Below are 231,006 nucleotides of genomic sequence, written 5' to 3'. Positions count from 1 at the left end.
ACTCAATTGAGATGGTTTGGAATGAGTTGGACCGCAGAGTGAAGGAAAAGCAGCCAACAAGTGTTCAGCATATGTGGGAACTCCTTCAAGAGTGTTGGAAAAGCATTCCAGGTGAAGCTGGTTGAGAGAATGCCAAGAGTGTGCAAAGCTGTCATCAAGGCAGCTTATTTGTTTATTTAAGCAATATGAGATGGAACAGAGTTCCATGCAATAATGGCTCTATATAATACTGTATGCTTTCTTGAATTTGTTCTGGATTTGGGGACTGTGAAAAGACCCCTGGTGGCATGTCTGGTGGGGTAAGTGTGTGTGTCAGAGCTGTGTGTAAGTTGACTATGCAAACAATTTGGGATTTTCAACACAATGTTTCTTATATATCAGCCCTCTGATTACAATGAAGAGCAAGACATGCTCTGTTCTGGGCCAGCTGCAGTTTAACTTGGTCTTTGCTTGCAGCACTGGACTACACGACTGGACAATAATCAAGATTAGACAAAACTAGAGCCTGCAGTACTTGCTTTTTGGAGTGTGGTGTCAAAAAAGCAGAGCATCTCTTTATTACGGACAGACCTCTCCCCATCTTTACAACCATTGAATATATATGTTTTGACCATGACAGATTATAATTTAAGGTAACGCCAAATAATTTAGTCTCCTCAACTTGTTCAACAACCACACCATTCATTACCAGATTTGGCTGAGGTCTAGGACTTAGGGAATGATTTTTACCAAATACAACGCTCTTGGTTTTAGAGATGTTTAGGACCAGTTTATTACTGGCCCCCCATTCCCAAACAGACTGCAACTCTTTGTTAAGGTCTTTACATGACTTCATTATCTGTGGTTGCTGATGCTTATATGGTTGAATCATCAGCATACATGGACACATGTTTTGTTTAATGCCAATGGCAGGTCATTGGTAAAAATAGAAAAGCGTAGAGGGCCTAGAGAGCTGCCCCTGCTGTACACCACATTTTACATGTCTATTAAAGAAAACCCTTTGAATTCTATTAGATAGATAGCTCTGAATCCATGATATGGCAGAGGTTGAAAAAACACAATACAACAGGTTATGGTCATTAATATCAAAGGCTGTACAGTACAGCTCCCACAATCTTATTATCAATTTCTTTCAAACAATCATCAGTAAATTGTGTCAGTGCAGTACACGGTGTGTGCCCTTTTCTATAAGCATGCTAAAAGTCTTAATTTGTTTACAGAGAAATAGCATTATATTTGGTCAAACAATTTTTTACACAACAGTTTGCTAAGTGTAACGGTTGTCGTCGGATATAGACCAAAATGCAGCGGGGAAATGTGCACTCATCTTCTTTATTATAAACGGACAAGAAGGAGAACCAAAACAAACAAAGAAACCACAACGACTAATCACAGGCTGGTAAGGCACAAGGCTATACACAGAACAATCTCCCACAAAGTACTCAACAAACACATACCTATATATAAAGGACTCTCAATCAGAGGCAACTAGAAAACACCTGCCTCCAATTGAGAGTCCAACCCCAATTAACAAAACATAGAAATACAAAAGACTAGACAGAACATAGAAATACACTAACATAGAACAGTGCCCAAAAAACCCCGGAATACATAAATCAAATACCCTTCTAAACAAACCACCACCCCGAACCACATAAACAAATACCCTCTGCCACGTCCTGACCAAACTACAATAACAAATAACCCCTATTACTGGTCAGGACGTGACAGTAGTACCCCCCCCCAAGGTGCAGACCCCGGATGCACCTCACACAAAAAAACAAAATGACCCCAAAACAAACATAAATCCCCTAAACTAAAGGGAGGGAAGGGAGGGTGGCTGCCGTCAACGATGGCACCTGTGCTACACCCCCCCTCCCCAACCCACCTATACTGGAGGTGGCTCAGGTTCTGGTCTACAGCCACCCAGACTGTAGGCATACTCGCTCGGTTCTGGACCGTAGGCAGACTCACTCGGTTCCGGACTGCAGGCAGACTCACTCGGTTCCGGACTGCAGGCAGACTCACTCGGTTCCGGACTGTAGACCCATTCACCCCTCTCCGAACTGTGGGCCGTCTCCCTTGGTTCCGAACTGTAGGCCGTCTCACTCGGTTCCGGGCTAGACACTCTTTCCGGATACTCTGGACGGAGCACTGTCGCCGGACACTCTGGACTGGACACTGTCGCCGGACTGGACACTGTCGCCGGACACTGTCGCCGGACTGGACACTGTCGCCGGACACTGTCGCTGGACTGGACACTGTCGCCGGACACTGTTGCCGAACTGGACACTGTCGCCGGACACTCTGGACTGGACACTGTCGCCAGACACTCTGGACTGGACACTGTCGCCGGACACTCTGGACTGGACTGACGCACTGGAAGCCTGATGCGTGGAACTGGTAGTGGAGGTACCAGCCTGAGGACACGCACCTCAGGGCTGGTGCGGGAAGCAGGAACCGGCCGAGTGGAACTGGTATTACGCACTGGAAGCCTGATGCGTGGTGCTGGAAGTGCCAGTTTGGGAACACGCACCTCATGGCTAGTGCGAGGAGCGGGAACAGGCTGAGTAGGACTAGGCTGATTCTCTGGAAGCTTGATGCGTGGTGCTGGTACTGGACGTGCCAGACTAGGAGTTCGCATTTCCGGGTCAGCACGAGAGGCAGAAACTGGAAATATGGGCCATGGAGGCGCACAGGCGGTCTTGATCACACCTCCTGCACAACCCATCCAGCCAGGACGGAACTAGTAGCCCTGTACGAGCGGGGTGCTAGTACAGGGCGAACTGGGCTGTGCAGGGGCCTGATGGTTGCCGTGCGTAGAGCGGGCGTAGGGTAGCCTGGTCCTAGGAGGCGCACCGGTGACCAGACGCGCTGCGCAGGCATCCTCCTACCAGGCTGGATGCCCACTCTAGCACGGCATCTGCGAGGGGCTAATAACTCGCACTGGACTGTGCGTGCGTATGGGTGAGATCGTGCGCACTTCTTCAAAACTCGGCGCCATCCATTCCATACGGTCCTCCATATAAACACAGGTAGCTGGCTTATGGCTCATCCTTGGCCCAGTCAAACTACCCGTGTGCCCCTCCCCAAAGAAATTATTGGGGGTGCCTCTCGTGCTTCTCCCTCAGCGCGTACAAGGCCTCGTACCTCCGCCTCTCCGCCTTGGCTGCCTCGATTTCCTCCCGTGGGCGACGGTATTCCCCAGCCTGGTGCCAAGGTCCAGCCCCGTCCAGAATTTCCTCCCAGGTCCATATCAAATTCCCTTTGCTCCTTACTCCGCTGCTTGGTCTTTTTGTGGTGGGAGATTCTGTAACGGTTGTCGTCGGATATAGACCACAATGCAGCGGGGAAATGTGCACTCATCTTCTTTATTATAAACGGACAAGATGGCGAACCAAAACAAACACGTACACAAAGAAACCACAACGACTAATCACAGGCTGGTAAGGCACAAGGCTATACACAGAACAATCTCCCACAAAGTACTCAACAAACACATACCTATATATAAAGGACTCTCAATCAGAGGCAACTAGAAAACACCTGCCTCCGATTGAGAGTCCAACCCCAATTAACAAAACATAGAAATACAAAAGACTAGACAGAACATAGAAATACACTAACATAGAACAGTGCCCAAAAACCCCCGGAATACATAAATCAAATACCCTACTAAACAAACCACCACCCCGAACCACAAACAAATACCCTCTGCCACGTCCTGACCAAACTACAATAACAAATAACCCCTATTACTGGTCAGGACGTGACACTAAGAGCTGGCAGCAGACTTATAGGTCTGCTGTTAGAACCAGTAAAGGCCGGTTTACCACTCTTGGGTAGTGGAATTACTTTGGCTTCCCTCCAGGCCTAAGGACAAAGACTTTCCTCTAGGCTCAGATGAAAGATATGACAGATAGAAGTGGCTATAGGGTTAGGGTTAGGGTTTTCCATCAAAGTTGTCAATGCCAGGAGGTTTGTCATTATGTATCAATAACAATTTTTCCACCACTCCCACACTAACTTTACAAAATTCAAACTTGCAATGCTTTTCTTTCATTATTAGTTTTTTTTATGCTTGAATACGATGGCTCACTGTTCGCTGTTGGTATTTCCTGCCTAAGTTTTCCCACTTTGCCAAAGAAGTAATCATTAAAATAATTGTCAACATCAAATGGTTTTGTGATGAATAAGCCATCTGATTCAATGAAAGATGGAGTTGAATATGTCTTTCTGCCCATAATTTCATTTAAAGTACTCAAGTTTTTTCCTATCATTCTTTTTATCATTTATCTTGGCTTCATAACAGTTTCTTCTTCTTTTTAATGAGTTTAGCCACATGATGTCTCAATTTGCAGTAAGTCAGATGTGTAACCAGACTTATTAGCCACTCCTTTTGCTCCATCTCTTTCAACCATACAGTTTTTCAATTCCTCATCAATCAATGGAGCCTTAACAGTTCGTAACAGTCAGTTTCTTAACAGGTGCATGGCATCAATAATTGGAAGATGCAATTTCATAAGTGCAGCGTCTGGATGCTCCTCATTAATCACATCAGACCAACAAATATTTGTAACATCATCCACATAAAAATCACAGCAAAGTCTTTTGTATGATCTCTTACATGCTATTTTAGGCCCAGCTGTTGGAATTTTGGCATTCCTGGATATTACCACTATATTGTGATCATTACGTCCAATGGGTACGGATACAGCTTTAGAACAAAGTTCTACAGTATTAGTAAAAATGTGATCTATACATGTGGATGATCTTGTTCCTGTAGTGAGTCTAGTGTTGTATGTAACTGCATGGTGATGTGGTAGCCATGGAAGTCCTTGATCCTCTGTTTCTTCTCCTCCTGGCCCAAGCTGACCCAGGTGTCTGTCACCAGGACGTTACTGCCCCGAGCTGCCTCCACTGGGTCAGAGGTCAGGAGCAACTGGGTCCCATGCTAACACATAGCAGATACAAAATAGAGGACATTGTAATGACACCATTAGTATCAGCGTAATAACTATGTAATAAAATCCTAATAAACAGTCTTGACGGCATAAGTCTAGAGATTCTCACCTGTTTGGAGAGTCTCTGAGCCTCCTGAATGACGCTGTTGTCTGGAGCATAACCCTGAGAGGGAGGCAGGGCAGAGTGACAGATGAGTTAGAGCTCAACTATCACTACTATATAGGTAATAACATCAGAGAGGAGATAGAGAGCCGGAGTACGTCACAAGCTACATACTGGGCATTTTGAAAGTATTCAGGCCCCTTAACTTTTTCCACATTTTGTTACGTAACAGCCTTATTCAAAAATGTATTAAATTAAATGTTTTCCTCAATCTACTGCTAATGTTGCTGCTGTGATGCTAATCTGAAAACAGCATGCGTTCGTTGCTGTCAGAGTGGTGGGCGGCGGTTTTGACTCACTAAAATGTCGTACATGGAATGGAAGGTTGATTTGGCCATTTTTCTAACGTTTCACTAGTTCAAAGTCAAAGCAAGGAACTATATCATGCAAACGTAACAATGCTTTCTGCAAATACATATTTGCCAATGTTTATATTTTGCAGAATGAATTTTCCTTTTCTAAAGAACTACTGTACATACAGTTGAAGTCGGAAGTTTACATACACTTAGGTTGGAGTCATTAAAACTAGTTTTTCAACCACTCCACAAATATCTTGTTAACAAACTATAGTTTTGGCAAGTCGGTTAGACATCTACTTTGTGCATGACACAAGTCATTTTTCCAACAATTGTTTACAGACAGATTATTTCACTTATAATTCACTGTATCACAATTCCAGTGGGTCAGAAGGTTACATACACTAAGTTGACTGTGCCTTCAAACAGCTTGAAATAAAGTGGTTATCCTACCTGACCTAAAACGGAATTTTTACTAGGATTAAATGTCAGGAATTGTGAAAAACTGAGTTTAAATGTATTTGGTTGAAGTGTATGTAAACTTCCCACTTCAACTGTACATGTCTTTCAGGTGTTTTCACTTCGGGGTCGTCCTCTCTGACTTTTATTATTCATTTTCCAAAGCCAAAGGTTTCAGCGAGACCAATGAATCAGGGATGTCAGGATTCCCGCTTCCTGAGTCTGTTTCTGCCTGAGATGACTGTTTTTGTTTAAGTGTTGTCTAAGGTTCCTGAACGCACCCTGTCTGGTTGCCAGGCAACGAGGTTAGGCGGAAGATCTATTTATTACCCGCACCTGCATCTCATCAAACTTCTGCACACCTGGTCCTGATCTTCACCTCTTCTTAAACCCTGAGCTGACATCCATTCCCTGCCGGATCGTTAGCAATGAACAGTATGTTGTGCCAGCGTATCAGCCTCATGTTTCCTGAGCTAGTTTTGTTGTTTTGTGCTTGTTACTGGTTACTCACTCCCGTTTACTCTGTCTACAGTCATTCTCCCGGAACATTCAACTCTCTTGCCTGGCTGTCGGTGGATACAGTGACTTCATTGGATCAACCCATTTACTCTCATCAACTCACCTCCGCTGCCGCTCCGTCTCCTGGATCACTCAAATTACACATCAAGACTACCAATAAATACTCACCTTTATTTTACTCACCTTGTCCTGGTCTGCTTCTGGGTTCTGTCTTAGAGAATCGTGACAAGGGAAGATAATAATAATTTCTTAGATTTGTAAAGCACTTTTGATTATACAAGAATAATCTCAAAGTGCATATAATAAAAGGAAAAATACAAAAATAGAAAATATATATAACCATATCATCAAAGCAACAATCAAAGTCTAGGAAGATGGATAGGCCAGCAGATAAAGATGAATCTTAAAGATGGCTTTACAAGTGGGATGCACCGTTTCGGATGGCTTTACAAGTGGGATGCACTGTTGAGCGTTACATCCCGAGGGGTTCGTGCTGATTGTACGGAGATTGTGACAGCCGATTAAATGGCATCCCTTCAGAAGGCAACAACAAGATGTATGTCAGGAGAAGTGCAGTATTATCATAAGGAGACGTATACTTGGAATATGAAGGAGGAATGGAGGGAAAAAGAGAAGCAGAGGAGGTCTAAGAGAGAGGGAGGAGGAGGAGGGTGAGCTTGAGTTGGTTAAAAATGGCACAAAAGGGGAGATTGTTTGTTGAAGAATGGTAGAAAGTGTAAGCAGAGAGCTGTAGACAGGAGGAGAAATGGAAGTGAATTAGGGCGAAGTCTCGGAGGTGGTAGGTGTGGTGAAGTTCTCGGAGCCCGAGGCTTGAACCGAGGGTCAGGATAAAGATGAGTCTGTGACAGTAGAAGTGGACCCTTGCCTTTTGGCTGATCCATTTGTGGTTTCAGGGTGGGTGAAAACAGAGTTGGGTGCGATGGAATTGGTGAGGGTAACCGGAAATGGTCTTGTGATAATTGTTTGTGTTTCTGCAGGTAAGAGGGAGCAGGCGCTCCACGTTAAACGAATGGAGGCAAGAGATGTGAATTGTTTTGCTCTCAAGAAAAGGGTGCCATTGAAAGGAGTGATTACTGGGGTAGTGGTAAATGTGAAAGTTGACCAACTGAAGGGGAAGGTTCCTGGTGTTTGTGATGCTCGTCGTTTGGTGTGACGCAAACAGGGTGGCGTGAGTGGTGAAACAGAAGTCGGTGTCTGTTCTTTTGATGTTGAGTCTTTGCATGACAAAGTGATGTTAGGATATATGTTATCCTATACAAGCTTTTGTGCCGAATACATTACATTGTTACAGGTATCAAGCTTATGGGCACATGGCAGCAGTGTGTAGGAGGGAGGTTCCTAGGTGTAAGAAGCATGCAGAAGGGCATGAGACAAATAAATGTGTAGCATTGGGGAAAGTAGTGATATGTGTTAATTGTAGGGGTGCCCATGGGGCTGGGGATCAGAAATGCATGTGCGAGAGAGGCAGGTTGAGGTTTCTAGGGTTAGAGTAGTGCAGAAGTTGTCATATGCTGAGGCAGTGAAGAAAGTAGAGAAAGATGGGTCAAGGGGGAGGGATCCTAAGAGGAGTGATGTGGGTAGTAGATCTGTACCAGTACAGAGGGATAGGCCAACAAGTGATACGTGTTTCAGTAAGATTAGATTTTTTAGCATTTATAGCAATGGTTATCAACTGTACTGCAGGGATGGAATGTAAGTCGCAAAAAATGTAGGTTGTGGTGGCAGCTGCAGAGAGGTATTTGAGTGTATGAGACTTGACATCAGAAGAGTTACAGGGTGTGTTAAGTGGTGGTGTCCCATCCTTTCAGGCTGTTGGCCTGAAGTAGGACTAAATAGATTTAAATAGTGGAGTAGGGTGTTTTTTTTGTGGTTTTCTTTGTGAGTGTGGTGTTAGATTGTAGGGTATTTGTTAATACAATAATAATAATAATTCAAGCAAAGTATAAGGGAGTTATAGTCCAGTCTAGTAATGCAACTTTTATTGGATGCCAACCGCCGTTAAACCTCATCGAAGAAGAAGAAGGCAGAAATAGATGTTCTGTTCAAAACTGTTGGTGGGTCGGGTGAAGATGAGCTTACAGAGAGTGAGAGCTAGTGTCTGGGACTTTTTGGGACTCAGTGAGTTTATAGCCGAGGCATTGCAAGAAATCCTGTCAAAGGATGTTCCACCCTCACAGTCCAACTTTTTTATTTATTTTATTTCACCTTTATTTAACCAGGTAGGCCAGTTGAGAACAAGTTCTCATTTACAACTGCAACCTGACCAAGATAAAAGCAAAGCGGTGTGACAAAAACAACAACACAGAGTTACACATAAACAAACGTACAGTCAATAACACAATAGAAAAGGTCTATGTACAGTGTGTGCAAATGTAGTAAGATTAGGGAGGTAAGGCAATAAATAGGCCATAGTGGCGAAATAATTACAATTTAGCATTAACACAGGAGTGATAGATGTGCAGATGATGATGTGCAAGTAGAGATAATAGGGTGCAAAAGAGCCCAAAAAAAATTAACAATATGGGGATGAGATAGTTGGGTGTGCTATTTACAGATGGGCTGTGTACAGATACAGTGATCGGTAAGCTGCTCTGACAGCTGATGCTTAAAGTTAGAGAGGGAGATATAAGTCTCCAGCTTCAGTAATTTTTGCAATTTGTTCCTGTCATTCACAGCAGAGAACTGGAAGGAAAGGCGGCCAAAGGAAGTGTTGGCTTTGGGGATGACCAGTGAAATATATCTGCTGGAGCGCGTGCTACGGGTGGGTGTTGCTATGGTGACCAGTGAACTGAGATAAGGCAGGGCTTTACCTAGCAAAGACTTATAGATGACCTGGAGCCAGTGTGTTTGGCGACGAATATGTCGCGAGGGCCAGCCAACGAGAGCATACAGGTTGCAGTGGTGGCTAGTATATGGGAATTTGGTGGCAAAACGGATGGCACTGTGATAGACTACATCTAATTTGCTGAGTAGAGTGCTGGAGGCTATTTTGTAAATGACATCGCCGAAGTCAAGGATCGGTAGGATAGTCAGTTTTACGAGGGTATGTTAGGCAGCATGAGTGAAGGAGGCTTTGTTGCGAAATAGGAAGCCGATTCTAGATTTCATTTTGGATTGGAGATGCTTAATGTGAGTCTGGAAGGAGAGTTTACAGTCTAACCAGACACCTAGGTATTTGTAGTTTTCCACATATTCTAAGTCAATACCGTCAGAGTAGTGATTATAGTCAGGTGGGCGGGTGCGGGCAGCAATCGGTTGAAGAGCATGTATTTAGTTTTACTAGCATTTAAAAGCAGTTGGAGGCCACGGAAGGAGTGTTGTATGGCATTGAAGCTTGTTTGGGGGTTTGTTAACACAATGTCCAAAGAAGGGCCAGATGAAAACAGAATGGTGTCGTCTTCGTAGAGGTGGATCAGAGAATCACCCGCAGCAAGAGCGACGTCATTGATATACAGTTGATGTCGGAAGTTTACATACACCTTTGCCAACTACTTTTAAACTCAGTTTTTCACAATTCCTGACATTTAATCCTAGTAAAAATTCCCTGTCTTAGGTCAATTAGGATCACCACTTTATTTTAAGAATATGAAATGTCCGAATAATAGTAAAGAGAATTATTTATTTCAGTCTTTATTTCTTTCATCACATTCCCAGTGGGTCAGAAGATTACGTACGCTCAATTAGTATTTGGTATCGTTGCCTTTTAATTGTTTAACTTGGGTGAAACGTTTTCAGGCTTTGTGATGGCCACTCCAATACCTTGACCTGGTTGTCCTTAAGCCATTTTGCCACAACTTTGGAAGTACTTTGGAAGTATGCTTGGGGTCATTGTCCATTTGGAAGACCCATTTGCAACCAAGGTTTAACTTCCTGACTGATGTCTTGAGATGTTGCTTCAATATATCCACATAATTTTCCTCCTCATGATGCCATCTATTTTGTGAAGTGCACCAGTCCCTCCTGCAGCAAAGCACCCCCACAACATGATGCTGCCACCCCCGTGCTTCACGGTTGGGATGGTGTTCTTCGGCTTGCAAGCCTCCCCCTTTTTCCTCCAAACATAATGATGGTCATTATGGCCAAACAGTTCTATTTTTGTTTCATCAGACCAGAGGACATTTCTCCAAGAAGTATGATCTATGTCCCCATGTGCAGTTGCAAACTGTAGTCTGGCTTTTTTATGGCAGTTTTGGAGCAGTGGCTTTTTCCTTGCGAGCGGCCTTTCAGGTTATTTCGATATAGGACTCGTTTTACTGTGGATATAGATACTTTTGTAACTGTTTCCTCCAGCATCTTCACAAGGTCCTTTGCTGCTGTTCTGGGATTGATTTGCACTTTTCGCACCAAAGTACATTCATCTCTAGGAGACAGAAAACATCTCCTTCCTGAGCGGTATGACGGCTGCATGGTCCCATGGTGTTTATACTTGCCTACTATTGTTTGTACAGATGAACATGGTACCTTCAGGCATTCAGAAATTGCTCCCAAGGATGAACCAGACTTGTGGAGGTCTACAATTTTTTTCTGAGGTCTTGGCTGATTTCTTTTGATTTTCCCACAATGTCAAGCAAAGAGGCACTGAGTTTGAAGGGAGGCCTTGAAATACATCCACAGGAACACCTCAAATTTACTCAAATGATGTCAATTAACCTATCAGAAGCTTCTAAAGCCATGACATCATTTTCTGGAATTTTCCAAGCTGTGTAAAGGCACAGTCAACTTCGTGTATGTAAACTTCTGACTTCCTAGAATTGTAATACAGTGAAATAATCTGTCTGTAAACAATTGTTTGGAAAATTGCTTGTGTCACGCACAAAGTAGATGTCCTAACCGACTTCCAAAACTATAGTTTGTTAACATGAAATTTGTGGCTATAAGAACTGGTTGTGGAGTTTTAATGACTCCAACCTAAGTGTATGTAGACTTCCGACTTCAACTGTATTCAGAGAAAAGAGTCGGCCCGAGAATTGAACCCTGTGGCACCCCCATAGAGACTGCCAGAGGTCCAGACAACAGGCCCTCCGATTTGACACACTAAACTCTGAGAAGTAGTTGGTGAAATAGGCAAGGCAGTCATTTGAGAAACCAAGGCTATTGAGTCTGCCGATAAGAATGCGGTGATTGACAGAGTCAAAAGCCTTGGCCAGGTCGATGAAGACGGTTGCACAGTACTGTCTTTATTCGATGGCGGTTATGATATCGTTTTGGACCTTGAGCATGGCTGAGGTGCACCCATGACCAGCTCGGAAACCAGATTGCATAGTGGCGAAGGTACGGTGGTATTCGAAATGGTTGGTGATCTGTTAACTTGGCTTTCGAAGATTTTAGAAAGGCAGGGCAGAATGGATGTAGGTCTATAACAGTTTGGGTTTAGAGTATCTCCCCCTTTGAAGAGGGGGATGACCGCGGCAGCTTTCCAGTCTTTGGGGATCTCAGACGATACGAAAGAGAGGTTGAAAAGGCTAGTAATAGGGGTTGCAACAATTGCTGCAGATAATTTTGGAAAGAGAGGGTCCAGATTGTCTAGCCCAGCTGATTTGTAGGGATCCAGATTTTGCAGCTTTTTCAGAACAGCAGCTGTCTCGATTTGGGTGAAGGAGAAGCAGGGGTGGGGGCTTCTGTGTTTCTGTGGGGGGTTCAGAACTGTTGGCCGGGGTAGGGGTAACCATGTGGAAAGCATGGCCAGTCGTAGAAAAATTCTTATTGAAATAATCGATTATCGTAGATTTATCGGTGGTGACAGTATTTCCTAGCCTCCGTGCAGTGGGCAGCTGGGAGGAGGTGCTCTTATTCTCCATGGACTTTAGTGTCCCAAAATGTTTTGGAATTAGTGCTACAGGAATTAGTCCTAAATATCTGTTTGAAAAAGCTAGCCTTAGCTTTCCTAACTGACTGTATATTGGTTCCTGACTTCCCTGAAGAGTTGTATATCACAGGGTCTATTCGATGCTAATGCAGTATGCCACAGGAAGTTTTTGTGCTGGTGAAGGGCAGTCAAGTCTGGAGTGAACCAAGGGCTATATCTTAGTTGTAAATTTTTATAATGGGGCAAGCTTATTTAGGATGGTGAGAAAAGCACTTTTAAAGAACAACCAGGCATCCTCTACTGACGGGATGAGGTCAATATCCTTCCAGGACACCCGGGCCAGGTTGATTAGAAAGGCCTGCTCGCTGAAGTGTTTAAGGGTGTAACGCGTGTCGTGTGTGGAGGACCAAGACGCAACAGGGAAGTGTATACTCATCTTCTCTTTTTAATATATAAGAAGGAAAACCAAAACGTATACAATTAACAGAAACGATACTAACAGTTCTGTCATGTGACAAGCACAAAACAGAATACAACTACCCACAATACAAACACACCCCTAATTATAGGACCTTCAATCAGAGGCAACGATAGACAGCTGCCTCCAACTGAAGGCCCCAACACCAATTAACTAAACATAGAAATACAAATGACTAGACAGAACATAGAAATAAACTAACATAGAACAATAACCATAACCCTGGACTAATAAATCAAATACCCCTCTCTACATGGACACATACACACAACCACCCTGAACCACATAAAACAAATACCCCCTGCCACATCCTGACCAAACTAAACACTAACAAATAACACCTTTACAGGTCAGAACGTGACAAAGGGAGCGTTTGACAGTGATGAGGGGTGGTTGTTTGACCACAGACGCAGGCAATGAGGCAGTGATCACTGAGATCCTGGTTGAAGACAGCAGAGGTGTATTTAGAGGGCAAGTTGGTCAGGATGATATCTATGAGGGTGCCCATGGTTACTGATTTAGGGTTGTACCTGAGGTTCCTTGATAATTTGTGTGAGATTGAGGGCATCTACCTTAGATTGTAGGATGGCTGGGGTGTTAAGTATGTCCCAGTTTAGGTCACCTAACAGTACAAGCTCTGAAGATAGATGGGGGGGCAATCAATTCACATATGGTGTCCAGGGCACAGCTGGGGGATGACAGGGGTCTATAACAAGCGGCAATATTGAGAGACTTATTTCTGGAAAGGTGGATTTTTAAAAGTATAAGGTCTAATTGTTTTGGCAAAGACCTGGATAGTATGACAGAACTCTGCAGGCTATCTCTGCAGTAGATTGCAACTCCGCCCCCTTTGGTAGTTATATCTTGTCAGAAAATGTTGTAGTTGGGGACGGAAATGTCAACATTTTTGGTGGCCTTCTTAAGCCAGGATTGAGACACGGCTAGGACATCAGGGTTGGCGGAGTGTGCTAAATCAGTGGATAAAACAAACTTAGGGAGGAGGCTTCTTATGTTAACATGCATGAAACCAAGGCTTTTACGGTTACAGAAGACAACAAATGAGGGCACCTTGGGAATGGGTGTGGTGCTGGGGGCTACAGGGCCTGGGTTAACCTCTACATCACCAGAGGAATAGAGGAGGGGTAGGATAAGGGTACAGCTAAAGGCTATAAGAACTGGTCGTCTAGAACGTTGGGGACAGAGAATAAAAGGAGAAGATTTCTGAGTGTGGTAGAGTAGATTCAGAGCATAATGTACAGACAAGGGTATAGTAGGATGTGAGTACAGTGGAAGTAAACCTAGGCATTGGGTGACGATGAGAGCGGTTGCGTCTCTGGAGGCAGCAGTTAAGCCAGGTGAGGTCTCCGCATGTGTGGAGGGTGCGACAAGAAAGCTATCTAAGGCATTTAGGGTGGGGCTGAGGGCTCTACAGTAAAATAAAACAATAATAACTAACCTAAACAGCAGTAGACAAGGCATATTTACATTAGGTAGAGGCATGTGTAGCCGAGTGATCATAGGGTCCAATGAGAAGCAATAGGTGAGTCAGGGAGCCGTTCAGTAGTCGCTACTACGCTAGGCGAGCTGGAGCTAGCGGGCCGTGGCCAGCAGATGGGTCTTCGGCGACGTCACAATAATGGAAAAGCCTATTGAAACCACCTCGGACGATTACGTCGGCAGACCAGTCGTGATGGATCGGCGGGGCTCCGTGTTGCCAATAAAGGGTACAGGTCTTTTGACATAAGAGGTATTGTAGCCCAAGAATTAGCTGGTAGACCTCTTCGGCTAGCCAGGAGATGGGCCTAGCTCAAGGCTAACTGGTGTTTGCTTCGGGACAGAGGCAGGAGAAGCCACTCGGATTGCAGCTAGCTAGCTGCAATCCGAGTGTAATGGTCCGGTGTAATGGTCCAGAGCTTACGTTAGGAATCCAGAGATGTGGTAGAGAAAAAGCAGTCCGATATGCTCTGGGTTGATATCGTGCTGTGCAGACTGGCAGGTATTGACTGAGTTGAGGCTGGCTGGTGTCCGAGTTAATGGTGAAGACTACTAGCTAGTAGCTAGTTAGCTGGCTAGCTTTTGATGGGGGTTCCGGTTCTAAAGTATAAAAATAGCAGATCCGTACCACATTGGGTGAGGCGGGTTGCAGGAGAGTATATTCAGTCCGTAGATTGAAAGTGAGATTAAAATATATACGAAATATATACGGGGAAAAAACTAGGAAACCGATTATTTACACGGAACAAGACGGGACAAGACAAAACACACGTACGACTGCTACGCCATCTTGGGAAAAAATTACCATGTGTAGGGATGTGACTTCAATCAAATCAAATGTATTTATAAAGCCATTCTTACATCAGCTGATGTCACAAAGAGCTGTTCAGAAACCCTACCTAAAACCCCAAACAGCAAGTAATGCAGGTGTAGAAGCACGGTGGCTAGGAAAAATTAGCCAAAGACTTGAATGGACTTTGACTGAAGGAGTGGGATGTTTATTTTTCATGTGTCTATTTTTTTATTTTGTATGATGTCGGTTTTTCCCCCTTTCCTACTATCGATATTTGTTTCATAGTTTACCATCCGTACAGTAGGTGGTGGCATGCATCTCTAACGATTGTTTGCGGACCGCCATAATACCATAGAAGAAGAAGGTTATTTCGGTCGAGGAACGTCACCTGTATCTGTGAGGTGTTCCGAAGCCAGGGAAGGGATGACCGGTCAGACGGAGGCTGATATACCTGGTAAGAAAACCTGTCAAGAGTCTCTATCTCGCTTTTTTTTATGCATATGGCTATTATTTAGATAGTGTAGCACCATTAATGTGTGGTGGTGACCATTCGCTAACCTGTTGCTATTTCTGGCTTGCAGCGACTTAAATAGGTAGCTGACAACCGCTTGGCATTAGGATTTACCTACTCCTGTAACGTTAGCCTAGTGAAATCAGGGTCATTTTAGTACAACCAAACCTTGTAGGCTATATTAAACCTGTTATATCCCCAAACTCCAATGAAATGTCATAGTTTCTCTCCTGTCTGAAAGTAGTTATTTTTTTTACCGTAACAGAAACAGGAGCAGTCTTCACCTTTGGGAAGAGCAAGTTTGCTGATAATGTGCCCAGTAAATTTTGGCTGAAGAATGACCATCCAGAGGAAATCTCATGTGGGGGTGATCACACTGCTGTCATAACAGGTACTCAATTTGTAGCCAACTATCTCCCATGGGATTGGGTGACTTGGAGACGCTGTATAAAACCATAAATTATCTGTCTGTTGTTTATAAAATGCCTATAAGTTATTATAAATAGTTATTAACAGTTTATTGATGCTATATTGAACCTGTAATTAGTTATTGCAATGAACAAAAGGTCTTATACTTCCATACGTGTAGTATTTAGGCATTCAAATAAAAATACATTTTTTAAACAAATGCATAAAAACAGTATAATTAAGAGTTTTATTAGCAGTTTATGAAATAAAAGTGTAATGCCTTTTCTCCTACCTGTAGGCCATGGCAGGCTGTTCATGTTTGGAAGTAATACCTGGGGTCAGCTAGGACTGGGGTCAGAGATCAATGTCAACATCAACAAGCCCACCGCTGTGAAAGGTCAGTCAGTCCATCATGTACTAGGATTATGTTCGACTCATATTTTGTCGAAGTTTTGCTACGTTTTGTAATGTTAAAACCTATGTTTTTTTCCTTTAGCGTTGAAGTCTGAAAAAGTTAAGTTTGCATCATGTGGGAGAGACCACACAATAGTGTGCACGTGTAAGAGAACCATGTTATTTTACTCGGCATTACTTGAGAGGATGTTATGAATGAATATCTGCTGTTATCATTACTTATGAGTCTTTCCTCCATGGTTGTCAGGGAGTGGGCGTGTTTATGGTGCTGGCAGTAACCAGGAGGGGCAGCTTGGTTTGGGACACTGTGATGACACAAACACCTTCCACCTGCTTCATCCTTTCTCTGACCATGCACCAATCAAAATGCTTGCTGCTGGCTGCAACACCTCAGCTGCCCTGACAGGTAAGGATGACGACAGATGGGTTGTTTACTGGCATCATCAGTGTAGAGCAGTCCTATCTCTGTCTGTCTGTCTGTCTGTCTGTCTGTCTGTCTGTCTGTCTGTCTGTCTGTCTGTCTGTCTGTCTGTCTGTGTCTTCCTTGTCAGTCTGTGTGTGTTTCTGATCTTTCACATGCCGTCTGTGTGCTGTGTTAGAGGACGGCAGGCTGTTCATGTGGGGTGATAACTCTGTGGGCCAGATCGGTCTGGGCACAGAGAGCTACGCCTCAGAGCCCAGAGACGTGATGGTGGGACAACCAGTGGCCTGGGTGGCTTGTGGATACCACCACTCAGCGTTCGTCACAGGTAATACACTCACACATGCAAGGTTATTTTATATTGGGATCTTAACCTTATGCATACCACATCCTGTTGTTATATAATAACGTGGCTGGGTTATTGTTGTTGGTTTGGGCTTGTTCCAGTGGATGGGGACCTCTACACGTTTGGGGAGAGTGGGAGCGGAAGGCTGGGTGTATTCCCAGACCAGCTAGCCAATCACAGAGTCCCTCAGCGGGTGGAAAGCATCCAGGACCCGGTCATCCAAGTGTCCTGTGGAGGGGAGCACACAGTGGCACTCACAAGTAAATACCTCTGTTAAATACTATTACTCTTAACGTTTTCACATGTGAGTTCCAAATATCTCTAACGGTCGCCCCAGTGTGAGTTGTTTTATGTGCGTGATGTCAGAATTAGAGGTCGACCGATTAATCGGAATGGCCGATTAATTAGGGCCGATTTCAAGTTTTCATAACAATCGGTAATCGGTATTTTTGGCCACCGATTTGCCGATTTATTTTTTTGAAACTTTTTTTTAAAAATGTTTAAAAAAAAAACATTTCAACCTTTATTTAACTAGGCAAGTCAGTTAAAGAACACATTCTTATTTTCAATGACGGCCTAGGAACGGTGGGTTAACTGCCTTGTTCAGGGGCAGAACGACAGATTTTTACCTTGTCAGCTTGGGGATGCAACCTTACGTTAACTAGCCCAACGCTCTAACCACTTGCTTTACGTTGCCAAGGTAAGTTGCTAGCTAGCATTAAACTTATCTTATAAAAAAACAATCAATCAATCATAAACACTAGTTAACTACACATGGTTGATGATATTACTAGTTTATCTAGCCTGTCCTGCTTTGCATATAATCGATGTGGTGCGCATTCGCGAAAAAGGACTGTTTTTGCTCCGACGTGTACCTAACCATAAACATCAATGTCTTTCTTAAAATCAATACACAAGTATATATTTTTAAACCTGCATATTTAGTTAATATTGCCTGCTAACATGAATTTCTTTTAACATGGGAAAATGTGTCACTTCTCTTGCAAACAGAGTCAGGGTATATGCAGCAGTTTGGGCTACCTGGCTTGTTGCGAACTGTGAAGACTATATCTTCCTAACAAAGACAGCAGACTTCGCCAAACGATGATGATTTAACAAAAGCACATTTGCGAAAAAAAGCACAATCGTTGCACGACTGTACCTAACCATAAACATCAATGTCTTTCTTAAAATCAATACACAGAAGTATATATTTTTAAACCTGCATATTTAGCTAAAAGAAATCCAGGTTAGCAGGCAATATTAACCAGGTGAAATTGTGTCAGTTCTCTTGCGTTCGTTGCACGCAGAATCAGGGTATACAGAATCTGGCTCGTTGCGAACTAATTTGCCAGAATTTTACAGAACTATGAAATAACATTGTAGGTTGTGCGATGTAACGGGAATATTTAGACTTATGGATGCCACCCGTTAGATAAAATACGGAACGGTTCCGTATGTCACTGAAAGAATAATGTTTTCGAGATGATAGTTTCCGGATTTGACCATATTAATGACGTAAGGTTTATTATATTATAGTTAAGTCTATGATTTGATATTTGATAGAGCAGTCTGACTGAGCGGTGGTAGGCAGCAACAGGCTCGTAATAGTCAAAGGTATATGGTTTAGAGAGAAATAGTCGACGCGTCATAATTCCTGTAATAACTTACGGCTGAACTTGAAAGGGGTTCCTTCGTTATTTTACCGTTCATGTCTTCCATAGAGAATGTCTTGATCTACTTCAAATAAGGTCTGTGTTTTGTGCTTAAACTGCCTCAGCGTTTCAATACCCGTGTAAATCTCACTAGGTAACGTTTGTCAACATATTTTCATAAATCCACTCTACAATTTTTTTTATCTTCGCTTATATTGATCAGAGTTATATCCTATGGATATCTACACAGTTATAAAATTGGCAAGGTGGTGTAAGCCTAAACCAAACACAGACCTTATTTTAAGTTAATCTAAAAATATCCTATGGAATAAATGAAGGAACCGCTTTTCAGATTTTGCTGGATGGTGTCATGGGAATTATGACTCGCACTTTGGTAGTCAATTCTTACCATGCCCATTATTAAAATAGGATTTCCTGCATATAGAAATTACAGTTTTTGTTTTCAGCATTCATCACAGGTAACTTAAACTCTATTTTTATTATTCAAACAGTTGAGAGTACTTGTCTCCTAAGCAGACTCTTCAGTATCGTTGTCACTTCAGAGCTGTGTGTGTGTGTGTGTGTGTGTGTGTGTGTGTGTGTGTTGTGTGTGTGTGTGTGTGTGTGTATATAGATATATAAAAAAATCATAACAATAATCGGCCGATTAATCGGCATCGGCCTTTTTGGCCCTCCAATAATCGGTATCGGTATCGGCGGCGAAAAATCATAATCGGTCGCCCTCTAGTCAGAATGCATCGCTGTTCCAAAATATGATTGTTACGCAATAGGACAGTTAACCCATGCTGCCCTCAAACCAAGGCACACTGCCTGCTAATTATCTATAGGCTATGAATTGAGGTCTGTTCCGGCTCCTCATTAATTCACATAAGAATTAGCCCATTTCACTGTTGCGGACAATTTATGTTTGAGCCGGACAAACTTCTCTCTTCGACAAGAGCCCAATCACTTCCCCAGTGTTTCCCCCAGATCAAGTAGCCATCTCTAGTCAGAACAGGCCTTGCACAAACTTTTTCCCCCTGGCAAATTTTCTGACTGGCGCCCGCATTGCCTTCATTGTTGTTTTCCTTACATATAATAACTTTGGACATGTGTGCATTCCTATCAAAGTAAGTGCCTTATTTTCTGTATATCGTGTTGTCATTTCTACTGTAACATACCGTATGTATGTATGGAGCATAATGTATTTACTGTTTTATTCATATGTTTCCAAGTACTGGTGTCAAATCATGCATTCCGATTCTTGCATAGATTGTAATGGACACATATGATGTGTGTAAAATATTTTTTTAACTGATGTAGTGATTATGATGAGCTAATGCTAAGCTATTTTCCAGCTATGTGTGGCGCCATGTTTGTTGACATCATACAATGCATTCTGGTTGTCATGTAAAGATGTCAGACCAAAGATGCTATATAAAACAAGGTGAAGGGATAGTTCAATCGACTGGCTTATGGTGCTTTCAAGACAACTGGGAACTCTTAAAAATACGAGGTCAAATCATGATGTCAGTGATCTTCAGGTCGGAAAGAGGCCCGAGTTCCTGAGTTGGAATTCTGAGGTGGATGACTGTTCAAAAATATTTTTTCCAGTCCGAGCTCGTTTTTTCCCGAGTTCCCAGTTGTCTTGAACGCAATGAAGGCGGAAGTCAGAGATTTCCAGTTGTTTGAACATCAGATTGTAACTATGGTATCTCAGGGTTGCCAACTTAGACCTTTCCAGGGGTTTTATTTTTATTTAGCATATAACCTTCTCCTGTGTTTGCCCCCCATTTATTGATAAATCCCCCCATCGTAGTAATATTTCCTGCATGATATCCCCCCACGATACCTTCCCCCATTTCTTCCGCCCATAGACTTGAAAACTCCCCATAAATGAAATGACCCCCCCCCCCACAAACCCCCCTAAAATGGTTTCATCCCTGTTTAGCTTTCGCACTATGGTTATGCCAGGCAGTAGGTTTGTATTTGGGGTAATGATCTGTGAGGTGATAACATTTTATTTGCTTTGTGATTTGTCAAAAACGGTAAATTCATGTGCTCTGGTTATTGTATACACTGTAACAAGTACATCAAATATTTTAAATATGCTGAAAAGTTCATATTTTTCAGGCAATGGGCGCAGTCATTTTTGACTTTGACTTTGTTTATTTGTGTCTTATAGTGAATGGCATTCTGGGATTAGGGAGTTTTCAATTGTCAAGCATAAACAAACCTGGCTGCAAGCATAAAGAATTTAGCTGCTCTTAGCTTAGCTCACAGGCATCTCTTTTCTAAACAATATTACATTTCTCCCTTGTGCTCAGCAGATATGTGGTACATTGTAAACAAGTTTAGTTGTTAGGTTGCTAACTTATGTTAATTTTTTTGTCAGCACAACCTGTTATTTAGACTGGTTCATGGAATGAGTTTGGATGTGTTCCGTGTGATGTTTGGATGATGAAGTTTGCATTTATCTTTTACAATAAAAGGTGAAATTGAGGAATTAAGTTATGAAGACCTTTATTTATCATCAGTACAAAACATTGTTTAGATGCTTTTGAGACAACAATGCTGTTTAGACACGTTTGTTGCATCATATGTTCTGTTGCTACTGTTCCAATCACATATTTGCGATGGTACGCTGCAGGGACCACTCAACAATGATCACAGATATGTGATCATACGCGTCAAAGGGTTAATACTAACTAAAGATACAGTACTGTTAATGAAATAAAATAGTCTGTCTACTGTTCCTAGCCGGTAACTGTCTCATCTTTTTCTACACCTCTCTCTCACTCTCTCTCCCTCTCCATGTTCCAGAGGACAATGTGTACGCATTTGGGCGGGGACAGCATGGGCAGCTAGGCCATGGGACCTTCCTGTTCGAGGTACCTTTGCCAAAAGCACTGGACCACTTCCGGAATGGCAGAGTCAGTCACGTAACCTGTGGAGAGAACCACACTGCAGTGATCACAGGCAATCTTCCATACTATTCTACTAGTATACACTGTTGAATGGATGTTATTCAGAAATTTGAAGCCTGAGCATTTTCCATTGAGACCTCATTTCTCTCACTCTAGACAGTGGGATTCTGTACACCTTTGGGGACGGTCGCCAGGGTAAACTAGGACTGGGGGAAGAGAACTTCACCAACCAGTTCAGACCAACACTGTGCCCACGGTTCCTCAAATACAGTGTCCAGTCAGTAAGTCAAGTAGTGTCTGTGTGTGTCTGTGTCTATGTTTGTGCACCTGCTAATACTGTGTATGTGTGTTCAGGTGGCATGTGGTGGCTCTCACATGCTGGTGCTGGCTATGCCCAGACTCCCAGAGGTTGAGGAAGTGGTGATAGAGGAGGATGATGTTACAGAGAGCATTCTGGAGTCTCTGGAGACCTACACCGAGCTGCTCCTGATGGACCCCTCCTTCCTGATGCCCAACCCACAGACCACACCTCCTCTCTGGACCCTGTCTGCTAGGGCCCGCCGCAGGGAGAGGGTGAGTACTGCCAAAATATCTGACAGTTCCAGAAAGGAGATCCGAAGTGTTGATTATAAAGGGTGACAGAGTTGTGGTGTTTGGTTGCCTTCACTAGCGACCAGTGTTGCATCACATTGCTGTACGTCAGTAATGGTCATGTGTAGTAGCCGACTTTATGTGAACCAGTCTAAGTAACTACTCTTTAATACTATTATTATGGTCTGAGTGAGCAATTTAGCCCTTATGTAGCCATTATTTAGTAGATGTATCTACTTTTCTGTATTGTGTGTTTCAGGAGAGTTCTCCAGAGCAATTTGGCCAGATGTTCCGTAACCTTCCGCCTCTGATGTCCGGCTTCCTCAACGCCTCCCTGCCCCTGTCCAGAAATATCCGCATCTCCAGAACACCATCTGAAGACCCCTGCACCTCCTCACTGTCCTCCAATCCCTCCTCAAACGACCCCCCCAGTCCCTCTCTGTCCCTTAAATCCAGATCCAAAACCCCATTAACACCGTCACCCAAGTTCATATTCCCAGACCGTCCTTGCCCTTCACTCTCCTCCAAGTTCTCGCCTAAGAAGAGGCCCAGCCCATCAAAATCACCCAAATATGCATCTAAAGAACGCCTCACCCCCTCACAGTCCTTTAAATCCACACATAAACTCTTCCCCACCCCCTCAATGTCCCCTAAACCCTCCTCTGTAAAGCCCACAGATGACAACCAATCCTCCAAAACGCTGTCTGAGGGTCCCACCTCACCACAGACAGGTAGCTGAATCCTACAATGCTATCTTTCCTTTTCACCACAGTGCCTTCGGAAAGTATTCAGACCCCTTGAATATTTTTGTCTTCGATTTTATTTTATTTTTATCCATTCTAGAATAAGACTTTAACGTAATAAAATGTGGAAAAAGTCAAGTGGTCTGAATAAGGCACTGTATATAGGCATAACTGCAGCCCATATTCTATGACCTATCCAGACCTGGGTTCAAATACATGGATTTGAGTATCTGGTATTTAAAATACTTTTTCTGTGTATTTGTGTATTTTCAAATACACAGCCAAAAACAATCACTCATAAAACTTAAATTAATCGCCGTCTCAAATAGACACCTGTCCCTTTTAATGGCCAGGCAACTGCACACATTTCACGAGGTAACCATGAATTACCATGACATTTACAAGGTTTAATATTTGAATTTGGTAAATAAAATAATTCAGTGATGACTTGAAAACATTATGGCAATCATCCGTTTTTTATCGCCAGTAAGAAACTGCTAGCCAATGGCTACTAACAGCTGAGCGCTGCTAACTAACTGGCAGGCACAAAAACCATCAACAATCTAGGGAGTACAGACCCCCAGAAATTGGCCGATCACATTCTAGTGGAGAAAGTAAAAACTGCCAAAAATGCACAGTCAAGAGGAGAATAATTATTCTGTCAATGAAAAGTTTTTATTTTTCGAATAGAGGCATACTAAGAGAAAACGTGACACAACGTGTAAATGATAACACATTAGTGCAGGAAATGAAGACATTTATTAAAATGCTGGAAGTGAATGCTGGAATTCAAAAATTAACAATGCAAATGAGCAAAAGCTGTGTTAATTATGGAAGTAGACGCCTGGCTCAAACAGAAGCCTTTCTCTAATAAACACCTGTTGTGTTCAGTGATTTAAGCAAATCAATGTCTGGGCTATTAATTTAAGTTTTACAGACTTATATTTCAGTATTTCAATGGTTATTTGTAAAAACCAAATAGTCTGCCAAATTGTATTTGACAGTATGTTCAAATACTTATTTCAAATAATATTTTCAAATACCTGGGTTAAATGCATTGGAGTGTATTTGAGTCAGTGTATTTTAGTTATTCAAATACTTTCCAAGTGTATTTCCAAATGCATTATAATAGTTTTTAAATAAAGTACAGTACCAGTCAAAAGTTTGTGCTCAACAGTGCATCCCACTTGTAAAGCCATCTTTAAGACTAAACTTTATTGGCTAGCCTATCCTTCCTCCTAGACTTTAATTGTTGCTTTTATATATTTGATTGTTGCTTTTACTTATATATATATATATATATATATATATACACACACACACACTACCATTTAAAACTTTGGAGTCACTTAGAAATGTCCTTGTTTTCCATGAAATATAGTCAAGACGTTGACAAGGTTATAAATAATGATTTTTAATTGAAATAATAATTGTGTCCTTTGATTTCATCAAATAATCCTCCATTTGCAGAAATTACAGCCTTGCAGACCTTTTGGCATTCTAGTTGTCACTTTTTTGAGGTAATCTGAAGAGATTTCACCCCATGCTTCCTGAAGCACCTCCCACAAGTTGGATTGACTTGATGGGTACTTCTTACGTACCATACAGTCAAGCTGCTCCCACAACAGCTCAATAGGGTTGCGATCTGGTGACTGTGCTGGCCACTCCATTATAGACAGAATACCAGCTGACTGCTTCTTTCCTAAATAGTTATTGCATAGTTTGGAGCTGTGCTTTGGGTCATTGTCCTGTTGTAGGAGGAAATTGGCTCCAATTAAGCTCCGTACACAGGGTATGGCTTGGTGTTGCAAAATGTAGTGATAGTCTTCCTTCTTCAAGATCCCTTTTACCCTGTACAAATCTCCCACTTTACTGCCACCAAAGTACCCCCAGACCATCACATTGCCTCCACCATGCTTGACAGATGGCATCAAGCACTCCTCCAGCATATTTAATTTTTTTCTGCGTCTCACAAATGTTTTTCTTTGTGATCTGACACCTCAAACTTAGATTTGTCTGTCCATAACACTTTTTTCCAATCTTTTTCTGTCCAGTGTCTGTTATTTATGCCCATCTAAATATTTTCTTTAAATTGGCCAGTTTGAGATGGGGCTTTTTCTTTGCAAATCAGCCTAGAAGGCCAGCATCCCGGAGTAGCCTCTTCACTGTTGACGTTGAGACTGGGGTATTGCGGGTACTATGTAATGAAGCTGCCAGTTAAGGACTTGTGAGGTGTTTGTTTCTCAAACTAGACACTCTAATGTACTTGTCCTCTTGCTCAGTTGTGCACCGGTGCCTCCTACTCCTCTTTCAATTCTGGTTAGAGACAGTTTGAGCTGTTCTGTGAAGGGAGTAGCACACAGCATTGTATGTTGTTTCTTGGCAATTTCTCGCATGGAATAGCCTTCATTTCTCAGAACAAGAATAGACTGATGAGTTTCAGAAGAAAGCCTTTGTTTCTGGCCATTTTGAGCCTGTAATCAAACCCACAAATGTTGATGCTCCAGATACGCAACTTGATACGCAACAGATATGCAAAAAACAAGGACATTTCTTAGTGACCCCAAACTTTTTAACGGTACTGTGTGTATATATGTATATATGTATACTGCTCAAAAAAATAAAGGGAACACTTAAACAACACAATGTAACTCCAAGTCAATCACACTTCTGTGAAATCAAACTGTCTACTTAGGAAGCAACACTGATTAACAATAAATTTCACATGCTGTTGTGCAAATGGAATAGACAACAGGTAGAAATTATAGGCAATTAGCAAGACACCCCCAATAAAGGAGTGGTTCTGCAGGTGGGGACCATAGACCACTTCTCAGTTCCTATGCTTCCTGGCTGATGTTTTGGTCACTTTTGAATGCTGGCGGTGCTTTCACTCTAGTGGTAGCATGAGACGAAGTCTACAACCCACACAAGTGGCTCAGGTAGTGCAGCTCATCCAGGATGGCACATCAATGCGAGCTGTGGCAAGAAGGTTTGCTGTGTCTGTCAGCGTAGTGTCCAGAGCATGGAGGCGCTACCAGGAGACAGGCCAGTACATCAGGAGACGTGGAGGAGGCCGTAGGAGGGCAACAACCCAGCAGCAGGACCGCTACCTCCGCCTTTGTGCAAGGAGGAGCTGGAGGAGCACTGCCAGAGCCCTGCAAAATGACCTCCAGCAGGCCACAAATGTGCATGTGTCTGCTCAAATGGTCAGAAACAGACTCCATGAGGGTGGTATGAGGGCCCGACGTCCACAGGTGGGGGTTGTGCTTACAGCCCAACACCGTGCAGGACGTTTGGCATTTGCCAGAGAACACCAAGATTGGCAAATTCGCCACTGGCGCCCTGTGCTCTTCACAGATGAAAGCAGGTTCACACTGAGCACGTGACAGACGTGACAGAGTCTGGAGACGCCGTGGAGAACGTTCTGCTGCCTGCAACATCCTCCAGCATGACCGGTTTGGCGGTGGGTCAGTCATGGTGTGGGGTGGCATTTCTTTGGGGGGCCGCACAGCCCTCCATGTGCTCGCCAGAGGTAGCCTGACTGCCATTAGCTACCGAGATGAGATCCTCAGACCCCTTGTGAGACCATATGCTGGTGCGGTTGGCCCTGGGTTCCTCCTAATGCAAGACAATGCTAGACCTCATGTGGCTGGAGTGTGTCAGCAGTTCCTGCAAGAGGAAGGCATTGATGCTATGGACTGGCCCGCCCGTTCCCCAGACCCGATTCCAATTGAGCACATCTGGGACATCATGTCTCGCTCCATCCACCAACGCCACATTGCACCACAGACTGTCCAGGAGTTGGCGGATGCTTTAGTCCAGGTCTGGGAGGAGATCCCTCAGGAGACCATCCGCCACCTCATCAGGAGCATGCCCAGGCGTTGTAGGGAGGTCATACAGGCACGTGGAGGCCACACACACTACTGAGCCTCATTTTGACTTGTTTTAAGGACATTGCATCAAAGTTGGATCAGCCTGTAGTGTGGTTTTCCACTTTAATTTTGAGTGTGACTCCAAATCCAGACCTCCATGGGTTGATAAATTGGATTTCCATTGACTATTTTTGTGTGATTTTGTTGTCAGCACATTCAACTATGTAAAGAAAAAAGTATTTAATAAGATTATTTCATTCATTCAGATCTAGGATGTGTTATTTTAGTGTTCTCTTTATTTTTTTGAGCAGTAGGAGGACTACAATTTTTTTATATATATATATAAAATTGTAGTCCTCCACAAGGCTGGTTCATTCCAATCGCGTGAAGGTACCACGTTCATCTGTACAAACAATAGTACACAAGTATAAACACCATGGGACCACGCAGCCATCATACCGTTCAGGAAGGAGATGCGTTCTGTCTCCTAGAGATGAACGTACTTCGGTGCGAAAAGTGCAAATCAGTCCCAGAACAACAGCAAAGGACCTCGCTGGAGGAAACAGGACCTGCTAGAGGAAACGGGTACAAAAGTATCTATATCCACAGTAAAACGAGTCCTATATCGACATAACCTGAATGGCCGCTCAGCAAAGAAGAAGCCACCGCTCCAAAACTGCCATAAAAAAGCCAGACTACAGTTTGCAACTGCACATGGGGACGTAGATCGTACTTTTTGGAGAAATGCCCTCTGGTCTGATGAAACAAAATAGAACTGTTTGGCCATAATGACCATCGCTATGTTTGGAGGAAAAGGGGGGGGGCTTGCAAGCCGAAGAACATCCCAACCGTGAAGCATGGGGGTGGCAGCATCATGTTGTGGGGGTGCTTTGCTGCAGGAGGGACTGATGCACTTCACAAAATAGATGGCTTTATAAGGAAAGAAAATTATGTGGATATATTGAAGCAACATCTCAAGACATCAGTCAGGAAGTTAACGCTTGGTCGTAAATGGGTCCTGCAAATGGACAATGACCCCAAGCATACTTCCAAATTTCTGCCGAAATGTCTTAAGGACACTGAAAGTCAAGGTATTAGAGTGGCCATCACAAAGCCCTAACCTCAATCTTATAGAAAATTTGTGGGCAGAACTGAAAAAGCGTGTGCAATCAAGGAGGCCTACAAACCTGACTCAGTTACACCAGCTCTGTCAGGAGGAATGGGCCAAGATTCACGCAACTTATTGTGGGAAGCTTTTGGAAGGCTACCCCAAATTCTGGACCTAAGATAAACAAATGAAAGGCAATGCTACTAAATACTAATTGAGTGTATGTAAACTTCTGACCCAAATAGGAATGTGATGAAAGAAATAAAAGCTGAAATAAATAATTCTCTCTACTATTATTCTGAGATTTCACATTCTTAAAATAAAGTGGTGAACCTAACTGACCTAAGAAAGGGAATTTTTACTAGGATTAGATGTCAGGAATTGTGAAAAACAGAGTTTAACTGTATTTGGCGAGGGTTTATGTACACTTCCGACTTTATATATAAAGGAAATACTCTAGAATGAGTAGGTGTGCCCAAACTTTTGACTGGTACTGTGTATATAAGTTTGGACACACCTACTTTTGACTGGTACTGTATATATATATAATGTATATGTGTGTGTATATGTGTGTGTGTATGTATGTATATATATATATATATATATATGTATATGTGTGTGTGTATGTATGTATGTATATATATATATATATATATATATATATATATATGTGTGTATGTATCTATACAATACCAGTCAAAAGTTTGGACACACGTACTCATTCAAGGGTTTTTCTTTATTTTTACTATTTTGTACATTGTAGAATAATAGTGAAGACATCAAAAATGTGAAATAACACACATGGAATCATGTAGTAACCATAAAAGTGTTAAACAATTCAACATATGTTTTACATTTTAGATTCTTAAAAGTAGCCACCCTTTGCCTTGATGACAGCTTTGCACACTCTTGGCATTCACTCAACCAGCTTCATGAGGAATGCTTTTCCAACTGTCTTGAAGTAGTTGCCACATTACCTGAGCACTTGTTGGCTGCTTTTCCTTCACTCTGCGGTCCAACTCATCCCAAACCATCTCAATTGGGTTGAGGTCAGGTGATTGTGGAGGCCAGGTCATCTGATGCAGCAGTCCATTACTCTCCTTCTTGGTCAAATGGCCCTACCCAGCCTGGAGGTATATTTTTGAGTCATTGTCCTGTTAAAAAACAAATGATAGTCCCACTAAGCACAAACCAGATGGGATGGCAGAGTGCTGTGGTAGCCATGCTGGTTAACCTCTCTGGGCTAGGTGGCACCAAATCGTCCCACCTACGTAACAGCCAGTTGAATCCTGTGGCGCGATTTTCAAATACCTTGACTATTTTATAGCTATTTAAAGACAAGACTCTCGTTAATCTAACCACACTGTCCGATTTCAAAAAGGCTTTACAACGAAAGCAAAACATTAGATTATGTCAGCAGAGTACCCAGCCAGAAATAATCAGACACCCATTTTTCAAGCTAGCATATAATGTCACAAAAACCCAGAAGACAGCTAAATGCAGCACTAACCTTTGATGATCTTCATCAGATGACACACCTAGGACATTATGTTATACAATACATGCATGTTTTGTTCAATCAAGTTCATATTTATATAAAAAACCAGCTTTTTACATTAGCATGTGACATTCAGAACTAGCATACCCCCCGCAAACTTCCGGCAAATTCACTAACAATTTACTAAATTACTCACGATAAACGTTCACAAAAAGCATAACAATTATTTTAAGAATTATAGATACAGAACTCCTCTATGCACTCGATATGTCCGATTTTAAAATAGCTTTTTGGTGAAAGCACATTTTGCAATATTCTAAGTACATAGCCCAGCCATCACGGGCTAGCTATTTAGACACCCAGCAAGTTTAGCCTTCACCAAAATCAGATTTACTATAACAAAAATGTTATTACCTTTGGTGTTCTTCGTCAGAATGCACTCCCAGGACTTCTACTTCAATAACAAATGTTGGTTTGGTCCCAAATAATCCATCGTTATATCCAAACAGCGGCGTTTTGTTCGTGCGTTCTAGACACTATCCGAAATGGTAAATCAGGGTTACGAGCATGGCGCAATTCGTGACAAAGAAATTCTAAATATTCCATTACCGTACTTCGAAGCATGTCAACCGCTGTTTAAAATCAATTTTTATGCAATTTATCTCGTAAAAAAACGATAATATTCCGACCGGGAATCTGCGTTTCGGTAAATAGAGGAAAAAAAAGAAAGACGGGGGCGACCAGTGCACGCGCCTAAGCCCACTGTCCCTTGATCGGCCACTTGACAAAGGCGATAATGTGTTTCAGCCTGGGGCTGGAATGACGACATTCAGCTTTTTCCCGGGCTCTGAGAGCCTATGGGAGCCGTGGGAAGTGTCACGTTACCGCAGAGATCCTTTGTTTTGGAAAGAGATGTCAAAGAAAGCCAATAAATGGTCAGACAGGCCACTTCCTGTAAAGGAATCTCTCAGGTTTTTGCCTGCCATATGAGTTCTGTTATACTCACAGACACCATTCAAACAGTTTTAGAAACTTTAGGGTGTTTTCTATCCATATCTAATAAGTATATGCATATTCTAGTTACTGGGTAGGAGTAGTAACCAGATTAAATCGGGTACGTTTTTTATCCGGCGGTGTAAATACTGCCCCCTAGCCCTAAGAGGCTAAGTGTGCCTTGAATTCTAAATAAATCACAGACAGCGTCACCAGCAAAGCATTCCCACAACATCACACCTCCTCCTCCATGCTTCACAGTGGGAACCACACATGCAGAGATCCTAGCTTTCACCTACTCTGTGTCTCACAAAGACACGGTGGTGGGAACCAAAACTCTCAAATTTGGACTCATCACATCAAAGGACAGATTTCCACCTGTCTAATGTCCATTGCTCGTGTTTCTTGGCCCAAGCAAGTCTCTTCTTATTATTGGTGTCCTTTAGTAGTGGATTCTTTGCAGCAATTTTACCACGAGGGCCTGATTCATGCAGTCTCCTCTGAACAGTTTATGTTTAGAGTTTGTGTCTGTTACTTGAACTTTGTGAAGCATTTATTTGGGCTGCAATCTGAGATGCAGTTAACTCTAATGAACTTATCCTCTGTAGCAGAGGTAACTCTGGGTCTTCCTTTCCTGTGGCGGTCCTCATGAGAGACAGTTTCATCATAGCCTTGATGTTTTTTGTGACTCCACTTGAAGAAACTTTCAAAGTTCTTGACATTTTCTGGATAGACTGACCTTCATGTCTTAAAACCTGTTAGGGCTAGGGGGCAGCATTGACACGGCTGGATAAAAAACATACCCGATTTAATCTGGTTACCACTCCTACTCAGTAACTAGAATATGCATATACTTATTACATATGGATAGAAAACACCCTAAATTTTCTAAAACTGTTTGAATGGTGTCTGTGAGTATAACAGAACTCAAATGGCAGGTCAAAACCTGAGAGATTCCTTTACAGGAAGTGGCCTGTCTGACCATTTCTGGAACTTCTTTGCCATCTCTATCATTTACTAAGGATCTCTGCTCTAACGTGACACTTCCCACGTCGTCCATAGGCTCTCAGAGCCCGGGAAAAAGAGAATGTCGTCATTCCAGCCCCAGGCTGAAACACATTATCGCCTTTCTCAAGTGGCCCATCAAGAGACACTAGCTTATGCGCGTGACCCCGACCGCCCCCGCCTTTGGGATTTTTTCCTCTGTTTGCCGAAAAGGAGATTCCCTGTCGGAATTTTATCGCTTTTCTACGAGAAAAATGACGTAAAAATTGATTTTAAACAGCGGTTGACATGCTTCGACGTACGGCAATGGAATACTTTGAATTTTATTGTCAGGAATTGCGCCAAGCGCGCGACACTTCTTTACTATTTCGGATAGTGTCTGGAACGCACGAACAAAACGCCGCTATTCGGATATAACGATGGATTATTTTGGACCAAACCAACATTTGTTATTGAAGTAGACGTCCTGGGTGTGCATTCTGACGAAGACAACAAAAGGTAATGACATTTTTATAATAGTAAATATGATTATGGTGAGTGCTAAACTTGCCGGGTGTCTAAATAGCGAGCCCGTGATGCCTGGGCTATGTACTTAGAATATTGCAAAATGTGCTTTCACCAAAAAGCTATTTTAAAATCGGACATATCGAGTGCATAGAGGAGGTCTGTATCTATAATTCTTAAAATAATTGTTATGCTTTTTGTGAACGTTTATCGTGAGTAATTTAGTAAAATGTTAGCGAATTCCCCGTAAGTTTGCGGGGGGTATGCTAGTTCTGAACGTCACATGCTAATGTAAAAAGCTGGTTTTTGATATAAATATGAACTTGATTGAACAAAACATGCATGTATTGTATAACATAATGTCCTAGGGTTGTCATCTGATGAAGATCATCAAAGGTGAGTGCTGCATTTAGCTGTCTTCTGGGTTTTGGTGACATTATATGCTGGCTTGAAAAATGGGTGTCTGATTATTTCTGGCTTGGTACTCTGCTGACATAATCTAATGTTTTGCTTTCGTTGTAAAGCCTTTTTGAAATCGGACAGTGTGGTTAGATTAACGAGAGTCTTATCTTTAAATGGCTGTAAAATAGTCATATGTTTGAGAAATTGAAGTAATAGGATTTTGAAGATTTTGAAAATCGCGCCACAGGCTGGCAGTGGATGTTACGTAGGTGGGACGAATTCGTCCCGCCGGTCCCATAGAGGTTTTAAGATCGGTGTCCTTAAACCGGAACGGCTGTTGTTAACATGCGCTAATGTGACTAGAATGATGTTGTAAATAGCAGCCAACTTTCCAGGACATAGAGTAGACATGTCTTATATGGGCAGAAAGCTTAAATTCTTGTTAATTTAACTGCGCTGTCCAATTTACAGTAGCTATTACAGTGAAAAAAGACCATGCTATTGTTTGAGGAGAGTACACAACAACAAAACGCTTTTATCATTTCAACTGGTTTGATATATTCACCTCTGAAGGTAAATAATGTACTTACATTCAGTAATCTTGCTCTGATTTGTCATCCTGTCTTAAAGTAATGGGGACTGTCGTTTCTCTTTGCGTATTTGAGCTGTTCTTGCCATAATATGGACTTGGTATTTTACCAAATAGGGCTATATTCTGTATACTACCCCAACTTTGTCACAACACAACTGATTGGATCAAACACATTGAGAAGGAAAGAAATTCCACAAATTAACTTTTAACAAGGCACACCTGTTAATTGAAATTAATTCCAGGTGACTACCTCATGAAGCTGGTTTGGAGAATGCCAAGAGTGTGCAAAGCTGTCATCAAGGCAAAGGGTGGCTACTTTGAAGAATCTAAAATATATTTTGATTTGTTTAACACTTTTTTGTTACTACATGATTCCATATGTGTTATTTGATAGTTTTGATATATTCACTATTATTCAACATTGTAGAACATAGTAAAAAATTAAGAAAAACCATTGAGTAGGTGTGTCTAAACTTTTGACTGGTACTGTATATCTGAATACTTACTTTGAATGTTTGTGAAAGTAATTGAGATATTTGAAATATTTGAACCCAAGTCTGGACCTATCCCAGTGCAGCCATGTTCTCAGTATCTGTGTTTACAGAGAGGATCGAGGACACTGTGACAGAAGCAACTGACAGCCGGATGCTCATTGAGAATTTGGAGAAGAACATGGATGTCATGGATGAAGAGGACAATAAAGACATGTTGCCAGACCTGGTGAGTACAGTGGTTTTATTATAGAATATTACCATTTGTAGCATGTGTTATGTGTAGGTATGCTGTCTTGCTTTCTTCTGAGGTACAGTATGGGGGCTCCATGTCTTTGGCCTGGGATCATAATGGTCTCTGTTCCCCTCTACATTTGTCTGGGTTTTCTGTTCTCCTTTACTTTGGTCTGGGGTCTGTGTGCTCCAAGGCAGGAAACAGTGTTTGCAGGCAGTCTTTGAGTATTCCAGGAAAATGTGCATAGCTCAGCGCACTCTGGTGTGCGTGTGTGTGGGTGTGTGTGTGGGTGTGTGTGTGTGTGTGTGTGTGAGAGAGAGAGAGAGATAGGGGGGCATTTTCCATTTGGTGGAACACTGGGGGGGAAACCCAAAACCATTCATTTTAATTGTACTTGGTTTGGGATCTCTCCATCTGTTTCTGTATCTGTCTCATACTCATTAGCTTTTCCAAGAAAATATGTCATAAATCTCCTTAAGGCAGCTTCAGTGCTACAGATGGCTCCTGCCAATAAACAAATGTGTTTGAGCTTAACCCCTGTCCCTGCCACCATCCCTCCCATCAACATACACACACAGAACAAGTATACACATACACACACACACACACACACATACACATACAGCACCTCCTTGTGTGTAGCTAATCCATAGTGTTGACGTGGCTGGGATGACGACACACTTCACGTCCATGTTTCCATGACTCCTGCTGAGGGAGACTGTGAGGGAGTCTCCTGTGTTCAGATGAGAAGCGTATTTAGCTACACACAGCCAAACACTGCCACAGAAGTTGGATGCTTTTAGTGATACAAGCACAATGTTTTTACCAACAATATCTTCATCACAGTCTTCATCAGACCATGCTTGTTGCAGCACACAATGACATCCAGCACTGTGAACAACAGACGTGGAGGAGCGAGAGCAGCTAGAGAAACACATGATATTGGGAAGACCAGGCTTTTCTTTTTGTTGTGCTTCCTCTCCCATGCATCTGAGGTCATACTTTACACAGAGCCGTTACAGTGTCTTGTGTGATATGAGCCTGTGTGTATACTGTACAGGTTTTATCTAGTCCATAGAGAGCCTCTGAGGTGTAGTATATGAGAATGTATGAGATAGATGAGTTTGGCACACGTTGATGAAGGTGCATATGTTAATGAATTGTATGGAAAATCTTCTAATAAAGGTTGCCTTGGCAATGAGCACCCTCTCATTATCTCAGATTATCATTTATTTCCAGCAAAGATGGGGAAAAAATTGAGGGATTGAATCGCCATGCGTCTTAGTTCTTCCTACCGGCCTCTAGTTATGCGGTTTGTAGGCTCATGCTTGCCTGCAGGAAAGCTGATTACACACACTTTGTTTACATTCCTGATGGAAAGAAGATTATAGCTTTTGTGTTGTAACCCTTTATAGTGGTTTCATTGCAAGAACTTCTATGTAGGTATTGCCGTATCTATATAGTTCAATGAGATGTTGAGTTTGGTTGTGAGACTTGTGTCCCGTTCTCTTTGAGGCAGGCATCACCATCAGGAGGAGATTATGGCGATGAGACTGGGACTACATCTGCAGAACAGAAGGATAAGGTATGTTATTGTATTTACTGGAAGGGAGAGGAAATAAGGACTGACATCTACAAGTTTATTACACTGTACATTTAGCTACTTTATTCTGCTTTACACTTTACCGTCTCCTCTTTATGTTTCAAATCCTTCTCTCTTTTTCTCTACTCTTTGAATATTCTCTCTTTTTGCAAAACCTTATCCTGTTTTTATCTAATTCTTCCTTTGCTCTCTTACTTTTATTTCTCTTTACAACTTTCTCTGTCTTCCGCTGTCTTTCTCTTTCTGTCCCCTTCACTCTTTCTCTATCTCTCCAGGGACATAAAAAGGGTCGGGCTCTGAGGAGAGCTGTTAAGGAGGCAGAAATGGAGGTTGAACAAGCCTCGGCCAACAAGAAGCCGCAGCTACTTTTCCATAAGGCCCTTCCCACCGAGCTTCTGAGAGGCTCCAGCTTGAGTTCGTTAAAGGCAGAGGGCACGCCCCCAAAGAGCCCAAAATGCTTAATGAATCCTCAGACCCCAGCCAGCGGCAAGGAAAACATTGCTCTGACAGCAGAAAAGGCTGGCATCAAAGTGAACACCAGTAAACTGACGGGTAATAATCTGCAAAGCACAGGTAAAGCAGGGTCTAAGCCAATTTCACCTGCAATGAAACAAAGCAAGTTATCCGTATCGAAACCTAGCACTCCTAAACAGAGCCAGATCCAGATATCTGTGTCTAAACCCAGTAGTCCAAAGCATGGTCAAAACAAACTGTCTGAATATAAATCCAGCACTCCAAAACATGGTCAAAGCAAGCTGTCTGAGGTGAATAAAGGTACAGAGATGAAAGGTAAAGGCCCTGTAAAAGTTCAAGGTAAGGAGGTTGAGGCATCCAAAGACAAGAAATCTAAGATTGCAGAGGAAGATACTAAAACTTTTGAAGTTCAAAATAAACCACTTCAAGAGATCATGTCCCCTCCAGTCAAAGTTAAAGGTAAACCTGTGGAGAAGGAAACAACTCCAATTAAGGCTATTGCTGAAACCACTCCTTTGAAAGTAAAGAGCATTCCCAAGAAGATTGTAGATGATAACAAACCATCTGAAGGTAAAGGCACTCCAATAAAGGTAAAAAAGAAGGCAAAAGAGGTGAATGAAGAGAAGATGGAAGAGTCTATTACTTTCAACGAGTCAGGGACAACTGTGGGGAACAAAATGGCAGTTAAAGATAAAGGCAAAGTCAAAGAAAAAGAGAGTGCACCCACCAAAACAAAAAATGTGCCCAAACCTAAAGATGTTGACGCGAAACTAACTGAGTTAGAGGGAGCCCCAGTGAAACTGAAAAGCAAGCCGACAGAGGTTTCCAGCCAAGCAGTCTTAGTAGAAACTACCTCAAAGGCCAAATCACCAGTCACATCACTCTCATTATCAGATGCACTACCTCAAAATGCTGGAGATAAGAAGTCAACAAAGTCACTGGTTGTCTGTCAGGTCAGGGATAGAGTGGAGGTCCCAGGGGAAGATGCCTTTGATGAATCCCAGGAGGGGAAGCCTAGCTGGGGAGGATTTCTCAGCGATGCAGCCTCTCTCCTTCCAGATGTGGGGATGGCGGGGGCAGCCATGGGGGTCCTGAGTGAGGCGGTGACGAGCATGAGGGGGATTCAGTCGGAGAGTGACACAGACACTTCTATCCCTCCTCGGCGGTTCAGCCGGGTAGAGAGGTTCACCAAACAGAGCGCCATCACCCAGCCTTCCTCCACATCACCCTCTTCTTCAACATCAGATCCAAGCACAGCTGAGCAAAGCAAGAGGACCGACGCCCGCATCAGCACCCTCGGGAATTCTGATCAGGAAGTGGGGAGCAGGAGTTTTGAGAAGGACCCAGAAACCACAGAGGCTGCTAGCGAGAGGTCAGGAGGTCAGGCCAAGGTCGATTATGATGAGATCTCTAGTAGTCAAAGTTCGGAAGCTGAGGATGATGAAGATAAAGAGTCCACAAAGAGACATGGAGATGGGACAGAAATGGAGAGCACCCAACAAGAGGAAGAGGATGACAGAAGTGTTAAGGGTCTGGAAGATAACAGTGAAGACAGTGATACTGTGGCCAGCGGAGAGGGAGAGGAGGGTAGAGAAGAAAAGAGTGAAGACAGCGAGGGTGCGGAAGAAGAAAAGAGTGAAGAGAGCGAGGGCGTGGAGGCAGAAGAAAAGAGTGAAGACAGCGAGGGCGCGGAGGCAGAAGAAAAGTGTGTAGGGGAGGCGGAAGAAGAAGAAAAGAGTGATAGTGTGGGGACAGGAGAGGGGGAGGAGGAAGACGAGAGGTGTGAGAGTGAGGGGACAGGAGAGTGGGAACAGGGAGAGGAGAAGAGTGATAGTGATGCGACAATAAAGGGGGAGGAGGAAGAAGAGAAAAGTGATGAGGGTGCAGTACAGGGGGAGGAGAAAGAAGAGAAGAGTGATAGTGAGGGGACAAGTGATGGGGAGGAGAGCAAAGAGAGTGATTCTGAGGCAAGCCTAGAGGAGGAGGGAGAGGAGACGAGTGCACAGAGTGAGGGGGAAGGAGAAGAGGGCGAAAGTGGTTCTGGGACAAGTGGAGAGGAGGAGAATAGTGAAGAAGAGTCCAGTGATGAAGAGAGTGGGGATGAAAAAATAGAGGAAGAGGAGGAGAGCAATTCGAGTGAGTATGAAAAGGAGGAGAGTGGTGATGAATCAGGAAATGAGGCTGAGAGCAAGAGTGAGGGATCAGCAGAAGAGAAAGAAGATAAACAAGCAGAAAAAGCAGAAAGTAAAGAAAGTAAAGCTACTGAGTCAGCAGAGGAAGAAGGAGAGAACCAAGAAGAGGAAGAGAGTGGAGCAGAGGAGGAAGGAGAGAACCAAGAAGACGAAGAGAGTGAAGCAGAGGAGGAAGGAGAGAACCAAGAAGAGGAAGAGAGTGGAGCAGAGGAGGAAGGAGAGAACCAAGAAGACGAAGAGAGTGAAGCAGAGGAGGAAGGAGAGAACCAAGAAGACGAAGAGAGTGGAGCAGAGGAGGAAGGAGAGAACCAAGAAGAGGAAGAGAGTGGAGCAGAGGAGGAAGGAGAGAACCAAGAAGACGAAAAGAGTGGAGCAGAGGAGGAAGGAGAGAACCAAGAAGAGGAAGAGAGTGGAGCAGAGGAGGAAGGAGAGAACCAAGAAGACGAAGAGAGTGGAGCAGAGGAGGAAGGAGAGAACCAAGAAGACGAAGAGAGTGGAGCAGAGGAGGAAGGAGAGAACCAAGAAGACGAAGGGAGTGGAGCAGAGGAGGAAGGAGAGAACCAAGAAGAGGAAGAGAGTGGAGCAGAGGAGGAAGGAGAGAACCAAGAAGATGAAGAGAGTGGAGCAGAGGATGAAGGAGAGAACCAAGAAGAGGAAGAGTATGGAACAGAGGAGGAAGGAGAGAACCAAGAAGACGAAGAGAGTGGAGCAGAGGAGGAAGGAGAGAACCAAGAAGATGAAGAGAGTGGAGCAGAGGAGGAAGGAGAGAACCAAGAAGATGAAGAGAGTGGAGCAGAGGAGGAAGGAGAGGGAGAGGATAAGGAAGGTAGTGAAAGTAAAGAAAATGAGGAGGAGGGGGAGGAGGAGGCAGGTGTAAGTGAGGAGGAGGGGGAGGAAGAAGAGGATGAGGGAAAGGATGAAGAAAGTGGAGAAGATGAGGATGATGCAGGAGAGGGGGAAGCAGTTGAGGGTGAGGAAGAAGAGGATGAAAAGGAAGATGAAGAGGATGAGAACAACGAAGTTGAAGAGGGTGAGGAGGGACGAGAAGATGATGAGAAACAAGCCAGGGGAGAGGAAGCGGTTGAAGGTGGAAAAGGTAAGGAGGAGGAAGAAGAAGAAGAAGAAGAAGGGGGAGACAAAGATGCAGGGGGAGAAAAGGAAGGAGAGGAAGGGGAAGAGGGAGAGGAGGAAGAAGAAAGACACCAAGGAGAAGGGGAGGATGAAGGAAAGGAAGAGGGTGAAGGGAAGGAGGAAGAAGAGGAAATTAAGGATAGAGAAGATCAGGGAGAAGGAAAGGATGAGGATATGAAAGAAAGAGAAGAGAATAATGAGGAGAAAGGAGAGGATGACAGTGAAAAGGAGGGGGATGGTGAACAACAGGAAGATGAGAAAGAGGAAAGAGGAGTGAGTGAAGAGAGAGATGAGGAAGCAAATAAACAAAAAGAGGAAAGGGAGTGGCAAGAGGGGGAAGACGAGAAGGAAGAAGAGGAAGTGAGGGGAAACAACTGGGAGGGGGAGGAGAAGGGGGGGGGTAAAAAAGAAGGGAAAGAAAATAAGACAAGTGATGGGGAGGTAGAACAAGAGGAGGAAGAAGAGGGCGCATGTGAACAGAAAGAGGAGATGGATGAGGAGGAAGCGGGAGAGGAGGAAGGAGAAGAAGAGGAAGAGGAGGAAGAAAGGGAGGAGAAAGATAGTAAAGGAGAGGAAGAGGAGGGAGAGGAAGAAGAAGAGGAAGAAGAAGAAGAGAGAAAATCACAGAAAGGGATAAAGAAAGGGTCACTGAGCCTACCACCTAAAGCAGCTCCCCCCAGCAGGAAAGGGAAGGAAGAGCCCCCAATGGAGAAACCCAAACCACCGGCCCGCACCAAGCAGAGGACCACAGGGGGAAAACAGGCCAATGGAACCCAAGAATCCCAACAGTTCTGGAACAATGTCTTACCCCAGTACCTGGAGCTGAAGTGAAATATACTGGACATCAATGGTTCCCAATTTTATTTGGGTCAGAACCCATAACCTGACTGTTAATAACGGCTGGAATGGGTCTGGACCTGAGAAAACTAAGCAGGTGCTCAATATACAGCACGACCCTACGTAAACTCCTTGAATTTAATCAATATCTGCATACAATTTACACAATATGCCCACTGTACTGTAAGGTACTGAACTGAGTGTACTCATGCACTATACTGTACTGAATTGTAATATACAGATATTTGTATTAAATAAAGAGAAATTGAGAACTTCCCAGGACTGTCAGGAGCAAAGACTGTTTTTCTAGTAGATATAGTAGACATAGTAAAAGATGATTGTTCTGTCTCTATACCTAGGTGATAGGGTATCATTAACCTCTAGAGTTCAGTATACTGTAATTATAGATGAATGTACTATGACTATCTGGAAGGGCACTTGGAGCCAGCAGAAGACATGGGATCCACTTCTGGAATCTAAAACATCCATTTCTGCAGTACATGTAGGAGAAACAAACACGTGCACAGTCACGAGCACACACATGCAGTTTTTTGTGTTTCAGCCTAGTTCAGTCTGGTTTGGTGTTATTGTTATTATAGATCCTGAGAGGCTACTGCACAGAAGCTCTGTTTGACTCACAGTACCCTCTCCTGTTTCCTGTGAAGACAAGGAGCACTTTAACACCTTCATGTGGAGACTCGCCCCTAAAGAGACCAGACTCGCCACCACCACACACACACACACGGACATGCTCATGCGCTCTCAAACTCACACACAGCTTTGGCTGCCTGCCTGCCAGGAGAACTGTGTGTGTGTGTGTGTGTGTGTGTGTGTGTGGTGGTGGTGGAGAGTCTTTCATCAGCTGTATACTTTCTCTCACCACTCATGTGCGCGTGTCTGTGTGAGATCTCTTTCCGTGTTTGTGTGGACGTGTTTAACTATACTTGTGGGGACCAGAAGAATAGTAAACTAGTAAACAAACAAAATTTGACTAACTGGGGACATTTTCTTAGTCCCCACGAGGTCAAATACTATTTCTAGGGGGTTTAGGGTTAAGGTTAGAATTAGTGTTAGGATTAGAATTAGGGTTAGGATCTAGGGTTAGTTTGGGGTTTAGGAGCTAGGGTTAGGGTAAGAGTATAGGTTAGGTTTAGGTTAGGGGTCTGGGAAAATAGGATTTTGAATGGGACTGAATTATGTGTGTGTGTGTGTGTGTGTGTGTGTGTGTGTGTGTGTGTGTGTGTGTGTGTGTGTGTGTGTGTGTGTGTGTGTCCAGCAATGATGTATCACTTTGGTTTTGAGATGCCTTTATTTGGTTGTGCCTTTAGATTTTTTCTTGGGGAATGTATTTCCCCAGCAGCCTTGGAAAGTGGCAACTAGACCTAAATGCGTAAGCTATTGTATGAAAACAAAGTCACTTTGTTGCAGGTTAAATTGTCTACTATCATTTGTGAGAGTTGTTTGCAGTGTTTAGTTCAGTGTTGCTGCATTTAGCTGTGACGCGTGCGCCGTGGCTCAGGCCAGATTCGATTAGGATTCTGGTGGAGTATCCTCTCGTGTTTCTGGAGCAGGAGGCGGGTCTTTGGTAAGTTGGAATGCCTTGGAAGTTTTCCTGTACTTTACAAAGATGTTGAAGAGTGTCCCGCGCGTGAATATGGACACCTGGCTGGTAGTGTCCCTGTTCGTGTTTGTCCAGCTCTTCTTCAGTTTAGCCTATGAAGGTAAGGAATTGCAAATATTTATCCAACCCGCGGATCAGAGGGATTTAGTTAACCCACTAGTGTCCAAATGGACACCGTCCATTTAATTTACATTTCTCAAATAAATGTAACGTTTTTAGATATTTGCATAACATAGTTAGTGGTTGTTGCGATTTGTTCTGTTATTACGTATTCATTGTCGGTTAGCCGATATCCCACCGCTACTTTTGGTGAGCCACATTTTATGTTTACGTGGAGGGGGGTGAGGCTAGGGTAAAAGGGGGAATGCAGTGCGCATCTGGGGGACGTCTCCCGCAGAATTCATGAGACACTAAAGTCAGCATTCTGCACATGGTGCCTTAGCGTACCTTCGTGCTATAGTTTGTAAAAAAAAAACGTATTAATTGAGTCCTATGTTCAAGTTATTTTGCCATGCAAAGTAAGTGCGCTATCCCACTGGGCACAGACTTCAATTCAACGCAGCTATTCCACGTTGGTTCAACGTAATTTCATTGAAATGTCGTGGAAACAACATTGATTCAACCGGTGTGTTCAGTGGGTAGTGAGTTTAACAGTTGTACATTCGTTTAACAAGGGGATATGCACGTAAAACGTGCCAAAATGTAACTAATCTTTACCTAGCTAATGGTCTATGATTTCAGTCAACGTAGTGGCGAATCACATCGAAGTTGTCAATAGCCTAGATAATTCCACGTCTCCAATAAATATTTCCCGACTACAGTCCACCCCAGTGTGACCGGCATCAGAGCCCATAGCTCCGGGATGTCGGAGTCGTCACAGGCCACAAGCCACACAAGGGTTCCTGTGTTCAGACTAACTGCACATTTGCTCTGCCTGCCTGCCTCCTCCCATTTCCTAGCTTTCCTAGACCCGCAGATCTGTGGAGTCAGTGTCTGTCCAGTGCTGGGTGGTTTTGTTTAATAAGATAGCAGGGTCTCTTTGGAGGGTGACAGGAGGACTGTATCAGTTGAATGGAACCGTCAACAGGACATACCAATGATTTAAAGGTAGACAGACACCATGATGGGATAGAGAGGCCATTATAGTTGTTTTATTTTTTGCTGATTGATTGATATCATTCCATGTGGTGTTCTCCCATCTTAGCTTGGTTACACAATAATTTCACACAAAGTCACACACACACATGTATGCAAGCACTTACACACACACTGAGAGAGAGTTTTCCAGATGGATGAGTGCCAACAGGGCAGGGACAGTATCCTGCAGAGGAACATTCACTGCAGAGTAATGAGAAGCTGAAATAAGTTCAAGACGGGATTGGACTGTATAATAGTTTGGATGCATGGGTGTATACGTGTATGTGTGTGTGTATGTCCGTACCAAGGTTAGAGATGTAAGGTGTGTCAGAGAGAGAGAGATTGTGTGTGTGCTTGAGGGTGTTGATTTGGAGATGTATGTGTCTTGTCCAGTGGCTCACCACTTCTGTCTGAGAAACAGGCTGAAACATGTGCATACGCTACTGGATTTAGATTTACACTGACAGGCTAAGCACAGCTTGTCAAACTGATGCTTATAGCTGGAGGTCACTGGTGAGTCTGTGCTTGTGAGTGAGTGTGTGTGTGTTTATGGGGGTTGATTTAACAGGGGTCTTTGTATTTATTTGGGGGTTGTTAGTAACTGTGTGTGTGTGTGTGTGTGTGTGTGTGTGTGTGTGTGTGTGTGTGTGTGTGTGTGTGTGTGTGTGTGTGTGTGTGTGTGTGTGTGTGTGTGTGTTAAAGGGGGTTGAGAAGGGGGGGATGGTTTGGGTTTTAAGTAGCCTTAGTAACCTCTCTTTGCTTTGGTGTTATACAGTGCTTTGAGGTGTCTGTACTGAGAGACAGGCTGAGTGTTGATGTTACTTTATGTGCATTGAGGTGTCTGTACTGAGAGACAGGCTGAGTGTTGATGTTACTTTATGTGCATTGAGGTGTCTGTACTGAGAGACAGGCTGACTGTTGATGTTACTTTATGTGCATTGAGGTGTCTGTACTGAGAGACAGGCTGAGTGTTTATGTTACCTCCAGGGCATATGAAGGTGGGTGGTGACTGCCAAGAGAAGGGTTTGATGGTTGGTTCTCTCCGGAACTCTGTATGTTTCTGTCTCGGCTGCTGTCTCAGAAAACAAGATGGTTGCCGCAGTCTCCTTTGTCCCCTCTCATTACTATTTTCTCTGTCAACACAAGCAGACTCTCACACAGACACACGTACACACTCAGTGACTCCTTCTCCATTATTGCTCGCTCAGCATGCATTTCTACTGACAGTGAAACCCAGTCATAATGACTCTATGAATCATTCATATTTTACGAATGGACTGCTGTGCTGTTGGTCTATGGTAGGTGAGTGACCTTGAAAGTATAGTTAATTGTCAGAAAGCTCAAACATGCCGTCTTAACACAGCGTGATGTAACCCAGGGAATTCTCTAAGCCTGCCAGCTTACTAATACCACTGGAGTAGCCGTAATAATGCTTCTTCTCATGTTCCATGGTGAGAGAGAAAGAGAGCATGACGGTAAGAGAGTCAGTGATTGATCCGTTAAGAAAGGAGTCGTGAGCATGTGATGTTGGAGAGAAGAGTTATAGTGGTTGGTTGAGGAAGAGATCTATTAAAGGGAAGTTGTGCACAGAGGCAGTGAGAAAGAGATGGTCAAATCACTTCACTGTCTTTAGTCTGTGTGTTTCTGATGCCCAGATGAAATAACAGATGCCTGTACTGCCTGTTCAGTTCTCCTCCTGGCATGTTTCTACATTAACCCTGTCATTGATTCCTATTACGCACAGCTCAGCTGAATAAAGCTGACTGGAACCTCAGTTTGTGTTCCCTCTGGCCCTGTTGTTCTCATTGAGCTCGGCAGGAGAGCCTCTCTCTCGCTCTCTCGCTCTCTCTGTTTTATCAACACCGTGTTCTCGCTGACGTCTTCCCACCCTCTGAGGAGTCATTTTTGCTGTGAGAGGAGAAGAGAAAAGAAGAGAGAGACTGTTAGGGATGCTGTCTGATTCCAAACCTCAGTGCACTGACAGAAAGACTGTTGGGACTGGGACCATGTTTATGTGGATGAATGACAACTTCTAGGTTTTCTCTTTCTTTGTTATTGAAAACTCTGGATCTGGCCTCCATTCACACACTGATTTTAAGCAAATAAGAAATAAGTAATAAAATAACTTTATACTGGCAAGTTGAGTGTCAACTTCTCAGCATATCAGCTTTTATTCAAGTCTGGCTCAATTTGATGATGTGGATGAGATCGTTTCAAGTTAATCATAGTGTTATTTTATCCCTGGCTGTTCTGGAGACCGCTTTGAGTGGAAAAGGAACAGTACTGCGGTATTCTAAGATCCCTTAGGAAAGGAGAGAGACAAGTCTATAATAATGTGTTATGCCCTCTGCTGCAGATTGCTGGATGGGATGTGAGTGTCAGTATAACTGGCTGCCTTTGTCTCTAAGGATGTGCGTGTGGAGAAGATGGACGAGCTCTGTCTCTGGGAAATATCCCCTGCTATAGGCTATGCGGCTCTCTGCTGGTGTGGTGTATGTCAGTAGAGCCCCCTAGGATTCAATTTATTACAGAATAACAAAACCAAAAAATCAGAGCAGAACTTTAGTTGTTGTAGCAGGATAGTAATCTGTAGAACAGTCTCGATAGAGACAGAAAGGAAGGCCTACGTGTGTGTGTTAGATTTACTCTGTTGTGTGTTGTCGTCTATTATGGCTCCATAACCAAGCCCGGTAGAGATGTGTGGTAAGTTCTCCATGTGCACTCTGGTGTTGGGTCATATAGTGTTCGTACTATGTAAGGATAGTCATATATAACCTCACTGTAGGCAGTGAATTGTCTGCATGCTTGTTATAGAACTGATCTGAAGCAGCGGCACACACCTGTGATTAGTTTCCCAGATATGTCTGTTTCCCTCTGATTGACTTCCTTGGCTGTGTGCCCGTGAGTTTTCCCCTCAGCCAGCTAAATCAGATTCAGGGTCTGTATAAGGATGTGCTCAGTAGCAGTGTGATCTGACTGCTAAAACCGCAGTGCGCGTTAGACATTTGGCTGACGTGTATGTACGCCCGTCGGGCTGGGAGCGTGTAGCTGTAGCAGGAGTGAAAGACTTCTCTGTCTGTTTTGTCCCTCATGGATCCTGAACAGAGAGCACATTCACACTGGGTTGGAGTCCACAACATCCTCCTCTGGTAGCGATTGGGCGTATCTGAGCTCGCTCCTCACTCCTCTCTCCCATTTACACCCCTTTCCTTCCCTCACCCATTCTCTCTCCCACTCCCTTCGCTATTTATTCCCCTCACCTTTTTCTCTCTCCCTCATGTCACTCCTCCTTTATCTTGCGTTGTGCGTTGAAAGGTTATGTATCATTTTGAAGTAGAAGGCTCTAGATCATGCAGCAATTTTGCTGTGACAGCGAAGCATTGTCTTCCAGACAAGCAACGTCCCAATACTCATATCTGCTTTCCTTTTGACAACTGATATCAGAGATCTTGACAGATGAAAGCAATAAGCCAGATTGGAAGGCCATTCTTTTTCTAGCTCCCTCATATTAGTGACCAAGAAGGAGAGAAGGAAAGGAAACCAATATTGGAGCACTAGTCACATATCACAGTAAGTATGTTGGTGACCTCACAACAAGACCCGGAGTCACATTTCAGCAAGAACAAACAGGAGAAAACATTTTGGAATGGAGAAAAGGTTTAGGTAGATCCTCCTCCATTTCAAAACGTTTCCTTCAGTTTCATACTTACTGAATGTGACCCCAGTGTGAGGTTGCCATTGCACCACTGGTTTTAGAACAAGGTTGCAGTAAAAGTGATTAATTGTGCCAAACCAGCTGGGGAGAAAGGCTCCCTTGGGGTTCTTCTTCTCTGCATGTGTTGAAGAGATTTCTCTCATTCCCCTTTGTAGGAATAGTTTAGCAACGTTTTCCAACAGTGATAATCTTGATTTAATAATGACCCCTTGCAAAACACCAGTAAAGTCCAACCCAAATCTCTTGCTGAAGGATTAGGACTACCACATGTTTTGAAACGTTGATAAACCCTTTCAATCAAATCTATTTATAAAGCCCTTTTTACATCAGCAGATGTCACAAAGTGCTATACAGAAACCAATGCAGCCCTACTCTTATCTTGAATGCAGCCTTGCTCTCTCCCTGCCTTGGTCACTAGCTGCTTTCTTCTCCCTCTTACTTTCCCAGGGTCGGGATACTATGGCTATGGAGATGATGAAGATGCATATGCTCGTATAAACGGAGGTGAATGCTTTGACCAAGCTCTGCTGCCACACGCACGCACGCTTTTACACACTCTGGCACTCGCTTTCAACATGCAGGAAAGTTTAGGGTTGAAGTAAGCCTCTTAAACTCAAAGCATTGACTTCACTTTTTATCAACATTGAAAACATGTATTTTATTTGAAAAGCAAATCAAAGTTAGATGTGTGTCTTTCACTTCAATGTGATGTACACAACTATGTTATTTTCTTCTCCACAAGATAGCGATATGCTTCATCCCATGTTTTACAAACTGACACAATTATGTCAAACTTAACTTTCAACTTTTCATTGAGGTCAGTTAGACATGGAATTTTACCCTCTGGGCCAATCCAAACTCCTGGACTATTTCTCTTCTGTAGAGACTCAAATATTGTATTGTGTTCTCTTACTCAATGACAGTGGAGACTGGAGATACAGCCAACACACACACACACCCACGAACTGTCCAGCTCCTGTCCAGCTGGTGTGTGTTTGAGAGTGTGTGTTTGAGAGAGTGTGTGCGCTTACAAGAAAGTGTGTGTGTTCTGAGCCAGTGGGAAATGGACTGCAGATTTTATTTCCCTGGAATACAAAACTGCTGGCCCCTCAAACTTGGCATTCCCAAAAGGAATCTTTAGGCAAGCGTTTGAGGGATGGATAGAGCCGTCCAACTGGTAGAGGAAAGATGGAGGCAACTTTAGTGTTCTTCTGACACATCTTTATCCCTCATGCTGTAAATCAACTCTAAATCATCATCCACTTCAGCCTCCAGTCTGAAGGTTATATTTATTAATAGTTCAATTGATGGGGTTCAGTAGCTCTAATCAACAGAATGATTGAGTGATCCCATTTAAATCCACTGGATCAAAGTGATCAAAGACAGACACACACACACACACAACTCACACTCAAACTATTTCCCTTACTCTCAACCTCTATCTTTTCTTTACTCAAGCAAGTACTTCTTGTTGTCAAGTACTTCTTATTGTCAGCATGGATTATGGTAAGTGACAAAGCCATTGTATCATTCTGTCTACCTGTGATGAGATGATGGATGGGTTTACACTCGCACTCCTGATTTTGATCTCTTTAGTCTGCTGTGAACACTGTGTCCTGTGGTAAATCAGTATGGATTATGTATGTTGCTATGGGTACCTCACTGCCTGACTTACACTCACAGCCTCTCTTCATTTTAGCAGTAAGGTGAGAAAACACATGGATGTCCAAAACACTGGTAAATACCCCCCCGGCCCCCAATAGTTAATTTACATTGCGGCACAAACAGACAATGTCTATCTTGTATAGATAGATGTCTGTCCAGCACCTGAACCAGAAGGACGTTTATTTCAATCTTTTATGTGAATGGTATAACTCTCCCTCTTATTCCCCGCCCAACCCCATTTTTAGGGACCCCTTGGTGCGCGCCCATCAAGGTGAAGCATGGCGACGTGAGTTGTCGGAGTCCTGGAGGGCAGTATTATAAGAACGTGATGGGATCGCGCTGTAAGATCCGCTGTAAGAGGGGTTACGAGATGCAGCAGGGACACCCAGAGGTGGTGTGTATGGCCAGCAAACACTGGTCAGGAAACTACGCCTGCAGGGGTGAGACCGCCACACACACACAAACTCGCACACCTGGCCTACTGGCGAGACCCAAAATCACTGGACACACACCTTTACACCAAACATACAGTACCAGTCCAAAGTTTGGACACACCTACTCATTCAAGGGTTTTTCTTTATTTTTACAATTTTTTACATTGTAGAAATAACACATATGAAATCATGTAGTAACTAAAAAAGTGTTTCACAAATCTAAATATATTTTTCTAAGTAGCCACCCTTTGCTTTGATGACAGCTTTTGCACACTCTTGGCATTCTCTCAACCAACTTCACCTGGAATGCTTTTCCAACAGTCTTGAAGGAGTTCCCACATATGCTGAGCACTTGTTGGCTGCTTTTCCTTCACTCTGCGGTCCAACTCATCCCAACTCATCAGTTTTGGGAAATTTGCATCCTGTACTCAAAGTTCTGGGACACTAAAGTCCATGGAGAATAAGATCACCTCCTCCCAGCTGCCCATTGCACTGAGGCTAGGAAACACTGTCACCACCGATAAATCCACAATAATCGAGAATTTCAATAAGCATTTTTCTACGGCTGGCCATGCATTCCACCTGTCTACACCTACCCCGGCCAACAGCTCTGCACCCCCCGCAGAAGCTTGCCCAAGCCCCCCCCCCCCTGCTTCTCCTTCACCCATATCCAGATAGCTGATGTTCTGAAAGAGCTGCAAAACCTGGATCCCTACAAATCAGCTGGGCTAGACAATCTGGACCCTCTCTTTCTAAAATTATCCGCAGCAATTGTTGCAACCCCTTTTACTAGCCTGTTCAACCTCTCTTTCATATCGTCTGAGATCCCTAAAGATTGGAAAGCTGCCGCACTCTAGACCCAAACTGTTATAGACCTATATCCATCCTGCCCTGCCTTGCTAAAGTCTTCGGAAGCCAAGTTAAAAAAACAGATCACCGACTGTTTTGAATCCCACCGTACCTTCTCCGCTATGCAATCTGGTTTTCGAGCTGGTCATGGGTGCACCTCAGCCACCCTCAAGTCCTAAACAATATCATAACCGCCATCGATAAAAGACAGTACTGTGCAGCCGTCTTCATCGACCTGGCCAAGGCTTTCGACTCTGTCAATCACCGCATTCTTATTGGCAGACTCAATAGCCTTGGTTTCTCAAAAGACTGCCTTGCCTGGTTCACCAACTACTTCTCAGATAGAGTTCAGTGTGTCAAATCGGAGGGCCTGTTGTCCGGACCTCTGGCCCTCGGACCTCGGACCTATGGGGGTGCCACAGGGTTCAGTTCTCAGGCAGAGTCTTTTCTCTGTATATATCAATGATGTCGCTCTTGCTGCGGGTGATTCCCTGATCCACGTCTATGCAGACGACACCATTCTGTATACATCTGGCCCTTCTTTGGACACTGTGTTAACAAACCTCCAAACGAGCTTCAATGCCATACAATACTCCTTCCGTGGCCTCCAGCTGCTCTGAAACGCTAGTAAAACTAAATGCGTGCTTTTCAACCGTTCGCTGCCCGCACCCACCCGCCCAACTAGCATCACTACTCTGGACGGTTCTGACTTAGAATATGTGGAAAACTACAAATACCTAGGTGTCTGGCTAGACTGTAAACTCTCCTTTCAGACTCACATTAAACATCTCCAATCCAAAATGAAATCTAGAATCGGCTTCATATTTCACAACAAAGCCTCCTTCACTCATGCTGTTGAACATACCCTTGTAAAACTGACTATCCTACCGATCCTTGACTATGGCAATGTTATTTAAAAAATAGCCTCCAACACTCTACTTAGCAAATTAGATGTAGTCTATCAAGTCACCAAAGCCCCATATACTACCCACCACTGTGACCTCTATGCTCTCGTTGGCTGGCCCTCGCTTCATGTTCGTCGCCAAACCCACTGGCTCCAGGCCATGTATAAGTCTTTGCTAGGTAAAGCCCCGTCTTATCTCAGCTCACTGGTCACCATAGCAACACTCACCCGTAGCTCGCGCTCCAGCAGGTATATTTCACTGGTCATCCCCAAAGCCAACTCCTCATTTGGCCGTCTTTCCTTCCAGTTCTCTGCTGCCAATGACTGGAACGAATTGCAAAAATCACTGAACCTGGAGACTTTAAGCATCAGCTGTCAGAGCAGCTTACTGATCACTGCACCTGTACACAGCCCATCTGTAAATAGCCCACCCAACTACCTCATCCCATATTGTTATTTATTTTTGCTCTTTTGCACCCCAGTATCTCTACTTGCACATCATCATCTGCACATCTATCACTCCAGTGTTAATGCTAAATTGTAATTATTTCGCCACTATGGCCTATTTATTGCCTTACCTCCCTAATCGTACTACATTTGCACACACTGTATATAGATTTTTCTATTGTGTTATTGACTGTACGTTTGTTTATCCCATGTGTAACTCTATGTTGTTGTTTGTGTCGCACTGCTTTGCTTTATCTTGGCCAGGTCGCAGTTGTAAATGAGAACTTGCTCTCAACTGGCCTACCTGGTTAAATAAAGGTGATATATATATATATATTATATATATATGTATATGTATATGTGTATATGTATATGTGTTAAAATCCCAAACCATCTCAATTGGGTTGAGGTCGGGTGATTGTGGAGGCCAGGTCATCTGATGCAGCACTCCATCACTCTCCTTCTTGGCCAAATAGCACTTCCACAGCTTGGAGGTGTGTTTTTGGGTCATTGTCCTGTTGAAAAACAAATGATAGTCCCACTAAGCGCAAACCAGATGGGATGGCAGAGTGCTGTGATAGCCATGCTGGTTAGATGCCTCCCTGACCAGTTTTCTTCTGGTTAAGTGTGCCTTATATGAAATGTATGCAGTCACTACTGTAAGTCGCTCTGGATAAGAGTGTCTGCTAAATGACTAAAATATAAATGTAAGGCCTGATTCACACAGTCTCCTCTGAACACCTGGTGTTGAGATGTGTCTGTTACTTGAACTCTGTGAAGCATTTATTTGGGCTGCAATTTCTGAGGCTGGTAACTCTAATGAACTTATCCACTGCAGCAGAGGTAACTTGAGGTCTTCCTTTCCTGTGGCGGTCCTCATGAGAGCCTGTTTCATCATAGCGCTTGATGGTTTTAGCGACTGCATTTGAAGAAACTTTCAAGTTCTTGAAATGTTCAGTATTGACTGACCTTCATGACTTCAGATCGGTGTCCCTAAACTGGAACGGTTGTTGTTAACATGCGCTAATGTGACTAGAATGACATTGTAAGTAACAGCCAACTTTCCAGGACATACAGTAGACATGTCTGATATGGGCAGAAAGCTTAAATTATTGTTAATCGAACTGCACTGTCCAATTTACAGTAGCTATTACAGTGAAAAAAAGTCCATGCTATTGTTTGAGGAGAGTGCAAAACAACAAAACACTTTTATCACGGCAACTGGTTTGATACATTCACCTTAGAAGGTAAATATGTACTTACATTCAGTAATCTTGTTCTGATTTGTCATCCTGAGGGTCCCAGAGATAAAAGGTAGCATAATTATTTTGGATAAAATCAATTTTTATATTCAAATGTAGGAACTGGGTTCTACAGTTCTGGGTTCTACAGTGCCCGGCCATCTAGATGTGAAAGTTGAGTTGAGAAAAAGGCTACGATCCTTGCTTATTTGAGCTGTTCTTGCCATCATATGGACTTGGTCTTCCACAAATTAATTCCACAATTCCACAAATTAACTTTTAACAAGGCACACCTGTTAATTTAAATGCATTCCAGGTGACTACCTCATGAAGCTGGTTGAGAGAATGCCAACAGTGTGCAAAGCTGTCAAGGCAAAGAGTGGCTACTTTGAAGAATCTGAAGTATAAAATATATTTTGATTTTGTTTAACACTTTTTTTGGTTACTACATGATTCCATATGTGTTATTTCATAGTTATGATGTCTTCACTGTTATTCTAGAATGTAGAAATGTAGTACAAATAAAGAAAAACCCTTAAAAGAGTAGGTGTGTCCAAACTTTTGACTGGTACTTTATGTAACCACTGAAGATACACACAACCAATATAATCATTGTCAGATTCTTCAGCTACCTGCTAATCATACACCCTGTTTGTGAAAAACATTTATGGACTTGATTTGTGTTTCCCTGTCAGAGATCCGGTGTCCTAAGCTACAGATGCCTGCTAACGGTGGCTATAAGTGTTCAGACGGATCCTACTTTAACTCTCGCTGTGAGTTCTTCTGCTCCCTTGGATACACTCTGAAGGGGTCCAAGACTGTCACCTGCCAGTACCACAAAACCTGGACCTCAGGGGAGAGCGCCTGCATAGGTGAGTCAGAGAGTGCTTGCGTGCAAGTGGATGTGGGTGAGTGCGTGTGTGGGTGAGTGCGTGTGTGCGTGTGTGCATTTACCGATGTACAGTATGTGTATGGTGTTTGTGTGTGTGTGTGGTGTTTTGTCTGTAGCTGTCAAATCAAATTGTATTTGCTGAATACAACAGGTGTAGACCTTACAGTGAAATGCTTACAAGCCCTTAACCAACAATTCAGTTAAAAAAGTGTTAAGAAAATATTTACTAAATAAACTGAAGTAAACAATAAATAAATAAAAAGTAAAAAAATAACAAAACATTTTTTTTTAAATTTGAAAGAGCAACAATAAAATAACAGTAACGAGGCTATATACAGGGGGTACCGGGCCACTGGTTAATTGAGGTAATATGTATGGTCGTGGCCAAAAGGTTTGAGAATGACACAAATATACATTTTCACAAAATCTGCTGCCTCAATTTGTATGATGGCAATTTGCATATACTCCAGAATGTTATGAAGAGTAATCAGATTAACTGAATCCCCCAAAAACATTTCCACTGCATTTCAGCCTTGCCACAAAAGGACCAGCTGACATCATGTCAGTGATTATCTCGTTAACACAGGTGTGAGTGTTGACGAGGACAAGGCTGGAGATCACTCTGTCATGCTGATTGAGTTCGAATAACAGACTGGAAGCTTCAAAAGGAGGGTGGTGCTTGGAATCATTGTTCTTCCTCTGTCAACCATGGTTACCTGCAAGGAAACACGTGCCGTCATCATTGCTTTGCACAAAAAGGGCTTCACCAGCAAGGATATTGCTGCCAATAAGATTGCACCTAAATCAACCATTTATCGGATCATCAAGAACTTCAAGGAGAGCGGTTCAATTGTTGTGAAGAAGGCTTCAGGGTGCCCAAGAAAGTCCAGCAAGCGCCAGGACCATCTCCTAAAGTTGATTCAGCTGCGGGATCGGAGCACCACCAGTACAGAGCTTGCTCAGGAATGGCAGCAGGCAGGTGTGAGTAGAGGTCCTGGATGGTAGGAAGCTTGGCCCCAGTGATGTACTGGGCCGTATGCACTGCCCTCTGTAGTGCCTTGCGGTCGGAGGCCGAGCAGTTGCCATACCAGGCGGTGATGCAACCAGTCAGGATGCTCTCGATGGTGCAGCTGTATAACTTTTTGAGGATCTGAGGACCCATGACAAATCTTTTCAGTCTCCTGAGAAGGAATAGGCGTTGTCGTGCCCTCTTCACGACTGTCTTGGTGTGTTTGGACCATGACAATTCGTTGGTGATGTGGACACCAAGGAACTTGAATCTCCCAACCTGCTCAATGACCTTGACTAACTGGTGCCCCCACACATTGACTCTATACCGCTACCCCCCGTATATAGCCTCACTACTGTTATTTTACTGCTGCTTTATAATTAATTAATTATTAGATTTTTTTTAACTTAAGACTTATTTTTCTTAAAATTGCATTGTTGGTTAAGAGCTTGTAAGTTATCACTTCACTGTAAGGTCTACACCTGTTGTATTCGGCGCATGTGACAAATACAATTAGATTTGATTTGTAAGCAGGAATCAGGAGGATAGAGTTATGGTCAGATTTGCCAAATGGAGGGTGAGCTTTGTATGCGTCTCTGTGTGGAGTAAAGGTGGTCTAGAGTTTTTTTCCCTCTGGTTGGACATGTAACATGCTGGTGGGAATGAGGTAAAACGGATTTAAGTTTCCCTACTTTAAAGTTCCCGGCCACTGAGAGTGCCGCCTCTGGATGAGTATTTTCTTGTTTGATATGGCCTTATACGGGTTGTTGAGTGCGGTCTTAGTGCCAGCATCGATTTGTGGTGGTAAATAGACAGCTACAAAAAATATAGATGAAAACTCTCTTGGTAAATAGTGTTGTTTACATGTTATCAAGAGATACTCTACCTCAGGTGAGCAAAACCTTGAGACTTCATTAATATTAGCTGTTATTGACAAATAGACACAGACCGCCACCACTTGTCTTACCAGAGGCAGCTGTTCTATCTTGCCGATGCACGGAAAACCCAGCCAGCTGTATGTTATCAATGTCGTCTTTCAGCCACGACTCGGTGAAACAGCACTCCATCACAGGAGCTTCTCTAGTCTAAAATCACCCCAATTACACAGACAGGACATAACAGAACAGGGAAAAGCACTTTTTGTTTTTCCTCTCTTCCTGTTTTTCTTCCCTCCACATCTGCTGACCTTTTTTACCACTCTTTCCCCTCTCTCCTTCTCTGGAAGATGTGGATGCCCCAGTAATAAAGTGTCCTAACCTGAAGGACAAGACGGCAGAGCCTGGCAAGCTCACTGCCAGGGTGACCTGGGACACACCGGAGGGCAAGGACACGGCCGACGGCATCCTCACTGAGTCAGTCTGACCCCTGATCCTTAACCCCACTGAACCTTCATTTATAACCTGTAGTGGTAGTTAGGCTTGGGCTGTATACCGTGTATTAGAGGTCGACCGATTATGATTTTTCAACGCCGATTTTTGGAGGACCAAAAAAGCCGATACCGATTAATCGGACGATTTTTATATATATATATATTTGTAATAATGACAATTACAACAATACTGAATTAACACTTTTATTTTAACTCAATATAATACATAAATAAAATCAATTTAGTCTCAAATAAATAATGAAACGTTCAATTTGGTTTAAATAATGCAAAAACAAAGTGTTGGAGAAGAAAGTAAAAGTGCAGTATGTGCCATGTAAAAAAGCTAACGTTTAAGTTCCTTGCTCAGAACATGAGAACATATGAAAGCTGGTGGTTCATTTTAACATGAGTCTTCAATATTCCCAGTTAAGAAGTTTTAGGTTGTAGTTATTATAGGAATTTATAGGACTATTTCTCTCTATACCATTTGTATTTCATATACCTTTGACTATTGGATGTTCTTATAGGCACTAAAGTATTGCCAGCCTAATCTCTGGAGTTGATAGGCTTGAAGTCATAAACACCTCTGTGCTTCAAGCATTGCGAAGAGCTGCTGGCAAACGCAGGAAAGTACTGTTTGAATGAATGCTCACGAGCCCGCTGCTGCCTACCACCGCTCACTCAGACTGCTCTATCAAATATCAAATCATAGACTTAATTATAATATAATAAACACACAAATACGAGCCTTTGGTCATTAATATGGTCAAATCCAGAAACTATCATTTCGAAAACAAAACGTTTATCAGTGAAATACGGAACTGTTCCATATTTTATCTAACGGATGGCATCCCTAAGTCTAAATATTGCTGTTACATTGCACAACCTTCAATGTTATGTCATAATTATGTACAATTCGGGCAAATTAATTACGGTCTTTGTTAGGAAGAAATGGTCTTCACACAGTTCGCAACGAGCCAGGTGGCCCAAACTGCTGCATATACCCTGACTCTGCTTACACTGAACACAAGAGAAGTGACACAATTTTCCTAGTTAATATTGCCAGCTAAAATGATTTTTTTAAAACTAAATATACAGGTTTAAAAAAAATATACTTACAGTGGATATAAAAAGTCTACACACCCCTGTTAAAATGCCAGGTTTTTGTGATGTAAATAATGAGACAAAGATAAATCATGTCAGAACTTTTTCCACCTTTAATGTGACCTATAATGTAAACAATTCAATTGAAAAACAAACTGAAATCTTTGAGGGGGAAAAATAAAAAAACTCACTAACCTGGTTGCATAAGTGTACACACCCTTAAACTAATACTTTGTTGAAGCACCTTTTGATTTTATTACAGCACTCAGTCTTTTTGGGTAGGAGTCTATTAGCATGACACATCTTGATGTAGCAATATTTGCCCACTCTTCTTTGCAAAAGCGCTCCAAATCTGTCAGATTGCGAGGACATCTCCTGTGCACAGCCCTCTTCAGATCACCCCAGAGATGTTCAATTGGATTCAGGTCTGGGCTCTGGCTGGGCCATTCCAAAACGTTAATCTTTTTCTGGTGAAGCCATGCTTTCGTGGATTTGGATGTGTGCTTTGGGTCGTTATCGTGCTGAAAGGTGAACTTCATCTTCAGCTTTCTAAAGGACGCCTGAAAGTTTTGTGCCAAAATTTCCTGGTATTTGGAACTGTTCATAATTCCCTCCACCCTGACTAAGGCCCCGGTTCCAGCTGAAGAAAAACAGGGTATGATGTTCTTTGGGTGATGTGCAGTGTTGTTTTTGCACCAAACATACCTTTTGGAATTATGGCCAAAAAGTTCAACCTTGGTTTCATCAGACCATAACACATTCCCACGTGCTTTAGGGGGACTTGATGTTTGTTTTTGCAAACTTCAGCCGGGCTTGGATGTTTTTCATTGTAAGAAAAGGCTTCCGTCTTGCCACCCTACCCCATAGCCCATTCATATGAAGAATACGGGAGATTGTTGTCACATGTAGCACACAGCCAGTACTTGCAAGAAATTCCTGCAGTTCCTTTAATGTTGCTGTAGGCCTCTTGGAAGCCTCCCTGACCAGTTTTCTTCTCGTCTTTTCATACATTTTGGAGGGACGTCCAGTTCTTGGTAATGTCTCTGTGGTGCCATATTTTCTCCACTTGATGATGACTGTCTTCACTGTGTTCCATGGTATATGTAATGCTTTGGAAATTCTTTTGTACCCTTCTCCTGACTGATATCTTTCAACAATGAGATCCCTCTGATGCTTTGGAAGCTCTCTGCGGACCATGGCTTTTGCTCTGAGATGCAACTAACAAAATGTCAGGAAAATCCTACTAGAACAGCTGAACTTTATTTGTGATTAATCAGTCACTTTAAATGATGGCAGGTGTGTAATGACTTGTATTTAACATGAGTTTGAATGTGATTGGTTCATTCTGAACACAGCCACATCCCCTGGTTGCACACTTATGCAACCAGGTTATTGTAAGGTTTTTATTTTTCATTTTTCCCCCTCGAAGATTTCAGTTTGTTTTTCAATTGAATTGTTCACATTATAGGTCACATTAACAGTAGAAAAAGTTCTGACATGATTTATCTTTGTCTCATTCTTTTACATCACAAAAGCCTGGCATTTTAACAGGAGTGTGTAGACTTTTTATATCCACTGTATGTATTCATTTTAAGAAAGGCATTGATGTTTATGGTTAGGTACATTGGTGCTCCGATTTTGCTTTTTCGCGAACGCACTTTTGTTAAATCATCACCCGTTTGGCGAAGTAGGCTGTGATTCGATGATAAATTAACAGGCACCGCATTGATTATATGCAACGCAGGACAAGCTAGTTAAACTAGTAATATCATCAACCATGTGTAATTAACTAGTGATTATGTTAAGATTGATAGTTTTTTATAAGATAAGTTTAATGCTAGCTAGAAACTTACCCTGGCTCCTTGCTGCACTCGCGTAACAGGTGGTCAGCCTGCCACGCAGTTTCCTCGTGGATTGCAATGTAATCGGCCATAATCGGCGTACAAAAATGCAGATTACCGATTGTTATGAAAACTTGAAATTGGCCAAAATTAATCAGCCATGCAGATTAATCGGTCGACCTCTACCGTGTATTTACCGTATACCGGGATATTTGGAAATACCCACAGGATGTTTTTTCAATACAGTTTAAACTATTTATTTGAAGATTTTGTATACATTTGAATATTTGTAGTTACTTTTTAAGTAAATACCTGCAGTCAGCTAGTGCAATACGATAGGCGATAAAGAAGATTGCGTTCTTTATTTTACCTGTCACATAATTTTTCTTACCGGTAGTCCCCAGTCACGTGGTGGTTGTTTACAAGCACACAACAACAAGAGACTTGTGAGTCACTCACTGTTGTGCAGCACACGTCTAGTTACAGTATGGAATTCACAACAAAATGTTTGCCAGCTAGATATTTTATAGCTATTAATTTAACTGTCTAAAATTGGCTAAATGTTCTGCAGTTGTGTATTTGGTTTGCTAATTTAGTAGCTAGTTCACTATCTAGCTAAGTGATTAGCTTGTTCCAAAAATCAAGCTTAGCTTAGTAACAGCAGAGAATCCCCTCCTGGATCAAGAGCCTTGCTGTCTAATATTTGTTTTGTGCGTGCAGCAAATTGTAAGTAGCTTTTTGAGTTACTTGTATAACTTTATGAGCTGGGACGTGTGTCCTGAAAATAATTTAGATTAGAGGCTGTATAAAAAATTTCCAACGAACTTGTTAGCATTTAATTTGAATTCTCTATGAGATTTTACATGTACTTGTTAGCGTTGCTAACCTTAGGATTACAGAGGCTGTGTTTAGAAAACAGCTCCCCTTGTGTTCAGTGCCGGCATTACCGAATATCACGGTATAGCCAAGGTTGGAATGAAGGTATGACCATCTGGATACTGCCCAAGTCAAGTGGCAGTAGTAGCAGTAATGGTAGTAGTCATGGTAGCAATAGTAGTAGGGTAAGTCTTTAGTTAGGCTTCAGTACTATTGACACAGTGTAGTATTTGACTGAGGCTGTGTTTACAGTGTGATCCTGAAAGGGAAGCCTCCTGGACACTTCCCTGAGGGGCTCCATAAGATGTCCTACACCGTCTATGACCGAGCCGGAAACAAGGGCAGTTGCCGCTTCTCTGTCAGAGTACGAGGTGATCCCCCAACATTTTTACAATGTTTCTAGTCAGAAGGAACAATCACAGAACACTTACACATTTATGCCTCTTAGGCTGCTTTTACACAATCAGACAGTTTTATATTCCACTAATTGGTCTTTTGACCTATCACGTCAGATCTTTTTCAGAGCTGAAATGATAGGTCAAAATACAAAATTAGCGAAAAAGAATCAGAATTGGGCTGCATGAACACAGCCTTAGAGTGTGTGTCTGAATCTGTTTTGTGCCACCAGTGCGTCGCTGCAGCCCCATCACCCCTCCAGAGAACGGCTATATGAAGTGTGACAGTGATGGAGATAACTACGGAGCCACCTGTGATTTCAAATGTACAGGAGGGTACGAACTTCAGGGCAGTGCTGCCAGGGTGTGCCAGTATGGACTCACCTGGTCAGGCACGGAAACCAACTGTGCAGGTACAGATCTGTGCACACACACATGTATGCATACACACATACACACACACACATACATACACACATACTGTTCACATCACATAAGCACACCTCACAGACACACATGCAGTACTTTACACTTCACATAAACCAATAGGGCTGGGAATTGCTAGGGACCTCCCGATACAATATCATCACGATACTTAGGTGTCGATACGATATGTATTGCGGTTATCACGAATCTATATGTATTGCGATTCAATACTGTGATTTTTATTGCGATTCGATGTTCCAAACATATTGCGTTTTGATCAGACATGGAAATAAAAGTTCTGAAAAACAAATTGGCTCCCTATTTAAAAAGAAGAATGAGAACATGCAGGCACATCAAACCAGCACAAAAATTATATTGTGATATTTTCAAAATAATACGATATATCGTCAAAACTAATATCCGGATATGTAACTATTGATTTCCCCCCACCCCCCCACCCCCATCACTATAAACCACACACACATACAGTTGAAGTCGGAAGTTTACATACACCTTAGCCAAATACATTTAACCTCAGTTTTTCACAATTCCTGACATTTAATCCTAGTAAAAATTCCCAGTTAGGATCACCACTTTATTTTAAGAATGTGAAATGTCAGAATAATAGTAGAGAGAATGATTTATTTCAGCATTTATTTCTTTCATCACATTCCCAGTGGGTCAGAAGTTTACATACACTCAATTAGTATTTGGTAGCATTGCCTTAAATTGTTTAACTTCGGTCAAACATTTTGGTTAGCCTTCCACAAGCTTCCCACAATAAATTGGGTGAATTTTGTCCCATTCCTCCTGACAGAGCTGGTGTAACTGAATCAGGTTTGTAGGCCTCGTTGCTCGTACATGCTTTTTCAGTTCTGCCCACAAATTTTCGATAGGATTGAGGTCAGGGCTTTGTGATGGCCACTCCAATACCTTGACTTGGTTGTCCTTAAGCCATTTCGCCACAAATTTGGAAGTATGCTTGGGGTCATTGTCCATTTGGAAGACCCATTTGCGACCAAGCTTTAACTTCCTTACTGATGCCTTGAGATGTTGCATCAATATATCCACATAATTTCCTCCCTCATGATGCCATCTGTTTTGTGAAGTGCACCAGTCCCTCCTGCAGCAAAGCACCCCCACAACATGATGCTGCCACTCTCGTGCTTCACGGTTGGGATGGTGTTCTTCGGCTTGCAAGCGTCTCCCTTTTTCCTCCAAACATAATGATGGTCATTATGGCCAAACAGTTCTATTTTTGTTTCATCAGACCAGAGGACATTTCTCCAAAAAGTACGATCTTTGTCCCCATGTGCAGTTGCAAACTGTAGTCTGGCTTTTTATGGTGGTTTTGGAGCAGTGGATTCTTCCTTGCTGAGCGGCATTTTCAGGTTAAGTCAATATAGGACTCGTTTTACTGTGGATATAGATACTTTTGTACCCGTTTCCTCCAGCATCTTCACAAGGTCCTTTGCTGTTGTTTTGGGATTTATTTGCACTTTTCGCACCAAAGTACGTTCATCTCTAGGAGACAGAACGCGTCTCCTTCCTGAGCGGTATGACAGCTGCGTGGTCCCATGGTGTTTATACTTGCGTACTATTGTTTGTACAGATGAACATGGCACCTTCAGGCATTTGGAAATTGCTCCCAAGGATGAACCAGCCTTATGGAGGGCTACAATTTTTTTTCTGAGGTCTTGGCTGATTTCTTTAGATTTTCCCATGATGTCAAGCAAAGAGGCACTGAGTTTGAAGGTAGGCCTTGAAATACATCCACAGGTACACCTCCAATTGACTCAAATTATGTAAATTAGCCAATCAGAAGCTTCGAAAGCCATGACATATTTTTCTGGAATTTTCCAAGCTGTGTAAAGGCACAGTCAACTTAGTGTATGTAAACTTCTGACCCAGTGGAATTGTGATACAGTGAATTATAAGTGAAATAATCTGTCTGTAAACAATTGTTGGAAAAATGACTTGTGTCATGCACAAAGTAGATGTCCTAACTGACTTGCCAAAACTAGTTTGTTAACAAGAAATTTGTGGAGTGGTTGAAAAATGAGTTTTAATGACTCCAACCTAAGTGTATGTAAACTTTCGACTTCAACTGTACATTACACATCCACCATGCTGTGTGTTTAGCAGCATTGAAGTTCTGATCAGGGGTGCTGAGGGGTTCGCTGGAGGTGAAAACGGGGTTCGCTGGAGGTGAAAACAGCCCATCGATGTCTCCCTCGGCCAGGATGGGCTGTCGATCGATCACAGAGATCCAGCAGATCAATACTGCCTGCTCTGACATCGACCAGCACTGTCTGTGACACATACTTAAGTGGATTATTGTCTAATAGAAGAGACAGTATTATACTGCTATCATATTATAAAATACAGTGACGCTCCATATAGCACTTCTGATATACGCTGTGGAAGGAACAAGTCATTCGCTACTATTGCTGGCAAACTATAATACAACAAGACCAGTAAAGACAAGTAAAACAGAACAATGAAATTGACATCATTTTGAGATTTTTTGGGGGGCAATTTCAAATCAAGTTACATCATTTGCTTTCATAGAATTTGATGATGTGATATGATGTAGTGTTTTATTATGTCATAACATGTTATGTCACAGCTATGAACATCAACGTGGGGGTGCGTACAGCCTCAGGTCTGCTGGACCAGTTCTATGAGAAACGACGTCTCCTCATCATCTCTGCTCCCACAGCTGCCAATCATTACTACAGGTTCCAAATGACTAATCTACAGGTGAGGGAGGGATGAGGGAGGGAGGGAGGGGAGAAAGGCAGAGAGTGAGGAAAGAGAGAGACCGAGTGGGGGAGTAGGTCAAATTGTCTGTGGTTCTGCTGATGGGGTGTGTGGTTCCTGGTAAACAGAGAAAATGTCACCGCACAGAATAAACAATGTCGGTGTGCTCTGTAAATTCATGCTATTCTGGGTTTAGATGATTTTTCTGCCTGTCAAAAGATATTAAAAGGGAGCAGCCTTTAAAAAGCCTGACCTTTAAAGTGTCAGGAAAGAGGTGATTCTTGTCATACACTGTGAGTCATTACAACCTCGCCTTTAAAGGTCCAATGCAGCCATTTTCATCTCACTATCAAATCCTTTATGGGAAACAATTAAGTACCTTACTGTGATTTGTTTTCAATTAAAATGGTCTAAAAGAGCAATTTCTAAAGCAAGAATGGTACTAGGACTGTCTGGGAGTGGTCTGAGTGGGGAGGGTAAAACTAGCTGTTAGCAGAGAGGTTTGGAACTCTCTTTCTTATTGGTCTATTAACTAATTTACTGCCTGGTGATGTCACCAAAACTCCATCTCACCAAAATAGGCTGACATTTCAGGCAGTCTTTTCAAACACCTCTTACACTACAAGGGCATTTTCAAAATGTCACAGTATTATTCCAACTTCATAGTGTGGAAATGTATATAAAATACGGGATAAGCACGTTTTTGACTGCACTGGGCCTTTAACAGGCCAGGTGATGGCTTCTGTGACATTTGTTGACATTACTTGAATTTGTATGTGAGTGCATTTTTATGTTCTTTGCTTGTGTGTACAATGCTATGTGTGTGTTTTTGGTGTGGTTATAATATAAGTGTGTGTGTGTGTGTGTGTGTGTGTGTGTGTGTGTGTGTGTGTGTGTGTGTGTGTGTGTGTGTGTGTGTGTGTGTGTATTCCAGCATGCCCAGTGTGGTCTGGATCTCAGGCATGTGACGGTGATTGAACTGGTCGGGATTTACCCGGCACAGATCGGCCGTATCAGCCACAGACTCATCCCCCCAGGGCTGGCTCTACAACTCAGGTACATACACACACCGTCATCATCATTCATAACAAACCTATAACTCATTCTTCAGACCTGACATTGTGTGTTCAGCCTTGACCTGATAGAAGTGTTGATGTATGTTGCCTAGGTTACTGCTCCAGATCTCCCATAATAACTTCAACATGGTGATGATTGACAAGCAGGGGATGGACAGGGAGCGCTACACGTACCCCATCACCTCAGCCCAGATCTTCACCACCATTGACACCTGGCAGGGACGCATGGATGAGATGGTGCTGCAGCAGGAGGCAGGCCACACCTGCCAGTAGTACAACACCTCAACGACACCCCTCACTAACACCCCCACCCCAACACCATCTCCCCAAAAAAGCCCACTATTCCCAATTGTACTCCTCAACGCCCCCTATTTCCTTCACCCTATGGACAGTCCTCCTCACCCCCACAATATCCCTCCAAATCAATAATTAAACCCTACCGTTGCTCAATATTACTTCCTGAACCCGACTCCCATCCTCCAGTTCCCCATAGCAGACCACAGCTAGTTAACATATCCCTCAATAAGTCATTGAACCCTCTATTTCCCACCAATGTGATGACTTTCAGTTGAAGTGCCTTTCCTAAGTAGGAATCATTAGTATCGGAATGTCTGATTGGAGTTTGGAGCTGTGGAGCATTGGGACCAGGCTAATTAGAATGGAAATATAACCCTTTCATCACTGCATCCTACAGCAGTTAGAGGTCCTGGGCGGAGTGGGTCGTCACAATCATATTGATTCTTGTACTCGTCAGTCTTGCTTTTATTTCTTTAAGCTTGGACACTTTTTACTATTATTATGACGATGTTTTGTATAATAACTATTTTCTTTTTTTTTTAGATATGAAACTGGAAAAATCCTTTAGCTGTTTTATATTTATGTTTCTCAATTCTGATAGCAGTGTTTTAATTAGGACATGAATAATAAGCACTCGGGAATGTGTGTGTTGTAACAGGCAGTGATGCTGGTCCATCAGTACACTGCTCTTTGTTCCGTTTGATTTCACACAACCATGATTAAATAGCCCTCTTAAAAAGAGTGACCTCGTCCTTCTGTCGTTACAGTTACAACCAGAACTATGTTTTACGACAGTCTAGTTTGTCTTTTGTAATGTAGTTTGTCTTTTGTAACGACAGAAAAAGTTTCATACATTTACCCTCAGGATAGATGGGGGCTGTGTGAATGCAAATACAAACACGTGCACGCACACACTGACCCGGTCAGACACGCACAGTTACATTCTGCACAGAAAGTCTGTTTTAAACATACATAGAGATCTGATCTGCGGTCTGATATGTGTGGTTTATTACTTCAAAATATACTGATTACACATTGCAACCAAAAGAAGAGATGGATTCAGTCACATTCCAAAGTAAATTCAATCTAGTTTTGAAATGAGAGGACATTAAAACAGAGACCGTAACATGCTGTTAGACACGTCTAGTGTTTCTTCAGTAGCAGCAGGGTATTGCGCACAACTCATCTATACAGTAAATGCCATTTTAATAGTACCATTAGTATTATGCACTTTTCAATGGTTGTTGAGCATAACAGAATCTCAGACAATGGCGAATGTGCAGACTTGTCATTCCACTGAAAGAATGGCACCACATATGACTTTATACAGAGACATAGTCTGCGGTCAAAAGGTACCCTATTCTATTTCCATTTCTTTTCATTTAGCAGAGTGACTTACAGGAGCAATTAGGGTTAAGTGCCTTGCTCAAGGGGACATCGACAGATTCTTCACCTAGTCAGCTCGGCGATTCGAACCGGCGACCTTTGATTACTGGCCCATTCCCTTTATAGTGCTCTACAAGTGCACTTTAAAGGGAAAAGGTTACCATTTGGGACGCATGCCAAGACACCGGAACCCTTTACGGGGGGATACCAGAAGTGTTATTACTCATCCAGGGAGGTTGCAAGGACAGACGGGTCACAGTGGCTTGAGTTACAGGGACAGACACTCTAACGGATGTGCTCTATTCAATGAGTCACAGACAGAGGGTGGACTGGACACTGACTCATCATGGAACATGCAATCCTCCTCCCATCTCCGAAAAGACTCCTGGGGCAAAACGTTTCCAGTGTTGCAGATAGAACTGCCCTGACTCTATTCCACATTTGACACAATACATTTTGATAGATCTCTGGTTAGATTTCCGCCTTAATCTGTTTCCACACAAAGTTAGGTCCAAAAACATCTGTTGATGAAGTGAGTATTATTTGTGCTGTTCTACTCTTAATATGTGCTTTATCAAGACAACAGTAAAACTATTGGTGTGTTCAGGATCAGTTACAATGCAATTGTGCAACAATTTGAAATGGGTGATTATCAGTTCAGAATGTTGCAATATACAATTATTGCATGAAACATCGCAGTCTTGAACATACCCTAATTGTCATTGTACAGTATTCTATTGGAATGTTTAAACCTCCTCAGCAATGCAACAAACCCAAAGTGCCTTTGGAGTAGTTACCTTATGAGAGTAGGTAGAGGCTATCCTGAACCACTGATACAGGGTCAGATATGTTAACTTCCCCCTAATGGTTATAGTTAGGAGCAGGTCAAGGCAATCTGATCCTAGATCTGGGAATAAGGACAACTTCTAACTCGTGGTCTCATCACAGGGAGAGGAGAGTGTTGTAAATAAACTACAGAGACAAGGACAGGTTCCCCCACACAGCCATAATGTGTGTGCATAGTGGAAACCAGGAGTCAGATCAGATCATACAATGGCTCGTGCTTGTTCATTATGTTACATGTATGTCATAATGTACAGCGGTAGTAGTAGTAGTAGTAGTAGTAGTTCTTGTAGTAGCAGTGCTGGATGCTTTGGAGGGCAGGGTATGGCCATGTGTGTGTAAGGCATGACTGGTTGTCCACATAACCAGGTAGAGGGCCACGGACCCCAGTGCAGGATCAGGGTGGCTCAGTGGTTAGGGTTCAAAGGTCAGGAAGTGGGGTGATGTCATCAGCTCTTTATTGCGGGGATAGAGCAAGGCCATGGAGCACTCTCAACCACTGTCCTTCTCTTTCTTCAGTTTTTTTTATTTCCCTCTTTTTTTAACTTCCACTTTTTCTCCCCTCTCTGACATCTTTATCTGTTTCCCTCTGTCTTTCCAACTGCCTCTCTTTCTCCCTCCCTCCCTCCATCTCATGTGTTGTGCTTGCACATGCTGGACCTCAGCATCAGTGTACACTCCTGGGGGACCTCTGGGTTGTCAATCATGCGTTGCCATAGCCGCTGTTCCTCTCCGTATGAGTCCATCCAGTCCACCTGGTTCCCATAGCTCTGGTCTGGAGGGAGACAATAGATCATCACTATCTGTTGTATACACTCCATATCCCTACAGTGATATTATGCTGACTGAATATGCTACAAATCACCTTAAACCTCTGAGAGGAGAAAGAGAAAATAATTGAAAAGACAGACAGACCTGTCCCTCCGTTGAGTCGGACTCCCCCCAGGAAGACGTTGCTGGCTAGAGCCTCCTTGTCCCAGACGGTGAGCTCCAGACACACGTTGTTCAGGTCTCCGGCCTGCAGGCCACAGTAGGTAAAGGTGTGGTTCCACTGGGGGTTGACCGTGCGACGTAACACTGCCGTCTTGTGCTTGGTGGACTTACTGTTGTCAGGGAGCAGGTACCTGAACAGATGGGGAGACGGGAAACACAAAACTGTCAGAGGAATATTTAACTAGCCAAGTCAGTTAAGAACAAATTCTTATTTACAATGACGGCCTACCCCGGCCAAACCTGGACGACGCTGGGCCAGTTGTGCGCCGCCCTATGGGACTCCCAGTCACAGCTGGTTGTGATACAGCCTGGAATCGAACCAGGGTCTGTAGTGACACCTCTAGCACTGAGATGCAGTGCCTTAGACCGCTGCGCCACTCGAGACCCATTGAATAGGAAGAAGGTAGATAGTAGGTCCTAGAAATGTAGGCTGATTGAAATAAATGGGTCTCTACATGAAACTAAATGGGTGCACCCGTCTCACCCTTTCACAAAGGGGTCCGAGGTGCCTCCAGACTTGACAGCGGTCAGGTTCTTGGCCTCCTTGACCAGCAGCTCCACCATTCCTCCTTTGGGCAGCTTGATGCTGGTCTTCTTTCCTTTCAGAAAGCCTTTCTTCACTGAGAGGAGGAGAGGACGAAAGGCTTCTGTTTATCAACATCTTTAGTCAATTAGTTGAATCAGGTGTGTTAGTGCTGGGCTGGGGGCAGGTAAAACAGAGGGGGTAATTGTGGAGTACCTTGAACCTGGTCCAGGGGTAGCATAAGGTTCTTCTCTGCAGGGATGTACTTAAGAACGACGGTTAGCTCCCCTTTATACTGGAGCGTGGAGTCCATTCTACTGTCCAGCTGCACATAGAACAAACATACTGTACTTACAGCATTTACCACTTACATACAGTATAAATCCACACATGTACGCTATTGTCCATCTACACATAGGATACCTTGGGTTGCAGAGAGTACCACTCCTCCATGTTAGTGTCAAACTCCCAGGAGTCAAAGGTCAGCTCCACCTCACCAAGGAAGCTGTTGTGACCGAAGCGGTCGTGGTGCCACACAGACAGCTGCAATGTCCGCGTCTCCAACTGGGAGTGGCTGATCACATACTACACAGCACAGCACAGGTGAGAGAGACGGATGGAGAGTAGGACTGAGTACCAAAACTAATTTCCTGCCGATGCTCATACAGGAATAAAACCCTCACAGCAGGGCCTTGATGAAGGCTGAAACACTAGGTATGGTGGTGCAGGTTAATGAAAGCTTCATTTCTTTAAATATGAACACCTGCTGCCTGACACTACTATTGACACACACTCTTTCTTCAGGCAACGATACACATTCTCATGATCACAAAAACAAAACTCATTACATTTTACTGTCTCCCAAGCTATACACATTTTCATACGTGCACACAAACACTCCCTTACCCTAAGGTTCTCATTGAACACAGGGTTGATTGTGTTGGTCTTGATGCTGGTCTTCCTCTTGCTCTGGCGAGACTTGTCTGGGAGAAGGTAAGCCTTCACATAGCTGCCAATGGAAGATACAGTCATTCAGCCATACTCCAGAGGAGGACATGTATGCAGGGATCCATATGATCACCCCAGGGCTTCACTAAGGTTACTCTATCATACCATGACTGTCACAGTCATTGTGGGTCATGATGAGTTCACACTTCAGTCATGGATTGGTTCTAGTTGAGCTGATGGTCAGTGACTGTGCTGTTAGAGGTGTGTGTTCTTTTTTAAGTGTGAACATGTGATAATTTAGTGTGTGTGTTTGTGTAAGCATACACTCTTAGAAAAAAGGATTCCAAAAGGGTTCTGTGGCTGTCCCCATAGGAGAACCCTTTTTGGTACCATGTAAGACCCTTTTTGGCTCCAGGTAGAACTCTATTTGGTTCTATGTAGAACCATCTGTGGAAAGGGATCTACATGGAACCCAAAAGTGTTCTACTAGGAACAAAAAGGGTTCTATCTGGAACCAAAAGGGGTTCTTTAAAGGCTTCTCCTGTGGGGACAGCCAAAGAACCCTTTTTGGTTCTAGATAGCACCTTTTCTTCTTAGAGTGTAGGTTCTCCAGTGTGTGTGTGCCCTTACGCGTCTGTGCATTGCTTCCTCTCATCCCCAGTTGCCAGATTGCGACACTCCTTCACCAGAACATTGAGAGCGCCTGTCTTATAGCTGTAGCTGATGTTCAACAGCAGCTCCCCACTCACGTTGGCGTTGCCATAGTCACCGGTCTCACTGTACATACTCATCATACTGTTCAGACTGCTCTGTGAGGAGAAGAGAGGGTGAGAGGGGGCAAGAGAAGGGGAGAAAGGGTAGATAGAATAGAGAGAGAAAATAGAGGAGATGGGTAGTGAGAGATCAAGTGAGGGGTACGAGACAGCAAAATTAGTAAAATAGTGTAATAGAGGAGATGGGAGAGGAAAAGAACAGAATGGAGAAAAGAGAAGTAGAGAATCAGAACAGATGAGGAAGAGAAAAGAGGACAGTCAAAGCAGGGGGAAATTTTAAAAGAAGTAGAGGGAAAAGGAGGAGAGAGTAAGACAGATGTAGGCCTGGATAGCCTTTAGTCTTTCTGAAGGTAAAAATGCAGAATGGACAGATTGCGTCATTTGATGTGAGATGTATCTGGCAGGTGAATGTAATATCCTAATGATGATCTAATTTATGTCAGAATGAGCCCGTATGAGTGGCAGCGATTGGAGCATAGCGGTACAGCTTGGTGGAAATATATTCACAATAAGTGGGGCGCACACATGTAAGCATGCACACACAAGGAGGCAAGGACTCACAGTCTCTGCGTCCGAGTCGCCAGGGAGACTGAGGTAGCCCCATTTTCTCTCTGAGCCAGGAGTAGAAGACTAGCAGCCAGAGGAAGAATAGACCCAGAGCCAGCAGTGGGAAGAGGAGACGGAGAAAGGAGGGAGAGAGGAGGGAAGAGAGGTGATACATGTGAAAATGTAAATAGGACAGAGACAAGAGGAAAGACCCTAAGTACAAGAGCAGAAACCCCAGACACCCCATCACCAGATGCTGTGACACAAAACAGAATCTAGCAGGGTTGCCATGGTGTTTATCAGATGAAGTAGGAACTGATTTGATCTCCTCTGGGGAAAACATGAATAAACAGGGACGGACAAAGCAGGCTGACAGCACCAGTAAATATCAAAGGCAACTACACACAGGTGCTTGGACCAAGTCCAGGTAGAGCAATGGGTGTTTTAGTGGATACAATGAGAAGCAGCCTTTCTGGGCCTCAGTTATGATTTATTTATTTAACAAGGCAAGTCAGTTAAGAACATATTCTTATTTACAATGACGGCCTACCCCTGACAATACTGGGCCAATTGTGCACCACCCTAGGGGAGTCCCAATCACAGCCAGAAGTAGCAGCCTGGATTTGAACCAGGGACTACAGTGACACCTCTTGCACTGAGATGCAGTGCCTTAGACCGCAGCACCATTCAGGGGTACATGAACATTATAGGAATAATTGTTGCTGTAGATATCTATTTTGTGTGTGTGTGTGTGTGTGTTTCCCTCATCCAACCCTAGTACAGCCATCAAACATTCTGTTCTATTCATACATTGTTTTCGAGAAGGGAGATTCACAGAAGGCAGTCACCATTCATCTGAATAATCTCCTTAATCATGGCCCTCCACCTCTGCTGTTATTGAGAGCAGATCCCACGGCCAGAATTAATGCTGTTAGTCATGTCTGGGGTGAAATCATAAATGTCAGACAAGCAGGGAATGTGTGTCTCTTGTTAACATAGCAATGTCTCAGAATAACACTGAGGGGGTTTCAGTGGCGTAAATACGTAGATAAGCCAGCAATGACAGTACATTGCTAATTGGTCAGTGTAACCTAGTGTTGATTTTTCAGTGTAACATTTCTAGTGTTGATTCAGGTGTTAAATTAACTCTGTAATTGTTACATTAACACTTATTGGTGTAAAAGAACCCCAGTGCTGGTGTTAATAAACAGTGTTAAACCAAATCTGGTTTACCTCAAATATCATCCAGTTTCATGAAAAACATTTTGATTGTTCATGACCTTCAACACTGAAAAGTGTGGTCCTGTATAGACACTGGACCAGTGTTAAAAGTAACACTCTCTGTGTTGATCTAACACTGAAGAATTTGCTGTGTATGTCCTTATACTGTAAGTGATGTATATTAAGCCGATATTTTTTTTTAATCTACCAATCGTGTCCTTTATTAACCCAGTGGCAAAATGTGTTGTGAGAAAATAAATGTAAATGTTGTGAAGCCAGGTTCTACGAGTGCATAGCATACATACACTACCGGTCAAAAGTTTTAGAACATCTACTCATTCAAGGGTTTATATTTTTACTATTTTATACATTGTACATTAATAATGAAGACATCAAAACTATGAAATAACACATATGGAATCATGTAGTAACCAAGCAAGTGTTAAACAAATCAAAATATATTTTCTATTTGAGATTCTTCAAATAGCCACCCTTTTCCTTGATGAGAGCTTTGCACACTCTTGGCATTCTCAAACAGCTTCACCTGGAATGTTTTTCCAACAGTCTTGAAGGAGCACTTGTTGGCTCTATTTCCTTCACTCTGCGGTCCGACTCATCCCAAACCATCTCAATTTGGTTGAGGTCGGGGGATTGTGGAGGCCAGGTCATCTGATGCAGCACTCTCCTTCTTGGTCAAATAGCCCGTACACAGCCTGGAGGTGTGTTGGGTCATTGTCCTGATGAAAAATAAATGATAGTCCCATTAAGTCCAAACCAGATGGGATGGCGTATTGCTGCAGAATGCTGTGGTAGCCATGCTGGTTGTAACCTTTATTTAACTACGCAAGTCAGTTAAGAACAAATTCTTATTTACAATGACAGCATACTGGGGAACAGTGGGTTAACTGCCTTGTTCAGGGGCAGAACGACAGATTTTTACCTTGTCAACTCAGGGATTCAATCCAGCAACCTTTCGGTTATTGGCCCAACACTCTAACCAATGGGCTACCTTGAATTCTAAATAAATCACAGACAGTGTCACCAGCAAAGCATTTCCACACCATAACACCTCCTCCTCCATGCTTTACGGTGGGAAATATACATGCAGAGATCAACCGTTCTCCCACACTGTGTCTCACAAAGACACAGCGGTTGGAACCAAAAATCTGACATTTGGACTCCAGATCAAAGGACAAATTTCCACCAGTCTAATGTCCATTTCTCGTGTTTGTGTTTGTGTTTCTTGGCCCAAGCAAGTCTCTTGTTATTATTGGTGTCCTTTAGTAGTGGTTTCTTTGCAGCAAGTCGACCATGAAGACCTGATTCACACAGTCTCCTCTGAACAGTTGATGTTGAGATGTGTCTGTTACTTGAACTCTGTGAAGTATTTACTTGGGCTGCAATTTCTGAGGCTGATAACTCTGATGAACGTATGCTCTGCAGCAGAGGTAACTCGGGATCTTCCATTCCTGTGGCAGTCCTCATGAGAGAAAGTTTCATCATAGCGCTTGATGGTTTTTGCGACTGCACTTGAAGAAACTTTCAAAGTTCTTGAAATTTTCCGTATTGACTTGCCATAATATGGACTTGGTCTTTTACAAAATGGGGCTATCTTCTGTATACCCCCCTACCTTGTCACAACACAACTGATTGACTCAAATGCATTAAGAAGGAAAGAAATTCCACAAATTAACATTTAAGAAGGCAGAATTGTTATTTGAAATACATTCCAGGTGACTACCTCATGAAGCTGGTTGAGAGAATGCCAAGAGTGTGCAAAGCTGTCATCAAGGCAAAGGGTGGCTATTTGAAGAATGAATCTCAAATATAAAATATATATTGATTTGGTTACTACAGTCGTGGCCAAAAGGTTTGAGAATTACACAAATATTAATTTCCACAAAGTTTGCTGCTTCAGTGCCTTTAGATATGTTTGTCAGATGTTACTATGGAATACTGAAGTATAATTACAAGCATTTCATAAGTGTCAAAGGCATTTATTGACAATTACATGAAGTTGATGCAAAGAGTCAATATTTGCAGTGTTGACCCTTCTTTTTCAAGACCTCTGCAATCCGCCATGGCATGCTGTCAATTAACTTCTGGGCCACATCCTGACTGATGGCAGCCCATTCTTGCATAATCAATGCTTGGAGTTTGTCAGAAATTGTGGGGTTTTGTTTTTGACCACAAGTTCTCAATGGGATTAAGGTCTGGGGAGTTTCCTGGCCATGGACCCAAAATATCTATGTTTTTTTCCCCGAACCACTTAGTTATCACTTTTGTCTTTTGGCAAGGTGCTCCATCATGCTGGAAAAGGCATTGTTCGTCACCAAACTGTTCCTGAATGGTTGGGAGAAGTTGCTCTCGGAGGATGTGTTGGTGCCATACTTTATTCATGGCTGTGTTCTTAGGCAAAATTGTGAGTGAGCCCACTCCCTTGGCTGAGAAGCAACCCCACACATGAGTGGTCTCAGGATGCTTTACTGTTGGCATGACACAGGACTGATGGTAGCACTCACCTTGTCTTCTCCGGACAAGCTTTTTCCCGTATGCCCCAAGCAATCGGAAAGGCGATTCATCAGAGTAAATGACTTTATCCCAGTCCTCAGCAGTCCAATCCCTGTACCTTTTGCAGAATATCAGTCTGTCCCTGATGTTTTTCCTGGAGAGAAGTGGCTTCTTTGCTGCCCTTCTTGACACCAGGCCATCCTCCAAAAGTCTTTGCCTCACTGTGCGTGCAGATGCACTCACACCTGCCTGCTGCCATTCCTGTACTGGTGGTGCCCCGATCCCGCAACTTTAGGAGATGGATCTGGCGCTTGTTGGACTTTCTTGGGCGCCCTGAAGCCTTCTTCACAACAATTGAACTGCTCTCCTTGAAATTCTTGATGATCCGATAAATGGTTGATTTAGGTGCAATCTTACTGGCAGTAATATCCTTGCTGGTGAAGCCCTTTTTGTGCAAAGCAATGATGACGGCACATATGTCCTTGCAGGTAACCATGGTTGACAGAGGAAGAACAATGATTGCAAGCACCACCCTCCTTTTGAAGCTTCCAGTCTATTATTCAAACTCAATCAGCATGACAGAGTGATCTCCAGCCTTGTCCTCGTCAACACTCACACCTGTGTTAACGAGATAATCACTGACATGATGTCAGCTGGTACTTTTTTGGCAGGGCTGAAATGCAGTGGAAATGTTTTTTGGGGATTCAGTTCATTTGCATGGCAAAGAGGGACTTTGCAATTAATTGCAATTCATCTGATCACTCTTCATAAAATTCTGGAGTATATGCAAATTGCCATCATACAAACTGAGGCAGCAGACTTTGTGAAAATTAATGTTTGTGTTATTCTCAAAACTTTTGGCCACGACTGTACATGATTCCATATGTGTTATTTCATAGTTTTGATGTATTCACTATTATTGTACCATGTAGAAAATAGTCAAAATAAAGAAAAACCCTTGAATGAGTAGGTGTTCTAAAACTTTTGACCGGTAGTGTACATATGCTATACATACTGCAATACAGTATATATCAAAAGACCTGTGAGTTTAGGCTAATGGGCCTGGCTCCAACAAGTGCTGTGTCTATATGTAAGCTCTGCTGTGAGCTGTGTTTGTGACACTGCTCTGCTGTTCCTCAGCCCTAGGGCCACTGGCCCTTTGACACTGTTCACACTCATCCCTCTTCATGGGCCCTTTCTGTGTGTGTGTGTATATCACTCTGTCTGTCTGTGTGCCAGAGAAGGACCGAGTAATTGTTTTGAGTGTTGTGTGTTAGTGATACCGCAGGGTATTACCGTGGACATAGCGTTGCTCATGCGTCGGCTGGTGGCCTTGCTGTGTGCCGACATCAGAGCATCGATGTCCTCGTCTTTCTCAGCATTATTAAACTCCTGTGGAACACATAAACCATCAGAGGAAACATCAGCCCATTAAATCTCCATGTACATTCTCAGTAAGGAGCCCACAGTGTCAACATATTGTATCAGTCTGTTTCCAGTGGCAACTTTAAATTCAACCAGACAGGTCAGGACAGAGTGTGTTAATTAGATGACCCACTCATCGCACATGCTGTCTTTGAGCTCTTTGCAAGTGTGTGTGTGCGCATGCGTGTGTGCCCGTGCATGTGTGTGAGTGTGTGTCCATGCACGTGTGTGAGTGTGTGTCCGTGCACGTGTGTGAGTGTGTGTACTCGCACGTGTAGACAGATCAGACTGTTTATTCAAATGCACACTTACAGTAAATACAGAGGAGTAGTGACCCTAAGCCAGTGGTTAAAATCTTGACCTGCTTCACCACATAGCTCCACAGCCTTCAGCCCTGCTACTGAGCAGGTTTTGATGTGAGCCTACACTCACTAATACACTAATTTACTCCTAACTGGGCTCCTTATTGAAGCTCATATCTCATTCATACAGTTGTGTTAATCAGACAGACCACTGCTCATAGTCTTGATATGGATAGGATGTATAGATTAGAGCAGGGTTTCCCAAACTTGGTCCTGGGGCCCCCCCTAGGTGCACGTTTTGGTTTTTGCCCTAGCAAAATAACTAACTCATCATCAAGATTTGATTATTTGAATCAGCTGTGTAGCGCTAGGGCAAAACCCAAAATGTGCACCCAGGGGGGGCCCAAAGACCGAGTTTGGGAAACCCTGGATTAGAGGACGTCCACTGTATTGTGCTGTGCACTTTCTGTATGGAGCAAATTCTCCAGTGTTAAATCAACACTGTGAGTGTTAAATTTAACATTGTTCCAGTGTTTATATGGGTCCACACCTTTGAGTGTTAAATTACCACTGTGCTTAGTGCTGACGCTGTTACACTTTGTCAGTGTTAGGGAATTAGCACCACATATTGTATTTTAACACTAGGAAGTGTGTACAGTTTGCACCAATGGTGTTATTGCATAACACTGAATATGTTAATTCCCTAACACTGACAAATTATAACAGCGTCAGCACTAAGCACAGTGTTAATTTAACACTCAAACATGTGGGCTTGTATAGACACTGGCCCAGTGTTACATTTAACACTGTCAGAGTCAAAAATAAAAAATTCCCAGTTTAGAGCGTTCGTGATTAACTATTACTTTTTTTGCCTACGTTTACTGAAACCGGTCATATTCACAGCTGGCCCGGTACATTGTTTTCTGCCTCCATTCTATTTTCTTGTTGTTGTAACAACTGCTTGTAGAACTATTTTTGTTTGTTTAAAAGATCCTTCATCTGTGATAGAGAGACACCACTGTGCTCGCTTGTCAAAAAATGTTTTAAAAAGTGTCATATTCTTCCTGGGGGTGTATATGAACAGATTTGAATAAAATGTAATGTTGCTAAAATGCTGTCAGTTCCACTTTAACACCAACACTGGGGTTATTTTAAACCAATAACACCAAACACTTACAGAGTTAATTTAACTCCTGAATCAACACTAGAAATGTTACACTGGAAAATCAACACTAGGTTACACTGGGCAATTGGCTATGTGATTATAGTGCCATAGAGATGGACATAAAAGATGGGAGCCTTTAATGTGTTGATGTTATTCTTGGATTAGGTGAGTGGGTGGTGTGTGGAGGTGGACAAGAGGTACGAAAGGGTGTGTGTGTATGTGTGTGTGTGTGTGTGTGTGTGTGTGTGTGTGTGTGTGTGTGTGTGTGTGTGTGTGTGTGTGTGTGTGTGTGTGTGTGTGTGTGTGTGTGTGTACGTACCGTGTCATTGAGCCCAGGGACAGAGTGGCTCCTCAGACTGAGGGCCTCATCACTGGCAGAACCAGGAACAGACAGGTCCACCTCAGAACGACTACGATCTAGAGAGCGAGAGAGAGAGAGGAAAAGGGAGAGAAAGTGAGAGAGAGATGAGAGGAGGGAGTGACAAGGTATTACCTTCCCACAGCCACACATAGAAACAGTCCTCCTCAGTACTTTCACATCCATGCTTAATGACACTATTTGGAGTTGTTATGAAATGCTAATATGTGACAGAGCGCCATATGCTGCTACAACATCCAGCTGTTACTGGGTGAGATGAGAAAGGTGTCTGAGTAGAGAAAGGGGGAAAGAGAGAAAGGGAGGAGAGAGGAAACGTAGAGAGGGAGACAATGAGAAACAAGAAGAGGAGAGTGTGTGTGAGCATAAAAGAGCAATCGAGAGAGAGTGAGAAAGAGGAAGAGAGGAGTATGAGGAGAGAGAGAGAGAGAGAGAGAGAGAGAGAGAGGGAGAGAGAGAGGGTGAGAGCAACATAAAAGCTGTAATGACATATGCCCTTGGCAGCGTTAGCGATAGTTTAATGCGTAAACTCCATCCATTACAAGGTGCTACAACTCTCCCTGACGATCGAAGGACTAGGCTCCAATTCTCCCAATCTAATAGAACACCTCCTAACCTTCTGAAACACCTCCATAAAAACTATGATATTAAAGGCTTCATCTTCATCTTCTTCATGCTCCCCTATCAGATTAAATCTCAGTAAACAAGTAAGTGAGTTTGTTTTCTGGAATTTGTGAAACAGAGAGAATCCTGTCTCTCTCTATAGGTGTTCACATACACACATGGTGGAGGTGTGAGGACTGTGTTGTCATGACGATACCTGAAGACACGGAGGCCCTGGAGACAGCGATGGTGGGGGTGGCAGTGCCAGGCTCCGTCCTGCCATGCCTGGTGACGGTTTCGGCCATCTTGTCAAACACGCTGTCGCTGGAGTGGAAACTAGCCACGCTCTCTGCTCCGTCCGGCTGCACACACATATACAGACACACACACATAGGTATGTTAAAAATCACTTTCTATGAGCGTGTTTGTGTTTTTTTTAACCTTTATTTAACTAGGCACATAGGTATGTTAAAAATCACTTTCTATGAGCGTGTTTGTGGTTTTTTTAACCTTTATTTAACTAGGCAAGTTAAGAACAAATTCTTATTTATAATGACGGTCTACCCTGGCCAAACCCTAACCCGGACGACACTTGGCCAATTGTGCGCCGCCCTATGGGACTCCCAATCATGGCCGGTTGTGATACAGCCTGGAATCGAACCAAGGTCTGTAGTGACGCCTCTAGCACTGAGATGCAGTGCCTTAGAGTGCTGTACCACTCAGGAGCCTATGAGAGCATGAAAATGTGTTTATGTGTGTATTTTTTGGGTTGCTGGGTTGCTGACCCTGACCCTCCTGGTCTTGCTGCTGGGTGTAGGGGACCTGTCCCTCTCCAGGGTTTGGGAGCGCAGGTTGTTGGGTACAGTAGGGAACCCTAAGGTCTCCAGAGCCACAGCACTACCCCTGAGGAAAACACAGAATACAAACCATCACATTACACATCATACACACTGGAATAACACACATGAGATTCTGATGATTAGGGTTAGGTTTGGATCAGGGTGTGAACATGAAGCAAAGGTTTGGGTTTGGGTTATGGCTAGGGCTGTGGCAGTCACAACATTCTGTCAGCCGGTGATTGTCAAGCAAATAACTGCCGGTGTCACGGATTTGACCGTTAATTAACACAAACACATTTAGCATCTCCTGGCTTCCGTGAATAGCCTACAAGCCACTGATGCAGACCTTTGGAACATCTATATTTTAAAAAGTCTAATAAATCCATGTAATATACCCTACACCTTCCCAATAAATCCATTATTTATTTTAGACATGTATAAATAAACACGATAAGAAGAAAATGTAGTCTCTTTCAGAAGAACAAAATAGCATACTCTAAGTTGTCCTTATGTTAGGCCCTGATCTGGCTATGCAAAATGGCTGTGGGCTACACTAGTTCATTTAGCAGACAAGATTTGCTTAGAATTCTGTGGCATTATTTTATATTATTTCATACTATGAAGAATACAAATGAACAAACCTGAATAAAATAGAAAGTATATTTTCTCCAAATAATTTGAGGAATGTGCACATTCTGTGTTGAGCAATTAACAAAGAAACTGGTGCTCCTATATGCTTAATTTAGAGTTATTAATGTAACTTTAGTTGTTCTACAAACGTTGGGCTATATGTTTTGGTATTTAATACATTGTAAGGCTGCATGATGCGACTCTAATGATGATTTGAAAAAAGTTGCTTGAAAGGCATGAGTTCTGCTTAGTTTTTTTGCACAGGCTGTCATTCACAATTTGAGAAGCATGTGATAATGCCTGAAATTTACCAACGGCATCCCCTTTGTGTGGCCGTAATAAACCCTTAAAAAAAATCCATGCCTTTTGCGGCCAACCTCCCTGAGTGCTGTGTGATCCAAAGCACCTCTCACTCACAGGCTACAAGTGAAGACAGACACATCAGGGATGCAACTGCGCGCGTCAATATCTAATTCCGAGGTGCATATTGAAGAACTGACCACATTTACTTTTCGTCAGTCATCAAAATGAGTAGGCCTAACAAACAGCGAGAGCACTAGCCCATGTCAATCTACTATCCCCCATAGTACAAAAGTTGACCTATTCTGTGCGAGAAATAAATATTCCAAACATAGTCTGGGACAGTGGTGGGATGCAATAGCTCCCAAATTAATACAACCACTAGCATAAAAAACAACTTTTTTACACAATGAAGCTGACGCAACAGATCAGAACATTTAGCTTAAAATGTTGATAAACTATTCAGTTATTTCTTCATGTTATAAACGCACCAATGAGTACACGGCAGTAGGTAATAAGCGTGAATGTTCCATTAGCGGGAAAACACCATTATCAAAAGTGATCGCAAATACAATTATGCACGTAATGTTTTTATTGTGAATGTGCATTTTTATGGTGAAAATGATCTTCCCCAAACTTGAAACTCACACACTGATTATGTATGCCAGTTAGGCTCTACACCTCTTGTAAAGCGGATTAATGTGCTTCATTTTAAGAGGTTATTTGGCCACTTTAGTTATGATACAAAACTTATCAAAACATATAGGCCTATGGGCTAGGCTACATGAGGTGTGCGACTATGATTCGTAAAAAGTGACAAAAAAAGGCATTGTTTCTTATGTTGGGCTTCATTCACAAGTGCTAATATATAATTCACAAGTGATAGGCTAATATTGTCACCCATCAAACTATTCTTGATTTAATCTTGTTTTTATATATAGGGGAGACCGGGGATGGTTTTAACACGGGACAGTTGAAACACTTGCAATTCCTCCAATCAGGAGCGAGGTAAAATCATATGATTCACTGTGAACATGCTCAGTTTAGTCCTGAACCCTCATGTGAAAAAGCAAGTCCCCGTGATAAACTCTGCAGATTCTATTGACAGAAATCTGATTTTGAGGTAAGAAAGTAATTATTTTGACAAAATTTGTTTTCGTGATGGCTTTGTAGTTCCATTCACCGAACATATATCAGGTTTATAACCAGTCTGTGTAGAGATATTTGATGCAAGTTAGCAATGCTAAACTTTTAACATTTAGCTAAAATGGAAGCTAGCTAATGGCTGCAAGGGTCAGGGTTAGTTGTAACAACTTGTGAGAAAATGTTACAACTAACCCTGACTAAAACTTAATGTTTTGGTAAATGTTTTCTTTTACTTTCAGCATGCCTAGATCACGGAAAAGAAAGACAGACAGGGGAGTACCTCTCCACACTTTGAAAACAGCATCAAATGATGTAACAGAGCAGGGGAAATCAATCAGATCGGTTGCAAAGTTGTATGGCATATGTCATGTGACACTGTGCAGATTCTGCAGAGAGAAATAGTAGCTACTGGTGAAGGGGTTGAGAGGTCTTGTAGGCTTTCGTAGCGGAAACACATTTTTTTTCTGCCCTGCCTAAAAAAACTGCTGGAAAGACGCAAAAGCCAAAACAAACCACACTGAACAACAACACATTTTTGACTGCCTTCATGACATGTGAACGCCGGTGTGGAGGTAATACTTACTGGGTCTAAAATGATTTTGTGAGCCTTGCAGAGGGCCTTGACCTTAAATATCTCATTCAGACCTGTCTGTTTGACTCCAAGTACCTTGCTTGCTGTGGTGATAATCCTTCTCAGCATATTTCTCTGGCTTACAGTGGCATTGCCAAACCAACAAACAATACAAAAAGTTAAAATACTCTCAATAAAAGATTTGTAAAACAGAGTCAGTATAGTACAGTCTACATTAAAAGATCCCATCTTTTTGAGAAAGTACAGTCTCTGTTGGCTCTTTTTGTAGATCAGGTCTGTACATTTACTCCTCTGAAGCTTATTGTCCAAGAGGACACCCAGATATTTGTATTCCTCTACAATCTCTATGTTCTGACCTCTGACAGATGTTGCAGAGGTAGGTGTTGTACGCTTCCTGAAGTCTATGCACATCTCTTTGGTCTTAGCTACAATGCTGTTACAGTCACCGCAACAGCCCTAGTTATAGCTAGGGTTACTGCTGTAAGTACAATGTATTACCATTCTAGGGTTAGAGTTAGGGAAGGGGTTAGGGTTAAGATTAGAGCTAGGGTTATTGATATAATTACTATGTAATGTAGTTTACGAAAGTTCAATCAGGATGGCTGGTCTGAATGCTCGTTTAACTTCATCCAGTCAGCATAACATAATTCACTTTGTTTACTATTTTACGGGCATAGTGGGAATGAAGACAAACGTATCATCATCAGCAAAGCGTCTTGTTTCTTCTCCTCTTTCCTATTAGCCATGAGCAAAACGCCATTCACCTATTTACCTTATAACCTATAAGCATGACAAAATATTGTTCATTCCTCACACTTGCTGTTTAACCTATGGGCTCCCTCTGGCAATTATCACATTCCTCTCTCTCAACCAATGGGAGAAGGGTGCAATTAGGGGCCTTTTCTGATAAAGGCGTTCCTTGATATCAAGCTACACCCATTGATGCTCGCCATTGGTCTGTGGCCTTTCTTTTGCATCGGGGACAACAGCTGTTGACAACTGTAGCATTGTAGCTAAGCCTAACCCTAACCCTTTTCCTAACCTTAACCTCAGTCTCCTAACCTGCGACGCTAATTCACCTAACCTGTTGCGTTAATTAGCCTAACCTGCTATGTAAACAATTCATCTGTGTCGAAAAACCATCAGTCTCATAACACCGAAACTGACCATTGACAGGTATCAATGGCCATTTCCTGATATCAGGGAACATCCACATCAAGAAACACCCCGAATTGCATTCTGAAATTACACCATATTCACCAATGGCCGTAAATCTTTGGATTTATTTATATGTCAACTACCTGGCATCACATTATCGGGCTCCGAGGATCTTCCCGCGGAGACGAGGCCATTCCCGAAACGATTTAATAAAATGTCATATTGCATTCCATCTTTGTTGTTCATTCAGTTAAGCCTGTACTCAAGTGAATTACCATTCTAGGTTTAGGGTTAGTACTTTCAATTTAACCACTGGTCATTAATCATCTTCTAGTCACACCCAATCTCTACAGCTTTAGTTATTGCCTAAAACAGATATGCTGCTTTCACCTATCCTGTGACTTCAAATTAGTGTAAATGAAGGAGATGAAGCCAGTAAGCCACTACAGACAATGGAGATGTGCCCAGTGTGTGCCGGTGTACATTACAATAAAACCTTAAAAAAATGTTTTGACTTGTATGGGTGTGGTTTGGTCTCACCTGTGTGAGTGATGTGCAGAGCGGGTTGTGGAGCGTGGTGCAGACCGGGCGCTGCGTACGCTGCATGTGTCTATGTCGGGAACAGGAGGACACACACTACCACCGTACTCGTTTTCTGGCTTCAGGCTGGGACGGCTGCCCCTCTTTTCCATCCGCATCCTGGGATTCAACACACACAACTGTTCATTTTACACATCAGCCTGTGGTGTGTGTGTGATACATCAGTGTGTGTGCGTGTGTGTCTGTGTGTACGCTTGTGTGTCGCAGGGTTGGGTACACTCTTAGAAAAAAGGGTTCCAAAAGGGTTCTTAAGCTGTCCCCATAGGATAACCCTTTTTGGTTCTAGGTAGAACTCTTTTTGGTTCCAGGTAGAACTCTTTTTGGTTCCAGGTAGAACTCTTTTTGGTTCCAGGTAGAACTCTTTTTGGTTTCAGGTAGAACATGTAACCAAAAAGGAATCTTCCAAAGGGTTCTCCTATGGGAACAGCCAAAGAACCCTTTTAGATTCTAGATAGCACCTTTTTTTCTAAGACTGTAGTAATTGATTACATTACGTAATCAGATTACACAAATTAAATAGCTGTAATCAGTCCAGATGCTGATTACATTTTGGATGACTTAATCAAATATCAATATGATAATGTGATAAATATTTGTCTCATTGGAGTCCAGAAAACGGTGTGTTGAGTGGCCAGTGGGCCAGGTGTGTCCTTGAAGCCTACTAACCCAACCAGTCAGAATGCAATGGGAAACACATTCTCTGATGTTGGACCATTCTCCACCTGCCTGTGTCGTGGACTAGTCATCGTATTAACTCTGTGCAGTGATCTTCTCCTGTGTCATTGATTAAATTGTAAATTGCCAATCTGTCATTTGCAACTTGAATTAACCCAGCTCAACCTTGTGTGTGTACATACAGTGCGTGTGTGTATGTGTGTTTCTCACCCTTTCCCTTTCCTCTTGGCACCATCCACCAGGTTCCTTACGGTGCTTCTTCCTGATTTGGACGTGTCAGGCCTCTCAGGTGTGTGGATTGTGTCGCCTGGCGCTGGAGACTTCCTGTGGGGGCTTCCAGCGGGGCTGCTCAGGATAGACTGTTTGACAACATCACTGCTGAGCACCGCCCCCTGGTCAAACCGCTTGGATCGCTCCTCCAGGAACCACTCCCCGGTCACTACCTTCAGCTCTCTGTCAATCAGAGACACCATCAGACAGGGACCCCTGACCTCTGACCCCTGTACAATAAACTAACCTCCCCACTTTAACCCTGGCTTTAACTGTCTCTAAAGGTGATGTCAAAACACCCTGAAAAGTGATTAATAACAAATAGGAGGCATCTGTCGCTCATAAAAAAATACTCACACACTCACACAAAGACATAACTGTTACTCGTGCTAAACCATGGCCTGATGCCTTTGCCCAGACTCACGAGACTTTGGCGCAGATGGAGCACTTCCACTGCTTTCCTTTAGGGGGCATTACGCGGCAGTCGCTGCAGACACGCTGTAGGCACTCCTCACAGAGCTCCCCACGGTCAAAGATCAGGCCCAGGCCCTTCAGGCAGCGGGCACATTGACGCTCCCCAACCTCCTGGGGGCAGCGTGAACCCTTACGCCTGATCTCCACCAGCTCATTCTTCAGCTTCCTACAACAGGGAGAAACAGAGGAAGAACACTTATTAAGTTTGTCATTGTCACTAATGATTATGACCATGATTGTAGTAGTTGTGATGTTGTGGTCGTATTGTGATTGTAGAGGTACAAAAAATGATGATGATTACGATAAAAAAAATTATCATCAACATCAGTGGCGACCTGTCATTCAGGGCATGTGAGCCCCACCTGCTCAGCTGGAAAAAATACAAAATATTAATATATATATATATATATATATATATATATCATTTTTTGTTGTTGCCTGTTTTGCATGTTACTTTGGCATTAATACGTGTTCCATATCATTTACATTAGAAGTGCCCATCCAAAAAGGCTCAAGATCATTGACCACAAATAAAATGACGTCAAATCACAATATATCTACAGTAGCTTTGATTGGCAAGCTAGCAGTCATCATCATGAATCAAGTCGACAATCTACAGGCAAATGCTTTTTAGTCCTTGTCATATGAAGAGAAATAATGACGAGAAATGTTAGTTAAAACGTATCGGTGCTCATCAGCCATAAACATTACACAACAAATTGGAATTCGCAAATTCAACAATTAGTGGTTTGTGAAGGAATCAGTGGCTAACTGCAAGTGTTGCAAAGCAATCACTAGCCTGTTATTCAGTGGAGAGGGTGTGTGGTCCAAGTCTGAGTTGAAGGGTCTCTTTTCCAAGCTTAAAAGGATAAACATTCACATGCAACACCATGAGACAGAAAAGGTGGAATAGATTGGCTATGATGTCAATCCAGCATGACTTCTGCAGCTTTCAAAACAACTGGAACCTCGGAACTGGGAAATCTCAGACTTCAGTGAGTTCAAGACAATTGGGAACTCGGGGAAAAAACTAGCTCCGACTGGGAAAATAAGTTTTGAACTGTCATCCAACTGAGAATTCCATGTCGGGAACTCGGGCCTCATTCTAGAGCGCCGACCTGAAGAACACAGAGTTCCCAGTTGTTTTGAAAGCACCATAAATCCAGAGAATGTCAGACTTTGATGACAAAGTTTGATGACAAAATTTGCCCACAAGAAGGAATGCCGTGCCACTTTCCTGTTCAAGTGAGCACAGCACAACAAGGTAGGTCCAAAAATGTATTATATGCTGCTGCATAAATGATATATTATGCCAGGGAGATATGTATACTGTAGCTAAGAAAGTAATGCTAAATGTATGTGGTGTAGTAAGCTGTTAGTAGCCCATGTGCCTCACCCTAATAATTTGTTCCCTTTCCCGCTCATAACTTAACCTATTGTTCTGACTTGGTGGTGCACATTTTAGAGAAATTTCATCATCAAATATTGTAAGAGCTTTCATTGTCTGCTTATATGCCCTCTTTATTTATAATACGGTTCTGACTTGGTGTACAGGGAGAATACTGTACGAATGGCTCATGTTCTGAATTCTGTCGCTGTACATTTCAAAAGTGCTGAACAAATAGTTATATTGACTACGTCTGTCTTAGCTCGCTCATTAACGTCTTGATCCAAATTACGGATTGCCTCTTATCCACTCATCGTTCCCTTATGCCATAGTTTGTACATCTCAATTGTCAGTAGAAACCACATTTGTTTAAGCAAGTCAGCCATATCAGCTGTTTTTTAAAAAGGCAGTAAATGAGGCTGAATGAACTGTTTAGCTGCCAGACCAGGCTCCGCTGATAGACAGGTGTAGCAGTTGTAAGGATCCACTCCATGGTGCTGAAAAGAAAGCTCTGCTGTTGAGACATCTTTATGTAGGCCCTAACAGTTTGTAGGCACCGTTTATCACTGTTATAGTACAATTAATGTATTGTTTGGTGTTGTGTTGTGTAGTGTAGTGGCTTTGCTGGCTTGCATCAAAAGTAAATAACTGAGTAAGGCCACACCAAGATTTACAGTGAGGGAAAAAAGTATTTGATCCCCTGCTGATTTTGTACGTTTGCCCACTGACAATGAAATGATCAGTCTATAATTTTAATGGTAGGTTTATTTGAACAGTGAGAGACAGAATAACAACAACAAAAAATCCAGAAAAATGCATGTCAAAAATGTTATAAATTGATTTGCATTTTAATGAGGGAAATAAGTATTTGACCCCCTCTCAATCAGAAAGATTTCTTGCTCCCATGTGTCTTTTATACAGGTAACGAGCTGAGATTAGGAGCACACTCTTAAAGGGAGTGCTCCTAATCTCAGCTTGATACCTGTATAAAAGACACCTGTCCACAGAAGCAATCAATCAATCAGATTCCAAACTCTCCGACATGGCCAAGACCAAAGAGCTCTCCAATGATGTCAGGGACAAGATTGTAGACCTACACAAGGCTGGAATGGGCTACAGGACCATCGCCAAGCAGTTTGGTGAGAAGGTGACAACAGTTTGTGTGATTATTCGCAAATGGAAGAAACACAAAAGAACTGTCAATCTCCCTCCGCCTGGGGCTCCATGCAAGATCTCTCCTCGTGGAGTTGCAATGATCATGAGAACGGTGAGGAATCAGCCCAGAACTACACGGGAGGATCTTGTCAATGATCTCAAGGCAGCTGGGACCATAGTCACCAAGAAAACAATTGGTAACACACTACGCCGTGAAGGACTGAAATCCTGCAGCACCCGCAAGGTCCCCCTGCTCAAGAAAGAACATATACATGCCCGTCTGAAGTTTGCCAATGAACATCTGAATGATTCAGAGGACAACTGGGTGAAAGTGTTGTGGTCAGATGAGACCAAAATGGAGCTCTTTGGCATCAACTCAACTCGCCGTGTTTGGAGAAGGAGGAATGCTGCCTATGACCCCAAGAACACCATCCTCACCGTCAAACATGGAGGTGGAAACATTATGCTTTGGGGGTGTTTTTCTGCTAAGGGGACAGGACAACTTCACCGCATCAAAGGGACAATGGACGGGGCCATGTACCGTCAAATCTTGGGTGAGAACCTCCTTCCCTCAGCCAGGGCATTCAAAATGGGTCGTGGATGGGTATTCCAGCATGACAATGACCCAAAACACACGGCCAAGGCAACAAAGGAGTGGCTCAAGAAGAAGCACATTAAGGTCCTGGAGTGGCCTAGCCAGTCTCCAGACCTTAATCCCATAGAAAATCTGTGGAGGGAGCTGAAGGTTCGAGTTGCCAAACGTCAGCCTCGAAACCTTAATGACTTGGAGAAGATCTGCAAAGAGGAGTGGGACAAAATCCCTCCTGAGATGTGTGCAAACCTGGTGGCCAACTACAAGAAACGTCTGACCTCTGTGATTGCCAACAAGGGTTTTGCCACCAAGTACTAAGTCATGTTTTGCAGAGGGGTCAAATACTTATTTCCCTCATTAAAATGCAAATCATTTTATAACATTTTTGACATGCGTTTTTCTGGAATTTTTGTTGTTATTCTGTCTCTCACTGTTCAAATAAACCTACCATTAAAATTATAGACTGATCATTTCTTTGTCAGTGGGCAAACGTACAAAATCAGCAGGGGATCAAATTCTTTTTTCCCTCACCGTACATGCTAAAATTGCTACTGATCATCATCTTCATCAAGGAAAGTGTAGTAGTAGATGTATGGTTGTAGTGTATCGTATAATGATGATAATGATGAAGACTTATTCTGCCCTCACCGTATCCTCTTCTCCTCTCGCTTCCTCAGTTTCTCATCCTTCTGCAGGACACTGAGGATCATCTCTCTCTCATGCTCCAGCAGGAACGAGAGGTTCAGCTCCTCAGCACTCTTCTCCATTGGTTTGTCACTCTCGAAACCAACCACTCAGAGAAACCGAGGCAATGCAGGAAGAGTGGTCACATGCAGGGCGTTCCGAGTGCAGCTACATGACCTCACTGAGTGTTCCGTTAAGGTTCCGTTCACGTTTTGTTAGCATTATCATGGTTTCTATGTGTGAAGCAAGACGTTCTCCACGTTCCCCGCGGTTTCTCTGTGTTCTTCTCCTTATCTTGTTTCTCTCTGGCGTCTCATACAAACCTCCAATCACACAGCAGTTACTCTATCCCCAGAGACTTGTCCACAGCCATTCTGATCCTGTTCAAAACACAACACAACACAAACTGTTGTTAGGGAATATTTCTGAAGTGAGAGACTGTGGCTGACCCTTGATGTTAGAGTCTGGTCTCACTTCCTATTGAGCTCATAGTTAATCTGCTGGTCTAATCACATTGCCACAGTGTTGAAGCTCTTATGAACAGACAGTTGATGTTGATTGTCAGCAGGATTACCATAATAACTTCTACAGTCTGACAGCCCCTGACCATTCCCACATCACCCAGTCAGTCTGACCATGTCTCACACCCCGGGCTTATCACACCATCACCTTAATACAGCAATCACGCTATACCAGTTAACCTTATCAAATCATCTGCCAAATAAGTCTAATAGTGGCTTATACTCATTTAAGACAGCCCTAATGGCTACACACATGCATTCAAGCCCCCGTGCACGCACGCACGCACGCACGCACGCACGCACACACACACACACACACACACACACACACACACACACACACACACACACACACACGCAAACAGTGTTAATTTGCGTGCACCTGTCCTCTCCACTGATAATAAGTCCACTGGGTACTTGGCGTTCAGCGGCGGTGCAAATGTCAGCCCATCCCCCTGTTGCAGTGCACCATGGGAATGCTAACTGGCTCAGTACTGCATGCCACTGTCAACACTGAGTCCTGCTGTTATTTCAAAGATACACACACACACACACACACACACACACACACACACACACACACACACACACACACACACACACACACACACACACACACACACACACACACACTCACACACACTCACACACACACACTGAATGGTCTTCTTTGATTGGTTCTAAAAGCAAAAGTATTCAGACGTTTTTGTCTATACAGCAGCTGTGCTATCTGTGTTGAGCCTGTAGTTGAGAAGAAACTGATTACCTTTCCCAATTCGTTTCAGCAACATTCATCATACGTTTGTTGTCTAATCTATATGCACCCTCTATCCTGCTGGGGGGAGATAGATACGGAAAGGAATACGGTATAATGATTTTGTTACGCTTTGATCGTTCTCTGAATTACAACGGATAATAATTGTGACTAAAGTGTCATAGGTTTATCCTCTTATGATTCAGCTTTTCAAGGGCAGATGCTGTGTTTTTAAGTGGGGGATGGAGGAATAAAATAATACAGGACAGACAGGTCAGAGAAGAGGAGGAAGGACTGAGGGTGAAAAAGACAGAGAGATTGATGTAGATAGAAGTGGAGGAATTAATCAGGGGGTAGACAGACTGAAAGGAAGGTGGGAGAAGGGAAAGATGGAGGAGAGATAACATGGGGAATAAAAAAGAGATAAACCAAGGACAGAGTGAGAGAATGGAAGACAACAAACAAGAGAGAGAGAAGTTGCAAAATGTAGAATGTCTTCTGTCTCCTCCAACTAGAGGGGTGTGAACAGTTTGCGTCATGAACAGTTCTTGTGCCCATAGAAATAGATGTGGCACGTGCCCAGGATGTTCCCCAATGCTGGAAGGGGCATCTGAGGGAAATAGTTTAGGAACCCCTGCAATAAAGAACATTTCTTAATATATAGATCCTTTTAAAGAACCATAGAGAGTTTTTTATTCTGGTCAGCCGTATTATATTGTTAAAATTCTATAGGTGTTACTATTGAATTAATTGAAAAGTTTAATCATGTGAGCGACCTCTGGAACAGCTGGGGGTTTCCGAGAAGAGAATTGCAAACCACTGAGTGATTTAGTCAACCATTCTCAATGAACACAAAGTCTTTCACAAGACACTGTCACTGGCCATAGTCATATATTATATGACATAATATAACACATTAGATAAACTGGAATGGCACTCTCACTCACACTTGCATTAAAAAGAGCAAATCAAATCAAATTGAATTGTGCGTGTGTGCGTGTGTATGCACACTACATGGCCAAATGTATGTGGACACCTGCTCGTCGAAAATCATGGTCGTTAACATGGAGTAGGTACCCCCTTTGCTGCTATAACAGCATCCACTCTTCTGGGAAGGCATTCCACTAGATGTTGGAATATTGCTGCGGGGACTTGCTTCCATTCATATCTCTATCTTAAACTGACAGATTTTTATGGGAAATGCTTTATTATGCCAATTAGATTTATGCGGGGGTGCGGACAATGACCTCAGGGGGTTTTGCGGGCCTGCCTGCTCTGCTCAGAGAAGAAGGGGAAGGAGCAGATGGGCCGAGAATGGAGAGGAGAAAAAACACAAGGAAATCAAGATAGCAGTGGCAGCTGTACAAATAACTAATCCAAACACGGCAGAAAGCTTACACAATATGATGCCCCATCACCTTATTAATTCAATCACTTAGATAGCAAGTTAAACTTAGAATTCTGTGTCTTCCACGCAGAAAAATATAAAAACGCATAAGAAATATCTTGCAGTGTTTTGTAAACGCAGATCTAAAATGCTTCTTATTGTAATTTCTGCTCGGCATCAGACAAATTGTGTGCTTCAGTTGCACTTCTAAACCCGGATGACAATTCACAAACAGGCATTCTATCAGCAGACAATGCTCTGACTGATGTCTAGCTACTTTTCTCCAGTACTTTTCTCAGGTGTAGCCAGCTTATTTTTCTCTGGTAAAATGCTAGATTAATTTAAGCAAAACCCAAATGTGAACCCTTTAAATACACAGCTGGACTCACCTGCTCCCGCTTTCCCCTGTTGTGCTATTTACAAACAAACACGTGACTGGCTTAACTGTTCTGGGTAACTACATAAGCTTTATAATGTAAAATAATGAGACAGGTGAAATGAAGACCGCGATCTGCTTTATCTCTTAACGTATTGTACAAGTTGACTGCAGGTATTCACTTCAAAAACAGCTACAAATGTTTAAATGTACTGAAAACCTTCAAAGAAATTCTTTCAATGGTACTGACGATACTGAAAAACCATCCAGTGGCTATTTCCAAATACCCTGGTATACGGTATATACCGTATAGGTATACCGCCAAAGCCTACATAGAACCATCACCCTTCCCAAAGCACCCTTGAGGAACCCACATTTTTGTGTGTGTAATGAAGACGCACAGCCACCTCCAGCACATTTGTCTCAGCCCAGACACTGAGGTGCTTGTGATCAGCATATCAAGTGGCACTGCGCTGCTCCTCCACAACAACTGATGGATGAATCAATAGCCTGACACTAAATGGCTGTTTGGTTGAGACAGACACTGAACATCAACAAGGTTTACCTTTGGTTTGAGTCGATCTAAGAATCAAACAGTACAATGAACTGAAGCATTTCTCCTGGATTCTGAAGACACACACACTTCACAGTGTACACCATGAGTTAGCATATCATGCTTCACTTGTGGGGAATTCTTTGAGTTACTCAGAAATGTTTTCCGCCAAGATTATATCTGCAATGTCTTGTGTATTTAAACATGTGTGTGCAATGTATTCCAACTTTGTGAGATCAAGGGTGTGTATGGATGAGTGAGAGTGTGTGTGTGTGTGTTTGTTCGTGTGTATGTATGTGTGTGTATGTGCACCAGTGTGTGTGCAGTCTGTGTACCCTCTTATACGGCAGGACTTAAGTAGCACTGTGCCTTTGTTTCTCTCTGACTTAGGGGGAAGCCAAGCAAATATAGTTAAGCAATAAGGTGTGTGGTATATGGCCAATGTACCACGGCTAAGGGCTGTTCTTAAGCACAATGCAATGCGGAGTGCCTGGATACAGCCCTTAACCGTGGTATATTGGCCATATACCACAAACTCCCGCGGTGCCTTATTTCTATTAGAAACTGATTGCCAACGTAATTAAAGCAGTATTAATAAATGTTTTGTCATACACGGGACATACGGTCTGATATACACTACATTACCAAAAGTATCTGGACACCTGCTCGTCGAACATCTCATTCCAAAATCATGGGTATTAATATGGAGTTGGTCCCCCCTTTGATGCTATAACAGCCTCCACTCTTCTGGGAAGGCTTTCCACTAGATGTTGGAACATTGTGCGGAGACTTGCTGCCATTTAGCCACAGGAGCATTAGTGACGTAGGGCACTGATGTTGGGCGATTAGGCCTGGCTCACAGTCAGCGTTTCAATTCATCCCAAAGGTGTTTGAAGGGGTAAGGGCTCTGTGCAGGCCAGTCAAGTTTTTCGATACTGATCTCGACAACCATTTCTGAATGGACCTCGCTTTGTGCACGGGGGTATTGTCATGCTGAAACAGGAAAGGGTCTTCCCCAAACTGTTGCCACAAAGTTGGAAGCACAGAATCGTCTAGAATGTCATTGTATGCTGTAGCGTTAAGATTTCCCTTCAATGGAACTGGTGCCGGAGAAGAAGGCAGACGTTTTACGTGTCCCCAACCGATTGTGTTTTTTGGTTCGTTTACTTGCGTTGTTTGTAACTTATTTTTTACTTATTTTGTACATAATGTTGCCGCTACCGTCTCTTATGACCGAAAATAACTTCTGGACATCAGGACTGCGATTACTCACCACGGACTGGCAGAATCCTTTTTTCCTTTAACAAGTCTGACGAGCCCGCCGTGAACGATATACAGCTTTCTCGGGAACAGGCCCAGATCCCCGTGATTTGCGTGAAGAGGAGATGGAGAAAAAGGGTCCAGAGGGCGGGCTGCCTTCTGAGAATTCGTAGGCGATTGAATAAACCCCCACTTCCTTCAATTCTGCTTGCAAACTTAAAATTGATGACCTACGCGCAAGATTAAACTACCAACGGGACATTCAAAACTGTAATATCTTATGCTTCACGGAGTCGTGGCTGAACGACGACACCATCAACATACAGCTTACTGGTTATACACTGTACTGGCAGGATAGAACAGCGGCGTCTGGTAAGACAAGGGGCGGCGGACTATGTATTTTTGTAAATAACAGCTGGTGCACGATATCTAAGGAAGTCTCGAGCTATTGCTCGCCTGAGGTAGAGTATCTCATGATAAGCTGTAGACCACACTATCAACCTAGAGAGTTTTTATCTGTATTTTTCGTAGCTGTTTACATACAACCACAGTCAGAGGCTGGCACTAAGACAGCATTGAATGAGCTGTATTCGCTATAAGCAAACAAGAAAACGCTCACCCAGAGGCGGCGCTCCTAATAGCCAGGGACTTTAATGCAGGGAAACTTAAATCAGTTTTACCAACTTTCTATCAGCATGTTAGATGTGCAACCAGAGGAAAAAAGAAACTCTGGACCACCTTTACTCCACACACAGAGACGCATACAAAGCTCTCCCTCGCCCTCCATTTTGCAAATCTGACCATAATTCTATCCTTCTGATTCCTGCTTACAAGCAAAAATTAAAGCAGGAAGCACCAGTGACTAGATCAATAAAAAAGTGGTCAGATGAAGCAGGACTGTTTTGCTAGCACAGACTGGAATATGTTCCGGGATTGCTCCGATGGCATTGAGGAGTACACCACATCAGTCATTGGCTTCATCAATAAGTGCGTTGATGACGTCGTCCCCACAGTAACCGAATGTAAATACCCCAACCAGAAGCCATGGATTACAGACAACATCTGCACTGAGCTAAAGGCTAGAGCTGCTGCTTTCAAGGAGCGGGACTCTAACCCGGAAGCTTATAAGAAATCCCGCGATGCCCTCTGACAAACCATCAAACAGGCAAAGCGTCAATACAGGACTAAGATCGAATCGTACTACACCGGCTCTGACGCTCGTCAGATGTGGCAGGGCTTGCAAACCATTACAGACTACAAAGGGAAGGACAGCCCGAGAGCTGCCCAGTGACACGATCCTACCAGACGAGCTAAACTACTTCTATGCTCGCTTCGAGGCAAATAACACTGAAACACGCATTAGAGCACCAGCTGTTCCGGAAGACTGTGTGAACACGCTTTCCGCAGCTGATGTGAGTAAGACCTTTAAACAGGTCAACATTCACAAGGCTGTAGGGCCAGATGGGTTACCAGGATGTGTACTCCGAGCATACACTGACCAACTGGCAGGTGTCTTCACTGACATTTTCAACCTCTCCCTGTCTGAGTCTGTAATACCAACATGTCTCAAGCAGACCACCATAGTCCCTGTGCCCAAGAACACCAAGGTAAACTGCCTAAATGACTACCGACCCGTAGAAAGGCTGGTCATGGTTCACATATACACCATTATCCCAAAAACCCTAGACCCACTCCAATTTGAATACCACCCCAACAGATCCACAGATGATGCAATCTCTATAGCACTCCACACTGCCCTTTCCCACCTGGACGAAAGGAACACCTATATGAGAATGGAGGAGATCAGAGACCTGGCCGTGTGGTGCCAGGACAACAACCTCTCCCTCAACGTGATCAAGACAAAGGAGATGATTGTGGACTACAGGAAAATAAGGACCGGGCACGCACGCCCCCTAATCTCATCAATGGGGCTGCAGTGGAGCAGGTTGAGAGCTTCAAGTTCCTTGGTGTCCACATCACCAACAAACTAACATGGTCCAAGCACACCAAGACAGTCATGAAGAGGGCACTACACAACCTATTCCCACTCAGTAGACTGAAAAGATTTGGCATGGGTCCTCAGATCCTCAAAAGGTTCCACAGCTGCACCATCAAGAGCATCCTGACTGGTTGCATCACTGCCTGGTATGGCAACTGCTCAGCCTCTGACCGCAAGGCACTACAGAGGGTAGTGCGAACGGCCCAGTACATCACTGGCGCCAAGCTTCCAGCCACCCAGGACCTCTATGCCAGGCGGCGTCCGAGGAAGGCCCTAAAAATTGTCAAAGACTCCAGCCACCCTAGTCATAGACTGTCCTCTCTGCTACCGCATGACAAGCGGTACCGGAGCACCAAGTCTAGGTCCAAGAGGCTTCTAAACAGCTTCTACCCCAGACTATTTGCATTGACCTCCCCCCCCCCCCCTCTTTTACACTGCTGCTACTCTCTGCTGTTATCATCTATGCATAGTCACTTTAATAACTCTACCTACATGTACATATTACCTCAGCTAACCGGTGCCCCCGCACATTGACTCTGTACCGGTACCCCCCTGTATATAGTCTCGCTATTGTTATTTTACTGCTGCTCTTTAATTACTTGTTACTTTTATTTCTTATTCTTATCCGTATTTTTTTAAATTGCATTGTTGGTTAGGGGCTCATACGTAAACATTTCACTGTAAGGTGTACACCTGTTGTATTCGGCGCATGTGACTAATACAATTTGATTTGAAGGGGCCTAGCCCGAACCATTAAAACCCGCCCAGACCATTATTCCTCCTCCAAGAAACATTACAGTTGGCACTATGCATTCGGGCAGGTAGCGTTCTCCTGGCATCTGCCAAACCCAGATTTGTCTGTCGGACTGCCAGATGGTGAAACGTGATTCATCACTCCAGAGAACGCGTTTTCACTGCTCCAGAGTGCAATGGCAGCGAGCTTTTCACCACTCCAGCCGATGCATGGTGATCTTAGGCTTGTGTGCGGCTGCTCGGCCATGGAAACCCATTTCATGAAGCTCCCGACGAACAGTTATTATGTTGACGTTGCTTCCAGAGGCAGTTTGGAACTCGGTAGTGAGTGTTGTGCAACCGAGGACAGACGATTTTAATGCGCTACACGCTTCAGCACTCAGCTGTCCCGTTCTGTGAGCTTGTGTGGCCTACCACTTCGCGGCTGAGCCATTGTTGCTCCTAGATGTTTCCACTTCACAATAACAGCACTTACAGCAGCTCTAGCAGGGCAGAAATTTGGCGAACTGACTTGTTGGAAAGGTGACATCCTATGACAGTGCAACGTTGAAAGTCACTGAGCCCTTCAGTACAGGCCATTCTACCGCCAATGTTTGTCTATTGATATTGCATGGCTGTGTGCTCGATTTTATAGACCTGTCAGCAACGGGTGTGGCTGAAAAAGCTGAATCCACTAATTTGAAGGGGTGTCCATATATTGTTGTACATATAGTGTACCACGGCTTTTAGCCAATCAGCATTCACGGCTTAAACTACCCAGTTTATTATCCTCATTATACAACAGGTGGATCTAATCCTGGATGCTGATTGGTTATAACCGCATTCCAGCCGGTGTCTATTCCACAAGTTACCACAGGCTAAATCTATTACATTGAAATGCCTATTTACTCTTTTCCATCTGACTGTGCAGTCCACTGTCTCATCAGCTCAGCCAAGCAATGTATATACTAGATCTACACTGTAAAAAGCATCTAGACATTATCTCCCATTTCTTTTAGACTAGCATTTGGTTTTTAACTGTCAGATTTGTAATAACCTTGCTGTCTGTCTCTCCTGCATTTGCAACATTGTTTCAATATTAAATCTCCAGCCTTTCCATGGTAATGAACATGCCGACAGTCGGGACGAGACAGACAGACTGACAGCTTTTCTCAGCCAGTCGAAATCATGAATCAGCATAATTTGATAGATATAAATAGAAATAGAAAAACACAAAATGCAGCTAGTTTGCTGTCATTACAGCTTCAGTTTGAAGTGATTGTGTTAGCTGTGTAGTTGGCTATCTCTTCTGAACAGTGGTTTAGCGAGAGAGCAAATGTTCTATGCCAGACGAAATCGCGCCTCATTAACTTATTGTTATGGATGTATCCCAAAACAATCCCTAGAAAACATCTTAAACAAACGCAGATTCGACTAGATCCATAGTCGAAAGATTCCATAGATTTAAAACAAAAAGACTTAATGACTGGATCGCATCTCTCGCAACTGAACCGATTGAACGAACAACCAGCCGGCTTGGGTAGCAACCCTAGATTTCTGTCGGGATTATATCTTGTGGAAGGATGAAATAGTATGAATAAATTCATCCAAATAATTTTTTTTATGAAAATATGCCAATCATTATTTGAATATGTTGGTAACCCATTGTATAAAAATGATAATGCCCTCGTAGATGGTGTTTGGAGGATATATTGGCACGGTTTACTAATATATCCTCCAAATACCAGCTTCAAGGGCATTATCACTGAATTACACACCTGCTCTGTGTGAGTTATGCTCAGACTTCACAACACACTCACAGTCATGTATGTACATGTGATCATCTGTACTTGACCCATGACATCAGATACACATTGTTCTTTTACCACATCCCTGCCTTAGTGTGCTAATATATTTTATATATATATATATATATATATATACATACATACATACACACACACACACAATGTCTCCAAGGTCCTCATTTTATTTACATTTACATTTTAGTCATTTAGCAGACGCTCTTATCCAGAGCGACTTACAGTAGTGAATGCATACATTTGATACATTTTTTTCTCCGTACTGGTCCCCCGTGGGAATCGAACCCACAACCCTGGCATTGAAAACACCATGCTCTACCAACTGAGCCACACACGACCGTGTGGCTCATGTATGTAATCTATAGTAAGACACTCCACCTGCAATACCAGCCAATATCCAGACTACTTCACAACCTGACAGCCATACAAATCTATAGTGTATAAAATGTGACTCAAGTAAGCAGCCTTGAACAACGATGTCTGTTGACTCAATACATTAATTTATTTGATTTGACCTCGTGCCATTAATTCTGCTATTGTGGCGCACTACTGTGTCTACAGTACTTGTCTCTTTACGTCGGACTCCTAAATGTTACAGAAGCAGGTGTCGTGTTGTGTGGGAGTGGGAGCCCTCCTTCAGCACACTGCTAAACAGTAAACACACTAATAGCAAATACCAAATCCAGGAATGTCCAAACTTCAGCCTCTAACCAGAGGTACCGCACTCTGCACTAACATGCTGACTACACCGCTCGCTTTGCGTGCACGAGCGTTGCAAAATAAATTTAAACAGACGTTATTCAATTATTGCACCCACTCACGCGTGACAACGAGGGTCTGCGTTGCCAAGCACTAAAATAGAAGTCAGTTCTATTTGTGACACTGATCGCGGTGAACGTCCTGCCTCTCCCATCTCCTTATTGGTTTATAGAAGTAGATACCCACATGCCATCTCTTATACCCACATGGGCGATTGAAAGACAACTGAGTTCGTCGGTTGTCGTGGTAAGACTAGAAATGATTCGGTTGACCGTTTTATGTGTGGATTAATTGTCGGATTAGAGGACCTTGTGCATTTCAGGTAAAATAACAACTCAACATTTATATCCCAGGACAAATTAGCTAGCAACAGCAAGCTAGCTAAATAGGCCAAATTAGCTAGCAACTGCAAACTAGCTAGCTAAATTTACATAAATGTTTAATGCTTTTCGACCTCTCCCAGAATTAATATAATTGGTGAGTTTGTTTTGATATTTTAACCTGCGTGCCGTGATCGCGTTTGGTGTGGGGGGACAAAATCAATTTGCGCACGATGGCGCACCGGTTTGGATACGGTGTAAGGGTGTGCCGATCTCTTCATACTCATCAATTTTATCACACTTGATACTCGTAATTGGATTTACTTGTGATTGGAAAACCCCGAAGTGTGCTTTAAATGCCGATAAAGCCTATACCTCAAGTGCCATTACTGCGCTATCACTCAGAGTGACTTGTTATGTTCCTTCACACACTGTTCAAAGGTAAACGATCCTGACAGATGAAGATGCACATGATTTACTTACTTAGTCCTATTCAATTATCAACAAAATAGGCTGATACTACTGCCTGCATTTATTCCAGACACAGATTTAGATGAAGGTAGGCTAATTCGCTTGCCCCATGCTGTTTCACGTTTGAGAGGAGCAAAACTTTTCTTATGCCACAACATTTGCACAATCAAAATAAACAATCTACATTTGTCATTTTATTTTCTAATGATCTGTCGCTCGGTAAACATGCCTGGACGAGAACAAATAATAATAGCAAGCGAGCATGGGCTTGGATCACCAAATAACGACAGACGTCGTCAGCAATGGAATAATTATATGGACAGACAAAGTAACCTACTAAACAACGCCAAGTAGACAGACCAAAACAACCACATGGCCTCAGCAAAGTCGACAGGAAATAACTAAATTTAACAACAATGACTAGTTACGGATTCTGATTCATACACAATATTTGGAGATGGGGAGACTTCTGCCCTGAGACGAGTGAGTGAAACAGATCCACGCGTGTCTGTTTGGGGAAATGAGAGCAGAGGGAGAGCGGCTTGTTCTAATCCAATCATTGCAGCAGGCTCAACCGCTACCCCGACCGTTTCTTTATTGACAGAATAACTAGACGATAGTTGTTTAGAGCACACAGCGCTTCACACTGTTTGAGTGAAAGAGAGATGTGTGCTGGCAGCTGAAAATGACTTTTTTCTTATCGCGGAGAACTACAAAAAATACTTGTGTCATAATTGTATTCTGAAAATTCACCATATCCGTTACAATAGTCATTTTGTCCGAGTACTCGGCACACCCCTAATCTGCACTCAACCGATAAAGCCGGAGCTATGGCAAGTGCTTTCAAATCTGACACTTGAGTCCGCAGTGCTGTTGATTTTGCAACTCATCTATAATCTTTCTCTTTTCTACTTCAGCTTTATCGTTATTCTGTTTCTCGAACTTCTGTCTCCAACACAGCGAATTCTCAAGTGTTAAATCAACACTGAGAGTGTTACATTTAACCCTGGTCCAGTGTCTATATGGGTCCACACTTTTCAGCATTAAATTAACACTGAGAGTGTTAACTTCTGTCTCCAACACAGCGAATTCTCCAGTTTTAAATCAACACTGAGAGTGTTACATTTAACCCTGGTCCAGTGTCTATATGGGTCCACACTTTTCAGCATTAAATTAACACTGAGAGTATTACATTTAACACTGGTCCAGTGTCTATATGGGTCCACACTTTTCAGCATTAAATTAACAAAGTGTAAAGCCTTATTTGCATATTTCCTAGAATAACCATTACTGTATTTGTTAGTGACAGAGAAATGTTTGCTGCATTTATCTATCATTCATTCAGTCATGTGGCCTTCACCAAGTAAGATCCTAAGCAAATATGTGATTATACAATTTTTGTTATTTAATATAATACAACATATTTCTTAAGGCCTTATTTTGAGGTGAGCTGAAACTCATGGTTTACAGGCAAATTCAGGCATATACTGTATGTCACATTATGCTGGCTTGCTAAGTGACGTGTAATTCCTATTGGAATCCAGCCAGAGTGGGGCTATCCAACACTTTGAATGTTCATTCACCCACAACATGCATTCCGATGTGACGATCGTCGTCGAAAGGAGTAGACCAAAGCGCAGCGTGGTAAGTGCTCATGATATTTCTTTATTTAACTCAGAACACTAAAACAAAACAATAAACAACAGAAAACGAATGTCACGTTCTGCAGGCTAACTGAGCTGTACAAAAACAAGATCCCACAACTGAAAGTGGGAAAAAGGGCTGCCTAAGTATGATTCCCAATCAGAGACAACGATAGACAGCTGCCTCTGATTAGGAACCATACTAGGCCAATAAAGAAAAAGACAACATAGAAATATAACACATAGACTGCCCACCCCACACCCTGACCTAACAAAATAGAGAACTAAAACGTCTCTCTCAGGTCAGGGCGTGACATCCGAATGATTGCTGGGTTGGGAAGGGTAAGATATGATACTACGTAAAGCATCTAAGCTTGAACAACCATTTCAGTAACAGGAGCAATAAATACAAGTAACAGATTGGATTAGTTAAAAAAAAATATATGTTATTTATATTTGAGTAGCATAATATTAATTAATAAATTAACGTACATAGATATTGAAACAAACAATTCCAAAAAACAACCTGCACTGAACATGCTAGGAATTGTGATAATGATGAGCGTGGTTTGGTTTAATACTAGTTATTAACACCAACACGGGGGTTATTTTACACCAACGAGTGTTAATTTAACACTTACAGAGTTAATTTAACACCTGAATCAACACTAGAAATTTTATACTGAAAAATGAACACTAGGTAACACAGGCCAATTTGCTGTGAATGGTTAACTAATTGATACATGTCATTGATTTTTCAACTCACCCAGTGTTCCAGGTCTAAATCCGTTCCTTACTAGAGGGGAAGGATAGAAACCAGCAGAGCAATGCTGCAGACCTGTAGACTCAGATCTGAATACTCTGGGTCAGGACATAAAATAAATACTGAGATTTCTTGGTTTCGCGTTGGAGTAGCAGTGGAGGGAGTTTCCTCCCTTGTTGCTGCATTATGCGGTACAAGGCTACAGTTCATGGTCTGACTAATGGTTTGTCAATAGCGTCCATTCCACTGTGGGTAGGCAGAAAGGAATGAGTCACCAGAACATGTGTGACTTCTTGAATGGGGATCTATGCTAACAGAATTCAGAATATGGAAGCGAAGTATCCGGTGTCTCTTGTTTCATCATGTGGGTTTCGACTACATTTACGTCAGAGGGAAAGGACTGTGTCGATACCTGGGTGACTAGACAGCTGCTGATGAATTGGATTTATGTAGCTGTTTTCGAAAGGCTCAGTCATTTACAAGCTGGTCACCTCCTCCACTACCAATGTGTAGCATCTGCCTAGGTGACGCAAGGCAGCCTTGTTAGCGTCAGACTACTCACCCATTACATACATATCACCTATCAGCAAACCCATCTCTGGGCCCATCACAGTGTGATTTTGAGCCAAGGGTATGGCGTTTCCATTATTTTTGGTTCCATTATGTGGTTTAAAACTACATTCACTATCTGAGAGAATGGACTGTGGACACCCGGGAGACATTTTGTTTCACTGCAGCAGGTGCAAGTGCAGAAAGCTGCATCCATCTACCTATTACACACCACAGGAGTGTCAGAGAGAGTGACCATGCTCCAGTTGACAAGAAGTAGAAGAACCAGATGATATTTTGTGTAAAGTAGAGTAAAAACAATGTGAACAGGAGATAACTTAGACATCCAGTACATTATAACACACATACATACATGCACACACACAATTAAAAACAAAATAAAAACTATAAAAACTCATTAAGATAGACACAATCAATGTCCCATGAAATGTAATACACTTTTCAAAGAGGATTTCACCCCCCCCCCTCCCCACCCTTCTCCCCTCTTTCTCAGTTCTCTCTATCTTCCCTTTCTACTTTAATATTCCCTGACAGCCTTTGGGCATAGGCAGGGGAGGACTGGCCATCTGACATTTCGGGCAAATGCCAGATGGACTGGTCCAGTTTTAGCCTAGTGGACCTGTCTTACTTGGTTTTTTTTTAAGCAAAATTATAATTATCTGGCTAAAAATGTCGGTCTCAAGGAATAAAATAGGCCGGTGTGGGGCCTCAAGGCAAAAAATGGTCCGTTGTTTAAGAAATGCCCGAGCGGATTTCTGATCCCAGTCCGTCCCTGGGCACAGGGCTGTTGTGTAGAGAGCTCTGGTATGAGGATCGGTGCTTCAGTGATACAGACAACAGTTGCACACTATCCTCTATGTGTGTGTATGCGTGTGTTTGTGTGATAGTACTGTGTATGTGTGTCAGTGTATGCATGTATGCCCATAGTGTTAGTTTGTATGTGTCACACTAACATGTGTGCGTAGTGCTTTTGTGTGTGTGTGCTCACCTATGTGTTTGTGCATACATGTGTGTGCATGTGCATGTGTACTGTAAGTGTGGGCGTGTGTACTGTAAGTGTGGGCATGTGCGCAATGCGCATTTGTGCCTGTGTGTGTACCCTAAATGTGTGTATGTGGGTCACCCTGCGTCGTCTTCCCATGGATCCCATGGAAAACATAGCAGATCCCACCAAGGCATCAGCATCTCAACCTCATTATTTCAGCACAAATTTATCAGACTTTAGAGAATTTCTTTGGCCTTAAATCAGTGGTTTTGTTCTAAATAAAATATATTTCAGCTCACAGATTTTCACCATTCATCAGCAGATCCAGCTTCAGAGAAGCAGATATATCTTACCAGATAATTTCCTTGTGTTGACACTGAGATGTATAATGTAATGCTCAAAGGCTTAAGGGTTTGTGAAGAGCAGCTTGAGGGTCATGCCATGGTGGTCTGTCTGTCTCATTAATATTTATCACACAGGAAAGCATTCTCTCCTTAATGCATAACTCAGTCCTTGAACAAGATTCAGCTTTTTCTTACTGTTCATGTTTTTGGTTTAATTCTGGCTATTAATACCAACACTGCGGTTCTTTTACACCAATGACTCTTAATTTAACATGTACAGAGTTAATTTAACTCCTGAATCAACTCTAGAAATGTTACACTGAAAAGGCCACACTAGGTAACACATGCCAATTTTCTGTGTTCTAAATGTATAACTGGTCTAACTCTATTTTCACGGTAGCGTGTAAGACAATCATTTTCTCACTGTATGGCTGTACTGTATTGAAGGTCTGGGCTATATGGCCAAAACATTAAGTCAACCCCCAAAATAATGCCGTTATTTGACAGTTTCTAAATGCTAAAGGTTCTTAAAATGGCAAGTTTTATGAGTAGTGCATGACCCTGGGATTGCAAAAAAATGAATTTAAGTGGTTTTAATGGGCTTTCTCCATTTTGATTGTTTTATACTCAACCAAACTAGGGCAAAACTGACAGTAAAGTAGTGTAATTATAGAAGTTTTGATTTATTTAGCACTGCATCAAAATATCGTAATAGATGGTATTGTAAAATGATCCATACCTCTATACATTAATATACAATATGTCATCCAGCCCTACTGAGTTGTGTATTGTTAAAATAATGTACTGCTCCGCTCCATTGCATTCTCTGCTGTTAACTTAATATACTATACATCCTCTGTGTGTGTGGTGAGAGTTTCCAGGCTGTGTCTCTCGCTGCAGTGGTTTCCTCCTAAATATTTAATGCCACTCTGACATGGACACAGATCGATGGTGAATGTCAGAGCATCTCAATCCAGTGGCAACACCAGGAGAGCACTAAACACTCCACTTAACCAACGCCACTACACTGCTCATAAAACAGCATTCTGTACGGATGGAGTATACTTCAACAGTGGATGATATTACAGACCATTACACTCAGAGAGATGTGGAATCATGCGCAGCATTGGTTACGGTATGATTTAATTGTGCATCTTAACAATTTCCAACTCAACTATTTCTGGTCTAAGGATAGAGTTCTATGTCGAATATTCTAATTCTGTCGGAAAGTGCCAGAAAGCACACAATCTCAGTTCAGAGTAGTGACAAAAATCACATTATGTGAACATTTTTATAAAGCCTGAAAAGGTGAACGTGTGTATATAGTTGTGACGATATACTACAGATATCCACAGTATGATATAACACTGCAGTGATCTAGCAGGTGAGAAGATACCCATACATCTTTGGGTCATTGCACACTGACACTGAGATTGAAAGAGACTTTGAATGAGTACCACACCACATCTCCCCTCTCTAACCACAATGACTCAATGTACAGAACACAGGGGCTGGGTTTAGTTATTGGAACAGAACACATAAAGGGACGCCTTCCCTGTGGCTCAGTTGGTAGAGCATGGTGTTTGCAACGCCAACATGGTGTGTGCAACACCAGGGTTGTGGGTTTGATTCCCACGGGGGGCCAGCACAAAAAAAAATTAAATGCATGAAATTAAAATGAAATGTATGTATTCACTACTGTAAGTCGCTCTGGATAAGAGCGTCTACTAAAACGTAAAAAATAAAGCTCAGAAAGTTATTTGAGATGGGAGGCTGTGTCAACATGACTGGAATGGGCCTTTATGGGCGAGCCAGCCAGCCAGTCAGTGTGTTTTATGAATGGGTTACCACCACACAAAAGCTGCTGTATGTGAAACCGTATGGACATCGGATGCTGTGTTGTAAACGCAGCAAGAAAAGAAACGTCCACTCACTCTCAACTGCGTTTATTTTCAGCAAACTTAACATGAGTAAATATTTGTATGAACAATACAAGATTCAACAACTGAGACATAAACTGAACAAGTTCCACAGATATGTGACTAACAGAAATGGAATAATGTGTCCCTGAACAAAGGGGGGGTCAAAATCAAAAGTAACAGTCAGTATCTGGTGTGGCCACCAGCTGCATTAAGTACTGCAGTGCATCTCTTCCTCATGGACTGCACCAGATTTGCCAGTTCTTGCTGTGAGATGTTACCCTACTCTTCCAGCAAGGCATCTGCAAGTTCACAGACATTTCTGGGGGGAATGGCCCTAGCCCTCACCCTCCGATCCAACAGGTCCCAGGCGTGCTCAATGGGATTGAGATCCGGGCTCTTCGCTAGCCATGGCAGAACACTGACGTTCCTGTCTTGCAGGAAATCACACACAGAACGAGCAGTATGGCTGGTGGCATTGTCACACTGGAGGGTCATGTCAGGATGAGCCGGCAGGAAGGGTACCACATGAGGGAGGAGGATGTCTTCCCTGTAACGCACAGCGTTGAGATTGCCTGCAATGACAACAAGCTCAGTCCGATGATGCTGTGACACACCGCCCCAGACCATGACGGACCCTCACCTCCAAATCGATGCTGCTCCATAGTACAGGCCTCGGTGTAACGCTCATTCCTTCGGCAATAAACACGAATCTGACCATCACCCCTGGTGAGACAAAACCGCGACTCGTCAGTGAAGAGCACTTTTTGCCAGTCCTGTCTGGTCCAGCGACAGTGGGTTTGTGCCCATAGGCGACGTTGTTGCCGGTGATGTCTGGTGAGGACCTGCCTTACAACAGGCCTACAAGCCCTCAGTCCAGCCTCTCTCAGCCGATTGCGGACAGTCTGAGCACTGATAGAGGGATTGTGCGTTCCTGGTGTAACTCGGGCAGTTGTTATTGCCATCCTGTACCTGTCCCGCAGGTGTGATGTTCGGATGTACCAATCCTGTGCAGGTGTTGTTACACATGGTCTGCCACTGCAAGGACGTTCAGCTGTCCGTCCTGTCTCCCTGTAGCGCTGTCTTAGGCGTCTCACAGTACGGACATTGCAATTTACAATGAAGAGCTGTGAACTTATTTGGATTTTTACGAATTATCTTTGAAAGACAGCGTCCTGAAAAAGGGAAAGAAAATGATTTGCTGAGTTTAGTTAATGTTGGTGTGACTGAGTTGGGAGCTGGTGTACATTACACAGAAACAGGTATGTACAGTCACTGCACAATTAGGCATACACAAGCACGTGCATTCAGAATAGAATAGATCCCTATCTGGTTCATAGGGAGTATATTTAGTCTATTATATCAAGGTGGTTCTCAAGTTTTGGGTGTTTTGGTACCTGCCTGGAGACTATAGGGCTGAGCTCGCTAACCTTCAGACTCATTGTGTTAACCTTCTACAGAAAGGTCTGTAAAAAGGTCCACACACACATGCACACACACACACACACTTAATATTAACTTTATCTGACATTTTGGGGGAAATGCACTGAATCTAATTTATGCTGTCTATTTTACGGCATATAATCTACTTCCTGTAGATAGGATGTCAGTCTCTCTGCACAGTGAAGTGCAATCGATGGCCAGCCAGCCTCTTTCCAGGCAGCCAGAGATAAGACCTTGCATGCTGAAGGGAAATTGGGAATGTTTATGAGAAGACCATCAACCTCTCTGCTAGTCCAACAATCAAGCCCCAAAATCAAAACAGACAAGATCTACTCCCCAACACACTGCGGAAAATTTTTAAAATAAACTGTGAAAATACCATTTTTATTTTTCCAATTGTATTTTTGTGTTGATCTTAATGATATTTGATTTGATCTGCTTAGTTTTGTTTTGATTTATTGACTAATTGATTTGATTGTTTATTATTTGTAAAAACTGAAAAATTATGACTTTTTTTATTGAAAAATTTGTTTGGATTGAATTATGTACAACCTAATAGAATTACCTAAAGAAACAGTGGTGTTAGGAACCTCCTGGTTTACAGGCCACATCAGGCCTACAAATCACATTATATGCAATCTATATTCAGCACAACTGTCAGGATTAGAAACATGGATAAATATCCATATCCATCAATATTACATTTACATTTTAGTCATTAGGAGACGCTCTTATCCAAAGCAACTTACAGTAGTGAACGCATACATTTTTCCTCCGTACTGGTCCCACGTGGGAATCGAACTCACAACCCAAGGTGTTGCAAACACCATGCTCTACCAAGTGAGCCATATCCATATCCATCAATCTCACTCACTCCTGTGGTTAGACACGCATGCCAATACCTGTTGAGAAATGCTGCTAATTATTATTTCATGGCAATCACAATCCAATTAAGCTTGACAATCACTGAAGATGTCTGAGAGAAATAGCCATGGTGCATGTGCTGTCCTAAGACAGAAGATGTGTGGGAAACCAATTATAAAAGACACAACATTCTAATTCAATTAGTAGAAAAATATAGTTTTGTTATAGATACAAATTATGTTTCAGTCATCATGTGACCTTTAGACATTGCAAAAACACACACTCCACTTTTGCAGTTCATCAGACACCACCATTTTGTGATGAAATAACTGCAAGTGGAGTAGGATAAAGTTTCCCCCTAGACACTGATCTTAGACCAATCTTGAGTTTTCCTCCCTAATATTAAACATTAGGATTGGGGAGAGTACACTGACTCTACATCTGCATGCTGGGACAGGTTCTACCCATCTCATTTATAGAGGGCCCACCTACCCATAATTCCCAGCGCTCTGTGTACTGTCTGCAGCTCCAATTCATTAGAATAAAGAGTCCCACAACACAAGCACATACTGTACACATACACACACTGGTCTGGATAGGGTTACTCGCCCAACAAATATGTTATATGTATATAATAAAGCACACACAACAACCGTAATGATACATCACGACCCTGCAGCAGTATCGCTACAACCCATCATACTGAGTCTGAGTAATCACCAAACCATGCCCAAGGCTGCTGCAACTTCCTGTGGGGCTCAATGGAGCAGAAAATGAGAAATAGATTCAACCATCTGAGCCTTTGTCTCTATAGACTTACCTCCCCCCTCCTTTCCGCTTCCACCTGTTCTCTCAATTCCTCATCACTCTCCTCCTTTTTCCACTCCTCATCTCTTCTCTTTTCCTCTCAAACCTGTCCTTTCAATTCCTCATCACTCCACTCCTCCTTTCCTCCTCATCACTTCTCTTCCTTTCCCCATTTCCCTCTCATCACCCCTGCTTCATCCCCCTGTTCCTCCTCTCCTGTTATCTGCTCTCCTCCTGCCCCTGAAGGAATGCATCTCCAGGTCCATGCTGTTAATGACCTGCGTGTGTCTTTTGTCCTCTAAATGAGATATGCCACCATGCACAGGCCAAGATTAGCATGGAAACACAAAGCCCATCCACAGAGATGACAGTCCCCTTCAATAAAACACACACCCACAGAGAGAGGGAGGAGGAAGTGAGGGATGGAGAGAGAGACGTGAGAGAAAAGAATAAAGGAATTACAAGAGTGAAGGAGGGAGGAGAGATCACTTTTGACCTCTATCGTTGATAGTATTGTTGTACGTGTCATATTCGGTGACATTGTGAATGCCAGGGAGAGATTGGTTAGGAATCCTTGAGAAGAAGCTTTGGCAATGATGACACAGAAATAAACCAAGCCATGCTGAGCGGAGGCAGGGGAACAAAACACAAAGAGATGATATCATTATCAAACAATGATTGCGTTTTCACTGCCGCTGTCATATCTATCATGACACGTTGTTATACTCAATGAGTCATCATGATGGTTGAGTCACAATCAAAGAGAGATTGTGGTTTGTTAAACTGCCAAACCCAGCTTTCTTTGAAGGGTTTCTTCTACGCCTAAGACACTGTCATGACTGTCCACGAGAATCCAAATAGGTCAGATCAGGTTTGCAATGAATAACTTCAATCAGACCCCCTCTCACCCTAGAAGGGGAAGGAAAGAACTAGTGGGGGTTAACAACTCACACCCTGTTGTAAATCAAGGGAGAAGATTCAGGCCTGCACACTCAAGATTCACCAAAAGGAAAGTGCTTTGTTTCAACAGACATTTTTTGAAACTCTAACATGTTCAAAAGCGAATACTGGAACAATATTTCTTACATAGAACATGGGGAATGGTCAGAGGCGATCTATAGAACACTAATGTAATTTTGTTTGTTATTTTGTGATGTCATAAAAAATGTTATACAGGAAATACTGTACCTTGGAAAGTATACCCACTACATACAGTGGCAAGAAAAAGTATGTGAACCTGGATTTTATCTGGATTTCTGCATATATTGGTAATATATTTTGATCTGATCTTCATCTAAGTCACAACAACAGACAAACAGTCTGCTTAAACTAATAACACACAAATTATTGGATTTTTTATTTAAACATTCACAGTGTAGGTTGGAAAAAGTATGTGAACCCCTAGGCTAATGACTTCTCCAAAAGTTAATTGGAGTAAGGAGTCAGCTAACCTGGAGTCCAATCAATGAGACAAGATTGGAGATGTTGGTTAGTGCTGCCCTGCGCAAAAAAAAAACACTCACAAAATTTGAGTTTGCTATTCACAAGAAGCATTGCCTGATGTGACCCATGCCTCAATCAAAAGAGATCTCAGAAGACCCAAGATTAAGAATTGTTGACTTGCATAAAACTGGAAAGGGTTACAAAATTATCTCTAAAAGCCTTGATGTTCATCAGTCCACGGTAAGACAAACTGTCTATAAATGGAGAAAGTTCAGCACTGTTGCTACTCTCCCTAGGAGTGGCCGTCCTGCAAAGATGACTGCAAGAGCACAGCACAGAATGCTCAATGAGGTTAAGAAGAATCCTAGAGTGTCAGCTAAAGACTTACAGAAATCTCTGGAACATGCTAACATCTCTGTTGACGAGTCTCTCATCTCTGTTGACGAGATACGTAAAACACTAAACAAGAATGGTGTTCACGGGAGGACACCACGGAAGAAGCCACTGCTGTCCAAAATAAACATTGCTGCACGTCTGAAGTTCGCAAAAGAGCATCTGGATGTTCCACAGCGCTACTGGCAAAATATTCTGAGGACAGATTAAACTAAAGTTGAGTTGTTTGGAAGGAACACACAACACTATGTGTGGAGAAAAAAAGGCACAGCACACCAACATCAAAACCTCATCCCAACTGTAAAGTATGGTGAAGAGAGCATCATGGTTAGAAGCTGCTTTGCTGCCTCAGGGCCTGGACAGCTTGCTATCATCAACGGAAAAATTAATTCCCAAGATTATCAAGACATTTTGCAGGAGAATATAAGGCTATCTGTCCGCCAATTGAAGCTCAACAGAAGTTGGGTGATGCAACAGGGCAACAACACAAAACAAAGAGGTAAATCAACAACAGAATGGCTTGAACAGAAGAAAATACGCCTTCTGGAGTGGCCCAGTCAGAGTCCTGACCTCAACCTGATTGAGATGCTGTGGCATGACCTCAAGAGAGCGGATCACACCAGATATCCCAAGAATATTGCTGAACTGGGGAATGGTCCAAAATTCCTCCTGACTGTTGTGCAGGTCTGATCCGCAACTACAGTGAGGGAAAAAAGTATTTGATCCCCTGCTGATTTTGTACGTTTGCCCACTGACAATGAAAGGATCAGTCTATAATTTTAATGGTCGGTTTATTTGAACAGTGAGAGACAGAATAACAACAACAAAAAATCTAGAAAAACGCATGTCAAAAATGTTATAAATTGATTTGCATTTTAATGAAGGAAATAAGTATTTGACCCCCTCTCAATCAGAAAGATTTCTGGCTCCCAGGTGTCTTTTATACAGGTAACGAGCTGAGATTAGGAGCACACTCTTAAAGGGAGTGCTCCTAATCTCAGCTTGTTACCTGTATAAAAGACACCTGTCCACAGAAGCAATCAATCAATCAGATTCCAAACTCTCCACCATGGCCAAGACCAAAGAGCTCTCCAAGGCTGTCAGGGACAAGATTGTAGACCTACACAAGGCTGGAATGGGCTACAGAACCATCGCCAAGCAGCTTGGTGAGAAGGTGACAACAGTTGGTGCGATTATTCGCAAATGGAAGAAACACAAAAGAACTGTCAATCTCCCTAGGCCTGGGGCTCCATGCAAGATCTCACTTCGTGGAGTTGCAATGATCATGAGAACGGTGAGGAATCAGCCCAGAACTACATGGGAGGATCTTGTCAATGATCTCAAGGCAGGTGGGACCATAGTCACCAAGAAAACAATTGGTAACACACTACGCCGTGAAGGACTGAAATCCTGCAGCGCCCGCAAGGTCCCCCTGCTCAAGAAAGCACATATATATGCCCGTCTTAAGTTTGCCAATGAACATCTGAATGATTCAGAGGACAACTGGGTGAAAGTGTAGTGGTCAGATGAGACCAAAATGGAGCTCTTTGGCATCAACTCAACTGGCCGTGTTTGGAGGAGGAGGAATGCTGCCTATGACCCCAAGAACACCATCCCCACCGTCAAACATGGAGGTGGAAACATTATGCTTTGGGGGTGTTTTTCTGCTAAGGGGACAGGACAACTTCACCGCATCAAAGGGACGATGGACGGGGCCATGTACCGTCAAATCTTGGGTGAGAACCTCCTTCCCTCAGCCAGGGCATTGAAAATGGGTCGTGGATGGGTATTCCAGCATGACAATGACCCAAAACACACGGCCAAGGCAACAAAGGAGTGGCTCAAGAAGAGGCACATTAAGGTCCTGGAGTGGCCTAGCCAGTCTCCAGACCTTAATCCCATAGAAAATCTGTGGAGGGAGCTGAAGGTTCGAGTTGCCAAACGTCAGCCTCGAAACCTTAATGACTTGGAGAAGATCTGCAAAGAGGAGTGGGACAAAATCCCTCCTGAGATGTGTGCAAACCTGGTGGCCAACTACAAGAAATGTCTGACCTCTGTGATTGCCAACAAGGCTTTTGCCACCAAGTACTAAGTCATGTTTTGCAGGGGGGTCAAATACTTATTTCCCTCATTAAAATGCAAATCAATTTATAACATTTTTGACATGCGTTTTTCTGGATTTTTTGTTGTTATTCTGTCTCTCACTGTTCAAGTAAACCTACCATTAAAATTATAGACTGATCATTTCTTTGTCAGTGGGCAAACGTACAAAATCAGCAGCGGATCAAATACTTTTTTCCCCTCACTGTATAGAAAACATTTGGTTGAGGTTATTGCTGCCAAAGGAGGGTCAACCAGTTATTAAATCCAAGGGTTCACATCCTTTCCCAGCCTGCACTGTGAATGTTTACACGATGTGTTCAATAAAGATAAGAAAATGTCTAATTGTTTGTGTGTTATTAGTTTAAGCAGATTGTGTTTATCTATTGTTGTGACTTAGATGAAGATCAGATAAAATTGTATGACCAATTTATGCAGAAATCCAGGTAATTCCAAGGTGTTCACATACTTTTTCTTGCCACTGTATGTGATGTTTCCATACTCTGCATTGTACATGTAATATGAAAAATGATGAAAGCGTTTTTGTTAAGAGAGGGATGTGATTTGAGAAGTTATTTGAGATAATTGTTTTACCTAACTTTGCACAATGAGTAGTTACCGCCCGGAGTGAGGTCAGGGTGCATGCCAGCCTGCCGGAACTGCCCCTTTTGAGCAAACTAAATAAATGATGGATTAAGAAAAAAACACATCAGACAAGAAAAGCATGAAGCTGTAGCTGCATGTTTAAAGTGATTTGAACTTTGAATCTCAACATGAGGTGGAGACGATAAACTCACCTCCCGGACAATCACTGGTACTGCTGATTAGCTGTCCACAGTAAAGTATCCATGAAAGCGAATTTAAGTAGGACCATCCTCTTACTCTCCTCAAACCATCGATACGGCTGGCTAGCCTATCTTCAAAGAAGCCTCTTCAAGAGTGAATGGAAGGAAAGTCAACTCTGTAGTTCTGTTCAGGACTCCACGACAAGTCACCGGATACCGGACAACAGTAGAAGACTTCTTGGAACCATTTCGGACAATCAGAGCCTTACAAGCGTGCCACAAAAAGGCCCAACCCTCTTTCCAAGGCTGCCCTGTTCACCGAGAGATCCCCGCCGAACCCAGGCATTTCACGTAACTACATAAATTATTTCTTACTCAAAGCGGGCGGCAGTTCATGTGCAAAGTTTCTGGTTACTGTAGGTGAGAGTAGTTTCTCAATGTACTAATGTTAAATGTCTCTGTCCCTCTCTATCTCTTCTTTAACAAGCATCAATGTTGTTGTCATTCCGCTAGGGACCTGTTTTCAGTGTATTACGTCTCTAGTCAATAACCGGTGCAGAGTGTGTATGTTTATCCTGTGTTCCCATTTAATTAGCTAGTAAATAAATAATCAAACCAATTTGTGTAGTACTGAATCATAAGTATGGCTCGGGTTTTTTCAGATACAAGGTGGTTACGACTGTTCAGAATGATGATATTATACGAGGTTATGATTAATAAGTTTACAGTTTATAGATGTGATAGGTTTTAGAGTTTAATTTGGGAGATGGTAACTCTTTAAATATCCTCTCTCGTGGTGCCCCAGATCCTAATGAGTTAATTGTTACATGATAAAGTTAGTCGGGTAACAATTAAACATAGTTAGTTAATTCGATGAAACAGTCTTCAGATTAATGTTAAAGTCAAGTCACGACAACACTGTGACAGTCTTTGTTCAAAATGCTACACAAGTAACACTGAAATCAACACCTGTCCTGAGAAGCCCTCTCTTCCTCCCTTCTACCTCTTCTTCTCATCCACCTTCTCCACCTGTCGTCCAACTCTTCTGCTGTTCTCAAAGCATTGACCATCCAATCAGCTCTGGGTGATGATAATCCATCTAGTTAATTAGGGGCCTGACTATGCTAAGCGACAGAGACAGATTAAGCACACCTCCTGTCCAGTGGCTGCATGCCAGCAGGAGAACATTGGCACAGAGAGATCAATGTAATGAACACAGAAATAATAATGTAATCTCCCATTTCCCCAGGGAGGCCAGTGAATCGGTCTGTTGAAAGGAGAATGTTCTTAGTTAAGGCTGTATTGTTTCAATCTTTCCTCTCTGAGTCATGACAAGGAGTGAAGAGGTCACTGTGTGACTGGAAATTGCTTTCTGGATCAGCTGGGTTCCCGAAATCTGTCATCTGTAGTCCAGAGGTGAGCGTAAATGTTTATTGGTTTATCAAATGAAATGAAATGAAATCAAATGTTATTGGTCACATACACATATTTAGCAGATGTTATTGCGGGTGTAGCGAAATGCTTGTGTTCCTAGCTCCCACAGTGCAGCAGTATCTAACAATTCACAACAATACACACAAATCTAAAAGTAAAATAATGCAATTAAGAAATATATAAATATAAATATTCGATTTAGCAATGTACGTGTGGCATTGACTGAAATACAGTAGAATAGAATAGTATATAATAGTATATACATATGAGATGAGTAATGCAAAATATGTAAACATTATTAAAGTGACTAGTGTTCCATTATTAAAGTGGCCAGTGATTCGAAGTCTATGTATATAGGGCAGCAGCCTCTAAGGTGCAGGGTTGCGTAACTGTGTGGAAGCCGGCTGGTGGCTATTTAACAGTCTGATGGGCTTGAGATAGAAGCTATTTTTCAGTCTCTTGGTCCCAGCTTTGATGTACCTGTACTGACCTCGCCTTCTGGATGATAGCGTGTGAACAGGCTGTGGCTCGGGTGGATGACCTCCTTGATTATCTTTTTGGCCTTCCTGTGACATCGGGTGATGTAGGTGTCCTGGAGGGCAGGTAGTTTGCCCCCGGTGATGCGTTGGGCAGACCGCACCACCCTCTGGAGAGCCCTGCGGTTGCGTGCGGTGCAGTTGCTGTACCAGGCGGTGATACAGCCCGACAGGATGCTCTCAATTTTGCATCTGTAAAGGTTTGTGAGGGTTTTAGGGGCCAAGCCAAATTTATTCAGCCTCCTGAGGTTGCGCATTCTTCACCAAACTGTCTGTGTGGGTGGACTATGTCAGATCGTCAGTGATGTGTACGCTAAGGAACTTGAAGCTTTCCACCTTCTTCACTAAGGTCCCGTCGATGTGGATAGGAGTGTTCTCCCTCTGCTGTTTCCTGAAGTCCATTGAATGATGGACCAGTTGAAGTCATCAACCTTCACAACCAACAAACGGAGGAGAATAGGTACGTGCTTGACAGAATTATAGCATGCATTAAATTGTGTGGCAATTGTGAGACAGCACTGAGGGGCCATAACGAGTCGGCTGACTCCTTGAACCCAGGCGTTTTCAGGTGTAGTTTTGAGACCATGTGTGAAGGAGATTACAGGCTACAAAAGCATTATGACAACCAACCAATTTTTAAGGGTACATCAAGCACGATCCAAAACAAACTTTTGGATTGTATGTATGAAGTGTACATTTTACATTTACATTTTAGTCATTTAGCAGAGGCTCTTATCCAGAGCAACTTACAGTAGTGAATGCATACATTTCATACATTTTTTTTTCTGTGCTGGCCCCCCATGGGAATCAAACCCACAACCCTGGTGTTGCAAACACCATGCTCTACCAACTGAGCTACAGGGAAGGCTATAGTTAAGTGTACAGAGAAGCTATAGTTAAGGAGGTGTCTGAGACTCCTTTTGCGTCTGTATAGGTAGACGAGACCACTGATGTCTCCTGCAAATCACAGATGGTAATAGTGCTGCACTACATGTTACCAGACAACAGTGTGTATTACAGGTTTTTGGAGTTTGTAGAGGTGAAGGACAAAACTGGTGTTGGCCTCTCCAACACTATCAAACAAGTCCTAGCGCCACTGAATGTCAAGGAGAAGCTGGTTACCCAAACCTACAACGGGGCAGCGGTGATGAGTGGTAATGTAGGTGGTGTCCAAAAGCTACTGAAGGAGACTTACCCAAACGCGCAATTGGTGCACTGTTATGTACACCGACAGAATCTAACACCAGAAACTTTGTGCTGGGAGAGTGAGCATGCTTAAAGTGTTTTTTGCAGACCTATCCTCCTTTTCCACCTTTTTCACAGGCTCACCCAAAAGACTCTCCGCTCTTGCGGAATCAACGAATAGACGGGTCCCCAGGCCACGGGGTACATGATGGAACTTCAAAAGCAGAACCGTCAATGCTGTGTGGGAGGACTGTAAGACACAGTGCATGGAGGACATCTGCACGCAGCCTGGATGGGATCACCATCAGCGAGGCTTATGGCCAGTCCATGAAACTCAAGGATCCTACATTTCTGCAACTGCTCGAGTTCTTTTTCTTGGTCAATCCAGAGGTGGATGTTTTGTACAACATAATGCAGAATCGAACCATTGATGCAGTAGGAATTGCCAGAGCAATCAACAACTTCAAGGTGAACATTCAAAACATTTGCGAGCAAACTATTGCAATGGCCAATGGACATGTTGATGCCACTGAACCAAGGCGGAGAAAACGTAACACTGCACTCGTGATGAAGGAGGCATGTGACACAATCGCTGATCATGTGCAAGAAAGGTTTTCTGAAAATGACCACTTAACTATAGAAAAGTTGGTGGACAGCTCATTTTTCTCCCAGTATATACACTGCTCAAAAAAATAAAGGGAACACTTAAACAATGCAATGTAACTCCAAGTCAATCACACTTCTGTGAAATCAAACTGTCCACTTAGGAAGCAACACTGATTGACAATACATTTCACATGCTGTTGTGCAAATGGAATAGACAACAGGTGGAAATTATAGGCAATTAGCAAGACACCCCCAATAAAGGAGTGGTTCTGCAGGTGGGGACCACAGACCACTTCTCAGTTCCTATGCTTCCTGGCTGATGTTTTGGTCACTTTTGAATGCTGGCGGTGCTTTCACTCTAGTGGTAGCATGAGACGGAGTCTACAACCCACACAAGTGGCTCAGGTAGTGCAGCTCATCCAGGATGGCACATCAATGCGAGCTGTGGCAAGAAGGTTTGCTGTGTCTGTCAGCGTAGTGTCCAGAGCATGGAGGCGCTACCAGGAGACAGGCCAGTACATCAGGAGACGTGGAGGAGGCCGTAGGAGGGCAACAACCCAGCAGCAGGACCGCTACCTCCGCCTTTGTGCAAGGAGGAGCAGGAGAAGCACTGCCAGAGCCCTGCAAAATGACCTCAAGCAGGCCACAAATGTGCATGTGTCTGCTCAAACGGTCAGAAACAGACTCCATGAGGGTGGTATGAGGGCCCGACGTCCACAGGTGGGGGTTGTGCTTACAGCCCAACACCGTGCAGGACGTTTGGCATTTGCCAGAGAACACCAAGATTGGCAAATTCGCCACTGGCGCCCTGTGCTCTTCACAGATGAAAGCAGGTTCACACTGAGCACGTGACAGACGTGACAGAGTCTGGAGACGCCGTGGAGAACGTTCTGCTGCCTGCAACATCCTCCAGCATGACCAGTTTGGCGGTGGGTCAGTCATGGTGTGGGGTGGCATTTCTTTGGGGGGGCCGCACAGCCCTCCATGTGCTCGCCAGAGGTAGCCTGATTGCCATTAGGTACCGAGATGAGATCCTCAGACCCCTTGTGAGACCATATGCTGGTGCGGTTGGCCCTGGGTTCCTCCTAATGCAAGACAATACTAGACCTCATGTGGCTGGAGTGTGTCAGCAGTTCCTGCAAGAGGAAGGCATTGATGCTATGGACTGGCCCGCCCGTTCCCCAGACCTGAATCCAATTGAGCACATCTGGGACATCATGTCTCGCTCCATCCACCAACGCCACGTTGCACCACAGACTGTCCAGAAGTTGGCGGATGCTTTAGTCCAGGTCTGGGAGGAGATCCCTCAGGAGACCATCCGCCACCTCATCAGGAGCATGCCCAGGCGTTGTAGGGAGGTCATACAGGCACGTGGAGGCCACACTCACTACTGAACCTCATTTTGACTTGTTTTAAGGACATTACATCAAAGTTGGATCAGCCTGTAGTGTGGTTTTCCACTTTAATTTTGAGTGTGACTCCAAATCCAGACCTCCATGGGTTGATAAATTGGATTTCCATTGATTATTTTTGTGTGATTTTGTTGTCAGCACATTCAACTATGTAAAAAAAAAAGTATTTAATAAGATGATTTCTTTCATTCAGATCTAGGATGTGTTGTTTAAGTGTTCCCTTTATTTTTTTGAGCAGTATACATTCCTTTCCGACTGCAGAACTCCAGTGTGCTACCAAGCTATGGCCTGTGGGCAACCAGGAGAAGTTGAAAACGGAGCTGTCCACTCTCTACCTGTAGCCTTAGCTGGACACTAGAAAGACCACACTTTCTTTATTGAAATCACGCTACGAGAACAACCTGATATAAATACTATGCATGCTAGTCTCTCTTGGCTAAGAGTTGAGGAGAGACTGACTGCATCACTTCTTTTTATAAGAAACATTCATGTGTTGAAAATCCCAAATTGTTTGCATAGTCAACTTACACACAGCTCTGACACACACACTTATCCCACCAGACATGCCACCAGGGGTCTTTTCATAGTCCCTAAATCTAAAACAAATTCAAGAAAATGTACAGTATCATATAGAGCCCTTATTGCATAGAACTTCCTTCCATCTTATACTGCTCAAATAAACAGCAAACCTGGTTTAAAAAAACTCTCCCCTATTTGACCTAGATAGTTTGTGTGTATGCATTGATATGTAGGCTACGTGTATGTAGATAAAAATGTATGTAGTTCTGTCCTTGAGCTGTTCTTGTCTAATGATGTTCTGTATTATGTCATTCTGTATTATTATGTTTCATGTTTTGTGTGGACCCCAGGAAGAGTAGCTGCTGCTTTTGCAACAGCTAATGGGGATCCTAATAAAATACCAAATACCAAATACCTGCAGGAGGCCTTTTCTGAGACGGTTTCTCTTCTTAAAATAATCATCACCACTCCAATGACAACCCACTGAGTCAGAGAGAAACTTTTCCACCCTTAAAAGGATAAAAACCTTCACACGCAATTCCATGGGCCAGAAAAGGTTAAATGCATTGGCCTTCATCCAGAGAATGCCAGACTTGGATGACAAAGTAACAGAAGTTTGCCCACAAGGACCACCGTGCCAACTTCCTGTTCAAGTGAGCACAGCACAACAATGGTGAGTCCATAAATATGTTTAGTATTCTGCTGCATAAGTGATGTAATATGCCAGGGAGATATGTATACTGTAGCTAAGAAAGTAATACTAAGTGTATGTTGTGTAGTAAGCAGTTATTAGCCTATGTGTCTCACCCTAAGAATGTGGTCCCTTTCCCTCTTAGAACTTATCCTACTGTTCTGAGTTGGTGGTGCGCATGTAGCCTATAGCCTGTTTTAGGGAAATGTCATCATCAAATATTGTAACAGCTTTCATTGCCTGCTTACCTGCCCCCATTGTAAGAGCTTTCATTATCTGCACATGTAGTCTATAGCCTGTTTTAGAGAAATGTAATGATCGAATATTGTAATTGCTTTCATTGTCTGCTTATGTGTCCTCATTATTTACCCTACGGTTCTGACTTCGTGTACAGGGAGAATACTGTAGGAACGGCCCATGTTCTGAATTATGTCGCTGTCAATTTCAAAAGTGCTGAACAAATAGGCGGCATATAGGCTACATCTGTCTCAGCTCGCTCATGTCTTAATCAAAATTACGGCTTGCCTCTTAACCGCTTATCGTCATATATGCCATAGTTTGTACATCTGCATTGGTATATTGCTTATAAAGGTCTATTTCATCAGTATCTTACTAATAATTTTAGGCAATGTCAGAATGATGCATTTAATTGTTTTTCTTACTTTGTGTGTTATAATTAGCTAGGGTGCTTTTCTCCACAAGGAGGGTGATAAGTTACAGACCCAACAACATTATATTGTAGTATCCCCTCCTCGTAACCATGTTTGCCAGTGACAGTCTCTTCCTGTTCAAATATTTTTGTTCAACAAAATGTTCAGTAATAGACCCATCTAATTCCAGTTCATATTTCGAGGGTTGTGGGTCAGTGCGTGTGTATATTGTCTATAAAAGTGGATCCTCGTGATTGTTTGTCCTTTTTTAGACCACATAGGCCGAATAAAATACTTTGAACGGTAGGCTAACCGCTAAGTCTTGGTCTTTTTCGCTCTCTCTGTGGTGACTTAAAGAAGAGTAAAGGCCTCAACATCTTGCTTAATTTATCTGAAGTAACATCTATCTGAATTTCTGTCGCTGTCCATTTCGAAATTGCTGAGCGAATAGGCCTACCTACCTAAAACTCATGTCGACGTTCATTATTATTGAAGGAGAAAAGCGGTTCTTATCCAGTTACACAAATCAACAAGGAGTAAATAGAAACCATATTTATTTAAGCAAGTCAGCCATAAGCTCCACTCTCGGGATAACTTTATGTAGACCCTAAACGTTTGTGGGCACTGTTTGTCACAGTTATAGTGCATTTAATGTATTGTTTAGAGTTGTGTAGTGGCTTCGCTGGCATGCATCTAAAAAAAAAATGTGCTTGTTTTCCCCACCAAGATTGGCATGCTAAAATCACCACTGATTAGATGTCAGGGTTTTCGCTGCTGGTCATTCGAGTCAAGTGCAGGAGAGCAGAGAATAGGTGATCAGGCGACTTTATTAGCCAAGAGCAACAAACAGACGGGTGCAAACAGCTACAACTCAAGCCAACCGGCAAAAGTGACAAGCGCAAAATACCGTCAATAATATAACAATAAGGTTCACCAATAATTCCCCAAATAGGGTACAGGCAATGCCCAGGGTGAAAAACCAGACTGGCGCGATACAACAAACACAAAACAAAAACAATTCCACACAAAGACATGGGGGGAACAGAGGAATATATATATATATGCAGTGTGATTAGGGAATGTAAACCAGGTGTGCGGGGAACAAGACAAAACAAATGGAACAATGAAAAATGGAGCGGCGATGGCTAGAAGGCCGGTGACGTCGACCGCCGAATGCCGCCCGAACTAGGAGGGGAGCCGACTTCGACAGAAGTCGTGACATTAGATGACCATTTCGTTTGCCTAATTTGAATTGATTTCTTATTGTTTGAATGTTTTATTATTTAGAATGTTTTATTAATGATTGCATTTTAATTTACTTGACACATTGTCTTTAAATAATTTTTGGAACCAAATAAAATGACCTATAATATTAAGATGATTTATTATAATAAGATACACTACATTATTATTGCCCAACAATGGGTTTTACATACACATTTAGGAATCTCCTACACATCTATCAGCGTCATTGACACTAAATACATTTCCATGTTAGTCCTTAAGACATGATAAGTATAGAACAGAACAAATGAACAGGAATGGCTTGCTTGGGTGGAGTATTTGGCCATTTTTCTGGCCTTCATCTGACAACCCCCTGATATAGAGTTCCTGGATGGCTGGGAGCACCACCCTCTGTAGTGCTTGTGTTGGAGTCATGCGAGGCTAAGCAGATGGGGGTGAACAGGGAGTACAGGAGGGGACTAAGCACACACCCCTGAGTGGCCCCCATGTTAAGGGTCAGCATGGCCTAGGTTTTGTTGCCTACACTCACCACCTGGGACTGGCCCGTCAGGAAGTCCAGGATCCAGTTGCAGAGGGAGGGGTTCAGTCCTAGGGTCCCTAGCTTGAAGGGGACTATGGTGTTGAACGCTGAGCTGTAGTCTATACACAGAATTCTCACATAGCTATTTCCCCTCTTGTCCAGGTGGGAGAGGGCAGTGTGAAGTGCAATTGAGATTGTGTCATATGTAGTTCTGTTGGGGCAGAGTGGGTCTAGGGCAGGGCTCTCCAACACTGTTCCTGGAGCGCTACCCTCCAGTAGGGTTTCACTTCAACCCCAATTGTAACTAACTTGATACATCTTATAAACCAACATATTATTTGAATCAGCTGCGCTAGTTTTGAGTTGGAATGAAAACCTACAGGATGGTAGCTCTCCAGGAACAGGACTGGAGAGCCCTGGTCTATAGGGTGTCTGGGATGATGGTGTTGATGTGTGTCATGACTAGCCTTTCATAGCACTTCATAATTACAGATGTAAGTGCTATAGGGCGATAGTCATTTAGGGAGGTTACCAATGATGGTCAGCTTGAAACATATTGGGATTACAGACTGGGACAAGGATAGATTGAAAATATCTGTGAAGACACTTGCCAGCTGGTCTGCGCATGCTTTGTGAACGCGCCCTGGTATTCCGTCTGGCCCGGCAACCTTGTGATTGTTAACCTGTTTAAACGGCCACGCAAAGCGAGATCACAGAGTCATCCCGTAAAACCGGGGATTCCTTGCAAGACACAGTGTCATATTCCTCGAAGCGAGCATGAAAGGCATTTAGCTCGTTTGGGAGTTCTGGATCGCTGGGCAACTCATGGCTGGGTTTCTCTTTTGTAATCCTTTATCGTCTGCAAGCCCTGCCACATCCGATGAGTGTCGGAGCCGGCGTAATAGAATTCCACCTTCTTCCTATATTGTAATTTTGCATGTTTGATGTCTCGTCGAAGGTCGTAGCGGGCTTTCTGTATACGTCCATGTCCATGTCCCATTCATTGTAAGCGGTAGCTCTAGCCTTTAGCCCAGCGCAGATATTGCCTGTAATCCAAGGTTTTTGGTTTGGATGTGTTCTTATTGTAACTGTGGGGACAACATCGTCTATGCACATATTGATGAAGCCTGTGACTGTTGTGGTTAATTCCTCAGTGCTATTGAATGAATCCTGGAACATATCCGAGTCTGTACTAGCAAAACAGTCTTGTAGCCTCGCGTCTGCTTCATCTGACCACTTCCGTATTGAGCGCATCACTGGTACTTCCTGTTTGAGCTTTTGTCTGTAAACAGGTAGCAGGAGAACGGAGTCATGGTCAGATTTGCTGAAGGGAGGACGAGGGGGTGCCTTGTATGTGTTTCTAGAGTTTGGTCTAGAGTTTTAGCGCCCCTAGCGGTGCAGGAGACGTGTTGGTAGAAGTGAAGTAGGACAGTTTTAAGTCTCCCCGCGATAAAGTCTCCGCTCACCAGAAACACTGCCTCTGGGTGAGCGGTTTCTTGTTTGTTTGTGGCCCCATACAGTTTGTTGAGTGCCAAAGTGGCCCTGGAAAATAAATAATGTGGACAAAACATAATTTGAAGAGCAAATGTTGTTTTTTTGAAAGACCACTTTAGCGTGTGGAAATGTTGTATAATCACCTTCCTCTGTAAAAGAAACATGGGAATTAAAAACAAAAAAAGATGTTTAAAGTGATAAGTAGGCATTGGTCTGAAGCCAGAAAATAAAGGAAATTCACAAGTACCACAATGCCTACTCCACCCACGATCTACCAAGGTTTTCTAGCAAACAGCTTTGAAATACTAGAGTAGCTATGTTGGTCTATTTTACTTCAAACAATATGTATGCAGGTTGCTTAGGAATAAAACCTTCTCCAACAGCCTAATTCATACTCTTCTGAGGAATAATGGACTTTACAGTGTCCTTCTATTTAAATAATATATATACAGTACCAGTCAAAGGTTTGGACACAGCTACTCATTCAAGGGTTTTAATAATAGTGCATACATCAAAACTATGACATAACACATATGGAATCATGTAGTAACCAAAAAAGTGTTAAACAAATCAAAATATATTTTATATTTGAGATGCTTTTCCAACACTCTTGAAGGAGTTCACACATATGCTGAGAATTTGTTGGCTGCTTTTCCTTCACTCTGCGGTCCAACTCATCCCAAACCATCTCAATTGGGTTGAGGTCGGGTGATTGTGGAGGCCAGGTCATCTGATGCAGTACTCCATCCCTCTTCTTCTTGGTCAAATAGCCCTTACACAGCCTGGAGGTGTGTTGGGTCATTGTCCTGTTGAAAAACAAATGATAGTCCCACTAAGCGCAAACCAGATGGGATGGCGTATCGCTGCAGAATGCTGTGGTAGCCATGCTGTTTTTGCTTTGTCATTATGGGGTATTGTTTGTAGATGGATGAGGAAATTGTTTTATTTAATACATTTTAGAATAAGGCTGTAATGTAACAAAATGTGTAAAAAGTGAAGGGGCCTGAATACTTTCCGAATGCACTGTATATTACACTTCAAATTAGTGGATTCAGCAATTTCAGCCACAAAATCGAGACAGGTGTATAAAATCCAGCACACAGCCATGCAATTTCCATAGACCTCACTGATTTTAAACGTGGCACCTTCATAGCATGCCACATTTCCAACAAGTCAGTTCGTCAAATTTCTGCCATGCTAGAGCTTCCCCGGTGAACTGTAAGTGCTGTTATTGTGAAGTGGAAACGTCTAGGAGCCACAACGGCTCAGCCACAAAGTTGTAGGCCACACAAGCTCACAGAAGGAGACCGCCGATTGCTGAAGTGCATAGCAGTAAAAATTGTCTGTCCTTCGGTTGCAAAACTCACTACCGAGTTCCTAATACCCTGACTACACCGCTCGCATTGCGTGCACGAGCGTTGCAAAATAAATTTAGGAATCTATGTTATTCAATTATTGCACCCACACTGCTCGCGCGCGCCAACGAGTGTCTGCGTTGCCAAGGGCTAAAATAGAAGCCATTCCTATTTCTGACGCAGATCACGCTGCAAGTCCTGCCTCTCCCATCTCCTCATTGGTTCATAGAAGCAGGTACCCACGTGCCATCTCCTCATTGGTTATACCCACGTTGGTGATTGAAAGATGAACTGTTTTGCCGGTTGTCATGGTAATACTATGAAAGTGTAGATGCCAATCACCATATAAGTTCAAAGATGAAAAAGCCTGGAAGGAGGAGAGATGACTAGAAACGATTCGGTTGACCGTTTTATGTGTGGATTAATTGTCGGATTAGAGGACCTTGTGCATTTCAGGTAAAATAACAACTCAATGTTTATATCCCAGGACAAATTAGCTAGCAACAGCAAGCTAGCTAAATAGGACAAATTAGCTAGCAAGTGCAAGCTAACTAGCTAAATTGCCATACATGTTTAATGCTTTTCGACCTGTCCCCAAATTAATGTCATTGGTTCAGAGTGTGTTTTGATATTTTAACCTGCGTGTCGTGATCGCGTTTGGTGTAGGGGGACAAAATAAATGTATACACGATGTTGCACGATGGCGCACGCGTGCAGACGGTTTGGGTTCCGTGTAGCTGCCTCTGGAAGCAACGTCAGCACAAGAAATGTTCGTTGGGAGCTTCATGAAATTGGTTTCCATAGCCGAGCAGCCGCACACAAGCCTAAGATCATGTGCAATGCCAAGCGTCAGCTGGAGTGGTCTAAAGCTCGAAGCCATTGGACTCTGGAGCAGTGAAAACGCGTTATCTGGAGTGATGAATCACGCTTAACCATCTGGCAATCTGGGTTTGGCAGATGCCAGGAGAACGCTACCTGCTACCTGCTTGAATGCATAGTGCCAACTGTACAGTTTGGTGGAGGAGGAATAATGATCTGGGGCTGTTTTCATGGTTCAGGCTAGGCCCCTTAGTTCCAGTGAAGGGAAATCTTAACGTTCCAGCATTCTAGACGATTCTGTGCTAACAACTTTGTGTCAACAGTTTGGGGAAGGCCCTTTCCTGAACTAGACTGGCCTGCAGAGAGCCCTGACCTCAACCACAATTGGAACGCCGACAGCGAGCAAGGCCGAATCGCCCAACATCAGTGTCTAACCTCCTAATGCTCTTGTGGCTGAATGGAAGCAAGTCCCCGCAGAAATGTTCCAACATCTAGTAGAAAGCCTTCCCAGAAGAGTGTAAGCTGTTATAGCAGTAAAGGGGGACCAACTCCATATTCATGTCCATGATTTTGGAATGAGATGTTCGACGAGCATGTGTCCACATACTTTTGGCCATGTAGTGTCTATACAGTGGGGGAAAAAAGTATTTGATCCCCTGCTGATTTTGTACGTTTGCCCACATACAAAGAAATGATCAGTCTATAATTTTAATGGTAGGTTTATATGAACAGTGAGAGACAGAATAACAACAAAAATCCAGAAAAACGCATGTCAAAAATGTTATAAATTGATTTGCATTTTAATGAGGGAAATAAGTATTTGACCCCTCTGCAAAACATCACTTAGTACTTGGTGGCAAAACCCTTGTTGGCAATCACAGAGGTCAGACGTTTCTTGTAGTTGGCCACCAGGTTTGCACACATCTCAGGAGGGATTTTGTCCCACTCCTCTTTGCAGATCTTCTCCAAGTCATTAAGGTTTTGAGGCTGACGTTTGGCAACTCGAACCTTCAGCTCCCTCCACAGATTTTCTATGGGATTAAGGTCTAGAGACTGGCTAGGCCACTCCAGGACCTTAATGTGCTTCTTCTTGAGCCACTCCTTTGTTGCCTTGGCCGTGTGTTTTGGGTCATTGGCATGCTAGAATACCCATCCACGACCCATTTTCAATGCCCTGGCTGAGGGAAGGAGGTTCTCACCCAAGTTTTGACAGTACATGGCCCCGTCAAATGTTGCGGTGAAGTTGTCCTGTCCCCTTAGCAGAAAAACACCCCCAAAGCATAATGTTTCCACCTCCATGTTTGATGGTGGAGATGGTGTTCTTGGGGTCATAGGCAGCATTCCTCCTCCTCCAAACACGGCGAGTTGAGTTGATGCCAAAGAGCTCCATTTTGGTCTCATCTGACCACAGCACTTTCACCAGTTGTCCTCTGAATCATTCAGATGTTCATTGGCAAACTTCAGACGGGCATGTATATGTATTCTTGAGCAGGGGGACCTTGCGGGCGCTGCAGGATTTCAGTCCTTCACGGCGTAGTGTGTTACCAATTGTTTTCTTGGTGACTATGGTCCCAGCTGCCTTGAGATCATTGACAAGATCCTCCCGTGTAGTTCTGGGCTGATTCCTCATCGTTCTCATGATCATTGCAACTCCACGAGGTGAGATCTTGCATGGAGCCGCAGGCCGAGGGATATTGACAGTTCTTTTGTGTTTCTTCCATTTGCGAATAATCGCACCAACTGTTGTCACCTTCTCACCAAGCTGCTTGGCGATGGTCGTGTAGCCCATTCCAGCCTTGTGTAGGTCTACAATCTTGTCCCTGACATCCTTGGAGAGCTCTTTGGACTTGGCCATGGTGGAGAGTTTGGAATCTGATTGATTGATTGCTTCTGCGGACAGGTGTCTTTTATACAGGTAACAAGCTGCGGTTATGAGCACTCCCTTTAAGAGTGTGCTCCTAATCTCAGCTCGTTACCTGTATAAAAGACACCTGGGAGACAGAAATCTTTCTGATTGAGAGGGGGTCAAATACTTATTTCCCTCATTAAAATGCAAATCAATTTATAACATTTTTTACATGCGTTTTTCTCGATATTTTTGTTTTGTTGTTATTCTGTCTCTCACTGTTCAAATAAACCTACCATTAAAATTATAGACTGATCCTTTCTTTGTCAGTGGGCAAACGTACAAAATCAGCAGGGGATCAAATACTTTTTCCCCCCACTGTATATATAGCATTAAGCTCTATGTATTTTTAGATATAGGCCTATTGTAAATGTGTGTTATTGAAGCGTAACCATCTTTATTGCAAAAAAAATACAAATACCCACAACTTTAAGCTACAAACTCCCTTGACAGAGGTAATGAACTGCCCATTGATCAGCACAGAAATTGATAAAACAGGACCATGTTTGCAAAACAAGTGTTTCTGAGCTTATGTCAATATTAAACAGGTAAGCTAACGGTTACAGAAATCAGAATTTTAGACAGGCTCTATAGAGCTCTAGATATGAGTGACTGTGTCCAACACACCACCACCTGTTGTTATGTTGGGCACTTACTGACCAAAGAAATATGTTATGAAATGTATTTTTTTCTCAATTACATTTATTGCTAAAATAAAGGATTAAGAAAATACAGGCAGGCATCACTTTACTACAAGACAAAACAGCTTGCTCAATCAAGGATTATGGTCTTGTAAGTATAAAAGCAAACCTTACTCTCATATACAGTGCCTTCAGAAAGTATTCACACTCCTTGACCTTTTCCACATTTTGTTGTGTTAAATTGAGACTGAGATGTTTTGTCACTGGCCTACACACAATACTCCATAACGTCAAAGTGGAATTATGTTGTTTTTTGTTGTTGAATATTTTACAAATTAATAAAAAATTAAAAGCTGAACTGTCTTGTCAATAAGTTTTCAACCACTTTATTATGGCAAGCCTAAATTAGTTCAGGAGTAACTGTGCTTTCAAGTCACATAATAAATTGCATGGACTCTGTGTGCAATAATAGTGTTTAACATCATTTTTGAATGACTACCTCATCTCTGTACACCACACATACAATTACCTGTAAGCCGAGCAGTGAATTTCAAACACAGATTCAACCACAAAGACCAGGGAGGTTTTCCAATGCCTCGCAAAGAAGCCACCTATTTGTAGATGGGTAAAAAAAGCCGACATTGAACATTTTGAGCATGGTGAAGTTATTAATTACACTTCGGATGATGTATCAATACACCCAGTCTGTCACGTCCTGGCCAGTATAAGGGTTAATTGTTATTGTAGTTTGGTCAGGGCGTGGCAGAGGGTATTTGGTTTATGTGGTTCGGGGTGGTGTTTTTTCTAAAAGGGCATTTGATTTAACTATTCCGGGATTTTTGGGCACTGTTCCTTGTTTACGTATTTCTATGTTGATCTAGCTGGTTGTATGTCTATGTTTGGTTAATTGGGGTGGACTTCCAATTGAAGGCAGCTGTGTGGTGTTGCCTTTGATTGGAAGTCCTATATTAGTTGGGTGTGTTTGTCTGTGTATTTCTGGGAGATTGTTTCTTGTTTTGCTGAGTGTGCCTTTCAAGACTGTTTCGTTGTTCGTAAGTTCGTTTCGTTTTGTTGTTTTGGTGTTCACTTAGTTTGTAAATAAATACACAAGATGAGCATCAACATTCCTGCTGCGTTTTGGTCCTCCTTAATAACCGACGACAACCGTGACAGAATCTCCCACCAACTAAGGACCAAGCAGCAGAGGAAAAGGGATTTCGAGTTGGACTGGCGGGAGAGATGGACCTGGGAGGAAGTTCTGGACGGGGCTGGACCTTGGCACCAGGCTGGGGAGTACCGTCGCCCACGGAAGGAAATTGAGGCAGCCAAGGCAGAGAGGCGGAGGTACGAGGCCTTGGACGCGCTGAGGGAGAAGCACGAGAGGCACCCCCAATAATTTTTTTGGGGGGGGCACACGGGTAGTTTGGCTAGGCCTAGGAAGAGCCGGAAGCCAGCTACCCGTGGTTATATGGAGGAGCGTATGAGGTGGAGGGCGCCATGTTTCACTGAAGAGCGCACTCTCACCCATACGCACGCACAGTCCGGTGCGCGTTATTCCAGCCCCTCGCAGGTGCCGTGCTAGAGCGGGCATCCAGCCTGGTAGGAGGATGCCTGCGCAGCGCATCTGGTCGCCGGTACGCCTCTGAGGACCAGGCTACCCAACTCCCGCTCTACGCACGGCTACCATCAGGCCCCTGCACAGCCCAGTCCGCCCTGTACAAGCACCCCGCTCGTACAGGGCTACTAGTTCCATCCAGCCAGGACGGGTTGTGCAGGAGGTAAGATCAAGACCGCCTGTGCGCCTCCATAGCCCTGGGTTTCCAGCTCCTGTCTCTCGTGCGGACCCGGAAGTGCGTCAGCCCAGTCCGACTCGTCCTGTTCCCGCTCCCCGCACTAGCCTGGAGGTGCGTGTTCCCAGTCTGGTACGTCCAGTACCAGCACCACGCACCAGGCTTCAAGTGAGTCATCCCAGTCCGACGTCGCCAGAGCTGCCGTCAGTCAAGAGTCGCCAGAACTGCCCGTCAGTCAAGAGTCGCCAGAACTGCCCGTCAGTCAAGAGTCGCCAGAACTGCCCGTCAGTCAAGAGTCGCCAGAACTGCCTGTCAGTCAAGAGTCGCCAGAACTGCCCGTCAGTCAAGAGTCGCCAGAGCCGCCCGTCAGTGAGGAATCGCCAGAGCCACCCACTAGTCAGGAGCTGCCAGAGTGGCCAGACTGCCCGGCGATGCCAGAGTGGCCAGACTGCCCGGCGATGCCAGACTGCCCGGCGATGCCAGACTGCCCCGACTGTCTTCCGGGTCTGCCAGAGTGGCCCGACTGTCTTCCGGGTCTGCCAGAGTGGCCCGACTGTCTTCCGGGTCTGCCAGAGTGGCCCGACTGTCTTCCGGGTCTGCCAGAGTGGCCCGACTGTCTTCCGGGTCTGCCCGAGTGGCCCGACTGTCTTCCGGGTCTGCCCGAGTGGCCCGTCTACCCGGAACTGCCAGAACCAGAGCCACCTCCAGATATAGGTGGGTTGGGGAGGGGGGGGGTGTAGCACAGTGCCGTCATTGACGGCAGCCACCCTCCCTTCCCTCCCTTTAGTTAGGGGGATTTTCTTTTTTTTCTTTTTTTGGGGGGGGGTTGTTATTTTTGAGGTGCTTCCGGGGTTAGCACCTTTAGAGGGGGGGTACTGTCACGTCCTGGCCAGTATAAGGGTTAATTGTTATTGTAGTTTGGTCAGGACGTGGCGGAGGGTATTTGGTTTATGTGGTTCGGGGTGGTGTTTTTTCTAAAAGGGCATTTGATTTAACTATTCCGGGGGTTTTGGGCACTGTTCCTTGTTTACGTATTTCTATGTTGATCTAGCTGGTTGTATGTCTATGTTTGGTTAATTGGGGTGGACTTCCAATTGAAGGCAGCTGTGTGGTGTTGCCTTTGATTGGAAGTCCTATATTAGTTGGTTGTGTTTGTCTGTGTATTTTTAGGAGATTGTTTCTTGTTTTGCTGAGTGTGCCTTTCAAGACTGTTTCGTTGTTCGTAAGTTCGTTTCGTTTTGGTGTTCACTTAGTTTGTAAATAAATACACAAGATGAGCATCAACATTCCTGTTGCGTTTTGGTCCTCCTTAACCGACGACAACCGTGACACAGTCACTACAAAGATATATGTGTCCTTCCTAACTCAGTTGCCGTAGAGGAAGGAAATCTCTCAGGGATTTCACCATTAGCTCAATGGTGACTTTATAACAGTTACAGAGTTTAATGGCTGCGATAGGATAAAACTGAGGATGGATCCACAAATGTTTAGTTACTCCTAACTGACAGAGTAAAAAGAAGGATGCCTGTACAGAATACTAATATTTCAAAACATGCATCCAGCTTGCAACAAGGCACTAAAGTAGTACTGCTAACAATATGGCAAAGCAATTGTCCTGAATACAAATTGTTATGTTTGGGGCAAATTCAATAAAACGCATTACTGAGTAACACTTTCCACATTTACAAGCATAGTGGTGGCTGCATCATGTTATGGGTATGCTTGTAATCATTAAGGACCGGGGAATTTTTCAGGATAAAAAATAAATGAGCTAAGCACAGGCAAAATCCCAGAGGAAAACCTGGTTCAGTCTGCTTTCCACCAGACACTGGGAGACAATAACCTAAAACACAACCTTGGTAGAGCATGGGTGGAGTAGGCACTGTAATTGAATGGGGATGCCACAAGTCTTTTGAGCCCACGATATGGGGCTCCACACTGCATACCAAAAGGCAGCGGCGTAGCGGCGAGACGTACACACTTCAGAGGGGGAATGGGGATCAAAGCCAGTGAGTGGGAGGGAGGGAAACCCAGCATGACACAACTACATAGCACATCACAGGCACAGCTCTATGCAGCATTTCACCACTAACTTGGTGTAGTAAGTGCAGTACAACATAGCAGAGTCCAACATAGCATTACTCCAGTCCAGAACATGCTAGAACACTCCGTAACAGCTCCGAACAGCCTGTGCTGCAGTTCCACACTCTAAAAAACAACCCAATTTGGGTAAATATTGAACAGAACACAAGTTGGGTTATTTTGACCTAGCCAGTTCTTTAAGTTGGGTTCTTGATGCTTGGTTATTGAGCTATGATCCACCAGGTCAGATCAGGAGAATGGAGGCGTAGCTTGTTAGGGGCTTGGCTTTCAAATAGTTATTTTTTGGCCATCTATGAGAGAATTGTCATTCAGGTTAGCACTGACTCTTTTGTAGCTTTAATAAAGTTTATACAAGTGTATTAGTTATTTTATTTATTTAACCTTTATTTAACTAGGCAGGTCAATTAAGAACAAATTCTTATTTACCATGTCGGCCTAGGAACAGTTCCTTAAATACATATCCCAATGTTGGCCTAGTTACCACTTCGTTATCATAGTATTGTTATACATTTTATATAAGCCACACCCCTAATAGGCCACACATTTAGATTACCCAAACTTCGGTTAATTTAACCATCAGTTTAGTTTTTATTCAGTTTTATGCTGGGTTGACTCTGCAGGCATGGCATATTGGTGGCGTGGCTTTGAGATAGGTATTTTTGCCCACCCGTGAGAGTAAATGTAATTCCTCTTCAACTGCACTTCAACAATAGAACTTTATGCAGGGTTGTACTGTGTAGGCCTTAGCATTTGTAATTCAAAACTTTCTCACACAGCATGCCATCACTATTGTATTGATTAATTCCAGTCAATCATTTTGCATTGATAAGGTCTAGGTAGCCTAGCTACTCCAAGTTTGAATATAAACCAAATTTGATTACATTCACATTGTCTCCTAACACAAATAAATAGGCCTATTTTAGGCTATAAATAAATTAGTTTAGCCCTTCGTTTCCCCTGTCCAGACGGGATCAGAGTGCATAAGCTTCTCTAGGCTACCTGCAGCTGTGGTTGTTATCAGTAGTCTACGGTTGATCAGACTGATGCACAGATTAATTGTGCATGAGGCAAATCAGACGCAAATCAGTCTAAACAAATGTACTTTGTCCCTATTTTCAATGCTTGTGTGTCAATATTTTTTATCAAACCAAATCAAAAGTGTTGGGCCATGTGCCAGCTTGCCACACATTTGCCAGTGGCCCTGTTGTGCCGATGTCTGCAACATGGATAAATCGAAATCACCACATAATGCTACAAATGAAGAAACATATCCTATCCTGTTCTACTATCTTGAAACTTTGAATTTGTATCATACTTTGGTCTGATTTCATCCAAATATCCTCCAATTTCATCAAAAACATGATGTTGACTGTTCATTACCTTTAAGACAATCTAGTATTCATTAATATGCTGTAATATGCAATTGCCTACAGCCAACCTGCTTCCTTTAATCCCTTGTAATTACAGTAAAATACTATAGAAACAATTTTCTTGGATTTTAATAGTCATTTTTACTGTATTGTACTGTGTTTCATTGCTCTGGTATCAAGTTACCTTAAATAGTTCAGTATTGTATTGATACTATCCAGAAATAGTCAAAGATATCTTGTGATATATCTTGTTATAATTCCAATTTTTTGGAAGACCAATGTATCCTTAACTACAACAACATTTTCAGTAATGGTAACAGAAACGTTTTACTTGCTATGACTGTGATATGTGATTTGTTTAATCAACCTTGTAAGTTGCTAAGGGCAAATGGGCCCACTAAATGACCAATATGTAAATGTGAAAAAATGAAAACTTGCAAAGAACACCATATAATGGTACTATCTCAAAATGTCTCGAAATGTTTACATACATTTCTGCAAAATGTTGACTTACTTATCTCGAAATGTTTTGATAGTATTAATGTTTTAAAAACATTTTGGTGGCAGGAATGTGCTTCCATATGCCTGTAACTTTGAAGCAACATTAGTTTAAGACGTGCTAAGTGAATATGAAACATTTTGATGAGTTCAGTTCATGCTATTGCATTAAATCCAACATTTGTCTCTGTGGCCATAGCCTACTAATTATTAAGTTAGTACATGCAAAATGTGTAAATTGTTTCACAGTATCCTAATAATAGCCCATTGAAATAATATTTTTTATAACTAGCCTATAGTTAACAGCTCTGTCTAGACAACAAAAACTGTCAGATAAATTGAACATCTTCGAACCAGTTTCTAGTGCGACTGGATGGAGAGCACAAACTGCCTTTTGCTGCATTGCACCTGTACAAACAAACGCTGCTAACTTTACATGCAGCTGTATGGTAGTTGAGACCTCACCTGAAGAGAAACGTTTTATTTTATAATTACTCTATTGAATTATTTGTCCATAATACAATTATTTAGAAGGTTATGCAACAATACAAAATAAATGATTAAAGTCTAGCGCAATTTTGCAAAAACAGCATGTAGCCTATGAGTTTTAAGAATTAGCTTATGATAATGGTTATTCGCTATGGGAATGGCTTACTGGTCTCTTGTCGCTTGTTACCTCCTCGTCGGGAATCTCCCTTTCATAATCATTATGGGACATTCACCGCAGTTCATGTTTCACACAAATAGAACCACCAACATAAAATTACAATGTTTCTCTTAAGATTGTAACAGAAAAGCCATCATACCTGAAAGCAGCACTCCAGTAAGTGGTGGCTTGGTGACTCCTGAGAGTGGATGCTATGGGGGAGCTTGTGCAGTTAGTCCATCTCTTTGCGCGTCTCTCTGATCACAGCTGTAGTGTCAACTGCCCTGCTCCGCATAGCAGCCCAGTGCTCTCGTGTGTAAGGGGGGCGTGGTCACATTTTCGGGGAAACAGCTGGGGCAGCTACTCTGCAGTCTGTCTACGAACCCGATTTAGTAGACTATTATTTCTCCAGTGGCAATATACCGTGATACTGAATATAGGCAAATAATTTCCTATTGACTCAATAAGTCGTGCTGCAGTGGTAAAGAAGCTGTTTAGATGTCTTCCTGCGCGGCTCTCTCTCTTTCTTTCTTTCTGTGTGTGTTTCTTTGTGTGTGTGTTGTCCTTGAGTCCTAGAGTCAAGTTTTGGTACCGTACCCCAGATCTAACCTTAGCTGCTACGAGGATAAAATTACAGAATTACATAAAACACTGAATTACAAAACAATATCTGATCCTTTATTAGTGGTTATGAACAGTCCACTTCTTCCACTTACTACCATAAATTCCTAATACCTCCCTCCGCAAGGAGGCAGGAAATAATCTACTGCTCTCACTTGCAGTGGTGGGTGTATCTTGCCTCGCTGAGTCTGTCACAGATGACAGATATTTCACCAGATGTATAAATGTGAAGCATCCGCTTGACGTTACCCAAATATGGTAGTGAGAAGCCCAGTGCCGGCAATGGGAGACGATGGAATGAGATGGATTTTGGCCGACATTCTGCACATTTTCTCGATTGAACATTTGATCTTAATACAGTTTTCTGTTCCCAAAACTACACTATGTTATGAACAGAGTGGACTAAGTTTTGTACACTTTACCCTTTGCCAAAGTTGTAAAAAATAGCGTTGTTCAGAAGGAGTGCAAAGGCGAATTTAGTTATTGCACTACTTCACAGAGTATGCGTTCCCTAATGAGAATATGCAGATATGTGCTAGAACGGGCCAATAGGATATCGCTAGCTCGCCCACCTCCTTGCTTGTTTTGCCCTCTATGACTCATTTGTTCACGTTGGGTGTGGTTTAGCTATAAAAAAATATATATGTATTTCTGCCTTTGATAATCTCCATCTCGTTGACAGCTAAACAGGAATAACAGCAGGATCGGCAAAAAGGCCTTGTATAAATAAGACATTCTTACTTTTAAATGAAATGGTGGAGTACAATTCCGGAGAGAAGGTAGATTTAGCATTTAGCTATATATATCAGACTTCATAGCATTTAGCCCAGTTAGCTAGCTAACATTTGCATGTACTGCATAGATGCTGTTTCGAAAACGTCACAACTGAGTACTTGAGGGGGTTCGTTTATTTGGCACGGATTACCCCAGTGTGAGGAGTTTGATTCGGGAGAAAAGTGATTGTGTTGGTTTAGGAACCGGGCTGCCTCACGGGTGTGAGCCAGGTGCCCAGCTCTGACCGACCGCGAAGACTCAAAACAAAAGTGACGTGAATAAGCACGTGGAGTGATAAATACGATTCAGATTTTTCACATGCACAAGTGATTGCTTTGGATGAAAACGCTTTATCTGCCTTCCCAATGTAAACTATTTAGAAAATTCAAACATTTATTTCATGGAAAAGAGATGCTGTATTTTTCTGGATGATGCGCCATGCTGCCTTGTTGACAATATGACAGAGCGGGGCCGATTACTGTTTGATTTGAGATTTCGTCCGAAAACGTGCGTGCATCTGCCCGGTTCAACGCCGGACAGTGTTATATAGACCATCCATTAGTATTTGAGTAGTCAGATGAAACTGACAAGATAATATAGACCTTCTTGTAAACATTTGTCAGCTAAATTATGTCATATTAATGCATGTTGTTGTGGGGAAATGATCAGTTTAGCAGCTAGCTAATTTACTGGGTGTGATCAAATCAACTGGACTGAGCATCTGTCAAAAACCAGCATAGCTAGCGAGTTTACAGTATTATGCAGTTGAAGTAACCCAGTGTGTGAATGAAATATACTTGATAGGAAAAAGTCAAATGGTGAACATTTGAAAGGGAAGGGAGTTTGTAATCGAGTTGGAAACGAAGGGATAAAGAAAAAACGGATTCCTTCATCTCTCCTACAACACTGAATGCTCTCAAGGATTCATAGTCACGTCTGCTTACATCAGGGCCACAGTCAAGGCTACTACATCTTTCTGTCATATTTTTTTGGTTAATGGCTGAGATTTACACAGTCAGTTTCTGTATTGTGCCACTAGGGGTCAGTATAATTCCGTATACATGGTCCGATTATATTATAACACACAAAACACAATTACTCGATAAGTCACATATAAATATACAATTAATTCACATATTGTTTGAATTCCATCTTTAAAATACCACTTTTAATATCTCTGTGAGATTGATTCACAATATGGGTGTTATTTAGATTTTGATTATTTTTATTACATTCTGTTTGGCTTCAAAGACTGTTTGTATTTTTAATACAAACTATATGGAGCATTCATGTGATACTAAATTCCGTCAAGCCCTGTGCAACAGCATTGCAAAAGAAACGCTAGTGTAAAAAAAGAAACCTATAAAAGAAACATACAACATTCCAACACATTAATACATTTAAGGTTCAAGCTAAGCAAAGACTCTTCTCACCACTCCAAATATTTAACACTTTTCAAATAGATATTGTGCAAGTCTGTGTCTAGATTACCATATGTAATAAAACACCAGAATTGAAGTGGCCAAAGAGACTCCGAGACACAATGGCACAATACACATCCAATCAAAGTATCTCACTGTGGCAACATCAACAACAACAGCTGCTGCAGACTGCTGCGCTTAGTTACAAAGTTGAACCAAAGTGACAGAAATCTTTCATAAACGTGCAAAGGTGTGAGACAGAGTCTGTCGGTGGCCGTGGTCATGCGGTGGGTTCAGTACATACAGTTATGTGTTTAATAAGAGATATATATTTGATTTATTTCACCTTTATTTAACCAGGTGGGCCAGTTGAGAACAAGTTCTCATTTACAACTGCGACCTGGCCAAGGTAAAGCAAAGCAGTGCGACACAAGCAACAACGCAGAGTTACACATGGAATAAACAAACGTACAGTCAATAGCACAATAGAATAAAAAAATCTATATACAGTGTGTGCAAATGAGGTAAGATTAGGGAGGTAAGGCAATAAATAGGCCGTAGTGGCGAAGTAATTACAATTTAGTAATTAAACACTGGAGTGATAGATGTGCAGAAGATGAATGTGCAAGTAGAGATACTGGGGTGCAAAGGAGCAAAAAAATTATAATAACAATATGGGGGTGAGGTAGTTGGATGGGCTATGTACAGGTGCAGTGATCTGTGAGCTGCTCTGACAGTTGATGCTTAAAGTTAGTGAGGGAGATATGAGTCTCCAGCTTCAGTGATTTTTGCAATTCATTCCAGTCATTGGCAGCAGAGAACTGTAAGGAAAGGCGGCCAAAGAAGGAATAGACTTTGGGGGTGAGAAGTGAAATATACCTGCTGGAACGCGTGCTATGGTAACCATTGAGCTGAGAGAAGGCGGGGCTTTACCTAGCAAAGACTTATAGATGACCTGGAGCCAGTGGGTTTGGCGACGAATATGAAGTGAGGGCCAGCCAACGAGAGCATACAGGTCGCATGGTGGGTAGTATATGGGGCTTTGGTGACAAAACAGATGGCACTTTGATAGACTGCATCCAATTTGCTGAGTAGAGTGTTGGAGGCTATTTTATAAATGACATCGCTGAAGTCAAGGATTGGTAGGATAGTCAGCATGAGTGAAGGATGCTTTGTTGCGAAATAGGAAGCCGATTCTAGATTTCATTTTGGATTGGAGATGCTTAATGTGAGTCTGGAAGGAGAGTTTACAGTCTAACCAGACACCTAGGTATTTGTAGTTGTCCACATATTCTAAGTCAGAACCGTCCAGAGTAGTGATGCAGACCCATTACGGACGCAGGCAATGAGGCAGTGATCGCTGAGATCCTGGTTGAAAACAGCAGAGGTGTATTTAGAGGGCAAGTTGGTTAGGATGATATCTATGAGGGTGCCCGTGTTTACAGATTTGGGGTTGTACCTGGTAGGTTCTTCGATAATTTGTGTGAGATTGAGGGCATCTTAGATTGTAGGATGGCTGGGGTGTTAAGCATGTCTCAGTTTAGGTCACCTAACAGTACAAGCTCTGAAGATAGATGGGGCAATCAATTCACATATGATGTCTAGGGCACAGCTGGGGGCAGAAGGTGGTCTATAATAAGCAGCAACAGTGAGAGACTTGTTTCTGGAAAGGTGGATTTTTAGAATTAGAAGCTTGAATTGTTTGGGCACATTTTTTTACATTTTAGTCATTTAGCAGACGCTCTTATCCAGAACGGATACATTTCATACATTTTTTCTCCGTACTGGTCCCCAGTGGGAATCGAACCCACAACCCTGGCGTTGCAAACACATTGCAAACACCATGCTCTACCAACTGAGCCACACCCTCCCCAGAGGGCACAGACCTGGATAGTATGACAGAGCTCTGCAGGCTGTCTCTGTAGTATATTGCAACTCCGCCCCCTTTGGTAGTTCTATCTTGTCGGAAAATGTTATAGTTAGGGACGGAAATGTCTGGATTTTTGGTGGCCTTCCTAAGCCATGATTCAGACACGGCAAGGACATCTGGTTGGCAGAGTGTGCTAAAGCAGTGAATAAAACAAACTTAGGGAGGAGGCTTCTAATGTTAACATGCATGAAATCAAGGCTTTTACGGTTACAGAAGTCAACAAATGAGAGTGATTGGGGAATGGAAGTGGAGCTAGGCGCTGCAGGCCCTGGATTAACCTCTACATCACCAGAGGAACAGAGGAGGAGTAGGATAAGGGTACGGCTAAAGGCTATAAGAACTGGTCGCCTAGGGCATTTGGAACAGAGAGTAAAAGGAACAGGTTTCTGGGCGCGGAAGAATAGATTCAAGGCATAATGTACAAACAAGGGTATGGTAGGATGTGAATACAGTGGAGGTAAACCTAGGCATTGAGTGACGATGAGAGAGGTTTTTTCTCTAGAGACATCATTTAGACCAGGTGATGTCACCGCATGTGTGGGAGGTGGAACAAAAGGGCTAGCTAAGGCATATTGAGCAGGGCTGGAGTCTCTACAGTGAAATAAGACAATAATCACTAACCAAAACAGCAATGGACAAGACATATTGACATTAGGGAGAGGCATGAATAGCCGAATGATCATAGGGACCAGTGGGAGGCTAGGCGAGCTGGAGACACGGCGATTCAGACAGCTAGTGGGCCGGGGCTAGCAGGCTAGCAGAAGGGCCTTAGGGAGGACGTCGCGTTGGAAGAAGTCTGTTGTAGCCCCCTCGGACGGTTACGTTGGCAGACCAGTCGTGTTGGATTGGCAGGGCTCCGTGTAGGCAGTAAAAGATGAGTCTCTTTACATATACACTAGTGCTGGCTTATAGATCAGTCACCAGGGTTGTAAATTAATAAAATATCTTTGGTAGCAAAACAATTAGGAACACAACATAACATGTAGGATCACAAGAAAGCAGATTTGTATATTTATTGATATAAAGCCTATATTGGGCCTATATGAATTCTAGCTACTTTTGAAGCACATGCTGTGCCCTAGAAACTAATAACCCTTTAAAGCTGCAATATGTAACTTTTTGGGCGACCAGACCCAATGAACATAGAAATGTGAGTTATAGATCTGTCATTCTCATTGAAAGCAGTTCTAAGAAGTGGTAGATCTGTTCTATGTGCACTATTGCTATGCTTCCCGTTCTTAAATTACATTTTTGCATCTTTTACATTTGGTTTTGTACACCAGCTTGAAACAGCTGAAAATACAATATTTTTGGTTATGGAAAATATATTTCATAGCGGTTTAGACGATACAAGGATTCTCTACACCATACTTGCTTGTTTAGTCACAAACTGAAATTAGGAAACCAGGAAATGGTGGAGCGATTTCTGCATAGTGCATCTTTAAACACATTGTTTATTATAAAAAGCTAAAATGTTGATATAAATACCTGTCATTGAAATTACAGTCATTTGTGGAATATTAGGTTTCCACATAGTGTAAAAGCACTATTTTCCTATTGAGATACAGTACATTGAAAATTGAACACTGTCTCCTTAAGAACATCAAGTTTGTGAGTGACATGTGTCCACATCACCAATGAAGAGGGCACAACAACACCTTTTCCCCCCTCAGGAGACTGAAAAGATTTGGCATGGGTCCCCAGATCCTCAAAAAGTTCTACAGATGCACCATTCAGAGCATCCTGACCGGCTGCATCACCACCTGGTATGGCAACTGCTCGGCATCTGACCGTAAGGTGCTACAGAGGGTAGTGCGTATGGCCCAGTACATCACTGGGGCCAAACTTCCTGACATTCAGGACCTATATACTAGGCGGTGTCAGAGGAAGGCCCAAAAATTGTCAAAGACTCCAGTCACCAAAGTCATAGACTTTTCTCTCTGCTACCTGCACGGCAAGCGGTACAGGAGCGCCAAGTCTAGGACCAAAAGGCTCCTTAACAGCTTCTACCCCCAAGCCATAAGAATGCTGAACAATAAATCAATTAACCACCCGGACTATTTACATTGACCTCCCCCCTTTGATTTTACACTGCTGCTACTCGCTGTTTATTATCTATGCATAGTCACTTTACAAATTACCTCGACTAACCTTTTACCACCACACATTGACTCGGTACCGGTACCTTTTGTATATAGCCCCGTTATTGTTATATAAATATCTTGTGTTACTTCTTTTTTTTTACTTCAGTTTATTTAGTACATTTTTTCTTAACACTATTTCTTCAACTGCATTGTTGGTTAAGGGCTTGTAAGTAAGCATTTCACGGTAAGGTCTACACCTGTTGTATTTGGCGCATGTGACAAATAAAATTGGATTTGATTTGGACCAGACCGATCACGCACATGTTCATTTTGTCCTCCCACACCAGACACGATCAGGACACGCAGGTTGAAATATCAAAACAAACTCTGAACCAACTATATTAATTTGAGGATAGGTCGAAAAGCATGAAACATTTATGGAAATGTAGCTAGCTAGCTTGCTGTTGCTAGCTAATTTGTCATGGGATATAAACATTGGGTTATTATTTTACCTGAAACTTTTAAACAGCCATCACTAACACAGAGAGGCTGCTGCCTACATACAGACTTGAAATCATTGGCCACTTTAATAAATGGATCACTAGTCACTTTAATAATGCCACTTTAATCATGTATACATATCTTGCATTACTCATCTCATATGTATATACTGTATTTTATATCATCTATTGCATCTTGCCTATGCCGCTCGGTCAACGCTCATCCATATATTTATATGGATATATTTTTATTCCATTCCTTTACTTAGATGTGTGTATTAGGTAGGTGTTGTGGAATTGTTAGATTATTTGTTAGATATTGCTGCACTGTCAGAACAAGATGCACAAGCACACTTGCAATAACAACTGCTTACCATGTGTATGTGGCCAATAAAATTTGATTTGATGCTCCTAAAAACCAATGAGGAGATGGGAGAGGCGGGACTTAGAACTAAGTTATATTTTATTGTCTGGCTACGTAGACATTGTTGACGCGTGCGAGCAGTGTGGGTGCAATTATTGAATAATATGTACATCTACATTTATTTTGTAATGCTTGCGCACGCGACGCAGGTGGTGTAGTCAGCATGTGATATCATGCAAGCAATTATGGAGCTTTCAAGACAACTAGGAACTCTGAAAAAAAACGAGGTCAAATCATGACGTCAGTGATCTTCAGGTCGGAAAGTCGGAGCTCTAAAAAGATGCCAGAGTTCCTGACTTGGAATTCCGAGTTGGATGACCATTCAAAACAAATTTTCCCAGTCGAAGCTAGTTCCGGTCGAGACTCATTAGCCAGATGAAGCTAGCTGGCTGCTTATAATGTTCAAATTCAATAGGCGAACAACAAGTGTCAACCTAGCTAAATCTTACAAGGATTGCTAAATCATTGCTAAGAATAATGAAAATGACTGCAGTTTTTACTGGTCATTGTGTTCAGGTTGGTTGTATTGGTGCTAGCTAGGTACCAAGCTAAAGCTAGCTACCCCAGAAGTTGCGGTCGAACAAATGATGCTTTATTACCAACGCGGTATTGTAAACACATCGTTCGTGGCCGGAGTTTGCTTGTTAGCTGACTACTTTGTACAGCTTTGACAGTGCCATATCTTTTTTGACACGCAAAGACTCAAACAGCGTTCCATAGTATGCATGTCTTCAAGCTAATAACAGTGATGCGATTACTGTGTAACTCCGGTAGGGCAACATCGAAAAAATAGCGCACTTGGTAGTGTTAACCGGTGCTCGACCAGTCGGCAAAAGCCAACATCACCCACGACAGAGAATGGTTAATTGTCAAGGGCAATGCAATCCATTGTCTTGGCTTAAATGGATTTCACCTTTGATTTGTCTCGCTGAAATATTGACTGCTCGATCCACGCAGCATACATTGTGGGCTAGTTTAGGAATGCTGTGTTGCATGTATAGCGCAAAATTTTACGTGGCATCATTACGTCATGTACCTTCATTATATAGGTATGCTTTGACATCGGTTTTGCACATCGAGCATTAAACTAGACATCGGCCGATACCGATGTTGGCATTTTTAGCTAATATCGGCCGATTTCAATATGTTCACGATATATCGTGCATCCCTAGTTAGCACTACCGTTAGCATTTTAGCATGACTTTTAGCAATTTATTAGCATTGCTCATTTATGGTGCCAGGCTATTTTCTATTCTATATATGTCACTCATGCTCATTGTAATTATATTATGTATACATTTCAATATTACTGTAATGTTTATTTGAGAACATTTGCCTAAGTTTCATGTGTACAAGTCCAATTGGCTGTTTAGTCTATTGCCATGTGACTAGGCCTTATGCCTGCTGTAGTGAATAGCCCTTGTTGTTATATACTTACCTGTGTTAGCTTATACAGCCATGTCATTCATATTCTAGCAGTGCTATAGCCTATGTTTTCTTTCTCCTCTTTCCCTTCAGAACACATAGTCAATGTCAGTTCTCACTGGACATGATTCTCAGTTATCTGAACCATGAGTGTGTGTGTGTGTGTGTGTGTGAATGTGGACATCTTCCATTAAACCCGGACATCCGCCTTATCCTTGTTCTGACCAGACATTCTGTAACGTTTTTTCAGTTGTGGTATTTTTCAGTTGTGGTATATCAGACTGTATACCACAGGTATGACAAAACATTTATTTTTCCTGCTCTAATTATGTTGGTAACCAGTTTCTAATAGCAATAAGGTACCTTGCAGGTTTGTGGTATAGAACAGCCCTTGGCAGTGGGAAATTGACCATATAACACACCGGAAAACTCCTGACCATTCACACAACCAATCATGGCTCTTTATGCATTGCTGGACAGACTGTGGCTCGAGCTGCCATTCATCTCGCTCAACACTTAGTAAATTGTGTCTTTGGACATGTCATAGTTCATTGTGTCATTGGACGTGGTGTATGCCGTGTCATTGGCCACATTGTATGTCATGTCATTGGCCACATCGTATGGTGTGTCATTAACTGGCTCCTTGTGTGGGGTGGGGTTGGAGTCAGGTGGTTCGGGAGCAGTCTTCTTTATTGGCCTGGCGGCGTCCCCGTTGGCCTGGCGGCGTCCCCGCAAACAGAGAGAGAGAGAGAGAGAGAGAGAGACCATTCAGAATATTCCATTCAATATTGTTTTGTAATTTGAGGCTGAGCTCTTAATTAATACTACTGTTCATTCGTTCACTACCAACGAATAGTACATAGTGTAACCGATGTGAAATGGCTAGTTAGTTAGCGGTGGTGCGCGCTAATAGCGTTTCAATCAGTGACGTCACTCGCTCTGAGACCTGAAGTGGTTGTTCCCCTTGCGTTGCAAGGGCCGCGGCTTTTGTGGCGCGATGGGTAACGATGCTTTGTGGGGGTCAGTTGTTGATGTGCGCAAGGGTCCCTGGTTCGAGCCCGGGTTGGGGCGAAGAGAGACCGGAACCTACACTGTTACAATAGCAACAAATCAAATCTGCCTCTAACCCTAGGAAGCTCTTTGCTACCTTCTCCTCCCTCCTGAATCCTCCTCCCCCTCCCCCCCCCTCCTCCCTCTCTGCGGATGACTTCGTCAACCATTTTGAAAAGAAGGTTGACGATATCCGATCCTCGTTTGCTAAGTCAAACGACACCGCTGGTCCTGCTCACACTGCCCTACCCTGTGCTTTGACCTCTTTCTCCCCTCTCTCTCCAGATGAAATCTCGCGTCTTGTGACGGCCGGCCGCCCAACAACCTGCCCACTTGACCCTATCCCCTCCTCTCTTCTCCAGACCATTTCCGGAGACCTTCTCCCCTTCCTCACCTCGCTCATCAACTCATCCTTGACCGCTGGCTACGTCCCTTCCGTCTTCAAGAGAGCGAGAGTTGCACCCCTTCTGAAAAAAACCTACACTCGATCCCTCCGATGTCAACAACTACAGACCAGTATCCCTTCTTTCTTTTCTCTCCAAAACTCTTGAACGTGCCGTCCTTGGCCAGCTCTCCTGCTATCTCTCTCAGAATGACCTTCTTGACCCTAATCAGTCAGGTTTCAAGACTGGGCATTCAACTGAGACTGCTCTTCTCTGTGTCACGGAGGCTCTCCGCACTGCTAAAGCTAACTCTCTCTCCTCTGCTCTCATACTTCTAGACCTATCTGCTGCCTTTGATACTGTGAACCATCAGATCCTCCTCTCCACCCTCTCCGAGTTGGGCATCTCCGGCGCGGCCCACGCTTGGATTGCGTCCTACCTGACAGGTCGCTCCTACCAGGTGGCGTGGCGAGAATCTGTCTCCGCACCATGCGCTCTCACCACTGGTGTCCCCCAGGGCTCTGTTCTAGGCCCTCTCCTATTCTCGCTATACACCAAGTCACTTGGCTCTGTCATATCCTCACATGGTCTCTCCTATCATTGCTATGCAGACGACACACAATTAATCTTCTCCTTTCCCCCTTCTGATAACCAGGCGGCGAATCGCATCTCTGCATGTCTGTCAGACATATCAGTGTGGATGACAGATCACCAGCTCAAGCTGAACCTCGGCAAGACGGAGCTGCTCTTCCTCCCGGGGAAGGACTGCCCGTTCCATGATCTCGCCATCACGGTTGACAACTCCCTTGTGTCCTCCTCCCAGAGTGCTAAGAACCTTGGCGTGATCCTGGACAACACCCTGTCGTTCTCCACTAACATCAAGGCGGTGACCCGATCCTGTAGGTTCATGCTCTACAACATTCGCAGAGTACGACCCTGCCTCACACAGGAAGCGGCGCAGGTCCTAATCCAGGCACTTGTCATCTCCCGTCTGGATTACTGCAACTCGCTGTTGGCTGGGCTCCCTGCCTGTGCCATTAAACCCCTACAACTCATCCAGAACGCCGCAGCCCGTCTGGTGATCAACCTTCCCAAGTTCTCTCACGTCACCCCGCTCCTCCGCTCTCTCCACTGGCTTCCAGTTGAAGCTCGCATCCGCTACAAGACCATGGTGATTGCCTACGGAGCTGTGAAGGGAACGGCACCTCCATACCTTCAGGCTCTGATCAGGCCCTACACCCAAACAAGGGCACTGCGTTCATCCACCACTGGCCTGCTGGCCCCCCTACCTCTGAGGAAGCACAGTTCCCGCTCAGCCCAGTCAAAACTGTTCGCTGCTCTGGCACCCCAATGGTGGAACAAGCTCCCTCACGACGCCAGGACAGCGGAGTCAATCACCACCTTCCGGAGACACCTGAAACCCCACCTCTTTAAGGAATACCTAGGATAGGATAAAGTAATCCTTCTAACCCCCCCCACCCCTTAAAATATTTAGATGCACTATTGTAAAGTGGTTGTTCCACTGGATATCATAAGGTGAATGCACCATTTTGTAAGTCGCTCTGGATAAGAGCGTCTGCTAAATGACTTAAATGTAAATGTAAATCAAAATCAAATGTATTGTAATGACCTGACTAGATCATGAAGGAACAATTGTCCAGACCGAGGATGGAGTTAACGAATGGACGGTTTATTAACCAACTTAACACAGGCTACTGTTTGGCCGTAGCCCACGCCAAATAAATGAAAGGTACCCTACAAACCAACCGTGACCTTCTCTTGTGAAGCCCAGACGTAAGAGAGAGAACAATGGCTAAACCCGGTCTTAACTTCCAATGCTCCATCCCCCTGCCCAACCCCCTTCACGCCACTCCGCCAACCACCAGGCTGCCCGGTATCCGAACATTCCCGGCAATCCCGTGATTGGCAGATAGCAGGTTGATTGGCATGACCCCGCGAACACTGGTAAGTACGACACAACCCACTAGTAGCCTAACACATAACCCACAACTGTCTGTGCGGGTCGCTACAGTATTTATATAGCCCTTCGTACATCAGCTGATATCAGGCCCACTGGATCCATTTACAGATTAGCATTTGCAATATCAAGTGCCATTGATCACATGACGCCAACACATGACACTTTTGCTTTGATAGCATAGAACTGTCAGATTCTATGGCTGACCATCAAAAAGGCTTGAAGAGTCTCCTCTGGTCACACTCACTCTCACACAGCAAGCCATTTCCTCAGTAATACATTTCTCAATAACACAAAATAAAACAGGGAAGCATTAGCAAACTGTGTGACATAACTCAAATGACATAACTCAACTGTACCAGTTGCTATCTTAAGCATAATAATGACTCAAGAGATCACATATTCATTGATGTTGTATGAAAACAGTGGTGTGAAGCAATTATGTAAAAATGCTTTAAAGTACTATTTAAGTCGTTTTTTGGGGGGGTATCTGTACTTTACTTTTTATATTTTGGACTACTTTTACATTTACTACACTACATTCCTAAAGAAAATATATACTTTTTACTCCAATACATTTTCCCTGAAACCAAAAAGTACTCGTTACATTTCGAATGCTCAGGCAGGACAGCAAAAATATGGTCCAATTCACGCACCTATCAATATAACGCGTTGTTATCCCTACTGCCTCTGATCTGGCGGACTCACTAAACACATATACTGCGTTTGTAAATTATGTCTGAGTGTACCTCTGTCTGTCCATCAGAGGCGTAAGCAGAAATTGTCTGGACCTAAGGCCAACATTTTCCAGCAAAAATACCCCAACATATCAAGTGAAAGTCGCTGCAATAACATTGCATCGTTTAAAAAAGAACACATGACGTGACCAAGAAACGCCACATATGTCCCTTGTCCAACAAGCCTGTTATTAGTTAGACCTATTGCCAAGTAGGCAGCGCAACTACACAAGCAAGTTACAACTGTTAACAAAAACTTCGCTGACAAAACAGTAAACAGTAAAGTCCGACAGTAAACAAACATAATGAAAGACACAACATCATAAGCGGCTCAGCCCAAACTAGAGAATGTCTTTTTAAGAAGGATCCGGTAAAAAAGTGTGCCTTTTATAAACACATTTCATGCAATTCTACGACACTCATGAGAATATTTAATAGCCCACTGGGCACAGACGTCAATTCAACGAGCTATTCCACGTTGGTACAATGTAATTTCATTGAAATTACGTGGATACAATGTTGATTCAACCAGTGCGTGCCCAGTGGGAGGCTACTACAAAAATGACAGGGTAGGCCTAGGCTAGCCTGCTAACACTGACTGACACTGACAGACTGAGATCAAAACGACCTCGTCTTGAATGTAACCATCTAGGCCTACGAAAATAGGAAACACATATTGAACAATATGACGTCCATCTAGACTGGAGGATAACATTTTTGCCCTAAACTTTCCAGTGGCACTGACTCACCCAATGAAGACAGTTAATATGCGCACTCAGCAGGGATTTGGCTGATGCTCTCCGCTAGTGTCAAGAGATTAGTCCTGGTGTAGCCAACTAATGGGAATAAACTACACAACACTTTACGCCTAAATAATGTGAAAGGATCATTCGTAAGATATGTGACTTTTGTGTTTATCCTGAGTGAATTTTGTAATATTGTCAAAGCCTATGCCTAGGGCTATTTTAGATGTTTCTCACTGACAGCCGCAACTCGACAATCAGCTATTTCTGTTGTTGAGCGTTATTTGGCAACTTTAGTTGTGAATAATACAAACCTCAGAATGTCTTAGAAATCAAAACATATATGGGCTACATGGTGACTATAGGCTTTTGATGATTTGAGAAAGTAGCAAAAAAAAGCTTGTGCTCTGTTCCTTGCCTCAGGCTGCACAGCTATTCTCTCATCAAGTGATCATATTTTCACGTCAGACTATTTTCAATTTAATCTTGTCTTTACTAATATGTAAAAAATATTAGAAAAAAATATAAATATAATATAACAATAAATAAATATAATAATATTAAAAAATATTAAAACTACTTCGGTTTTATAGAGGAGCATGTGCTTAAATATGAGCAGCTGAAAAATAAATATAAGAACACTTATTTCACTCCACGCATCAAGCACTGTTTGAGGAGCATGCACTCGCTGCCCGACGTGATATTCCGCCTAAACTCTGTATGCCATGGGCTCTCCTCCCTTGTTCCTGCAGCTACCCAGTGCTTTATTTGGGAAACCAAGTGCAATCCGTTCGGGAACATCGATAGTAACATGTTTTCGCAACGAAACATATTTGAAATTGTTGACAGCATGTCTGCGCGCTCCAGAAAGGAATAAGGGAAAGAGAGGAGGAGATGGAAACTACATGGTGGTGAGATATTCTGTATAGCTAAAGGTAATGTGTCAACCAATTAATTATGAAAATATTAAACATTCCACATTACTAGGCTATTCAAAATCAAATACAAATGCGCTAATTGTAGGCTAACTGTAAGCCGCCCTGCACAATCAATGAACCAACAGCATCGCCTAGGGCTAAACGTTCTCTCCCAGACTCATGGATATAAATGTTGGAGCGTAGTTTAAGTTAACCAGTCCATCCAGTATGCATAATAATACAATTCACACTCAGGCTATTTATTGTACAGTTGAAGTCAGAAGTTTACATACACCTAAGCCAAATACATTTAAACTCAGTTTTTCACAATTCCTGACATTTAATCCTAGTAAACATTCCCTGTCTGTTAGGATCACCACTTTATTTTAAGAATGTGAAATGTCAGAATATAGTAGAGAGAATTATTTATTTCAGCTTTTATTTCTTTCATCACATTCCCAGTGGGTCAGATGTTTACATACACTCAATTAGTATTTAGTAGCATTGCATTTAAATTGTTGAATTAACTTGGGTCAAACGTTTCGGGTAGCCTTCCACAAGCTTCCCACAATAAGTTGGATGAATTTTGGCCCATTCTGCCCGACAGAGCTGGTGTAACTGAGTCAGGTTTGTAGGCCTCCTTGCCCGCACAAGGAGGAAAAAGGGGGAGGCTTACAAGCCGAAGAACACTATCCCAGCTGTGAAGCACGGGGGTGGCAGCATCATGTTGTGGGGGTGCTTTGCATCAGGAGGGACTGGTGCACGTCACAAAATAGATGGCATCATGAGGGAGGAGAATTATGTGGATATATTGAAGCAACATCTTAAGACATCAGTCAGGAAGTTAAAGCTTGGTCGCAAATGGGTCTTCCAAATGGACAATGACCCCAAGCATACTTCCAAAGTTGTGGCAAAATGGCATAAGGACAACAAAGTCAATGTATTGGATTGGCCATCACAAAGCCCTGACCTCAATCCTATAGAAAATTTGGGGGCAGAACTGAAAAAGCATGTGCGAGCAAGGAGGCCTACAAACCTGACTCAGTTACACCAGCTCTGTCAGGAGGAATGGGCCGAAATTCACCCAACTTATTGTGGGAAGCTTGTGGAAGGCTACTCAAAACATTTGACCCAAGTTAAACAATTTAAAGGCAATGCTACCAAACACTAATTGAGTGTATGTAAACTTCTGACCCACTGGGAATGTGATGAAAGAAATAAAGGCTGAAATAAATCATTCTCTCTACTATTATTCTGACATTTCACATTTAGAAAATAAAGTGGTGATCCTAACTGACCTAAGACAGGGCATTTTTACTAGGATTAAATGTCAGGAATTGTGAAAAACTGAGTTTAAATGTATTTGGCTAAGGTGTATGTAAACTTTTAATTTTACTTCACTACATTACTAAAGAAAACAATGTACTTTTTACTCCATACATTTTCCCTGACACCCAACAGTATTTGTTACATTTCGAATGCTTAGCAGGACAAGAACTGGTCCAATTCGCACATGTATCAAGAGAACATCCCTGGTCATCTCTACTGCATCTGATCTGGCGGACTCACTTAATAACACAAATGCTTCATTTGTAAATTATATTTGAGTGTTGGAGTGTGCCCCTGGCTATCCATAAATAAAAAAAACAAGAAAATCGTGCCATCTGGTTTGCTTAATATAAGGAATGTGAAATGATTTATATTTGTACTTTTGATACTTAAGTACATTTTAGCAAATACATTTACTTTTGATACTTAAGTATATTTAAAACCAAACACTTTTAGACTTTTACTCAAGTAGTATTTTACTGGGTGACTTTTACTGCTACTTGAGTCATTTTCTACTATGGTATCTTTACTTTTTCTCAAGTATGACCATTGGGTACTTTTTCCACCACTGGCCTAAACCTATTGATGTTACATTGAATGGAATATGAATGACTGTCACCCAATATGCTGTAATAGAAATAAAGCCATGCTCATAAAAAAAAATCGTCTTCCCTAATCTTAAACGGCACCGACAGCAACTGTGACTTCCACCAAATGGGGCAGGGAGCGAGTGACGCATGCCATCAGTGAATTTATAACCCCCCCAGATGGCCAATCTCACATTGACTCTGAATCAATGTACAATGAGGGGTGATGAGAGAACCCTCAACATTGGCTAGCAGTGTGTCAAACGGCATCATAAAAATAAGCTTTTTATGATGGTTATTAGGCTATGCATAATTGATTTTGGTAATACAATACAATTATGAGCCACACCATTTAATTTAACAGGAAGCCATTGCAAGGGCTACTTTAAGAATATTTTTTTACAAACTTTCAAGAAAGACACCAACTATGTCTTTGGAGGACTCCTTCATTTTAAACCCCGAGAACATATTGATGTTTAACTTGTCGCGGGCATCCGGTATCGACACAGGGGTCCAGGAGCACTACATTTGGCTGCCCGGTATCGTTATCGCCACCGTTTACGGACTTCTAATCATTATTGGAATTATCGGTAACGTCACGCTCATGAGAACGTTTATCGCCGTTAAATCCATGCGGACGGTGCCCAACCTATTAATGTCCAGCCTCTCGCTCGGTGACCTTCTGCTGCTTGTCACGTGCGCTCCGGTGGACGCAAGTCGGTACCTCGCTGACGAGTGGCTCTTCGGCCGGGTGGGATGCAAACTCATCCCTTTCATCCAACTCACCTCCGTCGGGGTTTCTGTTTTCACACTCACTGCGCTCTCTGCAGATAGGTAAGGGTTGTATCATTGAATGTGTTGTTTTCTCGATCACTGTTTTTTTTTTTTTTTTACCTATACATACATTTGTACGTAAACAAGTAACCTTTATTTAACTAGGCAAGTCAGTTAAGAACAAATTCTTATTTACAATGATGGCCTACCAGGGAACACTGGGTTAACTGCCTTGTTCAGGGGCAGAACGACAGATGTTTACCTTGTCAACTGGGGGATTCGATTCAGCAACCTTTTGGTTACTGGCCCAACGCTCTAACTATACTCAAACTATACTTTGGCATGGTAGCATGAGCAGGCAGGTATGTAATGATTACAGTACATGCTCAACCTGGTTGCAGATTATTTTCACTGCAGAAAATAACCCCACATAATATAAAAATGGATCCAGTTTATGCATGAGAAATTCATTCGGTGTTATTGAAGTCCAACAGTTTCCTTTTCTATTTATTTCAATTCACTCCTGAAAATTATGTTTTCCTAGCTGTTTCTGATGACAACAGAAACAAAATATATGATATATATGTTATGTTAACCAGGCAAGTACAAATTCTTATTTACAATGACGGCCTACACCAGGCAAACCCGAACAACTCTGGGCCAATTGTGCGTCGCCCAATGGGACTCCCAATCACGGCCAGTTGTGATAAAGCCTGGAATCGAACCAGAGTGTCTGTAGTGACACCACTAGCACTGAGATGCGGTGCCTTAGACCGCTGCACCACTCAGGACCCCGAGATGTGGCACCATTTGTGGCATTGATTGCACTAATAAATATATAATGTCAGAAATTGTCCTTAAATTGACACTTTTGGCTCTTAGCAAGTGTCTTGTCAGGCCACACAGAACATCAGAATTGCCATCAGGAGGTAAAGAAAACAGTTTTTGCCTTTGGTGAAGAGGACAGTACACTAAATGGGTTTGACTGTTGAGCTGCCTGCTATACTGTGCTCTGTTCTATTCTATTCCACTGTTATCATCTCCTCTGTCTCTGTTCTGCAGGGTTCTTTCTCCATCAGAGTTACATATTACAGGTAGACTCAAAAAAACTACTAAACACGGCAGATATTGCGATGAGCGAGATTGTGTTGTTATGTGTTAATAACATTTAGACTACGTTACCCAGCAGGCTAGGCGGGTGGTTGAAGAATGCCTTGCATGGCTAAACATAGAGTTTTCTAGGTGAAGTATATGTTCATTAAAAGTAGTTAAACCTACGCCCCGGTTTGTCATTATATAAGGAACAAACATAACACGGTGTCAGATTGGTAGTCGCTATGACGAGACAGAGAAAAGAAAGGAGTAACTCTGCAAATTTCCGCGACGAAAATGTAACATTCTACCACAAGTCAAGTTCTCCAATGCAGCCTCGCTCTTTGCTGCTGCGGCTCGTTGTCCTCGCTCCTCTTCGACTACTCACGTCACTTGACTTGGGGAATGTTCAATTCTCGTCGCGGAAATTTGCAGAGTTACTCCTTTTGCAGAGTTAGTCCTCCTACTCCTATGCAGTTAACAGGCAATCTAGCTGACAATTGGAAACGTTTCAAGCAGAGATTCAATATCTACCTAGCAGCCAGTGGTGCAGGGGGAGATGATGACAAATTGAAAGCTTCCATTTTTCTGCATGTTATTGGAGAGGATGCATTGGACATTTACAATAGCTTTCAGCAAGACGAGGCAAACTTAACATTGACTGTGCTAATGTCTAAATTTGAGGAGTACTTTGTACCAAGCCAGAACGTCTGAGAGATACATGTTTTTCTCTCATGATCAGAAACAGGGAGTCAGTTTTGACCAGTATTTGGCTGAGCTGAACACACTGGGCAAAACGTGTGAATTAGAAAATCTGAAGACTCACTAATGAAAGACAGGATAGTCTGTGGCATACTTAATAATGGACTCAAGGAGAGATTGCTGCGTGAGCAAGATTTAACTTTGGATAAAGCAGTGAATATGTGTCAGCAGCAGAAACCACCAGAGCACAAGCTAAAGAGCTGTGCAGGGATGAGACGTCAGTGTATGCAATAAAAAGAGAGGAGCACCACACACAACACCTTACAAAACAAAAACAAGCAAAAGAGACAAATCAAAACACTACGTGAAAAATGTGGATTTATCTACAAGCCAAAAAAAATGCCCTGCATATGGCAAATCATGTAACAACTGTGGGAAAAATAATCATTTCTCAAAATGCTGCAAAGATGAGGCTACAAAGAAAAAGGTTCACACAGTCGAGGAGATGGAAGAATTCTTTGTTGATTCTGTGGAAATATGCAATGCAGTAAATGCTGAATGGATTGTGCCATTGACTGTGAATGAAACTATAATACCATTCAAGCTTGATACTGGAGCACAGGTAAACCTGTTGTCGCTGGATGACTACAAAACACTGAAGGTGAAGAGCAAAATACACCCGGTGAAAATTAAGGTTACTGTTTATACTGGGGAGAACGTACCAGTCAAAGGTAGCTGCATAGTAACTTTACAGCACAAAGGAAAACAGTTCAGAGCACAGCTGCTGATTGTGGAAAAGAGTGTACAGCTTATTCTAGGAATCAATGCATGTGAAAAGCTCAATTTGTTGAAAAGAGTGTATGTGGTGACATCACAGACTGAAAATGACCAAGAATCACTACTGGCTGAGTATGAGGATGTGTTTGAGGGTCTTGGATGTTTACCAGGAGAACACAAAATATGTACTGATGACAAAATTACTCCAGTTGTGCATGCATGCAGAAAAGTTCCATTTGCACTGAGGAAAAAGCCCAAAAAGGAACTCGGACGCATGGAAAAGATGGACGTCATCACAAAAATGGATGAACCTACAGACTGGGTAAGCTCACTGGTTATTGTGGTGAAAAAGAACGGTGATCTCAGGATATGTCTAGACCCGAGAGATCTCAACAAAGCAATCAAGAGAGAGCATTTCAAGTTGCCAACCAGAGAAGAGATAATGTCGCAGTTTGCTGGAGCAAAGTGGTTCAGTAAGCTTGATGCCTCATCAGGATTCTGGCTAATGAAGCTAGATGATGCAAGCTCAAGGCTATGCACATTCAACACACCTGAGGGCTGGTACAGATTTTTTCGTCTACCATATGGGATTCTCTCAGCGCCAGAGGTCTACCACAAGACAATCCACATGATCTTCGAGCATATTCCAGGAGTGGAGACTATGATGGATGACATCATCGTCTGGGGGTCCACAAAAGAAGAACATGATGCGAGAGTGAGACAAGTGCTGGACCTGACACGGAAAGTCAACCTAAAACTAAACAAGGACAAATGCAAGTTTGGTGTGAAAACACTTACCTCCGTGGGAGACGTACTTTCAGAGGACGGAGTCAAACCAGACCCAAGGAAAACATCAGCCATCAACAACATGGAGCGCCCGAAGAACAAGGACAATGTGAGACGCTTCATGGGCATGATCACCTACCTTGCAAAGTTCATACCTCAGCTGTCAGCACAGTCCGCTCCACTCAGATGTCTTCTGGAACAGAAAAATGAATGGGAATGGTCCCATGAACAGGAAAACTGCTTCAAAAACCTAAAGAAGACAATCACAGAAGAGCCAGTGCTCAGGTTCTATGATCCAGAGAAAAGCACAAGGATTTCTGCAGACACGTCACAGTTTGGCCTGGGAGTAGTTCTTCTGCAACAGCATGACAACACATGGCTATCCGTCGCTTATGCGTCCAGAGCCTTGACAGGCGCAGAGACAAGGTATGCACAAATAGAGAAAGAACTACTGTCGAGCACATATGCTTGCGAAAGGTTTCACCAATACGTCTACGGACGATACTTCGAAGTAGAAACCAACCACAAACCATTGGTGTCAATCATGTCTAAGCCACTGAATGATTGTCCAATGAGAATCCAGAGAATCTTGATCAGACTGCAAAAGTATGATGTGAAGATGATCTATACCCCGGGAAAGTTCATGTTCGCCACCGACACTCTTTCTCGAGCAGTCGACAAGAAGGAGAGCTTCGACACACAGAAAAACACTGAGATTCAGGCCTACGTCGACATTATCGTAGCATCACTTCCTGTGTCTTCTGAGAGAATGGAGCAGATCAAAAGCGAGACCGCAGGTGACCAAACAATGACAGAGTTGAAAGAAACAACACTGTTAGGATGGCCCGCACAGAAAAACAACTGTCCAAGGAGAATACAGGATTACTGGATGTGCAGAGCAGAGCTCACCATTGTGGATGACATAGTGTTCAAAGGCAACAAGATTGTCATTCCCATGACACTACACAAAGAAATGCTACAGAAAATACACGAGGGCCACTTGGGTGAGGAAAAATGCAAACGACGAGCACGAGAAGTAATGTACTGGCCAAGAATGAACCAGGAAATCAGCCAGACCACTGCTTCATGTGAACTGTGTTTGACCTACAGGCCAAAGCAGCAAGCAGAGCCGCTAATGCCTCATCCAGTACCCAACAGACCCTACTACAAAGTTGGAGTTGACCTTTTTGAGTCACATTGTTGTTACCGACTACTACTCAAACTACCCTGAAGTAGCAACACTGCCAACTACCTCCAGCAAAGCTGTAATCACCTACCTGAAATCAGTCTTTGCAAGACATGGGGTTGCGTCTGAACTGTACTCGGACAATGGCCCGCAGTTCTCAAGTTACGAATTCCGATCGTTTGCTAACGACTGGGGATTCTGACACAACACTTCCAGCCCCAACTACCCAAGGTCCAACGGCTTAGCAGAGAGATCAGTCAAAATTGTCAAAGGTCTGATGAAAAAGGCACACGATGGAAAGGAGGATTTCCTAAAAAATCTGATGATCTACTGCAGCGCACCGCTGCAGAACGGACTTTCACCTGCACAAATGTTGATGGGACGTCGCATCAGAACCAACCTACCCATCCATGAGGACTTGCTAACACACAGAGGTGCTCACAAAGTCAAACTCGCGAAGGAAAAACAGAAAGACAAACAAAAACAGCGACACGACAAAAGTGCAAGACACTTACCTGAACTGAAACCTGGAGATCATGTACGACTCCGAGACATCACTACAGGAACCTGGATGCAGCAAGGGTGTGTGCGCAGAGAGACGTTGCACCGTGATCCTATGTGATCCAAACGGAGTATGGATCACAACTGAGACGAAACAGAGTGGATCAAAGGCTTCAGCCATTCACTCAAGGGACTGAGGATCATCAGGAGGATACTGCTGAAGCATCAAATGCGTTTAGAAATGGACAATTCAGTCAGAACACCCTGACCGACAATGAACGCTGTCCAACTGTTTCAGGAAGCACTTCAGCAGAACGACCAAAAAGGACTGTCAGAGCCCCCTGAAAGGCTTATTGAGAATTGCTAAAAAAAAATACAAAAAAGGGGCACCTGGACTGAATGTTTGGTATATGTGAAAAGAAATAGAGCCACAATAGAGTATTGTTGGACAGACTATATTTAGTAGAATTAAACAAACAAAAAAATTGTAAGAATGTTTTTTGGGGGAAAGAAATGTGTGTTATTGAAAATTGCATGTTATGCAGGTTGAGTAAACAGATGTGATGTGACATGTGTAGTTACATAGAAAATTTGTTTTCTTTTAAAGGAAAGAAGATGTGTTGTTATGCGTTAATAACATTTAGACTACGTTACCCAGCAGGCTAGGTGGGTGGTTGAAGAATGCCTTGCATGGCTAAACATGGAGTTTTCTAGCTGAAGCATATGTTCATTAAAAGTAGTTAAACCTACGCCCGGTTTGTCATTATATAAGGAACAAACATAAAAGAGATGACAGACTTCACAGTCACACATATGCCGCGTTCAGGACATGTCAGAAACTCTGACATTTCCGATTTGCTAACCTAGGTGGAAGAGTCGGATCCTGAGTTTCCGACTAGGGAGGTATCAGAATCAACCAATAGGAAGATATAGGCAAATAACTTAGGTTCATTTTTAACTTGGAGGTCCCGAGTTTCCGACATTAATAAACACGGCAACAGTAGCTGCAGATGTGCATGGGCTATCTTCACGCTGTTAGAGCGTTATAGGTATGGGACCAAAACAGCTGAGACGTTAAGCCTCGCACTTCAACGCTCTTAGTTGTTGTGGAAATTGACCCACTATGTTGTATACTTTGTGCACCTACATCATATCGCGGAGTCTATTGGAACCTTGAAAAGAGTTAAGAGGGTTATACTAAGGGTATTAGTCAGAGCTGAGAGAGAGAGCGTGAATGTTCCTTTAGTGAAGTGCCGACAGATCAGACTGGCCTACAGTATATAGGTTAAATAGCCACCAGAGAAGTCAATTCTGTTTCTTAATTTCTTATTGAACACAGACCCAGACAACCCACTCAATACATTACACATTAAAACATATCTGTCACTGCAGTTCCCTGCCATGCCCATGCTTTTAAAAACACCATCATTTCAGGGAAATATCAATAATGTAACCAATCTGGGCAGATAGCTATTACTTTTACATTCGTCACACACCACCTGTTATTAAAGTTGAATAATTATTATCAGAGCTTTGATGTGCCATATAATCAATGGACTTTGATTCAGGGAATATATGTTTTCTTAGGAGAGTTGTTCATTTCTGTTCACGAATGACCAAATTTCATAAATTTCTAGCACTCTTTGATGTTCCTGAAGTACCCTTATGTATGTTGTGTGCGTATTCTCTCATTATAGATATGATCAAACTCCATTAACCAACACCTGCTGCTTTCAGTGAATTCTCTCGCTTTTTTCATCCTGATCCATTTGAGCCACTTGTTTCTTTAATGATAAAGGATCCTTAAAAAAGTCTGCTAAATGACTAAGCATTTGCTAAACGTAATAAAATGTAGCATCAGTGAATTTGAATGTTCTTCTCATCCCAGGTACAAGGCCATTGTCAAACCCATGGACATTCAGAGGTCCACAGATAAGATCTGCTTCCGAGCAGCAGCCATCTGGCTGTTCTCCATGACCCTGGCCATTCCTGAGGCCATCTTCTCCGATCTTCACACCTTTAACATCGGCCAGACCGATGACACCTTTGTGACATGTGCCCCCTACCCCAACGCTGGGGAACTGCACCCTAAGATCCACTCCATGGCCTTCTTCCTCATCTTCTACATCATTCCACTCATCATTATCTCTGTGTACTACTGCTTCATCGCACGCAGCCTGATCCGGAGCGCCTCAGACATACCCGTGGAGGCACACTTACATATCCAGAAACAGGTTTGTGAATGTGTCTGGACACTGGACGATTAGGTGTTTATCATTTAATGAGACATGGGGAATAGGTCAATTAAATATGTGTGTATTTTAATCCTTTGGAATTCAAACTGAATCATGCTCTCTCTACCATCCCCACAGATTGAGTCTAGGAAGCGTCTGGCTAAGACAGTGCTGGTGTTTGTGATTCTGTTCGCTGTGTGCTGGCTCCCAAGTCATGTGATCTACCTGTACCGCTCCTACCACTACGGCCAGGTGGACACGTCCCTGGGTCACTTCATTGCCAGTGTGTGTGCCCGCGTCCTGGCCTTCATCAACTCCTGCATCAACCCATTCGCCCTCTACCTGCTCAGCAACAGCTTCCACAAGCAGTTCAACAAGCAGCTCCGCTGCTGCTGCCACCCACCAATCAGGTGTAACGCTCAGGGCACGGGGCGGATCAACATGCGACTGACTTCGGTCAAGAGCACCAATCACTCACTGGATAACATCAGCCACGGGGCTCATGTTTGTCAGGAAGGCTGTGTGTAGCGATGATGCTCCAGACTTGTAAATGTCCCATTCCACCACTGACACTGCAAGGAACATCATTTATGACTGTAACCCATATAGTGGGTCTGTGTTGTATATCCCAGTGTTGATATTGCAGCATCATACATCATTCTAATTCTATGGTTGATATGCTGGGCTATATGCATCCGATGATCCATGATTGATACAAATCAGTGTTTATTTTAAATTTAGAATGTATAATCTTAACAGCTGCTACGTATGTAAACCAATGTGGCAGAACTGGACTCTGTCCTCTGGAGATGCAGTTCTATTCTCGTTACTCATTGGAACCGAATTGATCCATGACAACCCAACCAGGTGTAAATGATGAGTTGGTAATGACGAGTGAGAGAAACAGACACCTACAGTATGAATGTACAGTGCCACCTACAGTGCCAGCTGCCAATGTGTACACACTTCGACCCCTAAAGGACAGTTCTGTAGGGATAACTCCAGCTGATGTAAAAGACCAACAACTTTGGTGCTTTGATAAATACTGTAGCCGACATTGAAGGATCAATTTCCTCAAGAACAGTTGCCCAGGAGTAGTCACCCCTGCCTCAAAGGCTTGGAAATGTTCTATCTACATACCCATATACATCTCAACACATAGACATATCAGCATTGGTGGAAGAGGAGATGTAAATATCTGTATACAGTTCATTGTACAGATCAGAGTACAGGATCTGTTTAGGTCGAATGTTAAAATGACCAAATACATTATTTACCATTCATTTCTATTGGGCACAACATAATCCGAAACACAAGCAAAACAAACTGCAAATGCATCTAACAAGTTTGTAGTCACAAGCTTGATGTAGTTCATTGCGTGCTAGGAATATTGGACCAAAGACTAAATGTAATACACTATAAGTGCATTTGCCCAAATACTTATGATACCCTCTAATGGGGGGACTAGAAACATAAAGTGCTTTCATTTCTAAACAGTAAAACAGATATGTATGAAAATACCCTCAAATAAAAAATGACATTCTGTACTGTCGCCTCATAAAATATTTGATCTAAAATCAAAAATGCTGGAGTATAGAGCCAAATTAAAAGTTTCAGCTTCACTGTCCAAATAAATATGTAGGGGAGTATGTGTCCAAGAATAGTTCTATGTTGTCCAAAGTGATACATATGTTTCCCAGTGTTTGATAAACATAAAAAGTAATTATCCATGGATTAATGGAACATTCTGTTGTTGTTTGAGCATTTTCTGGTCTCTCAAATGGCCTAATTTGTTTCTTTATAGAACAAGTTTATGCGCTGTCTTGTTCATGGCCAAAGTTTTTATTGTGTTACAATTAAGTGGCTATATTTTTTTTGCAGTAAAAATGTGTTTTACACTGTATATTATTATGTTTAGTGTTGATTAAAGGATTACAAGATGGTGGTGTGCGGTGTTTCAATGTGCTGCACCGCTGTCCTGTCCTCTTCCTCGGCACCTAGCATGTCCCTCCAGTGAACATGCAGTATTCACCATTCTAACCATTGCCTTTATTCTGCATGCAGGACATCCTCCCTTAGGACTGGATTCAGGGCCATGCACAGACCTTTGGTGGGGCAGGTGCTTAAAGTGAAACATGGGTTTTAACATAGGACTTAATTTTCTGAAAAAACACTCACTCATCACACATGTTAGGCTAAACAAGCTAGAACCAAAGACGAAAGGAGTTAGTTAAGTACAGTATTTTTGCTATAACAACTGCTGGGGTGGGCTATATCATCTGATCATCGCTAATGTAGTCTATATGAATCAGCTAGTTAGCAAGACTATGCTGTCAAAACAAGCTAACTAGTCTTTACTTTATTTACATTTGTTCTGCTACAGACAAACAGTCAAACTGCATTTGCCCCTGACCGTGAGACAACACTAGCAAGCAACTCCAAAGTAACCTACTATTGGCTGTATTCATTTAAAACTCACTGCTCAGCGCTGGTGGGTAACTTGTGCGTGCGACAAGGATAAGCACAGCTGCAGCAACGCGCTACAGTGCTTGTGGTGGCAAAAGATTCATGAGTTTATGAGAAATGATCTAGTTTGATAGGCAATTCGTTTTTTTTCTTCTCTTTTCTCGTAACTTAAAAAAATAAAACTTTTCTCATAGGATGGCAAAAGGGCAGGTGCTCCAGCACACCTAGTGCTCTATCCGTGCATGTGCCTGACTGGACTGGAATAATAAATTGAACAAGGGTCCACTGAAGCATGGTTACAAGAGCAGAACGCAATGTACAAAACCCCTTTATTAAGGCCAATCAAGAAAGCTCTTGTTTAATTTGAATCAATTACCTTAGATGGCAGACACTAGCAATCACACAGTTCTTCTGGTGTATATGCAGGCATGGTGCTTGGACATGCATAGCCTATTATCATTTTACATCGATCGTTTCAATAGTAGCTGTATGTGTTCTTTAGTATTGTGTGCCTTCCAAAGGTTGTTTTCACTTTTCGTACAGCTTGACCTTGTGTCATTAAGGCTGGACACAGCCCTATGTAGGACTATTCATTCGCTATTTAAATTCCCTATTTTCCGTTCTTTTTTTCTCAAATTCCAATGTCGTGATAGAGTGAAGATGTGATTCCATCAACTCTACTAATTATTTCCTGTTATTCAGCAGATTGTCAAATCGATTGAAACTTGCTCTGTTGTACGTTCATTTCCACAACTCTCAGAACATTTCACAAAACATTGTCAGGCAAATCAATACATCATGTAGGTAAGCCTAAATTGTGATTTAAAGCGCATTCGGAAAGTATTCAGACCCCTTGACTTTTTCCACATTTTACTACGTTTCAGCCTTATTCATCAATTGGGGCACCATTGACAGCGATTACAGCCTCGAGTCCTCTTGGATATGCTGGCTGGGTCACTCAAGGACATTCAGAGACTTGTCTGCTTAGGGTTGTTGTACTGTTGGAAGGGGAGCCTTCGCCCCAGTCTGAGGTCCTGAGTGCTCTGAAACAGGATTTCATCAAAGATCTCTCTGTACTTTGCTACGTTCAACTTTCCCTCTATCCTGACTAGTCTCCCAGTCCCTGCCACTGAAAGACATCCCCATAGCATGATGCTGCCACCACCATGCTTCACCGTAGGGATAGTGCCAGGTTCAATCCAGACGTGACGCTTGGCATTCAAGGCAAAGAGATCAATCTTGGTTTCATCAGGCCAGAGAATCTTGTTTCTCATGGTCTGAGAGTCCTTTAGGTGCCTATTGGTAAACTCCAAGTGGGCTGTCATGTGCCTTTTACTGAGGAGTGGCTTCCGTCTGGCCACTCTACCATAAAGGACTGATTGGTGGAGTGCTGCAGAGATGGTTGTCCTTCTGGAAGTTTCTCCCATCTCCACAGAGGAACTCTGGAGCTCTGTCAGAGTGACCATCGGGTTCTTGGTCACCTCCCTGACCAAGGGCCTTCTCGTCCGATTGCTCAGTTTGGCCAAACTTCTTCCATTTAAGAATGATTGAGGCCACTGTGTTCTTGGGGACCTTCAATGCTGCAAAAATGTTTTGGTACACTTTCCCAGATCTGTGCTTTGACACAATCCTGTCTCTGAGCTCTACCAATAATTCCTTTGACCTCATGGCTTGGTTTTTGCTCTGACATACGCTGTCAACTGTAGGACCTTATATAGATAGGTGTGTGCCTTTCCAAATCATGTCCAATCAATTGAATTTTCTACAGGTGGACTCCAATCAAGTTGTAGGAACACTTCAAGGACGATCAATGGAAACAGGATGCACCTGAGCTCAATTTCGAGTCTCATAGCAAAGCTGCGAGTCTCATAGCTGTTTTAATTTTAATACATTTGCAAGTATAAAAAAAACTAAATTTTTTCGCTTTGTCATTATGCGGTATTGTGTGTAGATTAATTTTGGAAAAAATGAATTTAATCCATTTTAGAATAGGGCTATAACGTAACAAAATGTGGAAAAAGGGAAGGTGTCTGAATACTTTCCGAATGCACTGTATTTGTTCAGTTCATCCAAGGCAGTTGGAGGTGTTCAGTTGATGTCCTGTGATCTGGTATGTCACTCTCCTGCAGTAGAGGCTGCTGAGGGGAGTACAGCTCATAAATATGTCTGGAACGGAACAAATGGAATGGCATGAAACACATGGAAACCATGTGTTTGATGTATTTGATACCATTACTGTTATTGCACTCCAGCCATTACCATTCTCCAATTAAGGTGCCACCAGCCTCCTGTACACTCCTGTAGGGAAACACTCAGAAACCCTCATGGAGCAAATAACAGTGTTTACTAGTTCATGGAAATCTATTTAGTATTTTTACATTGGCTGGAGTCAAGCTGAGCTAACTGCAAGTAGAAGTAAGGGACACACTGTACAAAACAACAACCAACAAACTTTCTTAGAGTGGAAGACTCAGAGTGCACCAGAGTGACTCCGTACTGTGAATGATACTTGACTTTAGATCAACTCTGTACTGTAGGTATATGAAATCAAATTTTATTTGTCACATGCACAGAATACAACAGGTGGAAAAAGGGAATTACTGTGAAATGCTTACTTACTAGCCCCTATTAACCAACAATGCAGAGTAAGAAAATATTTGCTAAATAAACTAAAGTTAAAAAAAACGAACACAATAAAATAACAGTAACGAGGCTATATACAGGGGGTACCGGTAACGAGTCAATGTGCGGGGGTACGGGTTAGTTGAGGTAATTGAGGTCATATGTATGTGTAGGTAGGGGTAAAGTTACTCGGCATAGATAATAAACAGTTAGTAACAGCAGCTTAAAAAAGTGGGTCAAAGCAAATACTTCGGGTAGCTATTTGAATAACTCTTCAGGAGTCTTATGGATTGTGGGTAGAAGCTGTTAAGGAGCCTTTTGGACCTAGACTTCGCGCTCCGGTACCGCTTGCCCTACGGTAGCAGAGAGAACAGTCTATGACTTGGGTGGCTGGAGTCTTTGACAATTTCTAGGGCCTTCCTCTGACACCACCTGGTATAGAGGTCCTGGATGGCAGGAATCTTGGCCCCAGTGATGTACTGGGTTGAACGCACTAGCCTCTGTAGCGCCTTGCGGTCTGATCCTTAGCAGTCGCCATACCAGGCGGTGATGCAACCAGTCTGGATGCTCTTGGTGGTGCAGCTGTCAAACGTTTTGAGGATCTGAGGACCCATTCCAAATCTTTTCAGTCTCCTGAGGGGGAAATATATTTATAGGTCATTCTCTCTTGCATGCTGTCAAGTCCTTTTGCAATGCTTACTTCATTAGATTGTTATTTGTAAAAGTACATTTGTTAATAAATGTGCATGAATGTCCTGCTCTGCATGATTGAAAATCCAGAATTTTCGGATGTCCTAAAGATACTAGAGAACAGTATCAAGAGAACAATATGATACTACAGAACAGATTGACACCAAATTGAAGCTGCCTCTACCCAGAAAGCCAAGTTACATCAGCAGGCCACTATCCACCATGCAGGTGTGTCTCTTTCATCCAACACCTGCTTCTGGACACTGTTACAAAGGCACAGCAGCGCTTGGCAGCACACTGGCTCACCCAACAAAAACTCCTCCATCCCGTAACTACTGCAGTATATTTAGAGTAGCACCCTAATCACTTTGGGAAGAAAAGAACGGTCAGTGTTCCAACCCAAAAACCAGACCACGAGCAGAACTGCCAAAATCAACTGGCTATTTTTGTTATGTGAATGGAAAACCAGAGTTTAGCTGCATGCTCTTCTCTCTACACTCTCAGAAAAAAGGCATCCAAAACAGTTATTTGCAGAAGGATAGGGTTCTACCAACAACCCTTTTTTGAAGACAAGGGTTCTTTGTAAGGCAAAGGGTTCAACCTAGAACCTTTCTCATCCTAAGAACCATTTTTTGGAAGAAAGGGTTCTTTGTTGATTCTTTGGGTGCAACAAGGATTCCTTGGAAGGCAAGAAGGGTTCCACATAGATTCTTTCTGAATCTGAACAAAACACTTTATTGTATTTTGTCTCTCCTTTTTTTAAATAGTGCCTGAGCATTAGTGTTTACCTCAGTGTTTAAACTTCAACCCTCCAGTGTTTAAAAGGATAGGTGTGAGAGGGTTTTAAAATGTACCTACAGTTGAAGTCGGAGGTTTACATGCATCTTAGCCAACTACATTTAAACTCAGTTTTTCACAATTCCTGACATTTAATCCTAGAAAGAAATTCCCTGTTTTAGGATCACCACTTTATTTTAAGAATGTGAAATGTCAGAATAATAGTAGAGAGAATGATTTATTTCAGCTTTTATTTCTTTCATCACATTCCCAGTGGGTCAGAAGTTTACATACACTCAATTAGTATTTGGTAGCATTGCATTTAAATTGTTTAACTTGGGTCAAATGTTTTCGGGTAGCCTTCCACAAGCTTCCCACAATAAGTTGGGTGAATTTTGGCCCATTCCCCCTGACAGAGCTGGTGTAACTGAGTCAGGTTTGTAGGCCTCCTTGCTCGCACATGCTTTTTCAGTTCTGCCCACAAATTTTCAATAGGATTGAGGTCAGGGCTTTGTCATGGCCACTCCAATACCTTGACTTTGTTTTCCTTAAGCCATTTTGCCACAACTTTGGAAGTATGCTTGGGGTCATTGTCCATTTGGAAGACCTATTTGCGACCAAGCTTTAACTTCCTGACTGATGTCTTGAGCTGTTGCTTCAATATATCCACATCATTTTCCTCCCTCGTGGTGCCATCTATTTTGTGACGTGCACCAGTCCCTCCTGCAGCAAAGCACCCCCACAACATGATGCTGCCACCCCCGTGCTTCACGGTTGGGATGGTGTTCTTCGGCTTGCAAGCCCCCCCTTTTTCCTCCAAACATAATGATGGTCATTATGGCCAAACAGTTCTATTTTTCTTTCATCAGACCAGAGGACATTTCTCCAAAAAGTGCGATCTTTGTTCTCATGTGCAGTTGCAAACTGTAGTCTGGCTTTTTTTATGGCGGTTCTGGAGCAGTGGCTTCTTCCTTGCTGAGCGGCCTTTCAGGTTATGTCGATATAGGACACGTTTAACTGTGGATATAACTACTTTTGTACCTGTTTCTTCCAGCATCTTCACAAGGTCCTTTGCTGTTGTTCTGGGATTGATTTACACTTTTCGCACCAAAGTACGTTCATCTCTAGGAGACAGAACGCGTCTCCTTCTTGAGCGATATGGCGGTTGCGTCGTCCCATGGTGTTTATACTTGCGTACTATTGTTTGTACAGATGAACGTGGTACCTTCGGGCGTTTGGAAATTGCTCCCAAGAATGAACCAGACTTGTGAAGGTCTCCAATTTTTTGTCGGAGGTCTTGGCTGATTTCTTTTGATTTTCCCATGATGTCAAGCAAAGATGCACTGAGTTTGAAGGTGGGCCTTGAAATACATTCACAGGTACACCTCCAATGGACTCAAATTATGTCAATTAACCTATCAGAAGCTTCTAAAGCTATGACATAATTTTCTGGAATTTTCCAAGCTGTTTAAAGGCACAGTCAACTTAGTGTATGTAAACTTCTGACCCACTGTTATTGTGATACAGTGAATTATAAGTGAAATAATCTGTCTGTAAACAATTGTTGGAAAAATTACTTGTGTCATGCACAAAGTAGATGTCCTAACCGACTTGCCAAAACTATAGTTTGTTAACAAGAAATTTGTGGAGTGGCTGAAAAACGAGTTTTAATGACTCCAACCTAAGTGTATGTAAACTTCCGACTTCAACTGTACATGTATACTTGTACTAGTGATGGGGGAAAAATCAATGTATATATTTTTGACGATATATCATATCGTATCGTTTTGACAATATCGCAATATTATTTTGGCCAGTAGCGATAGGTGGGATGGGCTGAGAGAAGCTGAGGGTTGGGATGTGGAGACTAGTGGGAGTGGAGTTGCTGGGCAGGAGATAGAATCATGGTCAAAGATAAAGTATAAAAAATAAAAATCAAGTCAAAATAAAACATAATAAAAAGTATGTTTGAATGACACTGAGGGGCAGTGTTTTTACAGCTAATGCCGGTTTGCCTGAGGCTGATGCTGTGCAGGTGTTTGTACACATGCATATACACACCCTCTCAATCAAATACACACATACACGGACACACACATATGTAAATAGTGCCAGATATGCACTCAAACATATACAGTTGGCCTTGCTGTTATGATTTTAGTTGTCCTTGGTGTCCTTTGTTTTAATTTTGCATTGTTGTTTTCTTTTGTCTTTTTCTTTTTTCTCATCAGTTCATTTTCTTGGTTGTTGGTGCATTGGGGGGGTTCTTAGGGGTGGGGAATGGAATTCATTTTCTTTTTCTTGTGGGGGTGACTGTGGGAGGGGTCTCAGATGGTTGAGGGACAGCTATGGGGAACTGTGGGGGGATCTTGGAGGGTTCACGTCCCCGTTTTTTGAGGGGTGGCCTTGTGGGCGATCTGTTGACGTGCCCATGAGCAGGGTGTTGACCCCGGATGCTTCTGTACGTCGCTCTGAATGGGAGTCTGTTGGATGACTGGTGTTGTGTAGTTGTTGAGCGGCTTCACTGCAAGTATATTGTATGTTTTGAATATTCAATTAAAAAAATACATATAAAAAATATATATATTCATATATTCTTTTTGCGCTAGTTGGCTGTACCTGAACCAAAACTCCAGTACTTTCCCTTCAGAGCTTGTTCTCCATCTTCATTTTAAATAGGTAACCAATTTGTTTTCAGCTCTTTTATTTGCATGATGGATCAAAATTGGTTTTCTCATGGCTCTCGTTTGTCCCTCTGCAGCATATGGTAAGCAACCAACTTTAAATGTAGTTATCCTAACAATTATATAATAGAGATTTCATTAGGGAACATTATGGTCCTATCTTGCTCATGTGCAAGCTTTTTCGCAAGTTTCAAAACTGGCAATGCATTAAGTAATCCAAATTTTAGCAAAAGGCAAACTGACAGCCGCTGCCAACCATAGAAATATAGTCCATAGATGGCAGTTCCCATTCAAATCAGGACTGGCAGCCATTGCTAGTGTGCCCATGAGTTTAACGGTCAAATTGCCAGGGTTCGAGTTGCCAAATCCCTTCAATAGATTACCCTAAAATTGCATCCCTCACAACCTGTATGTACAATAGTAGCATTTGCATTTTTATTAAATCTGTTCAACCCCTCTGCTTCGGATCCCCTACCCTCGGATCTCATATCAACGTCCATCACCTCGCTGATGAGGAGGCCAGAGTGAGAATTTAACATTATTTTGGAACCTGGTAACAAAAATGATGGACTTTTGCACTTTAATAGTTTTGTCACGTCCTGACCAGTATAAGGGGTTATTTGTTATTGTAGTTTGGTCAGGACGTGGCAGGGGTGTGTTTCGGGCTTTGTTGGGCTATGTTCTATTTTAAGAGGGGTGTTTGTTTAGAGTGGTTCGGGGTTTGTTGGGCTATGTTCTGTTTTGAGAGGGGTGTTTGTTTAGAGTGTTTCGGGGTTTGTTGGGTTATGTTCTAGTATGTCTATTTCTATGTGGTGTTTGTTGGGTTGACCTTCAATTGGAAGCAGCTGCTCCTAGTTGAAGGTCCTATTTAAGAGGGGTGTTTTTCTATGGGATTTTGTGGGTAGTTGTTCCTTGTGTAGTGTGTTCCTTACAGGACTGTTTCTTGTCGTCTTTTTTGTATTTAGTGTTTGTTTCGTTTTCTTCGAATTTAATAAAGAAGATGAGCATTCACATTCCCGCTGCACCTTGGTCCAATCCTTACGACGCCCGTGACAAGTTTAAAATGCATTCTACATGTTTTTAAAATCCTGTTTTAATATGTTTGCACTGGAAATACATTTTTTTTTTGTATGTGACAAATGAAAAAAAATGAACCTCAAACTTTAATTTGCTATTTTCTTTAGCACAGGCTGAGCATGAAACAGAGCTGGTTTAACAATCACTTTATAATCAGAGAATAACATGAATCATCTCATTTTGAGAAGAACACAAAGACTCATTAAGGAATGATAATGTAAGGGTTGAAGCAAGTAGTTGGCCATTATAGGATTAATTTTCTCAGCAGTCCTCTTGAGAAATCAGCATATTTGATTTGCACTTTGTAGTCCACTCCCTATTTCCATGGGTGAATTATCATTCAGACTCTGTATTTCTATTATTCAATGGTCACTTTGTCTTCATAGCATAGAGCGCATTATATTTCAAAAGACCTGTCAGTGAATCATAGAGAAGATACCAATTGAAGTCTCAATAATCCAACATTCATTCCATCTCTTTCATTCCTTCGAGTGCCAGAATGGGGTGCTCTATCAAAGTTAAGGGGAACCACAGTAGTCGTGCTACACATGCAAAATAAATGTGTCAAATTCAAGAGGGTTTTAAGAAAAAAGTGGAAAAGTTATTGGAAAGTATGGAATACTAAACAATGTAGCAGTAAAGGCTGTGCTTTGAATGGGTAGCATTTAGGAGAGCTCATTCACCTGTTATGTATACACAAGACACTGACTGGACACTTACGTTTAGGTGTTTATCATTTAATGAGAAACGTGAAATGTCATTGTGTCATCTTAGTCATTGTGTGTGTGATGAATATTCCGTCAATTTCACCATTATTCCATTATTCCAGCTCAATTGTTGCCGACTGGGTACAAACTGTTTAAATCAACGTTGTTTCAACGTAATTTGTCAACGTATTGTGATGTGGAATCTACGTGAAAAATACATTGGATTTGAAAAAAGTCAGCAACTTGTTTTGAGAGTAAAATTTCTATCACAGGATTATGTCATCATGGTAACCAATTTTCAACATAGACAAACCTTGTGTAAAATATGTTGAATTTTAAAACATTCGCATGGGTAAAAAGCACCAGGAATGGACAGCTTGCAGTTTGTACTTTTTTTTACCCCTTTTTCTCCCCAATTTCATGATATCCAATTGGTAGTTACAGTCATGTCCCATCGATGCAACTCCTGTACGGACGCGGGAGAAGCGAAGGTCGAGAGTCATGCGTCCTCCGAAACATGACCCTGCCAAGCCGCACTGCTTCTTAACACACTGCTCGCTTAACCCGGAAGGCAGCCGCACCAATGTGTCAGAGGAAACACAGTACAACTGGCGAGCGGGGTCAGCTTGAAGGCACCCGGCCCACCACAAGGAGTCGCTAGAGTGCGGTGGAACAAGGACATCCTGGCCGGCGAAACCCTACCATAACCCTGACGATGCTGGGCCAATTGTGCGCCGCCTCATGGTTCTCCCAGTCACGGCCAGGCGTGACATAGCCTGGGATCGAACCCGGGTCTGTAGTGCCACCTCAAATACTGCAATGCAGTATGTACGGCTTTCTGATAAAAATTCTATTTAACATTTTAGGACAAAGTACCGCCCCTATTTACACAAATGATAACACACGTCACTCAATTCAGTGCTTCCTAGTTCCATGTATGAAACAGTTGCTTCAGTTCTATTAAAACCAGGAAAATCTGGAGAGTCCCCTGCTGATTACAAACCCATACATTTTATAAATTGTGACAATAAAATAATAACAAAGCTCATAAGCAATAGAATGGCAAAGTCTTCCCAGACTTGATACATATCAATCAAACAAGGTTTATTAAAAATGCACACTTACAAACAGACAATAACATGTTTCAGTTTAATACAACATCCTAAAAAAACAGATATTGATTTATCAATAATGGCTGTTGATGCCAAAAACGCTTTAGACTGCCATGAATGGCCTTTTCTATTCAAAACTTTGGAAGATTTCAACTTTCAAGCTGAAATAATAAATTTCATAAAAAATTATATAAATGTCCTAAAGCAAAAATAGAGACAAATAATACATTATCTGATGAAATTGCTTTAGAAAGGGGCACAAAACAGGGATGTCCTCACTCCGCCCTCCGCCCTCCATTCTCCTTCTTGGTCAAATAGCCCTTACACAGCCTGGAGGTGTGTTGGGTCATTGTCCTGTTGAAAAACAAATGATAGTCCCACTAAGTGCAAACCAGATGGGATAGAGTTTCGCTGCAGAATGCTGTGGTAGCCATGCTGGTTAAGTGTGCCTTGAATTCTAAATAAATCACAACAGTGTCACCAGCAAAGCACCCCCACATCATCACACCTCCTCCTCCATGCTTGGGAACCACACATGCAAAGATCATCCGGTCAACTACTCTGCGTCTCACAAAGACAAGGCGGATGGAACCAAAAATCTCAAATTTTGACTCATTAGACCAAAGGACAGATTTCTACCGGTCCAATGTCCATTGCTCGTGTTTCTTGGCCCAAGCAAGTCTCTTCTTCTTAGTGGGACTATCATTTGTCCTTTAGTAGTGGTTTCTTTGCAGCAATTTGACCACGAAGGCCTGATTCACGCAGTCTCCTCTGAGCAGTTGATGTTGCAATGTGTCTGTTACTTGAACTCTGTGAAGCATTTATTTGGGCTGCAATCTGAGGTGTAACTGTAATGAACATATCCTCTGCAACAGAGGTAACTCTGGGTCTTCCATTCCTGTGGCGGTCCTCATGAGAGCCAGTTTGTTTTTTTGCGACTGCAAAAGTTCTTGAAATGTTACGGATTGACTGACCTTCAAGTCTTAAAGTAATGATGGACTGTCGTTTCTCTTGGCTTATTTGAGCTGTTCTGGCCATAATATGGACTTGGTCTTTTACCATATAGGGCTATCTTCTGTATATCACCCCTACCTTGTCACAACACAACTGATTGGTTCAAATGCATTAAGAAGGAAAGAAATTCCATAAATTAACTTTTAACAAGGCACACCTGTTCCTTAACCCCTTGTGACGAGCACGACGCATTTTGTGACAAAAAAATTCTAAATATTCCATTACCGTACTTCGAAGCATGTCAACCGCAGTTTAAAATCAATTTTTATGCAATTTTTCTCGTAAAAAAGTGATAATATTCCGACCGGGAATCTGCGTTTAGGTAAAAAGACGAAAGAAAATAAAGCATGGGGTCGACTCCTGCATGCGCCTAAGCCCATTGTCCTCTGATCGGCCACTTGCCAAAAGCGATAATGTGTTTCAGCCTGGGGCTGCCTCGGTATCATTCAGCTTTTTCCCGCCTTCTGAGAGCCTATGGGAGCCGTAGGAAGTGTCACGTTACAGCAAAGATCCTCAGTCTTCAATAAACAGAGACAAGAAGCTCAAGGAATGGTCAGAGAGGGCACTTCCTGTAAGGAATCTTCTCAGGTTTTTGCCTGCCATATGAGTTCTGTTATACTCACAGACACCATTCAAACAGTTTTAGAAACTTTAGGGTGTTTTCTATCCAAAGCCAATAATTATATGCATATTCTAGTTACTGGGCAGGAGTAGTAACCAGATTAAATTGGGTATGTTTTTTTATCCGGCCGTGCAAATACTGCCCCCTATCCCCAACAGGTTAAAATACATTCCAGGTGACTACCTCATGAAGCTGGTTGAGAGAATGCCAAGAGTGTGCAAAGCTGTCATCAAGGCACAGGTTGGATGCTGTGAAGAATCTCAAATATAAACTATATTTAAATTTGTTTAGCACTTTTTTGGTTACTACATGATTCCATATGTGTTATTTCATAGTTTTCATGTCTTCACTATTATTCTACAATGTAGACAATTGGACAAATAAAGAAAAACCCTTGAATGAGTAGGTGTGTCCAAACTTTTGACTGGTACTGTATATATTTTTAGACCCATATTTTATATTAAAAAAAATATAGTGAACAAATATGATCTTGTATTGCAGTTCAACTGCATCAGATGTCACGGTTGTTGTAGGTTAGAGACCAACAAGCAGCGGGAAAATATATACTCATCTTCTTTTTATTTGGTGAAGAAGGAAAACACAATAAACGTATACAAAACACAAACGAACTGGACAGTCTTGTCAGGCACACAGCTAAACAAGCACAATCTCCCACAAACTAACAGGTGAAAACAGGCGACCTAAGTATGACTCTCAATCAGCAACAACGATGTACAGCTTTTCCTGATTGAGAGCCACACCAGGCCAACACAGAAATACAACACTAGACCAGCCCCCTAGAAATACAATACAATACAAGAACATACCCAACAACCCGGAACACCTAAATCAAACACCCCATCTTACATAAATACATATCTAATAAACCCCGAACCACTTAAATCAAATACCCTTTCTACATAGATACACCACTAAACCCAGAAACACTCTACACAAAATAACCCTCTATATAAACACATAACCAAAAACATGTACAACAAATACCCTCTGCCACGTCCTGACCAAACTACAATAACAAATAGGCCCTTTACTGGTCAGGATGTGACATCAGAGTTTTGAATGACCCTCGCCCCCTTTTGTTCCATGCTGGCTGAAGGCCTAGCTAGCCAGTAACTAGCTAACACCAGACACAGATGAAGACCTAGCTAGCCAGTAACTAGCTAACACCAGACACAGATGAAGACCTAGCTAGCCAGTAACTACACCAGACACAGATGAAGACCTAGCTAGCCAGTAACTAGCTAACACCAGACACAGATGAAGACCTAGCTAGACAGTAACTAGCTAACACCAGACACAGATGAAGACCTAGCTAGCCAGTAACTAGCCAACACCAGACACAGATGAAGACCTAGCTAGCCAGTAACTAGCTAACACCAGACACAGATGAAGACCTAGCTAGCCAGTAACTACACCAGACACAGATGAAGACCTAGCTAGCCAGTAACTAGCTAACACCAGACACAGATGAAGACCTAGCTAGCCAGTAACTACACCAGACACAGATGAAGACCTAGCTAGCCAGTAACTAGCTAACACCAGACACAGATGAAGACCTAGCTAGCCAGTAACTACACCAGACACAGATGAAGACCTAGCTAGCCAGTAACTAGCTAACACCAGCCACAGATGAAGACCTAGCTAGCCAGTAACTACACCAGACACAGATGAAGACCTAGCTAGCCAGTAACTAGCTAACACCATCCTTAATAATGTATCCAAGCATTTAAAATGGAGTAAGTGAACAGTAACTTTATGTTCAAACTTTATCAATGTAGAAGCAACAGTCATTTTTCATACTTTGGTCTTCAAATATCATCCAATTTCATGAAAAGAAATATTTTGACTGATGATGACCTTTAATGATTTTCCGAGCCTTCCTTTCACACCGCCTGATATAGATGTCCTGGATGGCAGGGAGCTCGGCCCCAGTGATTTAGTGTGCTGTCCACACCACCCTCTGTTGCACCACGTGATCGAGGGCGGTGCTGTTGCCATAGCAAGCAGTGATGGAGCCAGACAAGATGCTCTCAGTGGTGCAGCTGTAGACCTTTTTGATGATTTGAGAGCCCATGCCAAACATTTTCAACCTGAGGGGGAAGAGGCGCGATCGTCGCGACTTCTTCACAACTGTGCGAGTGTGTGTATACCATTTTATGTCCTTAGTGATTTGGACACAGAACTTGAAGCACTCGACCCGCTCCGACGGGGCTGCAGTGGTCACTGTGGTCACTGTCCTCCTCCCTGTAGACGTTATCATCGTCGCTGGTGATCAGGCCCACCACCGTCGTGTCGTCAGCTAACTTAATGATGTGGGAATCGTGCGTGGCCATGCAGTCATAGGTGAAAAGGGAGCACAGGTGGGAATTAAGCACACACCCATGTGGGGGCCCTGTGTTCAGGGTCAGCGTGGCGGAGGTGATGTTGTCTACCCTCACCACCTGGGGTCAGCCCATCAGGAAGGCCAGGATCCAGTTGGAGAGGGAGGTGTTCAGTCCCAGGGTCCTAAGCTTGGTGACGAGCTTGGAAGGAACAATGGTGTGTCTGGGTGAGGGCAGTGCGGAGTGCAATTGAGATCGAGTCGTCTATGGATCTGTTGGGATGGTATGCAAATTAGAGTGGATCTAGGGTGTCTGGGATGATGGAGTTGATGTGTGCCATAACCGTTTTAAAAACATGTCTATCTTTATTTCACAATTCAAAACAATCACAATCACTTTTTTGTCTTTTAATAATTTTAAGCATCTTTTAACACAGGTTTAACACCTAACAAACACTTTGTACTTTAAAACAAACTTTTAACATAGGCCAGGCCCTGTTGCTACCTCATATCGCAGCGGTAATGCCTTGCATTACGCCTAGGAAGAAAACACGTCAATTTGCTAACTTGTCATTGGCTCAACCATTCGCTTACCCAATGGCCATTGGCTCAACTTATCCCAAGGCAAACATTTTGACTATACTAGCCTACACAGCTACAAGGATGCACTTTCATTCTAGGTTTAGGATCTCATTTTCAAGCTTATAGAGACCCTAGCTGACGTATAGAACAATCTTTAAATGATGTACTGTGGTTTAGATACAAACATCATGAAACCTCTAACACAATAAATTAATTTGACTTGGTGAAAATCCTTTTTTTTTTTACATAACCAGTTTACCACTTTTTCCATGTGGTTTCTTCCTTCACAGACTCCATTTAATGATGAACTCTTCCTAAATATTTCGTCAAATTATTAATTTTGTGTATGGTTTTATAGAAATAAGGGGGGCTCAACTTACGCCTTTGGCTCAGCTTACTCCACTCCCCCCATAGCCTATTTGCCTGAGTTATTATTTTTTGTGTTGGAGCTTTCGAGTGGATTTTCGGCATAATGCATGGCAAAAACTAATAAAGCACACACAAACCTGTAATTATAATAATTACCACTATTACAGACTCCGTAAATGTCATTATTGCTGTATTTTATTGCACTTTCAAAAGCTGTATATAGACATGTCACATACTTATTACATTATCAATACAATCATTGTTGTTATGGTTACTGTTGCATCCAGTGATGCCTAATGTGATGATGAACTATTGATGATCTCTGTTTCAGGACGATAGGCTGAAGGACTCTCCCTCTAATGAGACTTAATGAGACCTGATTGGCCATCAGGCATTTGATGATATGACCTTTTCCTTTTCAATCTAAACTGGCATAAGAGGAGCGCAGGAGAGGAAACACCCTGCAGCCACACCAGGTACGTACACACACTTCTCCTCTGCTCCTCTCCACCCCCACTCTCCTCGCATCTCATCTTTAATGCCTCTTCCATTTAATTTCACCTAATTACATTCTGTCATAAAGAGCACATGTTCAACTTCATAAAAAACATGTTTTCCCATCGCAAGAGGTTAAAGAAAAAAATATACTATAGTAAGTGCCTATTAAGTGCCAAATAAAGTAACAGGGTTGAAGATTTCTTCTTGTGATGTGACGAATGGAAGTTTGTTGTGTGCAACAGGGAGTTGCAATTGAAAGCAATTTTTTAAAATACATTTCTAGCCTGTCTATCTATGGGTAATAGGGTTGATGTGTTATGCTCGACACACTCAGTTTTCCACCACAAAACACCAGAACATTGCCAAAAAGAGTAGAACAAGCTCACCTGCTTTTACTCTATAATTTGGCTAATAGATGTTCAATGTTTCTTTTGAAATAAATATTTAAAATGGAATAGTTTCACCAAAACGAGAGTTCATTTCATGTAACCGGGTTGACCTTAAAATGAGGGACAGAAGTAAATTAATCACTAATCAAATGAAAGAAATAATCATCTTCAGAAATGACTTTGTCAAAGCAACAAAATAACTAGGGCTTTACAACTTGGAGACATGTTGGGATTAAGCGGGTTAAACTCTTCCTAGAAGTGACACAGGGTTGACAGAGGGACATTTCAAAATGATGAATTTTGGTACTTAAACAAGCCTTTATTTATATTAAAAAAATCTTATATATTAAATTCTCCATGTGATCTATATTAAAGGGCACTTCCTTTAATATAACAGGCTTTTAAAATTCAGTATTGGTGGACAATTTCTAATTAAAATATCAAAGGCTCTTTCTTCGTAGAGCGACCCAGGAAACCACTGGCGACTGTTGAGATGCACTCACGGTGCCTTGCTTTTTGAGTAAATTGTAGAGTTACCACCCATGACTGTATTGGTTAATGACAGAGACATGGTTGTTGCATTCATCAATTGTCTGTCCTATAGGCTTCACCTGGTGAGATACTAAGTTAATGTTATTATATATTTTTAAAATGAATACAATACCATACATATTCCATAAGTACTTATTTTGAGGGCCGATTTTTACCCTAATACATGGGCCTGGAATTCATACACATCACTTTGAACTAGTGATGGGGAAACAAGGCTTCCTGAAGCATTGAGGTTTTCCAGCCAATTGTGTCGAAAATAGGTTCATTACTCGAGGCTTTGATTAACACAGTGTACACTGGTGTCACCTGCTGGTGAAAATAATTTAAAGCAGCCAAATTATTATAGGTGATGTCCCACACTCTGTAGTGCGTGCGCAGCGTAGCCTTTTTGTCTTCTACCAAACCAATATCAAACCAATCAGGTGGTTGTTTCGATGGAACAAAGCTTCAGACGTCATTGATCACATGCTTCTGATGAAGTGATACAGGCATCAGCACACTGCTTCAAAGTACACTGCTTAGCGATTTAAACGCATGCCTCAGAGCTCCGGTATCAAACATGACATCACTACTTTGAACCAAAAACTACGATCATCATTAGCATATTTCCGAGCATGCTATATTGCAGGTTGTTTTTTTAGAATTGCTTATTTCAATATCTATGTTTGTGCATGTCCATTGATTGATTGATTAATTAATTAATGAATCTTACACTAGTCAAATATAAATTACAAACATTTTCTAAATTAATCCAATATGTTACTTGGACTTATTGCACCATTTACTAAAGTGGTTGTTCCAGTTTAGATGCTTTAGGTTGTCTTATAGCCTAGTCATTCCAACCCCATTCCAACCCTAGTCATTCCAAACCTACAGTTTGCGGGTGGATATCCCCAAATTGGCAGGATTCCAATAGGAATTAATTCCACATCACCTTGCAAGCTAGCATAATGTGATATGCAGGCCTGATGTGGCCGGTAAACCATGAGTTTCATGCCATTGTGTTTTTTTTGGGGGGGGGGGGTTGTTCCTAAAAGCAGGGGCGCAACTTTCACTGAAATTACATTTTTGTCCCCCCCAGTTTTATCATTGGAATGTGGTACAAAACGAGGCAAAAGTGTGCTTTAGGACCATGCGGAAGCCTCCGAGCTGTGACCCGATCCTGTAGGTTCATGCTCTACAACATTCGCAGAGTACGACCCTGCCTCACACAGGAAGTGGCGCAGGTCCTAATCCAGGCACTTGTCATCTCCCGTCTGGATTACTGCAACTCGCTGTTGGCTGGGCTCCCTGCCTGTGCCATTAAACCCCTACAACTCATCCAGAACGCCGCAGCCCGTCTGGTGTTCAACCTTCCCAAGTTCTCTCACGTCACCCCGCTCCTCCGCTCTCTCCACTGGCTTCCAGTTGAAGCTCGCATCCGCTACAAGACCATGGTGATTGCCTACGGAGCTGTGAAGGGAACGGCACCTCCATACCTTCAGGCTCTGATCAGGCCCTACACCCAAACAAGGGCACTGCGTTCATCCACCTCTGGCCTGCTGGCCCCCCTATCTCTGAGGAAGCACAGTTCCCGCTCAGCCCAGTCAAAACTGTTCGCTGCTCTGGCACCCCAATGGTTGAACAAGCTCCCTCACGACGCCAGGACAGCGGAGTCAATCACCACCTTCCGGAGACACCTGAAACCCCACCTCTTTAAGGAATACCTAGGATAGGATAAAGTAATCCTTCTAACCCCCCCCCTTAAAAGATTTAGATGCACTATTGTAAAGTGGTTGTTCCACTGGATATCATAAGGTGAATGCACCAATTTGTAAGTCGCTCTGGATAAGAGCGTCTGCTAAATGACTTAAATGTAAATGTAAATGTAATTCACAGACGATTTACAGAGAAAATTCCCGTGTTTTCGTCTTGGTCGGGATCCGTGTGAAGCAGAATGTATGACCTGCAAAGCTGGCACGTACGTGTCAGTGTCAAATAAAGGTGCTAGCGACCTAGAAGCCCACATAAGCTCCGCAAAACACAAAATTGCAGCTAAAGGAGAGAGTTCGTCAGGTAAATTAACTGACTATTTTGTGAGAGCAGGTAAAACAGAAGATGCTGTTACTGCTGCGGAGGGAGGTTTTGCATTCCCAATACACGAAGCATCACAATAGCTACAGATCAATGGACTGCACGTCTGCCTTGTTAAAAAAGGCTTTCCTGATTCCGAGACCGCGCGAAAATGTTCAAGCGCTCGTACTAAGACCGAAGCAATTGTTAACGCTGTGATAGCGCCACATTCTGTCGATATAGCTCAGAAAGTACTAGAAGACATACCTTACTGTGGTGTTTCTACTGATGGGAGAAATCACGGTGCTGTGAAAATATTCCCTCTGCTTATTCAGTATTTTGATTGGAAGAATGGTGGCGTGCAAAGTAAATTAGTCGAAGTTAAAAACACTCCAAACGAGACAGCTGATACGATCGCGCAATACATCAAAGAAACACTGGAAAATAATGGGATTTTTTCCAAATGTATTGCATTTACGGGTGAAAACTGCAATACAATGTTCGGGAGAATCCGGCGTGATGAAGAAGGAAAGAATGTTTTCGCGAACTTAAAGAAGTCATTGCAGAACAAGTCTTTAATCGGTGTGGGCTGCCCAGCACACGTCTTGAACAATTGTGTTCATTACGGGGCAGACACACTAGATGTCGATATTGAGAACATCATCTTGAAAGTATGTCAATACTTTCACATCTACACTGTGCGCACAGAGAATCTGAAGGAGTACTGTGAATTTGTTGATGTTGAATACAGAAGTCTCCTTTCTCACAGCAAGACGCGATGGCTGTCATTATTCCCAGGTATTGAGAGGCTGATACAGATGTTTCCAGCCTTGAAAGCATTATTTTTGTCACAGGAAAAAACACCCTCCTTGATCAAGAAGTTTTTTGAAGATGAGTTCAGTGAAATTAACCTCTGGCACATGCACTCACTCATGTGTGTGTTTCATTCACATATTCAGGAGATGTAAAGGGAGAGTAATTCAATTGTGGAAGTGAAGAACCTTTTGAACAAAGTCCACACCATGCTTCTTGAACGCAAGACCAATAACTTCATGTCCCTTAAAGTTAAGGGACTATTGGCACAAAAGCACAAGGATGGACTTGGTAAGAATTGTGACCATTTCAGTGCTCAAGTACACGGTCTGTACAGTTCATGCCTGGAGTATCTGGAGAAATGGATGGCACCCATGGAGGAGTTCTCCTCTTTCATGTGGATGGATCTGAGTGAGACACCTGACTGGAATGACATAGAAGCCTGTATAAAACACCTGGGAGAAAAGGGGGTGCCAATTGATGATGCAAAGTGCTTTGATCAGGTCATCAACCTGAAGAAATCCACATAAAGGTGTAACAGTGATGGAGAGTTCAGTAATCTGCAAGCACACAAGAAGTGGACCAAATATTTTGAAAGGTCCAAAAGCATAGATTTTCATTCAGAGCTACTGAAGATTGCACCGTTTTTCTTTGCTATTCCTTCTCACAATGCAAATGTAGAGAGTTTTTTCACTGATGCAAAGCCAGTGGACAAAGGAAAGGAATCACTTGTCTGTTGAGTCACTGAAGGGGCTTCTGTGTACACAATACAACTTTAAAAACACTTCTTGCAAAGACTTTCATGCCTACTTGATTGGTAATCAAGGACTGTTGGGAGTGATTTGATCTTCGGGAAAGTATACCAGAGAGCATCAGGAGGACTGACCTTATTTTTGACTGAAATAGTGGATATTTTTATAACTGATTTTTTAATTTTATTTTAACCTATGGCCATGAAAAGAAAGGTGTTAAAAGCGAAACTATTTTTTATATTTTTTTGTTATTATTCTATTGTTGAGGGCCAACAGTTGAATGGAAAGGATGTATTACTTTATGTATTAAAGTTCAATAACATAGTTGCATGGTTGTGAACGCATTTGTATTTACCGCCCACTGTGTCCGTCTGCCTCCCGCTCCCACTGTCCTCTTTTTTGAAAACTAAAATATGGTCACCCTACCTAATAAACAACGCCAAATAGACAGACCAAAACAACAATATGGCCTCAGCAAAGTCGACAGGAAATAACTAACTTGAACAACAATGACTAGATACGGATTCTGATTCATACACGATGTTTGGAGATGGAGAACTCCAAACATTGTGTATGAATCAGAATCCGTAGCTGGTCATTGTTGTTCATTCTAGTTATTTCCTGTGAGAAGCGGGCGTGTCTGAAATGAGAGAGCCGCTTGTTCTAATCCAATCGTTGCAGCAGGCTCAACCGCTACCCCGCTCATTCTTTACAGACAGAAGAACTAGCCACTAGATGTTTAGAGCACACAGTGCTTCACACTGTTTGAGTGAAAGCTAGATGCGTGCTGGCAGTTGAAAATAATTTTGTTCAGTTAACAGATAATTACAAAGAATACTTGTGTCATAATCGTATTGAGAAAATATCCCGTTACTTTACTCGTTTTGTCTGAGTACTGGGCACACCCCTAGTATCAAGAACAAGATTAAACGAGTCACTTGCGGTTCCCCACATGGCATTTTCTCGTCATCGTTGCTAGCTAGCTATCTGGCCATCCAGAATGACAACAACACTCGGAATTCTGCCCCATTGAAGCTTGCGCATCGTTTTCGTAATGTCAGCGAACCCATCTATATGTGTTATGTCATTTTGAAGCTGCAGACGTGGTCTACTCTAATGTATTCTAGCTATAGACTATATTAAGATTAATATCTAAGAGCCCTCTAAACCATGTGCTTATGATCATACCCTTACGGGAAAAGATTGCAGTCAGAGTGCGATATAACTGCAGTACACTGCAAATCTACTTCACATAATTTAAATAATCCACCCAAATTCTAGCAAGTAGTGAAAGATTTGGAGTACAAAAAAGATACACAGCTTCCCAAACAATTGTTGGTAGACACACAGATTGTAACTGAGAGAACCTCCATTCTGAAAGCCTTGAATCAGCATTTTTTTAGATGCAGGCAGTTTATTTGAAAAGGTCAAAGGTATAATTGAGCGCCCTATGAATTTACCTGACACCCCTGTGCACTCCTTCAACAGGTTCTCCTTTTCATCCTTCTCTGTTTCAGAAGTGTGTAAAGCCTTGAAAAAAATTGATGGAAAAAAATCCCCTGGCCCTGATGAACTAGATCCCTGCTTCCTACACCTAGCTGCAGACATTATTGCTCCCCCTTAACATGTATTTTTAACCTCACGCTTGATGTTAAGGAAATGCCCAAGTTATGGAAATCTGCTTTTGTACTGCCTCTCCTGAAAGGTGGAGATCCTTCGCTACTTGACAACTATCGACCCATATCAAATTGTTTGTACTGTCTAAGGTACTGGAGTCCTTAGTTAGTAGGCAGCTAAAGGCCTACTTCCAAGAAAACATCTTAAATGGAATGCAATCAGGTTTTAGGTCTGGCCACAGCACTGTTTCAGCAACATTGAAGGTTTTAAATGACATCCACTGTGCTCTAGATAAGAAGTTACATTGTGTGTCTGTCTTTATTGATTTGTCGAAGGCATTTGACACCGTGGACCATGCTGTGTTCGTGCAAAGGTTAAAATGTTGTGGATTTACTGGTCATGCTCTAGATTGGTTTATAAATTACCTATCAAATCATACACAATGTGTAATGGCGGATGGTTGTAAATCTGAGTCCATAGAGGTGTGCTCAGGTGTTCCGCAAGGTTCTATTTTGGGCCCACTGTTGTTCATTTTGTATTAGGGATCTTATTGAAACAGCGGGTGTTAATTTTTATGCAGATGATGCTGTTCTTTATTCAAGTGGTAGTAGTTTATCTTTGGCTTTTGAAAATGCCTAAAGAGCATTTAACATCATACAACAGAATCTGTATGATTTAAAGCTGGTTCTAAATTTGGGTAAAACAAAATGCATGGTATTTTCAAATGCCAGGCATGTTACTAATCATGTCATTGCTATATTGGCTGGACATACTATTGAGCAAGTTAAAGTGTACAAATATTAGGGTGTGTGGGTTTATGTTAAGCTGAGCTTCACTGTGCATGTAGAGAACTTGATAAGGGAGCTCAAGCTGAGAATAGGTTTTAATTACCGGCATAAAGCTTGTTTTTCTTTGGAGGCCAGGAAGGAGCGGCTACGATGTACATTACTGGCGCTTTTAGTGATGTTATATACAGTGGGGAGAACAAGTATTTGATACACTGCCAATTTTGCAGGTTTTCCTACTTACAAAGCATGTAGAGGTCTGTAATTTTTTTTAATCATAGGTACACTTCAACTGTGAGAGACGGAATCTAAAACAAAAATCCAGAAAATCACATTGTATGATTTTTAAGTAATTCATTTGCATTTTATTGCATGACATAAGTATTTGATACATCAGAAAAGCAGAACATAATATTTGGTACAGAAACCTTTGTTTGCAATTACAGAGATCATACGTTTCCTGTAGTTCTTGACCAGGTTTCACACACTGCGGCAGGGATTTTGGCCCACTCCTCCATACAGACCTTCTCCAGATCCTTCAGGTTTCGGGGCTGTTGCTGGGCAATACGGACTTTCAGCTCCCTACAAAGATTTTCTATTGGGTTCAGATCTGGAGACTGGCTAGGCCACTCCAGGACCTTGAGATACTTCTTTTGGAGCCACTCCTTAGTTGCCCTGGCTGTGTGTTTTGGGTCGTTGTCATGCTGGAAGACCCAGCCACGACCCATCTTCAATGCTCTTACTGAGGGAAGGAGGTTGTTGGCCAAGATCTCGCGATACATGGCCCTATCCATCCTCCCCTCAATACGGTGCAGTCGTCCTGTCCCCTTTGCAGAAAAGCATCCCCAAAGAATGATGTTTCCACCTTCATGCTTCACGGTTGGGATGGTGTTCTTGGGGTTGTACTCATCCTTCTTCTTCTTCCTCCAAACACGGCGAGTGGAGTTTAGACCAAAAATCTAAATTTTTGTCTCATCAGACCACATGACCTTCTCCCATTCCTCCTCTGGATCATCCAGATGGTCATTGGCAAACTTCAGACGGGCCTGGACATGTGCTGGCTTGAGCATGAGGACCTTGCGTGCGCTGCAGGATTTTAATCCATGACGGCGTAGTGTGTTACTAATGGTTTTCTTTGAGACTGTGGTCCCAGCTCTCTTCAGGTCATTGACCAGGTCCTGCCGTGTAGTTCTGGGCTGATCCCTCACCTTCCTCATGATCATTGATGCCCCACGAGGTGAGATCTTGCATGGAGCCCCAGACCGAAGGTGATTGACAGTCATCTTGAACTTCTTCCATTTTCTAATAATTGCGCCAACAGTTGTTGCCTTCTCACCAAGCTGCTTGCCTATTGTCCTGTAGCCCATCCCAGCCTTGTGCAGGTCTACAATTTTATCCCTGATGTCCTTACACAGCTCTCTGGTCTTGGCCATTGTGGAGAAGTTGGAGTCTGTTTGATTGAGTGTGTGGACGTGTCTTTTATACAGGTAATGAGTTCAAACAGGTGCAGTTAATACAGGTAATGAGTGGAGAACAGGAGGGCTTCTTAATAAAGAAAAACTAACAGGTCTGTGAGAGCCGGAATTCTTACTGGTTAGTAGGTGATCAAATACTTATGTCATGCAATAAAATGCAAATGAATTACTTAAAAATCATACAATGTGATTTTCTGGATTTTTGTTTTAGATTCCGTCTCTCACAGTTGAAGTGTACCTATGATAAAAGTTACAGACCTCTACATGCTTTGTAAGTAGGAAAACCTGCAAAATCGGCAGTGTATCAAATACTTGTTCTCCCCACTGTATATGCAGGCCTCAACCACTACCCTGAGAGTACTTGATTCAGTGTATCATGCAGCCCTCAAGTTCATTACAAATCAAAATCATCTAACACATCATTGTGATCTCTACAGCGCTGTTGGCTGGTCATTCGTGACCTTGCGTAGGATTACACACTGATTTATAAGGCCGTATTGGGTACAATGCCATTTTATCTCGGTTCTTTTTTAATCAGGTCGGTAAATAAATATCAATTACGGTCCAATTCTCATTTGCTTCTAACAGTACCAAAATTTACAACAGGTCATGGTAGAAATAGTTTTAGTTACTTAGCTCCGTGGTCCTGGAATTCTCTCCTGAACATTTTAAAATTTGAAGATCTAGTTTTGTTGGTGGAGTTTAAACACTTGATCGATGTATATATCATAGAAGATTGTCTTTAGGACAGCTGTTTTTAGTCAAGACTTTTGTGTTTTTAACGTAATATGCAATTGTTGTACTGTATGTGTGTTTATAGTTTTGTTTATTGTTGTGTTAGTGTATTTAAGTTGTTTTGTCTGAAACGTTGTTCCCCCTGCTGCTATTGGACCAGGTCTCTCTTGGAAAAGAGATGTTATCTCAATGAGAAAAACCTGTATAAATAAAGGTAAAATATATATATTTTTTTTTAAATACTGCTTTTTTACTGCAGCAATTTTGCAGTGTAACTGCAGTTACAGTTCAGTATAATTGCAGTTCAACTGCAGTTATTCTGCAATTACTGAGTCCAAAATACCACAGTCGACTGCAGTTATTGCATTTTTACTGCAGTTTCAAAACCGCATTTGTTTTTTGCAAGGGTATACAGAAGACGTGAAAGCTTTAAAAACACACCCCGCCAACCCTGATGTCCTAGATGTGTCTGAATCCTGGCTTAGGAAGGCCACCAAAAATTCGGAAATTTCCATCCCCAATTACATAATTTCAGTCAAGACAGAACTGTTAAAGGGGGCGGAATTGCAATCTACTGTAGAAATAACCTGCAGAGTTCTGCCATACTATCCAGGTCTATGTCCAAAGAGTTCAAGCCTCTACATTTAAAGATCCATCTCTCCAGAAATAAGTCCCTCACTGTTGCCGCTTGTTATAGACCCGCCTCAGCTCCCAGCTGTGCCCTGGACCCCATATGTGAATTGATTGCCCCCCCATCTATCATCAGAGTTCGTACTGCTAGGTGACCTAAATTGGGATATGCTTAACACCCCGGCCGTCCTACAATCTAAGCTAGATGCCCTCAATCTCACACAAATGATCAAGAAACCTACCAGGTATAATCTCAAATCCGTAAACATAGGCACCCTCATAGATATCATCCTGACCAACTTGCCCTCTAAATACACCTCTGCTGTCTTCAACCAGGATCTCAGTGATCACGGCCTAATTGCCTGAGTCCGTTATGGGTCCGCGGTCAAACGACCCCTCCTCATCACTGTCAAACACTCCCTAAAACACTTCTGTGAGCAGGCCTTTCTAATCGACCTGGCCCGGGTATCATGGAAGGATATTGACCTCATCCCGTCAGTAGAGGATGCCTGGTTGTTCTTTAAAAGTGCTTTTCTCACCATCTTAAATAAGCATGCCCCTTTAAAAAAAAATTCATCTAAGAACAGATATAGCCCTTGGTTCATTCCAGACTTGACTGCCCTTGACCAGCACAAAAACACCCTGTGGCGTACTGCACAAGCATCGAATAGTCCCCGCGATATGCAACTTTTCAGGGAAGTCAGGAACCAATATACACAGTCAGTTAGGAAAGCAAAGGCTAGCTTTTTCAAACAGAAATGTGCATCCTGCAGCACTAATTCCAAAAAGTTTTGGGACACAGTCCATGGAGAATAAGAGTACCTCCTCCCAGCTGCACACTGCACTGAGACTAGGAAACACTGTCACCACTGATAAATCCACAATAATCGAGAATTTTAATAAGCCTTTCTCCACGGCTGGCCATGCTTTCCACCTGGCTACCCCAACCCCGGCCAACAGCTCTGCACCCCCCGCAGTAACTGGCATCACTACTCTGGATGGTTCTGACTTAGAATATGTGGACAACTATTAAGGCACAAGGCGAGACCCAAATGCAGACACATGAGGCAGATGGTTGAAGTCTTATAATGTTAATTAATCCAAAGGGGTAGGCAAGAGAATGGTCGTGGACAGGCAAAAAGGTCAAAACCAGATCAGAGTCCAGAAGGTACAGAGTGGCAGACAGGCTCGTGGTCAAGGCAGGCATAATGGTCAGGCAGGCGGGTACAAAGTCCAGAAAACAGGCAAGGGTCAAAACCGGGAGGACTAGAAAAAGGAGAATGCAAAAAGCAGGAGAACGTAAAAAATGCTGGTTGACTTGGAAACATACAAGATGAACTGGCACAGAGAGACAGGAAACACAGGGATAAATACACTGGGGGAAATAAGCGACACCTGAAGGGGGTGGAAACATTCACAAGGACAGGTGAAACAGATCAGGGCGTCTCAGACAACTATAAATACCTAGGTGTCTGGCTAGACTGTAAACTCTCCTTCCAGACTCACATTAAGCATCTCCAGCCCAAAGTTAAATCTAGAATCGGTTTCCTATTTCGCAACAAAGCCTCCATCACTCATGCTGCCAAGCATACCCTCGTAAAACTGACTATCCTACCGATCCTTGACTTCGGCGATGTCATTTACAAAATAGCCTCCAACACTCTACTCAGCAAATTGGATGTAGTCTATCACAGTGCCATCCATTTTGTCACCAAAGCCCCATATACTACCCACCACTGCGACCTGTATGCTCTCATTGGCTGGTCCTCGCTACATATTCGTCGTTAAACCCACTGGCTCCAGGTCATCTATAAGTCTTTGCTATGTAAAGCTCCGTGTTAAAGGAATTTAATATCTTGATGATAATAATCAATAATCAATTCGCCTTGACTAATGCCCAAGGTTTGTAAGACAATGGGTTATAATAATTAGGCAAGGACTCAGCTTTCTGCAAAAGGTTTCTGTAGCTTTATTCATGAGAACGTTCTGGTGTCAGGATAACAAAACAGTCATTATATAGTTCTTGCTAACTTACGCACATGCATTTACACACAATCCGTTGGTGACCTGCAACCCCCATAAACTTCACACTGTTTATCACCTTCTGGCTCAGCCTGTTCCTTTCCTCCAAGGTTAGGAACTCTCTGAGGTTTTACTCCCTTGACCATCTGCTTCTCTATCTCTCTATACTAATTGCATACACACATTTCTTTCCCTCTCCAGTGGTTCCTGGACTTTCCGGAACTAATCAGACTAATCGATCCCTACATTGATCATTACACTGATTATTCATTAAACCTGCTGTATGACTAATAATTCATCATGGTTTATTGATTAATTTACCTTTATTAGATAATTCTCTTATCACTCCGCCTTATCGTTTTTCTGCTCTTTGTTTGTTTATCCCATGTGTAACTCTGTGTTGTTATTTTTGTCACACTGCTTTGCTTTATGTTGGCCAGGTCGCAGTTGTAAATGAGAACTTGTTCTGAACTGGCCTACCTAGTTAAATAAAGGTGAAATAAAATTTTTTAAAAGTACAATTAAATGCATTCCAGGTGACTACCTCATGAAGCTGGTTGAGAGATTGCCAAGAGTGTGCAATGTTGTCATCAAGGCAAAGGGTGGCTACGTTGAATAATCACTTTTTTGGTTACTACATGATTCCATATGTGTTATTTCATAGTTTTGATGTTTTCACTTATTATTCTACAATGTAGAAAATAGTAAAAATAAAGAAAAACCCTTGAATGAGCAGGTGTGTCTGAACTTTTGACTGGTACTGTATATATTTTATATCAAAGAAAATATAGTGAACAAAAAAATAAACACAACATGCAAAAATGTCAACGATTTTACTGAGTTACAGTTCATATAAGGAAATCAGTTAGTTTAAATAAATTCATTAGGCCCTAATCTATGGATAACACATAACTGGGCAGGACCTGGGAGGGCATAGGCCCACCCACTGGGGAGCCAGGCCCATCCACTGGGGAGCCAGGCCCAGCAAATCAGAATGATCTTTTCCACACAAAAGGGGTTTATTACACAGAAATAGTCCTCATTTTCATCAGCTGTCCGATTGTTTGGTCTCAGATGATCCCGCAGCTGAAGAAGCCGGATGTGGAGGTCCTGGGCTGGCGTGGTTTCACAAGGTCTGCAGTTGTGAGGCCGGTTGGACTTACTGCCAAATTCTCTAAAATGATATTCAAAGTGTCTTATTGTAGAGAAATTAACATAAAATTCTCTGGCAACAGCTCTGGTTGAAATTCCTTCAGTCAGCATGCCAATTGCATGCTCCCTAAGAACTTGAGACATCTGTGGCATTATGTTGTGTGACCAAATTTTTTAGTGTCCTTTTATTGCCCCAAGCACAAGGTGCACCTGATCATGCTGATTAATCAGCTTCTTGATGTGCCACACCTGTCAGGTGGATGGATTGTTTTGGCAAAGGAGAAATGCTCACTAACAGGGACTTAAACAAATTGGTGCATACAATTTGAGAAAAATAAGCGTGGAACATTTCATCTTTTATTTCAGCTCATGAAACATCGGGCCAATACTTTACATGTTGCATTTATATTTTGTTCAGTATAGTTGCCTTTTAGTTGCGACTGTATAAACTATAGTCGACTATATTGAGTATTTGAAAAAATGAAATTTTCAAATAAACTACAAAATATATGTCACGCTTGTCGTTGGAAATTGAGGACCAAAACGCAGCAGGTATGTGTATGCTCATCTTGTTTATTAACTTCCAAAAATGAACGTACAAAAATAACAAAAAAAACACGAACGATCGACAAACTGACAGTCTGGTAAGGCACTAGGCTAAACACAGAACAATCACCCACAAAAGCAAACACAAACACACCCTACTATATGGGACTCTCAATCAAAGGCAGATAGACAACACCTGCCTTCAACTGAGAGTCCCAACCCCAATTAATCAAACATAGACATACACTCACTAGACTCCACATAGAAATACCTAAACATAAACCAAAACCTGGAATTACTAAATCAAACACCCTTTTTACAAAACACACCACCCTGAACCACATAAAACAAATACCCTCTGCCACGTCCTGACCAAACTACAATACTATAATACTATAATATTACAATATTAACCTTTATACTGGCCAGGACGTGACAATATAACTATTTTCTTCCCAGGTCTGGTGCCCAGACAACTTGTCTTTTGTCAAAGAGATCCAGCAGGGGAATGGACCAGGGTTAGATACCGTATGTGATGGGGCTCCCTCTGCCGGTAATATTACTCAATTACATAAACACAAGTCCACTACAACATAAGGGGTTTATGACAAAACAAAACAATTTTGTTGAATAAAATAATTTTATTACAAAAATACAGCAACCTCATAAAAGATAAAAGCTACAAAACAGTCAACCCAGTATCTATTAACCCAAGATATACAAAACCATCTGACATTCATTCATTGTACAGTCACCAACTCACTGCTCAAAACATTGAACAAGTTGAAAAGTCAATTACAATAGCTATGTCATAAGATAACACAGTAAAAAAGTAATTTACAAAACACGTGAAACAATTTTGTAAATGTTCCAATGTTACTGGTAAAGCAGGACAGCCTGGAATCTCCACCCAAGCCATGTTCTGTTCTCCCCGCTTCAATTGCTCACATACTGGCAGTACAGGACCATCATGGCAAAAACTGAAAGACTGACCAATAGCAGCAGTAAATAACAATAGCGGGGAGACCTAGTCAGTTGTACAACTGAATGCCTTCAACTGAAATGTGTCTTTCGCATTTAACCCAACCCCTCTGAATCACAGAGGTGAAGGAGGCTGCCTTAATCGACATCCATGTCTTCGGCACCCAGGGAACAGTGGGTTAACTGCCTTGCTCAGGGGCAGAACAACAGATTTTTACCTTGTCAACTCGGGGGGGTACCGGTACAAAGTCAATGTGCGGGGCACCGGTTAGTCGAGATAATAGAGTTAATATGTACATGTAGGTAGATGTAAAGTGACTATGCATAGATAATAGCAGCAGCGTAAAATATGGGGGGGGGGGGACGGACAATGCAAATAGTCTGGGTAGCCATTTGATTAGCTGTTCAGGAGTCTTATAGGTTGGGGGTAGAAACTGTTGAGAAGCCTTTTGGACCTAGACTTGGCGCTCTGGTACCGCCTGCCGTGCGGTAGCAGAGAGGGTGGCTGGAGTCTTTGACTATTTTTAGGGCCTTCCTCTGACACCGCCTGGTATAGAGGTCCTGGATGGCAGGAAGCTTGGCCCCATGATGTACTGGGCCGCACGCACTACCCTCTGTAGGGCCTTGCGGTCTGAGGCCAAGCAGTTGCCATACCAGGGAGTGATGCAACAAGTCAGGATGCTCTCGATGGTGCAGCTGTAGAACTTTTTGAGGATCTGAGGACCCATGCCAAATCTTTTCAGTTGCCTGAGAGGGAATAGATTTTGTCGTGCCCTCTTCATGACTGTCTTGGTGTGCTTGGACCATGTTAGTTTGTTGGTGATGTGGACACCAAGGAACTTGAAGCTCTCAACCTGCTCCACTATAGCACCGTCGATGAGAATGGGGGCGTGCTCGGCCCTCCTTTTCCTGTAGTCCACAATCATCTCCTTTGTCTTGGTCACTTTGAGGGAGAGGTTGTTGTCTTGGCACCACACGAACAGGTGTCTGACCTCCTCCCTATAGGCTGTCTGATCGTTGTCGGTGATCAGGCCTACCACTGTTGTGTCACCAGCAAACTTAATGACGGTGTTGGAGTCGTGCCTGGCCATGCAGTCATGATTGAACAGGGAGTACAGGAGGGGACTGAGAACGCACCTCTGAGAGGCCCCCGTGTTGAGGATCAGCGTTGCGGATGTGTTACCTACCCTTACCACCTGGGGGCAGCCTGTCAGGAAGTCCAGGATCCAGTTTCAGAAGGAGGTGTTTAGTCCCAAGGTCCTTAGCTTAGTGATGTGTTTTCAGGGCACTATGGTGTTGAACGCTGAGCTGTAGTCAATGAATAGTATTCTCACATAGGTGTTCCTTTTGTCCAGGTGTGAAAGGCCAGTGTGGAGTGCAATAGAGATCGCATCATCTGTGGATCTGTTGGGGCGGTATGCAAATAGGAGTGAGTCAAGGGTTTTTGGGATAATGGTGTTGATGTGAGCCATAACCAGCCGTTCAAAGCACTTCATGACTACAGACCTGAGTGCTACGGGTCGATAGTCATATAGGCAGGTTACCGTGGTGTTCTTGGGCACATGGACTATGGTGGTCTGCTTGAAACTTGTTGGTATTACAGACTCAGACAGGGAGATGTTGAAAATGTCAGTGAAGACACTTGCCAGTTGGTCAGCGCATGCTCGGAGTACACGTCCTGGTCATCCGTCTGGCCCTGCGGCCTTATGAATGTTGGCCTGTTTTAAAGGTCTTACTCACATCGGCTATGGAGAGCATGATCACACAGTCGTACTGAACAGTTGATGCTCTCATGCATGTTTTCGTGTTGCTTGCCTCGAAGCGAGCATAGAAGTAATTTAGCTCGTCTGTTAGGCTTGTGTCAACTGGCAGCTCGCGGCTGTGCTTCCCTTTTGTAGTCTGTAATAGTTTGCAAGCCCTGCCACATCTGTTGAGCGTTGAAGCCATTGTAGTACGATTCAATCTTTGTCCTGTATTGACGCTTTGCCTGTTTGATGGTTCATCGGAGGGCATAGCGGGATTTCTTATAAGCTTCCAGGTTACAGTCCAGCTCCTTGAAAGCGGCAGCTCTACCCTTTAATCCATGGCTTCTGGTTGGGGTATGTACGTACAGTCACTGTGGGGACGACGTCATTGATGCACTTATTAAGCCAGTGACTGATGTTGTGTACTGCTCAATGCCTTCTGGAAAAATCCTAGAACATATTCCAGTCTGTGCTAGCTAAAATGGCACAGATACAGTACAAAGATGAGTCCTCTATCTATCTCTATGTGAAGGTCATGCGAGATGGAGCTTGAATCTGATGATGGTGGAAATAAGTATTAATGTCCAAAATAATGGAAAAATAAGTTCAACTAATGTAGGAAAGGAAACTTCTAGTGTTGGTATTACCCCGTTGTATCTGGCAGGAGTTTGTTTTCTGGGAGTATTGGGTCCCGATTTGGTGGATCCATGGGGAGTGACTTTATCACAGTGCATTGTCATACCAGCCACATTTCTGCCTGCCCAATAACTCAGATACACAGGAAAACATTAAATGACCCAGGGAATCGATAGAATCGATAGATCACAAAAACATATAACATTCAAAATTGGTGAACCTTTCCTTTTAAAATCTGAGGAGCTACATGGATTACTGACTCGTATAAATTGTTTTTTTTGGCAGGGGGGTAAATTCTTTCGTAGTTTGTGTTTTAATGTTCATTTTCTTTTCCCCATAGTGGAATAAACTTTTATTTGGTGAATTTAACCCCCGTCCAGTTAGAGGCGACAAACATGTAGCTCGCCAATAAATACAACGAAGAAGACTAATAATAATTATAATTATAATTATAATTATAAGAAGAAGAAGAAGAAGAAGACGACGACGACATCAAAGATTTTATAACGAAACCAAGATAGACCACGGCTTGCCGTTTCCAATGGGAAAGAATTAGTCATAGTGGACAGAACAAGCAAGGAGGTGGGCAGGGCCAAGCACGCGTTAGCGATATCTTATTGGCGCGTTGTAGTAGACGTCTGCATATTTCGTTAGGGAACGCCTACAATGAAGTTCCCTGTGCAGTAACTCAATTCGGATTTGCACTCCCAAACAGCTCGATTTAAAAAAAAAAAACGTTCGCAAAGAATAACACTTCATAACAAGTGTATTAAGATCAAATGTTTAATCGATGAGAAAATTTGCAGAATGTCGGTCAAAATCCATCTCGTTCCCTCTTCTCCCACTATGCGCCAGTAGGCACCTCTCACTACCATATTTGCTAGTGAATGGAAACGCAACCGGATGCTTCACATTAATACATCCAGTGAAATATCTGTCTTATTGTTCTATCTGTGACATGATGACGCGAAGCAGGAAGTGTGTGTTGTTTTGATTGACGATGCACTGAGACAAAATTGTTGATTTATATAAAACAAAAATACATTTATCTTTGCTTTGAAGGTAAGGTCGTAGTCTCAATGTCTACGACCTTTGAAGGTAAGTCTGAACCCTCAATGTCCTTTGCAGCATCATAGCAAACATACTAGGTTACCTAGCTTAATTTCTAACGTTAACTAGCCAGCTAAAAAGTTACAGTAGCTAGTTAACGTTACCTCCAAGCTACAAACGAATGGGTTATCTACACTGTACAAACATTAGGAACCATGGCTGTATTCATGGATGCCAAGGGAAGCCAGGCTTCCCCCCCCAAATTGAAAAACAAAATGCATATAATAATGTATATTTCGTCTCTCTGTGTTTCATAATTGTCCTTCAATTCGCAAGAGGCTGAATGCATCTCGCCGGAAAAAGCATCCGAGCAAACTAAACAGCGAACATCTGTCTCCCTACGTGTATGCCATCAATCTGATGCTGTCTGGTCCAAACGAGTATGACATTGTTGCAGCCCTAAACGTTGATTGGAATGCAATGGAATCCAGCGAGCATTTGGCCTCCCTTGATTGGTCTTTAAAACATTTTTTTTTAATCAGCGTTAATTAAGCTGAACTGAGCCAGCCAACTGTGAATGGTCCAGCCAACTGTGAATGGTCCTGGCTCACCCCAAAAAAGTGTCAAGGAAAGCCAGCATGGATTTTGGCATCCCTCCTATCAAATCGCATTGAAATCATACATCATTGACAGAAACAACTTGAATTGTTGCATCTCGTTGTGTTGTACCCCTCTGGTGGCTAGCTAGCTAAAATGGGCCCTTTCCTAAATTATCCATGGATGGAGATAGGGATTTGGTCTTGTGGTTTTACTTAATTCTCTATACCAGCCAATGATTATAATGGCGATTCTGATTCAACCATTAATTCATGCATTGTTCCCCTGGCCTGAGCGGATGGACATTCAGCATGTAACAGGCTAAAGTTGCCCATTAATGGAATTAGGCTAGCAAGTAAGCATTTTAGCCAGGTAGCCTAGGACAACAAAAAATAAAAGCGTGTACTGTAAGGCTGAGTGATAGACCGTTTTGTCAACATGAAAGAGAGGAGGATGGCATTGGCGTTTCTCTACAAGTAGGGTGAGTCAACATATTTTTTTACTTGCGTTCACGCAGACAGAACCATGGACAGCCACATTTTATTTTGCTTACGTTGATTGAAATAAATTGTTTTTGGTATCTTTTAGTTGTCACTGTATTAGACTAAGCAGAGGTGATTTGATCATGTTGAAGTTGAAATGGTGCTGGAATAGTGGAGGCAGCTGCTGTTTTCTTTGCGACTTGCGGTAACTCTCTGTGGTGCTAAATCAATAGTTGTTTAGTGGTCTGTAAAATCTGGGAACATTAACTTGCTTGACCATGCTGTTGGTCATGTAACTGTCTGTTACATGTAATAACCTCAGCAACAAACAAAAAACGTCCTCTCACTGTCAACTGCGTTTATTTACCGCAAACTTAACATGTGTAAATATTTGTATGAACATAAGATTCAACAACTGAGACATAAACTGAACAAGTTCCACAGACATGTGACTAACAGAAATTGATGAATTTGTGTCCCTGAACATAGGGGGAGTCAAAAGTAACAGTCACTATCTGGTGTGGCCACCAGCTGCATTAAGTACCGCAGTGCATCTCCTCCTCACGGACTGCACCAGATTTGCCATTTCTTGCTGTGAGATGTTACCCCACTCTTCCACCAAGGTACCTGCAAGTTCCCGGACATTTCTGGGGGGAATGGCCCTAGCCCTCACCCTCCGATCCAACAGGTCCCAGACGTGCTCAATGGGATTGAGATCCGGGCTCTTCGCTGGCCATGGCAGAACACTGACATTTCTGTCTTGCAGGAAATCACTCACAGAACGAGCAGTATGGCTGGTGGCATTGTCATGCTGGAGGGTCATGTCAGGATGAGCCTGCAGGAAGGGTACCACATGAGGGAGGAGGATGTCTTCCCTGTAACGCACAGCGTTGAGATTGCTTGCAATGACAACGAGCTCTGTCCGATGATGCTGTGACACACCGCCCCAGACCATGACGGACCCTCCACCTCCAAATCGATCCCGCTCCAGAGTACAGGCCTCGGTGTAACGCTCATTCCTTTGATGATAAACGTGAATCCGACCATCACCCCTGGTGAGACAAAACCGTGACTTGTCAGTGAAGAGAACTTTTTGCCAGTACTGTCTGGTCCAGCAATGGTGGGTTTGTGCCCATAGGCGACGTTGTTGCCAGTGATGTCTGGTGAGGACCTGCCTTACAACAGGCCTTCAAGCCCTCAGTCCAGCCTCTCTCAGCCTATTGCGGACAGCCTGAGCACTGATGGAGGGATTGTGCTTTCCTGGTGTAAATCGGGCAGTTGTTGTTGCCATCCTGTACCTGTCCCGCAGGTGTGATGTTCAGATGTACCGATCCTGTGCAGGTGTTGTTACACATGGTTTGCCACTGCAAGGATGATCAGCTGTCTGTCCTGTCTCCCTGTAGCGCTGTCTTAGGCTTTTCACAGTACGGACAATGCAATTTATTGCCCTGGCCACATCTGCAGTCCTCGTGCCCCCTGGCAGAATGCCTAAGGCATGTTCACGCAGATGAGCAGGGACCCTGGGCATCTTTCTTTTGGTGTTTTTCAGAGTCAGTAGAAAGGCCTCTTTAGTGTCCAAAGTTTTCATAACTGTGACCTTAATTGCCTACCGTCTGTAAGCTGTTAGTGTCTTAACGACCGTTCCACAGGTGCATGTTCATTAACTGTTTATGGTTCATTGAACAAGCTTGGGAAACAGTGTTTAAACCCTTTACAATGAAGATCTGTGAAGTTATTAGGATTTTTATGAATTATCTTTGAAAGACAAGGTCCTGAAAAAGTTTATGATTTGTGGACTAAACTGGACAGAGGTTGCTATCTGGTTTTGTGATAAAACAAAGGTTTCTTTGAATTTATTCTACCACTGTGTCTAATTGTTTCAGCCTTTAGGCCTAAATATCACGGTCGCAAGGCATATGAATTAACAGGTTATAGAGCAAACAACGCAATTGTCACTACACAGGTTGTAATATGGCCTTTTTTTCTGGCTTCTTCAGTGATTTTACCCACGCACCGCCACTGTTAGGAACACCTACTCTTTCCATGACATAGACGGACCAGGTGAAAGCTATGATCCCCTATTGAAGTGGATTTAACAAGTGACATCAATCAGTGTAGATTGACAGGTTAAATAATGATTTTTAAGCCTTGAGATAATTGAGACATGGATTGTGTGTGTGCCATTCAGAGGGTGACTAGTCAAGACAAAAGATTTGAGTTCCTTTGAACAGGGTATGGTAGTAGGGGCCAGGCGCTCCGCTTTGAGTGTATCAAGAACTGCAATGCTGCTGGGTTTTTCACGCTCAACCGTTTCCCGCGTGTGTCAAGAATGGTCCACCACCCGAAGGACATCCAGCCAACTTGACTCGACTGTGGGAAGCATTGGAGTCAACATAGGCCAGCATCCCTGTGGAACGCTTTCAATACCTTGTAGAGTCCATGCCCTGACGAATTGAGGCTGTTCTGAGGGAAAAAGGGGGTGAAACTCAATATTAGGAAGGTGCTCTTAATGTTTGGTACCCTCAGTGTATAAGCCGCTACAAAGATGATATCTCTACTCGCTAGCTTGCAACCGCTTATTCATAAGATTATCTTTCTATAAGCTTCATTACCAAAGTGTATGATATAGTAATTAGATTGAGTCCTAGGCTAGTCTGAGCAGATTGTGTTGTTGTAGCTAGCCGTTGTAATATATACATTTCATTATTTACACAGGTGCATGGTTGCTCTACATGTGAAACGCCTGTATGAGTGACGCATACAACCACAGCACTCCACCACCATGGGCCAGCGAAGGAGGGGGGCGGCTGCCCACGCTCCCCTAGCAAACAGACACCCTGACGGGCTTACAGTAGCTCCCCAGGCCGCAACCAGGAAACACAACATTTGCATGGTGTCAGACTTCTTCTACCCCAACATGGGAGGGGTGGAGAGCCACATCTACCAGCTATCCCAGTGTCTGATCGAGAAGGGCCACAAGGTGGTGATCGCCACCCACACCTACGGCTGCAGGAAGGGGGTCCGCTACCTGACCAACGGGCTCAAGGTCTACTACCTGCCCCTGCAGGTGATGTACAACCAGTCCACCGTCACCACCTGCTTCCACAGCCTGCCACTACTGCGCTGTGTGTTCGTCAGGGAGCGCATCACCGTGGTGCACGCCCACAGCTCCTTCTCCGCCATGGGCCACGATGCACTGTTCCACGCCAAGACCATGGGCCTCAACACGGTGGGTAACCTTGGGCCTCAACACAGTGGGTAACCTTGGGCCTCAACACAGTGGGTAGCAGTCTAGCAGAGAGGGTGTTGTGGGTGGTGAAACTAAGCCTACCTTTGTCCGAACGTAGTGCACTATAGGAATAGGGTGCCATTGCAGACGCAACCTACGGCAAGGCGGTAACATATCACATTCCTGAAATAGCTTTTTATGTGTCCATCTAGGAGAAATAACTAAAGGTTGTTTTCTGTTTACAGGTGTTCACTGACCACTCCCTCTTCGGTTTTGCTGACGTCAGCTCGGTGCTGACCAATAAGCTGCTGACTGTGTCTCTGTGCGATACCAATCACATTGTGTGCGTGTCATACACCAGTAAGGAGAACACAGTGCTCAGGGCAGGGCTCGACCCCGAGATTGTTTCTGTCATCCCCAATGCCGTCGACCCCAGAGACTTCACCCCCGACCCCTCCCAACGGCATGACGACAGGATCACCATCGTTGTGATCAGCCGTCTCGTCTACCGCAAAGGTAGGGAGGGAGGGGTGAGACTATATTGTATATAATGATAAATGTAGCAAAAACTTGATCTATGATGATCTTGATCTCCATTTATTATTATATACAGTTCCTGTAGGTATGATTGTAGGAGTGTGAAGTGTCATTCCCTGTTCTTTCCCTTTTTTAAGGAATAGATCTTCTGGGAAGGATCATCCCAGAGCTCTGTCTGAAACATCCAGATCTACATTTTCTGATTGGTGGAGAGGGACCAAAGAGAATCGTGTTGGAGGAAGTGAGAGAGAAATACCAACTACACGACAGGTACTATTATACAGTGGTGTGTATGTATGTGGTGTTTACATGTACTGCATGTGTCTGATTTGCTTCTCTCCCAAGGGTGCATCTCCTGGGGGCCCTGGAGCATAAGGATGTGCGTGGGGTGTTGGTTCAGGGACATATCTTCCTCAACACCTCCCTGACTGAGGCTTTCTGCATGGCCATATTGGAGGGAGCCAGCTGTGGACTACAGGTGGGTTCATCTCTTATTACAACACAGGCCAGGTACAGTATACGTTAGCTGGTGCACTTTGAGATAAAGTGGTTGATACCTGGGACTGGTTGGGTGTAAGTCAGGGATAGTCTAATGAGAAGCAGTGGTGGATTGAGTGGGTGTTTGTCCATTAAGATGAATGGCGCAACGAGGTGAACTTTATGTGGGTGTTTAGATGTAGAGTGTGCTTGTAATGTGAGGGAGTTTGAGATCTGATCATTTTGTGTGTGTGTGTGTGTAGGTGGTAAGTACGCGTGTTGGAGGGATCCCAGAGGTTCTGCCTGAGGATCTGATCACCCTGTGTGAGCCAACCGTGCATTCTCTGTGTGCCGGCCTGGAGAGTGTCATCGCTAGGCAACTATCGGGCCGCGTTGACTCCCCCGCCACCATCCACGCCCACGTCCGCACCCTGTACACCTGGAGGAACGTTGCAGAGAGAACAGAGAAGGTAGGCTCATACATGCTTACATACTCTCTATTTTATTATGTTTCATAAATCTACACTGTGGTACACTTTCATAATACTTTTCATTGACACTGACTGAGATACTGATGAGGTCTAATTCATTGATACTAACACTGTGTCTATGCTCTCTCTGTTCTGTCAGGTGTATGACTGCGTCGCTGGGAAGGAGGTTCTTCCTCTGGACAGACGGCTGCTCAGACTGAGGGCCCACTGTGGCCCCGTGGCAGGCTCCATCTTTGCCCTCTTTGCTGTTCTCGACTTCCTCTTCCTGCTCCTCCTCCGCTGGCTCCTCCCAGACCGCCTCATAGATATTGCCATGGACGCCACGGGACCTCAGGGGTTGTGGAGGCGGGACTTGGGCGATAGGAAAGGAACTCGCTCTAAAAGTGCCGTCTTGAAAAAGGAGGAGTCAAGTGGTCACAAGACCAAGCTATGATCACAACTCCAAGCAGGCACAAATCCTTATCCTCAATTGTTATATAACTCCTGAAAATACAGATGTTTTTTTATTTTTTACTTGATATCTGACCCCACTACCTTATGACCTGTGGAGACTGACCACTCGTTGCAGAATGTTTTAGGGGGAACACGTTTGTTTAGGGTTGTTTTTTTAACTTATTTTTTTGTTTTCTTTTCCTCTATATGTTTAATGTATTATGTCTTAAACTTTATATGATCAAAAGGATCAATACTTTGTAGTTATGTATCTTTTGTAATGTTATTTCTTTATTATTTTTTTTTTTATTCTTCTGAGTGGCAACCCAAATCAAATTTTATTTGTCACATGCGCAGAATACAACCGATGTAGACCTTACCGTGAAATGCTTACTTACAAGCCCTTAACTAACAATGCAGTTTTAAGAAAATGTTTACTAAATAAACTAAAGTTTTAAAAAAAAGTCACACAATAAAATAACAACTAGGCTATATACAGGGGGTACCGGTACCGAGTCAATGTGTGGGGTTCAGGTTAGTCGAGGTAATATGTACATGTAGGTAGGGGTAAGGTGATTATGCATAGATAATAAACAGCGGGGGGGGGGTCAATGCAAATAGTCCAGGTAGCCGTTTGCTTAGTTGTTTATCAGTCTTATGGCTTGGGGGTAGAAGCTGTTGAGTAGCATTTTGGACCGAGACTTGGCGCTCCGGTACCGCTTGCCATGCGATAGTGGAGAGAACAGTCTATGACTTGGGTAGCTGGAGTCTTTGACAATTTTGGGTATTTTTCTGACACAGCGTGGTATAGGTCCTGGATGGCAGGAAGCTTGGTCTTAGTGATATACTGGGCCGTACGCACTACCCTCTGTAGCGCCTTACCGTCGGATGCTGAGCAGTTGCCATACCAGGCGATGATGCAACTGGTCATGTGCAATGTGTGAAATAATGAATTGAAAATATATGAACAGAATATTAATTTATATGAATTTAAATTATGTACAGTTGTGGCCAAAAGTTTTAAGAATGACACAAATATTAATTTCCACAAAGTTTGCTGCTTCAGTGTCTTTAGATATTTTTGTCAGATGTTACTATGGAATACTGAAGTATAATTACAAGCATTTCATAAGTGTCAAAGGCATTTATTGACAATTACATGAAGTTGATGCAAAGAGTCAATATTTGCAGTGTTGACCCTTCTTTTTCAAGACCTCTGCAATCCGCCCTGGCATGCTGTCAATTAACTTCTGGGCCACATCCTGACTGATGGAAGCCCATTCTTGCATAATCAATGCTTGGAGTTTGTCAGAATTTGTGGGTTTTTGTTTGTCCACCCACCTCTTGAGGATTGACCACAAGTTCTCAATGGGATTAAGGTCTGGGGAGTTTCCTGGCCATGGACCCAAAATATTGATGTTTTGTTCCCCGAGCCACTTAGTTATCACTTTTGACTTATGGCAAGGTGCTCCATCATGCTGGAAAAGGCATTGTTCGTCACCAAACTGTTCCTGGATGGTTGGGAGAAGTTTCTCTCGGAGGATGTGTTGGTACCATTCTTTATTCATGGCTGTGTTCTTAGGCATAATTGTGTCTGAGCTCACTCCCTTGGCTGAGAAGCAACCCCACACATGAATGGTCTCTGAATGCTTTACTGTTGGCATGACACAGGACTCATGGTAGCGCTCACCTTGTCTTCTCCGGACAAGTTTTTTTCCGGATGCCCCAAACAATCGGAAAGGGGATTCATCAGAGAAAATTACTTTACCCCAGTCCTCAGCAGTCCAATCGCTGTTCTTTTTGCAGAGTATCAGTCTGTCCCTGATGTTTTTCCTGGAGAGAAGTGCCTTCTTTGCTGCCCTTCTTGACACCAGGCCATCCTCCAAAAGTCTTCACCTCACTGTGCATGCAGATGCACTCACACCTCCCTGCTGCCATTCCTGAGCAAGCTCTGTACTGGTGGTGCCCCGATCCCGCAGCTGAATCAACTTTAGGAGATGGTCCTGGCACTTGCTGGACTTTCTTGGGCACCCTGAAGCCTTCTTCACAACAATTGAACCGCTCTCCCTGAAGTTCTTGATGATCCGATAAATGGTTGATTTAGGTGCAATCTTACTGGCAGCAATATCCTTGCCTGTGAAGCCCTTTTTGTGTAAAGCAATGATGACGGCACGTGTTTCCTTGCAGGTAACCATGGTTGACAGAGGAAGAACAATGATTCCAAGCACCACCCTCCTTTTGAAGCTTCCAGTCTGTTATTCAAACTCAATCAGCATGACAGAGTGATCTCCAGCCTTGTCCTCGTCAACACTCACACCTGTGTTAACGAGAGAATCACTGACATGATGTCAGCTGGTCCTTTTGTGGCAGGGCTGAAATGCAGTGGAAATGTTTTTTGGGGATTCAGTTCATTTGCATGGCAAAGAGGGACTTTGCAATTAATTGCAATTCATCTGATTACTCTTCATAACATTCTGGAGTATATGCAAATTGCCATCATACAAACTGAGGCAGCGGACTTTGAAAATTAATATTTGTGTCATTCTCAAAACTTTTGGCCACGACTGTACCTGTAACCTCCCCCCCCAAAAGACAAAATAAATAAAAATGTGGTCCCAAAAAATTAGCTGGGGCCTCAAACTTCTTGTATGTATAGGAACAAAAATATCACAGTTTTCACTGTAAACAGCTGACCAGACAAAACGCATAGCTGAAAGTGGAGGCGATGTGGCTGGCATTCCTTTATTTTCAAGTCTAAAGATAGGGCACCATTCACACAACGTTAGGGGCGTAGACTGGGTAATGCACATCTATTGTTGTCACTATAGAAACACATTTACTACCTAAAGAGTTTTTTTTATTTAACTAGGCAAGTTGGTTAAGAACAAATTCTTATTCACAATGACAGCCTACCCCTGCCAAACCCTAACCTGGACAACGCTGGGCCAATTGCGCACCGCCCTATGGGACTCCCAATCACGGCCGGTTGTGATACAGCCTGGAATCAAACCAAGGTCTGTAGTGACACCTCTAGCACTGAGATGCAGTGCCTTAGACCGCTGCGCCACTCGGGATCCCTGAAATGAATTACTAATTAGTGACCTTAATTCATCCACATCCTCTACATGTGGGGTAGAGGAATTTAATATATAAACAAATCACGAAGCAATGGTGAAGTGAACAGTGTGATGGAATATTTTTTATAAATGGTTCTTTATTAATCATCGGCTTCCAAATAAACAAACTCAAAGATTCAAACCTTTTTGTATGCATCTACAAAAAAAAAACAGAAAAGCAAAACCAATTCTCCATCCATTGCTTTTTCGAATCATTGGTTTTTGGGAAGGAAAAAAAAGTGTCCGCTTCTTGATCTTTGTGAATCCATAAACTAAAAGCGTCCATCTGCACGTATCCACCTGCGCTCTCAGTGTGTGGTGTGTGCCGTTGTTACCATCTGACCATGCAGATTGACCCCATTCCATACACATACACACACCTCTCAAACAGGATGTACAAAAGCTTGTGTTTAGCATCAAAACAGTGCAGGGCCCTAACAAACAGTAAAGGCTCCTTTCCTCTCCCCATTCTCCCTCCCTATCCCCATCTCTCCTCCCCCAGGTGTGCATTTACATCACTGAAAGGAAGGGCCAATTTCATCTACAAAGTGACAGGAGAACAGAGCAGGGGAAAGGAAAGACAAACACAATACAACAAACCTCTCTTTCAGACACACGCACGAACATACATACACTGATTAAGTTAAATAAACAACAAGGCAGCTTATATTTTGTTCTGTCAGATTTGTGAAGAAAAAAAAAGTCATTTGGCTTTACTTTCCCTTCCGTGTTGTAGCTAGCTGGCTAAATGGGTTAGCTAGCTAGTTAGTTCAAGCTAGATAGCCAATGTTAGTTAGCAGGCTACGTTAGCTGGCAATGGCTAACAAACCAAGCTACCCGCTTTAGTGACAGCTAGCCAATAATAAATTATGCAAATATGAAATGTTAACATATAATAAACCTTTGATTTGACAGAAGTCTTCCAGTGTAGGTTCAGGGTATTCATGAGCCCCTAATGTTTCAAAGAGATGTAGGAGAGAGAGTACTGTATGCAGAGAGGTTCCAGAGGTGCTGGACACTCCATTAGCAAACATAGTCCTATGTGTCCATAAACTTTTGAATGTACTCATCTCATGTGTATATACTGTTTTCTATACTATTCTACTGTATCTCATTCACTTAATAATGCTTACATATCTTGCATTACTCATCTCATATGTATATACTGTTTTTCTATACTATTCTACTGTATCTTAGTCTGTTCCGCTCTGACATTGCTCGTCCATTTGTATACAGCCTTAATTCATTCCTACTTAGATTTGTGTGTATTGGGTATATGTTGTGTAATTTGTTAGATATTACTTGTTAGATATTACTGCACTGTCGGAGCTAGAAGCACAAGCATTTCGCTACACCCGCAATAACATCTGCTAATCACGTGTATGTGACCAATAAAATGTGATTTCATTTTTGATTTGATTTGAATGCTTTTCCAACAGTCTTGAAGGAGTTCCCACATATGCTGAGCACTTGTTGGCTGGTTTTTCTTCACACTGCGGTCCAACTCATCCCAAACCAAATCAATTGGGTTGAGGTCGGGTGATTGTGGAGGCCAGGTCATCTGATGCAGCACTCCATCACTCTCGTTCATGGTCAAATAGCCTTTACACAGGAGGTGTGTTTTGAGTCATTGTCCTGTTGAAAAACAAATGATAGTCCCACTAAGCGCAAACCAGATGGGATAGCGTATCGCTGCAGCATGCTGTGGTAGCCATACTGGTTAAGTGTGCCTTGAATTCTAAATAACTTACAGACAGTGTCACCAGCAAAGCACCATCACACCTCCTCCTCCATGCTTCACTGTGGGAACCACACATGCAGAGATCATCCATTCACCTACTCTGCGTCACACAAAGACACGGTGCTTGCAACCAAAAATCTCCAATTGGAGTCATCAGACCAAAGGACAGATTTCCACCAGTCTAATGTGCATTGCTCGTGTTTCTTGGCCCAAGCAAGTCTCTTCTTATTATTGGTGTCCTTTAGTAGTGGTTTCTTTGCAGCAATTTGACCATGAAGGCCTGATTTACGCAGTCTCCTCTGAACAGTTGCTGTTGAGATGTGTCTGTTACTTGAACTCTGAAGCATTTATTTGGGCTGCAATCTGAGGTGCAGTTAATTGCTGATTTTCTAATGAACTTATCCTCTGCAGCAGAGGTAACACTGGGTCTTCCTTTCCTGTGGCGGTCTTCATGAGAGCCAATTTAATCATAGTGCTTGATGGCTTTTGCGACTGCACTTGAAGAAACTTTCAAAGCTCTTGATATTTTCCAAATTGACTGACCTTCATTCTTAAAGTAATGATGGACTGTTGTTTCTCTTTGCTTATTTTAGCTGTTCTTGCCATAACGTGGACTTGGTCTTTTAGCAAACAGGGCTATCTTCTGTATACCAACCCTACCTTGTCACAACACAACTGATTGGCTCAAAAACGCATTAAGAAGGAAAGAAATTCCACAAAATAACTTTTAACAAGGCACACTTGCTAATTGAAATGCATTCCAAGTAACTACCTCATGAAGCTGGTTGAGAGAATGCCAAGAGTGTGCAAAGCTGTCATCAAGGCAAAGGGTGGAGAATGAAGAATCTCAAATGTTAAATATATTTGGACTTGTTTAACACTTTTTTGGTTACTACATGATGTTTTTTGGTTACTATTTGATGTCTTCACTATTATTCTAGTATGTAGAAAATAACTAAAAATAAAGAAAAACCCTGGAATGAGTAGGTGTGTCCAAACTTTTGACTGGTACTGTATATATATAAAAAGTGTTTTTCTACTTTTCCCCCCCAATTGGGAGTTACAGTCTTGTCCAATCACTGCAACTCCCCTATGGACTCGGGAGAGAACAAGGTCGAGAGCCATGCGTCCCCCCGAAACACAACCCTGCCAAGCCACACTCCTTCTTGACACACTGCTTGCTTAACTTGGAAGCCAGTCCCGCAACCATGTGTCGGAGGAAACACCGTCTAGCCAGCTGGCAACCGAGGTCAGCTTGCAGGTGCCCGGCCTGCCATAAGGAGCCGCTAGAGCGCAATGGGACAACGAAATCCCGGCAGGCCAAACCCTCCCCTAACCCGGACAACGCTGGGACAATTGTACACCGCCTCATGGGTCTCCCAGTCGGCTGGAATCAAACCTGGGTCTGTGGTGACACCTCAAGCACTGCGACGCAGTTCCTTAGACCACTGCTCCACTCAGGAGGCCCGGGAATGTTTTTTATTGTGAGTTCCCCCAACAACAACAAACATTTGGAGCCCCCTAGCGCCCGCAGCGCCCTATGCGCAGCGTGTAGTCTGACTGTACAGTATGTATGTAGTTTACATCCAGACTGTTTATGAAAACTGAACCATGGTTTGATTAAAACATGTTGCTGTTTTTTGCGCTATGAAAAAACCTGGATTTTCTGTTTGTGTGTGTGCATCAGTCCACCGCCTTACCTATGCTTACCTCTATTGTCATGCAACAGTCACCCCTATCCCATGGACAGGGGGGTTGTGGAGGTGATACTCATCGGGGGAGGAGGTAGCTTGGGGCCTGATAAGAGGTCTGGGAAAGCCAGCAGCAGCCAGACAGGTTTGTGGATCCCACTCAGACAGGCTAATAGCATGTTTCAATCACTGTGGAGGAGGCTGCTGTTGTTGTTTGACCATGGGTGCTGTTCAGACTGCGATCGCCCTTTGCAGTCGGCCTTGGAGGGGCCCCTTCCACATGTACGGGTGACTGCCGTGCAACTCACTCATTGCTGGTATGATTTTCTCCTTTTCTTCTGCTGCTTTGTTAAAATACATTCAAATAAAATAAAATTGTATTTGTCACCTGCACCGAATACAACCGGTGTAGACCTATAGAAATGCTTACTTACAAGCTCTTAACAAACAATACGGTTCAAGAAATAGAGTTAGAAAATATTCACTAAATAAACTAAAGTAAAATAAAAAGTAACAATAACGAGGCTATGTACAGGTGGTACCAGTACCGAGTCAATGTGCAGGGGTACAGGTTAGGTGTTTTATTTTCTTATTTAACTAGGCAAGCCAGTTAAGAACAAATTCTTATTTACAATGACGGCCTACCCCATCCAAACCCGGATAATGCTGGGCGCCACCCTATGGGACTCCCAAGCACAGCCGGATGTGATGCAGCCTGGATTCAAACCAGGGACTGTAGTGACACCTCTTAGCACTGAGATGCAGTGCCTTAGACTGCTGGCCACTCGGGAGCCCTGAGTGGTACTGTGTATGTGGTTGTATTCTACATATGTGTGTTGTTGCAGATGTATTTATTATGCAGAATCAGAATGGTCCTTTCATACAGAATGATGGTGTAATCATAAACATTGTACTCAGTTGTGTCTGGAGGTGTTGCTGTCTCATGGGGCTCACATAGACCAGGAACTGCCTGGTGTGGGAACCCCTCTGTATGCTGCCTGTCTGGCTCAGGCCACCTACTATGAGACCGCTGCAATCAGGTGTTGATGACCAAGGTGGGTGTGGTCAGGACACATCGTTATACACAGCAATACAAGGGGGAGGAGTCAGAGAGGTGGAACTACTGATGGACTACGTGGTTGATGGGAGTTTTAGGAATTCAGACAGGAAGACTCCTGTGGAGCTGGCAGCCACGGATAGTAGTCAGAACTACAATACAGAAAAGGGGTAAGAATATGCACATTCACGCAGAAATACATGCATGCATGAGTCTACCCAAACTTCTTCCAGTATGAAAGTTTATGTACTGATGGAAGGCTATCAATAGATTTTTCATGTCTAACCTATCTCCTTCCTCCCATCCTCTTTTTCGTTCTAACTCCTCTCTCCTCCTTTCCGCCTCATGTCTTTCTCCCCAGGTCCGTCCCAGCTGTGTCGGTTCTGCATTCGGAAGAGTTTGGGACGAACTTGTCTGCACAGAACATCAGGACTCTACCAGGCCTCTACCAGATTCCAGGCTTTCCTGCTTTACCAGTAACATTGGAACATTTACAAAATTGTTTCACGTGTTTTGTAAATTACTTTTTTACTGTGTTATCTTATGACATAGCTATTGTAATTGACTTTTCAACTTGTTCAATGTTTTGAGCAGTGAGTTGGTGACTGTACAATGAATGAATGTCAGATGGTTTTGTATATCTTGGGTTAATAGATACTGGGTTGACTGTTTTGTAGCTTTTATCTTTTATGAGGTTGCTGTATTTTTGTAATAAAATTATTTTATTCAACAAAATTGTTTTGTTTTGTCATAAACCCCTTATGTTGTAGTGGACTTGTGTTTATGTAATTGAGTAATATTACCGGCAGAGGGAGCCCCATCACATACGGTATCTAACCCTGGTCCATTCCCCTGCTGGATCTCTTTGACAAAAGACAAGTTGTCTGGGCACCAGACCTGGGAAGAAAATAGTTATATTGTCACGTCCTGGCCAGTATAAAGGTTAATTAGTATTGTAGTTTGGTCAGGACGTGGCAGAGGGTATTTGTTTTATGTGGTTCAGGGTGGTGTGTTTTGTAAAAAGGGTGTTTGATTTAGTAATTCCAGGTTTTGGTTTATGTTTAGGTATTTCTATGTGGAGTCTAGTGAGTGTATGTCTATGTTTGATTAATTGGGGTTGGGACTCTCAGTTGAAGGCAGGTGTTGTCTATCTGCCTTTGATTGAGAGTCCCATATAGTAGGGTGTGTTTGTGTTTGCTTTTGTGGGTGATTGTTCTGTGTTTAGCCTAGTGCCTTACCAGACTGTCAGTTTGTCGATCGTTCATGGTTTTTTTGTTATTTTTGTACGTTCATTTTTGGAAGTTAATAAACAAGATGAGCATACACATACCTGCTGCGTTTTGGTCCTCAATTTCCAACGACAAGCGTGACATATATTTTGTAGTTTATTTGAAAATTTCATTTTTTCAAATACTCAATATAGTCGACTATAGTTTATACAGTCGCAACTAAAAGGCAACTATACTGAACAAAATATAAATGCAACATGTAAAGTATTGGCCCGATGTTTCATGAGCTGAAATAAAAGATGAAATGTTCCACGCTTATTTTTCTCAAATTGTATGCACCAATTTGTTTAAGTCCCTGTTAGTGAGCATTTCTCCTTTGCCAAAACAATCCATCCACCTGACAGGTGTGGCACATCAAGAAGCTGATTAATCAGCATGATCAGGTGCACCTTGTGCTTGGGGCAATAAAAGGACACTCAAAAATGTTGTCACACAACATAATGCCACAGATGTCTCAAGTTCTTAGGGAGCATGCAATTGGCATGCTGACTGAAGGAATTTCAACCAGAGCTGTTGCCAGAGAATTGTATGTTAATTTCTCTACAATAAGACACTTTGAATATCATTTTAGAGAATTTGGCAGTAAGTCCAACCGGCCTCACAACTGCAGACCTTGTGAAACCACGCCAGCCCAGGACCTCCACATCCGGCTTCTTCAGCTGCGGGATCATCTGAGACCAAACAATCGGACAGCTGATGAAAATGAGGACTATTTCTGTGTAATAAACCCCTTTTGTGTGGAAAAGATCATTCTGATTTGCTGGGCCTGGCTCCCCAGTGGATGGGCCTGGCTCCCCAGTGGGTGGGCCTATGCCCTCCCAGGCCCTGCCCAGTTATGTGTTATCCATAGATTAGGGCCTAATGAATTTATTTAAACTAACTGATTTCCTTATATGAACTGTAACTCAGTAAAATCGTTGACATTTTTGCATGTTGCGTTTATTTTTTTGTTCACTATATTTTCTTTGATATAAAATATATACAGTACCAGTCAAAAGTTCGGACACACCTGCTCATTCAAGGGTTTTTCTTTATTTTTACTATTTTCTACATTGTAGAATAATAAGTGAAAACATCAAAACTATGAAATAACACATAAGGAATCATGTAGTAAGCAAAAAAGTGATTATTCAACGTAGCCACCCTTTGCCTTGATGACAACATTGCACAGTCTTGGCAATCTCTCAACCAGCTTCATGAGGTAGTCACCTGGAATGCATTTAATTGTACTTTTTAAAAATGTTATTTCACCTTTATTTAACTAGGTAGGCCAGTTCAGAACAAGTTCTCATTTACAACTGCGACCTGGCCAACATAAAGCAAAGCAGTGTGACAAAAATAACAACACAGAGTTACACATGGGATAAACAAACAAAGAGCAGAAAAACGATAAGGCGGAGTGATAAGAGAATTATCTAATAAAGGTAAATTAATCAATAAACCATGATGAATTATTAGTCATACAGCAGGTTTAATGAATAATCAATGTAATGATCAATGTAGGGATCGATTAGTCTGATTAGTTCCGGAAAGTCCAGGAACTACTGGAGAGGGAAAGAAATGTGTGTATGCAATTAGTATAGAGAGATAGAGAAGCAGATGGTCAAGGGAGTAAAACCTCAGAGAGTTCCTAACCTTGGAGGAAAGGAACAGGCTGAGCCAGAAGGTGATAAACAGTGTGAAGTTTATGGGGGTTGCAGGTCACCAACGGATTGTGTGTAAATGCATGTGCGTAAGTTAGCAAGAACTATATAATGACTGTTTTGTTATCCTGACACCAGAACGTTCTCATGAATAAAGCTACAGAAACCTTTTGCAGAAAGCTGAGTCCTTGCCTAATTATTATAACCCATTGTCTTACAAACCTTGGGCATTAGTCAAGGCGAATTGATTATTGATTATTATCATCAAGATATTAAATTCCTTTAACACGGAGCTTTACATAGCAAAGACTAATAGATGACCTGGAGCCAGTGGGTTTAACGATGAATATGTAGCGAGGACCAGCCAATGAGAGCATACAGGTCGCAGTGGTGGGTAGTATATGGGGCTTTGGTGACAAAATGGATGGCACTGTGATAGACTACATCCAATTTGCTGAGTAGAGTGTTGGAGGCTATTTTGTAAATGACATCGCCGAAGTCAAGGATCGGTAGGATAGTCAGTTTTACGAGGGTATGCTTGGCAGCATGAGTGATGGAGGCTTTGTTTTGCGAAATAGGAAACCGGTTCTAGATTTAACTTTGGGCTGGAGATGCTTAATGTGAGTCTGGAAGGAGAGTTTACAGTCTAGCCAGACACCTAGGTATTTATAGTTGTCTGAGACGCCCTGATCTGTTTCACCTGTCCTTGTGAATGTTTCCACCCCCTTCAGGTGTCACTTATTTCCCCCAGTGTATTTATCCCTGTGTTTCCTGTCTCTCTGTGCCAGTTCATCTTGTATGTTTCCAAGTCAACCAGCATTTTTTACGTTCTCCTGCTTTTTGCATTGTCCTTTTTCTAGTCCTCCCGGTTTTGACCCTTGCCTGTTTTCTGGACTTTGTACCCGCCTGCCTGACCATTATGCCTGCCTTGACCACGAGCCTGTCTGCCACTCTGTACCTTCTGGACTCTGATCTGGTTTTGACCTTTTTGCCTGTCCACGACCATTCTCTTGCCTACCCCTTTGGATTAATTAACATTATAAGACTTCAACCATCTGCCTCATGTGTCTGCATTTGGGTCTCGCCTTGTGCCTTAATAGTTGTCCACATATTCTAAGTCAGAACCATCCAGAGTAGTGATGCCAGTTACTGCGGGGGGTGCAGAGCTGTTGGCCGGGGTTGGGGTAGCCAGGTGGAAAGCATGGCCAGCCGTGGAGAAAGGCTTATTAAAATTCTCGATTATTGTGGATTTATCAGTGGTGACAGTGTTTCCTAGTCTCAGTGCAGTGTGCAGCTGGGAGGAGGTACTCTTATTCTCCATGGACTGTGTCCCAAAACTTTTTGGAATTAGTGCTGCGGGATGCACATTTCTGTTTGAAAAAGCTAGCCTTTGCTTTCCTAACTGACTGTGTATATTGGTTCCTGACTTCCCTGAAAAGTTGCATATCGCGGGGATTATTCGATGCAAGTGCAGTACGCCACAGGGTGTTTTTGTGCTGGTCAAGGGCAGTCAAGTCTGGAATGAACCAAGGGCTATATCTGTTCTTAGTTCAATTTTTTTTAAAGGGGCATGCTTATTTAAGATGGTGAGAAAAGCACTTTTAAAGAACAACCAGGCATCCTCTACTGACGGGATGAGGTCAATATCCTTCCATGATACCCGGGCCAGGTCGATTAGAAAGGCCTGCTCACAGAAGTGTTTTAGGGAGCGTTTGACAGTGATGAGGAGGGGTCGTTTGACCGCGGACCCATAACGGACTCAGGCAATTAGGCCGTGATCACTGAGATCCTGGTTGAAGACAGCAGAGGTGTATTTAGAGGGCAAGTTGGTCAGGATGATATCTATGAGGGTGCCTATGTTTACGGATTTGAGATTATACCTGGTAGGTTTCTTGATCATTTGTGTGAGATTGAGGGCATCTAGCTTAGATTGTAGGACGGCCGGGGTGTTAAGCATATCCCAATTTAGGTCACCTAGCAGTACGAACTCTGATGATAGATGGGGGGGCAATCAATTCACATATGGTGTCCAGGGCACAGCTGGGAGCTGAGGCGGGTCTATAACAAGCGGCAACAGTGAGGGACTTATTTCTGGAGAGATGGATCTTTAAATGTAGAGGCTTGAACTCTTTGGACATAGACCTGGATAGTATGGCAGAACTCTGCAGGTTATTTCTACAGTAGATTGCAATTCCGCCCCCTTTAACAGTTCTGTCTTGACTGAAATTATGTAATTGGGGATGGAAATTTCCGAATTTTTGGTGGCCTTCCTAAGCCAGGATTCAGACACATCTAGGACATCCGGGTTGGCGGGGTGTGTTTTTAAAGCTTTCACGTCTTCTGTATACCCTTGCAAAAAACAAATGCGGTTTTGAAACTGCAGTAAAAATGCAATAACTGCAGTCGACTGTGGTATTTTGGACTCAGTAATTGCAGAATAACTGCAGTTGAACTGCAATTATACTGAACTGTAACTGCAGTTACACTGCAAAATTGCTGCAGTAAAAAAGCAGTATTTAAAAAAATATATATATATTTTACCTTTATTTATACAGGTTTTTCTCATTGAGATAACATCTCTTTTCCAAGAGAGACCTGGTCCAATAGCAGCAGGGGGAACAACGTTTCAGACAAAACAACTTAAATACACTAACACAACAATAAACAAAACTATAAACACACATACAGTACAACAATTGCATATTACGTTAAAAACACAAAAGTCTTGACTAAAAACAGCTGTCCTAAAGACAATCTTCTATGATATATACATCGATCAAGTGTTTAAACTCCACCAACAAAACTAGATCTTCAAATTTTCAAATGTTCAGGAAAGAATTCCAGGACCACGGAGCTAAGTAACTAAAACTATTTCTACCATGACCTGTTGTAAATTTTGGTACTGTTAGAAGCAAATGAGAATTGGACCGTAATTGATATTTATTTACCGACCTGATTAAAAAAGAACCGAGATAAAATGGCATTGTACCCAATACGGCCTTATAAATCCGTGTGTAATCCTACGCAAGATCACGAATGACCAGCCAACAGCGCTGTAGAGATCACGATGTGTTAGATGATTTTGATTTGTAATGAACTTGAGGGCTGCATGATACACTGAATCAAGTACTCTCAGGGTAGTAGTTGAGGCCTGCATATACAGTGGGGAGAACAAGTATTTGATACACTGCCGATTTTGCAGGTTTTCCTACTTACAAAGCATGTAGAGGTCTGTAACTTTTATCATAGGTACACTTCAACTGTGAGAGACGGAATCTAAAACAAAAAAAGAGGGGAAAGAGGGGAACCGGCAAGGCAGAGACAGCAAGGGCGGTTCGTTGCTCCAGCCTTTCCGTTCACCTTCACACTCCTGGGCCAGACTATACTTAATCATAGGACCTACTGAAGAGATAAGTCTTCAGTAAAGACTTAAAGGTTGAGACTGAGTCTGCGTCTCTCACATGGGTAGGCAGACCATTCCATAAAAATGGAGCTCTATAGGAGAAAGCCCTACCTCCAGCCGTTTGCTTAGAAATTCTAGGGACAATTAGGAGGCCTGCGTCTTGTGACCGTAGCGTACGTGTAGGTATGTACGGCAGGACCAAATCGGAAAGATAGGTAGGAGCAAGCCCATGTAATACTTTGTAGGTTAGCAGTAAAACCTTGAAATCAGCCCTTGCCTTAACAGGAAGCCAGTGTAGGGAGGCTAGCACTGGAGTAATATGATCAAATTTTTTGGTTCTAGTCAGGATTCTAGCAGCCGTATTAATCAATGGAAATCCAATTTATCAACCCATGGAGGTCTGGATTTGGAGTCACACTCAAAATTAAAGTGGAAAACCCCACTACAGGCTGATCCAACTTTGATGTAATGTCCTTAAAACAAGTCAAAATGAGGCTCAGTAGCGGGTGTGGCCTCCACGTGCCTGTATGACCTCCCTACAACGCCTGGGCATGCTCCTGATGAGGTGGCGGATGGTCTCCTGAGGGATCTCCTCCCAGACCTGGACTAAAGCATCCGCCAACTCCTGGACAGTCTGTGGTGCAACGTGACGTTGGTGGATGGAGCGAGACATGATGTCCCAGATGTGCTCAATTGGATTCAGGTCTGGGGAACGGGCGGGCCAGTCCATAGCATCAATGCCTTCCTCTTGCAGGAACTGCTGACACACTCCAGCCACATGAGGTCTAGCATTGTCTTGCATTAGGAGGAACCCAGGGCCAACCGCACCAGCATATGGTCTCACAAGGGGTCTGAGGATCTCATCTCGGTACCTAATGGCAGTCAGGCTACCTCTGGCGAGCACATGGAGGGCTGTGCAGCACCCCAAAGAAATGCCACCCCACACCATGACTGACCCACCGCCAAACCGGTCATGCTGGAGGATGTTGCAGGCAGCAGAACGTTCTCCACGGCGTCTCCAGACTCTGTCACGTCTGTCACATGTGCTCAGTGTGAACCTGCTTTCATCTGTGAAGAGCACAGGGTGCCAGTGGCGAATTTGCCAATCTTGGTGTTCTCTGGCAAATGCCAAACGTCCTACACGGTGTTGGGCTGTAAGCACAACCCCCACCTGTGGACGTCGGCCCTCATACCACCCTCATGGAGTCTGTTTCTGACTGTTTGAGCAGACACATGCACATTTGTGGCCTGCTGGAGGTCATTTTGCAGGGCTCTGGCAGTGCTCCTTCTGCTCCTCCTTGCACAAAGGCGGAGGTAGCGGTCCTGCTGCTGGGTTTTTGCCCTCCTACGGCCTCCTCCACGGCTCCTGATGTACTGGCCTGTCACCTGGTAGCGCCTCCATGCTCTGGACACTACGCTGACAGACACAGCAAGCCTTCTTGCCACAGCTCGCATTGATGTGCCATCCTGGATGAGCTGCACTACCTGAGCCACTTGTGTGGGTTGTAGACTCCGTCTCATGCTACCACTAGAGTGAAAGCACCGCCAGCATTCAAAAGTGACCAAAACATCAGCTAGGAAGCATAGGAACTGAGAAGTGGTCTGTGGTCCCCACCTGCAGAACCACTCCTTTATTGGGGGTGTCTTGCTTATTGCCTATAATTTCCACCTGTTGTCTATTCCATTTGCACAACAGCATGTGAAATGTATTGTCAATCAGTGTTGCTTCCTAAGTGGACAGTTTGATTTCACAGAAGTGTGATTGACTTGGAGTTACATTGTGTTGTTTAAGTGTTCCCTTTATTTTTTTGAGCAGTATATATAGCCGTCAGTCAAAAGCCTTCAGACAGCCTGACACCAAATCCCTTACCCAAAAGTTTCCTTTCCATAGAACTCCTATGATTGATAGCAGAACTACTGAAAAGACTTACTCTTGTCACTGGTGCATATTATATGGGATTAGAGAGGATTATTTATGGTGAAACTTTTAATTGATCTAGGTTGATGAGTGATTGGATTGACAGTTTAGGGCCAGTTCCCAACAATTCTCAATTCATGTTAACGCAATACACTTTTGATGTGTGAGACAAAGTTGTGACACACCCTGAGCAGATCAGATCTCTGCATGTTCAAACCAACTCCTACCATGCTTGACAAGTGATGTAATGAAAACAACAAATATCCTATCTGTACCCAACATTATTGACAGGGAAGGTTCAAACACTGAGCATAGCAAACATGAGGAACACCTTCCTATTATTCAGTTGCATGCCCCCAAGCAAAGTTGCAGTTCTTGACACAAACCATTGCACCTGTCACCTACTACCATAAATCACACTGTGAATGGGGTATTTGATTGATGCTGTAGATCAGGGATGGGCAACTGGTGGCCTGGGGGCCAGCACCAGAAATAACTTTGTGTGTAGTACCAGTCAAAAGTTTGGACACACCTACTCATGCAAGGGTTTTTCTTTGTTTTTACATTGTAGAATAATGGTGAAGACATCAAAACTATGAAATAACACATGTGGAATCATGTATTAACCAAAAAGTGTTAAACAAATGAAAATATATTTTATATTTCAGATTCTTCAAAGTAGCCATCCTTTGCCTTGATGAAAGCTTTGCACACTCTTGGCATTCTCTCAACTAGCTTCACCTGGAATGCATCTCCAACAGTCTTGAAGGAGTTCCCACATATGCTGAGCACTTGTTGGCTGCTTTTCCTTCACTCTGTGGTCCAACTCATCCCAAACCATCTCAATTGGGTTGAGGTCAGGTAATTGTGGAGGCCAGATCATCTGATGCAGCACTCTATCACTCTCCTTCTTGGTCAAATAGCCCTGACACAGCCAGGAGGTGTGTTGGGTCATTGTTCTGTTGAAAAACAAATGATAGTCCCAATAAGTGCAAACCAGATGGGATGGCGTATCACCACAGAATGCTATGGTAGCCATGTTGGTTAGTTGTTACGCATGCCTCTAGTAAGAGGGAACGCAACACCCTGCTACAACTCAACTCTCCGTGGTGTGAAAGAGGTATGGGACTGTAGGTGTGAGTAAGGATGACAGAAGGCAGAGAATACCGTTTACAGGGAATTTATTCCTTCGCACGGTAAGTTTGGGGAAAAGGGGCTGGACGGAACCAAAGCAAAGAAAGTAAATATCAAAGCCCCCTCTCCTACCTTACCTGCCTACCCACTACTTACCTAACTAGCACCACCTGGTGCACTAACCAAAATACAGGGGATGGTCCGCCCAGGTCTTTCCTAGTGTGCATAGACAGTAAACTACTACGGGTTATGTATGCCTGCAGACCTCTTGCCTAAGCAATCCCTGGGTGCCTTCCCCTTCCCCACAACAAAACCTGAGAAAAAAACTAACCCAGGACATTAAAGAAACTCTCTGAGCACCAAACTAACACAGAACATAACAATTAGCTTTCTCAGCAACAACTAACATAGTACATACCAAATCTCTTTCTGAGAAACAACCAACATACATATATATATATATATATATATATATATATATATATAAAAAACCCTCTGCCATCAACCTCCTCTCTCAGCAATCATCTCTTTCTTCTGAGGAACAGAACACTGGCTTATAAAGCTTCAGAAGGAGTTGGTAATTGGAGACAGCTGCGTCCTGACGAGGGGGCGGGGTCAGCTCTCCAATCATCAATGGGGCTGACCAATCAGCTGCTTGTAGAGAATTTCAGGAATCCATTTCCTGAAATACATACATGAAAATACACAAACCACAACACAGAAACTGGGGAACGTAACAGTTGTGCCTTGAATTCTAAATAAATTACAGACAGTGTCACCCGCAAAGCACCCCCACACCATCATACCTCCTCCATGCTTTATGGTGTGAACCACACATGCAGAGATCATCCGTTCACCTACTCCGAGTCTCACAAAGACACGTCGGTTGGAACCAAAAATCATACATTTGGACTCATCAGACCAAACGACAGATTTCCACCGGTCTAATGTCTATTGCTCGTGTTTCTTGGCCCAAGAAAGTCTCTTCTTCTTATTGGTGTCCTTTAGTAGTGGTTTCTTTGCAGCAATTCGACCATGAAGGCCTGATTCACGTAGTCTCCTCTGAACAGTTGATGTTGAGATGTGAATTCTCTGCAGAATTTATTTGGGCTGCAATTTATGAGGCTGGTAACTAATTAACTTATTGGACAGGATTTGGAAAGGCACACACCTGTTTATATAAGGTCCCACAGTTGACAGTGCATGTCAGAGCAAAAACCAAGCCACGAGGTCGAAGGAATTGTCCGTAGAGCTCTAGACAGGATTGTGTCGAGGCACAGATCTGGAAAAGGGTAACAAAAAATGTCTGCAGCATTGCAGGTCCCCAAGAACACAGTGGCCTCCATCATTCTTAAATGGAAGATGTTTGGAACAGCCAACACTCTTCCTAGAGTTGGCCGCACAGCCAAACTGAGCAAACGGGGGAGAAGGGCCTTGGTCAGGGAGGTGAGCAAGAACCAGATGGTCACTCTGACAGAGCTCCAGAGTTCCTCTGTGGAGATGGGAGAACCTTCCAGAATGACAACCATCTCTGCAGCACTCAACCAATCAGGCCTGTATGGTAGTGGCCAGACGGAAGCTACTCCTCAGTAAAAGGCACATGACAGCCCACTTGGAGTAAAGGACTCTCAGACCATGAGAAACAAGATTATCTGGCCTGATGAAACCAAGATTTAACTATTTGGCCTGAAAGCCAAGCATCACGTCTGAAGGAAACCCGACACCATCCCTATGGTGAAGGATGGTGGTGGTAGCATCATGCTGTGGGAATGTTTTTCAGTGGCAGGGACTGGGAGACTAGTTAGGATCGAGGGAAAGATTAACGGAGCAAAGTACAGAGTGATCTTTGATGAAAATCTGCTCCAGAGAGCTCAGGACCTCAGACTGGGGCGAAGGTTCACTTTGCAACAGGACAACAACTCTAAGCACACAGCCAAGACAACGCAGGAGTGGCTTCGGGACAAGTCTCTGAATGTCCTTGAGTGGCCCAGCCAGAGCCCAGACTTGGACCCGATTGAACATCTCTGGAGAGGCCTGAAAATAGCTGTGCAGCGACTCTCCCCATCCAACCTGGCAGAGCTTGAGATGATCTGCAGGGAAGAATGGGAGAAACACCCCAAATACAGGTGTGCCAAGCTTGAAGCGTCATACCCAATAAGACTCGAGGCTGTAATCGCTGCCAAAGGTGCTTCAACAAAGTACTGAGTAAATGGTCTGAATATTTCCGATTTTTTATTTGTAATAAATTTGCAACATTTTATTTAATCCATTTTAGAATAAGGCTGTAACGTAACAAAATGTGGAAAAAGTCAAGGGGTCTGGTCTGAATACTTTCTGATTGCACTGTGCGTGTGCGTGTGCGCGCTCGCGCATATGTGTGTGTGTGTGTGTGTGTGTGTGTCTGTGTGTGTGTGTGTGTGTGTGTGTGTGTGTGTGTGTGTGTGTGTGTGTGTGTGTGTGTGTGTGTGTGTGTGTATATATATATATATTTAGGAACTCAGTCGGGTTCTCAACTTACTGTTGAAATTTAGAATAATAGAATGCACAAGGTGTACTTTCTAAATTTGCTTGTGCATCAGAAGTATTTCAATTAGCCCATGTCATTACATTTTTTTTGCTGTCTAGCGGCCAGCTATCTAAACTTGTAGTAAGAATGGTCGAATAAGCAGTTGCAAGTCCCACGACCAGACCACAGAGCCACTTCGGCCCCTCATTATGAGTTCCATTTTTTTGTGGCCCCCACCTCCATCAAAGTTTCCCATCCGGCAACAGGCAAAGAGTAAATACAGGACTAAGATTGAATCCTTCTACACCGACTCCGACGCTTGTTGGATGTGGCAGGGCTTGCAAACTTCTACAGACTACAAAGGGAAGCTCAGCCGCGAGCTGCCCAGTGACACAAGCTTACCAGATGAGCTAAATTACTTCTATGCACACTTCGAGGCAAGCAACACCAAAGCATGCATGAGAGCACCAGCTATTTCGGTCGACTGTGTGATCTCGCTCACTGTAGCCAATGTGAGTAAGACCTTTTTAAACAGGTCAACATACACAAGGCCACAGGGCCAGACGGATTACCAGGACGTGCACTCCGAGCATGCAGTGTCCAACTGGTAAGTGTCTTCACTGACATTTTCAACCTGTCCCTGGCCGAGTCTGTAATACCTACATGCTTGAAGCATTCCACCATAGTCCCTGTGCCCAAGAACACCAAGGTAGCCTGCCTAAATTACAACTGACTCGTAGCACTCATGTCTGTAGTCATGAAGTGCTTTGAATGGCTGGTCATGGCTCACATCGACACCATCATCCCAAAATTCCTAGACCCACTCCAATTTGCATACCACCCCAACAGATCCACAGACAACGCAATCTCTATTGCACTCAACACTGCCCTTTCTCACCTGGACAAAAGGAACACCTACGTGAGAATGCTGTTCATTGACTACAGCTCAGCGTTCAACACCATAGTGCCCTCAAAGCTCATAACTAAGCTAAGGACCCTGGGACTAAACACCTCCCTCTGCAACTGGATCCTGGACTTCCTGATGGGGCGCCCACAGGTGGTAAGGATAGGCAACAACACATCTGCCATGCTTGTCACAGGGGCTCCACAGGGGCTCCTCAGGGGTGCATGCTCAGTCCCCTCCTGTACTCCCTGTTTACCCATGACTGCGTGGCCAAGTACAACTCCAACACCATCATTAAGTTTGCAGACAACACAACGGTGGTAGGCCTGATCACCGACAACGATGAGACAGCCTATAGGGAGGAGGCTGCTCACTTAACCCGGAAGCCAAAGACCTGGAAGTGTGGTGCCAGAACAACAACCTCTCCCTCAACGTGATCAAGACAAAGGAGATGATCATAGACTACAGGAAAAGGAGGGCCGAGCACGTCCCCATTCTCATCGAGAGCAGGTTGAGAGCTTCAAGTTCCTTGGTGTCCACATCACCAACAAACTATCATGGTCCAAACACACCAAGACAGTCGTGAAGAGGGCACAACAACGCCTATTCCCCCTCAGGAGACTGAAAAGATTTGGCATGGGTCCTCAGATCCTCAAAAAGTTCTACAGCTGTACCATCGAGAGCATCCTGACTTGTTGCATCACCGCCTGGTATGGCAACTGCTCGGCCTCCGACCGCAAGGCGTTACATAGGGTAGTGCATACGGCCCAGTACATCATGGGGACAAGCTTCCTGCCATCCAGGACCTCTATACCAGGTTGTGTCAAAGTAAGGGCCTTTAATGGCCAAAGACTCCAGCCACACTAGTCATATACTGTTCTCTCTGCTGCTGCACGACAAGCAGTACCGAAGCGCCAAGTCTAGGTCCAAAAGGCTTCTTCTATTATTATTATTAATTTATTCATTTTTTTTACCCCTTTTTCTCCCCAATTTTGTGATATCCAATTGGTAGTTACAGTCTTGTCCAATCGCTGCAACTCCCATACGGACTCGGGAGAGGCGAAGGTTGAGAGCCATGCGTCCTCCGAAACACGACTCGCCAAGCCGCGCTGCTTCTTGACACACTGCTCACTTAACCCGGAAGCCAGCCACACCAATGTGTCGGAGGAAACATAGTCCAACTGGGGACCGTGTCAGTGTGCAGGGATGTAATTTCTGTCTTTTCAGATCTTCTTTTAGGCCCTGTGTCACACTAAAGAGGAGGAATGCCTCTTAATTTTCAGAACCTTCATACATTGTTGTTATGCTGTTTTACTTTGCCATTGCATTAGCGTTATTTGCCAATGCGGGTATTGAGTGTCTGTAGGCCTATGCAACAGCCCTAATTTACACAGAAACAATCCATCATTGGTGGTGTCAATGAAAATCACCCACTGGGCAAAAACTGGTTGAATCAATGCTGTATCCACTGTCATTTCAACAAAGAAATTCTATGAGATGACATTGGAATTTACTCTTTTTTTCACCCAACTTTGAACCTAAATGACACGGTGACATGTTATGTTGATTTCACGTTGAATTCACGTTAGTTGACAACTCAACCAAATGAAAATTAAAACTAGAAGTTGAACTGACGTCTGTGCCCAGTAGCCAGTGATTCCAAACTTGTTCTGGGAAGTTGGACTTAAAACAGATTTCTTCATGTGAATTAAATGCATAAGTCAAATAACTTTGACTTTGTTACATACTTTTATTATGCCTCTGTAGAGACATTTTCTCTATGATCTTTTTTTTATGGCCCTTGTATATCAAATTACTCAATGTATACTGAAGTTGTCCTCTGAGGATTGCACAAACAGGCTTGTCTGGGCAGAGACAAGAATGACAGTTCTCTCAACAATATTGGACACGCAGGGATTTTTCCCATGTCTCACGTCACTGTTCCAACAGATGATCAAACTATACAAACCAGGAAGTGGCTAACACTCTCACATCCACTCTGTACCTTTTTAAGAAACTATCCAAGAATAGAATTTGAACATAGATCATAGTCTCTCAAGAGACAATGCATTTGATCATGAAACTGCCAGGACATATACAAATACATCTGTCAAGGATGTATAGATTTTAAGTTATTATTAGTGGAATATTTAGATTTAAAGCACATAGTAGATGTACAGTATGATGATCCAGTTAATACCACCTAGGCCTTTAGCCCATAGAAACGCTTCAAATAACGCATTTATAAACGGCAACAAAAGACAATCAAAAAATAAATCACAAGGAATAAGGTTTTGAAGAGTCTGCCCTAAATCTAGGAGATATAAGAAATCTCAGGAAATATTTTGGGTTTTTTGGACATACAGTGGGGGGGAAAAGTATTTGATCCCCTGCTGATTTTGTACGTTTGCCCACTGACAAAGAAAGGATCAGTCTATAATTTTAATGGTAGGTTTATTTGAACAGTGAGAGGCAGAATAACAACTACGCCGTGAAGGACTGAAATCCTGCAGCGCCCGCGAGGTCCCCCTGCACAAGAATACATATACATGCCCGTCTGAAGTTTGCCAATGAACATCTGAATGACTCAGAGGACAACTGGTGAAAGTGTTGTGGTCAGATGAGACCAAAATGGAGCTCTTTGGCATCAACTCAACTCGCCGTGTTTGGAGGAGGAGGAATGCTGCCCATGACCCCAAGAACACCATCTCCACCGTCAAACATGGAGGTGGAAACATTATGCTTAGGGGGGGGGTTTCTGCTAAGGGGACAGGACAACTTCACTGCATCAAAGGGACGATGGACGGGGCCGTGTACCGTCAAATCTTGGGTGAGAACCACCTTCCCTCAGCCAGGGCATTGAAAATGGGTCGTGGATGGGTATTCCAGCATGACAATGACCCAAAACACACGGCCAAGGCAACAAAGGAGTGGCTCAAGGAGAAGCACATTAAGGTCCTGGAGTGGCCTAGCCAGTCTCCAGACCTTAATCCCATAGAAAATCTGTGGAGGGAGCTGAAGGTTCGAGTTGCCAAACGTCAGCCTCGAAACCTTAATGACTTGGAGAAGATCTGCAAAGAGGAGTGGGACAAAATCCCTCCTGAGATGTGTGCAAACCTGGTGGCCAACTACAAGAAACATCTGGCCTCTGTGATTGCCAACAAGGGTTTTGCCACCAAGTACTAAGTCATGTTTTGCAGAGGGGTCAAATACTTATTTCCCTCATTAAAATGCTAATCATTTTATAACATTTTTGACATGCGTTTTTCTGGATTTTTGTTGTTGTTATTCTGTCTCTCACTGTTCAAATAAACCTACTATTAAAATTATAGACTGATCATTTCTTTGTAAGTGGGCAAACGTACAAAATCAGCAGGGGATCAAATTCTTTTTTCCCACACTGTATATTTAACTCCTTATTTTTGTTAGCACAAAACTACCGCCACACTTACATATATTTGTATGGGTTACATTCAGACGAGTCCTGTGACACTTGTGGAGTTCATAGAGCAAAACAGATTTTGTATTATGTTAATTAGATTGGGTGCGTCAATAGACTTAAGGACACGCCTTTGATTACTTTAACACGCAGATAACCTATAATCAGTATGGGTGTGCCCGGCACTTTGTGTACAATATCTAGCTACATCGTTTTATATCTATCAATCAGACACACATGCCCATTAAAATAATAGTAGGCTATAGATAAAACTATATCTATAAAACTTATGACCAAAATGTGTAGAGAGCTCCTTCTTTTGCAGCTTTTAGTCCATAGTATTGGTTAACTTGAAACCTGTATCTTTGTGAACAAGAATACAATATAACAATATACTCTAGTTGAAACCATGTCCAAAAAAGCTCAGCAAGGATGATTTGTGACGATGAGTAGGCTGAGATACCCACGGCATGACTGCATACAGATGGCATGCCACAGGTAAGTCAATCATTTAATGAGGTTTATAATGGTCTCAAAAAAAGTACATATCTAGTGGAAAATGTCTTAACTGTATTGACTCTTGCAAAGAGTAAATCCTTAAGGCCATCATTCTAAATAAGAATGTTCTTAACTGACTTGCCTAGTTAAATAAAGGTTAACTAAAATAAAATCAAAATATCATTGTGACAGAGGTAATCTCAGACAGAGGGATGATTAGAATGTATCATTTAATACAACATGTCATTTAATATAATTTATTATGGTATTTAATATAGTGTTTATTTCCTTAGAGTCTAAGACAATTGGGGGGGGGGTGATGGTTGCTGATAGGGGCTGTGCTTTGGTGTGGGGGCTGTGCTTTGGCAAAGTGGGTGGGGTTATATCCTGCCTGTTTGGCCCTGTCCGGGGGTTTCATCGGATGGGGCCACAGTGTCTCCTGACCCCTCCTGTCTCAGCCTCCAGTATTTATGCTGCAGTAGTTTATGTGTCGGGGGGCTAGGGTCAGTCTGTTACATCTGGAGTATTTCTCTTGTCTTATCCGTTGTCCTGTGTGAATTTAAATATGCTCTCTCTAATTCTCTCTTTCTTTCTCTCTCTTGGAGGACCTGAGCCCTAGGACCATGCCTCAGGACTACCTGGCATGATGACTCCTTACTGTCCCCAGTCCACCTGGCCGTGCTGCTGCTCCAGTTTCAACTGTTCTGCCTGTTCACCAGTTTCAACTGACCTGTTCACCGGACGTGCTACCTGTCCCAGACCTGCTGTCCCAGACCTGCTGGAACCCTGACCTGTTCACCGGACGTGCTACCTGTCCCAGACCTGCTGGAACCCTGACCTGTTCACCAGACGTGCTACCTGTCCCAGACCTGCTGTTTTCAACTCTCTAGAGACAGCAGGAGCGGTAGAGATACTCTCAAAGATCGGCTATGAAAAAGCCAACTGACACTTACTCTTGAGTTGCTCACTTGTTGCACCCTCGACAACTACTATGATTATTATTATTTGACCATACTGGTCATTTATGAACATTTGAACATCTTGGCCATGTGCTGTTATAATCTCTACCTGGCACAGCCAGAAGAGGACTGGCCACCCCTCATAGCCTGGTTCCTCTCTAGGTTTCTTCCAAGGTTTTGGCCTTTCTAGGGAGTTTTTTCCTAGCCACCGTGCTTCTACACCTGCATTGCTTGCTGTTTGGGGTTTTAGGCTGGGTTTCTGTACAGCACTTTGAGATATCAGCTGATGTAAGAAGGGCTATTTAAATTAATTTGATTTGATTTGATAATGGGCCTCTGTATGCCTATGTAGATATCCCCATATATATATATATATATATATATATATATATACACTGCTCAAAAAAATAAAGGGAACACTTAAACAACACAATGTAACTCCAAGTCAATCACACTTCTGTGAAATCAAACTGTCCACTTAGGAAGCAACACTGATTGACAATAAATTTCACATGCTGTTGTGCAAATGGAATAGACAACAGGTGGAAATTATAGGCAATTAGCAAGACACCCCCAATAAAGGAGTGGGTCTGCAGGTGGGGAACACAGACCACTTCTCAGTTCCTATGCTTCCTGGCTGATGTTTTGGTCACTTTTGAATACTGGCGGTGCTTTCACTCTAGTGGTAGCATGAGACGGAGTCTACAACCCACACAAGTGGCTCAGGTAGTGCAGCTCATCCAGGATGGCACATCAATGCGAGCTGTGGCAAGAAGGCTTGCTGTCTCTGTCAGCGTAGTGTCCAGAGCATGGAGGCGCTACCAGGAGACAGGCCAGTACATCAGGAGACGTGGAGGAGGCCGTAGGAGGGCAACAACCCAGCAGCAGGACCGCTACCTCCGCCTTTGTGCAAGGAGGAACAGGAGAAGCACTGCCAGAGCCCTGCAAAATGACCTCCAGCAGGCCACAAATGTGCATGTGTCTGCTCAAACGGTCAGAAACAGACTCCATGAGGGTGGTATGAGGGCCCGACGTCCACAGGTGGGGGTTGTGCTTACAGCCCAACACCGTGCAGGACGTTTGGCATTTGCCAGAGAACACCAAGATTGGCAAATTCGCCACTGGCGCCCTGTGCTCTTCACAGATGAAAGCAGGTTCACACTGAGCACGTGACAGAAGTGACAGAGTCTGGAGACGCCGTGGAGAACGTTCTGCTGCCTGCAACATCCTCCAGCATGACCGGTTTGGTGGTGGGTCAGTCATGGTGTGGGGTGGCATTTCTTTGGGGGGCCGCACAGCCCTCCATGTGCTCGCCAGAGGTAGCCTGACTGCCATTAGGTACCGAGATGAGATCCTCAGACCCCTTGTGAGACCATATGCTGGTGCAGTTGGCCCTGGGTTCCTCCTAATGCAAGACAATGCTAGACCTCATGTGGTTGGAGTGTGTCAGCAGTTCCTGCAAGAGGAAGGCATTGATGCTATGGACTGGCCCGCCCGTTCCTCAGACCTGAATCCAATTGAGCACATCTGGGACATCATGTCTCGCTCCATCCACCAACGCCACGTTGCACCACAGACTGTCCAGGAGTTGGCGGATGCTTTAGTCCAGGTCTGGGAGGAGATCCCTCAGGAGACCATCCGCCACCTCATCAGGAGCATGCCCAGGTGTTGTAGGGAGGTCATACAGGCACGTGGAGGCCACACACACTACTGAGCCTCATTTTGACTTGTTTTAAGGACATTACATCAAAGTTGGATCAGCCTGTAGTGTGGTTTTCCACTTTAATTTTGAGTGTGACTCCAAATCCAGACCTCCATGGGTTGATAAATTGGATTTCCATTGATTATTTTTGTGTGATTTTGTTGTCAGCACATTCAACTATGTAAAGAAAAAAGTATTTAATAAGATTATTTCTTTCATTCATATCTAGGATGTGTTGTTTAAGTGTTCCCTTTATTTTTTTGAGCAATATATATATATATACATACAAACAACAAAATACCAGTCAAAAGTTTGGACACACTTACTCATTCAAGGGTTTTTCTTTATTTGTACTATTTTCTACATACTAGAATAATAGTGAAGACATCAAAACTATGAAATAACACATATGGAATCATGTAGTAACCAAAAAAGTGTTAAACAAATCAAAATATATTTTATATTTGAGATTCTTCAAAGTAGCCACCCTTTGCCTTGATGACAGCTTTGCACACTCTTGGCATTCTCTCAACCAGCTTCATGAGGTAGTCACCTGGAATGCATTTCAATTAACAGATGTGCCTTGTTAAAAGTTAATTTGTGGAATTTCTTTCCTTCTTCATGCGTTTGAGCCAATCACTTGTGTTGTGACAAGGTAGGGGTGGTATACAGAAGAAAGCCCTATTTGGTAAAAGACCAAGTCCATATTATGACAAGAACAGCTCAAATAAGCAAAGAGAAACGACAGTCCATTATTACTTTAAGACATGAAGTTTAGTCAATCTGGAAAATATCAATAACTTTGAGAGTTTCTTCAAGTGTAGTCGCAAAAACAATCAAGCACTATGATGAAACTGGCTCTCATGAGGACCGCCACAGGAATGGAAGACCCCAAGTTACCTCTGCTGCAGAGGATACATTCATTAGAGTTACCCGCCTCAGAAATTGCAGCCCAAGTAAATGCTTCACAGAGTTCAAGTAACAGACATCTCAACATCTGTTCAACTGTTCATTCCCTGTGTGAATCAGGCCTTCATGGTCTAATTGCTGCAAAGAAACCACTACTAAATGACACCAATAAGAAGAGACTTTCTTGGCCCACGAAACATGAGCAATGGACATTAGACCAGTGGAAATGTATCCTTTGGTCTGGAGTCCAAATTTTTGGGGTCCAACCACCGTGTCTTTGTCAGACGCGGTGCGAGTGAACAGAGGATCTCTGCATGTGTACTTCCCACTGTAAAGCGTGGAGGTGGTGATGTGGGGGTAATTTTCTGGTGACACTGTCTGATTTATTTAGAATTCAAGGCACACTTAACCATCATGGCTACCACAGCATCATTCGTTTTTCAACAGGACAATGACCCAACACACTTCCAGGCTGTGTAAGGGCTAATTGACCGAGAAGGAGAGTGATGGAGTGCTGTATCAGATGACCTGGCCTCCACAATCCCCCGACCTCAACCAAATTGAGATTGTTTGGGATGAGTGGGATTTCCTGCTGGCTTGCCCCACCACCACGGAAAGCACTGAGCTGGGCTGAAACACCTGCATTTTGGAGCTGCCTTACTCAAGAAAGCAAAAAAGAGACCATGTTTGTATGCAGCTTTATTAACTCAATGATACATATATATATATATTTTTACATTGTTTGCAAACTGATATGTGACACATATTAATGCCAAAATAACATGCAGAACAGGCAAGCCCCCCCCAAAAAAATTTTTCAAAAAATGTGGGGCTCAGAAGCCCCACATGCCCTGAATGATGGGTCGGCACTGGCCACTGTTATCATGCAGTTTTGGTGTAGCCACCAAATTGTTTGAATCCTCAGCATGATTCAAATGGTTCAGGAAAGTAGTCACTTCCTACTGCAGCTTCCTTATAAATGTGACCAGTGACATTATAAGGGGTTTTAATAGCACAGTAGGGGCTCCCCCACACCAGTTTGACATTTACAGAGGGATATCTTGTTTAGACCAGACAGATCTACATTAGACCAACACCAGGAACATGCAGTATACAGTGACAGAACATGGGCATTTTTACAGTATTCTCTTTGTACATCAAATCAGAACCGTAGAATACATAACGGGGCCATATAAGCAGACAATGAAAGCTCTTATAATATTCTATGATGACATTTCTCTAAAACAGGCTATAGGCTACATGTGCACCACCAAGTCAGAACAGTAGGCGAAAGAGGGACCAAATGATTAACGTGAGGCACACGGGGCACTAACAGCTTACTACACAACACACATGTAGTATTACTTTCTTAGCTACAGTATACATAACTCCCTGGCATATTACATAATTTATGCATCAGTATAAAGTATCACCTGGTTGTGTTCACTTCCTTCCAAACCACTCATTGTTGAATTTTCGATTTCCAACTTGTTGTGTAATGTTTATGTCCAATGGCCGACGCGCACCGATACGTTTGATCTATATTGGAACACAGGAGTGATGGTTGCTGATAATGGGCCTCTGTACACCTATGTAGATATTCCATTAAAAATCAGCCTTTTCCAGCTACAATAGTCATTTACAACATTAACAATGTCTACACCGTATTTCTTTAAAAAACAAGGACATTTCTAAGTGAGCCCAAACTTTTGAACGGAAGTGTATATCTTTTTTTTTACATTGTTTGCAAACTGATATGTGACACGTATTAATGCCAAAATAACATGCAAAACAAGCAAGCCCCCCCAAAAATGTTTTTTTTTTTTTCTAAAAATGTGGGGCTCAA

At 42.9% G+C, this 231,006-nt stretch overlaps 5 protein-coding genes and 1 non-coding gene across 11 annotated transcripts; 4 read left to right on the top strand and 2 right to left on the bottom strand.

The window, feature by feature from the left end:
- Positions 1-15,359: 15,359 nt before the first annotated feature.
- LOC106582043 (titin homolog) lies at positions 15,360-40,222 on the top strand. 2 transcript variants are annotated; one of them, XM_014164735.2, is made up of 14 exons: positions 15,360-15,447; positions 15,770-15,895; positions 16,211-16,309; positions 16,409-16,471; positions 16,574-16,732; positions 16,926-17,075; positions 17,195-17,353; positions 21,572-21,727; positions 21,832-21,956; positions 22,030-22,248; positions 22,526-22,997; positions 33,588-33,703; positions 35,229-35,294; positions 35,588-40,222. In XM_014164735.2, the coding sequence occupies exons 1-14, from the start codon at positions 15,417-15,419 to the stop codon at positions 39,938-39,940; spliced, it is 6,294 nt and encodes a 2,097-aa protein (XP_014020210.2). In that variant the 5' UTR covers positions 15,360-15,416; the 3' UTR covers positions 39,941-40,222. The 2 variants fall into 2 exon arrangements, with proteins under 2 accessions (XP_014020210.2, XP_045560579.1); XM_045704623.1 differs by lacking the exon at positions 16,409-16,471.
- A 1,296-nt stretch (positions 40,223-41,518) lies between these two features.
- LOC106582139 (sushi-repeat-containing protein SRPX) lies at positions 41,519-64,749 on the top strand. 3 transcript variants are annotated; one of them, XM_014164910.2, is made up of 10 exons: positions 41,519-41,667; positions 46,867-46,923; positions 48,330-48,524; positions 52,655-52,831; positions 55,086-55,212; positions 59,303-59,421; positions 59,679-59,858; positions 62,501-62,634; positions 63,569-63,690; positions 63,803-64,749. In XM_014164910.2, exons 1-10 carry the CDS (start codon positions 41,574-41,576, stop codon positions 63,981-63,983), a joined length of 1,386 nt encoding a protein of 461 aa, XP_014020385.1. In that variant the 5' UTR covers positions 41,519-41,573; the 3' UTR covers positions 63,984-64,749. The 3 variants fall into 3 exon arrangements, with proteins under 3 accessions (XP_014020385.1, XP_014020386.1, XP_014020388.1); XM_014164911.1 differs by lacking the exon at positions 46,867-46,923 and having other exon boundaries at positions 41,532-41,667; XM_014164913.1 differs by lacking the exons at positions 46,867-46,923; positions 48,330-48,524 and having other exon boundaries at positions 41,538-41,667.
- A 244-nt stretch (positions 64,750-64,993) lies between these two features.
- On the bottom strand, positions 64,994-135,317 carry LOC106582138 (synaptotagmin-like protein 5). Its single transcript, XM_014164908.2, has 17 exons — positions 134,719-135,317; positions 88,089-88,504; positions 84,257-84,472; positions 83,773-84,015; positions 82,828-82,986; positions 78,408-78,525; positions 77,840-77,984; positions 76,963-77,060; positions 75,048-75,143; positions 70,035-70,103; positions 69,331-69,509; positions 68,659-68,761; positions 68,176-68,337; positions 67,969-68,077; positions 67,714-67,849; positions 67,152-67,360; positions 64,994-67,011 (listed from the first exon to the last, which is right to left on the bottom strand). The coding sequence occupies exons 2-17, from the start codon at positions 88,205-88,207 to the stop codon at positions 66,869-66,871; spliced, it is 2,304 nt and encodes a 767-aa protein (XP_014020383.1). The 5' UTR covers positions 88,208-88,504; positions 134,719-135,317; the 3' UTR covers positions 64,994-66,868.
- On the bottom strand, positions 97,793-97,868 carry trnae-uuc (transfer RNA glutamic acid (anticodon UUC)). Its single transcript has one exon. It is a non-coding gene; the product is annotated as a tRNA-Glu (tRNA).
- Positions 135,318-135,771: 454 nt separating the features above from the next.
- On the top strand, positions 135,772-161,376 carry LOC106582141 (gastrin-releasing peptide receptor). 2 transcript variants are annotated; one of them, XM_045704843.1, is made up of 3 exons: positions 135,772-135,958; positions 159,168-159,513; positions 159,652-161,376. In XM_045704843.1, the coding sequence occupies exons 1-3, from the start codon at positions 135,927-135,929 to the stop codon at positions 160,039-160,041; spliced, it is 768 nt and encodes a 255-aa protein (XP_045560799.1). In that variant the 5' UTR covers positions 135,772-135,926; the 3' UTR covers positions 160,042-161,376. The 2 variants fall into 2 exon arrangements, with proteins under 2 accessions (XP_045560799.1, XP_014020389.1); XM_014164914.2 differs by lacking the exon at positions 135,772-135,958 and adding an exon at positions 151,889-152,295.
- A 33,518-nt stretch (positions 161,377-194,894) lies between these two features.
- LOC106582142 (phosphatidylinositol N-acetylglucosaminyltransferase subunit A) lies at positions 194,895-201,706 on the top strand. Of its 2 annotated transcripts, XM_014164916.2 has the most exons (7): positions 194,895-195,054; positions 198,801-199,314; positions 199,560-199,830; positions 199,989-200,121; positions 200,197-200,329; positions 200,592-200,798; positions 200,959-201,706. In XM_014164916.2, the coding sequence occupies exons 2-7, from the start codon at positions 198,868-198,870 to the stop codon at positions 201,250-201,252; spliced, it is 1,485 nt and encodes a 494-aa protein (XP_014020391.1). In that variant the 5' UTR covers positions 194,895-195,054; positions 198,801-198,867; the 3' UTR covers positions 201,253-201,706. The 2 variants fall into 2 exon arrangements, with proteins under 2 accessions (XP_014020391.1, XP_045560577.1); XM_045704621.1 differs by lacking the exon at positions 194,895-195,054 and having other exon boundaries at positions 197,719-199,314.
- The last annotated feature ends 29,300 nt before the right edge of the window (positions 201,707-231,006 follow it).

The sequence above is a fragment of the Salmo salar genome, chromosome ssa21 (assembly GCF_905237065.1).
Source record: "Salmo salar chromosome ssa21, Ssal_v3.1, whole genome shotgun sequence".
NCBI lineage: Eukaryota > Metazoa > Chordata > Actinopteri > Salmoniformes > Salmonidae > Salmo > Salmo salar.
Note: the sequence above shows the minus strand (reverse complement) of the source record. Positions and strands in the feature narration are given on the sequence as shown.

What these genes read in the sequence shown, in the direction of transcription:
- LOC106582043 (XM_014164735.2), top strand. Translation starts at nt 15,417, where the DNA reads ATGACCGGTCAGACGGAGGCTGATATACCTG. An exon ending in GACGGAGGCTGATATACCTG is followed by an intron (nt 15,448 to 15,769) that starts GTAAGAAAACCT and finishes TTACCGTAACAG; the next exon opens with AAACAGGAGCAGTCTTCACC. An exon ending in AAGACATGTTGCCAGACCTG is followed by an intron (nt 33,704 to 35,228) that starts GTGAGTACAGTG and finishes TCTTTGAGGCAG; the next exon opens with GCATCACCATCAGGAGGAGA.
- LOC106582139 (XM_014164910.2), top strand. Translation starts at nt 41,574, where the DNA reads ATGTTGAAGAGTGTCCCGCGCGTGAATATGGACACCTGGCTGGTAGTG. An exon ending in GCCGACGGCATCCTCACTGA is followed by an intron (nt 55,213 to 59,302) that starts GTCAGTCTGACC and finishes CTGTGTTTACAG; the next exon opens with TGTGATCCTGAAAGGGAAGC. An exon ending in TCCAAATGACTAATCTACAG is followed by an intron (nt 62,635 to 63,568) that starts GTGAGGGAGGGA and finishes TGTGTATTCCAG; the next exon opens with CATGCCCAGTGTGGTCTGGA.
- LOC106582138 (XM_014164908.2), bottom strand. Translation starts at nt 88,207, where the DNA reads ATGGAGAAGAGTGCTGAGGAGCTGAACCTCTCGTTCCTGCTGGAGCAT. An exon ending in CGAGAGGAGAAGAGGATACG is followed by an intron (nt 84,473 to 88,088) that starts GTGAGGGCAGAA and finishes TCCCTGTTGTAG; the next exon opens with GAAGCTGAAGAATGAGCTGG. An exon ending in TCCATCTGCGCCAAAGTCTC is followed by an intron (nt 84,016 to 84,256) that starts GTGAGTCTGGGC and finishes TCTGATTGACAG; the next exon opens with AGAGCTGAAGGTAGTGACCG.
- LOC106582141 (XM_014164914.2), top strand. Translation starts at nt 151,889, where the DNA reads ATGTCTTTGGAGGACTCCTTCATTTTAAACCCCGAGAACATATTGATG. An exon ending in ACTGCGCTCTCTGCAGATAG is followed by an intron (nt 152,296 to 159,167) that starts GTAAGGGTTGTA and finishes TTCTCATCCCAG; the next exon opens with GTACAAGGCCATTGTCAAAC. An exon ending in ACTTACATATCCAGAAACAG is followed by an intron (nt 159,514 to 159,651) that starts GTTTGTGAATGT and finishes CCATCCCCACAG; the next exon opens with ATTGAGTCTAGGAAGCGTCT.
- LOC106582142 (XM_014164916.2), top strand. Translation starts at nt 198,868, where the DNA reads ATGGGCCAGCGAAGGAGGGGGGCGGCTGCCCACGCTCCCCTAGCAAAC. An exon ending in CCGTCTCGTCTACCGCAAAG is followed by an intron (nt 199,831 to 199,988) that starts GTAGGGAGGGAG and finishes CCCTTTTTTAAG; the next exon opens with GAATAGATCTTCTGGGAAGG. An exon ending in AAATACCAACTACACGACAG is followed by an intron (nt 200,122 to 200,196) that starts GTACTATTATAC and finishes TTCTCTCCCAAG; the next exon opens with GGTGCATCTCCTGGGGGCCC.